The following is a 230,003-nucleotide window of genomic DNA, read 5'->3' on the forward strand; positions in this document are numbered from 1 at the left end:
CAAGCGGAGCGAGTGTGTCGTGCACGAGCGGCCAGCAACAGATGTCCACGCACAATTCTCGCGTTGGATTTGGGAACATTTCCACGAGAATTGCGTTTGGACAATCAGCCGCGAGAGCCCACAGAACGGGAACAACTTGCAGAAAATCCACTCGATTTATTCCTATTTGGAGTAAGCAGAAAAAAAAAAACGGGAATTCCGGAGCTTGCCTATGCACCTGCTCGTCCCCGCCGTCTGCAGGCCTCAAGTGTGTTTAAACTTCTGCTGGAAGCCGATTCTAATGCTTCTCCTGCCACCAGCCACCTGCTCCGAGGCAAGCCGCTGCAGGCCTGTCGAGAATCGGGGACTGCTCGCTAGTAGTGGCGCTCCGCGCACGGTTCTCTGTAAAGCCCCCATTCATTTGCGACCCGCTCGCGACGGACGTTTCTTCTCCTGCCCTCCACCCTTGACCCCTCCCCTGAGTCCCCTCGCACCCGCTTGTTTGTGTAAAACAGCGCTGGAAAGTGGGCTCCCCCTCTGACGGACGGCTGGTATTGTTCTATATCAATGACACAACTCACAAAGTCTTGCAATGACAAGTACGTTTGGCAAGCAGGGTTAAAAAAAACAAAAAAAACTAACAGGGCCCGGACCGTAGTTTGCCCATGCATGATTAGCCTTTTAATGTGAAGCTAATGGAGAAAAACATTGCACAACTCACTTTTGACCAACTAACTTTATGGAAAATATTTCCAGCACCTGAACAAAGTACATTTCTTTGGATATTGTGAGTACATGAGGTTGGTACGTTGTATTTTATCCAGAAAAAAAAAACACTGACTGAACTGTTTTATCCAGAAAAATAACACTGAACATGATTGTATACCATTGTTAGCATTCAATGCTAACCATTAGCAGCATATTCAACAAATCACAAATGGTAGACGTGAGTGCCGTGACATTTTATTTTGTAAGGTTGCCACACCTGTTGGCCAATTAGGGATCGTGGCACTTATTTGTGAACACAAGAACTTCAATATTCGTGAGTAATGGCCAGCATATTCTTTGTAGGTATCTTTGTAATCTTTGTAAGTCAATATCAGCTTTTGTTTTTGTAGGTTGCTCCTTAACACTTGATTGTGGTGTAGTGAATGGAGTTCATCTTTGCCAGAAGTTTAAAGCTGAGGCTGCGTTAGCGTCCATTGTTAACCGGCTAGCTTCCATATGCTATGTGCGTGTCTGCAAAGGTTCTATGCTGGCGCCTTTGGCTGGTCTGCCCCCTGGTGGCGGGGAGGAAGACAAGCACCTTTCTTCTTCATCATCTTGATCTTGGAGCTGAGCCATCAATATATCGACACTCTGAACCAAAACAGAGTCCAGTACTTTTCGCTCCTCGGCACCAAAGCGGCCAAGGACGTGGCGCTCCACCGAAGTCTTTCCCGTCGGGCGCCCAATGCCCACCCGTAGCCTTGGCATCACCTGAAGGCGGGGAACCGAAAGGACGAAACGCATTGAGGTTCTAGTTGGGAGCCGCCAGTCACAAAATATGTACTCACGTCTGAGCGAAGGCAATCCATGCACGACCGGACGCCATTGTGACCCCTGTGGACAGAAAAGAACGGATCAGCTTTTCACCAGGAGATCAAACAAAATAGGTGTATTTAATAAATTAATTGAGCATTTTCAACTCCAGCCCTACTACGATCTACAGAAGTGCCAGCTTTGCTTTTCATGTGAAATATCTGCGGCTTTGAAAGTGTATGGCTTTAATAGCTGGGGCCTGGCCTGATGATTGACGTGAGCGTCATCGAATGAGAGAGTTAGCCGGCGTGAGTTCTAGAACGCGGCTAGCTGTTTGTTCAAAGAAACGTTTTTTAGCAATCATATGATTCAAGTTACTTGATGAATCGCTTCACTGGCACACTGCATGAAAGTGGCGTTTGTGTACAAACCTGGCGCTTCCTCCGTGTTTGATGGCGACCTTCCCCAAAGGTTTGTCCAGTTCGTCGTGGACCAGCAAGATGTCCTCGGGTTGGATGCCATATCTGCTGGCTAAACAGCAGGGGAACGTGTTACAGTCTGCTTTTATAGAAGTCAATGGTGGCGGCTTTTTTTTTTTTTTACCCGCTTTGGCCACCGCCACGCCGTTGACGTTCATCAGAACTCGGGGGCGAAGCAGCACCAGGTGGCCCGCCTTCGTCACCGCCACCTCGCCGCACAACTGCCTGTCGCCGCGCCAACGTTCATCCAGGCCCAGACGAGCGGCAAGGGCGCCCACCACCGCCATGCCCACGCTATGCCGGGTGCCATCCATGCCCGGGTTACCCAGGCCCACCACCTGTAGTGCATGGAACAAAAGGAGAATAGTGGCGCAGCCCAGGATCAGATCAGTAAATATTTAGGAAAAACTATATAAAAATTCACACACAAAAAAAAATCATGATTCATGATGTGTTTTTTTGCCCCCCAAATGTCACAAGACTTTTTTCTTTTTTTAAAGATTTTTTTAAAAGTAAAATAAGACAAAAGTCAAGTAAAATAATGCTAAAACAATGACCTTCTTTGGGAGAAATTTTAATGTTATCGATTCATTTTTAGGGAAAACTGTAATCTTAAAAAGGTCATGTTTTGCTCAAAGAATTTATGGGGAAAAAAGTCAGAAATTAAGAAACTGTGGTGCGTAATTTTATTTTTCCACGTCAAGGAAAAAAAAGAGAAACATTTGAAGTTGTAAAAAAGTAATTATCACTCAGTGTGAATAGTGATTCATAATTATTCAAGAATTTTTATTTTGACTATAAGAAAGGAGATAACATGATGATTAAAAGAGAAAAAAATCATTAGAAAATAAAATCTAAATCTAACATTACATTATATTACAAAAAAATTAATATAACAAATAAAATTGATAATAACATTAAAGGATTAAATTTATTTTTAATGAGCGATTCTTTAACTAGTTTTTTTTTATAAAGATAAGGCAATTGAGAAGAGGTTCTCATGAGCAATAAACTAGCTAGTATGAGAATAAAATTGTTGATGGAAGGAGTAGAAATTATATGGGAATCGAAATGGCATTAATTAGAGTGTAATATTTTTTCAAAAATTAAGAGGACAAAACATGTGACTTTGCTGTGTGCCAACTTTGCGTCCCGCTTCCAAGCTTTTGTTTTTTCTTTACGTTGCATGAAGACCCAAGGCGTCCTTCCAGAAGCGTCCAGAGAGGTCGGCTCCTGGCACCCGTGCCACCCCCGCAAGGGCAGGCTCCATTGTGCCCATTGTCCCTTGTTTCTGTTTCAGTCTTTGTGTCCCTGTTATGTGTGATTGTGACTACTATATGTCATTTTGCACACAATTTCTTTATAGTTATTTTTACCCTCACTTACATCATATACTTGTATATTATATATACATAAGACAAATGATAAAACAATTGTTTTAAATCAAGTCCATAATTCAGGAAAAAATGTTAAACACAGAAAACGTTTATATTCCAAAGTTGACTATTAAAATAACAGTATTTTTAGGGAAAAAAATACCATGGGGGGAAAAAAGAAACATTTTTTATATACAATCAAGTCATAGCATGAGAATAAAGTCACATTTTGGGAAAAAAAAGTATGTTCAGGTTTTGTTTTATAGAATTTAATAATTAGGGAGTATCTTCATTTTTTTTGTGTGAAAAGCATTTCTTTTTCATAATCTGAGTGTCGTAATCATTTCCCCCTTGACTGAATAAGCTTAATATTAATTATCATGTGACCAGTTCTCATAACATTGTACACAATCATTTTTGATTGATCAAGTCTTACACTCTGCATTGCAGTTAATTGTACAGCAATTAACCTGTATGCATTCTCTCCATGTTTCATTCACTTATCGTAAGCATGACAGCATGTCAAATAAACTAAAGGTAAAAAATGAGACGATGTATCACTTGCCGAATCGAAGAGCTGACAGTACTTGTTCAGAATCAATCTTAACTTATAGGTTATAAGGATGAGGCTTGTTTAAACCCTTAGGCAATTATTATTTAAAGAGTGCCTTCAAGCGGAGTTTCGCTCAGACTAAATTTGGATGAGCATTGCGGGAGTTTTTGAAAATCACTTCAGCCCAAAGTGAAGTTTTGGTGACATCGCAGATAAGACAAATATATATTTAAGAAGATATCTGGTGACTTACCATCCTTCGTCGAGCTTGTGCTTGCACTTGTGTTTCGGAGCTCATCGCCGTTGCCACCGGCTCGTACAGCCAGAGGCGGCTGACAATTCTCGTCAAAAAACGTTGCATGATCAGAAAGTAGCGGCGTGGCAGGCTCAAAGTGCAACAAAGGCACGAAAATATACCGACGAATATGCGCGTTATCATTCGGCCGGTGACAAAGTGGAATAAAAGACTGCGATCGTTGCGGAAAGCATTATTTTCGTTTACCCTCTGTGGTAGCTTAAACTGCTAATCTGCTAGTACGTTTAGCAATCACGGGTTAGCACGTGGTGTCTTGCGAGCTATTAATGCTTTTAAACAACAGAAAAAACTCGAAAGACTAAAAGCGGTGAAGCGGAAAACAAGGAGAGAGAGACATTTGGGACATTATATAAGTAATATCAAAACGAATTCAGTATTCACTCGCAGTCATTTTAAAGCCCTTCCTCGTCTTCTTCTTCTTCTTCTAAGATAAGTCTGCTTTTCTTTCAGTAGCACACAGCGACATCTGGCGTAGTGAGTTGAGAACTACAACATCCAATTCCACAAGCAAAATGTGTGCACTTGAGATTGATTCATTTAAGAACATGCCCTTTACAAGTTGTTATAATTTTTAGACGACCGGTTTTTGCTTTATAATGAGAGGAGCGCCTACGTTTAAATCAAGAGCCATGGAAGTCCACCAGGAGCCATTCAAACCAAAATGAAAGACTCTTTTCTGGAGTAGCTCTTTGTGACCTTTTGGGGGTTCAACTCATAATAGACGTGCCTACCAAATTTCACACTGCAAAGCAAAACATGCTTCCCTCAAATTTACAGGAATACAACATCTAGCAAAGAAAAAAAACAACATTATACAAAGACAAACGTTAAAATGTTATTAAGAATACAGTGTATCCTTTTAAGATTCAATAGTTTTATTGTCATATGTACTGTATAGTAGTAGTGTACCACATAATGAAAATCTTATTCCATTCATTTCCCCGAGTAACAGGGTACATTCCAAGTTCGAGCGATAAATAAATAGCAATAAGAATAGAAATGAATAGTAATAAAACAAGAACAGAAACAATGAAAAAGAAACTTAAAATACAACAACAATAAAGTTGTAACATTACAAGATAAGATTTTTAAATGATGAGGATGTCCAAATATCAGCAAAAACTGCTCAAATTACACCAATTAGCTTTATTTGATTGTTATTTCCGCGTCATGACCTGTAGACCAATATCAACACACTGCCACTGGGAAAAAACAAAACAAAAACAAAACACTGATTAAGGGCGCTAAAAACGCGTCAACCATGCTGTCATTGTGTGTCAGACATGTCATGCTCAAAAAGTAAAATGTGCTAATAAATACATATATCTAAACAATGTGGGATTTCTATAAATCTATAAAATTACAATAATTTGTCCATCTAGTCAATGATGTTTACAACACCTATTGAAATAAGTGGGCTTCTGTCCCCTATTCTAGTAGTGGTTTGTATGCCAAAGAATCGAAATAAAGAATAAAGTTTGCATGTGAGGCTCTTTCCTTATCATTCAAAATTTAATTAATGAATAAATGGACACTTTTAATGTCTCCGTTTGTCATTCTGTCTTGCAAAGCAGACTGGAGAAGATCATGACGATTGTTTGCACAACGATTGAAGCAGAAAACATTGGCAATAAAATCATTTTGCATGCAAAATCATTGTCAAAAACCAATTCTGAATCAAATCGCAGACCCCCAAATGAGAATCGAATTGTGAGGCTGCCAAAGATTCCCGCCCCGACTAAATTGAGATGAAAACGATAAAAGAGCGAAACACGATAACAAAAAGAGGTTTTAGAAGACCTCGGGTAAGCCACTTTAACCCACAGTTTGAACATTTTATTTAGGGAAAAGAATGAACTTCAGTAATGAGTCTATTGAAATGTCTTGCACATTAGATTTTCGAAAGATGAAAGATGAAATGTCCGAAATAAAGTTAAATATAACTGAAGAGTGAAACACAGCGATCGTTTGATGATTAGCGGGGTAGCATTATTTGCGGCCAAACACAAACGACAACAAAAGCACACGTTCATGAAAAGCTTTTATTTCTTCGTGAAGAATCCCATTTTATAAGACGCCATCTTTTTCATCGCTCCATGAGCTGGCACGGAACGGCGTCGGCCACGGGGCGGCAGCGCTCCACCACGGCGTTGATCTCGCCCACGCTGACGCCGTCGTAAGTCCCCGTGACGGAGGTCCAGTGCGTGTCCCCGTTGTGGTTGGTGCGACTCAGCCGGGCCTTGAAGGGGATGTCGGCGGTCATCTTGCGTCCGTCCATCCTGACGCCGCACGAGAAGTTGGGCGGCACCACCAGCTCCACGCTGAGCGAGTGGCCGACCGCCTCCAGCAGGCTGGTCCCCTCCGAGAAGGTGACCGTCTGCTCCTTGGTGAAGTCCACCGTGCCGGGTCCCAGGATGGGCACCTTGGCCTTCATGGTGGACACGGAGCCGTTGCGGGTCTCCCGGCCCGTGTCCCAGGTCTTCTCGCTGGTGCTGGTCTTCTCCAGCGTCACCGTCTTGCGAACGGCGTGGCACTCCAGGTTGGTGACTTGGGCCAGCTGCAGGGTCTCGGGCGGGTGGTGGAAGAGCTCCATCTGGTCCACGGCGTATTCCACGTGCGAGATGTGCTGGCTGTACACGTCCGGGTTGACCCGCAGGACCTGGTAGCTCTTGTACCAGTACTCGTCGCCCTCCCACGGAAGGAAGAAGGCCTCGTGCTGGCTCACCACCTTTGCGCCATTCATTTAACTCGGTTTCACACTTATCTCGCATTTCTTTGTAATGATTTTCATTCAAATGTTGTATGGAATGTTGTAACAAGAAGTGCTGCTGCACCAGAAAAAAATGGCATGTTATTACATAATAAGTTATGTCCCATAAGTTTCTTATAACGTGATGGATTCTAACTGACTAGGTTTTATGTATTTCATAATCTAATGTGATAAGTTTTACAGTGTAACATGATGAATCGCATCTCAACATGATAACTTTCACGTAATGTAAGTGCAACAATCATCTGTTTTTGCATTGTGTGAAATTTATCATTTCAACATGATTGACTTTCACATAATGCAAAAACGGATGATAACGTGATACAGTTCTTTTGTATTATATGTTTCATGTTATCATTGTTCACATAAGTTATTCTAATCTCGTGTTTCACTTTAGAAGGACAGATTTCTCATTTTAATGTTTCATCTCAGAAAATTTAATGTTACAATGTGCTAGGTTTCATGTTACAACATGATACATTTTTCATTTTAATGTGGATGGTTTTTTGTTATGAGAGATTTCAAATTTTATCATTTTACTCCCAAAAAAATCTAAATTTCATATTTTAAACATAAATGTCACATTTTTACATAGGACAATTTACAATCTGCGAGTAATGTTATAATGTCAATATTTTAACGTCATGCATTTTCTTTGTTTTAACATGATACATTTATTGTTTTTAATGTGATACCTTTCACGGTATGAAGTGCAAAATACATTCTAGCACAGTTATAGTTTGCAAAGCCCCCCTTGCCACACTGACCATAAATAAGATTAAATTCTGTCGGAATTATGTAAGTATACTTAAAACTGTACACTCCGTTAACTTTTTCTTTTTTTTACAGCATTTATGCAGGTTAAAGGTTTGTGTAAGGCAAGGGTGCCCAACATACAGCCCGCGGGCCAGTTCTGGCCACAAATGGGTTTAATCCGGCCAGCGAGATGATTTTGTATGAAATGATAAAAGTATAAAAATGAGCTGAATTTTGTAAGAAATGAAAAACTGTTGTATTTTAGGATTATTGCTAATGTTAAAGGTTTTATGATTAATAGTGATGTTGTGCTTTTACTATTTTGGACAGTAATAAAAAACACGGATACATTTGAAGTTGTTGTTTTAAAGTTATATAAATATAACACTTTTCTAGCGTAATACGTTTACGTTATGAGGTAGTAAACTCTTAGGATTTTTTTGCAAGAACAAAAAGTGGTTTCTTTTTCCACGAACATCCGAGTGTTATTTTGGCAAGTGACGCGCGCCCACCTTGCCAAGGCCGTACTTGTTCTTGCCCACAAAGATGTCGACGCCTCGGCACGTCCTGATGGCGTGCGACGGAACCGAACCGTACGAGTCCTCTTCCCACTCCAGGAACTCGAAGCGGTCCACGTTGACCAGCACGTCGAACGCGCTCGACGAGTACTCCTTATCGGCGTAGGGGTAGCGGCAGGTGTCGCTCGTGAAGAAACCCGCCTCGCACTTCACCTTGCACACGTAGTCGGTGCGCTGCGCGTAGCCGTTGAAGATGGCCACCGCCCCGTCGGGCAGCGAGCCGTTCCATGGGACCCACCTGAGGTTGGCGTGCTCGCCGAAGTCGGCCGAGGAGGAGGAGGAGGAGGAGGAGCCCGGGTTTCGTGGGGCGGGGTTACGGGACACCTCTAGGGGCGGGACCACCTCCCCCGAGGCCTCATTCGGGTACGTTTCTTCTCACACACGGCCACGCAAAAACGTTTGCACAATTTGAAAACGTTTTCAAACGACATATCGTATTCAGAATATAATTTCCTGAACAGTTGTGTTGTTCAAGATGAACAATTTTTCCACCTCAAATATTCAAGAGGAAAAATCGCAAAAGGAAAAAAATAAATCTTACTTTTTAAATGAATCGGAGTCATCCCTTCTCAACACAAGTCAAGAAAATGTCTCCACAAAATGTTTTTTTTTTTTTTTTTAGAAGGTTGTACTGGGATTGTAGTTTTGCCAAAAATTGAGTCGTATTTGTTTCCCACCTCAAATTAATATTTGTCCAGACACCGGTCATGTCTTTACAAGTTGTACTCTACAGGAAGAATTATTCTTCGAAATTAAAAAAAAAATACAAATGTTATTGTAATTTTGTTAAAAATGTTGTAGTTTTCACCTCAGATAAATATTTCATTCTTCACAAGTACCTTTCAAGAAAATTGTTTTTTTTTCCTCCACAAAAATGCATTAACTTCTACAGAACGTTGTATTCTTCAAAATTTAAAAATATGTTTTTGTATTCTTGTCACAAATGATGTAGTATTTATTTTCACCTCAAATTAATATTTGTTCAAATTGAGTCTTTTTTTCAACACCATTCAAGAAAAAGTTCTATTTTTCAAAATGAAAAAAAAAATACAGAAATGCTTAGAAATGCTTTTTTCTTAAAGAATTACATTTTAAGTAGTCTTTACAAGAATAATATATATATTTTTCTCGGACTGAGGTTACACTTTTTTACATTAAAATAATGTGTATTTATCTCGGTGTGACTCACTGGAGTGACGCGGGGCATCAAGAGAGTTTGCCTGCAGTGTCGGGCGGCAGAGCTCCAGCAGAAGCATGGACACCACTGCAACAAGACACGCCCTCATCTGCAAAATAAATACATGAATACACTCTTTTTTTGGGAAATAATAAAATAAATGAATAAAATAAGAATTGTTGAATAAACTATTATAGTATTTTTCTTACAAAAGGTTCACTAATGATTTTTTTTTTACGAAAGTTATTTTGTTCAATATAAGAGACCATTTTAACTTTTATTTCAGCATTTTTATGCTTTTTTTTAAATGTTTGCAGTGGAGCTTTACCTTGTTGACGGTTGCTTGTCTGCCGCGTTGGTCTCAACGTTTGGCGCGAGCGAAAGCCGTTTAAATGCCTCCGTGACAACCTTTGACCCCAATATAAAATAAAGGAGACAAGACACGGCTAACGCGCTTTGAAGCATCAACAAATCAATGGCAACCTAACCCTTGTCGAAAAATCTTTGGGAAAACTCAGTCTTGCATTCAAACATTACTTTAGAACCAATGTAAAAAACCCTAACCCTGATTTCAAACCTTACTTGGAAAACCTAAGCCTAGTTTGTAACTTTACACTGAGAGCATAATCCTACTTTAACCTTACCTTGAAACCCAACCCTAGTTTGAAACCCTAAACCCAATTGAAAATTCAACAAGTGTGACCCTTGTGAAAACTTATTTTGAAACTCTATCACTTATTCGAAAACATAGCCCTATTTGGAAACCCAGATTTGAAACCCTACTTTGAAACTCTAATTTGATACCATACTTGGAAACTAACTCTTTTGAAATCTTAACCCTAATATTAACCCTAACCCTAACTGAAACCCACTCCTAGTTTCTAACCCTAACCCCAACCCACTAATTTGAAACCCTAACCCTAGTTCAAACTCTCCCTTGAAACCCTAACTCTGCTTTTAAAAGTTTATGTGAGATCCTCATTTGAAAGTCTCCTCCTTTGCTTGAAACTCAAGATGGATCTGAGTATGAGCCTAATTGTGTACTTGTGGCGAGCATCCGCCAAGTCCAACACAAGCTAACATGCAATTAGTTTTTTTCACCAGCAGTTGGCGCTATAATGCAACAATTTCACTGCCATTCCAAATTTTTGACCAATACACGTTTGGAGCATATGGTTAGGGTTGAAAATGCAAGGCAATTAGTTTTGGGTGGCGAGGACGACATCCAAAGTGAGGGCAAGATAGGGAGATGCAAGCTAACACTTTGAAATCTCTCCGTTTACTTAGGGAACTGATAAAGTGGCAAGATTGACTTAGGTTATCGCAACAGATAAGAATATTAGCTTTGGTGTTTTGTCATAAGTGATAAGAAAGGGACACGGGCTGAATGTGACCTTGACAGTGAAGGTGACAGCCAGGTCGACCTTCGTTTCAAGGTCACCCAGCGCGGCCTTCACCCTTCTGTGGCTTACATTATTCACGCACAAGGACATCATAAACATACTTTTTTTGTTATTTTTTATGAAATCTGGATTTTTTTGCAATCATATTATTGTATTCATGTTTATCCTTTTAATTGTTTTGCATCATTTGTATCATTTCATTGATTGGGATTTTATCTAATAATTTTAATTCTCAGTGTGATATGATTTATATTGTTGTTTTTTAACTTTTTGTACTATGTGTACTATTCGTGTTTTCATGTTGTATAGTCATTCTTTTATGTGTACTATTTTGATTATTATTCAAAAGCATTTGTGTTATTTGCATTAAGTGTTTTAAATGACTTATTTATTATATCTGGAAATATAATGATTTTTCATTTATCTTACGTGCATTCGTATTGTTTTATTGATTTTAATACTTATTATTATACTGTTATTTTATTATATTATTATTATATATATATATATATTAGTAATATTATGTATTGATTTTAATACCTATATATTATTTTGTTTTAATGATTTGTATGAACTCTATGTGATTGAAAATATTTGCATAATTTTAATGATTACTCCTATTATTGATATTTTTATCTCAGTTTTTCACAACTATATTTGACTTAAGAAGTTGAGTTGACTCATGAGAATATTTTGTTCCAAGTTCCAAGAAAAAAGCCGCTGACTCATCATGTTTACATGTTACACATGAATATGAGCGTGAATGGGTGAATGTGAGCCCCGTAAAGTGCTTTGCGCACCATGTGATATAAAAAAAAACACCGTATAAAGGGACAACCTTTACATTTTGATTTACATCATTACAATGAAAACAGAAAAACATTGTAATTGAATAATATAATATAATATAATATAATATAATATAATATAATATAATATAATATAATATAATATAATATAATATAATATAACATAACATAACATAACATAACATAACATAATATAATATAATATAATATAATATAATATAATACAATTAAATTCATCATTCTCTCATATTGTATCAATGCTAACTACCTGTTAGCATTAGAATAGCATCCTTTGATCATATCATTAGCGCTAGCGATGTCTTAAAACAAAGCATGTTTTCCATTTAAATTGATACAAGATGTGTAATTCTTTTGCTAACTCTAATCCTACTTTAACTTCAAAATGCTAACTTAACCCTCACTTGAAAGCCTAAACCAGGTTTCTAATTTCAACTGCTCTCTTACTAAAAAAGGTCAAACTCGGATTGAATCCCTCCCTTCTTTAGAAAGCGAAAACAATCAAACAAAAAATGTCGTCAAGGCTTTATTGCGGTCGAGTGTCGGCACGTGATTACATCACGGTTGTCACGGCGACGGGCAGGGCTGCGCGTCGTCCACCGGCATGCACCGGTCCACCACGGCGCGCACCTCTCCGATCTGGACGCCGTCATAGGTGCCCGACACAGACGTCCACTGAGTGTCGCCGTTGCGGTACGTGCGGCTGAGGCGGGCCGTGTACGGGACGTCGGCCTTCAACTTGCGGCCCTCCATTCGCACCCGGCACCAGTGGTTGGGCGGCACCGTCAGCTCCACCGACACGGAGTGGGAGATGGCCTCCACCAGGGTGGTCCCGCGGGAGAATTGCAGCGTCTTTTCGCCGCTCAGCTCCAGACCGCCCGACCCGATCAGCGGGATCTTGGCCGTGATGCTGCCCGTTATGCCCAGCATGGTGGCTCGGCCGATGTTCCACGTGGTCTCCTTCTCGCTGGTTTTGGAGATGGTGACCGTCTTACTCACCGCCTGAAAGAGAAATGGACAGTGGCGTGACATTTAGCATGAGGAAATAATCAAAGCACCGTTTTCCAACTCATAACCTATTGGCAATAATGGTGAATTTAGGGGACGTGAGCATAATTAAAAGGAAATGTATGGCAAAGGTGAAAATTTCCAAGCAAAAGTCTATCACGTTTTTCATAAAATCCCATTGGAATTTGAAATGAAGTTTCAAATTTCAAAATTTTTGTAAATTTAATTTCCATGGAATTCATATCAAGTAAATGTCAATGGAATTCAAGTGCAGGGGTGGAAAATTTCCAGTAAATTTTTGGAACGTTTTGAATAAATCTCCATCGCAATTTGAAATGAACATTTAAATCCCCTTTGTACAGATTGGAATTATTCCATTGCACTTCCTTGAGATTTATAGTAAAGTAGGAATTGTTGTCTATGTAATAAAAATGTCTCACATTCAAGTAAAAGGACAGATAATTCCAGTACATTTTTTAAATATTTCTGATTTCTGTCAATTTGTATGAAAAGTATGACAAAAAAGCCGTTGTGAATTTCTGTGGAAATCTGTAGATTGAAATGAATTAATTTTGAGTTTCTGATTCTTTCAGAAAAGAAAGAATACAATTTGTGATCGGTTAAATTTTAGGTAACATTTCAGATAGGTAACTGGAATATTTTTGGATTTGGATACTCTTCATAAGGAACGGGAAGAATTTAAAGACATTTGGTGTAACTTCATGTAAGGTAAAGAGGCACAAAATTTGCAATAAATTTACGGTCAATTTCCAGGATATTTGAAAAGTGTCTTCAATGGGTATTTATGCGGAATTCACTGGAAATTTAATGGAAATTTTTAACATGGTGTAAGTAAATTTTTACTATTGGAAGACGAGTTGCGGAATTTCGAGACACTGTTGTGCTTATTCCCAACCTGGCACTCATTGTTGGTGACGGCGGACATGCGCATGGTCTCGGGCGGGTACTGGAAGATAGCCACGTGGTCCAGGTCGTAACGAACGTGGGAGATGTGCTGCGTGTACGCATCCCGGTTGATGGTCAGGACCTGATATTTCTTATACCAGTACTCGTCGCCTTCCCACGGCAGGAAGAAGGCCTCGAACTGCGGGACCACCTTGCCCAGGCCGTACTTGTTCCTGCCCACAAAGATTCCGGCGCCGAGGCAAGTCCGCACCGAGTGGGGCGGCACCGAGCCGTACGAACCTTCCTTCCACTCCAGGAACTCAAAGTTGTCCCTATTGGCCAGGACGTGGAACTCGGGGGCATAGTATTCGGCGTCCCCGTATGGGTAGCGGCAGTAGGGCCCCAGGGCGGCGTTGTAGAACCCCGCCTCGCACTTGTACATGCACACGTAGTCGGTGCGCTCCGTGTAGCCGTTGTAGATTGCCACCGCGCCGTCGGGCAGCGAGCCGTTCCACGGGCGCCACTCCAGGTTGACGTTGTCGCCGAAAAGGAAGTCGGACGGCAGCGCCTCTCGCTGCGTCAGGTCAGCGGGAAAGGCGGGACCGGCAGGCGGGGCCGCAGCTGGTGACCGGTCGGGAACGGTGCCCTCTAGCTGCGGGTTGAGGAGGGACACTGCAGAGGAAAGCGAAGAGGGTAACGTTGGAGCAGTGGTCTCCGACCTTTTTATCACCGAGGGCCGGTCGACGCTTTTGCGGGGGTGCTCAAAATGTTCAAAAATGTATGCAAATTACATTAAGTCCTTCTTAATACAAGATGTAATATCAACAGCGGCCAGAGGCGGCGCTAAAAAAAACAAAGCTCAAGCCAAATAAAACACAAATGAATGAATGGACTGTTGAACTAAATCAGTTCCAAAACATTATTTTGGGTGCGGCCCACGCGGCCTGGTACCAGTAGATCCACGGACCGGTACCGGGCCGCGGACCGGTGGTTGGGCACCGCTGCGTTAGAGGACACCAAGGCACCAAATACTGTACTTTAATAATAATCATTCTTTTGTTATTTTACATTATTATTTAATAAAATGAAAAAAATATGTTTAGCGCTAAATTCAGTTTGTTTTTAATCTAATCCATGCTTAATTTACAAATAATCATAAAATAGTTATTGAGTTACATAAATAGAAAACGGTAAGTATTAGTGCGATTTTTTTAATTCAACAAAAAAAATTAAACGGCAAATTTAAACGTCATCATAATAAATCACCAAATATTTGAATTCAATACATTAAAATTCAATACAATAGATAAAAATAGATAGTAGTAAATAGTAAAATAATAGTCATTAGACAAATATAAATATATGTATGTGATGCGTTTTCAGGACAGATTATTTTTGTGTTATTGACAAAAATATGAATTTTCGACAAAAATGTCCATTTTGGGATTGGGAGCTACCACCATGTATTTTACATAATTTTACAGGGAATTAAAAGAAGGATTAGACTAAATTTCACTTCCGGAGAAGTAAGCCTAACTTTGTGAAAACACATCACATATAAAAAACGTACAACTAACATAACGAAATGACACACACGCCTAACGTACAATGTAAGAAAAGATGAAAGTATCGGTTCACCTTTCTTGCGTTGGGCGCTCTTCTGGATGACGTCATGCACACCAGCACAAGCCCCGCCCACCAGCACGCACAGCAACCACAGTGCTCTCATCTGGTTGTCAAATACCACAGTCAACATCTTCACATTTTCAGGACTAAGCGGGACAAAACTGTACACTAATTGTGTGCTGCTAGTACTATTTAGGATATTGCAGAATCATGTTCATTAGCATATTGCTCTTCACTTTTTTTTTACTCATAGCAGCTACATTTAGTATTTTAATCTTATGAAAATATCAAATATTATTTTATTATTCTGATTATCAGGATTCTTGTAATAATAATTATTGTCATTGTCAGGAAGAAGGCCTCGAACTGCGGGACCACCTTGCCCAGGCCGTACTTGTTCCTGCCCACAAAGATCCCGGCGCCGAGGCAAGTCCGCACCGAGTGGGGCGGCACCGAGCCGTACGAACCTTCCTTCCACTCCAGGAACTCAAAGTTGTCCCTATTGGCCAGGACGTGGAACTCGGGGGCATAGTATTCGGCGTCCCCGTATGGGTAGCGGCAGTAGGGCCCCAGGGCGGCGTTGTAGAACCCCGCCTCGCACTTGTACATGCACACGTAGTCGGTGCGCTCCGTGTAGCCGTTGTAGATTGCCACCGCGCCGTCGGGCAGCGAGCCGTTCCACGGGCGCCACTCCAGGTTGACGTTGTCGCCGAAAAGGAAGTCGGACGGCAGCGCCTCTCGCTGCGTCAGGTCAGCGGGAAAGGCGGGACCGGCAGGCGGGGCCGCAGCTGGTGACCGGTCGGGAACGGTGCCCTCTAGCTGCGGGTTGAGGAGGGACACTGCAGAGGAAAGCGAAGAGGGTAACGTTGGAGCAGTGGTCTCCGACCTTTTTATCACCGAGGGCCGGTCGACGCTTTTGCGGGGGTGCTCAAAATGCTCAAAATATGAATTTTCGACAAAAATGTCCATTTTGGGATTGGGAGCTACCACCATGTATTTTACATAATTTTACAGGGAATTAAAAGAAGGATTAGACTAAATTTCACTTCCGGAGAAGTAAGCCTAACTTTGTGAAAACACATCACATATAAAAAACGTACAACTAACATAACGAAATGACACACACGCCTAACGTACAATGTAAGAAAAGATGAAAGTATCGGTTCACCTTTCTTGCGTTGGGCGCTCTTCTGGATGACGTCATGCACACCAGCACAAGCCCCGCCCACCAGCACGCACAGCAACCACAGTGCTCTCATCTGGTTGTCAAATACCACAGTCAACATCTTCACATTTTCAGGACTAAGCGGGACAAAACTGTACACTAATTGTGTGCTGCTAGTACTATTTAGGATATTGCAGAATCATGTTCATTAGCATATTGCTCTTCACTTTTTTTTTACTCATAGCAGCTACATTTAGTATTTTAATCTTATGAAAATATCAAATATTATTTTATTATTCTGATTATCAGGATTCTTGTAATAATAATTATTGTCATTGTGATCAATCAATGATGGATCTGATGAAACAGGACTCACCCTGACTGCGTGCTTCTCCCCGCTGAGTCCTCCTCTTTTCTTCATATCTGACTTTTATACGTCTCACTTTCCACCACGACCATAAAGACACGCCTTCCTTAACACCGACACAACGCGAGCACAGCATGGACAATTTTAACACACGTGTCGCGAAACATGCGACACACTCTGTAACACACAATGTAACATAAAAGACAAAATTACATTACAATACACAATTTGCCAAAGCGCAACATGATTCACCTAAAACTCGGATGAAACACACATGGAACATTCAATGTGATGTGTGCGTGAAACAATAAAAAAAGTAGCTGGACAATACACCAACCAAGCGAGGAAATACATTTTGATGAAATTCTCTACGCCCACCATATTCCTCTTCTGATGTCAACAATAATTCTGTTTCTTATTCTTGTTTTTCCTTCACCTTCTTGTCCTCTTCCTCTTACTTCATCACCTCCACGTTTCCTTCTTAGGCCTCCTCTAACTCTCACTCTGCTCACTCTTCCTGCTCCATTCATTATACTGTCTCTTGGACGTTTTTTTTAACAATGTCTTACAGTGCTCAAGGTGAACGCAAAGTGAAATAATTATCTATAACAGGTTTCATCACCAACAGGACGTTGTTTTTAATTCATTAATTGTTTTAGTCAGAAAAGTGTAGAGTTAACAAAAACTTTGTGTTCACACTTTGAATAGTGTTGTGTTAAAAAATGATAAAGTCAATGCCAAGGAAAATGTGAATGGTTTTGGCCATAATTGTTAATATTTTTAGAACTTGTGCTGCATCAATCACTTTCAGAGTTCAAACTTATGTGGACGACATGCTCCAAATGTTCATTTTGGTCCTTGTGTGTTGCTAACATTAGAAGCGGGCTAAAAACCGAACAGACACATGTAACATATAAGGCTCACTACATTGGCTCATATCACCCAAAATCTCTTCTCTGCGTATTTGGAGAGTGAATAGGATAAGCGGCTCCAGAAAATGGATTGAGGGATGGATGGACAGTTGGAGAAAGCTTTGATATCGTGGACTTATCTCACACAAGGGATAAGATGGAGGATCATTGACAATTTGACATGAACAGACAGTAAGATAATAGATTAGGGTCATTAGGACAAAGTGCAGCCAGTCTGCTTTCATTCATTTTTTTTTATTTTTTTATCAGGCTTCACATTTTAATTTCCTCAGCGCTCCAAAGCAATTTTGGTTTTTCAATGTGTTGACTCACCATATGGCAGTGTTGTGTGTATGGCACCCTCGTGTGGTTAAAAAGTGCAATGCAGATGTAATGTCTTGAAGGACTCCGATATCTTTGACAATTGAAAACCACAGACACTTTGGCATTTTCTACGAATGTATTTTATTGAGGAAAAAAACTCTTTTATGGCACCAGGAATATACAATTTTGTTAATATCATGACAAGAGTTTCTTTATTGTTTACAGAATCATAAGTCCAATGTAGTTGTGGAGCCAGACTTTTATCTGTAGAAAATTTGGAAACACATATTGAAAAAATGCACACATACACATGCACGCGCGTACACTCACAGTTTCCATAGTAACAGTCACTCATACTCACATTTAATCATACATAAATTGATGATCGATAAAAACAATGCTCTCTCTTGATTTTTTTTTAAAGGAGTTTTTCAGCTAAAATTAATACCAGGGTTCCTACCTTCATAAATGAATACATTTTATCTTTACATGTTCATCAAATCCAAGAACTGTAGATATTTTTTTCGGTCCAAATCTTATACATGCCGAAGTTTTATTATTTTGGGGGAAATGTTGAAATACAAATAATATTCTTATTTTTTTAAGCTGGTGCCACTTACAAATGTCAGTAAAATAAACCACTGTTGATGTTAAGTTTATTATTCTTTACGGCCAGTTGACACGCTGTGGAAGCAATTTTTCTCAAATTTGTGATAGGACTTTTTCACCAGTAGAGGGCTCTGACAAATATAACTGCATATGATCCAAAGAAGTTTATGTCGTCATGACATGCCAGCTATGTTGAAGTTCACCGATACGTTCTATTTGCCCCCCCCCCCCCCCCCCCCCCCCCCCTCCCCAGACCGCTGATTCCAGGAAAACATGTCAATAAAAAGAAGTCTTTAAAATGAAGTTTCACTCACTAAATCAGACATTTTTTCTCCAAGTTTTGAAAACAATTTCAACTCACTGGAAAAGCTAAACACACCTTAATTTTCACTTGTTTTTTGACATTGGATTGCGTTGGCCGGGGTAAACACCACACAAATCTCAATGACTATTTTTGATTTGATTCGAATTTTTTAAAACATTTGATGGGCTAAATACACAAGTTTTTGAGGGCTATTTCCAGACTGAATTTGGACCACATTGAACACAACTCAATTATAAAAAACAATTTTTGGAATAAATTTGGGCCATAGTGAAAACAATGCTGCAATCAATTGACTATTTTTTGAACACTTTTACACCACATTGGTTGAGCTATAAAACAACCCTGTTTTCAAGCAAATTTCTGGACTAAATCATATCCAAGTTGCAGCCCAACATCCAATTTTCAGAAGATGCCGGGTGCTGGGTTCTTTTATATGCAAAGAAATGTTAACGTAGGTTTTGATGAATGACGATGCAAGATGATCTTTGATATCAGTGTACATACAGTATTTTTGCAAGTTTTGTTATTCTTACAAGAAGGACCGCCATCAGTCGAAACAAGTGCGTGTTTCAGCAAGGCTTGATGTCCGGCAGCGGTTCACAGCGGTCTACAATGCCGTTGACCTCGGAGACCTGGACACTGCTGTAGATCCCGCTGACGGTGGTCCACCTTGTCTCGCCGTTGGTGTATGTGCGTTTGAGGCGCGCTGTGTACGGGATATCCGCTTCGTACTTCTTGCCCACCATGTGGACTCTGCACAAGCTGTTGGGCGGGACCGTCGTCGTCAAACCGACTTTGTGCTCGGTGGTCTCCGCGTAGGTGGTGCCCTGGCTCAGTTTAATTTTTATCTCCTCACCAAATCGGATTCCTCCCTCGGCTAGTAATGGGATCTTGGTGGTGAAGGTGGTGCTGGCTGCAAAGAAGAGGTCGATGTTGTGCTGCCAAATGTGCTTCACAGTGCCGTTCTCGATGATGGTGTCAGTGACATTAGCTTCCTGGCAGTCCATGTTCTTGATGCTGTCATTCTTCAACATCTCCGGGGAATGCCCCACCACGGTGACGTTGTCGGTGTTGTAATGCACTTCCATCAGGTGGTCTTCCAGAATGTCTTTGCTGACGGTCATGACCATGTAGAGTATGACATACTTGTACTCATATTCCTCAAATGGCATGTAAAAGCATTTATGGCCAACATGAACCTTGCCCAGACCGTAATCATTTTTGCCAACATATTTGTCTCCGTCCTTGCAGTTCCTGACGGCGTTCCATGCCACTGAACCGAGGAAGCCTTCCTCCCACCCTAGGACCTCAAATTTGTCTTTGTTGACCAGGATGGAAAAGTTATGGGTACTATGAGCGTAGCCACTGTGGGAATAGACACAGGAGTTTCCTTCACTGGGTCTGTAGTAGCCCGAATCGCAGAGGTGCTTGCAGATGTAATCAAGTGTTTTTGTTTGGCTGTTGTTAATGGCCACAGCTCCATCTGGGAGCGTACCGTTCCACTTCTGCCACTCCAGGTTGGTTCGTTCTAAATCAAAATCATCAGATGACCATCTCTCTCCTTCCGTGGCGTTTGAAAGCACTGGAGGAGGTGACCCCTCACAGGACAGTTGAGGAAAAACGTCAATCTCAGCCGGATCTGGGTAGGAAAGTGAAGGAAAGACACAAAGCGCGGTTAGAGAAGAACCCACACAACCAAGCGTGACAATACTTTCATTCATCAACTTGAACAAAACACCAATGCAAACCCTAACAACCTAGACACAAAGATAATCAACAAGCTTCATTCTGAACAACCTTCATTCTGTCTGTAGTTTAAAATCCACTGTTGTTTTCAGACTGTGACAAGGCTTAAAACACTTAAAAATTCAAAAGTAAAAACTTAAAAATCTCTACGAGGTTTCAGCTGACATGTTTCGGCGTTATCTTTCACCTTCTTCAGAGTGTGGACTTTTATCCTCTTTGAAGAAGGACATTTTCAGATTTTAAAGTTTTTACTTTCGAATTTTAAAGTTTTTAGCCTTGTCACTGTCTGACAAAGAAGAACACAACAGCGGATATTAGTATCTTGACGTTGTTCGGGCTGTATTCAGTACCAGTTGTTATTTGTTTTACAAGTGGTCAATGTTGTCACACCTGACAGCCCGAACAAGGTCAAGATACTGATATCCGCTGTTGTTTGCACAACGTGTTCACGTTTTCAGAATATCATATGATGAACTTTGTCTACTTCTATTTGAATCATGCTCTATTTTCAAAGAGATATTTTGACACAAGTTGAACTAATTTTACCATACAATTCCTACCCGACACAATCTCTCCCGCAAACCTTAACCCGTAATCTTCATACTAAAATCACCCCAACCTTAACCCAAACCCACAGTCCCATTCTGCTAAAGATACAACAAAGAAAGAAAAACAACAACGGCGACTCATATTGTCACTTACTGGGCTGTGTGCAATTCGGATGTTGGGCCGAGGCTAAGCCCAGCAAGGCCAGCAGCAGGAGTACCACCGACGGATTCATCAGACACCCGAGATGGGACACAGAACAGCAGAAGCAGATCCCTGAGCTCAGTCCAAGAGGGTCTGAATGAAGCAGTGACCAGCAAATGTATTTATATCCTCTGCTCTTCAATTGCACTTTGGATGTTACGCTATCCACCATATGGAACATTGACCAGCGCAAACAAAGTGGTGAGGTATTGTAAATGTTGTTAAGGTTCAGCTTGGCCAAAGGGTATTGGCAAGTGGGTGACACGAAAATCATGTGTATCAGGATTCAAATCAGGACGCGTTCATGGCCACACACCCAAAGTGTTTGGAATCAAATGATACATAACGAGGCTAGCCTGTGTGTGGCGCCATTGCCTTCGAACGAAAGAGCATTCAAGTGCTAAAGCCAATGCAAATACAGACACCAACAAATATTTGTCACCAGGGTGGTCATGTCAATCAATCAATCGATCAAATTTTATTTGTATAGCCCTGAATCACCGAAGTCTCAAAGGGCTTGTCGAGACTTCTTTTGAAAGAAGAAGTCATCCAGAGACATCTTTTCGGTGTAGGTACACAACAGCATCCCCCGTCAAAGCTCCCATAAGGGGAAGGACACCATTTCACGATTTATGAAGCTAGCAGAGCAGCACGAAAACGAGGACGAATGGAGCTAGGAGCTGTTCAGAAAATCGGCCAATCACTAGCTAAAGAAGAATGGAAACAGTCCTAAAAAATAAAGGAAAGAAAAACACCGGGCACTGGTCCGACAGGTGGTAGGATAAAAAATAGAAATATAAAAATATCGCTCGTCTCGTCTCTCCAGCTAGTGCTAAAACAGCAGCAAAGCCCAATATCGCATGATGTCATCTCATCGTGTCTCATGAATGATATGAATTCGTAAGCTGAGCCGTGATTGGGCTTTACTTGGGCCTTGAGCATCTGTGATGTCATTTTAAATCAACAACAAGTGCAAAATGGCCGTCATTTTGTAGGCTGATTCATATTCCACAAAAAAGCAAGACAAACCAGAATGCTGAAGAAAGAAGGAGGAAAGAAAACCTTTGATTCGACTTCCACGATGAATGATGGCGGATGAATGAATGAATCAAAAAGAGAATGATGGACAGTTGATGACATAATGGATGGCCATACTGTTATACGGACATAATTAATCAGAAGATGGATGGATGGACGGACTGATTGACAGACTCCAAACTGCTCCGAGCACCAGGTGTTTTTTTTGCATCTGTGCCCTTGTGACTTCTCAAGGCACGCGCAATTTGGACATGTACATTTCTTGAAGAAAAGAGGAAGAAGGTTTACCTAGCTGTATATTTATTGAATTTTCACACATTTTAACAAGGCTTAAAATCAGGAAGAGGTTCGCAGCGTTCCATTTCGGCTTCGACCTCGGAGATCTGGATGCCCTTGAAAGTCCCGGTGATGGTGGCCCACTTGGTCTCCCCGTTACGGTAGGTGCGCTGGAGTCTTGCTGTGTACGGGATGTCCAATCCGTACTTCTTCCCCTGCATTTTGACGGTACACGTGTGGCCGGAGGGTACCGTGGTGGTCAGCGTCAGACTGTGGCTGTTGGTCTCGGTGTAGGTGGTCTCTTTATTCAATTGGTATGTGAAGGCGGCCCTGAAGTCAATCTCTCCTTTGGCTATGAAGGGGATTTTGGTCACGATGGTGACGCCCAATCCCACCGTGAGAGAAAAGTCGATCTCCCACTTTTTAGTTGTCGAGACAGTCTTGGTAAGGGTGAGCTCATGCTGGATCGTCTGGCACTCCTTGTTGGAAATTGTGTCCTTGTTCAGGATCTCCGGGGGATACTCAATGGGTTTTATACCCGCAGTCTTGTACACAACATCCATCAGGTGCTCTCTCCTGACATCCCTGTTTGTTTCCAGGACCAGGTATTCATTGTACCAAATACTTTTGCTGCCCCAGGGAAGGTTGAACACCCCTTCACTCCTCTTCACCTCTCCTAGTCCGTAATCGTTCATACCAACATAGATGTCCTCGTTGCTGCAGGTCCTAATAGAATTGGGCGACACTGAACCCTTGTAGCCCTTGATCCACTTCATGATCTCAAAGTTGTCTTCGTTGACAAGCACATCAAACTCCATGGCAGAGTACCCCTGCCCGTCAGCGGCATAGGCGCAGGTGGCGACGCTCTTCGTAGAGTCGAAGTAGCCCGAGTGACAACCCACTTTGCAGATGTAATCGATGCGGTTGGAATAGGAGTTGTAGATGGACACGGTATTTTCTGGGATCTGGTTTTGGACCTTCCTCTTCCATACCAGCGTTGTTCCGTCGAATTCCGTCGAGGGGGAATCTTTTGCTTCATTCAAGGATTCTGCTGATGGGGTCAGAGCAGTTGTGTTTGGTGGTTGTTCCGGACGCTTGTTCCCCAGAGCAGGATCGAGAGCAGGGGGTGGCCCTGTTGAGTGAAGAAGGGATGAAAACAATCAGCGCAATGAATAGCCACTGGACACTAATTTTCCAAGTTTTTGAAGCATATGACAGTGACAATTAAGAGGTCTGAAAAAGTCAGAAGTGTAAACTCATACTATACGGCAAAAGCTGTCTCATCATTTATTTGATGTCCTCGTTGTAAGACAAGTAGATAGATAGATAGATAGATAGATAGATAGATAGATAGATAGATAGATAGATAGATAGATAGATAGATAGATAGATAGATAGATAGATAGATAGATAGATAGATAGAATAATTACATATGACTGTTTAAAAAGGATCATACTGGTGCAAATTAATTATTCTGTCACTAACTCAGCCATTCTTATAGGATGTTCTTGTCAATTTTTTCCGCCTTTTTCTCATTCCATTAGTGTGCCCAACACATTCTACTATTGCTTTTGCATTGACAACTACTAGTCCAGGGCAGAGTACCGCATGACGGCACCTGAGGTGGGCTTTTGATCACAGTTGTCAGTGCTGGCGAAGGTCAGGTACACCAGACCCAACAGCAAAAGAGGAAACCACAGCTTTGTCATCTTGGTTTGGTCCAACACTAGATGAGAAATCAAATTGACATCCAAGGACAACATAAATGAATACAATGAGGGTGACATCAAACATCACAGAGAAACAACACAAGGATGGCAAAGAGACACACTCACCTCAAGTTGAAGTGTGCCTATTGGAAGCGGGCAGCTGACACATATTTATATACTCTGAACAACGTCTGCCCTTTGACTCACAGTCATCCTCTGTATAAAACATTGACCAGTGCAAACAAATCCTCAAATGGGACAGTTCTTTGGAACTTTTTTCCCTCCATTGTGTACAGAAGCATATAGTCAATATAAAAAAAAAAAAAGAAGACTGTGATCACAAAATACAATACACAGGCAGATGGACCTACTTTGCACAGAAAATGACCTTTCAAGGCACTGAAAATCAAATATTACCAAGGCTTCCCGTCACCACCCACGTGTAGTATTTTAAACTGCAAAAGGTCTCTTTTCATTTTGACAAATTCACCCCGACCTGATTCAGGCTTACCGTCAAAACCCATTCAAACTCTTAAAAAATATCAATTCTGTGCCCAAATTCGGTCAGCCTATTTTCATAGGCTTTCCCCTTGAAATGTGCAAACGTTTCAGGCACTTTGACATTGATAAGGTCGCTACGGCTAGGGCTCTCATTTTAAGCACAACATTTGACCTCTTAGTCCATGTTCCTTATTCAGACGTATTTTGATCCTCTGAAATATAGTGCATTTTTATTCATCTCTTAACTTAATTAGGTGCAAAATTTTACAGCACACCATTATCCAAGCCAGGAAAGATAGGGCTGCACAATGGCATGATTAAATTGTTGGGGAACTACTGTACACCACAGTACTGCAGGTAATTATAGCCAAGACAGATTTACTAATATGTGGAAGAACAACCATAAGGAAACGAATAGAAACATACGTCATGTTTTGGGTACTACTTGGTGTTTGTGGGTTGGTATTGTGGTTTTTTGTTCTAGGCTTTTGTTGGGTGTTGATATGTCTTTCCACTTTCTGGGTTGTTTTTGTTCAGGTTAGTTTCTGTTTCCCTTGTGTCAGTGTCTTGTTAGTGTGATTGTGTCTATCTGTCCTCGTTAACCTGCTTCCCTTTTGTTTACCAATCAGCTCCCTGCTCCAATTGTGTCTTGCCCAGGTGTTCCTTGTTGTCTTGTTGTCAGTTTTGATTGTATTTAGTTTCCGGTGTATTTAGTTGTCCGGTCATTAATGATTTTGATGTTGTTGTCGCTGTCAGTCCCTCGTTGTCCTTTTTCAAACTTTTCTTTGTGTCAGTTTTATTTTAGATAATTATTTTGAGCATACCTGCTTGTCTGGCTCCCTGCATTTTGCGTCTGCAACCTCACCCACTCATGACAACATCATTATAAGCCGATTGGCTTTTTCTAGCAAACAACACACTCGAGTAAACAGCTTCAAAGGGGTAAACAAGTCTGAATAAACTACATAAACCGTGCGGTCAAATGTGGTGTTTGAAACGTGTGCCCAAATTTTGGAAACCGTATCAATGTCAAATTGCACAAATCCATTGCAAATTTCAAGGGAAAAGTCTGAGCAAATAGACTGAAGGGATTTGTGCACAGAATCAATGGTTTGTAATAGTGCAAGTGGGCTTTGACGGGAAGCCTGTGTTAGCTTTGAAATGGAACCCTGTGAACCTCTGTCTAATGTTAACTCTTGAGCCACTAGTTTTTTTTTAGACATATGTTTTATATCACTATTTAAAAAGTTTTTATCGTAATAACAGTTAGAGATAAAGGCATACTATGTAAATATTGCTTAATGCAATTTTTGATACTTTTGACACTTAAAGGGTTTAACCTTGTTTTGAGGATTTTTCCACAAATGAAGGAAAAAATATGTCTATGTAAACCTGCTTCCCCTTTTATTCAAGAGGACACATCCACAATGTGCATCTCTGGACAAGTTGGCAGTCTTGGGGACACAGAGGCAAATCCATGGAGCAAATCCATTATTTCCACTCATTGATCAATCTATCTGGACTATTCAGCAGACTAGCTCCTTCAATCCCACCATCCATTCTTTCTCTAATACAGTGGTTCTTAACCTTGTTGGAGGTACCGAACCCCACCAGTTTCATATGCTCATTCATCGAACCCTTCTTTAGTAAAAATTAAAATATGATTTTTTTTTTTTTTTACTGCTGCACGAAATGAATTGTGCATTAATATCACCTTGTTTAAATAACAAAACCAACACAGTGCATGGTTGGAAATCTCAGAGCAGGATGCTTTCAATGACTGTGCCCACTAACTCCAGACTAGACTGAGGGGTGGATCTCTGCGGCGGAGGCTCCACTGAACCCTTGAGACCGACTCACCGAACCCTTAGGGTTCGATCGAACCCAGGTTAAGAACCACTGCTCTAATACATCCATTCCCTTAGTAACTGTGAGCAGGTTTATGGTGCTTAGCACGTACCAGAAGTCATTCCATTCACAAAACTCGGTAGTTCCTCGGAGGCACTGGCGCCACACACAGGCTAGCTTCGCGTACTGCTCGTCTTTTGATTCACGTGATGCACGTGTATGATCTGTGACCCACTTGTTACCCTTTGGCCAAAATAATCACAAACACTTACAAAATTTACAGTAACTTGCCACTTTGTTTGCACTGGTCAATGTTTTATATGGTGGATGGCATAACATCAAAAGCGCAGCTGAAGAGCAGAGTACATAAATACATTTGCTGCCCACCGCTTCATAACAGAACCTCTCGTCTGGTTCTGGTGCCCTGTGCCTCATCTCCGGTGTCTGATGAATCCGTCTGTGGTACTCCTGCTGCTGGCCTTGTTGGGCCTGGCCTCAGCCCTACAACCAAACTGCACACAGCCCAGTAAGTGACAACATAAGTCCCGTCGTTGTTTTTCTTTGTCTTATTTTTAGCGGCCTAGGAGTCAGGGTCAGGGTCAGGGTCAGGGTTAGGGTTACGTTTTGGGGGAGTTCTAGCTGGAGGATTAGGGGTTATGATTTGCCAGGGAGGGTTAGAGGCTAGAAAAAGTGGGGTAAAATAACGGTTAAATTTGTACCTAGATACTGTATATGTTAAAAAATACATTGTGATTCAAAAGGAATAAGCCAAAGTTGATCATATGATATTCAAAAACAAACAAACAAATCAATGAATAACTTTTGCAGGGACACGTGTTGTACATACCTACGAAGAAAAAAAAAATCATTCCATCATTGCCAAATCCTGAACAAGTATGCAGAGCTTCAAATAACTCGTAATTTTTAAGAACTGCTGCCTTGTATATCAAATAGGTCAGAGATTTGCTCCACTTTGCCCTGTAATCTTATGTAATTTAGATTCTTTGCAGTGGTTTTTGAGCAGATTGTGGAATTCATCGAAAAATAATTGTATCTAATAATTCTTTTTAATTTTTTTTTTTCTTATAGTGCGTGTTTGGCGTGGAATACAATCCCACAAACTATAAGGGAGTCCATCTTAATTGACAAACTGACATGTCGCAGAAAAGGACAAAGCCAGAAGAAACAATGCTAGCTCAATCCAGAAAAACACAAATCATGACAAATTCAAATTTTGCTTTCACTTTGGAAAACAATGATCATTGTTTTTGCTTGTCATATTTTCTGACACACCAAACCAGAAAGCGAATCGCATTTATGTTTTCTGCACTTCTACGTTAAAATAATGTCCTGCTTTTGAATAACAGAGATCTAAATGAAAACAATCTGGCTCAGTGATTTGTTGACTGAGAAATCAACGGGTTAGGTCATAATAAAAGAAGTTAGTTGCAGCCCTAAGAACATCTTATGCAAATATAATGTACTTATGCAGTTAATGTGATTGAAGTGTATTCTAACAAATTTACTACTGTCTACTGGATAAAAAAAAAGTTCAAACCAAAGTAAGAAAATAATAATATGCATAATTAGAAAATTTAATATAGTGATAAAATGCATAATGCTAGTGGGTCATTAGAGTTAGGGCTTGCCTTAGTGTTTGTTTCCAGGTAATGACAGCAAATATGGTCATGCTTGAGCATATGGATTCTTCTCTAACCATGATTTGTGTCTTTCCTCTGTTTTCCTGCACAGTTCCAGTGTTTGACCCGGCTGAGGTAGATGTAGTTCCTCCACTATCTGGTGCTGGGTCACCTCGTCTGGTGACTTCAAACACAACGGGCGGCGAAAATGTGAATGCTGAAGATTTTGATTTTGAGGGAACCAACTTGAAGTGGCAGAAGTGGAACGGCGAGCTCCCCGACGGAGCTGTGGGCATTTATAACGGCTACACGAAAACCTACGACTACATCTGCAAGCATCTGTGCGATTCGGGCTACTACAGGCCCAGCCAAGAAGATTCCTGCGTCTATTCCTTCAGTGGCGAAGCTCTGCGTACCCAAGACTTTTCCATCCTGGTCAACAAAGACAAATTTGAGGTCCTGGGATGGCAGGAGGGCTCCCATGGTTCAGTGGCATGGAACGCGGTCAAGAACTGCAAGGACAGTGACAAATTTGTTGGTAAAAATGCGTACGGTCTGGGCAAGGTTCATGTTGGCCATAGAGTTTTTTACTTGCCCTGGGGGAAATATGAGTACAAGTACCCCAAAAACTACATGTTCATGACCATCACCGAAGACATTCAGGAGGACCACCTGATGGACGTGCACTACAACACCGACAACGTCAATGTGGTGGAGTATCCCCCGGAGATGATGAAGAATGACAGCATCAAGAACTTGGACTGCCTGGAAGGCATCGTCACTGACACCATCACCAAGAGCAACACGGTGGAGCACAGGTGGCAGCACACCATGAGCCTCTCTTTGGCAGTCAGCACCACCTTCACAACCGAGATCCCTTTTCTGGCTGAGGGAGCCATCCGCTTTAGCGTGGAGACCAACATCGCGGTGATCCTGGGCACCACCTACACGGAGACCACCGAGCACGTACTCAGGTTGACGACGAAGGTCCCGCCCAACAGCCTGTGCAGAGTCCACATGGTGGGCAAGAAGTACGGAGCCGATATCCCGTACACAGCGCGCCTCAGACGCACATACGCCAACGGCGAGACCAAGTGGACCACCGTCAGCGGGATCTACAGCAGTGTCCAGGTCTCCGAGGTCCACGGCGTGGTGGGCAGATGTGAACCGCTGCCGGACGCCAAGCCATGCTGAAGCACGCACTTATTTGGACCGTTTGAGGTTCTTTATAAGAAAAATAAAAATGACATTTACGTGTCTGCAGATATCAAATAAAATACCATCTTATGTCTTCATTGGTATTGGCATTTCTCTACATATCAAAGAGTTTAGCCACCCAGCAACAGGCATCTGCTAACTTTGGATTTGGGGATGAAACTGTCACATCTGCCTTTAGTTTTTGTGCTATAGCAACATTATAGTTTAAATTTTAAAGTTTGAAAAAGTGTAATGCATAATTGGGTTATGTTTAGCTAGTTCCATGTGGTCCAAATTTATTCTGAAAATAGTCGTTAAGAACTGGGATGCATTTATCCAATTAAGTGTGGTCAAATTTTGGATCAAAGTAGTCATTGAAATGTGTGTGGTGTTTAGCCATATGGCAATGCAATCCCAATTTTGTCTAAAAATAGGTGAAAACTGGGCGAAAGCTGTGCTAATGCACTTCAAAATTTGCTGACAAAATGTCTAATTTAGAGAAGAGGAAAAGGATGTCTTTTTAAAGTGGTTTTTCATTTCGATGTTCACTTTTCAACCAGATTCAGACATTTTTAGAACAGACAGAAGTGAAGTCTTTTAAATGTATTTTCAGCCAATTCTTCCTGGGCGGTTAATTGTCACTTAAGATATTAAGTTATTTCTGAAACCTCAAAGACAGTTTGTCTTGGACTCTTCTGGTACTACACAACATAACATTATGTATGTCGTGAGATTTAATTTCTGATTAAATATGCGTTTTATGGCACGTATCTTTCTTACCAGTCAGTAAAACGTCTCATTCGAAAAGAACATGCTTCTTACCTTGTGGTTGCCGTGCCCCCTTCATGACATCGCTCGATGCCAATGGGCCACGCAGCATGCATCCGTCCATCATCTTGAGGGCTAATCGTCACGAGGCTTGCGGCGATTCCGCCAGCGTGAATACAGGCCCAAAAGCAAGCGTTTTACCCACATTAAAATGGAAAATGCCTTCAATACACCGCTCTCACCAACACGCATTCCTCCTATCAAATCAGTCCTCGTGGGAACCCAGTATTCTTGTGGCGTCGGGCATGGAGGGAGTAGGATAATCCCCGTTAGTGATGAACTGGTAAGACGTCACCTTGGGAGTTCACCCAAGGAAGATGAAACACATTCAATTTAAGGCCATTGAGGAGACAGAGGCATAGGTCCAACAAATATTTAACAACTTTGTTTAAATGACCGTAAAGTGTTGGCTAGTGGATAGAGGGAAAAAGAAATATAAAATTAAGGACATTTAGAAATTCCCCGAGAGTGTATTTTCACTGTATTCTCGTGAGAATGCTTCATAAATGATTTGATGCAATTCCGATTTTTTTGCCCCATCCCATCTATATCTGATCTTTTGATTGCAAGTTTCCGCAAGTTTTGCTCAAGTGACATTTACACACCTAAAACATTTTGTTGTACAAACATTGAAAAGATGTCCCTTGCGTCCATCCGAAATAACATCTGAATCTGGTTAAGAGGGACATTTTAAAAGATGTAATTTAAAAGACGTACTTAAAAAAAGGCATGTTTTACTCCTCTCTAAATCGAGCGAAGTAAATTTTCACCTCATTGGATGAGCTAAACTCAACTTAATTTTCAACTATTCCAAATCCGGATCGCCTTGGTCAGTATAAACACCATACACATTTCTTGGAGCAAATTTTTGACCACGTTTGGCTGGATTGTTAAAAGAATATTTGGACTAAATTTGGACCACTTTGGAAAGGCTTAAAATACCCAATTCTGAATCACTCTTTTTGGAATATATTTGGGCCGTATCGGATGGGCTAAAACACAACATAGTTTTCAACGGATTTTCGACAAAATTTGGACCCTATTGGATGAGCTGAACCTAATACTATTATCAATGACTATTTTTGGACTAAATTCAGATCATATTGGTCAAACCCAATTCTGAACGACTATTTTTGGAATAAATTTTAACCATATTGGACCAGCTAAAACAAAACTTAGTTTTCAACAACTATTTTTAGAAAAAATTTGGACCCTATTCCGCGGGCTGAACATAATAGTCTTGTCAGCTAATATTTTTTGAAAAAATTTAGCCCACATTGCATGCAACTATACCACAAACCAGTATGCAACAAACTGGTGGACTAAATCTAATCCAAGATCAAGCTAATGTCCAGCTTCGTGTTGGGTGGGTGGGTAAATTCTTTGATGTGTAAAGAAATGCTTGCGTATGTTTTGGTCACTGAAGACACATGAGATAAGATCGATGGTCTTTGATATTAGCATACTGTGCATATGTATGCAAGTTTTATTATTTTTACAAGAAAGGCCGTCATCAGTGGAAACAAGTGCGCGTTTCAGCAAGGCTTGGCGTCCGGCAGCGGTTCACAGCGGTCTACCACGCCGTTGACCTCGGAGACCTGGACGCTGCTGTACATTCCGCTGACGGTGGTCCACTTGGTCTCGCCATTGGTATAAGTACGTTTGAGGCGCGCTGTATACGGGATATTGGCTCCGTACTTCTTGCCCACCATGTGGACTCTGCACAAGCTGTTGGGCGGGACCGTCGTCGTCAACTTGAGTTTGTGCTCAACGGTCTCCGTGTAGGTAGTCCCAAGGGTCACCGCGACGTTTGTCTCCACGCTAAAGCGGATGGCTCCCTCGGCCAGTAAAGGGATCCCGGTGGTGAAGGTGGTGCTGGCTGCGAGGGAGAGGCTCATGGTGTGCTGCCACCTGTGCTCCACCTTGTTGCTTTTAATGATGATGTCAGTGACAGTGGTTTCCTGGCAGTCCAAGTTCTTGATGCTGTCATTCTTCATCATCTCCGGTGGATGCTCCACCACGTTGACGTTGTCGGTGTTGTAGTGCACGTCCATCAAGTGGTCCTCCTGAATGTCTTCGCTGACGGTCATGAACAGGTAGTCTTTGGGGTACTTGTACTCATATTGCCCCCAGGGCAAGTAAAAGACTCGATGACCAACATGAACCTTGCCCAGACCGTACGCATTTTTGCCAACAAATTTGTCACTGTCCTTGCAGTTCTTGACCGCGTTCCATGCCACTGAACCGTAGGAGCCCTCCTGCCACCGCAGGACCTCAAAATTGTCTTTGTTAATCAGCACGGAAAAGTCATCGGTACGTAGAGCTTCGCCACTGTAGGAATAGACACAGTATTCTCCTTCGCTGGGTCTGTAGTAACCCGAATCGCAGAGGTGCTTGCAGATGTAGTCGTAGGTTTTTGTGTAGGTGTTGTGAATACCCACAGCTCCATTGGGGAACTTACCGTTCCATTTCTGCCACTCCAGGTTGGTTCCTTCAAAATCAAAATCGTCAGATGACACTCTATTTCCTCCGGTGGTGTTTGAAGGTACCTGAAGAGGTGACCCGGCACCGGATAGCGGAGGAATTTGGTCAATCTCATCCAGGTCCATCCCTCGTACTGTGTATGAAAGCGAAGGGAAGACACAAAGCCCGGTTGGTGAAGAACCCAGACAACAAGGCGTGACAATTCAAATACAATGCAAACCCCAGTAACCCTGACACACTTCTCGGCCGTCTCGCCTCGTGATTCTCCAATTACAGTACGAGTTTATTCGTTTGTGAACATCACATTAACTAGTACGGGTCCTACAAGCATTATGCAAAGTAACTCTAAATTAAAAGGTGGAATTTTGCATATTGTTAATTGCGGTTAACCATCTTTGATGATCCAGGACAGCAGTGTTTTTTATTTTCCTTTTGCCGTTTTGAACATGTACCTGTTTTGACAATCTGTTTTGACAGTCATATTCAGCCTCCCAGCGTTTTTTATTTAATGCTTTTTGTTAAATGTTTCTTGATCAATGGCCCACATCGGGTCCAAATTGGCACCCAGGGGTTTAAATCATAGAAAAACAATTCTATCATTGATCTGTAACCGACGCTAATAAATTATAATTATTAATAATATTATTTATGATTGATTTATTTATTATTATGTCATTATATATTATTTATTATTAGTATTAAAATTTTAATGAATTAAAATGTAATATTCTTTGTGTGAGTATTTATATTTTTAGGGAAAAAAACAGCAACAATTTTGTCGTGGTTAAGTTTTAAATTGACACCTAACAATCCACAAACATTTTGTATAAGCTTGTTCAAAAGCAATTGGAACCAAGTTTGAACCCTCATATTCTTATACAGTTTTAACTTTCTGTTCAGAAATGTTACGCTAAGGTTCTACGAGTGATTTATTTGTTTTAGAAAAAACAAAACAATGTAGGGGTTACGTTTTAAATGACAGCTACTAAGGCATTTTTAAATATTTATAATGAGCTTCTACAGAAAGACTTTGTGGCTTTGGCACACAGAAAGTAAATCATTTATATAAAGACTAAAAGGAATTGAACCCTGTGGAACACCAGTGACAAGATTTTGGGTTACGTGTTTTATGTTATGTATTTATTATTAACATGCAATATCTTGACGTTGCCGTGCTGTCAGTTGTGACCACGTTGAGCAGTCGTAAAACATGAAATAAAAACATGGACAACACGTGTCTGTCATGGTTTGTTGGATTTTGGGTTGTGGGTTTATTTTGAGGGGTTCTGTTCCTTTCTGTTTTCATATGTGCTCCTGCTCCTCTCGTGTCTCCCTGCGTTGGTTCTGATTTAGTCCACCTGTCCGCGTTACCTGCTCCTCGTGTCCTCCAATCCGCTCACCTTGCCTGTTGTTCCTGCCCAGCTGCCGTGCGTTTCTGATTAGTTTGTGAATGTATTTAAGCCTAGTTTCTGTTACAGCCCTTGTCGGATCATTGTCATGTCATGTCATATTGTCTCTGTCGCGTTTTCGTAGTCCCGTCTCGCCCTTCGTCCCTCAGCTCTGTGTTTACCTGCCAGCCTGCCCGTCGTGTTTGCTTTCTGTTTTGCCAGCCTGCCTGCGCCCTTAGTTTGAGTTTTTTGCCGCCCTGTTTTTCCCGCTTTCTTTCCCGTTCGTTGTTAATAAATATGGATTTCATCAGGCCCCTGTCTCGACGTCCTCCTGCTGTTGGGTTTCCTCGGCAACCACGCCGGTCTTCACACCCGCCGCGCACCCCCGTGACAGTGTCCATGTTTTCAAAATATCAGATGAGGAACTTTGTCTTATTCTTTTTTAATCACGCTCTATTTTTTTAAGATAAATTTGGGTACAAGTTTAACACTATTTTTACCTCACAAATAATATCCAACCCAACCTGAACCATAATCCTGAGACCCAGTCTGCTAAAGATACAACAAAGAAAAACAACCATGGGACTCACGTTGTCACTTACCTCGAGTTGTGAAATTTCGATGTCGGGCCGACGCCAGACACAGCAAGGCCAGCAGTAGGAATACCAGCGACGGATTCATCTGACACCAGAGATGAGACACTGATCACCAGAAGCAGATCTCCGAGCTCAGTCCAAGAGGGTCTGAATGAAGCGGTGGCCAGCAAATGCATTTATGTGCGCTCCTCTTTTGATGTTCTGCCACCCACCATGTAAAACATTGACCAGTGCAAACAAAGTGGTCAGGTCCTGTAAATTTTGTAAAGGTTTAGCTTGGCCATGGGTATTGGCAAGGGGGTGACACAAAAATCATATGGCTCAGGTCAAATCAGGACGTGTATTTAGCAAGACACCCATAGTGTGTGGAATCAAACGAAGCATGATACGCAAGGCTCACCCGCGCGTGGCGCCGTTCCCTTCAAACATCAATGGAAAGGCTTCAGAAAAGTTGTAAAGCCAGTGCAAACAAATATTTGTCACTTGGTTGGTCATGTGATATTCAGAAGTTGAGCAGTGATTGGCCTATCCTTGGGCCATTAGCAACTGTGATTTCATCTTCAATTGACTGCAAGTGCAAGGTGGCCACCTAATGAGATGAATGAAAGCAAGTGGATTTTGCAGGCTTATTCACATTCAAAAAAAAGCGATGTAATTCCAGCATTCTCTGGACTAGCGCAACATATTACGGAAAAGAAAATCCTTGATTCGCTTTTTTCTTTAAGGGAATCATGCAATGTTTCTGTGATTTCATTGAGTAAAGATGCACGGATATTTCATTGAATAAATTAATGATTCGATAAGTAAATGACAAATAACAAACAATAAAATAAAACAAAATATAAAATAAAAAATTCACAGTGTTTCGTATTCTACGTGTGACAATAATTATCATATATATATATATATATATATATATATATATATATATATATATGTATGTATGTATATATATATATATGTATGTATGTATATATATGTATGTATATATGTATGTATGTATATATATGTATGTATATATGTATGTATATATATATGTATGTATATATATGTATGTATATATGTATGTATATATATATGTATGTATATATATGTATGTGTAGGTGATCCACTTAAGACACTTATTATTCCTGAAACATCAAATGCAGTTTGTCCATCAAAGACTATTCTGTCATAAACATCACAATATAATACACTAAACAAAGTAAAAAAAAAAAAAAAATGGAATTGTGTATGTGGTCAGAGGTGGGGACCACGAACAGTATATACACTAATAACAATAAGATGTTGAAAAAGAAGAGGAAGAAGAATGTGCTTGTTTTGCAATGAATAATAATTCAGTTCCTCTCCAACATACAAAGTGTTTACAGTACTTTAATTTTTCTGTTCTGACTGGGGTGATTACTCAAGAAAACTAAACCTCTTCTCACCTACCAGCATATTTTAGTGCATATTTTATATGTTACAGTCTTATTCCTCATCGGCGTCACGGTCGTGACTCGGACAGTTTGATTGTGAAACCCGGGACACAAAGGAAACAGTGTGGAGTCGATAAAAAAAGTTTATTAACACAAAAGGCACGCACCACAATGGGGTTCTAACAAAAAATGTTCAAAGTACAACTAAAAGATGATAAAGAGACTCAGAGACAATGCAAAAGGGCAAGTAACTTCCTAAGACTTGGAGGCAGAACCAACAAGAGGACGTCGCCGAAAATACAAAGTAACAAAGCAAAGTGCTGGCAGACTGGAGACAAGGAGCAAAAGTAGCAAATAAAACACTCGTGCAAAAGCGCTAGGAATCGAGGGAACTAGGAACTGGCATGGACACTAGAAGGCTACAGACGCAATAATCCGGCGACGCCCTCCAGCTCTGACCGGACCTAAATAGTCCCCTGATTAGAATGAGGAGCAGGTGTGTAGCTAGTGGTTCTGCTCCCTAATCTGCAACACAGGACAACTCATTAGGGATCCAGGATGTGACAATCAGTAAGGTAACTCCACTTTTATTGGTATTTTTTCCAGCACTACTAGTAAATAAAACTATTAGTAAAGCACTGTTCACAATAGTAATACTAAAAGCTAGATGGATGGATGGATGGATGGATGGATGGATGGATGGATGGATGGATGGATGGATGGAAGAATGAATTGACATCCAAACTCTAAAGTACTTTGCGGTACGAGTGTGCTCTATTTGCTCTAGCATTGGACTGGCGACTTGTTCAGGCAAGAACAACGTGGACAGATTGATGGGCGTGCCCATTTGAATAAGAGAGAAAGGTAGATGTTTTTTTTTTTTTTCAAATTTCAGTTTTACACACGCAAGATAAACTTTAACAAGGCTTAACATCGGGCAGCGGTTCACAGCGTTCGATTTCAGCTTGGACCTCAGAGATCTGGAGACCCTTGAAGGTCCCAGTGACAGTGGTCCACTTGGTCTCCCCATTACGGTAGATCCGCCTGAGGACTGCTGTGTACGGCATCTCCAATCCGTACTTCTTGCCTTGCATTTTGATAGTGCACGAGTAGCCGGGGGGCACTACCGTGTCCAGTGTCAGCGAGTGGGTGGTAATCTCGGTATAGGAGGTCTCTTTGTTCAACCTGTACGTGAAGGCGGCCTTGAAGTTAATCTCTCCTTTGGCTATGAAGGGGATTCCCGTCAATATGGTAACACCGGCTCCGACCGTAAGGGAGAAGTTGATCTCCCACTTTTGGGTTGACGAGACAGACTTGGTGAGGGTGGCCTCATGCTTGATGGGATGACAGTCCTTGTTGGTGATTTTTTCCTTGTTCAACACCTCAGGGGGATATTCGATGGGGGTGATGCCGTCCGTGTCATACTCGACGTCCATAATGTGCTCTCTCCTTACATCTTTCATGATCTCCAAGACCTGGTATTGACTGTACGGGTAACACCTCCCACCCCAGGGCAAGTTAAACACCTTTTCACTAACTTTCACTTCTCCTAGTCCGTACTCGTTCTTACCGACGTAAATGTCTTCATTGGTGCAGGTTTGAATAGAACTGGGTGTCACTGAACCGCCATAGCCTTCTTTCCACTCCAGAATCTCAAAGTTGTCTTTGTTGACCAGCAGCTCAAACTGGGTAGCCGTGTACCCCGCCCCCCTGTCGGTGTAGGCACAGGCGGCATTGCTGAGTGTGGAGTCGTAGTAGCCCGAGTGGCAGCCCACTTTGCAGATGTAATCTATGCGGCTGGAGTACGTGTTGTAGAAGGACACGGTGCCCTCTTGGACGGAGCCGTCCCACTCTTGCCATTCCAGATTCGTTCCGTCAATGTCGGACAAAGTGCCTCCTCGCAGTTTTTTCAGGAAACACAATGATGGCCTCAGAGCTCTTTTGATGGGTACTTGTTCTGGACGCTTGTTTTCCGGAGAGGGATCGAGAGCAAGAGAGGGCCCTGTTGTGCGAAGGAGAGAAGAAAACACTATGTGCACCAAGGAGCCATCTGTGATCCGTTTCCTTGGTTGTTACAATGACAAATTGGCAAAGGTGGAAGAAAGTCAAAATTCAGTCTGAAGTCATAATGCGCAATTGTGACACCGGTACAACACCCTAGTTGCTCTATTACTGAGTCCAAGTTGCTATCCTAGTTCGTCTTCATCATTCTTATACAATGCCCTACCTAGTCTGTTTTTGCTCCCTTGTTGTTCTACTCGTGGACTCGGGTCACCGTACTAGCGCAACCCGTCATTATGTTGGTAGAGTCATTCTACTTCTCTGTCCTACTTGTTTTATTACTAAGTCCAAGCCATTTGACTTGTATATTGTAATCATTATTGTAGCACACTATAGTCCTTTCACCAGTCTTGTGATAGTGTGTCTCAAGTTATTGTATGAGCGATTTGTGGTTTTAGTAGCATGTCTTAGATATTCTACTCCTGGTTTTTCGATATCAGCACGTCAAATGGACTCTGCAGCTTCTGCAGAGCTTGTTAATAAGCTAGTCATCTGAATCAGGTGTGTTTGGGAGAGAAAACCTGAAAACATGCAAGATACTGGCCCTCGAGGAATGGAGTTGACACCTATGTCTTAGTCCCTCCTTTGAAAAGAACTCACCAGAGTTTGTTTGGTCTGTGTTTGTCCAATTGTTTTGTCCTCAAATCTTTTATCGTGTATCAGGTGTTGAACCTGGCCATTTTAGCTCCACCTCTTGCAACTTTTGAACCACAAATCTTACATATTGCTATTGTACTCACAGGAGTTTGTATGCTGAAATGCTTCCGAATTGCTGACATTTTCTGTCATTGAGGCACTCTCGTTTGGTTTTTCTTGACATGAAAAAGCTTCCCTGTCATTGGTTAAGAGAGTTCCGCTTCAGGCCAACAGGGTTTCTTGGCTCGGGTATTGGTGGTATTGGCCATTTATTTGTCAGTACTCGCCAATGTCGATACCATCATTTAATATCGGGACCTCTTCTCAAACATGTATCGTATTGTAAAAACACTAGACTTAAGTCATACACTCCAGCCTAAGCACAACGTTGGCCCAACTGGTCATGTTGTTGAAGTCAAAATCCACTCAAGTGTTTCTTTTGGGAAGCAGGTCCCTATCTTCAGTGAATGTCTTTAATCTGTCTCAAGTCGTCAGACGACACAATTCTCCAACCTCTGGTAATTCGTATCAACTTACTAGCAGTGTCAACGAGATCTGTCAGCTGTTTATCCACCCAAAGGGACAAACTCCGTATGGTGCTCTTGGCTAAACTTGAACCTTGGAATCAAATGCACGCACACAAGTCATTTCTTATTTTGGAATTAGTTTGATAGCATCTTTTGTTGTTGTGATGGCAAAGGTACAGGTCCTCAAACTTTTTTTGAGTCCAGAGAATTTTATCAAGGTCCCCTCATAATCCTAATGGCAATTAAAAACGAGTATCAGATACAACCCAAAGTCTACAAGGACCGCTTCTGATTTTTGTGACCAAGACCAGAGCTGGGTCATATTCATTTCATTAATGTGGAGCCCAGTTTGAGAACTGGTGGTCCAAAACTGGATTCCAAAGAATAGCACCTGCTACTGGCTGTTGATCACAGTCGTCGGTGATGGCGCAGGTCAAGTGCACCACACCCAACAGCAGAAGAGGTAACCGCATCTTGGTCATCTTTTTTTCGGTCCTACACCTGATGAAAGGGCACCAAATGACTTGAGAAAAAAAAAACAACAAAACAAGGATGACGAGGAAACACTCACCACAAATCCAAGTCTGTCTGCTAATGGCAGTTGGGCAGGAGGCACAGATATGTACTCTGAGCTCCGTTCGCACTTTGACTCGTAGTCCCTCTGAATAAAACATTGACCAGTGTAAACAAGTCCTCCAGTGGGAGATTTCCAAAATTTTGTTTTTTTTGGCTCTAAGGACGAATTTCCTAATGAAATGTTCAGTATGAGCCAAAATACACCAAAAGGATAGGACTGGAATGATACTAACAAGAAGTCTCGTGGAAGATGCACCATACAGGACAACCTAGCAAGATGTCCCAATGAGACATATTTCATGCTTAGAGGCGCCATAATATGTTAAATCAACTTTTTGGTGCTTTTATCCATGTTCCAATGTTGATTTCTCACCCTAAACACTACCAAAGTGTTGATTTCCATCATTGATATATTTCTAATCATTCCTTGCTTATTCTGCACTCTCACGCTGACCCGCACAGGCAGATAAATGCAGCCTGAAGTGAGCTTATGACAACAGTAACATTTCTCACCTTCTCTACACCGCCCCGTACCACCTGGGCAAGAGAAAATACACTCCAACCTTATCCATGTCTTTCAGTATCGTTTTGATTTCGGAGCTGAGGAGGAGAGCTTTTGCACCAAGTCGGCAAAGTAAACATTTATTTACAACAGCGTTTTGAGGTAAAAAAAAAATGCTGAAGAGGTGAAAATGTGTGTTTGGGAGCATACAGCCAGACAATCAATGCCAGCATTAAATAATTCACCTTCCAGCAGAACTATGAATACCGGGTTCCTATGGGGACTGATTTTAAAACGAGGAACTGGTGTTTGCGAGAGCGGACTGTTGATGTTCTTTTTCATTTTAGTGTCAGTAAAACGCATATTTTCGCCCCTTTTATTCATGCTGTTGGAATAGCCTCATTCAGCTGCAAGCCTCATGAGGATGAGCGGTCAAGATGATTGATGGATGCATGTTACATGGCCCACTGGCATTGAGCGACATCATGAAGGGGGCAAGGCAGCCACACGGTAAGAACTGCAACTGCGTTTTACTTCCTTACAACTTAAAGCTCATATTTAATAAGCAATTAAATCCGCAAAGTGTCGAATGTAATATATATGCACGTATTACGGTAGAAGGTATAAAATATCTTGATTTAGGTGTCAAATTCCAGTTCTTGAGGGTCAGTATCCTGCATGTTTTTTTAACCCTCTCTGCTCAACACACCTGATTCAAATGATAGGCTTATTAGCAAGCTCTGCAGAAGCTTGGAAAAGATCCTAATCATTTGTATCAGGTGTGTTTGAGAGAAGGTTAAAAAGCAATCAATAAAAAGACATTTGAAAGAAAAAACACGCAGGATACTGAACCTCGAGGACCGGAGTATAACACCTGTGATTTATGCCCTTTAAAAAGTGACTAAGAGTTGTCCTAAATGACAATATTTGGGATGAAATGTCTGATAAAGCGCCACGTACATACCTTATATAGATATGTAACGTATGACACACGTAAGAAGACGTCCAATGCGATTTGTTCAGTGAAACATCCTATATAAGCTGGGGTTCTCATGCACGAGACACCCGTATAAGTTGCGTGAAACGGTGCGAGGATCAGGCAGATGTCGGCACAGATTCCAAGACGCCGGTGAATCATCCTTTTGATATTCCAAACATTCCCTGCCAGGCGAGTGGAGAGCAGGAAAAAGAGCTGGCGGCCACAGTATGAAAAATGCACGAGCGCGTATGGTTGCACACACTGATCTTCACGTCACTTGTCATCGCACGGTAGCGCAACCCGCTTGTGCCAGCTACCGGAAGTTACTTGCCTGGTGCTAATTCTAAGAAATCAGGACTTACTACTTCCCCCTTCAAAGCATTCCAGAATGGCAAAGCGAAACATCCGAAGATTACTCTAATGCAGGGGTGTCAAACTTTTTTTTTTTTTTTTTTTTTATCGAGGGCCGCGTTGTAGTTATGGTTTCTGTAAGAGGGCCGGAATGATTGAGAATCAAATAAATTTGAAGAGTGTTTGTCAGATACTTACCTAGTTTTGAAATCAGAGGCTAGCAAAAAGTGATCAAATTGGAAATTGTGTAAAAAAAAAAAAAATAAAATTAAAAGTTGAAGGCAACTTGTAAGTTTGGTATTTTAGCCAGAACTTGAAATCAAATCCGCATTTTGCGGGCCATATAAAATGATGTGCCAGATCTGGCCCCCGGGCCTTGAGTTTGACACCAGCGCTCTAATAAGAGGTCATGTATGAGATGTTGCTAATGAGACTGCTGATGATACTGTATTGGACATTCATAACGAGATCTTACGAATGAACAATACCTAACAGGATTTTGGGGCATTAAAATATCCTAAACCAGGTATTGGCGATTGCATGAGTCTCTTTAGCGCCGCCCTGATGGCTCCCTGGAGTGTTTTCAAAAATGTATGAAAATGGAAAAAGACGGAAGGATCCATTTTTTTGTTTTAATATGGTTTACAAACAGGCAGCATGATGGAAGAGTGGTCCAGGGTTCAATTCCAATGCACTTCCAATCCAATTTCATTAATGCAAAAAATCATAAACATTAATATTGTAATGAAAGTTAAAAATAAAGTACCATTGTACAGCAAAGTATACGCATGGTGTGTCATTCTCTCCAGAAAAAGCTTGAGGGAAATAAACATCTCCTCATCAAGGCTCATTATTGTAGCCCACCTAGTCATTTTGATAGTAGACTAATATAGCCAATATAAACACGTGCAGTATGTATTGCCTTCATTATCAGGTTTGTAGAGGGCTTTCAATTGTTCATGGCTCCAGACAGTTTCGTTTTTTGTTTTTTGGGGTGTTTTATGGCTCTTTCGACATTCTGGGTTGCCGACCCGTCCTAAACTAAATGTTCCATTTGTCCCGAATGAGATCTTCTGTATGATACTAACAGGATGTCATGTATGAGACGTTCCCTGGTGAGATGCTCAGCATAAGATGTCCTATGTGAGATCTTCAACAAAAATATGCAACAAGATGTCATGTATGAGTCATTCCCAAATCAGATGGGCCGTATGAGATGTCCTGTATGAGAGTGCAGTAAGTGTTCCTTTTGAGAAATACAAAACGAGATTAAACATAACAAAATATCCAATTAACAGACTGCCAGAACAGTTGTAAGCACAAGACTTATCTGATCTCATGTCCTAGGCTAAATGTGATCATATTTTCTTATCCATCTTTTTTTTGTTCTACAATTATCACTTTAATGTCACCATATGTAAAAGAAGAAAAGCTTGAGTGTCTCTTTTGTCCTTGCACACCTTGGGCCTGGCTAGTGGCAGCAGGGGGTTGTGTGCTGTTGAGAGGTGACATGCCCCCCCCCCCTCCCCCTCCTTGTCTGACCCACCTGTCAGCCTCACTTCCATGGCGTAATAAATACTTAGGCCAGAACCACTGACATTCTAACATCTCCAAAAACTAACAGCCGGTGTTGAATATTCACGAGGCAAACTTAGCATGCAAAGTTCCATAAAAGATAATGAGATGTCCTGAATAAGCTCTCCAAAAGATATGACCGATATGTCTATATATCCTGACTTAGATGACGCTTACAATAATGCATCTAACGCTAACCCAACCCAAAAAAAACATCCTGTGCGTTCATTGAGACATACATTTAGAGATGTCTCATATAAGGGTTGCATTGGGAAAAAAAACATTCAATCTGGGACATTTAGACATCGTCCGTTGATGAGGGGGCCATGCGGACAGACCAGCCCCAACGGCAATCATTTGGGAAGATCTATATATTTTCACAGAATTTCCAATCGGCTCCACCACGCTCTTGCAGATGAGATATCCCTCAAGAGTTCTCCAGAAAAAAATGAGAGCACATACCAGACATTAATAAGCTTTACAAAGTGAAACCAAACCAAATAAGAACGAGACCGCATACCTGATGTTACTAATGTTCACAAAGTGACACTAAACCAAATAATCCATCCATCCATCCTTATTTGTTATTAGTCTTTGCTTATGACAGTTTTCACAAAGAATGTCCTGTGTGAGACTTCCTATCAAGATGAACAGCATTGGACATGTCCTGAACAAGATGCACCATGACTCATTCATGATAAAATATCCAATATGAGTACCCACAACAAAAAGATGTCTCTGTATGACTTCTTTTTCCAAAAGAACTCTCGACATGACCTCTTTTCCCCTATGAAGCCCTTTGAGACTTCGGTGATTCAGGGCTATACAAATAAAATTTGATTGATTGATTGGACACTCTAAATTGTCTTTGTGATTGGGTGCGTGACTGGTTGTTGTGTCCCTGCAATTGTCTGTCAAACGGTTCAGTGTGTCCCCCGCCTCCAGCACGTAGACAGCCGGGATAGGCGCCATTGACCATAGTGAGGAAAAGCGGCTACAGAAAATGGTTGGATGGAGACATACAGTAAATAACAGAGACATATATGAGTAGATGTATTATTTATGAGTCGTACATAGAGAAATGTCCCATATGCGATGTCTGAAATGTCCATTTTACATGTACAATAACTCTAATTAGATGTCGTAAAATAGATGTGTGATGTCTCATATGTCCCATACGAGACGTCTCATGCCAAACATTACTAAAGAGACGTCCCGTATGAGATGACCACAAGAAAATCTCTACTGCAAGATGTCCCATTTGATGTGATATAATGTCATCATTCCGTATGTTCAGAACAAAAGCTAACAGCTGGTGTTGAATATTCACAAAACCCCAATTAGCATGACAGACGATGAAAGGCACCGCTAAACTCCTTTGCTCGGTATGACTCGGCAGCCCTTCGGACGTCTGTGTTCCTTGGCTGCGGTGGGGGTACGGGTCGCTACGGGAAGACGGCAACGGGAGACGTTGCGCTTTCAAGCCCCTCCCCATGTAAAAGCCTTCTCAGGCGGCGACGCTCCTCTCCTGCGCGCTTCACTGGAGATTAGCAGGAATATTCTGCTTGGGGAGAAAAAAGAAGCTTTTTTCTAAAAGTGGGGTCAGAGTGTTGGAGAGCCTTCAAATGGAGATCTTTCCATTATTCAGGAGATTCACAGAGATGCTCGCCCGCGCTCCCTGGCATAAAGCCTCGTGCTGGCTTCAGCTCGCCTTTGTCAGGGAGTCACGGTTACAGTCACTCTGGAGGGGGAATCATCATCACCATCATCATCATCATCATCTCGTTATACCGCTGTTCCTTCTACTTTCAAGGCCTCTAAATGCGCTGGTAAAGAAATGTCGTAGTGTTCTTCTTTATGGAGTGGCATGTCTTCAGTTCTAGAACCTTTTGTGTTTCCTCAGTGTTTCACATGCGAAGTTGAAGTCATACAGAACATCATAAATACACAACAGCATCCCCTGAACAAAGCTCCCTCAAGGGGAAGGAAAAACTCTAAAACTCCATCTGGGGAAAATATGAAACCTTCCGAAGGGACCTCGAACCAACACGAGGCAGCTACCCATCCTTTTATTGATGTAATAAGTTACACGTGGGAGTTGAAAATCACTGATCTGGTGCAAGGTAAAATGTGGAACCAGACTGTCTATCGTTCCAGAACTTCCAATATTTATTTTTACAACCTAGTCACAAGGTAAAGTATAAGGAGGTCATTGTTTGAAAGAGGAGTAACAGGAACTAATCTCCAACTCCAATTAACTTTTCTTGCAGTCGGAGCAAGAATCCAGAACGCAGTTAATTTACAACTTCAGTGGATTATTTCAACAGTCTCACTAATTAAATGACTTTGAGTATGTCAAATGTGCAACCGTGATATCCATCACTCTGAAACCTTTTGTATAGAAAAATAAACTTCTAATGCAACCAAAAAACATGAACTGTACAACCCAATCATTTGTGTTCCTGTCAACATGAGGACCCAGAATGAATTTTTGTTGCTGATCCAGAACCACAGAGAAAAAAAAATGTTATTAGCCTTAGAACCCCAGTTGCTCTAACAGTAGAATAGACACACCATGCACCAAAAAGGAAAACCAGAGTGTCTAGCTCTAGAACCTTTAGTGTGGTTAGAATGCAAAACCAGAGGCCTCAGAGTATCAGCAAAAGTGGAATATTAAAAACAGTATCAATAAATAAATAACCAATGTAATAAAATAAACAACTTTCTGCCATTTCCTCATGTTGGATTTAATCAGTAGGATTTTATTCGGGTAAAATTCTGTCTGCTTGCTACATCATATGTTATGATAGTGCCCCAAATGCATTGTCAGTCAGTGTATCCAAGTGAAGCTTAGTGGAGCGGAAGAAATCGGAGTTGACAAAGATACTTGTCGACAACAAGATGAACAAACGTTCTGTCTGCACGTTTCTCCGCGTCGTTGAGTCGAACACGAAAGATTCCTGTACGACAAGCTCGCAATTCATCAGTCAACATGCATGCGCTCACGACCGCTCCACTGTTTTTCTTTCGCCATCAAGGACAACTTTCCAGATCTACTACCCAAATAATGTCAGACCTAGAATGTTCCATGGGGTCCGTTTTTAAATATATAAGATCACTGGTTTGAAAACCAAATAGGTGTGTTGCATTAGAATATAAATTTATTATCTTCAGGCTGGAGTTACAGTAGAACTTTTGTGAACCTTTGTCTCCAGCTCAGTGTGGTCGTTCTTCAAAACTTAAGGCCGCAAATTTAGCTTTAGAACAACTCATGGGATCAATACGTCACATCTTCAGAACCTTTAGTGCTTGATCACTATGAGAATAAAGAGAGGCGGAGGCTTTCAAACCCAAACTGAGGTCAGAAGGTCCAGAATGAAAGTGTCTTACTAAAGAACATAAATTCATTAGACTGAGAACATGGCATCAGGTCCCTCTTCAGGTCTGGAGCCTTCCTTGTAGTTAACACTGTACCCAAACTACAACCAGAGCGAGGTCATCTTTTTTCTTGCCCAGCAGAGGATACATTTACAGTAGCTACATATCCATCCATTCTACAACCTTAAAACCTTTAGTGTAGCGTCGGACTGAATCTTCAACGTGACGTTATGACGTATGGACTTGATTGACTGACAGGGTTTTACTGATTTGCACTCATCTGAAAAGCATTGCATCAGTGTCATTGTGACACTGGTGACTGTTGTGTGGTGCTAAGAGTGCGTGTGTGTGTGTGTGTGCGCACGTAAGAGTAAAAGGAGTAAAAGTAAGGTCTCATGAATATTACACACTCTTGTCTGCACAAGACACTGAAATCTCAGCCTGCTCCCACCTCTGAATTATTTATAGGCTCAAACATTTTCTTCTTCTGCCTTTTTTCTGAAGATAAAGTATATTACTGAGATATTAGGAAGATATTAGAGATGGTAGTGAGAGCCCCTTGAGATATTACAGAGACACCGCTTTAATAGCGAGTTAATAGCGAGATATTAATAGATTGGTGAGACGGTGAGATGATCACTATTTTTGTAATATTGTTAAATTAGATATAATTAACTACTGAGATAGTGAGATTAAGAGTTCAATACAGTATACTAGGAAATTATTACACGGAATTGGACGTGATTCTTATGGGATATTAGAGACATTTTAGTGAGCTATTAGTGAGAACTTGACGAGTGAGATTTAGAAATCATTACAGCACAACATTTGTGAGTTAGATAAGTACACGGTATTGAGAGATTCTTGTGAGGTATTAGGGAGATTTTAGTGAGATATTAAAATTTGACATGATGTTATGAGAAATGTTACACATTCAGGATGACTATTACTGAGGTAATGAGATGTAATTAGATGTCAATGAGTTAATAACTGTTTGTGGGATTTCAAGATTTTAGTGATATTTTTGCTATAACATAATGTACCTGGAGCTTGAGATATTCTTTGAGTGTTTTTAGCAATATTACTGATCCAAGGGGATGGTGGCAGCATGGCAGCAGCTCATCCATCTCACAGTGCGGAGGTCATGAGTTCATCTCTGGCTCCAGCCCTTGTATGGGGAGTTTGCATGTTCTCCCCATGCCTGCATTGATTTTATCTGGGATAGTGCGGTTTCCTCCAGCATTTCAAAAAATATGACAACTGTGATAGCCACTAGCAAGCAAACAATGGATGAATGGATCAATCAATTGATTATGAGATGGTAATAAAATACCAGTGAGTAGTGATATATAACTGTAGTTGAGGTATTAGTGAGATATAATGAGATATTAGTGGGATTTCAGTGGGATAATCGTGGGTTATTTGCAAGTTATTAGTGATAGTAGTAGTGATAGTCGTCAGACATAACGAGATATTACATTGTCGAGATTTGATGGGACATTATTATTAAGATTATGAAAGACATCACTGAGATTAATAAAATGAGTCAAACTGCAGGCAAGGTGACTTTGAACTATTTGGGTGACTTTGGCTTTTTCCACTCAAACAAGGTGAAGATGGGAATGAAGGTCTGTAAGCCTCTTGCTGTAGGTGCGCACGAATGCTCAGTTGTGACGTGGCGCGTTCACGCACGTTCACTCATAGCAGCGCCGCTCGGACATGAGCGCGCCGCCGCGGAAACAGAGAGGAGCAGAGTGGCTGCGTGCGGTGTCACTAGAGTCTCTTTTCTCCCTGCAGGAGGTTCTCATTCCGACTGGACTGCCTTTCAGTATTTATGGAGAATGTTCTTGAAGGAAATCAAACAAGTTCGGTGACTTTTTTTTTGTGATGAGTGTCTCTGACGCACTTACTTTTCCCACTCCTCGTGCACGTGCGTGTTCATTTGCGGAACCAGCACTAAAGTGATGGGTAAGATCAGTGTGTGTGTGTGTGTGTGTGTGCTACTTGAACAAGATTTAACAGTCAACAACACCTTAAAGTGACGTCACACTTTAAAGACGCTCATTGGCTGAGTGGGACATACTTGGGATGATTGTAAAAAGCAGGGCAATTGATGGATGGGTGGACTGATGACGATGGATGGGAAGATGGAGGTGAACATGGATGGTTGATTGGAGGATGGTAAAACGAAGAACATGCTAAGTGGATGTAAAATTAAGATGATAGATGGATGTCAGATGAAGATGTACAATGCTGGCTGGGTGACTGGCTGGATGGATGGCTGGCTGGCTGGCTGGCTGGCTGGATGGATGAATGAAATGCAAAATCAAAACATACAGTCTAGTCTGATTCCTGAACCTAGCAAGAAATGAGTGGGATATAACCAAGATAGTGAAATGTTCATGAGATATTAGTTCCATATCAAAGAGTTTTAGAGGGATAATATTAAAGTTCTCTTGAAATTGGGATGAGATATGATTGAAATATTAGTGGAAATATAAACTATTAGCAAGATATTGTTAAGATATTAGTGAGATTGCAAAACATTGCTTAGTTACAGTTAAGATTACTAAGGTGTTAGCAATGTGTGATGGCACTGAGCTTTTGGGATTCAGATGGGTATTGTTAAAATATCAACATGATGTCAATGTTCACTAATCAGATATCAATGAGACTGAAATAATTGAAAGAGCTTAACAAAATATGGGGTACTGTAGTAATTAAATAGTACGTGATGTGCATAAACGTGCACATAAGTGTGCAAGAATATCAAGAAGTCAGTCAGGTATTAGTGAGATACTGTTGTCAAGAATTTTGTGAGATATTAGCAACAAGCTAGCAGGAAAATCTGATTTAAAGGAGATATGGTAAGGCACAGGTGTCAAAGTCAAGGCCCGGGGGCCAGATCTGGCCCGCCACCTCACTTTTTGTGGCCCTTGAAATGCTGATACCACTTCAGGTTTCTGATAAAATACCAAAATTGCAAGTTGTCTTTAACTTTTAAAAAATTGGGGGAAGAAAAACAAATATTTTCTTATTCTCCAAATCTCTTTTGAACAGTTTTTGCCGGCTTCTGATATCAAATCTTGGTAAATGTGTGATCAACACACTTAAAATGTATTTGACACAGTCATTCCGGCCCTCTGACAGAAACAATCACTGCAATGCGGCCCAAAATAAAAATTGGAATGAATTTAATTTTTTACAATTTAGCATGACTTGTAAGAGCAATTCTAGCAAAATATGACCAAGCGATCACTTAAAATATTTGAAAGCTACGGGGATGATATTTGACATTGCGGCATTAGCAAAATGTTTCTACATTACTCAGATAATAGAGGGATCCCAAGAAATGTTAATAAGGAATAGTGAGATGTAGTATTAGCAAAACAATTGGCTTTTAGCCGCAACCCTTGTGATACATGCTAAGGATGAACTCCCGAAATATTCCCAAATTCTTAGTGCGACATTAAAGAAAGATGAATGAGAAAAGTGTAGAGTATTTGCAGCAGCGTTTGTCTTAATAAAGCGAAAGTGCTGCTTTTTTATGCAGACACGGTGCATAAAACATGCGGCTAATGAAGCGTGCGTCGTCGTCGTCGCTGTCACGTTAGCACACGCCGTACCGTCGCCTCAAGCCACCTTCCGCTAAACATTCCGATAGCCTGAAAAGTCAACTGCAAGTTTGTCCTATTTCTCTTCTTCTTCCCTCCTGTCCTGACTGTCTGGATGGGCATTGTGCACTCCCTCGCCACCTACAGGTTGTTGATGGAGAGACTTTCGAATGTCAGCCGGGACAGTGGTCATTGCAGGTGGAATTCTGGCTGCAGTTATCTTACTCACCATCATTGCTGTGCTGTGTTTATGTAGATTGCAGGTACGTCTGCTCGCATATTGGTGCATATTAAATAAATGTGAACAATAAATACAATAACTATTGTAGAGTCAAAATCATGGTTTCACAGAGTGCAATTGTTATTTTCAGTGTGTTCTTGTTTTATTGTTAATCAGTGTTAACAGCTCAGGGGAAAAAAAGCTCAGAATTTTTTTGAGTCCTGTAGTGCCGCAACCAGAGGACAACAGTTTGAAATCTTGATGTAAGCGTACGTTCCTTTTTAGTATTACTGCTGTAAGAAGGAGGAGTCCGCGAAGGGGGAGGAGGAGGAACCGGAGCTGTCTACTATGTCGCCTTCGCACCCCCTAGCTCTGTCGGCCCCACCCACACCGCCCACCCCGGAGCGTTACAGCGATGAACCCGAGACGTACCCGCCTACTTTCCTGACCGAAGCCAACGGGCCCGCCTGCTTCACGCCGCCGCCGCCTCTACGTCGCTGCCAGCGAGCGCACGGTTTCTGCCCGGCGTGCGCCCGCTGCACGCTGCCCTTCTACCTGCACCACCCGGAGCGGCTCTGCAACGGAGGGCGAGGCCTTTGCGGGTACCGTAGCGTGCACCAGGACCTGGATATGCCAGCCGCTGACTTGGCCGGGTTTTACCGCAAGCTGGACCTCATCCGCTCGACGCCGGTCACACGCAGCGTCAGCACCGACGTGTAGGTGGTGCAGGAGGGCCACGTATGCGTCACAGAGGGCTCAGTGAGGGCTCAGCGGGGGCCTCATTCAGGATTACCTCTCACACATACCCGAAACATTCTCGCACAGGAAACTGAAATGCTCACACAAATGACTGAAGCACTCCCATTTGTACTACTGAAATGGACACATCCTATCAAAATATCCTCATATACTAATCTATAATACTCTCACACTTTCTGAAATTCTATCAATCTGATGTGTTTTCAGTAGTGTGTACGAAAGCATTTGTGTGCATTTCAGAAGTGTTTGTGTGAGCACATTATAGAGGTTTATACTGTATTTGAGAGTGCTTCGCAAAGTGTGCGAGATCATCCTAAATTTTGTCCCCGATGGGCCCTTGTACTTTTCCATCCCACCATGCTGGATGTCAGTCAACTGCTGTCTGACTTGGAACTTTCCAATTCTTGCCGTCATAGCTTGTTTCAAGGAGTGGAGCTCACTAGTTAACCCTTCTCTTATGTTCCTTTCTCATCAATGACGTGTATGGGTCATTATGACCCGCTGTATGTTTAGTTGTAAGAAATAAAAGCATGCGATTTAAATTACAAATTGTTTGGGTGAGGGACAAGGAGTAGAAGAAATTTATCATTTTTTAAATAGTTCAATTTGACCCGCAATATAACAGGAGGGTTAAACCAAGCTCATCTGGTTTGTTCTACCCCGAAGGCTCAAATTCGACCCATGAGAATACCAACTATATTAATTGTGCTCTCATACAAAAAAACTATATGAAAAGCTGTTTTATTTTAGCATAGAAACATATGTATCGTAATGTGTAAATGTATACTGATGTCACACCACGTCACACCGATGAAATTATTGATAAACGCCAACAATTTTCACATTTTTGACACTTATTTCCATTTCAAGAGCACAAAATGCAAATGTGAACACATCATTTAAGTGAAGCATCTATACAAAATTGCATTTTATATATAATGAAATAAACATGAAACTACCCCCTCCTCCCCAAAAATGTTAATGAATTGATGTTTTAATAAATATTTTATGATACCTGAAGCTGTTTGATAATTTAGCACATAGTAATTGTATTCTACACGCTCACCCACAGTGTAACACACCTACATTGTAACACAATGTTACTTACAGCAAAGCATAGTGTATCTCAGTTGTATCCTAAGATATTGTAGACATAACAATATTGGAACAGACCCACCTATCCTATATTCTAAGATGATGTAACCAATATAGCAACATTGTGTAACACACTGAAAGTGTAACACATTTTCAACACATCCACATACACTGTAACACATTGTAACACTGGTATCTTAGAAGACACTCGCCCAAATCGAAATACTATGTGTGTAACACCGACGATAGCATAGGCACTACACTATGGTGTACACTGTTACACGCTCACTTATATTATAAGAAGCTACACTGTAACAACCCTGCAACTGCTAACACACTAACATACAGGGAGGTGCAAGACAAGCACAAACATAACACATTGCCATGGACACTGTAACACATTCAGTAAATGTCATTCTGTCACCTAAAATGTAGCACGCTCGCTGTAAAATTGTGTAACAAAATGTCATATACACTGTAACACACTCATTTACCTTGTAGGACACTGTCACCTATTCTGTAACATGCTTATTGTCACTCATGTGGGAGCACACATAGTGTAATGCACTGGTACTGTAACATACATTGTAGCGTACACTATTACACTTAGATATTGTTACACATTGACTTACACGATGTAACTCAATGACGATGTAAATGGAACATGCCGTCACCTGTTGTGACGTAAAAGCTGTAACGGAAAGTGAAAATGAAAAGTCAAGCAGAGAGACAGAAGTGTACATTTTGTTGTGTTTATTTGCAACAAAGTCTGTCTGTTCATCCTGGGGCGTCATACAAAGAGGTATCCGTTATATTTATGGCAAAGACAGGAAGTTAAACACATCGGAATACATTTCAAGTGTCAGGAATCTTGGCTCCTCTGTCCACCATTATATTCTTTTGTTTCTTTTTAGGACCCAACGGAGAAACATCGGGCGGTCACTTTAACATGAAAGAAGAATTTTTTTTTTTAAATGCGCGATGACTAATAAATACACCAGCGTGCACATTTCACTTGCTGTCACCGTTAAATAATATTTAATAACTGAATGCAAGATTGTATTGTTCAGAGAGGCTCGCCATTGGCTTTCAGGCTTCCAGGAGGAGCTTCATCTTCGTCTGCACCATAATTGCTTTGGTTCAAGTTTAAAGGCTCGTTTAAGGTTTGGAGAAACATGTGGGCGAGAAAAGGAGACATGAGGGTATCAAGCAAGTGGATGAGAAAAGAAAAGAGAGCAACTGAGGAATTAAGGGAGACAGAAAAAATATGAGAACGATCTTGTGACGCATGATTGAAAAGGAGCGAATGATCCAAAAGAGAGAGAGAGAGAGAGAGAGAGAGAGAGAGAGGAGACAAGTAAAGGATGCTGCAGAAAAAAAAGAGAGAAGAGAGAATGCAGGATGCTTGCTTTAACGAAAACGTTGCAGTGCCCCGTGTGAGGAAGCCTGACAGGCAGCAAGCTGTGACGCTTCTCATTTGTGGATGTCTTTTGAGAATGTCCAAAATCCACGTGCACGAGCGAAACGTGGGCGCAAGCCGTTGGGATTCGGGGTCCTAGGAGGTGGGCGGCCGCAGGGCCCGGCAAGAGTGGCAGCAGGCCTTGCTGTAGTACCAGTGACTGCACAGGTTGACCTTGAGAGCCAGCAGGCAATTGGTGGTGGGCCGGTCTTGGCAGCTTTCATCTGAACATTGACACACGCAAACGCAAACATATTTCAAAACAAATGGTCATGACTCATAGGTCCATACATTATTTTTTATAATAACTACACTAAGCAGTGGTTCTCAAATTAAAATAGGTCTTAATACGGTGCTGCTTTATTAAATTTTAGAACACGATTTAGCAATCAATAAATTCATGATCTCATTTATTTGCTCTCAATTTGAAAAGAAAAACACTCTGTCCCTGTTTGTGACATTGAACGCCATAAAATTTGATTATTAGCCCCTTAAAGTGCCTCCACGTACCCCCATTTGACCAACTCACGAAATATACGCGTGACTAGCTAGCTAACAAACCACCTGAGTGAAGCAAGTTAAGTGACTTAAGTAATAAACTAAGCTTGGCAAATACGTAAGCAGTTCACATATGGACTGCCAGACTTACTAAACTCCTGAATGACTCTGTTACTAAAAAGTAATGTACAAAACTAGCCTTGTAATCCAGCATAATACCTCTGAAAAATAATGGCGCTGCTCTCGGGGACACTCGGGTGCTGCTAGCTAGCGGCTAATTTATGTAAGACGTACAATAAAATTATATATATATATATATATATATATATATATATATATATATATATATATATATATATATATATATATATATATATATATATAAAACAAAGAGCAGTCGACTGACCTGGCGGCTCAGTGGGACATGGCTGGAGACTACACGTCTGCTTGGACACAGGCTTGGTGAGTGGGTCACAGCCTCGCACCAGCTCACGGTCCTGGTAACACTTGACGTCACGCATCCTCACACCCACGCCACATGTCTTGGTGCACTGCTCACACGTTACAAGAATGTTAAAGGCATGTGTGTGCCTTATTTGCATATTGTATACAAAATATACGCCATCCAAATGAACACACTTAAATAAAATGACATGTCAAAGCTATCTTACACATGCTAGACAAATGGTGTTGACATATTTTTCCTATATCACACATTGCAAGCATGTTCCCTGTGAGTGAAGTTTAGTTTCTAATTCGTTTGCTACTTTGTCCGTTATTTTTTAATTTGTTGCTCCTGACTCCTGCCTTTTATTATTAAACCATGTCCTCTCAGTTTCGTATTGCAAACATGACAGCCACATACAGCCATAAAATACAGACATGGCACACACTACACATTAAAAACTTACCTATTACAACACAGCGATATCAAAAGCCATGTCATGTTTCATGAATGTTTTGCAAATGTTAGACATTGCGCACTGGTAAATACGTGTTACAAGTTATACAAGTAATACAGCTTTTACAAGCACATGTTTCCCAAGCCACATACGCCATGTTGTCACCGTTTGATTATAATGGAAGTGATGGAATGCTTGACGTGCATGTGTTTTACATTTGTGTCAAGTGTTTAACCTGCATGTAATGTATGTGAATACTCCGCAACAGGTGATAATAGGTTTTGTGAAGGGATTCATTTGTGTATTGTTGGTTCCATGCATTTAGAACGAGTGAACCAGTGTGGAATGTGTGTTACAACCCGTTGTGTGTGTCAAACCATTACAAACGTTAGAAAATTACATGTTACAGCTACATGTAAAACTTATTACACGCTATACACAGTGCGGGTTGGCTTACCTCGGACCAGGGCGTGGTGTACCACTTGAAGCACGGCCGCTCAAAGCAGGTACTCTCATCTTCAGGCTTCTCGTCAGCACCGCATATCTCCTCGTCATAGACGAGAAATTTGCCGCTGCTGATGCCCACGCACTGGACAATCCTCCGCTTGACACCGCGGCCGCAAGTGGTATTACACTGCAGGTAGTACACATGTGTTACATGTTTCATATATTGCTCGCCTGACACACAGGATACATAGCAGATTTTACAGTTGTGCAATACACATACATCAAATCATAGTCATAGAGGTCACATGTTAACATACATTACCCAGAGGTTACAAACATGTATTACATGCACATTTCAGTTTTCAAATCCGTTACATGTGCTAACGCAGGTTTCAGACAACATAAACATGCAAGTTCTGTCATTTCTCAACAAGGTTTACCTTTTCCCAGTCCTGATTGAGCCAGTGGGCGGGGCAATCCCTTTCTCCACAGGGCTGCACAGCAAGCGGCTTCTCGTCACCGGAGCACTGGTCCTCAGCCACCACCCGGCCCTCGGGGGTCTTGCAGTAGACATGGCGCACCATCCTCCCATGTGGGCAGGGGCCCGAACACTACGGCACAAAATGGCAATAAAACGGAATCTCGAGTGATAGCGTGGTTCTTGGTTAGCGATCATGTGATGCGACTTCCACTCACGGGCCCCCACTCAGACACAGTCCAGTGGCGTTCGCAGGGCGGACCCGTGCAGTTCTTGACGCTGGCCGGTTTGGTCATGGGGTCGCATGGGCGAGTTTCGTCTGAGCAGCGGACATCTCTGGTCACCTGATCTCTTCGGCCACACTTGGCAGAACACTGTTAGCGTAGCAAGACTTGTCTAGTTTAGGGTTGATCTTGTAAATACCATGCCTAAGAATTAGGTAAACATAAATAGTAATCCCTCATATTTTCGCGGAACCCTCCAGCATTAAGTGAAAAACTGTCCCCATCGAGATACAACTTCTGGGCGGAAGTAGATTACAACCCCTGCCCTCACCTATCAATGGTCGCATCGGGAGCCAAGCACATGTTTTGTAGCAAAGCCCGTCTCCCTTATGACACTGACAAATGGCAATAAAAGGAAGAAGGAAGAGCAGGAAGAAGCAGCGCTGTACCGAAACATTGTAAATCTCTTACCTAGATTTCTTTGGTAAAAAAATTGGAATTTCAAGTGTAACTCTGATTGTTATCATGTTTGGTCAGCTAGAGGCTTCACTCTAATTTGACTTATGGGTGCTACTAATATAACCGCAACTCTCCATGAGACTATAGCCAAAGGGATGGGAACGGGAAGGGACAACAGTATAGTTATTGTATAAGGTTTCATGATTTAAGATTTAAGTAAATATGTGTACTGCAGTAGTTCGACTTCCGAGGACTGCCAGTGGCAAGTGCATGTATAATTAACTCGTCTGTCTGCAATGTAGGGAACCTTCACAGCACGTCTCTCCACAATATAAAAAATATACGGTGCATTGTGGGCACGATAGTGGAGGCGCGAAAAAGTGAGCGATCATTGAGTTTCCTGACTAATAGCCAGACAGAGTGAGCTTGTCACATTGTGATGTGCCCACTGGTTACCTCGGAAAGGCATCCCAGAATGTGTTGGACAACTATATGCAACGGATCGCTTTTTAAATATGATTCATAAAACATCATTCCGTCATCTGTCAGTACCGAAAGGCCGTTCACGTCTGGTATTGGTATCTGGCATGTTATCTTACCTTTTCCTCTTTAATTCATCGATTAATCTCTAAAATTGAGAAAAATTGTTGAAGAGACCATGACACATTGAAGAAGGTGTCATACCTCTGTCCACTCAGCTACCTCCCACTGAGGGCCACATGCAGGGCTCTTGCAGGGCCGCCTCTCCATGGGTCTCTCCAGGTCGGCCACGGCGCACAGGTCACTATAGACGGAGCTGTCCAAACCGGGTGAGAGCATCTTCCAGCATCGGACCTGTCGGAACTGGAAGCCCTCGCCGCAGGTCCGCGAGCACTCACTCCAGCTGCTGGCCTCCCACCTACGGAGGACCGCAAGAAGCAACCTAACATTTTTGAGGGTCTATGTAGATTAATCCGCTCAAAAAACAGGGATACTCGGCTTGAGGGTGAATTTTCAAGGTAATCCTAAAATCTATTAGAACCTTACTATAAGCCTCACAATAGTTATAACTATATTGTAATGCCAAGTTCTGGTATAATAACTGGATTAGTCGAGGTATCCATTTTTCTTTCAGCACAGTAGCTTGTTCTGTTGTGATACCAGTCTTAATCAGTACTTTGGTCTGTTGTGTTGTGGGGGTCTGTGAAATAGTTGGGTGTTTTGGAACTGATTTAGTTGATCTTTTAATAGTTACAGACTTGCGCTTTGTTTGTCTCAGTCTTTATTTTTTAGCGCCGCCTCTGGCCGCTGTTAATAGTGCATAGCGTGCTGTCGGTCTACCTAGGTAGAGGCGATTGTAACATCTAGAAAGGACAGACAGTGGGTTATTAATAAAAAATAAATTGTATTTCAACCTGTTTAATATATTTTAAAAAATCTGTCAAAATGTGCTTTGTGTCTACAATTGCTTGCTAACGACGCAATGAAACCAGCAAAGCTAATGCTGGTTTTGACTGAATAATTGGCAGCGACGGAACTTTATCCTGAAGCTGAAAGCACCTTTTGCCAGTAGCATACCTGGGCTGACACTCCCGCCCAATGCAGAAGTCGTGGACTGGTTCTGGTCGGGTCAGCGCATCACAATACATGTCGTGCACCTCTACGCCATCATAGCGTATGCATGTTACGAAGGACCTGGACACACCTGGAAGACATCAGCTGTAATAGCCGAAGGCATATCAAGAAGATACTGGTACAGATTCACTAGAACACAGGGGACTGCAACGGGACGGTACCGATGGAGCAGGTCATACTGCAGGGTTCCTGAGAGGAAAGCTTCCAGCGGTACATGTCGGCCGGACTCAGCTTTAGGTTCTTCTGATAGAGCCTCGAATTCCCCCTGTGAAATGGAAAATGAATGTTTCAATAGCTTGTTCTATTGTAGTAACTGGTTCTTTTGGTCTGTTGTGGTGTTTTGCTTTGTTATAGTAATATGGTGTTAGGTGGTTAGGTTGAAATATCTGGTTCTGTTTTTCTATCTGGTTATTTGAATATTGCTGTTTAGGTTGGTACATGGTTCTATTGCAGTATCCGATTCTGTTTTGTTAAATGGATCTGTACCAGTAATTGGTTGTGCTGGGTTCCCTGGGTTGGTTGTTGTACCTGGTTCTGTTTCAGTGTTCCATCATGTTTCAAAATCTGGGACTGGTGTTCATCATGGCCCTATTCTGATTCTTGGTTCTGTTGGAGCACCTGTTTTTCTTGTGTGCTTGGTTCTTTTGTGTTACTTGTATTTGTTGGATGACTTGCGTTCTGGTGATTAACTTGTGTCACTTGGCTCTGCTCACTGATGCGATGCCTGGTTTTGTTGGTTGTGTTCTATACCTAGTTCCATTGTAGAACCTTGTTTTGGTTGGCTGTGTTGGGTTACCTGTTGCTGTTCTTTATGTTGTGTTCCCTGGTTCTGTCAAATGTGTAGAAGAACCTGGCTCTGTTTGTTGTTTGTATTGCCTAGGTTTGTTGACTGAGTTGTATTGTATCACCTGGTTCTGGTGTAGTTGCTCCTCTGTTGTAGTACCCGATTCTTATTCTGGTTCTGTTTTAAGACCTGGGTTTTTTGCAGCCTATGGTTTCTGTTTGTACTATTGTGCCACCCGGTTCTGTCTTTTGTGTGACTTGACATTGTTGTGTGACCTACTTCTGCAGCTTTACCGAGTTCTGTTGGAGCGGCCCCCAGTGCTGCCTATGTTGTGCTGTGTCTTGTTGTGGGAGAGGTCTGCACCGCTGTCATTGCGTTTGCGTCCGAGCGTGAACTGCAAGGTTCGGTTCAGTCCAAGCGGTTCATCGGCCTCTGGGTCTGCCTCGGCAGAAAACAAGCCATCTTCTTCTGCCTCCAGCAGCTGATTGGTGGAAATGTTAAGGAGCAGCTCATCTGGGCCCATGCGTCCTTCAAGAAGAACCCTCCAGATGAGGTTTGGGGCATCAGCCTCAGGGTCCAGAGGCACATTGGCGGGGATCGGGTTAGCGGTGCTGCCCAGGTGGCTGCTGTTGCCCTCTAGTGGACCAGAATGGAAAGTGTTAAACCATAAGAACTTGCCTATGTGTCAAGTGTTGTGTGTGTCTGTTTTGTCGCAGCAAAGTTAACTACATCCCACCCAAAAAAAAGGCTAGGATAACCCTAACCCTAACCCTCTACTGAGAATACTAGGACTTAGTAGGGTAGCTTGACAGTCAAAAGACAGTGAAAATAAAAAAGAAAAGGCTGGGTTTCAGGAGAACATGCAAAATGTGTGGGGAATTCCCACAAGAAGCTGCCCCGCCCCCGCAGCAACCCTCCTGGTGTGGCAGTGTGGTATAATGGCCCTTGTGTGAATTTTTCATCTGCTGCTGATACTTTTTGTGTGTGCACGATATCAATAATGCAACGCTGTATGAGGACCATCCTCATGTGCGCGTGCACACACACACATACGTGCATTTAGTGCATTAAAAATGATACACATAACAGCTCCAAGGACACTAAAAATACACAAACTTACATGCGAAGGACACACAAAAGTGGCATACACAAAGCGCGCATGTGTGCGTGTGTGTTTGAATACCTGTGTAATGTGTGCCTGTGTCACAGTGTATGTGTGCAGTCTCCTCGTAGACTTCGTTGGTCTCCTGCTGCGCACTGCCCTTGTTACGCCCTCCGGTGGGCATCTGATGGTAGCGACTGGCGTTGAGTGCTGGCAGGGAGCCGACCTCCAACGAGCTATCGGCACCTGTGTAGATGGGCGGCGGCGGCACAGGCGGGAGGGAGTCTCTCAGGACCGTGTACTCATATGTGATGTACGGCGTGCGGCCGTTCTGATTCCACACCTGAAAGGAAATATGAATCCTTGAAACCTCAATCCGGTTTAAACCTTTATTTTAAACCCTAATCCAGGATTGAAACTTAATCCTTGGTTTGAAATCTTAATTTGAAATGGTTTAAACCTAAAATTTGAAAGTTTGAAGGGAAACTAAAATCATTAAGCAACAAACCAATCATAGCTGAGTTTTCAAACATTACTTGACCACACTCAGAAAAGAGGTGATCCGTAATTGATCGTCACGCAGGGCTCATAAAACAACCAATCACAGTTCAGTTTGCAATCATCACATGACTAAATCCAGAAGACAGGTGAGCTATAATTGGTCGTCACCTGAGTCTTGAGCAGCATGTGATGTCATTTTAGCTATGGAAAATAATCTTTTTAAAGGTATTAAATGTATATGAAAATCAATTTCGATATCAAATTAGTTATAGGCCAAATTTACTGAAAATGGCTAAAATAAATGTAGTACCCGTTAAACTGAAGTTTCAAACCTGGCATTGAAAATCTGATCCTGGCTTCTAAGGCCCATTTTTTAATTGCCAGCCTAATTCTTTATTTGAAGTCCTTACTCAGGTTTGAAATACAAACTTTGTTTGGTGACGACTTAGCAAAACCTAAAATTCTACTTCTCATTTGAAACTCTAATACCTAACATGTTGATTTAGGTACCAGAATGTTGACCGGCTGATCCAAGGGCCCTTTAGCAACGATGTATTCAATGCCCGTTTCGTAGATGTCCATGGGGCGGCGGTACTTAAAGATGGTGCCTGCCACGTGGAAGTTTTGCGGGCTGTCCACTTTGTAAGCGCCATTAAAGAAGAAGTTCCCCGCCTGGTCGGTCACAGCTGCGAGGAGGAAGCGGCGTTGACTTTTGCTCCTTTTCTCACAAGAGGAACTTATGGCCGATCACTGACCGAGAACATCAGCTGACTTTTTCCTCTCTATGACCTGGATGTCCCATGATCCTTCAGGGATTTGCGTGATGAAGGCGTAGCCTGCAAATGAGGAGGAGCGACAGTGAAAGTGGCAAGACAGTGGCCGCCATAGCAACCGGGCGGCAGTGTCGCCGTGTGACACTCACCGAGTGTGGTGGCCCCGCGACGGAAGTTTCCGGTCACCCTGCTGCAGCTGCTGCCGTCGCCCTGGCAGACTCCGCACTTGTCCAATGTGTTGGATGAGAAGAGAACTCCATCACAGCCGATTGGCTGGAAGACATCAAAGAAAACTGATGCAGTCAGCATTTTTAACATGGAAAAATTACATATAAGTCCGAATATACTACAGTATTCCTTTATCCTGACTTGACACCCTAACCTTGGCATGAAACCCTACCGTGAAATCGCGGCCGAGCGTGGACTCACCTCACACTTACCGTCCACGCAGACACCGCGGTAGCTGCTGTATTTGCAGGATGTGCCGTCGCGCGCCGCCACCATCAGCTGACGCTGGCCATCGGCGGTAGTGCAGTGGAGGTCACACGGGTTGCTGGAGATATGCACGTAGTCGTCTACAAAGAGTGAAAGCGCTAACCTCAATGCTAATGCCAAATCTTCCATCAGCACGAACGTCATTGCTAATGTTAACGTCAACTCTAACATCTATGCTAACGTCACGCTAACATCAGCAATATCATCTGCGCTAACAGACACATTCAGACCCAGACACTAATGCAGGCTTGAAAGTGCAAGGCCCAAAATATGCTATATTTTTCATTTCATTCATTCATTTAATATACAAGAGGCTTACTTTAAATTATTGCTTCTCAACTATATTTTGCTAAGCCCCCCCCAGGAAAAAGCAATACTCTCGCGCCCACTCCACTTTATGCACTGACTATGAATAAGATTCTCTATAAATATTGTATAAGTATTCCTAAATCTGTATGCTTTTTAACATTAACAAATGAAAATAAGCAATATAAATCAACTTTCAACAACTTATTTTTTACAGTGTTTACATGGGTTACCACTTAGTCTAAAACAGAAAAAAAAAAAAAAAACAAGCGCATCATAGTGCCTGAAAAAAAAAGAAGAAAATTGCTAAAAAGAAAAATGTGAGGTACCTGGATAGAGAGGTTTCCACTGGTAGCTGTGGCCACTGTAGAGCTGCGAGTTGAAGGACCAGCACTGCTCCTCCCGGAAGCTTCGACCACTGGCTGGACATTCCTGTCCGGCACAAACAACAACAACACACTTGACATTCTGTGCGTGCGTGAGTGTGTGTACGCACGTTACTGACTTGTGTGTTGCACAGGTGGTATCTCTTGGAGGTTCCCGAGCACGTCATGTTGTCCTTGAACGCAGCAACTTTCTTTCTTTGGACAGAAAAGACACAGGTGAACAACAGTGACGAGAAAGCTCAGGTGTTGCCTTCATGGACGGTTGGACACGATATTCTGTGCTGTAGTGACCTCTGTTTGAGGCAGTGTCTCTCCTGTGACTTAACGCCTCCTCCGCAAGTACGTGTGCACGCCGTCCACTTGGCCCACTCGCCCCACCAGAATGCCGTCACCTGGAGTTCCTCCAGGCTGTTGGAGGCCACGCTGCCTTCCTCCTGCCAACATAATCAAATAGAAACACTAACAGAGGTATGGATCCAAAAGGTGTGATAAGGGTAGCAAGATGACAGATTGGTTAGCATGTCCGCTTTACAGTGCAAAGGTAGCGGGGTCAATTCCCGCCCTCCTGTGTGGAGTTTGCATGTGCTCTCCATGCCCGTAACCTTCATGAGGACAAGCTACTAATAAAATGGATGAATGGACAAAGTTATGACAAAAATGCTAGTTAAGTTAGGTGCTTTGGGTATATAGGTCCATGAACCTTTGGAGCTTTCAACATAACCCTGAGTGAAAAAACAACTGCAAGAACAATCAACAATTGAAGGACTATGATGTGTTAGGACCATGGGAACAGCTGTCTAAATTTAGGTCTTAGGGTAATTTACCAAAGCCAAAAGTAAACCCTGTTGCTTGAGTGAGCATTTCAGCCAATCAGACGTCAGTGAAAGCCTTTTGTTGTGAACATCCCTGAAAGTGCTGACGCTGCACTTTCCAAACATTCCCTGTGTGCAGCGGCAATCAAACCAAAGCTGGAATGTGAGAAGAGTGGGGGGGGGGACACCCTGTGAGATTGGTATAGGGAGGTGTCACCCAATTGGTGTTCACGTTGAAGGAGGAACAAAAGAAAGTACAAGAAGAGCAAAACAAACATAAAATGAACATCCAAAAGAAGACAGACTCATATGTGTGTCTTGTGCAGATGTTTGACCTGCAGAGGAGCGGTGGCCATGGTGGCGAGGCGTCCTACAGACATCAGCATCAGGACGGCCAGCAGGACCACGCCCGTCTCACCAAATGTCTCCCAAGAGCGCACACGCATCCTGGTGGACAAGATGCAAAGAGCAGTTAGCATTGAGGCAACATAAATTGGTGTTGTCGTAGAATTTATAGTTTTAGCATGAAAGCAATGAAAGCTAATTTTGTTAGCATAATGGCAGCATCAGGCAACACAAGCAACTATTTTAGCTAGCTTGACAGCAAGACGGGAACATGAGCTAACGTCATTGACACATGTTAGATGCTGAGGCGAGGCCAACTGCATTCTAAAGCATGCAAACACACGTTAAGTTGATGGTACTTCTCATGAATTAATGAATGATTGACAGCCAACAACAAGCTGATGTATAGCTCGTTGGCTCACGACACAACGAAAGTGAAAGTAAATTCTGCTTCTTTGCACTTGGCAACAAACAGAGCCAAAGCAAAACCATTTTATGGGTGGATTAATTCATTTTTGCATACATTAAATTAAGTGATTTCAATTTTTATATGATGCATAATTAATTCAATTTTATACCTTTCAATGTGTGTATTAAACAAGTTCTACAAATCCTATAAAAAGATTCTTATGTGCAACAAGTGAATTGTTTTTTTTTCATTGTGTGTATTAAATCCATTAGCATAACAAAACATCAAGCTATTGTTGTTAACATGACAGCAACACAAGCTAAAGATCTCAGCCGGAAACATGTGCAAAATTTTGGCACTGAGCGTAGAAATGAAGCTAACATGAGGCGAATGACATTCTAATGCAAACACACCGCATAATGATCGATGGGACTGCTTAACAGTTTATAATGATAATGTTTGACAAGCTAACCTGCTTATAGCAAGTGGATGTTCAAGCAAACAACACAACGAAAGTGAAAGTGATTTCTGCTTCGGTTTGCATCTGGGCAAAAAAACTGAGCCAAGTGGAAGCATATTACAGGTGGATTCGTTCATTTTTAAACATCAAATTGAGTGAATTATTTCACTTTTCACCAAATATTTAAATCATTTCAACACTTCCAATAAGTACATTAAAAAAACTTCCAAAATTCCTATAAAAGGATCAATGAATTATTACATGAGATATGTAAATAGCTTCTTTTTTGATTAAATCAATTAGTATAACAAAAAACAGGCTAACGTTGCTAGCATGGCGGGAACATAAGCTAACATGATGTCAGCATGAGCTAATGTTTTTGTTAGCGTGACGTCAATGTAAGCTTATGTTTTCGTTTGTCGAACGTCAATACGAGCTCACGTTATTGTTAACATGACAGCTTTACGCCTTTCTTCATCTATATATACACATACTTGCGTGAACACACAGCCACACAAATACACACACGCGCAAACACACACACACACACAAGGTCTGTCTGACACAAACGCTTTCACGTGCACGAACACACACATACAAAGACTAAAATAAACTGTCTTGACGGCCCCCAGGGGCCCCTAGATGTCTTGTTTTTGTAACATTGGCACACACACAAGCACACACACACACACACACACACACACACACATACTAATCCTCAGCTGCATCCACACAAGCGTGAGCAATTTGCGACAGCTAACATGTCACCTGGACCTGGATGTCCACCAATGTCACAGAAATAAATCTTACCAATGCAAACTAATATTAGTGTCATGGCAACACAAGTCATTATTTGCATGACGGCAACATGGGCTAAAGCAGTGCTTCTCAGTTTTATTTTGCAAAGCCTCCCCAGGAAAGAGAAATTATTTTGCGAACCGCCAATTGTCATGCCAACAATAAATAAATAATAAATAATTTCAACAATTTGTAACTGCATTTTTAACAGCATTTATACAGGTTAAAAGCAGCAGAAAAAAATAAAAAAAAACAATTGCATCAAAGCCCGCCCCACTATTTGAGAAGGACGAGGCTAAAATGCATATGTTTGAAACATACTTTATGCTAACATTAGTAATAACAACACAAGCTAATCTTTTTGTTAGTGTGATTCTATCATGAGCAGAATTTGTTCTAATGAGCTAATATTTTTGTTAGCACGTCGCTCATAATCTCTCTAAGGACGTGTGGAAGAACTTACAAATCCTATGATACATAGAGTTAGAAAGAGCCTCAAAATCTTTTGGCAGAACTTCAAAATGATGTCAAAGTGTTGAATGCTATAAAACTACTTCTGATGGACCCTACAAGAGAAACCACAAAAGAACCTCTAAAACCTATGGACCTTCTAATAGAACCAACAATAGAACATCCAAGAGAACTTTGAACATAACCTGTAAGAGCTGAATAGTAGATATATATTCTTTGGAACAACACATGAGCGAACCCGTAATAAATAGAAACATTTTCAGTTGGACTAAACCTCTGGTGGAACCTATTGAATGACTTCTGGTAAAACCTCTAATGTACTAGTACCTATGAAAGTATTGCTATAAACCTGATGGTGCACCTACACCACAATATCCAAAATAACCTCGCATAACCTTTGGACTGTAAAGTGACTTATTTTATTATCAAATTATTAAACAAACAATTATTAATTGTTAATAATTATTAATTAACATCTGATTGCATTGAGACAAACCTTTTGAGGGATCTCTACAATCGATGGAACCACTAATATAACTTGCATCGTCTCTGGTGTTATTCCGTGTTCAGCCTAATGTAGATTTTGAGATGGGCCCTATGACACAACCCATTGAAAAACTGATCAAAAACTCTTGTGGAAATTCTAAATAAAGCTTAGGAGTAAAACTGAATAGACCCTATGGAAACTAGGCAACATGACTGATTAAAGAAAAACTTACATACAACTTCCAGCAGAACCTTTAAAATGTGTCAAATGCGACAGCGCAGTGAAACAATAAGTTACCTGTGGCAGAGGTTTTGTTTTACTACGGGAAAAACCAAAAATTACAAGACCTTATGCTAGATCATGCTATAAAACCTGATTGCACAACTTCTGATTAAGCTGTTGGAGAACCAATGAAAGAACCTCAAATAAAATGTCTGGTGCAAACTCTAACATAACTTGAGACAACCTGTGGTAGAACCGCTAATAAATAAAACAGGAATGCTAATTCCCTGCACATAAAACGCACACACAAAGTACAATTGTGTGGGTTTGTTTGGTCTGGTGCGACACACGCCTGTACACACTCACACGCACCCAAACACGCACTCTCGTGGCTCTAGTGTGCCTCCAAATACACACACACAAACACACACTGCAGATTACACAATCTGACACACACTCACCTCCCTTGCTGCAGTCCAAGGGCGTCTGACTTTGTGTTGAGGATGCCACTCAGCGTGCGTGTGTATGTTGTGTGTGTGCATGTGTGTATGTGCGTCTGCAATGTTGTGTTGTGCGTGGCTGACGCCGAGTGAGGAGACGCGAGCAGGGGAGCAAGAAAGCGTGGAAGGGAGGGAGGGAGGGAGGGAAGAGGGAGGTAAGGTGTGCGTTCCCTGCATCCCTCTTCCTCCTCCTCTTCGTCCTGAGTCAGCAGGCTGTTCGGATTTTTTTTTTTTTTTTTTTTTTTTTTTTGGGGGGGGGACTGGAACTTCTAAACGGGACCTGAAGTCTGCGGCTGGCCGTGCATGTGCACTTCACACCTCGCCGCTTCCTCCCTCGGCGAGTCCCAGACTTCCCACAATGCTCCTCTGCGCCCCCGGCCCAGACGGAGCTGAAACGGGCCGACGGCCAAGAACAACAAAAACGTGAGTGGACGCCGCCTGGCTCTTTTAAAGGCCAGATATGGCATTTACGCACCACACTTACAGTGTGCTAGGGGGCGGCCTTTCATACTGGGAACATTCACCAAACAGGAGCTTCTTGTCACTCAGACATCCCTCCAAAAAAAGGAAAACCTCAGGTTGAACTTATAAAATATTTTATTTTTTTCTTTGTAAGCGATGTTTAGAGGTTCTACTATAGAATCGAATCTAATATCACTGTCTTGTAGAACCTTGAACATGCCCTACAAAAGAATATCTGTTAGAATAAAAAAAAAAAACAAATATATATATATATATATATATATATATATATATATATATATATATATATATATATATATATATATATATATATATATATATATATATATATATATATATATATATTATTTATTATATTAATTATATAAAAATTATAAATTATAATGGATTTTATGGAAGAATTCTTGAATGTACCTCAAATAAAATCTGTGAGAATCTCTAGTAGACACTGCAATAAAACTTTGGGGAAAATCTCTTTTTATAAAAATCCTGGGTGGGACTGCTAAGAAAACTGATGATAAAATCCAAAATAAAAGCCCTGGTAACACTTCTAGTGGAACATTTGATGCTAAACCTCACATTACAGCCCAAGAATTAATAATGTTATACTTATACCCAATAAAAATCTATGAAAATCCCTTCAATAAAACCTGGGGGCTCCGCTTTGAATCTGCTACAAAACCACAGGCAGAACTTACAGTTTAAAGTATACACAGAATATTTAACCAGAATCATTATCGTCATTGCTTTAGAGCTTGCTTATGGGCTGATTATTTGAATCAGGTGTGTGGACGGACGGAAATATCAAAAACATGCATGATGGTGACCCACGAGTTGCTCACCCCTGCTCAAATAGAACCTATTAAAACACTCGCCAATAAAATACCAGGTGGAACCTGGAACAAAACCAAATTATAATACAAATGTTAATGGATGAACACATTAGATTACCTTTTTAAGTACCACTGAATAACCCCTTAGTATTTTAATTATTTTTTCATATTTTCACATCGTTCTCGCAGTATTTTAGTAGTATTCTTGTATTCTAGTATTCTTTTAAGTTTATTGCACACTCCTGGTGGTGTGATAACTCAATGATTGTGCCATGATATGTTTTCTGGCTGAAATTTCAGCTCCCAACAGTCTTCTTTCAATGCTTTCCTTTTGATGTGAAATTTCTTTTATGTAGCGATCAAAGGATTGGACAAAATAGCACACAAGGGTTAAATATTCAAGGTAAAGGTTCATAGAACCATCATAGAACTTCTGACAGAATATGCGGGGAAATTTGTGAATGAAGTTGTGATCTAACTTCAAATAGAATTTATGGTAGAACATATGAAAGTCCAGTGAACTCTAATACCATATCTGGTGAAATCTAGAAAAGAACTAATTGCGGAACCTGCTTCAAAACATCTGGTAGAACTTGTAATGAAACTCAAGAAAACGATATATGAAAGAAAGTCAATGCTACACACTCTTTGGCGGTAATATGACGTGACCTCACGGAATAACGGCCCTCGCGTGTGTTGCCCCAAGAGTAGTTGAAAGCAAGCTGTTCTTTCACCTCAAAAACTTTGGAGAATATTAAAAAAAAAAAAAAAAAAGCATTCACATGAGTAGAGAGTGTGAAAATTGTTTCATTTCCAGGTGCATTTCAACTCTTCAGATTGATGGCGGTGGTCTTCAGACCACCGTGTCTGCCCACCATGTCGTCTTCCTTCCATCATGGCGTCTTCCTCTCCTGTTACTCGTCTACTCATTCACCCCCACCACCGTTTCCTTCTCTTTTTTCCTGCTGTTATTCCTCCCTGCTCCCTTCGTGCTCTTCTGTCTGCGTCGCTGTTTCCACAGCTGCTTCTGTTGCTCTGCATGCCTCACCGAGCCTTGTCATGCATCTGAATGCTCCCGAATGTCCTTAAAAACCCAGTCTGTGCCCATGCGCCAATAAAAGGCCACTTACATGTCATCTTGTGCCATCGCTAGAATGCAACTAGAATGTTGTCATCCTAACATGCCACTAGAACACAATTCCATGTGGCAGAACGCTACTAACATGTCAACAGAATACCACTAAATTGCTACCAGGATGCCACGAACGTTCCACTAGAATTCCAGTAATAGTCTTCCGGAAAGCTATTAGAAAGCTACCATCATGTCCCTGGTATGCCACAAGAATAAGACATTGCCAGCATGACATCACCAGATTGATACTAACATACCACTAAGATGGTACCAGAGTTCCAGAATCATGTTACCAAGTTGCCACTAGTATAGCACGAGGATCCCACTAAAATACCACCGACATGCCAGTAAAAACCCACAGAATGCCACCATCACGTCACTACCATGCAAACCGCATACCAACAAAATAATGCCCCTCATCACATCATTGCCGTTACATCAGAATGCCATCATCATGTCCCACACAAAGTCCTTGTCACACATTTGAGCAATGCTCATTTGTTGGCATATATGACAGATGCCAAAGAGTGTGTGTGGGTGATGGCACGTAGAGAAGAACCGCAGAAACCAAAAGAACAACACAAACACTGACATGCCCCAGTCAGGCCTTGCTAAGTAGTCTGAGAAACTCAAATGTTGAAATATGCATATACAGACATAATGTTTGACAGACATTTTGCTGGAACCTATACAACAGTCACAATCACGTGAAGTGGCTTTAAAGTACTTGCGCCTAAACAACTGATAGATCTTGGAATAAAACATCTTATAGAGAACTGGTAAAACATGTACTCTCACTGATGACATAACTTGGGTTCTTCTAAAACCTTGGAAAAAGCATCTTCTGGAATATGTGGTAAAAATGTACGGTTTGAAATGGGCTTTAAGCTTGCAAAGTGCACTTCTCCTTAAAAGGTTCTCAAATCACTTCTGATCAAACATCTGCTAGTTTTTCTGAATAGTGCAAGTAAAAAAAGGTCTAACAGAACCTAAACTCGAACATCTACCAGGTGTACAAACGTATGATACAACTCATTCAATGAAAATATTATGTATAAGATTCACCAAGAGCACATCAGAGAGAACATTTGACAACTGCTGTAGAACCTCCAGAACCGCTGAAACAACTTGTAGAACACCTTCCAGAGCTACTAGTAGAACTGCATCTGGAATAGCTGATAACATATCTTAACTAAGAGAAGGTATGACTTTTCTGAAACTATGAAACATTATTTTATTAATTTGCTGACAGTACTCTGTTAGAACATCATACAATACTTCTGGCAGACCATCTAGACACAGGTGTCAAACTCCAGTCCTCGAGGGCCAGAATCCGGCATGCTTTATGACCTTCTCGCTCAAACACATTCAAATTAGGATCATTTCCAAGCTCCTGCAGAGCTTACTAATAAGCTGATCATTTGAATCAGGTGTTTTGAGGAGAGAAAATCGGAAAACATGCATGATACTGGCCCTAGAGGACAGGAGTTAGACACCTATGATCTGGTTGAATTTCTGAAACGTCTTCTAGAACACTTTCAAGCACAGCTAATAGAACCTTGAGAATATCTCATAGTCATTTTGGAAGATCTTCTGGACAGTCTAAACGTTTTGTAGAACCTCTACTAGAACGTCACACAATACTGCTTGTAGAAGTTCTTGAGCTGGTAGAAGTAACTTTCACTCAACCACCTTAAAAGACTGCTAGTAGAATTTCTTGGAGAACCGCAGAAGGAAAAGCTTATCACATAGGGTTGAGAATATCTTCTGCACGCATTGCTTCAACACTTTAAAAAATATTTCTTTCAAAGCTTATGATTTAACACATTTTATCGAGTCCTGGTAGAAGGTTAGTCATAGAACCTGACTGAAACAGAAGCTTTGGGACATGTTGTGGGAGGAAGGCCCGGTGGGGGTTGAAAGGTGTCTGCTGTGCGTCAGGGAATGAGGAGGAAGCTCAATGTTTTCTCAGATGCGTCCAGGAAGTCTGCGCTACGTTCCGTTCCCACAGCGTGTTTAGACTGCATGGTCCGGGGGTGACGAGAGGAGTCTGCTCACATTTCAGCGCCTCCTCGCAGACGTGAGCACTTCTTTTCATTTCTCTGGCAAAATACAGAAATTAGCATGACCGGTGACGGGCCGGCTCCTCCTAAACGGGACGTGGCCGGGGGCTCCCACTTGTGTCTGAAGACAACGTCACCGGTTCGCTGCACAGTACAATGATGCTAACGTGCTAAATAGAATGAGTTTTTACAAGCTGCTGGTGACACTGCCTGTTGTCCGGCTTCCACATTCCACAACCTTCTGACCCCATTTGCCGCCTTACTCCAAGAAATAAGAGTTCACCTGAGGTTAAAAGGGTTTGGGGTCTTCCGTGGGAATTGCACCTAGTGGTCTTCCAGTAGATCCTTAGCTTGACGCTTTCGCAATGTACAATAGATTTTACAGTACAACTTCTATTTTGAACCTCTGGTACAATTAATTTTATTGAACTTGCTATAGAACCTCTCAAAGAATGTCTGAAGGAAGCACTTGTAGAATCCACAGCCGCACTTGCTGTAAAATAAACATTACTGAAATGGTTGGTGGAAAATCTCAGGCAACTGAAAATAAACATGTACAATTGTAATGGAACCTATTGGAGACCCTATTAAAAAAAAAAAAAAAACACCACATAATGTCTGATGGAACCTCTCAAGTAACTGATGGTAGAACTGTTTATGAAACCGCTGATAAAATTGAAAATTAAATCTAGTGTATGACCTGTGAGAACCTCAAACAAAACGGTTCGTAGAATCTTTATATGAACATGCGATGAAATTAGAACCTGTGGAAGATCAGATAATAAAATATCTGGTGGGATACCATGAAACTTTTGCTGTATTACATGCTGTCAAACGAATACAAAATTGAGTAAATCCCATGAAAGAATCTTTAACGAAACATCCAATGAAACATCAAATCACATGACATGAACCCAATGATGGCGCCTCTAATCCAACTACAAATGGAAGCTCTGGTAAAAAAAAAAAACTGATGGTAACTTAGAAATAACCTCCACAAACCTTGAAATAAAACCTCCGGTAGAACCAGTGGTCCATAAGCTTTGTTGAATCATGGACTGCTTGAGACATGCAAATTCCTTTCGCGGAGCAGCAACCGTCGCAGGGGTGACTTACCTGGCTGTGCAAACTCCACTTGATTCTTAATGCTTTCCACTTCAACAATTGGGCGTTACTCGTTAAAATTATTCAATAGGTTTGCACCTTACTTTGTTTTTGTTTTTTCTTGATGACAAAGGCTTCATTTTATAATTCCTCCTCGGCGCTCTTGAGATACCATCAGAGAAACAATGGGAACGAATCTCTTGTCAAAATAGCTTCATCTTCGAAACATAATGCCAAGTCATCATGACAGGCATTTATCTGCATTTATCTGTACGTTTGCTTTGGTTCATTGTAACAATTACTGTTAGTTTCCAACGTCTTCTTGCGGATTCTGTTTACTTCAACTTACAAACCAAAGTTGGAAAAAAATGCTTGACTCTGATTGACTGCAGTCACACACATTTCTGTCTGATTAGGTAAATATACCCACAGCTTGCACAATTCTCAATCATATCATCCAGTCCCACTTTCGCCCATTGAAGGTAATTGACAGACAGCTGAGCTTTTTTTTGTTTAATTATTATTTTTGGTTTCATTGAGCGGCCTGATAGTTGGCGATCATTCCTTGAGTAGAACCGATAGATGGCGTGCCAGAAAAATATGGAATGTCACCTTCTCGTACCACTTATGGTAGAATCTATGATGGCACAAATATAAGTACCTCTAATGAAATGTCTTGCATAACATCTACTAGAACATATAGGACCACCATATAGATAGAACCGTCTAAAAATCCTCAGGTAGAACCTATTAAAAAAAACATGTGGTTGAATCTCTGTTAGGACCATTATTGGTTTCAAACAAAAAAGTAACGCATGGTAGAACATATAAAAGAGCCTCTACCAAATTATTTGTTTTTGAAACTTATTTTGAAAATTATTGAAATTTTAAATAAAACCTGTAAATGGTAGAGCGTGCTGTAAAACCAATAGTGGAAAATGGCCTCTTGCTAAATAAAGAAATTCACATGTTTTTGAACCTCTGATGAAATAAAACTTTTTATCATACTAAAGTACCAACTCAAACTACCAAAGAATTGTAATGGAACCTGTGGAACATTCTAGGGAACCTATCAAACGACCTATGTGTGTTTATTGTTCTTCAAAGTGATTAATATCTTTCATGCACCTCTCTTTCTCTGTCTCTCTCACACACACACGCCCACACACACGCAGACCCACGCGCACACACGTACGCACATTTTTGTGTACTTACAATGTTGTTGTGACTCCAAAGTGTGTGTCGTGTGTCTCCATTCAATAGCGAGTGTTGTATATGTGCTGCCGGTGACATGACAGGAAACTGTGACGTAGGAAGGAAAATTCTGGATGAAGGTTTGAGGTTTGAGGGAGGACATGCTAACTTTCCAAAGAATGTCTAAGCAGGTGTGACAGCTGAAAGGGAACGACAACTGTCACCGGCACAGAAACACATGCTTGCAGAAAATAACCTACATATGTACGCACGCAAGCACACACACACACACTCACGCACACAAACAGCAATTTAATATTTATTACAACCACATCCAGAACTTTGAGTTAAAACTTTGAAAAAAAGCTACAGTAATGAAGCTAAAAAAAATGCCTGCTAGTAGAACATCTGGAAGAACACCTGATCGACCCTATAGGAGAGTCTATTAAAGAACCTCTAATGAAGCATCAAATAAAATGTGCATCTCCAGAAAACTGTAGTAAAATCCGTTATAAAACCTCTTGGTGTGACTTTAAATTGGACCTAGGGAAGAATTTAAAACGAACCTGAGTTGGAACCTCTCATGGACATCCTGTAAAACGTTTGGTGGTACATATGAAACCTATGGGAGAACCTCTAATAATCACTCTGGTGGGATTTATAGAAACTACGAAAAAACCTGCTTTGAAATCTCTGGTAGAAACAATGATGGAACCTATGGGATAAACTAAGAACTTTTCTTATAGTACCCTCTGGTAGGACTTACAAACAAACCTAATAGAGCCTAACAGAACAAAAAAACCTTTGTTGGATCTATGGTAGACCCAGAAGTTTAAAAAAAAATCCACAAGAACCTATAAAGGAACCTATAGAAGTACCTAAAATGAACCTCAACCTCCACTTGGAACTTATTTTTTAACCTATGATCGGCCTAGTGGATCTCATAAACAGAATCTTTAAAAAAAACTCATACAGTAGAACGCATACAGAACCTCTTAGAACCTGCTGTGAATCCTCTGGTAGAACGCACAGTGAAACATTTGAGAGAACATCCAGTATAAATAATCTCTACAAATCTCTGGTGAAACGTTTTATAAAACCTGATTTGATTTGGTAATTCATTTTAGAACCATATTCCAGAGCAGCAGCGTGGCGTGTGTTTGCCACTGGATGGAACACTTTTTGTTTGTTTGTTTTCTTTTTGTGTGTGTTTTTTCTTAATAATTATTATTTCCAAGGCGTCTGCTATAAATCTGCCCCCACAGTAAGTGACAAATTTAAAGAAAGGTCTGAGTTGAAGTCTGGAGACACTTGGCCCGGCTTTCCGCCAGTCTCGTCCCGTTTGACGTAAACACCCCAGCGCGTCCATAAAACTTCCACGTAGCGACACGCCGTCATTCATCATCATCATCGCAGCCGTTTGTCTCTCTGTCAGCGGGACGTACGGCGAAAAGACAAACGACACAGACCCAGACGCTTTTTCCAGGGGCGCGTGTTGGCCGCCAGGGCGAAAGAGGTTGTTAAACATCCTGAAATGAGATATGCATATGGGCATCCTTTTTGATGGATTCTTCCACACGATTGAGTTTGACATCTTTTCAAATATTAAAGAAATAAGCATGTGGAGAATTTGAAGCTGCGTCCTGAATTAACTGTTGGCTTTGTTCCAGAGTATCACCATTTAGTCATGTGCAACTGACGTTTCTGATACAAATAAATACTCTGTGCACAAAAGGGTTATTTAAAGTACCGTATTTTCCGCACTATAAGGCACACCTAAAAGCCTTAATTTTTTAAAAAAGCTGATGATGCGCCTTATAGTCAGGTGCGCCTTATATATGGATCAATATTGAGATTGGTAGATGGGGAATGAACCGATAAAGTAAGCTTTACCTGTTTCTTTTGTGAGTTTACAGTTGAACAAGGTTGCTCATATTGACATTGAGTTATTCTGCTATTGAGAGTTTAGAGTTATTATTTGAGTTATTATTGTTATTACTGATTGAAAAACTTTTAAAATATGTAATTAATTGAGGATGCGCCGTATAATCCGGTGCACCTTATACATGGAAAACGTTTTAAAATATGTCATTAATTGAGGGTGCGCCTTATAATCCGGTGCGCATTATAGCGCGGAAAATACGGTACTCTACATTGTTATTGAAATATTCATATAAAAAAAACTTTAAAAAATAGTATAAATTAATAGCATATTTTAAATGCATTCATTATTCTGGGTGCACAAAAAAACAATATAAAAAATTAATAATTGTTTCACAGACATTTCAAATGCACGCACTGACAGTTTTCCTTTACTATTAATATTTTAATGCTTACTTATGTAGTACTTTACTCATATTATTTTCATTCTTCAACGTATTTCATTTGTATGCAACGTAACAGCTAAAAGCCACTAATGGGTAAGGAGGATGCAAACCATTCCGTGCTTACCATTGCCATTATTATGATTTTCATCATTTAACACTTTTATAGGCATTGGGAATTGGACGGGAATAGAATGCCATGAGATTTTCCGTCCATGCACATGACAATATCTTTTTTGTTGTCGCTGTTAGTTTTGACATGGGGTACACAGGAGAATGCCCTCGCCTGTTAATGTTCTGCATGCCAGTGAAAAGCCGCCAAACGGGATGGGAACTTCAAAATATAGCGTACTATACCAATTAATACAGCAAAACAAACGCCTTGGTATGTTTTTATTTTGAAGTTGTACCCGGAAGTGTGTCTCAGGAATGACTAACACAGCATTGTTCTGAAATCATGTTCAATCGCTAATTCAGGGCGCTAAAAAATGACTTGATTACACGGGCTGATCAGCGCTCAAGTTCTCCATATCTTCTGGCAAGAGACCTGGAAAGGTATTTTATTTGACTCGTTTATCAATTGTGGTCTTTTGGCATAACCACACACTATCACAAACTTGGTGTAATATGGATGGTGTGCAACCTTGGTTATTTGAACTTGAGCTGCGTCACGAGGAAAAGGACAAACAACGAGCGCATTCAACATTACGCTGGCGCAGCATTCACTGACCGCTCGCAGTGTGGGAAATCTGAAACACACTTAAGTTAGTTAACCCGCAGCAAATATGTAATTTACGTATATGAACACAAGAAAATATGAAGAGATTAGAAAGATGAGATTTGTTTGTTTCGTTGTCATTTTTACATTCTTGCCAAACTGTTGCTGCGCCCGGTCAAGGTAACGTAGAAAATGCCAGAATTTGACCCTAAAATTGAGGGTGCGTTCTATGTACACATGTGACCCATATTTGGGGAAGTACAGTATTTGTTTTTCACCAAGCAAAATAATACAAAAGTATTTTCTTTTATTTTTATCTGAGTACTAAAATACTCAAAAGCTGGAGCTCTAATGGATTCAGTTATTCTTTCAACGTTAAAATGGGTATGTAATTATGTTAGCATTGATGCTCACAAATCTAGCAGCAAATGTTTGCCGGGCGTCCCGGGATGTACGGCTGCTGTGCAAACAGCTGCCCCATGATGACTCCTCACGTGAGCACTTCTCGCCGCACACGCCCCATGGACATGTTAAAGTGTCTAAGCGCCACCGGGGACAGCTAGACGGCTCACTTCCCTTGCCACCGCTCCACGCACACTTTCTCTTGTGGAACAACGCACATTTCTGTCTTCTTTGACGAGATGGGCGCCTACATTGCTAAGATGCTGCTGCCAACTGTCAGCAGCATCGTGTTCCTGCCGGCCGCCAGCGTGGCCGCCAAGCGAGGTTTCCACATGGAGGCCATGGTCTACTTCTTCACTATGTTCTTCAGCGCGGTGAGACTTTGTCCTTATTACTTATTACTTTTTCTTTTGGATCTTTGCATTGGCTATATCAAGTTCCAATTGTGGACACAATATAAGGGCAAAAAACTAAACGGTGGTCACAAAATTATCATTGGTGGTAACAATATCGATACAACGTGTATACGAATTGCTAATTTGTGGTTGCAAAATGTTGTCAAATTTTGTGGCCTCAAAATTCTAATTTGCGGAAATAAAAATGCAGGCTCAAAAGTGGTATAAAATGTAGGGATAGACAGATAATTGTACAGTGCCGATATTTGGCTCTTTTTAAAATATGATGGCCAATAATGGATGGTTTATAACTTGTGTTAAGTTCAGGGAAATATTTACTTGAAATTTCAGCAAATTTTATAGGTGATTTTGCTGAGCTTAGAACATTCCTCACCTTCTGTTTTTCTTTCAAATTAAAAGAATAAAATTATTATTTTCAATATAAAATAAAAATAAAATTATTATTTTCAATATAAATTATTATTTTCAGAATATTTTCAATATATTTTTACGTCACTATTTGAAAAGGTTGTAACTTGAAAATTGTTAGCAATGAAGGCATACACCGTAAATGTTGCATGGTGCAATATTGCTGCTTTAGCGCTTAGAGCAGAGGTGTCAAACTCATTTTTGTCGCGGGCCATTTTGTAGCGAGAACTTCCTTCATTGGGCCGATAAGTTGAGGAAACCAAGTCGATTTTAAATTGTCTCATAGTATTATTACTGTACACAGCAAATTGATGGCTTAGTTGTTTTGAAATCAGAAGTAAAGCAGTCTAGTTTGCTCATTTATTGTTTACATTACTGTAACAGAACAAACCAAAAAATCTCAACTTTATTTTTCATTATACACGACAAGCTAAAGTTTTGGAACAGAGTTTAGCAAGGGTAATGGAAACTTACATGATTTGCTTTCGCGGGCCACATAAAATGACGTGGCGGGCTGGATTTGGCCCCCGGGCCTTGAGTTTGACACCTGTGGCTTAGAGGGTTCATGAAATTTTGGAAAACTTGATTTTTGTTTTGATTTGATGTTTTCAGACATTGCCTTTGTTGATTTTTAAACCTAAAGACTATTGTCTAAAAGTATTATTTTTAAACATTCGACATCAGCAAGCCTGAAAGTTGTTCAGTAAAAATTCTTGAGACATTTCAACAAACCTGTATATTGGAGAATGTATTTTTGGAAAATTTGACACCAATATTTTCCCTTTTATTGAAAACAAATAGTAGCTTCAAATATCAGTCATATCTTTTACTAAAAATCAGAATTGTCCCTGAAAATAAATCACAAACAAGACAAAAGAGGTACAATGTGTAATTTATTGCCGTTTTTTTGATGCATGTAGATCTACCACGCCTGCGACGGACCGGGCCTGACCATCCTATGCTTCATGAAGTACGACATCCTTGAGTACTTCAACGTGTACGGCACAGCGCTGTCCATGTGGGTCACGCTCATCGGTGAGTCTAATCGCAACAAAACCCGACATCCCACTATATGGTGTAGAAATTGGATTATGATGTGGTCTGAGTCATACGTATGTGGCAGTCACACTTGCCAGAGTAGCACCATGTACAGATCACACACCAAAACAGCTGCTGATAACATGTGTTGTCCACACACACACGCACATCTACACACAAGCACACACAAAACAACAGTTCCAGCAGCTGATTGTAGAAGTCTATGAAGGGGCCCATATGACCTTTGAACTCAGTTAGGACTCAAATTTGGGGGCATTAGTAACATAGATCCTGATTTTGTATCAGACATAAGAGAGAGAGAGAGAGAGAGAGAGAGAGAGAGAGAGAGAGAGAGAGAGAGAGAGAGAGAGAGAGAGAACCACATTTCGCATCTTGTGTGTCAGTGGTCCCCAACCCCCGGTCCACGGACCGGTACCGGTCCGTGAATCAACTGGTACCGGGCCGCGTGTGCTGCAACTGAAATATTGTTTTGGAGATGATTTAGTTTAACAGTTCATACATTTGTGTTTGAGCTTTGTTTTTTTTGGCGCCGCCTCTGGCCGCTGTTGATATTACATACATAGTGAGTAGGATATGTGGTTTTTAGAGCAGCCAGAAGACTAACAAATGGATTACGGACTTGCAAGCAAACTTGTTGGTTGACATCTTACCAGACTTGAGAAGGAGCTGGTAATTGGCCATTGTCTATGTTCTCAGCTCTGGGCGACTTCGAGGAGCCTCAGCGTTCCAGCATGACCATGTTTGGAGTTCTGAGCATCGCAGTACGGATTTACCAGGACCGCTGGGGATATGGGATCTACTCGGGTCCCATTGGATCGGCCGTCTTCATCATCACTGTCAAATGGGTGAGTCCCATTACTGCAATGCAACCAGGAGAACCACTACAGGATGAATCCGCTTCTTAATTTCATCAGTGAGTGATCATGTTCATGTCTTCCTCCTCCTCACCTTCACCCCTTCCTTCCTTCTTTTTCCTCATCATAGTTACTTCCTCTTCCTTTCCCAATTCCTTTTCACACCTCTACATACTCACTTTGTGCTCTTTTCCTCATTCACCTCCTTAATCCATATCTTCCTAGTCACCTTCTCCTGACCTCCTTTCCCGTTTCTTCCTTTTCCTTTTTCCTCCTCTCTGGTCATTTATCTTCATCATACGGACCAACTCTTTCAAATTACTATCCTTTTGACCGTCTAATCCTCAGCTTTACTACGCCCTTACCCCTTGATCAGCCTGTTCTTTCACCTGTCAGCTTCAGAAGATGAAGGAGCTGCGTGCGGTTTACCCTGACAAGCGCGTTTACACCCAGCAAGTCGGTCCTGGCTGCTGTTTTGGCGCTTTGGCCCTCATGCTACGCTTCTACTTTGAGGTTCGCTATCAGCGCTGCGCTAACCGTTTTGCGTCTCCAGATCATGATATGTGCGGCTATAAACTCTGTGTTTGTGTGTGCTAGGAGTGGGACTACGCATATGTGCACAGCTTCTATCACCTGTCGCTGTCCGTATCCTTTGTCCTGCTGCTGCCCAAGAAAAACCGCTATTCCGGCTCAGGCCTCAACGCCGCAAAGCTCACCTGCTGGACGTTATGCTGCTGCGTACGTAATGAAATTTTTATAGGGTCATTCCATGTCACCACATAAATCCGCTCCCCGGTGACACTTCTTCAATTTGTCTGATTTTTGTTCTACCAGTGTCCTAGCTGAGTGTTAATATCACATTTTAATGTTGCAATAGACCACTTTGATTATAGGGGGCCTGTTTTTACTACCAGAAACATGAGTAATCAGTTAAAACAACACATGACCTACTTTCTGGACAGAGGATTTTTTTCAGAGAAAAATCCAAAAGTAGTACTCTTTGTAAAGGGTTAGTTGATAGACAAGCAGTTGAATGTTGATTTTAAAAAAGTGATGTTGATGGCGTAAAAAGCTCATTTTTGCCATTTGCTTGGCCAACTAGTGACCCGAAGTATGGGAATCAAAAATTTTAATATCATTCCGTAGCCGTATATTGGAGACATCCCCCACCAAAGGCCCGAGTCCCTTGAAACTGTCTAAATACATAGTAGAGTTCCCAAATATGATAATACATCAGATAATCTCTCAGTCTGTCCCAGGGCATCTGTGGCTACGCAACGTAGTTTACCACCACTGCTCTTACTGTGTGATAGTGCTGTGCTTTGTAAACCGCCTCGGTTTTGTCAAAGGCGCTATATAAATGTAACCATTACTATTTCGATTGTTATTATTATCAGTTGAAACACCACAAACACAAAGCATTTGCAAAACATGGACCCCCAAAATGTAAAGAAAAAAATGTATTGCCAACAAAAATTACTTTTAAAGGTGTTAATATCTCTAAAAAAGTACACCAGAGAGAATGTTGATTTTTGAGTGCATATTTTTATAGACAGGGAAAGAACATATAGAAATAGCAATCTACAGGTGTAGACATTGCATAAAACTAAGGATGAGGGCCTTCAAATATGGTCTCAGGTTAAGTGCGCAATTCCTGGATCACAAAAGTGGGCGTGGCACCCAACTTCGAAGGGCTATACTTTTGAAATCATTCGCGCTATGAGGCTCAAATTTCAGACTCTTTCATTTAACACAATAAGGCATTAGAATAATAATAGGTAAGCTCAAGCGGTCAATGAGGAGGGTGTGTGACTTGACATGGAATGATCATACAGTACATTCAGTGCACTTCTCACAAAAAATGAGAGAGGAATTTCTATTGCACAGGCCACAGCTCTACCTAATATAAAGTACCCTACTGGCCTCATCATCTTCCTCAGTGCTTCCTTTTCCTTCGCATCCTCAATTACTCCTCCTTCTGTTTCCTCTAGTTTCTTGTCTACCACACCTGCACTTGATCTTCACTTACCTCCTCATCAACTCCGTTTCCTGCTGTTTCCACTTGATCCTAACTTGCTCCTCTGAATCATCCTCTTGTTTGCCTTCCAAATGTCTTCTCTTTGACTTCCTTATGTCTCCTCTTAATCCCCATCCTATTCCTCCTAGCCCCCTTTTCTTTTCGATTATCTCCTGTACTTGCTCTTGGCCTTCCTCTTTTTCCTCATGTCATCTCATAAATTTCTTCTCATATTGCTCCTTTCTACACTGCCTTTACCCACCCATACGCACTTCACGTTTATTGGCTTAATCCACAGAGCATGTCACCGGCCTCATACAAGGAGAAGAAAGACACACCAGAGAAAAAAGACACGCCGGAGAAGAAAGAGATGCCAGGAAACAAACACACGGGAGAGAAGGAGAAGAAGAAGAAGAAGACATCAGCATGCCGCTCACTTTTGAAGGCTTTAACCGCGTCCGAGAAGACCCCCATGTTGCCCATCTTCTCCCCCCCACCCTCCACACCTGTCAAAGGCACCAGCATCAGCAAGCTGAAAGAGATGAACGGATGGAAGTAAGGCAGCAACATCGAGCCGAGTGGTGCTGAGTTAGGTGGGCATTTTATGTCAGCTGTTGAAACACTGAAGGTGCAGCGAGAAAATGCAAGGGGTACAGAACTACAAAATGGTGGCGGAGAAAATACACACAAGAATACACAAAAACACATAACGCACAAATATGAAACTGCAACTATGACACATTCACACGAATCCACTTACTAATACACACATGCATGCAAGTGCAGGCTTACTATTTTGCAAGGTGAGTACAAGGGCAAAAGGTCTCATTTTCTTTCGTGGGCAGGTGATGTACGTGCAGCGGCGGGGACAAGAACCTTGCAGCCTTCTCATTAGCGCTCCAAGGCGGTAAAAATTCCAAAAGGTCCCTCAAGACACGTAAAAAAGCAGAAATGTCACGTTTAACAGAGTGATAAAATAAAAACACACAGCTGCCGAGCCAAGCAGACGAGATGATCGGCGTCCAGAACTCATCAAGAGTCTTGGCGCACATGCCACAGACGCCGCCGCCCACTTCCTTTCCTCGAGAGGAAGTCCGCCCGTCAGACAGAGAGACGGGCGGGCTGACGTTTGGCTGTCTGTCTGTCTCTGGAGGACCATTTTACTGCAGACAATTTATACATTTTGGACATGTTTGCTCTCCATGCAGCCTCGCCAGTCACTTTTACTGGCGTGTGTGTGTGCGTGTGTGTGCGTGTGTCTGCGTGTGTGCATGTGTGTGTGTGTGTGTGTGGTCTGAGGTGTGTTTGCCATTGCCAATGTATGAAATGTGCAATCAAAGTGTGGCATTACGTCGCTGTCTCTCATCCAGACCAAAAAAATACAAACTCCCCAAAAGCCCCAAAACACTTGTCTCGGGCACGGCAGCGCTGTGGCTTGGCTCCACTCTCTCCCAAAAGATTCACAACCTCTCTCAAACTTTGGCACTTGACTTTTGTGGTCTTAAGCTGTTCAGGAAAGATGCTCGTTCTCTAATCCCTCATCACTCGATAGAGATCTGTATGAAGTGAACTAACTGGCTCACCAGTTACATGAAAAAATGTTACTTTTAAACCACTATGAAGGCTGTCTGAATGACATCAGGGGATACGTGAGATTTTAACTCATTGGCTGCCAATGACAAGGATGCTTGTCAATTTTTTTCGACAGGGATGGATGAGGGAGTATCTCATTTTGCTCCACTGTAAATGTCTAACTTGGAAACAACTTTACTGATGCACAACCACCAGTAGATGGCAACGCCCCATTTTAAATAGATCAACACAGTTTGAGAGTCCACTGTGATAAATGGCTGAATTTTGTGTACCTACTTTTTTTCTACTGCTGATTATAGTAAAAGAAATGAATAAAAAAAAAAGTCGATGCAATCAAAAAGGTAATAGGGTTTCTGCATGTATTAGGAAATATACTTCAGTGGATTTAATGCTGTGACAAGAACACTACATTTTTCTCTTTTACAAAAGAGCAAACTGACTGTTATATGAAGCAATCTGGCTAAATGGTGTTATAGTGATTCCTTTGTATTGTAATGATGGGAAAATGAAGCTTCAACTTTGCTTCATGAACAAGTTGTTGTGTTGTATGACTCCTATAGATAGCATTGTTTTAAGAAAGTTTAAAGAAAGTGTTTAAAATGGCAAGTCAGTAGGCTTTTATTTTTATGTGCATTCTAAAAGAGTAAAAAAATACTTTATGAAGCATCTTTAAGCTTCAATTTTGCATCTAATGATGAACACGTTCTTTGCCATCACTTTTTATTTTGTCATTTTCCATCAATTTTCCAACAGATGATCCAAATTATTTTATACGTTCTATGTTCTGGAGTTGCTGAATAAAATATGCCTGGAGATATCATTACAAATTATGTTCCAAAGTTGAAGAAATCAGACACAGTTGACACAGAACTCTTTTTTTCATTCACTAATACCTTGCTCTGGTTATGGTGTACTTGGCAAAGCACATACAGTACACATATGTTCAGAATATCACACACTAATAATCTCAGACACACACAACACAGATACAACCACAAAAATGTAATTCGTCACACACATACACACACACGCATACATTGACAATCTCACAAGTTCTCAATTTTACACTCATACAATCTGGCAAATACCCACAAAAATGGGCATTTTATCACACAAACGCACATCATATTTTCTTTTACAAAACAGGGTTTTAATATTAAATTCCTTGTATGTTTTTGATATTCAAATATAACAGTAATAAACGTATTTTACACTTGTTTGACAATGTTCATATGAGACTTTGCATTTGCAGTTCATTAAAAAAATATATTATGAAAGACGATTTATTATTTCCATAATTGCCAATGTAAAAAAAAACATACACTTTTCCAAGCATGAACACATGATGACTGTCTCTTTGTTGATGTTGGACTTTCTCCGCCTGGAGACGACAGAAGTTAACAGCCGCTCCGCCGTCAACTGTTAGCGCAGCTGCTCGTCATGCTACACTCACTCGTTCCGTTAACACCGAGGTCAGTTTACACTAAAGTCTGCCGACTGTCGCACCTTGGCAGAGGACTGTGCGTCACTGATTGACATTCCACAGTTAAAGATTCTCGAAGTAAAATGCAGGGTTTTATTTTGAAAATATGGAACTATTACTCCAGAATTCAGTAGACATAAGTTCTTGCGCTCCAGACCCACAGTACTGTGGTACTACAATAGTCCTCCTTAGAGCCCCCAACACTTTCTGTAATTCTACTGTAATTTTAGAATGTAGAACATTTGCTCCTCTTATTCAAGACCCTGGTCCAGATTCTAGTCCAATTTAGCCCATGGTGCCACCTATTGGCTAAAAAAAAGAATGGGAAAGGAAAGCCTGAAGGCTGATTAGAACTTTAAAGGCGGAACTAAAGAGTTACTTTGGAAGTCGGAATTATGTGCAGTTTCACCAGGACACAAACTTGGTACCCAAACTAGCATCTAAAGAGCCACAAAATTTTAATTAACGGGCACAAGGTGTCCGCACACAGCTAGTTTATTGCCAAAGACAAGCAGTAGTTTAAGTCCAATATTTGTATATAATTTGTTGTATTTAGTCAATTGTTGTATGCTTCTATTCTCGGACATCATCTATGTATCTATGTAATATTTAGACCCAACATCAAAATAGTTCAACTTGAGCTCACTTTATCTTGAATTTTCACCCCTTAGAATCATGTTGACAGAGGAGGGTTTTTTTTTTTTTGTCATTATTTTGTTTGGTTTTTTTTTTTTTTTTTTGCTTGCTTGCTTGTGTCAGTTTGACTACTGGAGTTGTCATGCCTAAAGAGTGAGGATCAATGGTGACGCCTTGACAAAGCGACAGTGTTAATGTGCAAAAAAAAAAATAATACAGGTATATAAGTATAATTTGAGGTATTTGAGATTATTCTGTTTGCAATCTAGTTGTTTCACTTCATAAAAGAGTATGCTTCTAAGTTTACAACGTTCCCACTTTGCCGCACTTTTTAGATAGGCGTTACGAGCCAAATTAAATTATGTGCTGCAGTCAGGACTTTTTTTTCTTTTTTAAATCAAATTCAGTTTGAGCTCGCCTCGGCTTCAGTCATCCTAACGGGATCGTCTATAATGTTGACAAAAGGCAGTATATATATAGTGCCAAATAACAGAACAGTAGAAGTTCATAAAAGATGACACTGTCATCTTTTATTAATTTCTACTATTCTGGATCCTGTCAGACAGGACAAACATTTTGGGGATAAATTTGACATTTTACTTGTAAACGTTGAATACCGGAGTCACAGGTATGCCTGTCAAAATAAAAAAATGCTGATGGAAAAGAGTAATCAAAAGTTAACAATGCTACATTATTTCGTCTTAATATATATTTATTATTTGATAGTATATAAAATCTTGAACCATGGGTTAATAACGCCCAACACAGCATAGGCTAATCGTTTTCGTCCCGTTTTATAGTTTTAATTTGAAGAGCCACAACGGAAATGGAAGAAAAGGCCGGCGATCAGCTGACTGAAATGTTGACAAAGCATACTTTGATCCCGGAAGTGGACCAAAACACCAAAAGACACCGGGATGTTTGGCACGCGACACCTGCCATTGTTATTCGTGTGACTATTGGATATATTTCAAGTATTGTATTCACATTCGCAATCGTGTTTAAGGGTTTTAGCAGGCAAATGCCAGCTCTGCTCCTGCGAACTGCACAAGTGGACTATCACGGGTAAGATTTTGGCAAGTCGCGATGGACACCCAGCAGGAGCGCAGAGGGCTACTGGATACTGAGGGGCAAGATGATGGCGATCCTACTGGTCTTATGTCCGAGCAGGACGCTTATCTTAGGTAAGCTAGACAAATTGTGAAAAATAACGAAGGAGCAAGTTTACATTTTCTGATTAGGTTGAAACAGTTTTTATGTGATAATGTCAGTTTTTCTTTTTACATCATTTGTATGTTTTTTAAGATCCAAAATAAATGTATTACACTGTATTGGCTTTATTTTATTGGACAAATGAACAAACCTGGCTCATTTAGGGAAATATTAGAATTTAAAATACATTAAAAAAAAAAGAGTCCAATATAATTATATTAACTTGAGATTCATTTTGTTCATCATATATTTTCAATATTTTATAACATTTTCATTTGTCTTTCTTTTCAAAGTACATTTAATTTTTTTATTAATGTTACAGATGAATTTGAAATACAGTATATAGTCGTTTGTTTTCAACCAAGACGGTATTAAACCCATTTTAATTTATAAAACAATTAACTAATTTTAGTCTTTTGTATTTAAGTCAAAGTTTAAATGAAAAAAAAATCTATGAAATGAACAACAAATACAAATATTATTACAACGTTTACGTGTGAAGAAAAGATGAAAAGAAGACAATGCGTGGGAGGCTCAAAGGTTCTGACGTGAAAGATCAAATTGTGGTCTCTCATGACTTCTTTAATGTAATCAAGCCGAGTTATCCTGGTTAACGCTAATCATTAACATGCTTCTCTGCCACCCCCCTTTCTTCCTTCCTGTGCAGCAAAGTCAGCAACAGGAAGTTGTATCTTGCCACCTTGGCGTCCGTGCTGGGGCCCATGAGCTTCGGCTTCGTGTTGGGCTACAGCTCACCCGCTATCCCTGAGCTGGCCAGGAGCCCGGATCCCCGACTACGTCTCGACAACGTGCAGGCGTCTTGGTTTGGGGTAAGAGGGTCATCCGATTGGCTTTCTGGACATCACCGTGGGAAAGAGCAGATTCGTTTGTTGGTGGTGACGCTGTGTTTGTCCACCGCGCCTTCAGTCGGTGGTGACCCTGGGGGCGGCGGCGGGCGGCCTCTTGACCGGGTGGATGGTGGACAAGGCGGGCAGGAAGCTGACGCTCATGTTCTGCTCGCTGCCTTTTGTCTTCGGCTTCACTGTTATCATCGCCGCCCAGAATGTGTGGATGCTGTACATTGGACGCATGCTCACGGGGCTCGCCAGTGGTGGCGCGTCACTTGTCGTACCGGTTAGATTCTTTGTCCAGCGTCTTTCCTTGTTATGCCACTTACCTTATTACGCTTCCTTTCCTGTGTTCTCTCACACTACCTCCTTTCTCATTACCTTTCCTGTCACGGCTTGTGACTCTTCTTTGCTCTTTTTGCCTCTTTCCTTGTTATGCCACTTTCCTTTAGGTCTCCTTTCTCCTTGTTATTCTCATTTACTTACTTGCTCAACCTTTCCTCATCCCCTTTACCTCACTTCTTGTGATGTCTCTTTCCTTGTTATTCCATTTTATTCCATACATTACTTCTTGTGTTCTGTCTCTCAAGTGAATGTTAAACACTTGCCTCCTTTCCAGTGTTCTCATCTTTCTCCTCACCGCTCACGTCTTGTAATGCTTCTTTGTTTTTTATGCCTCTCTCATCGTTTGACTTGCTTTTCTTGTATGCTCCCAATGTTTCCTCATCATGTATTTCTTTTTTTTTCTCACCAGCTTTACATCTCCGAGATGGCTCATGAGCGTGTGCGAGGAACGCTGGGCTCGTGTGTACAGCTGATGGTGGTGCTCGGCATCATGGGAGTCTACCTGGCTGGTATATGACTTCTGCCTGTCAAATCACATTGACCTCTGCAGTTGGAAGTTGAATACACTCGAACTCAAATGGAATACCTTTCCGCGTCTCTGTACGCTAGACCTTGCCACTCTTAGTAATTCAATCATTTGTAGACACCATACCCTTGACATCATCCTCTTCGTTTTAGTAATACTTTTGCATGTGAACAAGGATGGCTTCCGATGTTGGTTCAGTCTGCTTGCTTCGTTTATTAAAAATAATGCTGTAACAGTCTCAGCTGACATGAGCTGCTGTTAGATGCAACTGGCACTGGCTGCTTACTGCCAACTGACATCCACCCTCTTAGCTGGTCTCATTACGGTAATTATTGTAAGAAAGGATATGGCCGATATTAAAATGCGAATCTGTGCGTCAAAACTCTGCTTATGTGGCTGACAGATCAATCTTCCTCAAATGATGTCGAATAAAAAAAAAAGTCTTTTAAGTTACCAAACTTTAAGCCTTCATTTAAAAAAAAAAAAACTGCTTCTTATATATGGGGAATTACGGTATTTCCTTCATTGTATGTCCTCTTCACTTACTTACAAGTCGTGATGGTGTCACTGTGGCCCCCTGCAGGTCTGTTTGTGGACTGGCGCTGGCTGGCGGTGTGCGGGGCCTTGCCGCCCACGTTGCTGATTTTGTCCATGTGCTTCATGCCTGAGACCCCACGCTTCCTGCTGTCGCAGGGCAAGCGGCGCGAGGCTGAGGAGGCGCTGCGCTTCCTTCGAGGGCCGCAAGCGGCTGTGGAGTGGGAGTGCGCCCGCATTGAGGATGCCTGCGACCAGCAGGCAGGTTGGGAGTGTGTGTGTGAATCACACATTCACCCTCACAAAATATACGAATGGACACACACATATACACACACACTCATATAACACATAACGCCTAATATGCTGCTTGACTTTGGGTGTGAATGGGTAAATTTGAGTTTTTTTAAAGCACTTGGAGCATCATTTGGTATAAAAAGTGTCTTATAAGTCAATTTCATATACAGTAGACAAAAACATTCATGGACACATTTACCCGCACTAATGTAGTCACACACCCTCTAATACACACTTAAACACGCTAAAACACTAACACTCTCACATTCACAAAAGTACAGTATACACCCAATACTGCATACAAATTTACTCACACCAATCTCTCACACACTAAAATTCACTCTTACACGCATTCTCATTCATTCATTCATTCATTCTCTTTTTTAGACTTGAAACTCGACTTAAACCCGTACACTAAACTTCCGAGACTTGACTCCACTCTTCTTTTGGGCCTCATGAACGTGACCAACCTCTATGGTGTAACTTGCTTTCACTTTATGTACCATATGGGCTGGGTAGAGTAGCCAAAATATTTATTAAAGTTCAAGTTTAATGTTACTCATTCCAATGGAAAAAGTACCGCCTGGGGGGTGCACTTACCAAAGCGCCTAATTGAGTACTGTCAGTAATAATTATGAGAACTGCAGCATGTGTTTCAGTTGTGACATGGTAAGGGAAACAAAACAACAAAATACTGTAAAAATAAAGAATTCACATATATAATGCACAGTAATACATACACAGTGATACACTCACGAATGCACACGGAAAATCATACACATAACGCACTAAAACATTCCCACAAAAACAGAAGCATTAATGCATACATTTCCACCATGCACACTTAATCACACTTGCACACATGAGTACACACATTAATACATTAATGTACATTCATACTTCAACAATTACTTTTGCGCACACAAATTCACATAAATGTCCTGACACTTACATGCATTTACAGTACACTAATACTCAAACCAACTCTCACTAATACACCGACACACACTGACATGCACATGCAAACTCATGCACACTATTACACACCAATCACACACAAACTAATGTGCACAGATTATTGAGTTAACTATCTATTTTCTCTCTCATACAATTAATTATCTAGTTAGTGAACTGCATATTTGGTTATGTAGTTTATACTGTGTTTCTATTTTGGACAGGGTTCCAGCTTCCAAGTGTCAGACTTGAAAGATGCTGGAGTGTACAAGCCGCTGATCATCGGAGTAATGATGATGGTCTTTCAGCAAATGTCGGGCATCAATGCCATCATGTTCTATGCGCAGAACATCTTTGAGCAGGCAAACTTCAAGGTTGGCCCTTGTAAGCTTAAGTGTGAAATTATGGCGTCGATGACCATGTTGTGTACTTCAGGAGAGTGATCTGGCCTCAGTGATGGTGGGTGCAGTTCAGGTGGTCTTCACCGGCGTGGCAGCGCTCATTATGGACAAAGCGGGAAGGAAAGTGCTGCTCATCATTTCAGGTGAGCTGCTCTTAGACCTTGAGGGACATTATTAACTGCGCTGTTACAAGAGGTTTAGGAATCAAGCCACGTGACTTGACTTGTGTTAGGGATTCGACTTTTAAAACATGAATTTCCCCTGTGGTTTATATTGTGTGTTTAGGTGTGGCCATGGTGATAAGCACAGCAGCGTTTGGGCTTTATTTCTACTTGATGTCAAGGAGCTCATCACCTGAGGAACATCACGCCAACATGGCCTGGTTGGCCCTCACCAGCATGGCCATCTTCATCACGGGTCAGACAAACAGTTCACGCAAATCTGTCATTTCTATGACACGGCCATTCTCTGAGCTGGCTGGATAGTTAAACAACTAGTTAGTTGTTAATTTAGAATTTTTTAATGATACTCAGAAGGAAAATTCTGCTGTTACACTAACATACAGCTAGCTATTTTGTTTGTTTGTTTTATGTGTGGGTGTGTTTTTTTTTTATGTTTTCCTATCTCTACCAATTACTAAAGAATAAGCAGTGCATGTTTATGTTTTGTGTGTGTGCGTGTGTAGGCTTTGCCTTGGGTTGGGGTCCCATCCCATGGTTGGTCATGTCTGAGATTTTCCCGGTGAAAGTTCGCGGATTCGCCAGCTCCTTGTGTGTGCTGACCAATTGGGGAATGGCCTTCATCGTCACCAAGAGCTTCCAAGACATGATGGTCAGCTTCTAAATACTACTTTTATTCGCAAGTTGGTTCAATTCCCATTTCTTCACTGGTTAGCTAGCTACTTGATTTTCATTAATTAGTTATTCATTGACAAGTTGGATAATTATCTTGCTAGTGAGTTAGTTTAACGGTCTACCGTAATTCTCCAAAGACTTTTTCTCCCAAAATATATTTATATTAGCCGTATTCTGACTGAAAATAATTACCGTAATGAGACGAGAGTGGATGTCAGTTGGCTGTCAGCACCCAGTGCCTGTTGCAGCTAACAGCAGCTCAAGTTAACTGAGGTTGTTATTTTCAATAAAAGAAGCGAGCACACCGAACCAACGTTTGAGAGCATCTTTGTTCACCAATAGTACTAAAATGGAGAGGATCATGTATAAGTTATGTCTCCCGCGGATTCAATTAAGAGTGGCAAGATATGCAGCTGAGTGCTACGGTTAGAGAACACTGAAATGTATTCAATTTGACTCGTTTTTTAATTGTGGTCTTTTGGCATATACACACAGTCATAAACTTGGTGGAACATGGATAGTGCGCAACTTTGTGTATTTATGGTAAAATGAACTCAAGCTGTATTGCGAGGACAGTTTCAAGCGCATTCAATGTTACACTGGCGCTGCATTTACTGACTGCTCACAATGTGGGAAATATGAAACACACTTAACCTACAACTAATATACAACATACATAAAGGAACACAAGAAAATATTAAGAATTTACACAAGATGAGATTGATTCTGTTTTGCTATATTTTTGACACTGTTGCTGATTATTGGTGCGTCTTATACACGGTACTAAAAAATACCAGAATTTGATCCCAAAATTAATGTTACACCTGTGAGTCTTATATTTGGGGAATTACAGTATTTAGTCATTCATTTCTTGACAGGTTATAGTTTGTCAGTGTTGTCCTGACTGCTCAGTTGACTGGTCAGTGTATAATTTCAGGGAATGAACAATTGACACAAACAAATAGAATTTAGGTTGAATTTAGGTCAATGCCTCAAATTGTGTTCAGCCAGCAAAGAAGGCATTGGTAGATCTAACTTCCTGCCAATGGAAATAAAAAGTCAGTTACCGACCATTTTTAATGGGTTCGGCTGTTCTCTTTCAGATTCTTCTCAGCAGTGCGGGAACTTTCTGGCTCTTCTCATGCATGTGCTTTCTCAGCGTGGTCTTCACCGTTGGCTTCGTACCGGAAACCAAAGGTCGGACGTTAGAGCAGATAGAGGCCAACTTCCGGGGAACAGCGGGACCGTGATGGCTTTCAGGAACCTCATAAATACTATATAAGCATTCTAAATAATTGTCTCTAATGCACAAGCAGCAAGAGTACTGGGAGGAAGGAGCATCGTTGACATGTTATCAGTGACACGTTATCATGTTATCAGTCAGATCACTACTGGAAAATGGATTGATCATTTTTCACTTACATTTTTTTGTTGAGGAATGAAGCTAAAATACTTTCTACAACTCACCTCAAGCGGGCTTTCATAAAACGTTTGTAAGAATATGCAGGGGTATATTTTGGAAAATAAAAAAAAATGTCATGGAAAGACTTTATACAGGTACTGGTGGGTTTATAAAGCAGGGGTGGGTGGGCAAAATATGCCCGTTTTTTTTTTTTTTTTTTATACTGCATATACTGTCATTGAAAAGTGTGCAAATTTATTGTGTTTCTTTGTGACAGAAATTGAGTCATAAGCATTCCACTGAAGATTTACATTTGGAAGAGTTGTGTAAAATGCATTGATGATACAATGAGTTAATTACTTATGTTTTCATCAGTTTATTCAATCCTTTCATTAAATAAGTGGTTAATTGATTGCTTATGAATCAACATAGAGGGGGAAAATTAGTAATTTCACATGCACTGAACTTTTTTAAATGGTTAATTAATTTAAATGTGTAGTTTCATTATAATTATCCATCTATTTTCTGTTTAACATTACTTTTATTTTATTTTTCATTTTACCTCCTCTACAAACATTGGACCTGGCTCGTTTCTTCCTCGAAGGGAAAAAAATGGTTTGCCCACCCCTAATCACGATTTAGCACAACATTGCAACACATCAATGCATTTCTCTATTTGTCTTGGTAGGGATGTAGTAACGTGTATATCACATTTTTTTGTTATTCTTTTTGAATGGTGCATTAAAATGGAAAATAAAGTGTTTTGACTAATAATATACAGAAACGTGTCAAAATGCAGAGTAAATGCACGAATAAATAATAATCGCATTTGTCTAGTTCAAATATAGCTTTTCCGCTGTGACGTCCTGATGAATTACAGCGTAAAAGTGTCAAATACGGACGCCTAGTTTATAAAGCATTAAAGAGTAATAAATGTAACTCATAATATTTTGAAATTATAGCTTTGTGCTCTAAATATTTTAAAAATAACAATTTGTTCTCGGGAGAGCGACTCCGTAAGTGACAGCAGTAGGAGTGTAGCGACTTAATTTGACACGGTGAGGACCGGACTTCCTATTCGGTACACGATGTATTGACTTCCGGTCCTGGCGGTGTCACCTCGTCTGATTCCCGGCTCGCTTCGGTGGGGATGCTGCAAGAAGCAATGGAGTTGAAGCCCCCAAAAAACACTCGAGCGTCAGCCGGAGTTTAACAAATAAAAGGTGGATGCAGGGCGAAATTGGAGGCGATATTAAAAAGTTGTAATAAAAAAACTGGGGAAAGATGAAGCTACTGAAGCCGAGCTGGGTGAGCCACAACGGTAAGTGCGCGAACCTCTTGATCAAGTTGGGGCTTTTGTTGTTTTCGTCGGCAGGAGCTTCCGAGGAGAGTGATGGCGGGGTGGGGGGCATCGATGGATGTCCACACCCGGCGCCACTTCAAGTTGAAACCTGATAACTTTTAAGCACGAAAGTGCCAATGCGGTCCTCTGTCGAACAGAAATTGTTTGGTAACCACAGATATCTCCAGTCCATACATAGTTCTTTTATGCGAGCCCTCTCCTGGTTAGCTTTTGGCGTTAGCCATCACAGCTAACTGCTGTCAATTTGCTAAGTTAGCCATTAGCATGCTTAACGGCTAACGGATTTGTGCCGTATTTGGTTAGAAAGCCTTCATTCATGTGTCACAGCCACGGGCAGTTTCAGCTCTTTATTAGTGAGTTCTCTTCAAGTGAAGCACACGTGACCTCACAACGCCCTCCTCCCAACAAAGACATCATACGTGATATTTTCCCCCGTGAAAGCAACACTTCATTCATACACCTGTCATTTAGTGAGCATGTCTGTGCATTTGTACATGTATTGGAACCGCATCATTGACCAAACAATACGGATCACTTATCATAGGCTGTAGTTTTCAGGCAGTGCTTAACTGCACTTTACATAAGCTACATAAACTTTAAATTTGGGACAATAGTAGTAATAAGGATGTTATCAACTCTTTTTCCTTGCACTTTATCAACAAGTGAAGCATAATCTCATGAGACCACCCCAACGAGAATAAATGCCAATGTAGCTCTGCCACTTACTGTTACATTTGTTTCACAGTAGGTAGTACTACTGTGGCTACCGTCCCTATCGACTATTATTAAAAATACTGTGTCGAGCATGTGGTTGGCCACATGCTAAATGAGATATACCCTGTTACTAATGGGCCAAACGTGAGTCTGGCTTTTTGTTTTTTTGTTTTTTTTGCCATGATGACCAGGGTCAGAGCTAGGGCCTTGAAACGAAGTGAGTTTATCTGTTTGTAAAAGTGGAGGACAGACTTTGTGCGTGTGTGTGTTGGGTGTGTAGTGAATGCAACAAATATATCAGCGTGTGTGACAAAAGTGTCACTTTTACATAAATTAAATTCAGTGTTTTGTGTTTTTGTTATCCGACAGGCAAACCCATCTTTTCTGTTGACATTCACCCGGATGGAACCAAATTTGCAACCGGCGGGCAAGGTAAGTTAACAAACAAAAAATACATAGTCAATCAAGGAATGACATAATGAATCATGTGATCATTAGGGGAGGATTCAGGAAAAGTGATGATCTGGAACATGGCACCTGTCCTCCGTGAGGAAGATGAGAAGAATGAGAACGTTCCCAAAATGCTTTGCCAGATGGACAATCATCTAGGTAATATTTTTAATCAAAAGTAAGAATGCAATACAATCTAATACCTGATCTCATTTAAAGGTATCAGCACCTATGATGCTTGCTAGTACTGCACATGTATTGCTGCTCTCTTGGAGAAATTTTATGATCACACAGTAAAATTTGTGAATTAAAGTCTAGAGAATTGGAATTGCCCTTTCTTAAAAATGATTTGTCTTTTTTTGGCGGGGTATCAAACGTAGTACTGTATTGGTATTGGAGGCAACTCAAGGGAATTGTATACGTACTGATATCGCTCTGATAATATTGCACATCCTCATTTTTCCATTTTGAAATAAGTAGAAATGCTGCTATTTCATAAATACGCTGAGACCACCGTAAAAACTTCACAGTCAGCTGCGGTAATATTGATCATTTTGCGCAAAGAACTAATAAAAAAAATGCTTTTAATAACAATCTATATTGTCTGTCTAAAATTGTACAGCCTGCTTGCGTTAAAGAAGTTGCTTAAAGGCTTACAACACTGCATGATTGATAGACTAGAATGCCTTTGTTGTCATTGTACAGTTATACAACTTCCAGCTTCAATAGGATGTCTATTGTATGTGGCAAAGTTATGCAGTTGTTTCAATTCCTGTGTACTTTTCTTGGTTTTATACTTAGTTTGACAGGCGACTGTTCATATCTACAATTGTTTGTGTGCAGCATGTGTGAACTGCGTGCGCTGGTCCAACAACGGACTGTACCTTGCTTCGGGAGGGGATGATAAGCTGGTGATGGTGTGGAAACGAGCCGCGTATGTACATACACATTTGCTCCAATTTAAACAGCTATGTATCTATGTTTCTTTAAAAGAGGGTCAACGTAAAAATTCCTTTGCAATCATATTCTCAACGTAGGCCCAGTACTCTGATTGTATTTGCGTTTGTATATGAATTAAGCAGCATTTTTTTTATCCAAATCCATGGGGTTCCCATTTTGCCATTTGCTGTTAACCAAAAATGACTTCACATTTGCTCAAAGGACAGGGAATGACCTGTCGTGGCTCACCTCTTTTCTGAGTTTTGTCATGTGATGTTCAAAGGCTGAGCCATGATCTGTGGTTACCGTAGCACTGAGCACTTGTGATGTATTTTCATTTGGGGATAATTAGCTAAATGGCTTCCCACTTACATTGATGAAAACATGGTGTGTTTTAAGGCTTAATTCTCTTTCCACAAACATGTTATTATTCAGAAACCATGTTTAGACTCGTGAGGCTGCATGGAACATATTTTTGTCAAGAACTCTCTTGGGTTGAATTCACCTTTAAAACTGAAATTATTGATTTGATAACTAGAATGGTGAAATGCAATGTTTGAAGCTTTGTACTGATTAATTTCCCATATGGACTTATGCTAGTACAGAATCATGCACCGCTCAATATCAAAATATCTGTCGACGCAATGGCAGTGGGGGAATAAATGGGTAAAACACGGAAGACGTCCCAAGTTTGGGATCGTGTCACACTTAGTAAAGAAGACAAAGTGCAATGCATTTACTGCAAACAAATCTACTTTACGTACCAGCCACATACACTGTTAAAGATATGATGAGGGTGGTGAAATCAAGTGAACAACAATACTTACATTCTGCTGGATTTATCTGATCAATTATTTAGATAGTTAGTAGAAAAATAAATTCTGAAAATATTAATGAAGGTATATATATACGCTCCTGATGTTTAGGTTCATTGGTCCGAGCACGGTGTTTGGCTCGAGCAGTAAACTGGCCAATGTGGAGCAGTGGAGATGTGTCACCATTCTGAGGAACCACACTGGAGGTAACACACACAACAATGCACTGGAAAAGTATGTTTTCTTTTTCTACTCTTTGTTATACAAGACATTAAAAAGTTCCTTTGACATAATTGTTTGTTTTGTGTGTAGATGTGATGGACGTAGCCTGGTCTCCCCACGACGTGTGGCTAGCGTCATGTAGCGTGGACAACACCATCGTCATCTGGAATGGCCGCAAATTTCCAGGTAAGATATGGAAACTCCAGAGACGCTGTGTCATTTTCAATTTGGAAAAGTTCCAAGGAGTCACAACTGTATGTGGTGGGTGCTTCCTCAGAGATGGTGTCTTGCTTGCGGGGCCACACGGGCCTGGTCAAGGGCCTGACGTGGGACCCGGTGGGCAAGTACATCGCCTCGCAGGCTGACGACCACAGCCTGAAAGTGTGGCGGACCGTGGACTGGCAGATGGAGGCCAACATCACCAAGCCTTTCAGCGAGGTAGGCAGCAGGAAGGAGATGACGATTGATGTTGTCATCAAAGGCGCTAGATGTACCAATTAGGGATAAGATAAAATCTATGAGATCTCATGCAATTGGAATGCCATGGGATTTCTTGTCCTTGATCAGCACGCGATCTATTTTCTTGTGGCTGTTTTTTGCCTTGTTGAGCAAGAAGTGCGTTGGAGTGCGCTGGAGAATCTGGCTGAAACAAGTCCTTGAGTAATAAGCGGGAATCCGGGGCAAGAAAAAAAAAATCTCTGCACACTTTTATGCTGACAGCCTGACACAGTTGCTATTCCTACTATCACATTTTAACAAACCAAGGCGACTAAATTGTTCTGTTTCAGACGCGACATCCCTCCTGTTATTGGGTGTCATTTTGTCTCATTGACCAGAATTTATTGAGGGGAATTTCTACCTAAAATCTCAGTAATGTTCCTGAATACAACTAATGCAACTAATGCAACTAATACAAGCTGTATGCATCTTGTTAAACTACAGTAAGCGCAAATAGTTCCACTTGCAGTTGCAGCATTTAAAATGAGCCTGTACCAAAAGTATTCCCCCTTTTTCTTTACATATTCACTTAAAAGCCCGACCATTATTTTTTCTTTTTCTGCTTATAAACAAAAAGCCGCATTTTGAAAACTAGAACATTGTAATTTATAAAAACGTGCTATCAAGCATAACGAATTATGGAAAATTCTAAAAATATTTGATTGCCACAAGAAAATGTGAAAAAATGTTTTTTGATTAGTCAACACTTTTTGTGTCCTTTCCGTTCTGTGAATCAGTGTGGCGGCACCACGCATGTCCTGCGTCTTTCCTGGTCCCCTGATGGTCAGTACCTGGTGTCGGCACATGCCATGAACAACTCAGGACCCACGGCACAGATTGTAGAGAGGGACGGTTGGAAGACCAACATGGACTTTGTGGGCCACAGGAAAGCCGTCACGGTGGTGGTGAGCCTTGGCACATACACAAAATTGCGGATACTTAAGTAGACACACACATCGCTTCTCAAATGGGGGTACAAGTAAATGAAAGCATGTCAAGAGGGTATGTGAGTTTTTAAAAGGGTTCCTGTAGGTATCAAGTAGTATATTTTTCTTTTCAAATTGATTGGAACATAAAGCAACTCATTGCTGATTTAGAGACTCCTTTGTAAACTGTCGTATGCCTTTATTTTGTTAAACTTCATATGGATTTGCAGAGTTATTCGTGGCTCAGTTCAATAGACCTTATTTTGTGTCCTTCCCTGTCGTCCACTTGTATGGAGGTGGTATTATGTAAATTTACTTACACAAGACACATGACCAATGCATACAACATTTTTTTGGGGGGGGTAGAAATTCAACCCTAAGATCTTCAAGAAAAAGCAGAAGAACGGCAGCTCCTCGAAGCCTAGTTGTCCATACTGCTGCTGTGCCGTGGGCAGCAAGGACCGCTCGCTCTCAGTCTGGGTTGGTACACATTTTTGATTACATAACATACACTGCCTTATGCAAGCAGAAGGTGAATGTGCTCAAAAGTAGAATCAGTCCTTTACTTGAGTAAATTGTAAATTGACTAAACTTGTGTTCTTAAGTCAAGGTCATTAATGCAATTGCATCACATTTCTCTATGCCGCTGCCATCTCAACTATAATCAAGATCATTGTTTACTTCTCTATGTTTATCTTATTTGGTCATGAACAGTAGTGAATTTCTTCCTCTTGTGCATCTACCAGTTGACTTCCCTTAAGCGCCCCCTGGTTGTCATCCACGATTTGTTTGACAAATCCATCATGGACATTTCCTGGTGAGTTTTTCCAAATATTGATTGAAGGATTTGTGTTAAGTAGCATCTTTGCTATGGCTTCAGACCTAATTGTCACAGCCCTTACGTTGTCTGTCTACTGTTCCACCAGCTGGCTCTTGGTGGTCTCAAGATGTACGAACTTGTGGTCTGATTCCATATATCAGATATTTATACAGTATCATGTCTTGACTATTCTAATCTTGCATTTTTCTTTGTCATAACCATTGTAAAATAATGGCCTTAGCCAATTTTTTCCCCTTTTTCCAGAATACACAAAAACACAGACTTAATTTTCGAGGCGAGAATTGTCAGACAACTGTAATACCCCAAATATATAAGACACACCTGTGTATTGGACGCAACCTTAATTTTGGGGTCAAATTTTGGTATTTTTTTTTCTATGTTACCGTGTATAAGATGCATATGCATCTTCCTATTTTCTTGTGTTCATATCAGTAAGTTAAATATGTGGTGCAGGTTAAGTGTATTTCAAATTTCCCACGTTGTGAGCGGTCAGTGAACACAGCGCCAGTGCGCGGTGAATGTGCTCGAAGCAGTTGTTTATCCTTTTTTTGGCTTATGTAGATGACAGAGCAATCTTCGTCAAAAGGTTGACAAATAAAAATAAATAAATAAAATAAATTACTGTTTATAAGTGGCACCCATACTTTTCGCCTTCATTTTGGGGCAAAAAAGTGTGTCATATTAGGGAACTTATAAGTGTTAGGAACTCTACTATTTAATTCAAGTTAGGGCTGGTCAATAAGTTGAATTAATTTGATCACTTGTGTGCCTTGAAGGACTCTGACGGGTTTGGGCATGTTGGTGTGTTCCATGGACGGTACCGTGGCTTACCTGGACTTCTCACTGGACGAACTAGGCGACCCACTTACTGAGGAGGAGAAGGTCTGAAATGCAGGAGCCTGCAACCGTTTATTCCCCCCAATCAGTCCTGCAGAATGTGCAACTCAACAGATAAATGTTTCCTCTTTCTCAGAACACCATCCACCAGAACATCTACGGGAAGAGCTTGGCCATCACCAGCACACAGGAGCCCCAGCTGGCTACGACCATCATCGAGAACCCAGCAATGCTCAAGTACCAGCAGGAGAGACAGAACTCGGCGCAGAATAACGCTGCAGTGGCCCGATCAGATTGCTCGGCCCCTAAACTCAACAGCGTGATGAACGGAGAGTCTCTGGAGGACATCAGAAAGGTAAGCAAGATATTCCTCCATTCAGATCAGTCTTTCCTGACTTCTTGATATTTTTGCAGAACCTGCTGAAGAAGCAAGTTGAGACCCGAACTGCTGATGGGAGAAGACGGATCACGCCGCTGTGTATCGCTCAGCTGGACACCGGGTGAGGAGTCTGCCACAATACTATTACGTTTCTATACCTCCGTGCTTCTTTTTCTGGCCTTTGTGTAATCATCACTCAACTGGCATGGCACAAAAAACGTTGTAGCCTTCTTGGGAATGTTACATCATCTCATGATCTGCGAAGTTCAGGCCATTCAGGCACCCATCATTGAGACTTTTTTGTTTTTCTTTTCATGGTGTCACACATCCCTTAGTTTAACACTACTTTGAAGTTCATGACGAGTAAATGTGTTTTCTTTCCGAAGTGATAGATAAATAGATTAAGAATCCACTTTACTTTAAATACAGTATGTCCTTGCGACTGTGTATTATTTGTGAAGTCTCTCGTTTGTTGATAGCACAACACTGTGACAGATGCATCCAGTTCTGACCGTGGCGGTCTTATTTCTTCTTTGTCAAACTTGTCGATGAGCTGCCTAACATTTGGTTGTCCATGTTCTTTGTTAGGGACTTCTCCCCGGCTCTTTTCAACAGCGTTCCTATCCTGCCATCCTCCTTGTCCAACCAACTGCCTCCTCAGCTCAGCACCGACTCCAGTCCAGGACAGGGGGCGGCGGCTCCCTCGCTGGGGGCGCCGCGGCCCAACCTCGATCCCACGCTTGCCCCGCCTCCACCGCCGGCCACCAACGCAGCCTCCAAGGGCCTGGAGGACAACAAAGACCAGGTCCTCCCATCCAGCGTCAAGGCCAGTCTGCTGCTGGCATCCGCCTCCAAGATCGAGCCTATGAAAGCCTTGGACTCCAGGTTCACAGAGAGATCCAAGACCACGCCAGGCGTCCCTGCTGCCATCTCTTCCACTGCTGGCCTGCCGCCGCTGGACAGGTGATTACAATCAACCTTTACGCTTTTTGAAAATAAATAGTTTAAACAAACTATCGCATAAACTAACGCATAAACTTGTGACTGCCGATTCATGATTGCATCTTCTAATGACTTTGCATTCCCGATGTCTCGCTCAGGCCCAAAGACGTGGTGGCATCCGTCCTGAAGGATGTGAAGGCCAAAGAGGACACAAGTAGTGACAGTGAGGACAAGATGGCCACCATCAACAAGAACTTGTCCCTGTGCAAACGCAAACCCGAGCCCCTGATGTTGGACGCCGCCGAGGTGGTGGAGAAACGCAAGAAGGGGCGGCCTCGCAAAGACAAAATGGTGCCACCCATTATGAGCCAACCTTTCACACAGGTAAAAAGCAGTGGGAAAAGGAGAAGGTCAATTGTATTGCATATTTCCTCTGCCTAGTATAAAAGGTTTTGTTTGGGTTATGTTTTTTGGTGTCCGCTTTAGTTAATCCCTCCCCCTGAACGGGAGCCCATCAGGACGGCGACGGTGGCGCTGCCTACTCCGGCGCCAGCTGCTGTCTTCAAGCTGCCAACACCCAGTTTCCAGAAGGCCTTTAACATGCAGGTGACTGTCGGACACTTAAAAAAAAAAAAAAAGCACACAACACACAGACTCAAGCTGCAAAAGTGTGTATTGATGCACGTGTGCGGGCTTACACAGGTGAGCATGGAGCCGGCAGTCTTCCTGGAGGTGGAGAACGAGGTGACGTCCGCGGCCGGTTCCAGGCTCAGTCAGCTGCGATGCTCTCGAGACGGACGCGAATGGAACACGCTGCTCCCCAGTTCTGTGATGGCTGCCGCGGGGAGCAGGTGAGCACCAACCCTGACGCTCTGATCACCGTCTTGGCGGTTGATGGGCTCCCAGTATGTCACGTGACCATATCCTTCATTTTTTTATCCCCTCTTTTTCAGCGACGTGCTGGCCGTAGCGTGCCAAGACAAGATGTTGTCTGTGTTTTCATCCTGCGGCCGTCGCCTTCTGCCATCCATCCAACTGCCATCTCCCGTGTCCTCACTCAACTGCTCAGCCCACTTTGTCATGGCACTGACCGCCGGGGCCACGCTTTCTGTGTGGTTAGTTCTCAATGTGATGTTAACATGTGCCTGACGCTGTGTGTTAGCTGTCTATGCGATTGATGATGTTTGATGTCATGATGTTGATGGTGGGAACCTTCGAAGTCTTTAATATCTTGTTGTTCGAGTTAGGGCTGGGCAATACATTAATTCAATAAATTTGTCATTTCAAAAATATTTTGAAAATTAGCTAAATTGGGAAATTGAGATTTTGCCAAAGTGGCAGAATGCTGGATAGATGGTTTACAAGAGGCACCAACTACTTAAAGGGATCATCTATGGTTCATAATTGGTCTATCATAACTCTTTTAGTACTAGCCGTTAAAAAAAAAAAAAAAAAAAACTATCCAGGATTGTATCTCTGGACTCTAAAATGTAAAATGTAATCTTTAGGATTGAATGAGATAATTTGATCAATTATTTTTCGGCGCAGTTTTATTTTCCTCATTCTGTCGACGGAAAATTCCATCACCTGTTACGACCAATGAATCGCGGTTCAGCTTATGAATGTCACGTGACTAACGGGTTTTTTATTCAACACCATTTGAGAAAGATCGATCTGTCAGCGACATAAGCCAAGTTTTGACGCACTAATGTGTATTTTTATATCGGCTGTATTCTTAGTTACAGTAATTACCATAGCAGTACAAGCAAGAAGGCGGAAATCAGTTGGCTGTTAGCAGCAAGTGCCTGTTACAGCTAAAAGTAGCTCGTGTTAGCTGAGATTGTTACAGCATTGTTTTCAGTTAAAGAAGCGAGCAGACTGAACCAACATCCGAATCCATCCTTTTCACATGCAAGAGTATTACTAAAACAGAGAAGTTTATTTAAAGATTATGATGTCTCCAGCTGAGTAATTACGAGTGGCAAGATATGAACCCTGTGTGCACTGTTTAGAGAACACGAGAAGGTATTACATTTGACTCGTTTGTTAATTGCGGTCTTTTGGCGTATAGACACAATCATAAACTTGGTGGAACACGGATGCAGCACAACTTTAGGTATTTATGACAAAATGAACTCGGGCTGTGTCGCAAGAAGGATAAACAACTGCTTCGAGTGCATTCGCCATTACTCTGGTGCTGCGTTCACCGACCGCTCACAATGCAGGAAATCTGAAACACACAACCCGCAGCAAATATATAACTTACAGATATGAACCCAAGTTGGATGGATGGATGGATTTTTTAGTTGGATGGATATAAGGTCTTTGATATAAAGAAGACGGAGACTTGTGTTCAGAGTGTCTTTCGATAATACGTGACTGTTGATATCATTGACCTGTTTTGCACTGACCCGCAGGGATGTCCATAAGCAGAAGGCTCTGGTCAAAAACGAGCCCCTCACCACCATTTTGTCTGGTGAGACCAACCACTTTCTGTTTTCTACTTAAGCTGCTGCCCTCAACGCGCACATTTTTTTGACGCCTTTGTTTGTGTCCTTTGCAGGTCCAGAGGTGACAGTGGCTCAGTCTTTGCTGACTCAACAGGGTGTCCCAGTCATCGGTCTGTCCAACGGCAAGTCCTTCTGCTTCAGCTTGTCTCTGGAGACGTGGTGAGACACAAACACAAACAAGAGCTTCTTTTCACATATGATTATTAGCCAATCACAAAGCAGCTAAAAAAACAGCAACAATTGGTCAGTTGAATAATAACTTCTGAACTCTTTAATATGTTCATTTGTGTATTGTGAGTTTGGTGTGCGTATGAGCGTTTTTGTTAGTGTCTGTACTTGTGTTTGAGTAAGTGTTTATGTGTGCATCTTTGTCTTATGTCTGCACAACACACTTATTTGGAGTAACTTACCCCCTCATGCCGATTGGCTGTCACGTTCAGGACGCTGATCGCCGATCGCGGAGATTGCATGGTCCAATGCGCTGATTTCAGGAGCTGCCTCCCTACCCAGGATGCACCTGGCTCCTCGGGGCCCCTGGCCACCATGCAGGGACGGAACCTCAAGTAAGGAATGTGACCAAAAATGGAGAAAGAAATCAAAGTGACGCTCATCTTTTACTTTGTCCACCTCGTGGCAGCGCCGGCCGCATGGCGTCACGCCTGTCGGCCGCCCCGCACCATCTGCAACAAAGCATGACTTTGGCCTTTCTGGAGAACCAGCTGGCGGCGGCTCTCACGCTGCAGTCGGCACCCGAGTATCGCTACTGGCTGCTCATCTACGCACGCTTCCTCGTCAACGAAGGTAAGCAAACATTTGTTACACGCCGTCATCAAGCCTTGCAAAGTCATTGATCTTAATCTAATGAGTAAGAACGGGGTGAGACAGTTGCCGCTCTTTCAGCTGGCGGCATTGCTCCTGTTGTTCTTTGAGTAGAGGTACAAGACGCTCCAATTACATTCGAATCACCTGTGTGGCAACATTATGGTTTTCAGGCTGAAGAAAGATGACAGTAAAATATCGGCAGATAATATAGTTTGTAAACACTGAAAAAAAATCTGATCAAATCCATACACCGCAGCTCACATGGGCTGTATGCATTTTGCTAAACTATTTGCTATTCAGTCGGAGGAGCGATCTCTGCCGTTATTGCAGAAGCATTAACAAAAAGAGCCTGTAACAAAAGTGACTCTTTTTTTTGTTTGTTTTGTTTCCATTTGCACTTGCAAATTTTTATTTCCTTCCAAATTTCGCCCAAATCTCATCGTGTATCCGTGAATGCAATCTCATGAGACATCTCATTGGATTTGTGCCCCTTCCCACTCCTACAAATTACGTAGTCAGTATTTTGTTAGCCATGTCTCATGGTTAGACCCATACATAGGGGTCACACAGTGACTTGCCATAAAACACACACACACACACACATAAAGACATCCGCCAAATGTTTTTGAAAATGTACCCCCTGAAACAAGTTTGTCTTGTCAAAATGAGATTTGGTACCCATGTTCTCAGACACAAAGTGTAAAAAAAAAAAAAAAAAAACGCTAGACACTAGAAGCCCTCCAATTTGGTGGTCAAAGCAGCCACATTAGGCCCATTTGATCAATTTTCTACTGTGCATGTTCATTAAGCTCAAACCTTTCTTTATTTTACATGAAAGAGTCTTCAAATGAAAGAATCTGTTTTCAAATATTTTTTTGTTTTATTGCGTTTCCTTTTAGGCTCCGAGTTCCGACTGCGAGAACTTTGTAAGGAACTCCTAGGTCCTGTTCACAAGTCGGCTGCTACGGCCTGGGAGGCCACCACACTGGTAGGACTCAGCCATTTCACAATTTAACTCATGCTTTCATTCATATTATTCATGGTACATTTTGGGACCTCTTTCATTCATTCATTTGTTCCAAAACAAGCACGTAAAAATGATCCGAAGTTGTGATTTCATCTCACTGCGCAGTTAATGACGTGTCCTCCCCTTGGTCTCGCATTCAGGGTTTGCGCAAGCGGGAGTTGTTGCAGGAAGTCCTGCCCGTCATCGGAGAAAATCTGCGATTCCAAAGACTGTTCACAGAGTATCAGGACCAGCTGGAGCAACTGCGCAACAAATAACACACACGCACACACGCACACGTTTTGTATTCGGCTCGCACTTCAGCCCGGACTTCCCGGATGGAGTGAGACCCGCCGGCATCAGTTCTGAGCTAACAAGTTAACGTTGGAGCTTGATGTCTTGTCCAATCAGCGCTTCACTGGAACCTCCTTCTAGAACCTTCCTTGTCCTCGTCTATGCACCAATCGTGAGCGTGACATGCTTGAACCAAAGCAATGCCTTCAGGTGGGAGGGGGGGGACAGTCACGAGCTTTCACAGCAGTAAGCGGAACTCAGAAATTCTTTTTCTGTTTAGTTTTCCTTCAACTAATCAACTGAGCAGAACATTTCAAAAAGTACCCAGCCACACTATCACACATCAAGTCATAACTTGTCAACTCATGCATACAATATGTGTCATCTTCTCTGCGCTCTTTTTCAATCACTGTGTAGCAGGTACGAACGTGTAAACCTGGCGCGAATAGAATTTGACGTGGCGCAAATGACCTCATGTCACATATAAAAGGGAAGGAGCCAGTTGCCAACTGTCGCTAAACCCACAACCGCTTTGATCATGTCAGTTCTCGGAATCAATTATTTCTTACCGAGTGTGAACCGTATGATTGCATCCTCGATTGGTTGTGACTTACTTCATACCAGGCGGTGATCATTCAGATGTAAAGCTTTCATAACTGGTGTGAACAAGTCCATATCAGAGTTAAATGAACCTATAACTGGCGTAAACTTGAACGTGTCCAAACCTAGTGCGCCTGTGTCCGTATCAGCTGTGAATGTTTCCATAACAAATGTTGAGTCGTCAGACGTGAAAGATTTGCCCGATTGAAAAGAGGTTTATGGATCAAGTGTGCACTATCCAATATGGGCTGTGAGGGTTTTTGTGCCAGATGTGAAAACGATTACACATCTGATGTGAAAGTTGCCCGACTTCCGTCTGAAGGCATTTTAAATGCTCTAATGAAATTACCGCACAGGCAGGAGCAGTGGAACTCAACTGTGCTTTTATTGCAATTGTGTCCCGATTGGTGTGTATTTCATGGTTATGGTTGAATGAAAAAATCCGCCATTGACTGGCAACCAGTCCTGGATAAACCCCGCCTCTCACCTAATAGCTCACCCTTATGAAGGACAAGCGCTCTAGAAAATGGACAAATGATTTAAAAAAAATATGATATGGCCTCCTGTTTTAGAGGAGCAGTGTCATGCCGACCATGTCTTTGTTTTTGTGTCAACCACGAATCGACGTGTATCGACGGGTCAGTTAAAAAGTGACCAGCAACGACCCCTGCTGGTGTACTTGTGTAAATAACATCAACAGAAGCAACTTGACAAGTCTCCTTTCTTTATTTCTCGTTTGTCTGTTTGTGTGTCCATCTGTTTATGTGCAGGCTGGAACAATCGCACTAGCTTGCTTGATTGTGTCGTTTGTGTGTGTTTCATTTTTTTTTTCTTTTTTTGACAGAGAAAGAGTCCTTTTTAAATGTTTGTACATTTTTTGTATTTGGAACAAGCAATGAGGCGAAACATATGCGGTTACGAATATTGCTTGAAAGAGAAAAATTAAACTTTTTGCTACTTTCTGGTGCTTTTATTTAAAAAGAATGGTAACCATAATTTTTCAGGCTCACTTCTTGATGGAACAACTTCATGTCTGCTAAGATGTCTGCATTGTGCGCATCTTCTTCCTGACCTTGACGAGATAGTAGCATTGAGAAGCTAGGAAAGAACGGTGGAACAGTTAAGTCAAAATGTATGCACGAAATAAACGTTTTTTTTTAAATCATCTTTTATTTGGATCTAAACCACTGGGAAAAAAAAGATTAAAAAACAAAAGTGATGTCATGGACAATGTGGAAATGTTTTCGGATGTTTATGTCTCTTCACAAGTCAACACATCCTGGAGTATCTAAGGTCAAAGTTCATAGATTAGCAGCAGTGCTGATCCAGTGTCGCAAGAGCTGGTGCGCGATGGTCTGCTTGGGCGGGAGGATGAGACCTGATTGGACGGGACCGGACCCTGGGCGGGATACTCCACCCAGCAATGCTTCCATCACCTGACCACAGAACACACAAACAACCAATCATAGTGGGAAGTTAATTGATTTGGCCTTTGTAGCATCACCTGTTGCCGTGGAAACCATCTGGCATCTTCTATCTCGCAGCGGTCCACGCTGATGTCCGTAGTCACAGCGATGCACTGACAGCCAATCATGAGCTGCGAGGGCATGGGCCATGGCTGACAGGAAACGTATCGAACGGCGCTCACCCGCACGCCGCTCTCTTCGCACACCTCGCGCCGCGCCGCTGCCTCCAGTGTCTCACCTGACATCACTTCCTGTCACTTCCTGTTTGAGTGTGTTTGTGATGCTGCGCGCTTACCAGGTTCTACGAAGCCAGCCAGGCAGGAGAACATTCCGGCCGGGAAGATGTTTTTCCGACCTAGGAGACACTGGTTTCCGTCGGGGTGGACCACCAGCATGATGACCACGGGGTCTTGAAGGAACAACATCGGCAACAGGAATAAGAAGAAGATCTTTGTATGACATTTGTGTGTGTGTGTATGTATGTACCAGTGCGCGGGTAGCAAGTGTTGTGTACCCCCTTGTTGCTGGGGCACTGTTGCTTCTTGCAGCTCCTTTTGTGTCCTCCCTCCTCAGAGATGGTGGTGCTGCCACACGTGGAGCAGAAAGCGTACCGACGGTGCCACGCCAGCAGGGCGCGAGCTGGAGCCAGCACACCTGAAACAGCAATAAAGACTTCCAAGCTGCAATCTGATTGGCTGCTGCATTCAGGTGTTACACATCCTTGTAGTGCCATGGACAAGAATTCTCGTTCTTTATAAGATTAACAACAATTATAAATAATAAAATTCTTGTCAAACATGTTTTTTTATGGCTGGTAGCTGACACCCTTGACTAATGCTTACCTAATATAAGCCAATTGAGCACTGTAGTGATAACCGTGACCATTGGATGGCAGTGTTTCCATACATACAACATAGCTAGTACCTACATGCGATTCAAAGGAAGGAATGGAAGTCAATCTTTGAAATGATACCACCCATGTTTACAAAGACAAAACACACAGTATTCTGTTGGGCTTGTAAGATGAGTGAAAATGCTAAATGTACTGGCCCTCTTGGTTTCCTTTTCCAATAACGCTCGGCACTAAAATGTGTAAATAATTGCCACTTTTGAAGATGAAACCATGAAAAGTAGCTAGCAAGACAGGAACAAACCAAGATGATGGAAAGAGATGACCATAAAAAAGAAGAAAATGAGGCGCTGTGCAGTATATGAAGAGGAAAAGAAAATAGATAACAAGTAGAAGGGGAAGAGAGGACCAGAAAAGATAAAAAGGTAAGAGAAACAATGAACAACTAGAAAATTGTACAAGGGAAGAAGAAAAGACTAGGAGACAAAGGCCAGATGGAAAAGAAAAGAAAGAGGAAAGCAGATAAAGCTACTGAAGAAGGTGAAGAAAACAAGAAATAAAAAAGACTTGATGTTTATGAATAAACATGGACAGAAAGAAGAAGAATGTGCCTGTGAATTATCATCATCCTCACCGGCGTCCTCCTCGCTGAGACTGAGCAGGTCCCGGTGCGGCAACGAGGCAAAGGAACATTTCTTCTCAGCGTGCGGACAGCGGGCGAGCAGCGTAGCGCCGTCCTCGTCGCTGCTGATGGCGAACCACGCCGGGGGCTCTTCCCATGCGCTTTCCGTGCCCTTTGTCAAGCTCGTCCTCTTCTCCACGCCCAGGAAGACCAGCACCGGGTCCGGCTTCTCCACCAGATCTTTAACCGCCTCGTAGCCGAGCCGACACAAATGCTGCACACCCTGTGCCGAGTCCGGGACGAAATTAAAACATGCTTTAAAAAGAATGAAAAAAAAAAGTCACAGAAGACAACAAATTGACCATGCGTCGAGTACAAAGTTAATAAACTTGAAGTAAATAAAGAAAAATCCAGAACGACCACATTAGAGCGTTGAAAAATCAAGGCAACAAAAAAGGTCTAAAACAAGAGTTAAAAACGGTGCTGGATTAAAAACGGGAGACAAAACAGAAGCCAAATCAATAATCAAGTGTGAAAAACTCAAGAACCAAGGCAAAAATTACTTAAGGAGAAAAAAAGCAAGGGGAATCATACAAAACAAGTACCGGTGAAAAGAAATGAAAAATAAGTCAAAAACCAAATCAAGGACCGAATGATTCAAAATCAAGAACTAAATAAAAAAATCAAAACATGAGCAAAATAAAAATATGAAAAATCAAGTCAAGTACCAATTCAAAAACCATGCAAAGAACCAAGTCAAAATCCAAATCAAGAAACATTTTAAAGTGAAGAGCCAAGATAAACAAGTCTGAGGAGTAACAAAAAAAGGAAAAAAGTTATATGAAGAAAAAGAAAAGAAAATCATGACCAAAAATCCAATCTAATAATCACTTTAAAAAGCAATTCCTGAATAAGCAGATCCAACAAGTACAATTTAAAAAAATTGTCAAAATTACATAAACAGCTTTTGTATTCAGAAAACGTCTTATAAAAAAAAGAATAAAAAAAGAATCAAAAACTACAGTAACACTCCTCTACGATGAAACCTGCATTTGCAAAACAATCCCCCATTGTGAAAAGAAATCCATGCCTTTCCCTCTTTCTTAGTTCCTCCGTTTGCATGATGTGAAATGTTTTTCTCTCCATTTTGCCTAGCACTGAAATTATAGCGAAAACAAGCCTGCAGGAAAAGTCTAGCTTGGTTTATGTTCGACGCGCCGCACCGGCACACATTTTGCACCACTTTATAATCAGATGATATTCTCCCATACTCTAGGTGGCAGTAAATGGAATCGACAGCATACAAACAACACCACTATAACAGATGTAGTGAATGCCAGTAGATTCAAACGATCTAATTTCTTCCAAGCGTTTTGTTTTAACAGACTCCTCGTCTCTCCCCAAGCTTAACACTTGAAGATGTAATTATGAAAATGAATGCTTATTGGAGATTTAGCAGTCTTTTTTTTTTGTTTGTTTCTTTCGTTCTCAACGTGGGCTAGATGGATGGTTTTGTTAACTTCAGTCAGATTGTAGATTGCGCAACATGTTTTCTTTATGTTTACGTCCGAGATTTGCTATAGTGAAAAGTCCCGTTGTGAGAAAATTCTAGCTGCAAACATGATTTTGTCGTAGAGTAGTTTTACCGTAAGTGAAGAATCAATTTGCAAAGTAAGTTGTGACCTGCTGGTCCCGGTGCAGCATGGGACTGAGGTCCGAGAAGAGCAAGAAGACGGAGCCGGGATCTTTCTTTCGCTCCTCCAGCCACACGCCGTCACTGCGCTTGGCGCTCAGACGGTCCAGAGGCTCTTCCCCAAAGTAGTTCTCAATCCCGACGCCGTCTCCGTCTTCTTCCCGCTCGCCCAGCGAGACGGCCACGTGCTTGTGACCCCAGAACTTGGCCACGTCGGCCGCAGTCTGACCGCTACTGTTCACTCGACTCTTGTCACACCTAAAAAAAAAAAACATTAACAACATGAAGAACCAGAGCCGCGTAAAATATTTCAATTCCATTTCAATGTGATCGGTTCATTTCGTAACACAGCCGCTGGTTATCGGAGGGTGTGCACACTTCTGCAAACACATCAAAGGGCAACTAAATGGAGGAAAATGTTTGGAGATGATTTATCTGTCTCATTTTCACAAAAACCTGGCATTTGAACATGGGTGTGAAGACTTTTTCTCTCTACTGTAAGGTTTGTTTACCCGTGTTGGAGTAGCGTATGGACCACGCCAAGATGTCCGTTTCTGGCAGCGAGCATGAGCGCCGTCCATCCTCTCGGCCCAGCCCGCTCCAGCAGAGATGGGACGCTAGACAGCAGGGACGACACCTGACCTTCGTCTCCGCGAGACGCCGCGTCCAAGAAATTGGCCACAATTTCCTCCTCGTGCTCAATGGACATCTTGCATTAAGACGAGAGGAACACTGGATAATACTGTAGCACCACTTTTGAGTGACCCCTGTCAATTTAGAAAAAAAAATTGCTTTGATAATTTATATATATATATATATATATATATATATATATATATATATATATATATATATATATATATATATATATATATATATGTATATAAAACATTGAAAGTGTCATGGAGATTTTCTGTTTTTTAAATTTGTATTCATTGTGCCAAAATAAATAGAAAATGCGTTTTTAAAATTACGAGTATGTAGATTATTGAATTTTCCAAAATATTTAAGCTCCTCCCCCTCCTTCTAATTGATGTAACCAGCTGTCAATCAGTCTAGTTGGGCTGGTCTCTTACGCGGAGAGGGTATGAAATAAGCATTTGTCAACGGTTTACGTTTATTTATTTTTACTGTAAATCACGACAGAAGCTCGTTCGTACACGGTCCCGTTGTTACAAACACATTAAGGTAAACTTTAAATGTAATAGCGAACATTCTGAAAGGCATTTTTTTTGTTGTTGTTTTATAACATTTCGAGGTGAAATTGTTATCTTCTTCCTGTGCTGTAAACGGTACCAAGGAAGGCTGAGCTAACTTGCTCGCTGTCAGCTGCGTAATGGAGCTAAGGGTAATTTGAGCGTGTCGAAGCCAAATGACAATTAAATGAAAGTTATGGATGTTAAGGAAAATGACCTGAAACCGGTGAACAAGTTCGACGTCCACCCTTGTACAATCGTCCGTGACGTCAGATGGAGATGCGTTCAGGAGCATATCCATTTGTACGAACTTCTAAAAACGTGTGACTTCAACGAATTACGAGGACCAGTTGTTTGTTTTTATGTTTTCCATGTATTCTTGATTAGGAATGACTTTTCCACTTATCAACAAATGCTTTTGTTGTCGGTTTCTGAAGACTTATCGTTCCGGTTTTAAGTTTGACATATTCATATCCGAAGTTTTGAACTCAACGTTATGAGATGCAGTTTAATCAGAAAAGTACTGTACACGGTAAATTCAGTAAAACATAGGTATTTTGTTCCATGCTTTGTTTTTCTTTTAGGAAACGTCACCTTCTTACGAGAATACGTGAATGTTATGCATATTTCATTTTTGCCGATTAGTGATATGCGTTTTGAAAATACTATTATGACAGGACTGTCTTGTCGAAGGAGCATGGATTTTCCGAGATGTAATAAATGCATCGTCGTTTGCCGTAGTTTATTGGACGTTTATAATAAGGTGATTCATTAAATTATGAATTATTCCTACTAGTATTACTTCAAATAAAAGATTTAACTACAAGACTTTGTGTACTTAGTTTATTAAAAATTATGTTCAAATTACATGACAAGTTGACAACATAGAGAGACATTTTTCCTGCACATCAATACAAACAACGTTCATTCATGTAAACAGACCGTTAAATGTACAATTGGTAGTTTGTTAATGGCAAGTCAATAATTAAAAAAAAAAAAAAAAAAAAAGTTGATCAGACCACAGCACGTGTCTAAAGTACCGGTAAAAGAGTGACTTTATTTTGTGTGTTTTAGGAATAGAATGTGAGGACGCTCTGGTGATTTCCTCGCACCAGCAAAATAGGAGGAAGTTCTTTGGATAGCGTTTCCAGCCAGCACATGTAGAGGGCGCTAGAGACCACGCCTTTCCTCGCCAGAGGCATCGTCCTGACCAATCACAAAAGAGCGGACACCTGTTAGGTACGCAAAATGACAGTACAAAGACAATGCAGGTATTCTATTCTTTTCTTTTCTATTCTATTCTATTCTACACTTTAAAAGTCGAATATAAGAGTTTGCAATAATACAAAGATAACTTTTACTGCAAAAGCAGACTATGAAATACCAGTATATTACCCTCAGAAGACTTTTTCTGGAAAATTTCTTTCCAGGTAAGAGCCTGTTTTTTCCAAGAAAGTTAAACATTTTTCTTTGTAATTTTGTTGACAAATGAAGTGGGGAAGAAATGTTTTCTCACATGACGATGAGCTTGGCATCGCTGGAGTGTTCCTTGAGGAGCTCGTTGAGTCGGATCTGCCGATTGCTCTGAACACGTGTCGCAAAGGTTGTTAAAAGCAACGTTGCAGAAGCGCATGTCACAAATGTGCTTGGCCTCACCTTGGCCTTGTAGAGCTCCAGCTCGTTGTCAGTGATCCTCCAGGGCTGCTCGGACTTCAGGCGCTCGGCTGCCTCCTGGTCCATGTCCTCCTCTTTCAACCTGTAAGACTCCACCAGGGCCTTGAACCACAACTTACTACAAAGAAACACACGCATCCATAAAATACAATCATGTTCTTTCAAACACTTTGTCCTATCTCCTAGACCAGTTTTTTTGCCAAGGAAAGTGTAATTGCAATAAAATAAGGATGATTTTTTTTCTGTTTTAGACAAACCTGTAATCCGTATAAATGCTGGAAAAAAAGTAGTTCACAGTTGTTGAAAGTATTGCTTTGTTTCTTTTGAAATATTAAAAAGGATATAGTTTTAGGTATACATTTTTTAAAGATAATCTCATTTATAGTCAGTGTCAGCACGGTAAATTGGGGCGCAAAAGGTTTTCTCTTTCCTGGGATTTAGCAAAAAATAATTGCGTAACACTGTACGGGACCAACCTGTGTGTGTGTGTGCCTTTGGTTTTTGCGCCATGGTGGGGGCTAAATTCCGGGTTTTACTTGATTTATGGGGGCCTCTCGCCCTTGTGGGGACACGTTTTGGTGGACCCCACAAGTTCAGACCTCTTTTTGAGGGTCCAGACTTGCTTGTAGAGTGTAAGTGTGAAATAGATTTTGGTTAAGTGTTAGGCACTCTTTCCTGGGCTGTTTGTGATGCCCCCACTATGATAGGAACAGAAACCTTGTGTGAGTGCTCTTGGTTTTTGCTACAAGGTGAAGACCAAAATCTCAATTTATACCGTCTTTGTGGGGGAACCTTTTCACTTGTGGGGACCGTTTTGGTGGAGCCCACAAGTTCAGACCTTTTTTTTTTGAGTATTGGTTTGAATGAATATTGGTTGAGGTTTGGGTTAGGGTTAGTCAATCTTTTGATAGTAAAGGTTAGCGCAAGGGGCTACGAAATGCATTATGTTGATGGTTGGCCCCAGTATGATCGAAAAAAAACTGTGTGTGTGTGCAAGAGGTTGTGCACATGTGTTGATTGTAACTTACTTATGTTTCTTGGGTTTGGTGTTGATGTCTCCTAGAACATTGATGTCGGAGAAGTCGATGCGGAACCTGCTGAGCAGTGTCGCCATCCTGAACGCAAGAGTACACACACACACACACACAGATCAGTGTGCTTCCCCACTTGTGCGGTCTTTGACGTGTGTGCGATGGGCTGACATGCGTCGATCGTGGTCGATGCGGTTGATTTTTCCTCCGATGAAGACCCGAATGCGACAGTCGGCCCATTTGCTTCGGTTGGTCAGAAGGTAGGGAAGCAGCAGCGTCAACCCTAACCACCAAAACACACTCAATAACATTTTACTAGCCATTCCTGATTACGGTGTGTGAATTGCAACAAGGGTGAAATGCTTTGTAATGTGTATTATTGATACTTTTGTAGCTCATAGCAATTATTTGCCTCATTTTATTGGTTCAAAGCGTCTTTCATGTAAAAAAAAAAACCTTGCAAAATGTCTGTGTGCATAATTGTGATATAAAAATTTGACCTCCATCATCAAAGAGCCACCAGACATCTATGGTTCCTTTCCCTTGCTTCTTCTTGAACTGCTGACTGGACTCTAGGAGGCGCTGATCGTTCACACTCAGAGGGGCTTTGCTATCTACAAACACACAATGATAGACATTTATCAGTTTACGTTCAGTAACCAGAGCATAACTCGACTAACTAGCAGTTAGCGAGTATCTTGAAAACGTTTTAAGTCGGGTCACTAATAAGTTGAGGAACCGTTCTGGTAAGAATAGTAATTAAAGGTGGGACACCTCTAATGATGAGTGGGCTGCTCTGGTTGCTCGTGGTCTTGGATGGGCTAGAGTCCGAATCTGAGTCTTTGGTCAGGGTTACGGTCACCGGAGTGTCCTTGTTGAGTGGAGGTTTCTCATGGGAGCAAGACAGCTCATCTGCAAGGAACACAAAGCCAGACTATTTTTTACAAGTCAAAATAAGCACACACTTGGATTTTTTTTTTTTTTTAATATCTGCAAGAGGCTGACATGTCAGGGGAGATTGGCTGTTTAATGTGTGTGATGATGCCTGGAGAGGAACTTTGAACTCATCAACTGATGTCTTCATTATGTCTCTGGGATTGGTTGATCATGTCTGCATGAATCTCTGCTACAACAGGGTTAGAAGTAGGGACACTCTGGGATCCACAGGTGATGCCTACATGGATCCATAAGTTGAAAGGAGGCACTCTGAGATCGACTAATGATGTCTTTACACCAAAATCGGCCGATGAAGTCCATTCATGTGTGTGGATAGGTGCTGCTGTTTTGTTTACCAAGAGTTATCGTTGCCACTGACCTTGTCCTTGGATGTGAGAGATGTCCAAACCCTCAGGAAGCCTCAGGATCGCCATACCGAACTGCAGGTCAAAGGCGTCACTAGGGAGTAACAACCACAATGTATCAGTGAAAAAGACCACAAAGAAGACAAAGACCAAGATGTTTCCTACTGGATAATATTGATGTACGTCTCCACGTCATTCATATGACCCTCCATCCAGTTGTTCTTGAAGCCCAGCACTAACGTGTTGGGTTTCAGGCGGCCCAGACCCACTGACTGAATGGGGATACACCAAAGTCACTCAAATCCTCAATCACAAATCCTCACTCAATTAATCAGTAGGAAAAATAGTTGGCACCACCTGCAAGAGGAAGTGCACGCCGTGTCTAAGTGTGTCAGAGAAGACAGGGGCATAGAAAGCTTTGATTCTCTTCTTGTTGAGCCAACGCTGACAGCGCGCATGCTCCTGAGATGCCTCCTTCACATTGGGACGCCGACTCACCTGCAAATGCACATGCAGGGAAGGGTGTGAGACTTATACTGAGTGTCATGCAATAGAGAGAGCTTTTGAACGCGTACATACAATCCTGACGTGTCCGCACACCATCAGGCCCACGTTCTTGGTGAAAGAATGGACCAGGTGCAACAGAGCTGGCCGAGAGCTCGGATACCCGGTTAGGACCAAACACTGAGGCCTGTCAGCACAAGCATCGAGACTCAGGTAAATGAAGGCTCTCTTATATCGGTTGATGTTTTTAGCATCACTTTGTGATCGGCCGATGATATCTGAATGAATTTGGTACCATGAGACAATCAAGTATCACCCTATACGTTTTGTGGGACGGTCTGTCTTTTGGTCCAACTTAACTCTAGCTCAAGCTCACCTGAAGTTTCTGACATGGACCCACCACACAAAGATGATGAATCGATACTGGGATGGTCTGTCTTTTGGTCCAACATAACCCCAGTTTGAGCTCACCTGAAGTTCTTGATGTCGTCCCTCACACAAAGATGATGTATCAATCCTGGGACTGTCTGTTTTTTGGTCCTACAAAACCCCAGTTTGAGCTCATCTGAAGTTCTTGACGTTGTCCTCCACACATTAGCTGATATAATGATTCTGGGACTGTTTGACTTTTGGTCCAACATAGACCCAGTTTGAGCTCACGTGAAGATCTTGACATGGTCTTCCATACATAAATGATCTATGGATTCTGGACTGTCTGTTTTTTGGTCCCAACAGAACCCCAGTTTGAGCTCACCTGAAGTTTTTGATGTCGTCCCCCACACATGATGATCTATCAATTCTGGACTTTCCGTTTTTTGGTCCCAACATAACCCAATTCTGAGCTCACCTGAAGTTCTTGACGTGGTCCTCCACACCAGTCAGGTTGAGACATTGTGTGAGAGCCTGATTATAGATAAGTGCCTGAGTGGACGATCCCCAGTTGACGTCTTCCACACACATGTGTAAAGATGATCAAAGTGATGAGAAGAAGAAATAAGTTAGAAACTGCCGAGAGTAAACACATGTTAGGCAGCCTGTGTTTGACGGTCACCGGGCTTCTTGTAGCTAACGTAGATGTAGAGCGCCAGGACAATGAGCAGTGTTACCAGCGCCGCCCACCAGTTGATGACAAACATCACCACGCAGCACAAGACGGCGCCCGCCAGGGACACCCACATGTTGTAATACTTGAAACTGGGACGCCACCCTGTGGTGATAGAGGGTAATAATTAGCTATGATATGTAGTGTAACACCTATTAATATTGTTGACATTGACAAAATAGTCAATAGTGTGCAGTTTTGCCTCACTACTAGTCCGAGTATGCCAAATTTGTGTACTAATGAGGACAAAGAGCATACAGATAGACTTAAAAATGGAATAAATGCTCAAACAACTTTCCATTAGTGAGCGAGGCGTCAACGCACCTGGAGAGTTGGCCAGCGAGGCATGGAATACAGAGAAATTGATGAGCGCGTAGGACGCCAGAAAAAAGTTTGAGATGATCGGAGCGATGATGTTCAACTCAGCTGTGAGGAAAACAAAAATGGGCGATCAACCGCAATTTTGGGTGGAAAACACCTCAGTCATCAACGGCTATAGATCTAGGGCGTATAGGTTGACTACCAATGAGGATGAAGGCGAGGCCGATGCAGAAGGTTAGCACGTAACCGCGCAAAGGCTCATTGTTCTTGCCGTAACCTTTGGCAAAGATGCCCATGCCTGGGTAGATGTTGTCCTTGCACAGAGCCTAAGTGTACACACACAGACAAACGTATGTGCACAGCTTTACATTATATATAATAAAATCACATTTATTTGTTTGTTTATATACTGCACTGTATGTATATACACAACTCTTGGCAAACGTCATGAATCTGATAGTTAACATGCAGGCAGCAACTGAACTCATAATGAACTACCTTCTCCTGCTCGTCTAAAAATAGGTAAAGAATATATATATTTCAAAACTTTTTGGGTTAATCATTCTTCATAGTGTTTTTCAATGCAATGGGGCAGGCGGCGAGGCCGCTCCCAAGCAACCTAAGATGTTTAGATTATTATTATTATTATTACCGGTATTATTCTTAATATTATAGCTAGTTGGGCACAAATGGGCAGATTGTCATTTTTTTTTTTTGTGTGTGTGTTTTCCTACCTGGAAGACTTTTGGAGCGCTGACCAGTGAGGCAAGAGCAGATGATAGGGTGGCTGAGAAGATTCCCGCCGTGATGAGAGGCCCAAAGGCTGATGCCAGACTCATTGCCTGCGAGGTATGATAAATAATGCTATAGTAGGAATCAGATTGAAAAGAGGCAAAGAAAATAATGCTTTGCTGAATGCGCATTCTTTTGCAATGCGTTTTCTGGTGTAATTTAAAGACCATAAATATTCCCCCTCGCTCCGGCCTTCCTTGTGTGGAGTTTGCATGTTCTCCCTGAGCCTGCATGGCTTTTCTCCGGGCTCTCGCGTTTTCTCCCACTCTCCAAAAACATGCACGGCAGGTGTATTAGACGTACTAAATTGTCCTAAGGTGTGATTGGGTGGTTGAATGGTTATTTGTCTCTGTGTGCCCTGCAATTGGCTGGCAAAAAATCCTTAGTTGTTTCAGAGTTTTAGCACGTCATCTTCAAACATGTAGAATTTACTGAAAAACTAATCTTGGGAATCACTTTTTCATAGTCTTCAAAGTCACACATTTGAATCAAATATTTTATGTCGTATCGCACTGCCAGAGATTTCCACAACAGTCGGTGCGCGTGTGTGTAGGAGTGCATCAACAATGTGTCGATTCATTACTGCAAGAAGCTTGTGACTCACAACAACACGATTGTCCCCAAGTACACACACGCAAACATACATTGACGTCTAAAGGGCCCAGCTGTCCATCTTACCTGAAAGTCGTTCATGAGACCGTACTGGCATCCTCCCTCTTTACAGATGGAAAAGTCGTACCCCAGCGTACAAGCGGCGGCATCTGTGCAGTTGATGGCGTCGCTCAGCGTGTCGTTGACGTCGCCCGTAGCGTCCCTCACTATGCATGACCCTGAACGATCGTCAGCGCTCGCGTTGATTAGCGTATCGCACCGAGACGTGAGATGATTGTGTAACAGAGGCACCAACCTGCAGAGATGGCCACGCCCACATAGGTGAGGCCTGTGATGAGGATGGCAAGCAGCGTTCCTTTTGGGATGGCAGACTGGGGATCCTTTCAAATAATGGACAGTACACAAATGATTGAGGCTGCATTGGGAATTTATAGTAAACTCACAATGTAAATCGCAATTCAATGTTTGATAGCTGGTGCATTTATTGTCTTGTTTGCTCAAACATACGCTGAGGTCACCAGAGATGTTGGCTCCAGCAAGGATCCCGGTGGCTGCCGGGAAGAAAATGGCGAACATGGAGAAGAAGGTCTCGTCATCTCGGAAGTCTGGACCAAGGTTTTCCACAAATATAGCCGCTGCGGAGGTGACATGGATCTCAGATGAGTTCAAAGCAACAAGTGTTGCTGTGTAAGAACATTTAACCCAAACAGGAGTCTTACAAGTCAAGTAAACAATGGTGAGTTACTGTTATTGCTAGTTCCGATGCAAAGTAATACAGTACTGTGACAGTAGTTATTGATGATGACTGATAATGTCTGCATGATGCGGGACATCAGCAGAAATGTTAGGGATTGGCTGGTGACATCTATGAAACTGATTAGCGAAAGGACGCTGGGATCATTTGTGGTACGTCATGATTAGTCTGTGATTGGTCTTCAATGTCTGTAAAGGTCTCTCACGGGACCTGAGTTACTCTTATCAGCTGTCAGGATAAAGTTTGGAATCGACTGGTGATGGTTGCAATGCTCTGAGACATCAGGAGAAATATTTGGTGTTGAATTTGTTTGCATTGCTCAATGGTGTCCTCAAAGTAAGTCTTGGACCAATTTAGTATTCTTTATTTTCAGCAATGCTCTGAGAATAGCATTCAGTGACAGTAAGGGTCTCTCACGTGCTAAGAGCTACTCTTGGATCATCTGATTATGAGTCTGGAAACTCGAGGACTCTGGGTGGCCACGTCTGCATGTACCACAAGTTACTCTAAGATTTGTTGATGTCTGACTGACTACAATGTGCCAGGAGTTAGTCTGGGATCCACTGATGTTTGTATTAATCTCGTGTGCATCAGAAAATCTTTTGAGTTCAAGATCAAACATTTTTAAGCATTTCTCATGGACACTGAGATCAGCAGATGGTAATACGATAAAGATCTGTTGATGACGTCTACTTTCAGGAGACACTCCAGACTTCAACACGTTTGAGCATAAGGGAACACGTTCATTTTTGCCTGACTTTGATATCCGAAGAATCCTTTGGCCTTCTTGTCCTGGGAAGGTATGAGGGTTCCGATGAAGTAATTTGCGATGGCAGCCAGCAGGACGAGCAGCAGCACAATCTGAGCCTTGGCTTCCCACTCCATCCCGGCCACCGAGATGCCCAGCAGCAGGATGACGGTGAGCGTTCCTACAATGCGGATGTCGTTGAGCTCATCCGTCATCAAGGCGTCCACGTCCTGGAAACGCAGGAAGACAAAGAAGAAAAACTGTCTTGAGCAAAACGAAAAGTCTACTCGTCAGAGTCAGAGTTCCTCACGTTGAGCATCTCCACCACTGTCTCGGCGAAGCCGACCACATACATGGCCACAGCGACCGCATTTGCAAATGCAAAGATGAGGCCAATGGAGCCCCCGAACTCTGGACCCAAACTCCTGGAGATCAGGTAGTAAGCTCCACCTGAAAACACACGCTTGGCAAGTTCGGGGAATGCACTGGAACCAGGATGTGCTAGTTAGGAACACGTTTTCCGATCGCTAACAACAGTATTAGAGAACAAAGCGTGAGGGGATGAGAATTTCACCTCCTCGTACGAAGCCGTTGGTGGCAATGGCGGAGGTGGACAGACCCGTGATGGTGGTCACCAGCGTGGCCATCAGGATGATGGCTATGGTCAGTCCTGCTCACACATCGAGCATTAATTCGTTCGAGCGTGCATGCGGAACGACAAAATAATGAGGACGGGCCGGCGTACCGATGCCAGCCTGTCCCACGATCCACGACATCCGGATGAAGAGCATCACGCCCCAGATGTTCAGCATGCATCGCACCTACGACAAAGGACAACTTTCTCTCAACACGCCTCACACCGCAGCATCATTTTATGGGATTGTATTAAGAAACACAAGACAGTCTGCCCTTGATTGTCTTTGGTCAGCTTGAAGGATAATTGGACCAAAAACTGCCTGATTATCCGACATGTTAAAGGAAACAAAGAATTATTCGATCATACCAGGACTCCTTTGACCCATCCAAACTTGATGGCAGCTCCTTTGCTCTCCTTGGCCGCCCGGGCAGCCGCCTCCTCTGCCGCCGATGGCTCCTCTCCATTGGCAATCCCGTCCTCCAGGGGATCCTGAGCAATGGCATCGAAACGTCATCAGACGTACCAAACGGAAACAATAAGCACATTTCCAAGATGGGAAAACAGGAGTAGGCTAAAATTCGGTTTCATGTATAATTAGCATCTTTAATGTTTTTTTAGTTAATTGACTAGACAATTTAACTTAATTGCATAGTACATTTCAAATCCCTTTCATTATGCCTACTGATAACAACCTGTCATGGCTATTTTTGAGTATTTGGAAATGTCTTACAACAATATATATTCTAATTAAATGATGTAACCCTAAATCTAGCCAAAATGTTCTATGCTTTGTGTATAAAAATTCTTTTTCAAAATGTACTAAAAATATAGCTTTTAAAACATCCTGAAATGCAACAAATTATTTTAATTATTTTTTAATCATATTTTTTTCAACGTCCCCAAATAAAAGTAATACATTTTTGTTAATAGAATATATAGTCCTAAAGGGACAATGTGTAAGATTTAGACTGTTTTTCATTAGAAATGAATATATTTGAATGATTATACATTTCAAAAACTTGCAAATAAATGTGTTCTTTACAACCAACAGTATGTTATATAATCGTAGGTCTAGTTATCATTAAATGATACTACATGGGGGGGGTGGCACTCCTCCAGAAGCTGCCTTGTCTGTTATGGCAACAGACAATGGCAAATGCAGTCTCTATTTTAAATATCCAAAAGTCAAAATGAATTTACTTAAAACAGTTTTTAAAAAGTTTTCAGATGAGTGTTTGAAATGCATTATAAAAATGAAAGTCTAAAATAATGAAAGTTCCGCTCAAGCTGACATATTTGAAAATATGTATTTCATTTGTTTATTTTTGTGCCTTGACCTTGTCAAGTTGGTCATGGAGTTCAGCGAGCGAGGGTCTGTTCATCTTCTCGCCGAGCGTTGCGTCCGTGTGGCGGTAGAAGTCGATGTTGGGCACGGCGTCCACCGTGTTGTGTCCGAACGTCCTCATGTAGTACGTGTTGGAGTGCGTGTCCGACACCTGCGTCTGCCCCGTACCCGTGGAGTGCAGGCTGACCGAGTCGCTGCGCGTCCCATCCGGCTCCAGGAATACGTCCGGCGGGAGCCCGATGTCAGCGGCGCTACCCAACGCACCGGGGTGGTCGAAGCCCACCCGGACGTGGCCGCGCGACTCATCTTCGTGGACCACATCCACGTGGAAGCGGCTCTCGGCGGGCTCCCCCGTCCCCGAGTTGCGCCCTGACATTCCGACAAACTAGCGACCGGACAACTCCGGGGGCGGCTCCGGCATTTACCAAGGGCGAACACCACCTGTCCTGCCAAAAGAAAAATTAAAAAAAGAAAGTAATGGAATCAGGACTAGATACATTAGAGGTGTCAAAATTAATCGATTCATCTACAAATAATGAACAAATTAATCAACATATTTTTTAAATAGTCTAGTAGTCAATTAGAGGCACTGTTTAACTTATTTAAAGCCTCTGATTTCTGGAGTCTCATAAAAACACACTTTCTATCCTTTGTGTTGAATCTAAGTAAGATATTGGCAAACATCTGCTTTGACTTTGAAAAACAATGAAGAATCAGTAAGTGAATTTGTTTTAAAGAGGTGGGTGAGTACTTCGAGCCCTCGTGTGATATTGCCAGATTTTTTTTTTTCACTGAACAATACGGAATAAACATCAATAATTGGTTAATAAACGCTATTCTGTAAAAATACTTTTGTAAACCATTATAGTGCCAAGTAAAATTGCATCCGATTACGATTGACAGTCCCTTACAGGAATTGAGTTTAAAAAGTTTAGTTGTATTTAACTTTGAAGCGCTGGCTCCCTCCAGTGGAATGCAAATGAATCACGGAATAAGGTGCTCAAATCATGCATAATATTTACATTGGTTTAACTTTTCATTTCAATCCAGTGGAACATATTGCTTAGCTAGAACTCAGGTCTATTTATCACATAAGTACAAATATTAGGTGCCCTATCATGACATAAGAACTAGCGTAGTTTGCACTTGCAGTGATTTAACTTTAGTTAGGTTTCAGTTTTTGCAGCTGGCAAAATGACTTTGGAATATCCCCACCTGAAGATTGCCTTGCGGAATATTCCCACTGGAAGATGCGCAGTGTATAATCCCAGCAGATTCCCGTCCAGAAATTCGTGATGTAGTTCGTCTGCTATCGGTGCATGTGCAGCACAAGCAGAATACACTTGACTCCGCTTCAAGTGGCCTATTGTCATCCGTGACAACCCCCCAGCGCCTCCACCCCCACACTCCCTCCGACTGTCGTCATAGCGAGCTTGATGTTAATAGCAATTGGGAATTTTGCATTTATCAACGCTTGGCTTTCAAACAAAAACAAAGATGAATTTCATTTACTTTAAAAAATGAAAACAGACTTGAAAAAAATAGTAAATTAAAAGAATGAAACTCTAAAATTTGTATTTAAAAATAAGTAATTAAAAATGCCTTTATAAATACATGTTTTAAAAACGTACAAGTAATGTATTCTTTTATTACATATATTCATTAATTATAATTATTATATGTCATGATAAAAATATTTTTTTAAATCACCTAATAAATTAAGTCATTGATAAAAAAGTGTTTTTGTTTACAAAATATATTTTAACCATTGTCCTTAATTAAAAGTATTTCAGAATAATTCATAAAAATATTGGTAAATGCCAAAATAAAATGTTTTATAAAACTATTTTTGTTATAAACCGAAATAAAGATGGTGTCATTCTAAAAATATATTTTCATAAAACAAGTGTAATTAATTAATACAATTTTAAAGTCCGACAACAAAATTATTTAAAATTCCTAAAACTTAACAAACATTATTTTTCTATTTAAAAAAAAATAGGCATGTATGTAATGTGTCAAAAAAGTTCTAAAACTCCATAAAATGTTCTAAAAATCTATTCACAATATTAAGTAGTTTAAAAAAAATAATCTAAAATAAAATCATGGTTTTCATATAAAAAAAATATGTTTAAAATTTATGGCCTGTATTATGACTCTGCAGGTCACATGCTGCGCTGTCACTGTCAAGTACTCAATTGTTTGTCATCCATCAGCATCCCCCATCCTCGTTCCCCGTCCCGCTCGCCCCCCGCATCCCTCAATCCCTCGACCGCGACATCTCAGACGAGCCTGAACACACAGCAAAAGAAACATTTCAGTGTTCAAATCACACTTGATCACATTTCGCTATCCTGCTTATGTTAGCTTACCAACTTTAAGCATGTTAGCACTTGAGCTATTTGCTTTCATTTCAGGATCCCACTTTTAGGTCCAAATGAAGTTAGATGGCTAAATGATAGCAAACAAACTGTTAGCATGTAAGAAACAGGCATTCAAAATGCGTCCGTTGTTTTGTTGGGGTCAAAGTTGAACATGAGAAGTTAGATTATATTTGCATTAACCACGTACCATCCAATCAGCATCTTCCGCTGCGCATGACATCTACAACAAAGACAACTCGCTAATTGTTCTATCAGTGACGTTTCTGTAGTGCGTGTGCACGCGCGTGCATTATCATGAGAACAACAGCTGCTTTCTCCCAACTGGACAAGCAGAACCAGAAGCACATCATCATCGTCTTCAGCTTTTTTCATGTTAACTAAGGATATACTAGTGTAGCATGGTCGTTAAGTGGCTAGCATGTCCATCTCCGCCGTGGAAGTTCGGTTTGAAACTGTGTGGGAATCCTTAGGTGTCCAACTTCCATCGGTGTGACAGCGAGTGTCATGCCTAGCAAGCAGTCCATTGTTGATCTATGCCGTATCTGGCCTACCATTAGCTTGTCTTTTTGTGCGCTAGCACCAATCCTTAGTGTACTCTGCTTTCTAAGAGAACAAGTGTCATAGATTGTCCTCACAAATCCTGATTCAGACTTCCCAGAGCTCTGAACCAGGTCTACATTTGTTTGCTTTGGCAGCCATTTTAATATGTTTTCATCAAATGTTGTTCAACCATTTTTGCCAACCTTTCAATAGAACACCAAACTATGCCCAGCTGCTGTCACATTTCCTGTTTGTACACAACTGTTTCCTGTCTGACTCCTGCCTCAGTGGTTCCATTATGCCAAGCATCAGGAAAGGCAATTAATTGCCTAAATAATCATTTTTCATACTTTGAATCAACTCACCTATCGGAACGTAAGCTAGGTCTGGCATTCTGTCTGGCTTTGATGTCATTTAGCTCATGTTACATTTTTTCAATTGGCACGTCGCACGTTCAAACCAACGCTGTGGGGATGAGTGTTAAAATCATCATTCAAGACGGTTACCGTTGTTACAATGAGTCTGCTTTAGTCAAATGTTTTTTTTTTACTAGTAATTTAATGTGGGATATTGCCAACTAGAAATATGAATGACATCATTGAGAAAAGGTCTGAAGATGACATCAACGGTGACAGACCCTTTAAAAACATCACTCTTCTTTTATTTGGATGACATATACAAAGCATTTCACAATCAATTTTAAAACAAATTAATCGTATTGACAGTTTGGGAAGGAATGGCCATCGCAAATGGATTTGTTTGATTTTGCTTGTCTTTATGAAAAATGTTTGAAATTCCAAAAAAGATTCAATGTGTTAATGGTTACAAGGCTGTATAGGTTCACATATTACATTGATAAATATTTACAGATCTAAAAATTCATCAGACCGCGTCGTCCAAAAGTCTTTGCAGATTTTTCTGCACCTGAAAAACAACAAAAATACAAGCTTTATTCTTTCAAAGATTCTTGGGCACCATTTTGCAAATTTTGCAAAGAACTCAATAACGGAAAATCTATAGCTACATTAGCTTCTAGCAGCTGTTGAATATTGTATATTGAACAGCAGATTAAGTGTCTATACATTTTTAATCGACATTAGCTGGTCTGGTGTCACTTTGTGCTGTTAGTGCCACATTATAGTTGCCGATCGTGTTCCATTTGTCACAAAGTCACGTGAGATGATGAATGAAAGCTGATTGGTCAATTAATTGAGGAATTCATACCTTCTCCAATTTCTTGAGGTTGAGGCTTAGCAGTTCAGAGAAAAGTTCCCTGTTGACATGATCACTACCTCGCAGGAAGTCGCTGCTGGCAAGGGAAAAAAAAATCCTAATATATGCAAATTTGTCTTGGAAAAATTGAAATAACACATCAGTACATGGAAATGTTATATGCTGATTTAGCTAGCTGCTATACACTGGGCACCATTCACATACTGTGATATTATTGTGCACATAATAATAATGCTAATATAATAATGCTCCCTGCTAACCCTTCATTAACGTTCTAACATGCTTATCTTTTGTTTAGTGAAGAAAATAACATTAACAGGCTAAACATACGGGAGCATAAGTAGTGCTTTGGGATACTATCTACATAATAATGTTTGATTTGATTTTTATTAAGCATATTAAACCACGTTGCAAAAATTTAAAAATAAAAGAAGCAGAAAGGAATAATGAGTATCACCAATAGATATTGCAGTTCAATGTACTTTATATGTTCAAAAGGCGGTAGAAAGAAGTACAAAACTTATCAAGTCCTACGCCTTGATTTCTAATGAACTCATATGTTATGTTGGGGTGTTTTGATGTATATTTTTTAATTGACTTTTTACTTTTACAATCAAATCATAGTACCAAAATTAACATGCTTAATGTTTAATTTATGAGAATACATAAAATGCTTAGTAAATTAAAAATTGTATTTAAAAAAAAGCACACATTTGCTAGCCCTTCAACGGCATTGGTGTCGTAATTCTTTTTTTTTTTTTTTTTTATTTAAAATGTCTTAAAGTAACATGCTGAGAATCTCTTTTTGAGTTCAATTTAAAAACTAAAAAAAATGTTAGCATGGTAAAATGTTATAGCTCGCTGCTAGCCCTTCATTGGTGAATGCTAACGAGCTAACTGCTAGTCATGTGAACTCACTCCGGCTGAGCCAAGTCTGCGATGGAGCCGAGCGTCGTCAGTCGATGCTCCAAGGAAAGCATCTTGACAGTCAGGAAGCACGACGACAACATCAAGATGCATACGCTAAAGGTGAATACACAGATTAGCGTATGCGTTGAGTATGCTATATAGTTTTGGCGCGTGACAAACACACACTCACAGAAAGAGGTAAACAAACAGCAGTGTGTTGAGGGAGAGAGTTTGTCCTCTTCCCACATCCTCTCGCTTCACTTCCGATCCTTGCTGCTTGCTTTCCTGCTTGGGAATCTTCAAATGTTTGGGATGTTTGGAATGAAGAATGTTCTTCGCTTGGTGTGGATGCTCAGATGCTGAGGTGGGAGAGATGTCACCGCACTTCAAGGTGTCCAGGAAGGGAGGAACTGGGAAGTCTGCAAAATGGGAAAAGAGGATCACAGAAGGGACACCCAGAAAGTAGTACGGCATTTTTTGCACTACAAGGTGCACCTAAAAGCCTTATTTTTTTTAAAAAGCTGATGGTGCGCCTTATAATCAGGTGCGCCTTATATATGGATCAATATTGAGATTGGGATTCGTAGATGGGGAATGAACTGATCAAGTAAGCTTTACCTGTTTCTTTTGTGTGTTTACAGTTGAACAAGGTTGCTCATATTGACGTTGAGTTATTATGCTATTGAGAGTTTAGAGTTATTATTTGAGTTATTATTTTTATTACTTTGAGTGTTACTATATTGCAATTGAAAATTTTTTTAAAAATGTCATTAATTGATGGTGCGCCTTATAATCCGATGTGCCTTATATATGGAAAAAGTTTTAATATATGTCATTAATTGAGGGTGCACTTTAGAATCCGGTGCGCCTTATAGTGCGGAAAATACGGTAGTTTTATTGATAGGAATAAAGCCCCCGTCCCACTGAGATGCGAACATTTGCGAGTGTTGGTGAAGGTAGGGAATGGGGATTGGTAATGATTCGTTCAAGGTCACAAAAGTTCCCTGAATGTAAAAGACATTCCGAAACGGGCCGTGGAGTTTTTTGTGTCCTAATAAGACCTGGAAGTGTAACGTATGACATGGAAAGTCATGATCATCTTAGCGTTTCTTCCGGCAACTGCACCCTTCGTGGTTCCATTTGGCCGAGATACCTGCCATCTTGTCGTCATCCGGTGTCTGGGAATCAGAAGTGCTGCTTTCCTCCGTGTCATGCCTTCTCTTCCGCAGCGTTTTGTCCAGGTCGGCAAAGTCAGCGTGGAAACTCTAATGAATATAAAGGCTCATCAAATGGGAATACTGCGTGCATTGTTGTGTTATTTTGGTGAGTGCGTATGCTACTAACCAGAGGATAACGCGGCGAGTGAGGCGATGTCCGACCCCGGAAGATGATTTGGGATGAAGACGGTATGGGACTGTTGCACGGACTCTTCTCCTTTTCAAACACAATTATTTGAAGTCATACGCACGTTGTGTTTAAGGGGCGTGGCCTAGTTCGGCCCAGCTCAGGTTGGCATCCATACCATGCAACTTGTAAGTATTTTCATTTTCGTATTTACAGTATTTGTTGGACTTAGACGTTTAAAACCTACCTCCAAGTGAAGACAGACAGACATGAGAAACTTGTAGGTGTTATCCCGAGCCAAGAAAGACACAAAGACATACTGCAGAAGAAAAAGATGATATAGCAAAGTTAACATGTGTTGGAAGTCTCGGGGGTTGTCGTTCATTCGGCTTTGCCCCGCCTCACTCTGTCATTTGCTGTGGTGATCACCACGGCGTTGGGTACCAAGAGAGCCGTCTTGGTCTTCTTGAGGTGGGTGACCGAGATGACCGGGATGGCGATCTGAAACAACAAGGAAATTTACTTTTGGACCAAATTATGATGGAATCATGATGGGAATCATCACAGGAATCCCAAAACAACGCTGTTGTCATTAAGATTGAAGGTGAGACGTGCAGAGCCAAGAATCCCACCGAATATTGAACTCATAGTGAAGTAATGACAGGATATCTGTTGGAATTATGATTGAATCGTGATAGAATTATTCTAGCAAAATCTTGATGGGAATTATTATGATGGGAAAGAAGAAATGTACGTAGACACAAGAATTTGAATACCAGCAACTACTAGGATGGAATTACCACACGATTATGTTCTGGTACTAACTGATATGCATATATAATTTTCATGCAATATTCCCCAGGAAATCTTTCAGAATCGTGATTAAATCGTCATAGAATTCTTGATGGACAGCTTACAGAAATCTTGGCAGGATCATTCTAGATAGCTGTCGGAAGAAAAACTTTGATGGAATTACGTTATAGAAATTCTCATGAAATTTGGATGGAATCATCTTTGAATTTTGATGGAATTCAAATTGTAAGCAAGAGATTCAAGAATGACCGTTGAGATCGACAGGAATTTTCATGGAATTGGAATTATTAGCTTGCGAATCAAGACAAAGCAGGACAGGAACGCTACCCGATGTGAAGGAGAAGCACCTTAGTGTCTTTTCCAAAGACTTTAGAGTGGAAACAGATCCAGTGGTCGGAGACGAACATGCGGCCCTGGTACAGGATATCCTTCTGCAGAGCGCATGTGTAACCTGAAAACAGAATGAGAAGTCACAAAACCTCATGTTGTTATACACACAGGGAAAAGCTCGCTTCCTAAATGTCCCGTGGAGTCTGTTTATACATTCCCCAAAGTAAACAAAGTTGATACGCGCGTGAACTTACTTTGTCTGAGTTGCTCGTCTTTGCTGATCTCCTTGAAGATTTTATGGTATTGACAGTTGCCCTTGGACAGCTGGAAAACAACAAACAACACAAACGTGAATTCCTCTTTAGCTAGGTGAAAAGAGTTGAACGTCCGTATTTCAAGTGCGGTATTGTGTGCGACCTGACTGTAGTGCGACTTCTTCCTCTCCAGCTTCGACTCCGGTTCGCTTTGCATGGGGTTCAGCAGAGATGCGTCAAATGTCTTTGACCTGCCACACATACGCATGCGTATGTCGTGCCAGATTAAAATTGATGATCTTTTTTTGAATGACGTTGCTTGCTATCGTTTACCTGACCAGCGCTGCTTTCCTGCATGCTGATGTGTCCTGATGTGGTTGATTCTCATTTTGTTGTTGAAGCTGAAGTGGATTTTGTTGTTGCTGGTCGGCCTCGCTGTTCTGCAGATGCTCGCCTAGCAATCGTGGACTTCTTTGACGCTCCTCCGAAGCCATGTCAACTTCAGAACTGAGCACAGCACATTCTCGTTTTCTTGAGTGCGTTTATAGAAGCCGTATTAACTGAATAACTAGCTCAATGATTGACGCACTCAGACAAATGCTTAAATTCCACAAGCACTGACTAAATTATCAGCTTATCATTAGCATAACTTTGTAATGAAAAATGACAGTTTTTTAAATTAACATTATTGTAAAATAATTAACTCACTCTGTTATTAAATAATTGCCTTACTGAATCACTAAAATAGATATTGCAAATATACCTAAACTATTTAAAAAACAGTTGTGAATGCTAAATGCAAAGACACTGAATAAAGTTAAATGCAAGTGAAATGATTGTACATTTTAAGTTGTCCCCATCCAGTACCATTAGAGGGAGCCTATGTACCAGCACTATGTAACTAAATACTAGCTGACTAACTTTCAAAAACAAACATCTCAATTCCTCATGCACCGACAAAATTACCAGCCTCTTCAAACTTCCAGTTTTAGTAACACTGATTACAATAACTTACTTAGATGAATTTACCCTCGTATTAAATTATTACCTTTCCAACTCACCGAAAGAATGATCACAATTATAGCTGAACAAATAAGCAAACAGTTATGAATGATTAAATGCTAACATATTGAGTAAAGTTAAATACAACAGAGTTGTACTTTTTAGTGCCCCGTCCCCATAAAATCCAAAGAGAGGGTAAATATTGTAATCATACCTAAACGAAATAAACAAACAGTAGAGAATTATTAAATGCAAACACATTGAGCAATGTTAAATCCAACTGAATTGTTGGTTTTAATGAGTCATCCCTATACGGTATGGCTAGACGGAGATTGTATATCACCATGCTTTGAAAATGACCAGTTTAGTTTTCGGCCAACATTCCAGCCATGGTTTTGTAAACTTGTGAGGAAACCAAAGAAAACTGACAAGCACAGGGACAACATGGAAACCCTATACGAAAAGGCCAAGCCAGGATTGGAACCCCCAGCCTCCAATCTATACAAACGTAAAAATGAAGCTCCGACCTGCCAGTCATGTGCTTGTCCTTGTGGTTGCGTCTGCATGTTCCTGAACAAGTTCTGCTGCCGCCGTCGTCTTCCTGCGGCGTGCTGGTGTCCGTCATATCTAGAACAGGAGTAGCACCCGAACCTCGCCACCAAACGCACTTCTTCACCTGTTTGTTGGCTTGCCTCCCACACCCGCCCAATCACGCCACAGGATGTGTGTGTATTTTTGCGAAGGGGGTTGTCAACCTTCGACCCAGCTGTGTGTTTGATGTGGTGGCCGCTTTTGGATAAATAGAAGATAAAAAGTAGTTTGGGGACTGTTACTCAGGAGAGCGGCAGAAGGTCATTCGATCCTTCTGTGTGTGTTGGTGTGTGTGTGTCATATGATCCAGCCATAGTTGAGTGTGAGATGTCTCCGTCTTTGTGTAGGAGACATACGATCCCTTTATAAATGTGTGTGTCTGCATAAATAGGTGTGTGTGTCTGCATAAATAGGTGTGTGTGTGTGTGTGTGTGTGTGCATTTGTGCATGCATGTGCATATGCGTGTGTATGTGTGTGTGTGTGAGTGTAGTGTAGCTGTATGGGTGTGTTTATGTAAGTGTGTGTAGTGTACATTTATGTGTGTGTGTGTGTGTGTGTGTGTGCGTGCGTGCGTGCGTGTGTTTATATACTCTACTGTGTGTGTACACAACCATGTGTTTGTGTGTGTTCCAGTTATCTGGGTATTATGTGACTTAGTAGTGATTTAGGTAGCAGGCAAGTCGGTTAATTATTTCAGTCTTTGGTAAACTTTCAATTAGTAAATTAGTTCATCAGTTAGTAGCTTATTTGCTAGGAATTTACTGGTGACAACAAAACATAGTTAGTTAGTTAGTTAGTTAGTTAGTTAGTTAGTTAGTTAGTTAGTTAGTTAGTTAGTAAAATATGAGTACATAAGCAAACGCAGGCAGATGGTTTAAACTATATTTGATTAGGTCTTGACTTCTATTTACAATATTATGACAGTTACTCAATTATGTCTGGTCTTTACAAGAAAAAAATGTTCATTTAGGGTTAAAAATTGTCATTCTTACTTCATAAGTTGTAGCCTCGCTCCCAACAACAAACATGCATATATACACACAGGCTGCAGTTATTTGTCTATGAGTCAAAGTCCAGTGTAAAATGTTTGTCAAAGAGTCAAAAGTCAACAAGATGACAATTTTGCAGACACAGAAGCCTGAGTATTTTCCACTCTATAGGCAAAGCCATATTTTTTTTTTTTTTTTTACCCAGTATGTCTTCTGTATCCCATTTGTACTGGCACCAAAGACAAAAATAATGCCTACACATGCCTACACATAAAAAACTCACATTCTAATTTTCCGGTCTTTTTGATCTACTTTCTTTCTGACTGACTAACTAACTAATATGCAAACTTACTAACTGACCACAAGATGAACTCGGGACTTACTGACAGATGACTGCCATCCTAGCTGACTAACTGACAAATGAACAGAATCATGAACTGACCGGCAGACTGAGTAACCCAGAGTTACTAACATCAACCAACTTACTGGCAAACCTTGCAACAGATTGACTGACTAACTAGATAACAGCTGATAGACAGAATGATTTACTAACTCCAACCAACTAATTGGCAAACCACCACCATAACTGTTGAAAATATACTCACTGAATGAATTACTCATGAGTCACTACACTACAGTATAACTGAGTCATAACAGCCAATCAGCTGGCTGACACACTGACCCATTAACTTCTAAACTGACTCAATGACTGATTACAACCAACTAACTTGCTGGTTAAAACCAGCCAATTTTCGAACAGGACAAAGTAATTTGCTATAATACCTATATATATTATTTACTTACTAACTCAACTAATTTACTATTTTAGTAGCTTAACTATCACTAAATGATAAACTGGATTATTTACTATCACTATGTAAACAAATTTACTCATATATCACATACATTTTTAACTAACTACTGATAGACTTACTACCCAGTGAATGTTTGTGATGTTTAAAGTTATGCTCAATAGGTCAACGTGTACATCATCCTCTTCCTGTCCCACTTCTCTTATCAGCCAGTTGACAACGCCCCCTCCCCCAAACTCTCCAACTAACTTGAAAACGATTCCCCCTTTGACTATGAGATGAGTTGTGCACACAGGCCACCGAAGAGCTTTATAACAATATGCTTTTTTTCTTCATTAAATGAACAGATATTCCTGTTATTATCTGAATGCAGAGCTATTCTCTTTTTATTATTAGTGTTTCGACAGTGAAGTGACCGGTGGTTGTATTGTACAATAGTATATGGTAAATATAAACTCATCTTGACCCTCACATGACCTCTTCCTCAAACGCCTCTGACTGCAGACGTCACTGCCCTACCCTTCAATTAATTGCACTACAGCGACCTCCAGTGGCAGACGAGCAAAAACATGATTGCGCTTCATGATCACATGTATACAATAAGTGCATAAAGCTTCAAATAAATGGACTAAACATATACATTCACATTTCATGAGCAAAATGAAGTGCGTGTTGACTTTCATACATATATTATTTTAATCATACCGGAATATTACAACATAGGTAATGTGCAACGATGAACCAATTTGTAGATACAGATCGATAAACCAACACATAAATACAGAATAAGTACAAATAATGTTACCGATGTATTTTCACAACTTGTATAGATAGATAGATAGATAGATAGATAGATAGATAGATAGATAGATAGATAGATAGATAGATAGATAGATAGATAGATAGATAGATAGATAGATAGATAGATAGATAGATAGATAGATAGATAGATAGATAGATAGATAGATTTTGATGAAACGAAACGCGGCTATAGTTGGCGAGGAATGAGGAGAAGCCCTCTGACGAGGTATCGCCTCCTCTCCCTCCGCCTCCTCTTCGGTCTTCGATCTTCGCATCTCCCTCCTTGGCCGAGCGAGCGCGCTGCTCCGACACACACATCCGAAGAAGAAGGAGGAGGAGGAGGGGGAGGAGGGCGAAAGCTTGGAGCCGCACATCAGGACGCCCAGCACCTGAACAACGCCATCCACCCATTCGTCCGCAGCTGCGCGCGCTGGATTGCGGCTTTTCGGCGCTCAGACGGCCGCATGACGACGTCACCCACGCGGCCAAGAAGCACCGAAGAGGAGCCCACACGGTCAGTACGCGGGAAGGTAGGAAGGAGCATTTAATGACAGCGAATGCGCTTGCGAGGGTGTGAAGGCCAAGACGGAGGTGAAGCTTCCTCCTCATCCTTCTCCTCACATGATGGTGATGGTGGTGGTGGTGATGATGTGCTATTGTTGTTTGGCACGTGCAGTCTTTGTCTGGAGGAGGAGGCTGCGTGTCCTTCCTCCTCTTCATCAATCGCTTTATTGTTTGCCTCACTTGACATCCTCTCGTGACGTCACGGATAGGAAAAGACAAGGATAAGCAGGAGGGGGGAAAAATCCTTGTGCCTGTGCGAGAGAGGGAATGTCATTCTTCATTCGTTGAGTGAGGAAGCAAAGATGGAGGAAGATGCGTGGCGGGAATGTCAAGTCAAAACACAACAACGCAAGACTGCAAAAAATAAGAAGAGGAAGACTTTGTGTGTGCACTTGTGTTGTTATGTCCACCAGTCGCCAGCTGTGTAGCCACCTGAGTGTGTTGTGTCTCGCCGGTGCGTGTCCACTAGTGTTGATGTGCAGTGTTTGTCTATGTGTGTCTTTTTTTGTCTCCACTGTCTAGTCTACATAAGATCTCCAGGTTTTGTGTCCAGCTTTGTTTGTGTCCATTGTGTGTGTCCAGTGCGAGTATGTGTTCAGTATATCTAATGTTGGGCACGACTGACAACAAACACAAGTCATTACATGTCCTGGTCCGTGTGTGTTTGTGTGTTCAGGTATGTGTGATTGCATTGTGGTTATTTTTGTTTGTGTGATGTTGTGTTAACATTGCTTTGATTGTGGTTGTTTAGTATGAGTTACGGGTAGTTCCATTGTGAGTTTGTTTTGTTACATACTGTTTGTTGTGACTATGGCCTTTTTGTGGTTATTTTATGGTTGTGTGGTGTTGTGCTTTATATTGTCTTACATTATGAACATGTTGTGTTATTGTTTTATTGTGGGGTTGTTATGATGTGCTACACGTAACTGTTTGTATTGTTTGTGACTGTCGTCTTTTTTTTACGATTGTGTGATTTATTCACGTGTTTCTTATTGGCATGGTGTTATGTTGTGACTGGTGATTGTGTCAGGGTTGTGTTGCCGTTGTTTTTGTTTGTTAAAAATGTGTTGTTGATGTGGTTGTGTTTATAAGTTGTTTTTGGTAAAAATGTGTTGTTGATTAATGTTGTGGTTGCACTCGGCTTCTATAATTTGTGTTAAGTCTAAATAATCTAGTGTTATGATATTGTATTGCGAAAAGGTACTCTAATTTTGTTGTTTCATGCAATTATATTTGTTATGATAGTGGCATGATGGTGTGGTTTATTTTTCAATAAAACGGGAATAGTGTGAGTGTGTGTTTGTGCGCATCATATACAGAGAGGGGATGAGGCTGAAGAGAGAGTATGCAAGAAAAAGTCACATGCGCGCGCACACTTATCAGTCATGTGACAACGAAGAGGAAGATGACGGCGGAACAAAAGGGAATGTCAGGACACCATACCAGGAAGACGATGGAAGGATGAGGAAGGTGTTTGAGAAGCAGAAAGGACAAAAACATTGAGAGAGGGAAGCTGATGATTGACAGAAGAGAGAGGCAATGAATACAAACTGGAAGTGGATGAGAAATACATCAGTGAGCTCCTATTGTGTTGCTATGGTTACCGAGAATGTGGGCTATTCTGATATCATAATACTTTTCTATCATGATTTATAGTTCTCTTTATACCACGATAGTTTAATATTGCGATACTTTCATGTCACGAGACTTTGATATCACGTTACATTCTTATTGCAGTATTTGGATATGTTTTGATATCACAACACTGTCAGAATACTTTGATATCATTATAAACTGACACCACAATATTTTGATTCTGATACATCAGACGATGATATTTTGATAGAACAATATTTGATACATTATATCAGCTGACGTCATGATATTTTGACCTCATGATGCCTTTATATCATAGTACTTGGACGGCCTACTTTCTCATGACAAGTGGAGCAGTCCAGTTGTGATTTAAAAAAAGTGATTTGGAAGAATAAAAACCAAAAACTATATCACAGTATTTATGCTGATATAGCAGTATTTTAATATTACAAAAAGTTAACATCAGAATTCTTGACTATCATGTTGTCACATTGATATTTGATGACACAATATTTTTGACATGAGAATGCTTTGCTATCATGATATCTTGATACAATGCGCTTTATCACGATTGTGATATTTTGATACCATGATGCCTTCGCTGTACTTGATATTTTGAAATATTTAAATAGATTGATACTTTGATATATGAATGTCATCCTGTGGCTTGCAGGTGGAGCCCATGTTCACTCCACCTGGCGGGGCCCCTTCTCCGGGCCAAGCAGGGGCCACCGGACCCCCGCTGTCTTTGTCCGCCACCTGCTTTCCTCCTGCCGTGGGCCCACCCACTTGTAACGCCGTGAGGATGCGCTCTGTCGGCACCAACACGCAGGAAGTGGCCCTTCCGTCCACACCTGACTCAGACGCCGACTTTTTGGGCCCCTGCCAGCCGGGTACCAGCGTCAATCTGGAGGGCATCGTGTGGCACGAGACCCAAGAAGGTGAGTTGATATCATATTGTAATTGTACATCAAGATTTTTTGAAATCCTTTGAGATCATATTTGCTATCACATTGTATACTGTACATATCATTATGCCAACACATCTTGGATCAAGATTAATTGATATCACTTTACTTTGATGTTATAATTCTATAATTTTACAATTTTTATAGCATTAAACTTTTATATCGTTATACTTAGATATCACAATGCATTGATGTTATATTTTGATACAACTTCTAGTTAAATCATAAGTAACTGATATCCCAATATGTACTTTAATGAGCATATTTGGATATCATGACACCGGAATTGCTATAACGTGATATCATTTATAAGAGTTTAATTCAATTTATAATATGTGTGTATATGTGTCAGGCGTGTTGGTGGTCAACGTGACGTGGAGGAAGAGGACCTATGTGGGAACACTGTTGGACTGCACCAAACTCGACTGGGCTTCTCCCAGGTGATGATGTCACATTTTTGCGCAAATTAGGTCGGGGTCCATCCATCCTGTCTCTATAGCCGCTTATCCTCACCAGTGTTGCTGGCTTGCTGGCTCCTATCCCAGCTGTTTATGAGCAACAGGCTGGGGACACCCAGAACTGGTTGCCAGCCAATCACAGGACACACAGGGACAAACAACCTTTCACAAACCCAATCACACCTGAGAACAATTTAGAATGTCCAATGCACCTACCATGCATGATTTAAAGTGGGAGGAAGCCCGAGCACCCGGAGAGAACCCGCACAGGCATGGGGAGAAAAGGCAAACCACACAGGAAGGCCACAGCAAGCTGGAATTGAACTTGGGGCTCTGTGAGGCTGATGTGCTAACCACACTTCCACCTGCTTTTTAAGGTTAGGGTTAGGTAATTCTTTTGTCCAAACTTCATTTTTTCGTCTTTTATTGCACCAAAGTGCTACAATAAGACTTGCCATGTTCCTGCTTAATACAGGTGTCCCATTTTCTTTACTTATTATACGTCCCAATACTTTTGGCCAAAACTGCATTTTTTGTTTTCCCCCTTTTTACTTTTTATAGCTATTTGAATACTATTGTCCAGACATCACTTTCCTTTGGTGTCCTACATTTGTCCAAAGTATCCACTAATTATACATAATTGCTTGTCATTAGTATTGACTGTAAGAAAGGTTAGCGTCTGATCTCAATTGTCACTGGTTGGCTGCTGCTGCCCGTGGTGGTAGCTGTTGCCATGGCGATGACAGATTAATCTGTGGTCTAAATTGCTTTGTGGACGTGCGTCACATGAATAGAAAGCAAAACAACTCCACTTTTTTGATCGACGAGCACGTTTAAAGTCAAACACTGTGTCGATGAAAACAAGCATCACAGGAGTGGGATGACATTGCTCAGCTTTTTTTGTGTGTTGTGAAGGTAGGTCGTTTGGATAGTAAGTTGGTGGAAAGGGTAGGAGTTTGTTCTTAGGTGGCTTCGACAGTTGGTCGTGTGGTTGATTAGTAGGTAGAATGAATGAAGAAATCAAATTTGACCTGTATGTGGGTTGTTGTTGTTGTTGTTTTTGTTTTTTTTTAAAAAGGTGTGCTAGGTAAAATGGTGTCACGGCGTTCTTTATGGTCGGACAGCTGTTGTTGATTGTCCTCCTGTTTCTTCAGGTTCTGCGAGTCTCCTTCCAGTGACCCAGAGATGCCAGGTGGGCGCGGCCGGGGGAAAAGACTGCGATTGGCTTTGGCGGAGCGGTCCTGCGGGGACGTGGCACCACCGGTCAAAGTGCGAGGCCTACCGCAACACCGGAGCCGTGGCGGTGGCATGGCAGCCTCACCGGTGCACAGCAAAGGTCGACGTGGAAGTTTGAAACTCCTCAGCAACTGCAGAGCCTCCCCGCCATTTTTCACCACAGAGGAAACCAAACCTGCCAACCGAGCCTCTGTCCTCCCATCTGGCAAGCGGAAAAATAAACCGCCTGCCGACTTGGACCTCAGTCTGGTTTCATCGGTGGACATGAAAAACGGGAATGGGAAGAGGATTCGAGCCAAATCCCGCAGCGCCCCATGTACGCCGCAGGGTAAGTCAGACCCCTCTTTTCTGGACCCAGGGGGAGGTTGCACCTCCTCACCTCCACCAATTCTCATCGACTGCCCCCACCCCAACTGCACCAAGCGGTACAAGCACATCAATGGACTGCGCTACCACCAGACACATGCGCACCTGGACGCGGAGGAACAGCGCAATCCAGAGAGTGAGGAGCGACTGTCGGACTGCGAGGACGGCATCTATGACCTCTCGGAGTCCACCAACAACAGCACCCCTGTCAACACCTCGTCCAAAAAAGCCACCCCTTTGTACAAGGTGACCACTGTGGGCTCACCCAAGAACCGGCGGCTGCTCCTCAGCACAAAAACGCGAAGGAGCTCTCTTCTGAAAGAGGGCCTGATGGACGACCTCAGCAACCTGCCTATTATATCCAACATGACGGTGGTTCTGGAGAACTGTATGGTGCCGGACCGAAGCGCCACCGTGGAGATGCCCAAGCTGGAAGCCGAGGGGCTGATCGACAAGAAAATCATCTGTGACAAGAGCAAAAAAGCCAACGGCAAGGTGGATAAGCTATCCAAGTCGCGAGCCAATCGGTTGATCGCTCCAGCCCCGGCACCACCGACGCTTGTTGCCATACCCAATGTGGCTTATCCAACGGACAGCCCCGTCTCTCAGCAGCCTTCACCCGTGGCAGCCGTGAGCCTAACAAGCAAGAATTTGTCCCTGAAACCCATCAAGCCAAAGCTCAGCATCGTCGTAGAGCCCAGCCTGGTCAAAACCACACTGTTGACCTGCAAAGAAACCCGCAAGAAAGAGAAGCGACGGCTCAAGGACAAACACAACCGTGACGCGACCGCTCGGACAGCAAACGGTGACACCATCAAAATGGAAGATGTTGCTTCTAAAATTGTCTCAAAGGAGATTCCCGGGAGCCTCCTGAAGGAGCACCTGAGCAAGCAAGACGTGACGAATGGGCTCATCGAGAGCCAGGAAAGCCGAATGGCAAGTATCCGCGCCGAGGCTGACAAGGTCTATACCTTCACGGACAATGCCCCCAGTCCTTCCATCGGAAGTTCGTCGCGGCTTGATGCCCCCGGGGGTTGTCTGTTGTTGGGGGACAGCAAGGACAACAGCCCCGCCTACTCTGACATCTCGGATGCAGGGGACGATGGCGTGTCCTCTGAAAACCGCCTGGACGGGCTCAGATCCAAGTCCGGTTCCTCTGTATCTTCTGAAGTCAACACTAACGGTAACCATAGTAACTCTAGGAAGACGCCACCCACGGTGCCTGCCCCATCTTCTATAAAAGAGCCCCTTTCCCCATACTACCACAGCTTTGAGCCATACTACTTACCGGGTACCTGCGTGCAGGCAGAGAGACAAAACATCTACCACAAAATTTCTTCTCACGATTCTAAAAGTAAAGACCGAAAGGAGGAGCCTAAAGATGACGATAAAGTCCCCGTGCACGACTTTGCAGACTGTAAGAAAGGTGATGGACCAGCAGCACCTACTCAACTCCAGCTTGCCATGAGTCAGACCCAGACTGCCTTAGCCCAGTCACTGTATTACGGACAGTACTCACGAGGACTCTACATGGACCAGAAACTCCTACTTGCCTCCAAATGCTGCGAGCAGAAGCAGCGTGGCTCAGCTGGGCGAGACGCTGCTGGGGATGTCAGACACTCGGGCGGAGCTAAATGTCCAGAAGGCGCTAAAGGCTGTTGTCCTAAAGCCATCCTGTCTTACTTGGAGGAGAGAGGAGAAAGAGGGCTGTGTTTGAAAGTGGACCATATCACGACCAAAGACTGTGAGGACGTCAAGTCGCCGTCCTCCTCCTCCTCCTCTTCATCCTCCTCGCACCACAACCCCAACTCTCAGACAGATCTGGACTCAAATATTTCCTATTCCAGCGTAAGTTTTTCCCTCTGTCTCTAACCGCCGCCCATGCTGTTGTGCTTTCATGAGCGATCGTTCATTCGTTGTGTACAGGTGCTCACGCCGAAGCTTAAGGCTTACTAACTCGGCCGTTGTTCTGTTGCATGTGTCGTGTGGTAACACGTAAATGTAAACATACAAACTGCTGCGATGTGCTGTTGTACAGATTCTTAAACGTCCCCCTGGGGCCGCCAATGTGCATCTGACATTTTCCTCCATGCAAGCAAAGCTCCTGACAGATGGTCTCTGATCATACGGTGTTCCATCTAGAGACCATTTCATAATCCATAAAAAATAGGTGCCAGGGAACTTCCAGGTGGAAAAATATCTTTTGACTGACATGTCGCACATTCAAACTAGAGTAATAAATGTTAGATTAAGTCTTTTTGGCACATGATAGCCTATCTAAGGGGACTTGAACTCGGCCATGGTGTTGCTGTGACCCTTGCTCTGCATCTTTCTACCTATTTGAACCCTGGCACAGATCATCTTGTCGTGAGGCCACGTACAGTCGTTTGGGTCAGGCAAGGTCGTCCTCCCTGCGCTTGGGTGGCCAAGGCAGAATAAGAGTAGGAATCATTTTCTGAGGTATTAGACCTTCTTCCGCTTCCAGTAGATTAAGTCTCCACAGCTGTGTATCCATCTTTCTGGAATACAATAAATAATTTAACGAATATCATGCAGTCTTCTGATAATTACTATTAGCATAGCGAGCATTAAAGATAAAAGTTTCCCGGGACACATTTACAAAAAACAATAAGGTAAATTTATCTTTGAAACCATTTACCTTGTTTTCTTAACCACTCTGTCGAGGTCAAATGACATCAAATGGTTTGTACCTGGAAGTCCGTATGATGTTATAGTGAAAATGTCTGAACTAGTCTCTCTGCAGTGGTGCGCTGCAGTTGTCAAAACCAAAGCGTGCTCCAAAAGCATAGTTTTCAGTTGGACCTTGGTAAAGGTCTCCGGTTTCTGGTTCGGCTCCCGGACAAACATGTGGACTTACCTCAAATGACTCACCACTGTTAAAACAGACTTATTGGGGAAACACTAGCACCAGCACCAACACTTGTCCCCATCGATTTAGCCCCCAGACGGCTCCACGTGGTCCCAACACCTGGCTCACAGCAAAATCTCAGAGCTGCAGAGTCCACTCGGGGAGGCGGCGGATGAGGGGAACGCGGAGAGGTCTAAGGAGTGGGGGAGTACAACTGAGCCGGCTGGGCCCAAAGCCAACCCAGCAGGTGGATGCATCGCTCGTGATGTTAAAAAAGTCCATGGACCGCACACCGTGCCGCCCCCCATCGACCCAGACGACTCAGACGGTCTACAGGAGGAACCCATGGGGATCCTGTCGGGGGACTCTCAAAATGCTCGGGTCGCGGTGTCTCCTCCAATGACACCCCAGCAGCCCTACATGCAGTACCAGCACTGCTCTTACCCACCCTACCTGACAATGTGTGAGAGCAGCGGAGGCTCCTACAGGGGGGCGTCACCCACCCTGGTGCACAACTACCCAGGTAAGGAACAACACTGGAAGCGTCTGTCCGTCTTATTTCAGACCCAATTAGACCATTTTTCTCACATCTGAGGCAGTTTAAAATGTGGTAGTAAGAGTGAAGACAAAGTGTAAAATTTAGCATCCATCAGCCGCTCCTCCTGCCGGAATCCTGTCTTTATCAAAGACACCAACAGATACAGGGGGTGAAGTGGACCTGGCTTCTCCAAGGTACCAGTAGAATAAGTGGAGACATACAGTCAGTATGGCAGCCGATTGAGGGGCAATTTCAGAAGATTGGGACTGGGATCGGGCCTGGGGATTCAAGTGTAACACATGTTTTCGTGGTCACTGTTCTGTTTGAAAGACACTAGCACCAATTTGGAGATGGTCAACTTGATTGTCCCAGCTTCCATAGTAGTAACGCAGTTGTAACAGACAGAAATGACAGCTGAGTGAAATAGAAAACCTGGAACCAACTGTAGGTGTAACGTTCAACACACAACACTTCACTTTTAACACTCTGTTACCATGTGAAAGGCATGACTTAATTTTTGAGATGTACACTAAAATTTTAACTTTGTGCCTGAAGGCTTCCACTATCCTTTGTACGGCAAAACGGCAGGGCGGGAGGAGTCAGAGGTGAGAATTTTTTTCAAACATGACAGAGTTATTTGAAGAAAATGGTGGATCACAGTTGTGTGCGTGCGTGTGTGTGTGTGTGTGTGTGTGTGTGTGTGTGTGTGTGTGTGTGTGTGTGTGTGTGTGTATCCAGCCTGATGAGAAAAGTTCTCCAGAGGCGGAGCGTGAAGTGGACCGAAGTGACCGAGGCCACACAGCGTTGGGCCGACACCTGCATACACACCATCACACACACCTGGGACTCACATACAACATGGTGGCGGGACAGTACGACATTTATCCGGGTGCGCACAACACAAGACAATAATGAGCAACACAACACCACACACAACACATAATGCAACACACCACAGTGACACAACTGACAACAACACATAGGAGCCATGTCATTGGTTGGTCTACGTTTTGTGGGTATGGCTCTGTAATTTTGTGTGCATATGTGTGTTAAAGGTTTAAGCTCCAGGTCTCTGGTGTCTGGTCCGCAGGTGGCAGGTCGAACTGCTGCTGGTATGTTTTACACACATCACGCCTTCATCAGTTAATCATTGTCTTCATCATTTTTTGTTCGCTCATTAACTAAAACGCTAACACTATGACACAAAACAAGGCTTGATATGTCACAATATTCATGACACTAATCTGAATATTTTTGGTTAATTCAAACATAGAGGTGTAGTTGTTAACAAACTACCTTTGGTCATATTCCAGCCAAGTTGGCATGTTAACAAATATTCAGAGAGCCTTTAACAAGGCCTTGTAGCTCAGTGGTTAGAGCACTGGTCTAGTAAACCAGGGGTCGTGAGTTCAATTCTCACTGAGGCCTATTCACACAAAGTGATGAGCTTTCACTTGCAAATCTGTTCTTCTTTTCATTTTAGTTTTCCAACCTGTGCTGTACTTAGCACCTTCGTCCATGTACCTTAACGTTTTTTAAATAACCTGACAATGTACTTGACTTGTTCTAAAATAGCGCTGCTGCTTGCTCATTAACAAAAAATCATAACGCTATTCTAAAAAGCTAGCCCTCACAGCTCAGTGCGCCACTGTCATGCCACAAAAAACATGTTGATAATCAAAACCGCTATAAAAGTTGGTCGTTCATAATCAAATTAAATGTGTTATTTGATCTATTGTTTTTATGTTTTTTATACAGTATGTATATATATATATATATATATATATATATATATATATATATATATATATATATATATATATATATATATATATATATATATATATATATATATATATATATATATATATATATATATAATGTTTTTTTTAACTTAATTAGTACCCAAAGTCTCAATATCTGCAGCCCTACAGGAGAAATGCAGGATGCTGCGATTACTTTCAAATGGGCTTGCAAACACTGTAAAAAATAATTGGCCATACATCGCAGCAAACAGGAGCTAGATGGATTTCCTTAAAGCTATTCGGGATTAGGACAGGGATCTCAGTTGTAGCTGAAAAATGAGCCTGGCTTAAATTTTCACTGCACACTAGACCATTAATTTTGTTGCAGTCTGCTCTGTATAGTATCAAAGTATAGATGTGTATTTCCATGTTTTGTCTCTGCAGAGAGTGAGTTGAAGAAGTAGAGATGCGGCAAGGGAAGACAAGCTTCGATTCCTTGGTTTTCCCCGGTGAAGCCTCCGTGAGAGGCCAACACGAGAAGCAAAAGGAAAAAAAGTACAAAAGTACAAAGTACAAAAAAGAACAAGTATTATTTCTTACTAGCGCCACCTACAGTACAGAAAATGTTTTGTACCACACAGAAATTGGACTTTGGAGGAAGGACAAGTGTACAGTGGTGTTTCTAAATGCACATTATTGCTCTGACTGAATGTATTGATGACGAAGATGACGATGATGCTACATTTGTATCGCTAAGCGCTAACTGTACGTGTTGATTGTATTGTCCTATGTGAGCGTCGCACTTTTTCTTCATGCCACTGTACATAGCATCCTTAGTCATGCGCTCATTATGCGCATGTGTTCAATGCCATTGGATGAGCATGAGGAAGGGGCGGATCCTATTGGGGCAATGCCGCTCAAGGAAAAAGGGAGTTGCCATTTGGTCAAGATACCCCAAATTTAAACACCCGTCTGTGATTCTTTTGCATACCACTAGTGGAGTTTTCCAAGTTCCCAGCAGCCCTTGAATGGACCGTAAACTAGATTAGACATGTACATTACAATACAGTAAAATAAACCTTTAATTCATCCTGCAAAGGTTTCTAACTTTATACCCAGGTTTAGCATAGAATATCAAATATTAAAGTTAATAGGGTGCACGGATTTCATATCAGTTTTATTTGTGGGTTTTAGGCAAGGCCTTATCACTTCACTTATATCAAGATTTCCAAGCAGTTATTGTTATTAAGAATGCTATGTCGAGTGTTACATTTCCGACTTCTCAGAAACCGTTAAATGCACCGTTAAATGGTGTTGAAATCCAAGAAGGGTAAAATAAGCTTTTATTAGTATGCCTTTCGGTCTGCTTCTGTTTTCTAGTTTTATGCCACGAGATGAGGGCTGTCTTTTGAAGGTGCATATCCCGCCATACTGTAGTTTTAGTAACATTCAAGATGGGGAATCTCACAAGCTTTTGCTTTTGCCCCGATACTGCCCCCTCCTCCAATGAACTACCTGAGCCTGTGATGCTGGATTTGAAATGACCGATACATGTGGTGCTTCTCTTCGATCTGAGCCCCCCCACCCCCCCACCCCCACCCACAGTTGCAGCCATACTCTCACATCAATAGTAAGAATAATATTAAAAGGTAACTAAATGTAATGAATCCAACTATAAATAATCATGTACTGTGTTATGATATTGTGCGTCCTCCAGCAACGGCTCTGCCTCACTCTGTTCAACCTACGTGCATACCGCATAATAACACATACATAGAGTACATACATACTACTTGAAATTGGTGATACAATGTCTGTTTACAAAATGCTGCCACGGGGGACTGTTGTCGTCATTCAGTGGCCGTAATGTATCTAATGAATACAGTATACATTCATATATTATGATTATTATTATCTCTCTGACATCAACATGGAACCTGCTGTTGCGTTTTTATACTGTATATGCCTTAATTCATATGTTTGGCAATCACAATTAAAGGATGTTTTTATGTATATATATAGATATATACGTATATATTTATATATCTATATATATATGTAGATATAGATAGATCGAAGTGTGTTTTGAATTTTTTACTCTAAACAACATCAAATATAAGGACTTTTTTGCATCCTGTCTGAAATTTCAAATGAGTTATTGTAATATTTTGAAATAATTAATTTTAAGAATGTTTGTATGCAGTTATTTATTTTAAAATGATGTTCAGATCACATTACAATATATAATTTAGAGTTTAAAAAAAAAGTTAATACTGTATAATGTAAACTATCAACCCTAACTAAAATGTTTCACATACAAATGTCAGTAGGTAGTAACTTTCTTGTGAATCTGTTTTTGTTTTCTTAGATTTATTATTATTATTATTATTATTATTATTATTATTATTATTATTATTATTATTATTATTATTTTTGTTGTTGTTATTATTTTCAAATTCATGGCCAATGATGACAAATATTGTAAAATATTATCAAGTAAAATAAATACATATAAAATAACAACGTATAATAATATTTTTGAAAAGAAACAATCAAATCATCACATGAAATAGAAAAATAAAACGGTCTCATAAGTATTTTTTGTATTGTATTTTTATTTAATTGTAATCAATAGTTGACATGTTCATTTATAGTTTGTAATTCATATGTATTGTATGTTTGGCAGGAACAAAGAATGTGTGTGCGCGCGCGTACGTGTGCACGTGTGTTTAGATAGATAGATAGATAGATAGATAGATAGATAGATAGATAGATAGATAGATAGATAGATAGATAGATAGATAGATAGCACAAATTAGCAACTTATGATCAATGTAAATTTACATTTTTGTTTTTTCAGATTTGCCGTTATTATTGTTGCTAGTAGTAGTAGTAGTAGTAGTAGTAGTAGTAGTAGTAGTAGTAGTAGTAGTAGTAGTAATTATTAAAATTCATCGTTATCGATTAAAAAAATTGAAAATATTCATCCGTTCATTTTCTAAAACCGCTAATCCTCACAAGGGTCACAGGCTTGCAGGATAAATACATAAAACAACTTACAAAAACATTGTTAATATGAACCAAATGTAATTATAAAACAATAAAAACCGACTGTAATTTTTTTTACGAATTGGCATTATATGATTGCGCTATTATTTTTTCGAATGCATATCTTTTTTTTTGCAATTAACGTACTGTAGTTCTGAGACTGCAGTTCCCCCGCCCACCAGCTGGAGTCAATCTAAACCCAAGCGCTTTCGTCTTCAACTTCCGTTTCCAAAACCAAAATGGGTGGCGCCAACGCTCGACAACAAAGCGCCTGTTTCTATTTTGCAACGGAAAACCTCAAGAGATCGTTTTTTTTCTCCACAAAACATTGTTTACGCCTCTCAACAAAGTCCAGATTTTATTAAGGCGAATTCTCGTGAGGTTTTCCCAACCTGTCGGTTCCTCCGGATGTCAACATGTCGCCGAAAAGCGAGCAACTTCTTATCGTGTTGTCCATCCTGGAAGGTAAGCGTCAACTGTCAGCACCAAGGCAACCAAAGTCACGATTTGAAACTGTTAAGTCGCCGCTTTCTTGCCTTTTAACCTAAACTTATTTCTCGTGTTTCACTTGATCACCTAATGACTTGTTTGAAACGTTAAAAAGATCATCTTAAAACAAAACGACGGATGGCAATTCATCATGACAGATATGATCCTAAAATCCGTTGTCAAGAAATAATTGCACCAGATAAATATGGATTATTATGCTTTTATAAACTACCACTGTAAATGCAGTTGTGTGGTCACCCTTGATGTGATTTTGGTGTTGCGGGCAGGTCGTGACTTCCCCAAGTGCCCTCGGCTCAGTCTGGAGGTTCAGGCGAGCTTCGACGGCGAGCATCTGACTACCGACCCTGTGGAACACCTGGACCAACCCCACTTCAGCACGGAGCTGGCCTGGGAGCTGGACCGCAAGATGTTGCACCAACACAAGTGTGTTTTTGTGTGTGTGAGGGGGAGTCCTATAAGTTTGGAATCTGGATCAGGGTTAGCCCAATTATTTGCCAGGCCGATTATCCTTTTTCTAAATCCCGACGGATGATAACAGATGCTTTTAGTGCAGCGAGCAACATTTATTACAAACGAGTTGGCTACATTTACGAAAAGAATGTAAAGTGCAAGAAGAAAATTTGGGAAAGTGATTATTTAAAAAATGAGACCTCACCGGGAGGAAAAAGCATGGTTTACATTTACATTTGTGGCTGACCTCATTTCTGTTGGCACCTTGACTAGCAAAATAATTATTGATTAAATTAATAATCATTTAGTTTAAAATTCATCTATTCATCATTACACCTCTTCATCAATATGAAACTGAATTATTGTGGCGCTACATAACCACCAAGCCGCTGGGAACACTCTGCACTTTTTACCTTTGTTTGACCTTAAAAAATATATATATTTTAAGATTAACGCTCTGTTATCCTGAAGAAAAGAAAAAAAACTTCACAGCAGAAAACCTTTGGGCTGGTTGCAACAATATCTAACAATTCAAAGAGAATAATGCTTTAATTTTTCATCCCACTTTCCTCCAGCTGTTTTCAAAATTGACAGAAAAGTAGTACGCAGAAAGCCACACAAGAGTTTTGGGTGATGAATTGATTTGAAAGTTAAGGTGACGATCGAAGGTTGAAATTGACTAGGATCAAGGCCCAAAGTGAAATTGTAACAAACCACATCTTTTTAAATCAGCATCCATATTGTCAATATGACCTTGTATGTACATTATAATGACCTAATGGCTTGACTAATCCTGTGAGTGTATGCAGATTGCAGAGGACCCCCATCAAGCTCCAGTGCTTTGCTGTGGACACCAACACCAGCAGCAGGGAGAACCTTGGCTACATCGTGCTGGACCTCAGATCTGTTCAGGAAGTCCCACAGGTCCGTCGGCTACTGTGTTGACATATTGTGCCATTCCCCCACCCCTCTAACGCTTGTTTCCCCGTTTGGTTCATCAGGACCCTCGCTGGCACGCTCTGCTGAGCTCCAAGTACACCAAAAAGAAGCCGTCGCTGCTCCTCAGCATGGTATTGGAAAACGACAACAAGTCAACGCTCCCGCCGCCTTGCATCAGTCCCCAAGCGCCCAATGATAAGAAGGCCCAAAAAGGTATGACTTTTTTTGCATTTATGTGCCCCTCCATTAAGCCACTCCCTCTTTTATGTTTTTAAACTTCGTTATGCGCATCTATGTGGCATTTTGGTTCCATGGAACAATGTTTGTAGTGCAACCAGAAACTCAATTCAAGGAAGTACAAGTATCAAGAAGTGAAACTCATTTGTTCTCCTCGGTCATGCGTCTGAATCTCCAGCGGCTCGCTCCGGCCGCACCTCGGCCTCACAGCCTTTCCCGGACAAACTGGAGGCAGTCTTGGTGCCTGAGCAAGGTTACCACCAGATTGGACCTGACAAAGTCGCCACTGACATGTTTGTGCTGTCTGTCACTGTGGCATTTGCCGCCAAGTTGGAACAGGTGAGAAGAACCCCACGCCTGTGAGTGGCACTTCCTGTTGTGTGTTGTGTGAGGAGTAGGCATGGGGCGATAACCGGCTTGGAAATGTATTATATTAACAGTTACGGTTATTTAAAACCATCCAAATCTGTCAAATCGCATTACCTACCTTATCGGGCTCCTGCAGTGTGCAGCTCTCATTGCGTAGCATATGTGATACATTGTCCATTTCCTGCTTTGTGGGCTTTAGTATCAATATAATTCTGTTCCTGCGGGTAATTTGACTAACACGTTGTCATATGCTACTTTTGCTGAGTGTTTTATGTGATATCGCTAAAGGTAGGACACAAGAAGTCTTTGGAGCTGGAGTGTGAGTAACAAGGCGAAACAATTGAACTTCTACTCTATCCAAACAAAAAAGTGTACTGGGAGTTTTTTGGCTTTCGATAAAGAAAAGGCGACCTTGTGAGTAAGCTAAGAGCTTGTGATGAGCAAGATAGAGGCAGAGAGAGTTATACAAAGACAGAGCGAGCGTGCATGCGTGTGAGGGAAATGAATGATTGATTTCAAATGTTACTGTGTTTCTCAGAGTAAAAGTTTTTTCAACCCCCATATTAGGGGGGTCGACTTATAACTGCATAACTCAAAACAGACCATTTTTTTCCACATATCTGCATTTGAATAACATTAATCGGAATGCTGTGTTATATATTTGGTTTAAAAATAAAACAGTTTCTGTAATGTAGAAAAATGTTTATTTTGCTCAAGCTTATCATTCTATCATCATCATACCGTCAGATTCTTATATCGTCTCATGACTAGTGAGGGGTAATTTCCCCGTGTGTGTGTGCGCATCTGTACTGGCGTGTGATTCCGCATTTGTGTGAATGTCTGCAGTTAATCCCCACAACGATAAAGCTGTCATCCGAGGACGCCGGCTACTTCTTCTTTTACACGCTGCTGGGCAACGACATCACCAGCGAGCCCTTCCGGAACCTCCTGACGCCGGACTTCCAGCCTGAGCGCGCCTCGGTGCGCATCCGCAGCAGCGAGCGCACCCTGCGCGCCTTCTTGGCGCAGCAGCCGCCCTTGCAGATCCACCTATGCTGCGGCACACACTCGCTGGGCAGCGCCGACGTGCCCCTGGCCACGCTGGCTGGGCTGGCCGTGGACCTGCTGGAGGGGGCGGCCACCGTGGAGGGCGTGTTCACTCTGCGCCCGCCCAGCCGTGTCAAGCGCTCGCTGCCGCCGATACCGCCTGACCTGCAGCCCAACGTCAGTGTGGCTGTGATGCTGCGCCGAGAGGATGTCGCGCCGAAGCCGCAGGTTGTCACTAACCAAAGACTAAGTTCTACCATCTTTAATTGGAATTTTGTATCAACAGATTGTCAAAAATAAGTGTGGCAAACTTGGATGCTATAAAATGGTCGACGCCCTTCGTAATAGCAACAAATATAGTAGTAGTGCAACACTTACAGACTAAAAATATAACAATGCTCACAGGCTTACATTTCTTACCTTCTGCAAATAGTTATTTATAACTAAATGTCTGTATTTTACTGCCCCAATTGACCAAGGTGCATATGCCTGGAGGAGCAACACAATGTCCACTAAATTGAAGTAATAAACATGGCAGAAAATGTTGAGTTTCTTTACATTATATGTAATTACATCTTGATTTCAACTTTTTTTTTAGTATGACATTATGCAGTAATATTTTTTTTATGCAAATATTTTTTGTGGTGAGCAGAATATATTTATCCCTTTCCTTTTTTTATTTTGTGCCATGATTTATATGAATTTGTGTGAACGTTTTGTCTTCTTGTATTCAGGCTTTGTCCATTAAAGAAGGGTGTGAGACAAACTCAGGCACTGTTATAGTGCCAGCCGCTGAGGATCAAATTGCCAGTTCCACTCCAGTGCGAAACCCTCCCAATGTTGCGCCCTTGCAGATCCAGCAGGAGGCGCTGTCGCACGGTACACTTATCAATCTATTTTGTGCCATGGAAAAAAGAAAGTGAGGTTTTGACTGAGTCCATCCCGCAGACGTGGAGCCACCGGCGCCAAGTCAGGCCCAGGCCGATGTTTCAGCTTCCTCAGTTCTCTTCTGCGCCTCCAAAGCGGCCATTCCGCCATCTGCTCATCGCTATTGTTTCTCCCTGGATCTCTGCAGCCTCAAACAGACCGGACTCACGCACACCATTGCCGCCACAATCAGGTGAACACAACAACAAACAATTAGCATGGACTGAATACTGTACTGCTAGGTAGGCACACCAACAAAGAACTACCAACAAAAAAAAAGAACCAAATAAAGTGAATGAATGAATGAATCTCTGAATGACTCGGATCCTGAATACATCAAATAAATGCTCATGGGTCATAAATGCAGTAGACTTCTGAGGTCAGCAAACTCGGGTCAATTAACTCAAGTCAATCCCAAATACATTTTTTGTTGTTTTGTTTAAGAGTCCAGACATTCATTTCCAGGTATCTATTTACATCTTTTTCAAATACTGTATTCTCAAGTGTCAGTCAAAAAGTCCTGTCTCAAAATGTTCTGCTATTAAATGAATTATGTATTGAAGTAATCAAACACTTTAGCAAGTCAAGTAATCATTACTTTTTACATTAGAAGTAATAATTACTTTGGTTACTTTGATACCTAAAGTAATTGATTGCTTGAGTACTTGAGTACTCATTACTTTCGTGAATAAATTAAATAAATAAATTAAATCAATAAGTTGTTGAGCCAGAGGTGCGATGAGACATACGGGAGAACGCATTGCCTGTCAAACCATTGTATTATAGTAAAACAGGAAACATGAGAAAGCCAGATAATTTTCAAATTAAACTCCATCATAACATTTAACCTAGCACACGAATTGCCTTGGTATGCTTTTATTTTGAAGTTCCTCCGACTCCCACAACACAGTTTTTTAAAATTACATTCACATGGTGTTGTTTTGAAATTACTTTTTTTTTCTCAATTTATTGATGTTTTGGCTTAGGTTTTTTTTTAATACATAAAATTAGTTTTTCTGGCTTTTAAATGATGTATTTTGCCTTTAAATAATTCCTCTAAATATGTTTTTTTATGGTTCAATTATGGTTTGGTAAAAACCTGAAGCACATTGCTTTACCTTGTCTACCTTGAGTTGAATTGTGGCTAAGTGTGTTTTTCCATGACTGTGGTTTAGGTACTCGTACGAGTTTTTCGGCGGCACGGCGCCTGTGATGACCAGCCACCCAGTGGAACTGCACAGGAGCGCAGACTTGTCTCTGCCGCAGTCGTACTGTGCCTTTGACTTCGCCGCCATGCCACAGCAGCTGCAGGACACCTTCCTCAGGTAGTAACTCAGGGTTTTTCATGGTGCTGGGTCAAAAATAGGCGGAGGGCCGCAGTAAAACCTCTGATGCTGTTATTTTTCAGTATTCCACCTTTTACCTTGACTAAATACATGCAGACATTTTTCAGATGAATAATACTTCTATTAGGGAAATCCTGCCTTTTGGAATCCCTGTTGACATTGCTTCCTTTTTAATTAAGTCTCTAACATTTCAGTCCAGGGTCAGTTCTGAAGCAATTACTACAGAAATTGCGCTTTTCTATTATCTATTTTATTAGATATATTATTTATTATCTATTTTCTATTTTCTATTATCCGGGTGACCTTAATCGACCAATAGCATATTGGCGTCTCCTTGACTGACTGATACTTATTGGCACGTTTTTTTTAAACGGTTGGAATGTATTGACATCTTATTGATTAAAACACAGTTAAACTTGTGACGATTCTTTGTCCTGCAATCGGCACACTTAATTTCAAGTCAGCTGTTTTTCCCGACGTGAATTGAGCTGGGTGGTGGCGGAGGGGAGGGTTTGCATGTGTTATATTAACAAGGCACCACACTTATAGATTGTTCGAGCATCAGTTTGCTGTTCGGTTCAGCTCACAGTATTGCAACAATGGCGCTGCCCCAAAGCATGTTGGGAGGTTGCTCGATTGACATGACTTGCAATTATGTCAAGCATCTACTGGATGGTACTATAATACCACCCGTATCAGAGAGCAGACCTACGCTCGGACACAGCGCGCGACGTACAAATGCTATTGGTCTTACAGTGTTACAGTAACTCTTTCAGTCAGGGTGCAAATCACGGAGATACTAAAACATCATCCTCTTATTTCTTCCTTTACCGCTGCTAGTAATTTTAGAAGCTATGTCTAACAGATAAAGTTTGCAAAGTCTTCAAAACATTCCGTTTTTCACTCATTTTGTCTCCTTCCTTCCAACCTGTCCCATCAAGCTAGATAAAGGCGTTCGGCCAATAGCATATCGGCATTTCTGTGATTGACGTGTAACGCCGGCCAATAGCATCTCCGTGAGTGAGACCGGGTGACCTTAATCGACCAATAGCATATTGGCGTCTCCTTGACTGACTGATAATTATTCGCACTTTTTTTTTAAACGGTTGGAATGTATTGACAATTAATTTAAAAAAAAACACACATTTAAACCAATGACAATTCTTTGTCCTGCAATCGGCACATTTAATTTCATGTCAGCTGTTTTTCCCTTTAGCTGTACAAACACTACACTTAAATGGTAATATATATTTAGACACCGTGAGTGAGACAGTCAGTGTGACATTGTAAGAGCAATAGCGTTTACGTTGCCGCCACAAGTATGTACCAATGATTTTAAATGACGCAACTGCTGAATTTGTTGACGCAGTTAAGCGAGAACTTTCTACACACTCAATGACTAGAATGTCGGAATGCTCGTAAGGCGAGAGGTTTGTTCGTAAGCGGAGGACAAAAATCTCCCTGATCCACGCTCGTAAGGCGAATTGTTCGTAAATCAGGGTGCTCGTAAGCCGGGGGCCGACTGTAAATGCAAATTTGATTATTTAAAAAGTTGTCTTTTCATATCTCACCAAAATGCAGAACTTTTTAACAGCGATGGTTGTACAAAATCTGGTTTAGACTAATTAAGAAGGGCCTGTAATATTCAACCTTTTTTTTTTAAGGGCACATTACACAATTACATGATTACTCTGCAACACCATGCTCTCACGGCTGACAACGGTACATTGTTTCTCTCTCGAAAATGTGTTAGACATTTGTGAGAAACTATATACAACGGAGAGAAGGCATTTTTTTTCTTTCTCATGCATGATGAGAACGGAGAAGGACTGCACATTGTCAATTCTATTGCGCTCTGAAACAGCCCTCACAAACCCTCTTTTTTTGTTTAATTTAGAAGTTCCCTAATTTACATAAAGGTTATTATTGTGACAGTTTCATCTAAAATTAAACAGGCTTCCTGTATTTGTATTTTCTAACTGTCGTATAACATGTCCTCTTAGCTTGCTATTAGTTATTAATAAAAAAAAATTCTTATGAACTAGAGTTCCTTTAGTCTTGGAACTGTGGCACCATGATGCTGGGAGCACCACGGGTCTCCTGATTGGCCGAGCCTCGCTGCAGATGTCCCGCCTCCTTGCCACCGAGAGGAGCCGACACCAAGCGAGCGTAAGGGAGGCTGCTTGGCGCCAAACTCACCAGGACAGAGTCCCTTTCTTCTCCACAATGAGGTGATTCTGCCCCCTTGTTTAAACTGAAACTAAACTTGTTTTGTCTCTGGCGCCATCCAGTGGACATTAAACTAAGTGCCGCCTTCTTTTCTGCGGGCCAGTTCCAACGAGAAAGTGGCAGAATTGACCTTCGTGGCCACGCTGGACGACTTTGGACTTGTGAACCTGAAGGACATCCCCGTGTCTGATTTTGCGCAAAATGAGCCTGGAGCTCCTCTGCAGGAAAAGCCGGCCTTCCCCGCAGAGACTACTAGGCCGCACGCGCCATCCTTGCCGCCCGTGGCCCCCTTGGCCCCCTTGGCCCCCGGCACTCCGCCTCCCCGAGACACTGTGGAGTACCGCGCAGCCATGGAGCTTGAGCTGTGGAAGGAGACTCAGGAGGATCTGTTCAATGATCAGGTCGCATCCATTTTCTTGTCTCTTTTTGTCATATACTGTTGAAACTGTATACGATAAAATATCAGAGTTATTATTTGAGTTATTATTCTTATTACTTGAGTATTACTATATTGTGATTGAAAAAGTTGTAAAATATGTCATTAATTGAGGGTGTGCCTTATAATCCGGTGCGCCTTATATATGGAAAAGGTTTTAAAGTATGTCATTAATTGAGGGTGCGTCTTATAATCCGGTGCGCCTTATAGTGCGGAAAATACGGTAATTGCACCAAGAAGTAAAAACAAAAATAGTAGGTTCTCACTGACAAAACATAATGAAAGGCCAAATTTTATATCCAGGAAAAGCCTTGAATCTGTTGCCTTCTCCTTCACCCTCTTAATTGATATTAATTTTATTGCTTGTGCAGCTTCGGAAGAAGGAGTTGAGTCACATGCAGGCTTTGGCGGAGGAGTGGATGCAGCGGGAGCAAGAGAGGGAAGCCTGGGTGAAGAAGAAGGTAACCTCAACATTTTCCTGCTCCATGACAGAGCGGCACGAGTAGCCTTGTCAATCTTTGATCGTGTGTGTGTCGTAGGAAATGGAGTGTAGTCGTTTGGAGGAGCAGCTTCAGAAGACTTTGTCAGACCTGGAGAAGAAGGAGAAATATCTGACTGAAGCCGAGCTAAAGGTTTTCCTTTACGTGCCCCCGCGATGTTTCCTTGCCACGCCCCTTTCTTTACATGTTTTCCTTGACGTGTTCTGCTCAGACCCAAAGGCTGCAGCGGGACCTGCATGCCGAGCACAAGCTAAGCCAGAAGGAGGCGCAGGAGACCATCAAAAGGCTGCATCTGGAGTGCGACCACCGAGTGGCGCTGGAGCAGGACAAAGTGCGCCTGATGGAGGAGGAGCGAACCAGGCTGCTCAAGCAGGTGCGGCAAACTGAAGACCCTTTACGTTTTGTTTCGTTTTTTCCCCCATGAAATGTTTCTTTTTGTTATTAACGTATGGAAAATATTGTCATTGTCAAATATACAGTTGTCTAAATTTGAAAGATGTTTCCAAAACAGATGTAATCAAACCGAGTCGAGCACAGTTTGTGTGAGAGCACACATCTTGGAAAACAACCCCGCCTCTCTTACTAATTTGACAGGGAGCCTGTGGCTTCGACTTTACTTGAAGAATTATTCTTCAGTGGTTCTCTCTTTGATACTTGAGGCATTCTTGTCATTTATTTTACCGTATTTTCCGCACTATAATGCGCACCTAAAAGCCTTTTAAAAAAAAAAAAAAAAAAGCTGATGGTGCGCCTTATACTCAGGTGCGTCTTATATGTGGATCAATATTGCGATTGGGATTCGTAGATTGGGAATGAAGTGATAAAGTAAACTTTACCTGTTTCTTTTGTGTGTTTACAGCTGAAAAAGGTTGCTCATATTGACATTGAGTTATTATGATATTGAGAATTCAGAGTTATTATTTGAGTTATTATTCTTATTACTTTGAGTATTACTATTTTGTGATTGAAAAAGTTTTAAAACATGTCATTAATTGAGGCTGCGCCTTATAATCCGGTGAGCCTTATATTTGGAAAAAGTTTTAAAATATGTCATTAATTGAGGGTGCGTCTTATAATCCGGTGCGCCTTATAGTGCGGAAAATACGGTACTTAAGTGTTGGAGCCTTTTTGAGTTCTTATAGTCGCTGTATTTAATTGATGGTTTCTTTTGTTGTTCTAATTTTGTATTATTTACCTTTAAAATTGGTTTTAAGTTTTTAGGTCACCTGAACCTAAGGCTCAGGGGACCTGTTGCCACCCCGCATCATCAGTAAACATATTTTTGATTTTCAACTCAAAAACAACATAAGGGATGTCAGTGGCAGAATTGTTCAGCACCTCGGCCTGACAAAGAGTTATTTTTCGGGTCGTCTTCAATTTCACGATGGCTGTCTTGCTCAGGTGACTGTTTCTTTTTAGGGTTTTTTTTTTTTTTTTTATGTCCGAGGTTCAGACCAAAAGATATCCTAAAGTATTCATTTATTTATTTTTAGGCATCAAGCTTAGTTTTCAAAATGCTTCCAACATTTTTCTCCCGTGTTGCTAAGAAATTCTGTGCTCATATTCAGATGATTACTACGGCTCTCATACAGACAATTAGAATTAAGAGACAAGAAATGCGGCTACCTCATTCTCTATTCTGTAAACAAACACAGTGCGGCTCAACCTCTGGCAAGTGGATGCCATGGGAATCAAAAAGCAGCATTGTTCTATTCCTGAAAAGCAGATAAACTTGTAGGGTTTACATTTAAAAAAAAAAAAAAAAAGTTCCAAAATCTAAAGGTCCACTAGCACCTTAGCGATTAAATTCACATCTAATTTTTCCTCTATGTGCATACGTTCATCAGATAACAGACTGGGAGAACCGCTACAAGCAACTGGAGAAGGACTTCCATCACTTCAGGGAGCAACAGAGTGTCAAACCCGAAGTCCGCCTGCAGTCCGAGATCAACATCCTAACTCTGGAGAAGGTAGCCTCCAAAAGATCACACGCGACCACTCCCGACAACTTGCGACCGCCGCCTGTTTTTGTCCACCAGGTGGAGCTGGAGAGGAAACTGGAGTCCACCACTAAGTCCAAACTTCATTACAAGCAGCAGTGGGGCCGCGCGCTCAAGGAACTGGCTCGCTTCAAACAGGTAGCGCAACCTGAAAGTTTCATGCTAGTCTCCCTTCAATGCCTCTTTTTCAACATTCACACCTCTGTCCCACTTCTTCCTTTGTTGTCTGAATCTCTACACTACTTTTCTTCCTTTATCACAACAAAATCCGTGTCAACGTCCCTCCCGTGTCCGCCTAGACCTCCGTCCCGTAACTTTTCCTTCAGTGAGCTACCTCAGGTTTCCAGACACTAAAATTTTCATCTGCTTTCACATGTTCGACCACTGAATTTGCAGGGGGGTTTTCCCCAAGCTTTTGTTGCTGCTGACAAGCTTCTGTTCTACGTTTCACTCCGATTTACCAGTAATACAGTGAAAATGAGTTGAAAATTCATTTTACAAGTGGATTTACATTTTCTACTTGCACCACTAAAATGTTGTTTTTTGTTTTTGGCCACGCTGTTCGGACTTAGGCCACAATCGGCAATGGGGGAAATGAAGTCTCATGATTCCTGTTTTTGGAACTTTATTACATTTCCTTTGCACTAGCCTTTATTTTTGAAACAAAAGTGCCATCTTGAAGAGTTGAAAAAAAATATATATATAATATTATAATTAAATAAATATAACTAAAATACGTGTTTTATTTAACTGAAACAGAAGGATAATCACGGCTTTTGCGAAAGACTGATAACTATTTACTGCGAAGAGGCTAAACTTCCAAAAATGTGTTCAGTTTAAAATTAAACAACGTTTCCAAACGATTAATGGAGTCTCGCAAGAAATTATTTTTCTAATAACTGATTACGTGTCCATTCATTGTTTTGCAGCTCCTTTTTAAAAAAAAGAAATGTTCGGAGCTGTCTGAAAATGAAGCTCCAAAATGCTTCATTGGAAGCAGTTGTTGTATATTTTGGACTCCTCTAGATGGCACTCTTTGTTCGACATAGAGCTGAGACACACTGGCTTAGCTTTTCTTAAACCTTCTTCAAACCAACATTGTCATTTAGAGGAGTCAAAAAATACAGCAAATGCTTCATGAAGCAGAGGTGAGGCTTCATTTCCCCATGACTATTGAGTTCTCAATTCACTTCCAAGAACGTCCTTGTCAGCAAGATGCCACAAGAGGGCGACAAAGTCACATTATTCCTTTGGCCTGAAACCCAAAACAGCCAATGGCAGCGGATAGGTTCCCTCCAAAATCTGAATGCCAAACCAGGAATATGCTTGATTTCCCTGCTTTTTTCCGTCTTCCTTTTGTGTCCCGCTATCCATTTTTCATGTTGCTGCACTGTTTTGGTTTTCGTCATCTCGGCGCGCCGCCGGTCTGCCCGTCGTAAAGGTTGCGGCGGCGGCAGGACAAATGTTGCTTTTCCCAGCGGGAGCTGGCGGGATTGAAGGCGCAGATGAAAGGCTCCCCCCGGAAAGTTTTTCAATTCCAAATATTGGGACAAGCTGCGCCAGTCGATCTTCCCGAGCGCAAATATTGGGACAATAACGAGGCTCGGCCGCCATCTTGTTATTGTTAGAGCCCCCGCAGAATGTTCGCGCCGCCCGTTTGACTTTTTAATGGCCGCGATGTGTTGAAGGAAGTGACGGGAAACGTGTTTAGTCTTCTTTTATGGAGCTGCTCCAGGACCACACAAACATTCCAGAACTTTCTGCTAGACTTTTTCTGTATACCAAAAACCGTTTATCACCCCGCTGGTGTTTGTACGGCACAAACTGCGCGTTTCCTTTATATTTTTCGGATGATTCCATTTTTCGGGAACGATGCTAGCGTCTCGTCACGGAGTTTATCCCGCAAGAGATGACGCGCTCGCACGCTGCCCTGGTCCATGGCGATTGTCTGGTTTGACCAGTGGGAGCCTTTCATAAAAGTCAGGCCATCTCAGCTGACTGAAACGACTCAAACAACTTCCTTGACCTGTGACTTGACTGATTTGGTTTCTGGTTTGGGTCAATTTGGACTTTTTGGGATTTTTGACCACTGCCCCAGGCTAGCTGGGATAGGCACCAGCAAGCCTGCGACCCTTCTTTTAGCCTGCAAGCCTAAGCGGCTCTAGAAAATGGATGGATGGATTTTCCACCATCAACGGTAGCACAAACCCATTTCCCGGTCCAATCACAAATTTGTTCTGAGCTCGTATTTAAAATGGTGCATTACTGCCATCTACTGGTGATTGTATGTCAATAAATTGACAAGAAGGAAATCCTAAACTTTACAGTGGAGCATCAGGCCCTCCATCACACATCTTCAGTGAAAATCATCCAGATAAAGTGGATTAGGGCCTGACCTATGTCTATGCACTATAAGCATTTATAATAGTTGCATACATGTAATACTGGTGTCGTTATTTATTTCACATGAATCCATACCATAACTTTGTATCCTCAAATCTATGAATCATGTGTTGATGAGGTTATTCTGCAGCCCTGTTGTTCAAAACAAACCAAATCATTTTTGACCAATGCAAGCAAGCTGTGCATTGAATTGACCTGCGTCTCACTGGTCTTCATATAACATAAAGTCAGTTTGTTCAACATTAATATAAAAAAATCCTAAAATTTAGCATACATGTGTTGAACGTGACCCCACTTCAACAACCACTATCACAAACAAATATGACAATGCTTCTATAAAACCATTTATTGCACCTAGCAATGTTTTCTCCTATTTTTTTTTTTTTTTTAAATATCGACTGTTGACCCCTGACATTCACACGTGCACATGGAACAACCAATCATGGCTCATCTTGCAAACCCCGCATGACCAAACCTAGAAAAGAGGTTGAGTCGTGATTGGCCGTTACCTGAGCACATATGATGTTATTATAAGTCGGCGGCAAGTGACAAAAAGTGTTTTTAAAGGTAATAATTGTCCATGACAAATAGTACAGGAGGATGGGACTTTTTTTTTTCCTGTAAATGTCTAAATGCGTAAAATAAGCCTTTAAGTTGAGGACGCGGGTACCAAATGCACGGCCCGCTTCTGGGTTTGACCTCCGCGTTCCACCATGGAAATTAGTGGTGGTGTGAGACGAATGACTCGATGAGTTTTTGGAGCTTTTCTGCTCGCGGAGGACGTGACCTGGACTTGTCCTTGGCAGCGCGTCTCGGGAACATTTGTTATTACAGCAATTAGCCCGAAGGCGCTGGCTAATCCAGACGGCCAGCCGCTCCTCGGGGAGCTGCTTGTGTCAACACGCCTGCACGTGAAGCATGTTTTTCTCCATGCCCCGAGCCCGCCTATCTCCACTTTTCCCATCCGCCGTCGGCCGGGATGCCGAAAGCCTCCAAAAAAAGTCTTTTTTTTTTTTTTTCCAACCAACTCCCGCTGACAAACCTTATGCCGTCCCGCCTTCAACGTCTCACCCCATTTCCACGTGCTTTCGCTTGCCTTTGCGACACGTGTGCAAGTTCAAACTGTTTAGGTAGTAGCTTTGTATTGTCACAATGCCCGTTTAGCTTAATGCTAACAAACGTAGAGAGGCTAATGAATAGCATCTATATATGTGACAGGTTTACAACCCTTTAAGCAACTTATGTTTGAACACAAACAGTGGAGCAACACAAGTAGACAAAAAAAATTCAAACTGCTCAACGGTGTATATTCTTCTTAGCCAAAAATGTATCATTTTACTGCATCTTACTGTCATATTTAGAGCTCAACAATTAATCGAAATGAACTCAAACTGTGCAATATCCATCCATCCGTTTTCTATAGCCGCTAATCCTCAGTAGGGGCACTAGCTTACCGGTGCCTATCCCAGCTGTCTACGGGTCAGACGTGCAGGGTGAGACGTGCACTCATAGAATGCAAATTTCAGAATAGTGCTGTTTAAGAGGGGGAAATACTTCATTTCTGTCATCAGTCACCTTTCTTCCTCATTTGGAGGGCTGGGGGAAAGTTGACCAAGTTGGGTCCGTCCATTTTCAAAAAATAGGTCATAATAAAATATCTGCCTTGAAGCTCAACAGGAACCGTGTTTTCACCACTATTTTCTACAAAGACCTCAGAGATAGACCCCCGGCCCCCCACCCAAAAAAAGGGATATTCCATAATTGCAGTGGAAAAGGCATATTTTTTTTGTATAATAATATAGTATTGTTTTTTCATAATATAAATTTTAAAAAATTGCAATTCCAATATTTTTCAGTGGGCCATAACACTCGGGGAAAAAAAAAGCGACAGTTGACGCGGACTTGAAGTGTGAGGTCAGACTTTGACGCTTTGATTGCTTTATTAAATTGTTCGCTATTTGAATTTACGGCTCGCGTCGGCATTAAAGGGGTGCCTGGCTTTTTTGTTTTTGCTCGGGTGATTAACGAGCCACTCGCCGAATGCCGAGCGAGCGGGACGACAGAAATACGACTTACAGCCATTTTTTTTTTTTTTCCCCCGCCTTCTCGCTCACTCTCCCGTCTTGTCGGCCGGCGTGAGAATCCCTCAGCTGCCGTCGCATTTTTCTCACGGAGGTTTCCCGAAGAATTGTGTACAGTGAACCCTTGTTTATCGCCGAATACTCTACATTCCAGACTGGCTCACGATAGATGTATAAAAACATAGCTCATCACATGATTCATTTAAAAGACCGTTTTATTCGACTTGTCTGAGCTAGAACTAGTCAAATTTAAAACAAACCAACAAAGTGAATTGAAAAAACAAAGTCAAATCCAAGTAAAAACTAACCCTAATTTAAAAAAAAACTCACAAGGTTGTCCAAATTAGAGGCCCAGTTTGCTTGCTTCTTACTTTTGTTTTTTTCCTGATGTCACGGCACGTGCAGCGCGAGCAGGAGAACGCCATGATGCGTCTGAAGAAGCAGCAGGCCGAGTTAGACGCCATGAGGCTGCGCTACGTGGCCGCCGAGGAAAAGGAAGCGGTCCGACAAGAACGCCAGGAACTGGGAGACATCAGGAACCAACTCAACGTGTGAGTGCTAACTCCCTTAGCATCCAGATATATATACACACACACACACACACGTAAATATATCCCTTTTCATTCCCAGTGACATATTCAAGAAGACACATTCAAAATGATTCCATATCCAGTCACGTTATTTCATTGAGGTTGACCAAATTGTCTCCAGGAATTTCAGATGTATAGTTTGTCAATGATATGCGGTCCAGGTTGAAGCAGCAAGGGGACATAGGCCCCGCTTCGTCGGCCCCGGGCCCCACTTCCAACCAAAGCGCCGAGGAACACCTGGGCCGCCTCCTGGAGGAGCGCGACATGCTTCTCCGCACCGGCGTCTACAGCCACGACGACTGCATCGTCGCCGAGCTCAACCGGCAGATCGCCGACGCCATGGCGGGCGCCAGCTGACGGCCGCTCGGAAACGTTCTGCCGGGCTCGGGGAAAGTGCTAGCGGCCTTACGCTAAGCCTTAAGCTGGCGTAACCCTGTCCTCTCTCCTGTGTGGGAAAGTAGTTTGTTCATAATAGCAATTTTTTAAATTTATTTATATGTTTGTGTCACGTGGCTGGGCGCGAATGCATTAAAAGGAGTGCTTCAGTCTGTCAGCAGGTGGCAGTGCAGCCTCATCAAAGACATTTTAAATAAAACGTTTACAGGCACTATTTTTCATTTTTTTAACATTAAAAAAGGGGACTTATGATCTGTGAATGAGTTACGTCTGACCTCCCGTCAAGTAAAATTTAATAAATTGTTTCAAGCGTATCATTTAGGGTTTCAGTTTAGGATTTGTGTTGTTTTCCAATGTAAAGATTCAATTTCGCCTGAATCTTTTTTCTTTTCCTCCAGAAAAAAAAAAAAAAAACACTCGATGCTCCTAAGGGTCACTTTACGGAGCCTTTTTTTCTTTTAAATGAGCACATGGTCTATTTTTTTAACACCTTCCTTAACATGGTCATCCTTTTCTGGTGTAAAATTGAGAGAGTGCTGGGTCTAGTTTAAAAACTCTGTCATGGTGAGTTTTCTCTTAGTAAATCTTTTAAAAAGATCTTTTCTTTAAAACCCAAATGTCATGTTTAAAACGTGACAAATGTAGTACATACAAAACAGCCTTCAAACGAAAACTCCATAAGAGCTGGGTCGTATCCTGATTGACAGGAAACGCATGTTGTGACGTCACATTAAGACGACAAGGAATTTATTAATTAATAAAACTAAATAACAAATGAAACATTTTTGCTGCACAAAGATATGGTACCACTTTGGCTCCATTTTGCAGTATATGGGTGGCGAAGGTAATGTAATTGCTAGAAAATAAAATCTGTAGTAGCTGTAAAATCGTAGCAGTAAAAAAGAATCCTGAGCACAAACGTCGCTCAAATGAATGGTACAGTTTTGGTGGTGTGATCGTGATGAGCGACTACAGAAAGTATGGATTTTTTTTTTTTTACGGCACAAGCCAGAAATGAAGGTTCCCCCAGTTTTTTTTTAATATGAAAATATGTCAATTGGCAAGGTGGCAACACTGAAAAGCGTTTGAGCGTCCCCCTGGTTGCCATGGTAACAACATGGTACTATTCTTTTGTGAACTTCCCCCGCACGTCCTGAAATCAACCGCACGTAGATTTTATTAACTCATAAAAAAAATTCCAAAAAATGAAACGATAAACCTTCCTGAGTTGACAAAATGGACTTTTTATTTGGACCTCGTTTTCATCAGAGCTCACGTTTTTTTTTATTTTTAAAATCATGCGAACGTGAGCGAGACAAAAAGCATTAACATTTGTTTACATGTTTTTTTTTTCTTTTTTCATGTGGACACAAACTCATCATTGTTGTTGTGGCAGTCACTTCCTGTCCAACTCAATTTGCTGACTGAGCACATGCGGGAATCAGACTCAAAACTGGACCCCTTTTGACTCCAATTTCTAAAATTATTGTTCAATAAAGGAGTTCAGCTATGAGGCAGAAAGTGATTGGCTGATTTACAAAAGAAAAAAAATCCAATCAAATGGGTGGAAAACTTTGGTGTGTCTAGTGTGCTCTTTTGTCTTTTTGCTACAAAAAAAAACAAAAAAAAAACTGGATGTTGGTGAGGGAAGACGAATGTCTTTGGTCACGTTTGAAGCAAATGATGCATAAAGTTAAATAAACTAAGTCAAAGTGCCGCCATATGATAAATATTCTTTTATTTTCTGTGTACATGACGTCCATGACGTGGATGCTTTGGTCTCCGCCTTCTTTTTTTTTTATTTTTTTTTGGTTTTCTTGTTTTTTGTCCGCTAAATATTCAACAAAAAGTCAGACAATCTTTGGTTTGCTTGAGGTGTCAAACCTTCTGCAGTCCTGTTGAATGAAAGGGAAAAGTCATCACCGCATTTGACCTCCTGGCCACACGAGGGCGCTTCAAGAAGTTGTCCACTCCCTCAAGCCGCTCCTCGACCGGCCGCAGTATTTCACGAGAACTTTGGTAGAACATTCGTGGAATGTTGGTAGATATTTTGTAGAGGTTTGTGGACCATTAGTAGATCTCGGATTTTAGGTAAATATTTTGTAGCACTTTGGAACTTGTGAAACTTTGGTATCATTTACTTGCAGCTTAGGAAGAAGTGCAGTGAAACTTTAGTAGTATTTCAGTGAAAATTTGGATCAATCTTTGGTTGAACAATTGTGAAATTTTCTGGAGGAATCCTGTTGAACCTCAAAAGAGGTTTACTAGAACATCTGTACACTTATTATATTGGGTATTGTTGGTAAAACATTGGTTGAATTTGGAGGGAAATTTGGTAAAGGTTTGCAAAACGTTTGGTGTGACGAGCAGAATTTCGATATAAATCTGTTAGAACTATAGTAGAATTTAAGTATACACTGGAAAAATTAATTTTGAGAGAATTTAGTAGAACTTCAGCAGAACATCAGTCATCTTTGGTAGAACTTCAAGGAGGAGCCTAGACTTTTAGGTGAAATTTGTTTTTTGGTTTGTTTTTGCAAAACACTGGTAGAACTTCAGTGGAACTCTGGTACAACATTAGTTCAATTTCAGACATTTTTTTTGTAGAACCTTTGTAGGACAAGTTAAAAAAAATGTGTAATGGTAAACATTGAGTTTATCTTTGGTATAACAAACATTCCGATACAACATTTGGAAGAACTTTGGTGGAACCTTTGCAGCACTTTTAAGAAAAGATGCCTTAAATTTCAATTTAATTTTAATACAACATCAGGAGACTTTTGGTATAACCAGAAGAAACATTACCCAACTTTGGAGGACTTAGGTAAAAGACTGGTTAAATTTTGGAATTTTTTTTTGAAATAACAGTGGCAGAACCTTTAAGTAAATTTGGTAAACCTTTGCTGTCACCATTAGAATTCTGAGACAATTTTATAAGAACTTTAGTAAGCTTTAGGCAGTCATTGGTATTTAAGAAATACAAAAAAAAGTTGTTACATTTTAGGCCAAATTTTCTTGTACTTTGGTATTAGGTCCAACAATAGAATGGTGGAACGTCAGACAAACAATTTAGGACGGACATCTCAAGAACTACAATAGAACTTTGGTAGATTTTGGGAGCAGAGGAACTTTGGTAGAACACTGGTAGAACCCAGGTAGAACTTTGGTAGTGGCTTAATAGAGCTTTGGTAGAAATGTGGTAGAACTTCGGTAGCGCTTTGGAAGAACTTTGGTAGAACATCAGTAATACCCTAGCAGAACCTTGGTAGAGCTTTTGCAGCAGAACTTTGGCATTTTGTTGTGTAGTTCCATGAGTAGTGAAGGACTTGGTCTCGTTGAACACAAGCAGCAGTACAAAAGCCAGGAATGAAGACGGTGGGTGTGGTTTGCAGAGGGATTTGGGTTCTGCTGGCTTGTGTTGGGTTCTAGTCCACCTCTATGGACTCTCCGCCCACCGATCCTTCGCTGTTGGGTTTACATTCGTTGGGTAATCTCTGGTGACGGCTCAGCTGGGTCGCCTGAGTGAAACTGCGATCACAACGCTCGCATCTAAAAACAAAAACAACAGAAAGATTTACCCCGCTTCAAACCCTAATTTACAACCTTAACCCGTTTCAAACCGCAATCCAGATATCAAGCTCTTATTTAAATCCATAAACTAGGAGTGATTAAAAACCCGACCCTAAATTAAGACCCTTTTCCTTGTTTAAAACTCCAACTTGGAATCCTACTGAGCAAACCTAACCCTGATTTGCAACCCTAACCCGTGTTGAAAACCGCAAACTAGGTGTCAAACCCTTATTTAAATCTATAACCTTGGATTGAAACCCTACTTTATAAACGCTTGTCCTTTTTTAAAACCCCAACCCTTGACATGGAGCACTACTTACCTGACAATGGCTTGAAGCCCTACCTAATCCTCTAACCCCAGATAGAAATCCTGAACCCAACTTCAAGCCTAAACCACTATCTTTGTCTTGAAACCGTATTGTGAAAACCAAACCCTGTCTTAAAACCCAGCTTTGAAGCCCAAACTAATTGGAAACCTTACTATGAAATCCTAAACTCTGTTCAGCACACTAAGCCTGATTCGAAACCCTATTTTGACACTCTAAACCGGGCTTGAAAACCTTGTTATAAACCCAACTGCTAGCCTAATTGCAAATAAGCGGCTATAAAAAAAAAAAGGAAGGATGGACGATGATGTCATACTGTGAATTACACCGGGATACACACGTACACACACGCGCGCAGGGGACGAGTGTGTTGTCAAGTGTAATACACATTGACATTACAAAGTGTGTGTGAGGTCAGCGGAGCAGTCAGCTGGAATTGCTGCTGTGATCTGATTGTCACAAACACACACGCGCACACGCACGCACGCACACACACACACTCGTCAATAATCTATCAAGCCAGCTGCTGAGGGGAATTCCCATCACACAAACACACACACACACACACACACACACACACACACACACACACAGATAGTGTCATTGGCAATTGAGGAAGCCTTTGAAGTCTGGCATGTGTGTGCGTGTGTGTGTGCGTGTGTGTGAACATTATTGATTGGCGTGAAACAAAAGTCACACGTTACATGGAAGGCCATGTTTTGATTGACTATCACCAATCAAGAAAATGACATAAAAAAAAGATATAATAAAAGTCCTAACGTGTGATGTCATAAAGACGTTGGGAAAGAACGCCATGATGGAATAAGCTCAATTATTTTTGCACCTGTTTAATGTTGATTATTGTTTTCATTTTATTTACTTTTTTTTTTAAGAATTTCATGTTTTGTTTGTTTTTTTTAATTTTGTATTTTTTTCATGTATTTTATCAATTTAAATTATTTCATTTCTTTTAGATTTTTGTGAATATTTTTATTTATTTAATTTCCTTTTCTTTCTGATTTTTACTTGTTTAATTAATTGATTTTTTAAGGTTTTATTCATTTGAATTTTTTTAATAGTTCTTTGTAAATTATTATCAACTTATGTTATGTATTTATTTTTTTTAAAATGAAATACCTGCATTGTTTATGCATATTCATTTTGTATTATTTTGTATATTTTATTTATTTGTTTCTTTTATTTTCTATGAATTTATTACTTTTGATTTATTTCATTTTCGTAGTGTAATAAACGATCTCAAGTCAATCATTTGTTTTATGAGTTGTGTTTTGTCCTGCAGTTTTTTTGTTTTGTTTTTATTGGCTAGTCATTTGTTTATTTTGTCATGTTATTTAGTTGAATGTTTTTTTATGAATGTATTTAAACATTCGTGAAATTTTAAGATTTAATTCACTGATTTCTTTACTTTGTAGACTTAGATTCTTGGAGCCACCATTCACGCTCTTTTTTTTAAAACAATTACTGTAATTTTATCATTCGTGTATTTATAAATTTTATGTAATTTATCTCTTATAGATTTGCTTATTTTTGTAAATATTTTTGTCTAGAGGATTTGTTCTACTTATTAACTTTTGTAATAAATATCGCACATTTTGTGTTGATTTTTATCAAAGTTATTATTTGTTATAATTAATCATCCGACTTGGCTGCGTAACATTTTTTTTTCGCCTCTCGATTTGAACGTATCATCCGCGATGTCGGAAGAGAAGCTCCGGCACGGCGGGCGGCGCGGACGCTCGCCATCAAAGTCGCCGTCGCGTCAGCTCAGCTCACGAGCACGCCGCGAGGCTTTGATGGCTTGCGCACGCGCGGCACGTTGAAGTTGATTGACAGTCGGCGAGGTCACCTCGTCGCGATTGCTCGTTAACGGCGCGTCGTTGGGCGTGACCCCGACGCCGCCCTCGCTAATTGCATCCGAGCCGCGGCGGAACGCCATCCATTAGCGCCGCCGCTAACTTCAATTTGCCGTGACGAGCGTGCGGAGGCTGCTAACGAGCGCGCGGGACAAAAGATCGCGGATGCGCGTCGGTTAGCCTCGCTCTTTTAAATTAGGCCGGGGTACATGCTGGGTAGGGTTTTAAACAAAGCTTTCTTACTGAGGTTTAAAGATTGAGTTAGCATTCGAAGTAGGGTTTCAAATAAGGGTCAGGGTTGCAAAGTGGGATTTCAAACAAGGTTTAGGGTTTCAGACGACGGTTAGCGTTTAAAAATAAGGCGTCAAACTAGGGTATGGGTTTCAAATTGGCGTTTAGGGTTTCAAAAAACAGTGAGGGTTTAAAATCAGGGTTTCAAATTAAGGTTAGGTGCTCAAATTCGAGTTTCGAACTAGAGTTAAAATTAAAGCTACGGTCACAAAGTAGGGTTTCAAATTAGGGTTAGGGTTTCACACTAGGGCTGCAAACAAGGGTAAGGTTTTCAAAATAAGGTTTTGAGCGAGGGTAAGGGTTTCAAAAATGGGATGGGGTTAAAATCAGTTTCAAAATAAGGTTTTGAACTAGGGTCAGGGTTTCAAATTAAGGTTAGGTGCTCAAATTCAAGTTTCAAACTACGGTTTAGATTAAAGTTACGGTCCTAAAGAAGGTTTCAAATTAGGGTTAAGGTGTTACTCTGGGGTTAGGTTTTTACACTGGAGTTTCAAACTATAGTTTCAAACTAGGGTTTCAAATTAGAGTAAGGGTTCTCAATTGACGGTTTGAAATAAGAGTTTAGGTTTTCAAACTAGGGTTAGGCTTTCAAAGTAAGGTTTAAAATGTTGGTTTCAAATTGAGAATCCAGGTTTAAGATTAGGTTTAAAGTCACGTTCAGGATTTGGGTTTTAATTTAGCATTAGGGCTTGAAATGGGAGTTAGGGTTTCAGTTTGAAATCAGGATCCATTTCAAACAGTTTGGCCCCTAAATGTGTTAAGGTCTTTTTGGGGGAGACGTTTTCATTGTGAGGAATTGCATGTCAAATTTTTGAAGGGGGTTCAAAAAAAAAAAAAAAAGGCGTGTGTGGCGTTTACTTACTTGAAGGGTTTCTCGCCGGTGTGCGTGCGTATGTGGTTGTTGAGCGTGGTTGCGCCGGCGAAGGCGCGGCCGCAGTAGCCGCACTTGAAGGGTCGGTCGCTGGAGTGCGTCACCACGTGGTTGCGCAACTCTGATGGCTGCGAGAAGGACAGCGAGCAATGGCCGCACTGGTACGGCCTTCGGGAGGAGAGCGGGAGGCGCCGGTCAATGACACGCTCGCACCGGCGGCGGCAACAACAGCAGCAGCAGCAGCAGCAGCAGCAGCGCGGGACGGATTGCAAAGCGACCCTGGGTTACGGCTTCAAATAATAAGTCAAGATTCTAGACGCCGTTTCAAGCTTTCAAATAGGGCTTTCGCAGGAAAACAAGGCTTAGCGTTTCGGATTTAAAGTTAGGGCAAGGGTTTCGAGGGTTTTGCTTAAACAAGTTTTAAGGTTACAAATCAAGGTTTCAAATTAGTCTGGGGTTCGGTTTTCAAACAAGAGTTAGGGTTTCAAGCCTCGGGTTTTGTTGTGAACAAGTGCTGGGGTGTCAAAGTTAGGGTTTCAAATTGAAATTTCAAGTGTATGTTTACCTTTTAAACAAGTGGTAGAGTTTGAGATTAGGGTTTCAAGTGAAGGTTAAAGTTTCAGATGTGGGTTTGCAACAAAAGGTAGGGTTTCAAGTCAAGGTTGGGGCTTCAAATAAAAATTTTAGGCTTGGGTTGTGGCTGTAAACAAGTTGTAGGGTTTGAAATTAAAGCTTCAAATCAGGATTAAGGTTTCAAATTAGGTTTTGAATGATGGGTTTTGAGTTTATACATGTTAGGGTTTCAAGTCAAGGTTAGGGCTTCAAGACTGGGTTTGGTATTAAACGAGTGGTAGGGTTTTAATTTCAAGTTTGGTGTTAAAATTAAGATTTAAAACCTGAGATTTGGCTTTAAACAAGCTGTAGAGTCATAAATCAAGGTTAAGGTTTCAAGTTAGGGTCTCAATGTTTGGTTTTTAAACAAATTAGGGTTTCAAGCCTGGGTTTTGAACAAGTGAAAAAGTTTCAAATAAGGGTTTTCAACAAGCGGTAGGGTTTCAAATCAAGGTTGGGGTTTCAAATTAACATTTTAAGCCTTGGTTTTGGCTATAAACAAGGCTTTCAAATAAGGTTTCAAGAATAAGGTTTCAAATTAGGGTTTGAAGCTTTGGTATTGGGTTTATACATATTAGATTATCAAGTCAAGGTAAACATTTCAAAGTCTGTGTTTTGGCTTTAAACAAGTTGTGGAGTTAGAAATCCAGGTTTAGGTTTCAAATTAGGGTATCAAGCCTGGGTTTTGGTTTGAAACAAACCAAAACGTTTCAAGTCAAGAATTAGGTTTAGTTTAACCAGTTTTTTAACTATTAGGATTTCACCTTCAAAAGGGTTTTAAACAAGTATTAGTCTAAGTATGGTTTGCCATGGTTAGGGTTTCCAACCAATGTGCAAAACAAATCAGGGTTAGTGTTTCAAATACGGGTTAAGCTTTTACAGCTCTTTAGGGTTAGGATTTTTTTTTTTTACAAGGTTTCAAGTTGAAATTTGGATTGTGGCAAACTAACATTGTTGCTAGCTAAGAAAGCCAAGCAGCTTAGTCTGGGAAACAAATGTGATCTTTGGCGCCCCCTAAAGGAGAGCGCCACACCAACACATTCAAACATCTTTGCAGTCATACACACCCAAGCACACACTAACACACACACACACACACACACACACACACACACACACACTCACACATTTACTCATATACATGTTTAAAAACATTCACACACTCAGTTTTACATTCACACACACACACACGCAATTAAAAAAAAAGCAAAAAATCTTCACTTGCAGTTTTCCACACAAATGTGTGTGTGTGCGTGCGCGCTCATTTATCAGGTGTTGTTGTATAAGCTCTGGCATGTTTATTATTTATTATTTATTAATTTGCGCTTTTCTATGAGGCCAGCATCGATCGCGAACACTTGGAGTGATCAATGGGAGGAACTTTTTGATTTATTTATTCAAGCGCGGCGCCAAGATTAATGTGCGCTTATTGTTTATTACACACCAGTGGGTGTGTGTACTAGCATCTTCCCAACTACATAAAAGCTAGCTTACCTAGTTTTGGTCTGTGGCGATTTACATTGCTACTAGCTAACTCGCTAACTACACCCATGAGGTGTGAACCAAATGCGACGAAAATATAACTAACACCAACACACTGTGTGTGTCTGTGTGTGTTTTTGCTAAATGGTGGGATTCATACTCCAGGTTTTTACTTCATTGTGGAACCTCATGTCTATGTGAGGCCATTTTGGTGGATCCCAATAGTCCAGACCTCTTTTTGAGGCTCAAGACAGGGTTTCGGCGTTTAAGATTGGATTTTGGTTGAGGTTACGCAATCAATCAGTTGTGATGACGGTTATGACTTATGTTGGGGGCTACAAAATGCAACACGTCAATGGGATGCCCCCATTAAGAGGGTAAGACAAACTGATGTGTTAAAGGTTTCTGTGCTTCTGTCTGCAACTTGAATACTAAAAACTAACATTCACTGTGAACACATGACCTGATGAAAGACACACACACACAAACACAAAATGCAGTAAAAAAATTGTATATGGGAATGGAGCGTTTTCCCATGCACACTTGTTTCCATATGACACATTTAAAAAATGTGCAGGGTTTTGAGTTAAGGTTTGAAATAAAGTTTAATATTGAAGTTGGTTTTCCAGACACTGGGGTCAGTGTTTCAAAGTGGAGCTAAGGTTTCTAATCAAGAAAATCGAGCATGACATGGTTTTAAACAAGGGTTGGGGTTTCAAAGTACTTTTTTAGCCAAAGGTAAGGTTTCAAATTAGGGTTTTGAATCAGGGTTTGTGTCTAAAAGCTTTCAAACCAGACGGTTGAAACAACTGACAGGCTTCGGCTAAATCAGGGTTTGTGTCTAAAAGCTTTCAAACCAGACGGTTGAAACAACTGACAGGCTTCGAAAGTAGGATCTCGAATCCATGTGATCAAATCAGGGATTCACGGCTGAGTTGGATTTTAAAGTAGGGTTTCAAGTTTGTGTTATTGTCTTAAATCATGCTGAAAGTTTCAAACCAGGGTTAGGGTCCTGGGTTAAGGTTTGAAATCAAATTAGGGTTTCAAACCAGAGTTAGAGTTTAAAACCAGGATTGGGCTTCAAGTCTGGGTTAGGGTCTAGGAATATGGTTTGAAATCAGGGTTTCAAGTTAGTGTTAGGCTTTCAAATTAGGGCTTCTAATCTGGTTTAGGTTTTAAATGAAGGTTAAGATTTCAAAGTAAGGTTAAAACCTTGGTGAAGTGCTTCAAGTTAATGTTTTAAGCCTTAGGTAGGGTTTCAAGTCAGTGTGTCTTTGCAGTAAGCTATAGCTAAAGTATTTATGTATGCAGTGAGTGTGTATGTGTATGCAAAGTTTGTGTGCACGTGTGTGTTGAGATGAAGACATGTTAGTGTGCTTGAGAGCCAAGATAATAAATCAGCACTCACACTTCATCAATACACAATCAATCGTCCGCATGCAGACACTTGCACACAAACACAACTGCGCACTCACACACACACACACATCTTCTTCCTGCCATCATTGTCATCATCATCATCATGTCTGCACTATTGGTGAAAGCACAGCATGGTCACATGCTCATAATGTGGTCACATTATTAATTTGTAGTTCTTGGACCTCCTCAAGTACAAGGCCCTAGTCACATCAAGATCCGCTATACAGATGTTACTAGTTCTACCTAAAGCTTCAAGGACTTTCGGTCTTGGTACTGGTGTTGGGATAGGCACCAGCAAGCCTATGACTCTAGTGAGCATAAGCAGCGATAGAAAATGTATGGGTGGATACTAGTATTCCTGGAACTAAAAAGATCCAGTACAAAAGTACGAACCTCCAAGAGAGGTCGACTTTTGGCCACAGTGAATCACCCTGGAGTTTTTCCCATCATTCCCAGTCATTCAAAATGTCCTAGTACCACCAAGTGTGTCAGGAACTACGAATAGGAATGCATAGTTCTTGGAACTAAAAGAATCCAATAAAAAAGGACTACAGTACACTTCAGGAAGGGTCTAATTTGGCCCCAGCTAATTTCTCTGAAGCTTTTCCTGTTGCCCAAAAGGTCCTGGTACCTCTTAAAGTTTCAGGAACTCGTACATACTTGTAGTTCCTGGAACTAAATGGATCCAACACAAAAGTAGTCCAAGAAAGCCACAATGAATCACAATGGAGTTTTTTTTTTGTCATTTAAACGTTCCACCTAAATTCTCAGGAACTACTAGTAGGAACGCATACTAGTAGTTGTTGGAACTAAAAGGATCCAATACAAAAGGACAACACTTCAAGGTGGGTCTACTTTTGGCCAAAATGAACTAATCCAGAGCTTTTCTTCATCCAAAAGTTCCTTGTACCACCTAACATTTCAGTTACTCCAGGAAAGAGCTTGTACTAATAGTTCCTGGAACTAATGTAAGCAAATCCAAAAGTGCTACTAGGCTTTAAGCAGGGTTTACTTTTGGTTTGAAATGAATCTCTTTGGATGCAATTCAAGTAAAAACACGCAATACGGTTAATAATAAGTTCCTAATCCTAACTAAAAATCCCGGACTTGAAATTCTTAGTATGTGGTTTCCTGCAGTGTAAAGTAGGAAAGTTCCCAGAAGTATATTAAGCGCGAGTTTAGTGGAGACGGGTGGTGTGGATAAAATGTTGTTATTGACATTTTGCACATCAGCAGACACTTTTTCATTTTCTTTTTCATTTATTGAACCAGTGACACTAGCCCCGCCTGCTTGGCCGTCACCGTGACAACCACAATTTCTCTACCATCGCCACCGTGATTTATGCACACACACACGCACAAGCACACGCACACACACTCACACACATTACACAATATGAAGATAAGCAAAAACTCTCCAATAGATCATCACACACCAGTGTGTGTGTGTGTGTGTGTGTGTGTGTGTGTGTATGTAGGTGTGCGCGCTTGAGGTCATCATGAATGATTACAAATAGTTTGCATCACAGGACTAAAGGATTTGTTTATATTAATGTCCATTGTTGTTAATTCTCTCAAATCCAGTCTAGTACATTCCAGCCCACTTCAGTTTAGTCTAGTCTTTTCCCGACTTGTCTAGCACACCTACTGGCCATTCTTGTCCAGTTCTGTTAACTCACCCAGTCCAGTTTATACTAGTCCAGCCTGTCATGTCTATTCTAGTCTCTTCCTAACTAATCTAGTACATTTCAATTCAGTCTATTGTAGTCTAATCTAATGAAGTCTATTTATGTCGAGACTACTGAGGAATATTCTAGTCCTGTTCAAGCTACTCCATACCTGTTTAGTCTTTTCCAGGTCAAAAACATCCTGTCTATTTAAGGCTAATGTAATCTTATCCTGTCTAGTGGAATACATTCTATTGGAGTTCAACCTAGACTAGTATAAGTTCATCCTGCCTAGCCTATTATATTGTTTTGTATTTTACTTTGAGTTAGTCCAGTCTGGTAAAGTGCCTGTAAGTCCAAATCTATTTAGGTGTAGTCTAGTCTTATTCTGACTAGTCGATTAGATACGAAGTCTTATTTGGTCCGGTCCAATGCAGCCTATTCTGATGTGTTTTTGTCCGGTTCAGTCAAATCTCACCAAGTGGCTGCTCTTGTGCAGTCTAGTCCAGGCTCATGAAGTTTACTCTTTATTATATATACTTGTCCAGTCTAGGTGAGTCTAGTCCAGTTTCTTCCAGTTCAGTCCAAAGCCTACTTGTGATTGTGCATTAGGTGCCGTTTACAGACCTGTCCGGGTTCTGCGGGCAGACGTGCATCTGTAGCAGGATCCTCTGCGTGAACGTCTTGAAGCACTGGCCGCACTTCCACAGATGCCAGTCGCTGAACTCACTACTGAGCTGGCTGGTGGACGTGGGACTGGCCAGGACTCTTTGATTTTTGGAGGACAGCTGGCCGAAAGATGTCTCGGATGACGGGAACGGCGCGCCGCTCTTGTCCAACACGGAGAAAGTCCTGCTGCACGTCGTCTGGGGAAACACCATGGAGCGCACGGACGACGACAGGGACGCCGCCGTGGACGACGCTTTGCCATTCTTGCCAAAGGATTGTTGTTGTAAAGACTCCTGACGAGACATCACCTCCGAAACGGACACGGGGACGTTCACTGCACGCACAAATAACATCTTTGGAAACTGGTCTGTGTTTAGGATCCGGCCTACATACTGAGCGTTTTTCGATTTACATTTATGGTCTATGTCCAATGTCTGCATTATGTCCTATGTCTACTCTGAAGACATAAGTTCAACATCCATGTTGTACATAGTAAGAACGATAAGAACGATGTCCTATCCTAGTCCTAAATTTATCATACATGTACCATATTTTCCACACCATAAAGCGCACCAGATTATAAAACGCACCGTCAATGAATGGCCTATTTTAAGTCCGTTTTCATATATAAGGCACACCGCATTATAAGGCACCTGAATAGAAGCTACAGTAGTGGCTGGGCTTACGTTAACCATCCACTAGATAGAGCTGCGCTAAAGCCAATGTCAACAAAACAATCGGATAAGTGAGTCAAACTTTTCAATCAGAAACTGGGAATAAAGATGTTTTGTGGAAAGTACTGTCTGAAGAAAGGGAAAAAAATATATCTTGATTAAATTAAAAGACTGTTTAGATCACTGCTGAGGTGAAAAGAATATGATGATGATACAAATAAATATTTAACTTATTTTTTAAATCAAATTGCAACCTTTAAAAGTGAAGCATACCAAAATTTCAAACGGTATTATAGACATTTTTATTGTAAAAAATACATGTATAACTAAAATTCAGAGGTAAATTTACATGGCGATTACGTTATTTGATTTTTTCCTTCCCCAAAAATGAAAACTCGCGGTTTATGCACAGTATAAGGCGCGCCGGATAATAAGGCGTACTGTCAGCTTTTGAGAAAATGGAAAGGCTTTTAGGTTTGTGCAAAATACGGTACTTGTTCTACAATTGGTCTATGTTTAAAAATCTATGCTCTATCGTTCTTTGTTCTAAGGTCTAGAGTATGTTCTACATGGTCCTTGATCTGTTAAGATTTATGTTCGATGTCCATATGTTAGATTTATAATAAATGCTCTATGTTCATGTTCAGCTATTGCACTTGTACTATCCTTCCATGCGCTATGTGAATCCTATTTCCTTATTTCCATGCACAAGATAGAGTATGTTTTAAAAGTATTTTGCTAAGTGTCTATGTGCATTTCTAGATCGCGTGACAATATTCTACAAGAAGGAAAGAAAAACTCTCACAGTTTTCGTCTTGAGCGACACACTGCAACGGAATTCCGAAGAAGGACGTGTACGAGTCGTTGTACCAAACGAGGAGCTCGCTTCCTCGAGGGATGTCTAGGCATGCCCGGTAGAAGATGCTAGATCTAAGACACACAAACACAAAAAATTTTCTTTGAAGGGCCGAGTTTGACTTCATCACGAACGTGGCTAACGTTAAAGAACTTCTTTGAACTGCCTCATTAACGTGGCTAATACTAAAGCTCGTATTTGGAAATCATTGCTAATGTTAAAGCACTTCTTTGGACCACATCGCTAGGACTCCCACAGCCTTCGTCACTTTCGCTAAAGGAGTATTTAATCGCCAACGGGGATTTTATCTTATGGTAGCATTATATTGCAGAGCATTGTCTATTTACTTTGCCTTGTAGTTCATATGACCGTAGTCTATCCTTCCTTACTTTATCTTAGCCTAGCATAGTTTAGTTCAGATTTACATTTGTTCTATCTTAACTATAACACAGTTTATCTAAGCATAGCAACGTTGACAATAGTTTAGCATAATTTAGCTTATCTCAGCCTTTATATTAGTTTAATCCAGTGCTTCTCAAATTGTGGGGCGGGCCACCCTGGGGGGGGGTGTGGATGATCCCAGGAAAAGGGCTTTGTTTTTGTCATGTGGAATGTAATAGCAATAAAGTAATCATTTTTATCATTTTCTTTTAGTTTGAGGCACTTTGGTGCACTTCTTTTTTTTTCGTTTTAGACTAAGCTATAACCGGTATAAACACGATAAAAATAATTAACAGTTGTTGAAAGTTGATTTATATTGTGTTTTTCTGTTGTTAATGTTAAAAAGGATACATGTGTAGGTATACTTAAACAATTTTCATCAATAATCATCTTATTTATAATCAGGGGGGGGGGTTCTCTTCTCTAGGGGGGGCCTGGCAAAATATAGTTAAGAAACACTGGTTTAACCTATGACTATTACTAACTCTTATGACTAACTCGCACAGCTGGTTTAACAGTGAAAAATAACTTTGTGTTTAATGAAAGTTTACCATGAGACTTTAGTGCACATTATGAGCAAAAGGTGATGCGTTATGTGCGTTTGTGTTGTTGGTAACGAAACACAAAAGACGTGTCCCAGTCGAGACCGCAGCCCCTCCGCGGGGAGAGCGGGCGTGTTTGTTTTTCATACCTGACCGCCTGATGGGACTCTTTGATGTGTGACGCCACCCGCCTCAGTGCAGCAGCAAGCGCGGATCAAACACCCCCCTCGCCTCCTCCCCACCTAATTCTTTCTTTTTATCTGGTGTGAGGTCAGGGGTATGTTTGATTTACAGCACGGCCCCTCCTGACTGTGTTGTCATGTTGGCCCCACCCCTCCCGGGTGCTCTGAGACAAAATACAACGGGCTTGACGCAAAGCAACGTTTGACTTCGGAAGAAGTCCTCTAGCATCAGCCACGATAATAATGGGTCCAAAGAAGTCCTTTAACGACAGCTACATTAGCGATTAGGTTCAAAACGAGTCCTTAACTAGGCTGAATTCAAATCACTGTAAGCTACACTAAGTAAGCTAGGCTAAAATATTTTAAAAGGGCGGTAAGCTACTTGATAACTAATGCCGTTTCTCAATATCAAGAATGCCAAGTAGGGACTTGTGAACTGGCCAAGTACTAAAGTACCGGTATATAGTTGCTAAGTACGCTAGTTTCTTTATGATTGGAAAAGAATGATGAGCATCCTCGCTGTGATACATCAAGAATTCAACTTACAAATGTGAGTTCTCTCCTCAGTTGTCGCATTAGCCATTTCGAAAGCAGCACGAAATGCATTTTGGGTTATTTTCCCAGCTAAGTCTTCAAAACTCCCCAACTAATACATCCTTGGTTTAGCAGACAAGAACAAACATCTGGGTATTCTGTGCATTTTCAATTTATTCATACTTTCAAATAAAACGGGACCACGACTGATGTTTGATGAGATCCCATGGACATAAGGGCGGATGAGAACGCAATTTGAGAAGCGGCCTAATGTTAAGAGGATAGTGTGATAAGATAAGATTTAGTCTGTTTTTCATTGCGAACAGCAGGGGGTGCTACAGGTGCTGTGTTTACCATTGTCCATAGCCTTAACAAACATGGCCGCCTTCCGAGAAGTGCCACCCCCCATGTAATATAATTTCATGATAACTAGACCTATGAGGATTTTTAAAACATACTGTTGGTCTTTAAGAACACATTCATTTGCAAGTTTTTGAAATCTACAATCATTTCCTTTTTAATGAATGAAAATCTTACACACTGCCCCTTTAAGATAAAACTATGGTTATCTATGGCAAAGCAAATATATATATATATATATATATATATATATATGTATAAGGGTAAACTATGCTAGGCTAACCTAAACTAAGCTAATACAAACAGTGCTAGGCTAAGAAAATACTTGTATAAGCTAACATTAGTTAAATTAAGGTCAAATATAATAATGCTGCTACGCTAAGGAATATAAGCTATGCTTGTTCACCAAAGTGCTATTTTTTTCTTTTCTTTTATTCACAGGATTGTTTAATCATTTTTGATGACAACACTAATAGCATTTAGCATTAGCGTACTTGTACCTGTACTGAACGACCATCATGTTCTGCTCTCCGCAGTGTCGGGCGCATCGGATGTACCTCATCCAGCTCGATTTAGCCGGATCGTTGCCATCTAGGAAGTGACACAACGTTCCCTCTGAGTCGTAAATCTGAAACACATAAATGTAACAGATATTTTTGGCTGGTATATTTCCTTTTAAATTGGTTAAGCCCAATTGTTACAGCATTGTGCGCATTCGCTGTTGATCAAACTACTTTCCCCACACCTGCATCACACCGTATTCACATCTGGTTCAAACCTGGTTCACACTATATTTTGAGATATGACACTGGTTGACACATGATTCAGATCCGATGGGATGGTAAAGGTCTGAACTTACTAAGATAATCTTTTTTTTTTTTCAGTGTGCCCTGACTTTTGCACATGCCAAAATTACTTTTTTTTAACGTAATTGTACTCAGTGTATAAAATGTAACTATGCATCAATATTTGCTGATATTGTTTTTTCCCCATTATACCAATGAGATTATAAATAACTATCACGTTTTTTAAAAACATTTTAAAAAGCTGTTTTTAAAGGGGTTCCATGACTTTCGCATAATAAGCACATGAACTGGTCCACTGAGTGTGTTCATACCATTTTCACACACATTTATCAATTTTACACACAGTATTTTTACAACACCGGGAAGTGCCAATATGAATTTGGAACAAAGGTTTTGGGGCACACAAGGGGAAACGTTTACAAGACGTGGAGTCCGGCTTTCTCGTTGAAGACCACACCATGTTGGAGGTCTACTTGGGAACACACACACGAACATCATATAAATCTCTGAAGTGTAAAAGACATCATTAGTTGAATGTTGCAAACAAAAGTGTTGAACAATTTCAACACTTTCTTCTGTCTCGCTACATTATCCTCGTTTGACTTCAAAGACCACACACACACCATTAATAAGCTCGACGCAATATCACTACCGTCACATGCCAGCGAATGTGCATTAAGTGTGTTTATCTTGACATGTGTGACGTGTGTTTGTATGGAAAAGAGCCACTAATGCAGTCATGGTTATCAAAAGCAAAGTGTGACATACACACTTACTGCACACACGTCACGATAAACACACTTAGCACGCGCACACACGTCACACAAGAGGTGATAAAACACACACACGAGCCACCTAAGATTTTTCGCACTTGGCCATGCCAACAGCAGTTTTTATTTAGCAAAGACCACCTAGCATCGCCTAGCATCACATAACATCATCTCATAGCATGACTTAGCTTCAGGTAACATGGTGACAGTGCAGTGCTCTTGTTGTTGTTATAGAGTCCAAATGGTGTAAAAGTGTTTGTGAGTGAAGATCAATGATCGCACGCTTGAGTTGTACACAAAATCAATCAAACGCACTAATTCTGCCGTTATCTGCTCTCTTCATCACCTCCTCTTCTACACGCCCTCGGCCCCCTCTTCATCACAACTCTTCTTCTTCAAACTACTCACCCCCTCTTCGTTGTCTTACAGATGATTATTGCTCATACGTTGTCACCTCCCATGGAAAAAGATGGGGGGAAAAATGAAATTGCCATGAAAAAAAAGTGGTGTTCCTGATTCAAATCTGATCCGTCGACCTGATTCACATTCCACATTCAGATCTGGTTCATATACCCGGTACCGCATTGTGTTTACATCTACTTCTACTACTGCTTTCACACAAACTCATTTTACATTTAAAACTATCAATATGGTACCATATTGTCGGCTCACATTGCTTCAACGTTTGCTTCACACATTATTCACATCTGGTTCACATATGGATCGTACCGTATGGTACCAAATTGCTGATATCTGGTCCATATAGTGTTCACACTGCTTTCAAACCTGGTTTACAACTGGTTTCACACTATATCTACCGTTGACACTTAATTCACTTTCATACATCCACAGCATGTTTGTAACTATATCTGATTCAGCTAGTCTCATTGTGTTTACACCACATTCACACTATTTTTCACACCCGATTCACATCTGGTTCATAATTGTTACAAACCTGATTCAGACCAGATTTCTACTATTTGGTCCACACTGTGTTCACAACACTTTGTTTGCACTGACTAATCCACACTGGTTTACCTTGTTCAAATCTTGACACACACAACCAGAAAGTGCTCGCACATGCCTCATTTTGCTGATTTCACACCTAACAATGTTTTCACATCCAACCACACATGATGCGTCATTATTATATACAGTAGTACCGTATTTTTCGCACTATAAGCTGCACCTTCAATGAATGCCCCCCCCCAAAAAAAAACAAACAAACATAAAAGGCACACAAAGAACAGACACTAAAGTAGTGGCTGGGGTTGCATTATGCATCCAGTAAATGGAGTTGCATTATGCATCCAGTAAAAATCTTAAAATATATTGTTTTGTTGATTTAAAAATTCCTATTTGCGATTGGTATGGCGTTGTTGAGTTTACAAACACACATTTATTGTTGTCAGCTTTGATTTGGAGGTGCAGTCAGGAAGTCGCTGTGTGTTGTGACTTGTGTGAGGTATCCCAGAGCTTTCCGTGCAACGGAAAGGAAACGCAGAACAGGTATATTACTTTGGGAGCGCAACAGTCGACACCCGCTTATTTTTCAACTCCCTCCAAAAACTCTGGCGGACTCCCGTCACCCCCCTGACGCCATAACTCCGGGACACTTCCCTAAAATCCAAGCGGTTACGGTAGCATGAAGGCCGTGCTCATTCTGATGACTCCCTCATTCAGGACTCTTCCGAAAGCAATTACTGTGAGTCTGTGTTTTTATGTGTTTTGGACATCGTAGTTGTCACACGCTGTTGACACTTATATGCATCATACGCTTGCCAACGATCTAACTAGCATATGAAAAGATCGCGACCATGCTTGTTTACCATGCAATAGCTAACGTTAGCATTGATGCACATCCGTTCGCACGGGTTATTTGCGGCCCATTGTTTGTTTAGTAATGGCTAATGCTTATTTCATTTTTACTTTTAGTATGACTCTGCATGTTCATGAAGCTAACCGCTAAATTGAGATAAAGTAGCATGACGCTTAGCTTCATGGCTTGTGAAACATTGCAGTGGGCTTGCTGTTGACCAGCGCTCACATACTTGTAGCCAACATGTTATGATAACAGTACAGTTATATGCATATCATTTGATATGATCAATATATGAGACACACCAGATTATAAGGCGCACTGTCAGCTTTTGAGACAATTAAAGGTTTTTACCTGCGCCTTATAGTGCGTAAAATACGGCACACGTTTGCCTTTGCAAAACGGTATTTCCCAATAAGAAGACAAGGCGCGGTTGTAGTCTTTCCGTTGCAGTGGGTTGGAATGTGCGTGGGGGTCAGTTACCAGGTGTGAGATGCAAGAGTCACCAACTGTAATTTGTACGGGATTTTTTTTTTGCTTTGCTGTATTCAGCCATGTCACTCGGCGGGCAGTCCCTGTGCACCGGGTCTTTAAAACATTCAACTTTGACACAAAGATCAAAACAAATGTAAACAAAGCGTAGACTTTCACACATTATCACACAGCAGGCACCATATTTAGAACCAGGATCAACAGTGTGGACCAGCGAGCCGCCACCAGAGAAGCTCTCTTGGTGAGCCACCTCATCCATCAGTTCATCAGACGTTCCAAAATATTTCCACAAGCGCTCACCATGCTTTCTCACACTAGTTGTGTGAGGGGGCGGGGCGAGCATCAGACAACTAATTGAATAACACCATGCGCATCGCGACAAACACAGTCCCCCAACACACACACACACACACACCCACACACATACAAGTATGTTGTTTCCATACCATGAATGTGACCCAAAGTGGTTAAAATTTCACCATGAAGGAAGCCATTTTGTGGCTTCTCAACTTCGAGATTGTTTTAGCACAAGCGCCACCGTCAGTACAAACACAAATAGCCAGCTAAAAGTTTATTTTTTGACAATCATGAGTCGCCATAAATAAAATCCCTTGCAGACACAGTGACCGCCGTGGCGATGATGTCATTGTGGTTGTTAAATAAAGCGTCGAAAGATGGAAGGCCAGCAAATAAAAGCCTTTTACGACATTCCGACAAGCCCAGTAGGATTGTGGGAATCCTCGCGGGCGTCGCGCTAGCAAAATATTTGGCCGCCGAGTGAGCTTTTCTTTGTTTTCTTTGCTGCCGCCGCCGTCGGCTTCTCGACAACAGCTCAGCCGTGACGACTTCATCACTTTTCCCTAGAAGTCCGCAGCCATCCAACAAGATTTTTCAGGTTCCTTGTTGGAATTAAAGGGAAAAAACTCCAACACACCGTGTTTACGTCTGGCTCATACTTTTTTTTCCAAGTTACAACACACTAGCTGCCACACACACTAGTTTAAGTATTACAAATTGTGTTTTCGCATCATGTGAATCAGGTGTGAAAGCGGTGTGAATCAGGCGCAATATGAAGAAGGTATAGCAAACAAAATAAAAATAGATCCTACATGACATTATGTTCATGCCAGACCTGATTCACAACACTTGTGCACACTACTTTCACACCTGATTCATAGTATCTAGTACACAGTGTTGTAACGTTTCAAACCTTCAACAAGCCAGTTGATGCACATATACCCCAAAGCCTCATAAGTTCTCAATTATTTTTACTATTACTACTATTCAGAATATCATTATCCATAGAAATTGTACATCAGAATTGTACAATTTAACATTAACAAAAGACAGAAGCGATATAAATCACCTGTCAACAAATGTTAACTTTAATTTTTAAAGTTTTTGTACAGGTTATAGGTTAGTCTGAAACTGAAAAAAAAAACTAAAAATTCATCAAAGTGCCTGAAATAAAAAAAAAAGATCATTTTTTATTCTAGAAACATATTAAATCAATACAACAGTAAGTTGTTTTAGAACATTAATACAGGAGCACCAATATCTTAAACATTTCAACCTGAAGAAAAGGTGTAAAGGTTGTCCCGATTATTTTTTCTAAATGACATTAATGGATGTCATTTAGAAATAAATGTTGAGCGCATTAAAAAGTTTAGAACTTCCTCACAGATTTTGACAATGAGAGTGCCACTGCACCACCTTGTGCTGTGGATCTGCAATTACACATCACACAGCAAAAACAAAGCCTGTTCCCTAGGGTCATTCACACCCCCCGGCACTGCACCCCTCTACACCTCCCCGCCCCACTATTTGAGAAGGCATGCCCTAAACGTATGTACGTATAGCATTCACACTTATCATGTGTGAATTGCTTTGAATTGGACATAAACACTGTGTTAAACAGAAAACGTAATTGGAATAGTAGTGAACCACGTTTAAACTATTTTAATTTAGTTTCTACCAAGTTCACATTGTATCCATGCTCAATTTAGACCCGGTTCTCTCCTGATTGATTCAAAACATTTATGTTGCACTAAATGGGACATACATAGAAATTGAACTGGAATAGGTTTTAATCCGGTTCACATTGATTCACAATATCTTCGTCTCTGAATCGGGCGAAAACATATCATGCCAGATTTAAATCTGGTTCATATCTGGATAGAACCTAATTCACATCTCCGTCAAACTATCTTGGAAACATTGTATTAAGAGTGTGTTCACATTGGGTCCCAATTTACCTTTGACCTGATTCACATTGTGTTCAAGTCTGCTTCAGGCCTAGCAAACAATGTCTAAATCATAAAATGTGTTTACATTGCTTTTACACCTTTAGTTTACTCAAAAGGTTTGAATTTGGATGCTACCGCCTTTCACGCCAACAACCTATCATTCCATAATAAAAAGGGTGCACAAAACGGCGTCTTTGTTACCTCCCACAAGTGCCGTGTGTTCCTGGATGCTCCGCAGCGGACTTTGTCCAGCATAAGGGGGGTGCCCTGGAAGGGTCCGATCCAGGTGCCCTGGGGAATTCTCTGGGCGGCACAGATTCCGTACCCCAGGCCGGGAAGGGTACTGGTACACAGACACACCTACGCATACAGAAGCGATTGATGAATGATGAGCACCAAGCAGAAAGTGGCTTCTGTAAGATTTAACAATACGAGGCCCAAATCCTACAACTACCTCAAATCAAGTCACGTGACTCAAGTCTCCGATCTCTAGAAAAGCGCTCACCTCTCGGGGCAGATCTCGAAGCCAGTCGGGAACATCGGGAAGGGTGAGGGGTGCCGGCGTGGCGCTGCTGGTGCCCACCAGCCTCCGCAGGGAGTGAAGCGGTCCATGCATGGGACACTCGCCATTACGGTTGTCCGCACACATATCACAGCCTGGAAGAAAATGTTCAAATTGAGCCCTTTTGCAGTATTTTCATCATTTTATGTCATTTTCTTTCACATCTTTCTCGCAGTATTTTAAGTGAAAAGATCAAACACTCCTGGTAGTGTGATAACTAAGTGGTCGTGCCATTTTGGAGTTTGACATGTTGTCACCATCTGGGAGAAATTTCAGCACCCTAATGCCTTTTTTCAATGCTTTCCCTTTGATGTGAAAAGATTTGATGTAAAGATCAAAGCGTTGGACAAAATACCGACCAAGGTTTAAAGAAGCTTTAGGAAACATTGCATCTCAATCACACTTTCGAATACAGACTGTGTTTGCTGCTTTGTGCTAAACCGGTTCACATATTCCGGTGCAGATTGTGTTCACACATGTCTTCAGTATATCTGCTCCTACCTGGTTCACACATAGTTTCAAAATACTTGCTCCAAACTGTGCTCATGCATCTTTCACGTTAGAAACATCCGACTCGTGTATTCACACCTGGTTTTGACCAATTTCAAACCTGGTTGGCATCTAATTTCACACAATCTGGGTTACAATTCACACATGATTTACAGCATTTTTGAATCTGGGTCTGTTGAGTCTCCACTATGTGAACAATGTGGTCACAGGGTTGTTGTTGTTTTCATGCATAGTTTACTCCTGATTCAGGTATTCACACTTGATTCACATCAGTTTTGAACCTGTGTCACACTAACTGGTGTTTATGAAGCTTTTGCAAATAATTTACAATCGCTTCATAATGTACACCTGGTTCACATCTCATTCAAGTCAGACTCTTAACAGTTTCAAACTTGGTTCACGCTACCTGGTCCACTTTGTGTTCACTGTGTTTTCTGAATGTTGCAGAAGCTGTTGTTCATTCAAATACAGTTTTGTTAGTTTTTAATGTTTGCTTTGGCTGCATTGAAGTCATTCCTGACATATTTCCGCCCCGAGCGATGCGGCGCGTCGGGGTGAAAAGCATCGGTCGCAGCTCTGCAGCGTGATGAAGTGTGACACTAATTGACACCAATAATTGACGCACTGATTATTATCTGGACTAAAAAAATCCCAGTAGGAAGTCCCGCTTGTTTTCTTTCGCGTTTTTCCCAAAATTGAAATAACGGCGGAGCAGGAAGAGTGACGGCCGCTGACGGATGAAGTCATGAAGTACGCGGCCATGGGTTCTTAATGCTCCGCTTAACGGGAACAATGTCAAACAAACATTCCCACTTTGAGGAACGCGGGAAACTTTGGGAGTTGACGTAGTCTCAATCGAATCTCACGACAATCACAGACCTGTCTCCGTGTTGTCTAGCAACAACACTTAAACACATACATTTACTACGTGATAACAACTGCAAGGAGAATACGCATTCACACTGTGTGTGTGTGTGTGTGTGTGTGTGTGTGTGTGCATGCACTGTTACGATTTTAATGTTAAAAAGCAAAAGATATTCTTTTGTATTACAGTATATTACATGATAATGTAATATTTTTGTGATTTATAATCAACATTTCTTAATGGATAAACGAAATGTTGTGATTCATTAATTTATTCTCTTCATGAATCTATTTATTTTGCAGAAAAAAAAAACAATCTAGATGATTTGAATTGGTTGTTTAAAAAGCTGGGTTATGTTTTTTATCCTCAATGCATTTGTTGATGAATAAATTACAGTTCTTGACCAATAATTCCAAAATATTAATTAAACAAAACATGTTCATGCATAATTTACATTTCTGGATTCATAAAAGTATTTTGTTAAATCCTACATACCTTTATGGTGGTGAATAAATTATACTTTTATGAATATTTTAGTAATTGAATACAACCTGTTTGCACTTGAATTAGTAATATTTCCTGAATAATAGATGGATATATTTGATTTAAAATATGAAAATAAAAGTGAAAAATTTTAATTTCAAAATTAATTATTTTTAAAAAACTGCTTTAAAAAATGCTATAAATTGAAAATCTGTTAGTGGTTGATGAATACATGTAACTTAGTGTTATACTAAAAAAAACCAAACAAACAGAATCTGGTTTCGTTGGTCAATTGGCGACAAATCCAGGTGCATCGTGGGACGCGTAGTTGAAAGGAGAATAAAACGCAAAAATGAAAATGAATCAATTAAAACAAAGTATCATTCAACCGTCATCAAATCCACCGTATTCATTCTAAATGTAACCTTATCGTGTGAGTGGTGATGTCATGTGACCTAAGTAGAATGTTACCTACAGTATATTATTATTATTTTCTGTGTGTGTGGGACTGCTTTATTTACACACTAAACACTTCACTTTCACACACACACACACACACATGCGCGTGGCCCCCCGGGACCTCCATATGGTTGTGTTGGGATGATAAATAGCGTTCCGCTAGATCGATCTCCCCCCTTCTCGTCCCCCTCATCACCGAGCACATCCCCCACTTTGTGCCCCTCTACGCCCCCCGCCTCCTCAACACAAAACTATATGCAGCAATTAATTCCCGCTTGTCCCGCCATCCCTCATCGGGCCTGCCGGCACGTATCGACGCAGATTACTGCTGATGAACCGTTTTATCACAAACACACACATGCGTGCGTAAACACACACACACACACACACACACACATCTTCATCATGTCACTTTCATGACAACTTTCGACACGGCAAAGACGTGAGCGTAAACACACATGAAGAAAATCGTCAAGACAATTAAATATTGGGTTTGTGTTTAAGTGACTTTAGATGTAGTGTAATGTGATTTTAAGATGCAAAAAAATACAATTGTGTAATTTAAAAAAAAATACATTTTTGGCATGTGTGTGTGTATTTAAATAGCATTTTTTGTTACGGATGAATAATGATATGGTTCTATTAAATACGCAGTGTTCACATTCAATGACGCATTAAGTGCAGATTATTCATTTTGCTGATCAATAATTTGAAAGTGAAATTTGATTGTTAATCAATCAGAGCTCGGGGCCACTGACCTCTGATGTCACATCAAAAAAAACTCGCCATCATTTCAAAAATATGTATTTCCTTTTGACTTTTATACAGTTTATTGATAGAATTTGAGCATTGAAGTTTTTTTTGAAGAAATAGATGAATTTTCCTCTGCTTTTGGTTATTCTTTTGTCAATGTTTTTTCAACTAAATACTTGGAGAATGAAAAATTTATACAGACTGTAGTCAGCCAGTAGGAATGAAAATGAATTTGAGTAATAAAACATGTAATAATGTTAAAATGGCATTTAATTTTATTATCATTACCATATTAGCAAATATGTATTCTCAACTTAAATTAAATAAAATTTTGTATACATATGTTGGGGAGTAGATTTTGCAAACATCAAAATAAGTCAAACAAAAGTTAATTTTGAGGAATCAAATACTTCATGATATATTTCAAATCTTAAAAATATCTAAGTAAAAGATTGTTGGAAAAACATATTGTTCATTATTAAAAATGAAAAACAAAACTAAAGAATAAAATTCTTTCGGCTTGTAATATTTGCTAATTAAGTAAAAGAACTTTAAACTTAACTTAAAACTTATGCACGACAGAGCCAAACAAAATCACTTCATGAACAGAAAAGTCAATGAAATAGTTACAAAATATGATGTAATTACATTTCAAATGATGAATGAATTAAAATGAAGACTTAAACTACACGACAAAAATTAATTTCATACATGAACAGATCTGCAGACGAAATAATAATGATTATTTACAGCCTGTTGGCTCCGGGTCCCAATTCAAACGGTGCGGTCCTTATGTCGGCGCTATCCTACACGCGTGCGCGTGTGTGTGCGTGTGCGTACATACGGTTGTTGACGTCCGCGCCGTGGCTGCTGACGGGAATGATCTCCATCCTTTGCTGTCCGTACAGGAAGTAGTCCAGCTCCTCGGCCGTCAGCTTCATCTTGCCCGCCGCCTGCACGGACGTCAAGGTCTTGCCGCCTTCGTCGCCGCCGCTCTTCACGCTGGACGACACCACGCCGACGCCCCCGCAGCTCTGCTCCTTCACCTGCAGGAGGCGTCCCGCCGCGGTGTTCTCGGCAGGGGGGGCCACCCCCGCCGCGTCCCCGCCGGGACCCCCGGGGCCCGCCGGAGCCAGGGCTTGCCCATAGAGCGCCATGTGCTGGGCGAGGGGAAGTTGGGCGACCGCAACGGAGGAGGAGGAGGCGGGCGCCAGGGCGGCGGCGGCGGCCCCCGACGAGGAGGTGCAGTGCAGGGGGCCCGAGGGTGTGGGTAAAGGGGGCTTGAGCGGCGTGTGCGGGAAAAGCTGCTGCCAGTGATGCAGGTACGAGGACGCGTCCACTTTGAGGAAGGCCGAGGCCGCCGTCGCCGCCGATGCCTCGCCCGGCTTCAGCATGGCGCCACGCCGTCTGCGCGGGGAGACATGACAACTGTCAGTCATCTGCGTCTCACACACATTTCACCTCACTCTCATTTCGTGTGAAATTTAACATGCAATATTTTTGTCCTAAAATGTCATTTTATGACAGATAAGACTTTTGTATTTATATGTATTTGGCTTAAGTATATACATAATCAATGAGGTTGGATATAAATTAATATAAGATACTATATTTAATGACATACTTTATTTAAAGTCACGAACGGTATAGTAGTGAATTTCCCCTCAAAATAGTCACGTTAACTGAACATCATTGTAATAGAAATAATTACCCGTCCTTTTTCATTTAATGCACAGAAAATGTGGATTGGATGTAATTACGGCATAAATATAATAGAATTTCATGATGACATTAGTACATCACTCAATTCCACGACGCAAAAACTACAGAAAACACATCTGTAGTGTAGCTTTGAAACCCTTTTGATTGATGAAGGATAAATATTTTAAATTACATACAAACACGTATACAACATATTTGAAAAAAAGGATGCATTCTAAAGGTCAGAACAATGACAAAATGCGTGAATGCAAAGTATGCATGAAATATAAATAAAATACATTCGTCCTATTTGATTCAGTAAGTCATAAATGTCATACTGAATATAGGAATAAAATAGCTAAACACTTAATGAAGACTAACAGTGAAAAAAGGCCTCATTTAAATATCCATGCCGCAATTAAGTGTAAAACACTACTGTCCTATTTCTTTTAAATCAATCGATATGTTGTTTATCAGAAATTTATCATAAACAATTATGAAAATATTGTTTCTATGTCTAGATCATTCCACATGTGCTTCAAAGCTTTCACAACAAAAACCTACAAATCAACTTGTCAAAAGTCGGCACATGGTTTTTCTTCAAGCATATATTAAAAAATGAACATGAATCAAGAACTTTCAAATTTTGCTGCATGTATTTAAAAAAAAAAGGAGGACGTGAGAGGGTGCTGCATTTGTTCCATTTTGTACGACCTTCTTGACTTTTTTTTTGTCAACTTGTGAATTGATCCTTCACAAAAGCAATAAAATATCATAAAAGCGTGTCGACGCTGTCAATTGTGTCCAATTATTAAAACCGTCACGTGTTCATTGAGTCGACAAAGTTTTTGCATGTCGAAGCAAAAACAATGTGACGCTGGCAGTAAAATATAAAATTAAGAAATTATGAAAAAAGAGCAAAAAAAAAAAAAAAGTGTGTCATAACAATAATAATGAAGATATTCATAATAAGCTTACCGGTGCGGTGAGGCTGTGCGCGTGTGCGGCTGAGGAGCGCTGATGTCCGAACTCGATTCTTCTTCTTCATGGAGGAACACTCACTCCACACACACACACAAACACACACACACACACACACACACACTCTCTCTCTTGCTCTCTCTCACTCTTCAACCCCAAAGAAGAAGAGGAGGATGAAGAGGAGGAAGATGATGTGTCCTCCGCAGCCAAAAAAAGCAGCACATGACCATGCGCCGCACGCGCCCCCCTCTCTCTCTTTTTCTTGGACCTACGACACACACACATGCACACACACACACATTTTCCCCGGTGGAGCGCAGCCTACATGTGAACTTTGAACTTGCATACTGATGCAAAAAAAAAAAAGAATGAAAAGAAAACTTGACTTTGTTTCTCATTAACAAAAAAGTTGGAAGACAATTTCATTTTTAAAATGATAAAGAACAGGAGGACATGTTCATTTGCATACTAGGCCCCTCCCACCAACCTGTTTGTTGGAAGGCCAATTTAATCGCTAGAGATCAGCTCTTTTCAAATTGACCAGTTTTTGACCATGTGCTTGATTCCACGTGAACCTATTACTACATAGGAAAATAAGAATTTCTTAATCTGCAAAAATCTGACAAATTTTCAGCAAAAATCGACCGATTTTCCTTCCTAACATAAGGTTAAACACAGGTGGACAGAGTGTTGTAAAAGTCAGATACTCTGCCTGAATTACATTTATTTGGTGTTGTGAAAGCTATTGGACCAAAGACATTTCAGTCAATGTCATATCGATATTTTTAAATTAATCATCCGATGAATTGATTATTGGAATTTTCTTCTGCGACATTACAGAATTAGTATTAGTATTGGCCTAAAAAAATCCATAGAGGTTGGCACTACTTTTTATGAGTCAAGAATTCAACTAATGAGTTCAATTCATGTCATGGCAAAGCTCGTAACTCAAATTACGCATATGCCAAATTTCTCTGCGGAAATGAACTGAAATGCCATTAATCTGATTCAAAACCCTAAAATAACACAAAATAAAATAACAAGGAAAAATAGCACAGTAAAGTGAACCCCTGCTGCTATATAGATAAAATCACAAATAGCAAAAATCCATGAATAATTAACATTTCTTATTTGACATGGAAAAGCCTCTTTAAAAATGTGAATACTTGGAGGATCAAGTCCAAAAAAACATTTTTCAGAATATCAGGGACATGTTCCCAGATGAAAAGGGAAATCCCAGAAGACCAAACAGCAAATACACGGGCTTCCCTATTAAAACATAAAAAAAAAAAAAAAATGAATGTAAAGAAAAAAAATGGTTTTATTACATGTTATTACTGTCTGTGCTGTGGTATTCATGTTGTTGACCCGTCTTTTATAGAGTGGGCCTAGTGCGTAACATCAGAGGATTTTGAGTTTCTTAGTCTGAATGTGTGAGCGTGAGTGGCAGTTGTGGTCAACAGCAGCTCTTTGTGAGTACTTACGTAAAGTAAGAAAACAAATGCTGCGCACAACTTATTTAACACCATGATCAGAAAAGAACAATGAATGCGAAGCAGTTGAAAATGAATAGCTACAAAGTGAAAAACTGATTGTACGTTCTGGTGAGTCGCACCCCTGGTGAGTCGCACCCCCTGGTGGCATCAAAAGTTACAACATGTGTTTATTTTTATTTGACAAGCTGACCACGTTGTCGAACTTTTTTCTCCCTCTTAATTCTTCCTGTTTGACGCACGCTATTTGTCGTGAAGATTATTACTATTATTACTTGCTGATTGTTATTATTAGCCTGATTGGCCTTGACTTCCTTAGCAACGTGTGTGTGTGCGTGCGTGTGTTTGTGTGTCTGTGCAAGTGTGTATGTGTGTGTGTGCATGTGCACACGCAGACAAGACAGATTACAGCTGAGCTCATTGTGTTTTTGGGTCGGTCTTGTTATCCGCGACCCGTAGCTTGCTAGCAGTCTGCAACGGGCGCACACACACACACACACACACACACACACACACACAAGCATACACATACACACTTGTACCCATACATACGCAGCACATCAGTCAGCAAGCGCAGGCACGGATAAGGACACGGGCTAAACGGCGGAACACGTAAAGGCGTTTGTTGTTATGACTAGCGTCGGCGTGACAGCCGCCATCCGTCATCCTGGCGAGCGGCTCTGGATTGATAAGGAACAAAAACACAAACACGCCAGCGTCTCCGCATGAACTCTCGACGGCCCAAAAGACACTTTTTTCACTTTTTTTGCAAGAATGCTGGCTAGCAGGCAGGAGGGAGGGAAGGAGGGAGGTCGACCCCGGCGTGTCGCTGGCGAATCACATTTTAGCTGGCTAGCTTTTAAACATACAAACATGTCATGATTAACATGACATGTGAAACGGTTGATTGTTTAGAATGTCAGGAAAGTAGTCAATAAAAAAATGTTAATAAAAAGGATAAGTGGACTCGGTATGTTTCCCTGAGGGATGCCACATTCCATATCATTCAAATCATTGCATCTCAAAAGAAGAAAAACAAAGTAAAAGCAACTCACCCATTTCTCATGTCATGCGATTTTTTTATTTGACAACAATCCTGTGTGGAACAAAAACACAACTTTTAAGTCACCATTGTTATTATTTCAATATTCAAACCCAAATGTAAGTCTGCTTGGGAAGCGAAGAAACTAAGTATTTCATTGGGTAATATTACTATGCATATGACAGTAAAATCTTGAATCAAATGTAACAAAAGTAACTTAAAACTAAGTAAAAGTAACTTAAAAGAGTAACTTAAAACTAAGTAACAACAAGTAACAATACTGTATTAGTTTAATACAACTCACAACATAGTAACTTATGTAAATAATGTTTTTGTTACAACAAATTAACACAACTAACATCAAACTCGGTAAGTAGGTTATGGTTAGTGATTTAGTTTGTTTGTAACTTTGATTGTTAGTTGTATTTATCACATGAATATTTACAAACACATGGAATGTAACAGGACTGACTTAACTTATACAGTATACTTGAACAATTATGTCACACAATTAACTTAACAAGTAACGTAAATGAGTAAAATAAATCGTTGCACATCTTGTATACCTGTAACAAACTAAAGAAACAAAAGTCATGTAACGTGAACAATTTTCGCAAAAAGTAGTTCACCAATTTTCGCAATGTTGTATTTGAACTTTTGTTACCATTGTGAGATATTTTGACACTTTACAAATGAACACGAGTAAGAAAATACTCATCTATTATTGTTGTTTTTAAAAATAAGGTGTGGCTCAGTTGTAGTTTTTAATGAATGGTCCGGTGGTTGTTTTTCATTACGGAAAAAAACAAAAAACAAAAGCACAACAAAAAAAACGTTAGGTTGTGTGTGAAACCCACACAAAAAAAAAAACATATTTTCCTGCAGCAGTGTGATAGGGTGTGTGAAGTGTGTGTTGTGTTGTTTTTGTGTTGTCTCGGAGGAAGCAGCGGGAGGAGAATTAGCTCTTTTCACGCATTGATTAATGACTTTTCCACAGCCCAGCGCATCGGCCGATCGATGAATTAACTGCCCAAATTCATCATTTTCTACAAGGAAAGCTAATTATTTGCACACAAAAACAACTTATTAACAAGCAAACACACATACATACACACCGCTCCGATCTCCGCGTCAACTTTAACCCCCGGACGCACACGTCACCTGGAAATAAAACACCCTCATGCCTAAAATAAGAATAAAAAAACATATAAAACAGGATAAAAAAGTATACTTGAGCACCACTAGGATACCGAGTAACAAGAACAACTCCCATTGCACAATTCACACAAACGTTCAATTCATACTAACAAGCGCTTGGCCACAGATCTAAAAATATTTATTCAACAAAACACAAATGAAACGCAACTGACATACTGTAAAAACCCAACTAACATAAAACGATAACATCAAAAAAATAACACAGCCTTTCAACTATTAAGAAAACACAGCGTAATCCAACTGATGTCACACAGTTAACAAAACAAGAACCGTAACACAACTAATGTCTGTAATGTAACACAAATATATATAAACAAATGCATCACTTTGAGGTCAACTAGCAAGGCCGACGTGTTGCAAGTGCGACAAGCACAGGGATAATTATGTCTCTTTTCTTTACATTTCTGAAAATCTTGCCACTTGACCATCACAAAATTTCTTGAAAAAAAGAAACAATAGTGCGAAGCTGCATGGCAATGTTACTTACATAAATAAACTCACAGAAAACCAATGTCTCTCACTAAAAGTAACATAAACTCACAGAAACAGAATTAACACAAGCTAAATTTACTACAGGATGAGTAACATATGTAGGACAGCTAGAAACTTTACACAAGTCACTTCATATTATTCATAAACAATGAATGTGAAACAATTAACAATAAAACAGAAAACCATGAATTTAAAACATAATTTGCGTAGCACAACTAAAGTTAACCCAGCTAGCTAACTTGATTTCCACACTGGATGTATGAAGCAATAAAACAAACCTAACAGAACAAACTAACAGAAATGACTCACTAAAAATTGCAACGACACACAACTACAACCTAAAAAAAACACACAAACAGACAACCCAATGATAAAGCAACTAACATAGCTCATCATGCAACTCGAGTAACAAAAACAAAAAAAAATAAGCCAACTGGCATTCCCTAGTACAACTAAACCATAGCTAATGGCACACAATAGAAAACAATTAACAAAAGACAACAACAATATTAACATAACACAATAATACTTCATGAAGTAACAACATATGTAGCACAACTAACAAAAATCAATTAGCCTAACACAACCCAAAAACAGCAAAATGAGCTCTAGCTTGCGTGTGTACATCGCATCATATACCTAGGAATAAATGTGTGCGTCTGTGTGCGTGTGTGTGTGCGCGTGTGGTTAGGGTCCTGTTTGACATTCAATTAAAACATTTACATTCCTGCTTAATTAATTCAGTGGACGGCGGCGAGAAAAGACGAATGGATGGGTCGCTTTGACAGGAGGCCGATAAAACTACACGCACACACACTGTGTGTTGTGTGTGTGTGAGTGTGTGCATGCTTTAAGGTCACCGCAGGCTGACTATTATAATTCATGTGCATTGACAGATATTCATCAGGGAATTTTATTCTCTTTTGCAACTTTGCTTCCCTTGAACACAGTATTAAAAAAAACTACATTCAATCTTCAATTTCAGGTAAATGCAGTTGATACCTTATTCTTCCTTCGATTACTATTTGTTGCAATACCACCACTGAGAGTTCAAACAAAAACAACGAGCTCCTTTTTGCGCCGCTTTAAATACAACAATTGTACATTTGACCTTGCTCAGCTGGTTGAATGAACTCGAAGGAAAAAGAAAAACTGCTTTGAGCGCATTCAATGTTCCACTGGCTAAGTGTTCGCTGACTGCTCACAATGTGGGAAATCTGAAATACACTGAAATTAATCCGCAACAATTGTATAATTTATGGCTATGAACACAAGGAAACCTGAAGAATGTACAGATTAAATTTATTCTGTTTTGCTAGTTTTTACATTGTCGCCAAGAATTTGATCCTACAATGGAGGTGCGTCCTATATCTGGAGAATCCCGGTATTTTAAACCAATCAGAAGCATGTGCCTGAACTCTCTTTATCTGTGTTGCCTGACGCTTTAGGCACAGTTGAAAAACCCTGATCGTGTTCAAGTGCTCAATTTTAGGGCATTGAATTACTAAATCAAAGTTTTTGAATGGAGAGCACAAAGTAGAGCAAAAGAATATTTCCAAACGCATTAAAAAAACTGTTTTTACCTCAGCAACATTTATGCTAATGCTAAGTGATTAGTGCTGGACAAGTCAGTGTGTTATGACAATCAACGTTAATTGTCATGCTAATCTATGCTCACTTTGTTATGACATCATCGGCGTGATTGCTAAAACTAAACTGCCTGATTGAAAACTAGATTAACATCTCAGTGTGTGATGACATCATCAAGTCATGCTACAGAACTGACAAGTGGATGAGCAAGTTTGTGTGATGACGTCATCATCATCATGATGGCTAGGTGCTAGATGAGAGCTGAACCATACCAAGGTTATGACATGATTAACAACAAAGAAGATGAAATGCCAGCAAATGTTACACCATCATAATTAAGACGAAAGCTGAGCTACATGAGTGATGACGATGCAAATAGGTGTGATGACGTCACCAGCATTCAAGCTAATGCTAAACTATATGATGAACAGTGACTGTTAGATGCATTGTCGACTTGAGACAAATGACAAGTATTCCGGCACTTTGTAATTGTTGATAAATGTCCACATCCGCTCACCTCGTTTCCTTATTTCACTGCTTCCTCGAGGTGGGCGGAACTTGTCAGCCGGTGGGGAGAAGAGGAGAAGGGTGGCGGGGGATGCTTTCTGATGACGTGCACGGCAATGACGCACTGTATCCCGGCCATCCTTCCAGCTGAGCGCCGCTGCAGAGATTCCGCCGCTCCGGAACCAGATGGAGACTCGCTCGATGCTGCTGCTGTCCGCCCTGCTGCTTCTGAACGCCGCCTGCCTCCCCTCGGCGGCGGCTTCGCGGAGCGGTGTCAGCGGACCCAAAGTCACAGAAAAGGCACGTGTTAGCATTTGTGTGTGTTGTTAGCATTTCTCCGTGTTGTTAGCATGATCCGTACGTGTGCGCGCGCAGCTTCACACTTGAGCCCGCGGGCTTTCCCGCCAACTCACGTCCCGCGCTTAGTAATGCTTGGGTGGTTATCGCGATGACAAGCGAGATATCTGAAATATTTAGTTTGGGTAAAAAACTAAATAAAAAAATTGAATATCTATTAAAGTACTACAGGATACTGTATGTATTTTTTTGATAAGAAAGATTGATTGCTATTTCTAAACTAAATGGCATGCTTGGTCATTATTTTACAAAAGTTAGAGATTTCGAAAGGGTTACTTACCGTATTTTTTGCACTTCAAGGCGCACCGGATTATAAGGCGCACCCTCAATTAATGACATATTTTAAAACTTTTTCCAATCACAATATGTAGTTGTACTCAATTGTACTCAATTTGTACTCAAATAATAACTCTAAACTCATAATAACTAGCATAATAACTCAATGTCAATATAACCAACCTTGTTCAACTGTAAACACACAAAAGAAACAGGTAAAGCTTATTTCGTCAGTTTATTCCTCATCTACGAATCACAATCTCAATATTGATCCATATATAAGGCGCACCATCAGCTTTTAAAAAAAGAAAATACGGCTTTTCGGTGCGCCTTATAATGCGTAAAATACGGTATTTAAATAAAAAATGTAGTTTTCCACAAAATATTTATTTATTTATTTACTTATTATTAGATTTTTTAGATTTATCTTTATTAGATTTAAGATTTCAAATCAACTCAAATTTTATTTGTACAGCCCCGAATCACCGACGTCTCAAAGGGCTTCACAGGTGAAAACAGGTCGTATCGAGATTTCTTTTGCAAAAAAGAAGGCGTACAAAGACATCTTTTCGTTATAGGTACACAACAGCATCCCCTGCTGAAAGCTCCCAGAAGGGGAAAGATAAACTCAAAAACCCCAATTTGGGGAAAATCAGAAACCTTCAGAAGGTAGTTGTTGTTGTTTTTGTTTTTTTTTGCTAAAGAATGATCGCTTACTATTTCTAGAATAATAGCATGGTTGCCCTTTATTTTACAAGAGTAAAATTTAAATTTTGGGGGAAAAAAAATTCTTTTCAAAAAGTAATTTCCCCTCCTAAAAAAGAACAGCAATAAAATGTCTTTCACTTGTTGATTGACAGCTTTCATGGCTTGCAATTTGTGCTGTTGTTTTGTGTGTATGTGTGTGTGTACGTGTGTGTGCAGGTGTTTTTTGACATCACCGTTGCTGGTCACGAGGTGGGTCGCATCGTCATCGGCCTCTTTGGAGAGGTGGTCCCACTCACTGTCAATAATTTTGTCGCCCTGGCAACTGGAGAGGTAAGATCATGGACCATTGTGTTTCTATTAAATGAAATCCTAAGTGTATCTGTGTGTGTTAATGTAGAAAGGCTACGGCTACAAAGGCACAAAGTTCCACCGGGTCATCAAAGACTTCATGATCCAAGGAGGAGACTTTACTGCCGGAGACGGAACCGGAGGTACCACCGGCACCATGTTAAAAATAATCACATGCTAATGCTATCACGCGATCAAACATCACTTTGTGTTTTTATCATTGACAGTTGATGATGATGATTTGCCAAGCATGCCCATGCCAGCGAACAAATCCTGATTGGGTTCGTAACTTAATAACATACAGTAAATAATGTCCCGAAAAATAAATAAAATTAGACCTAAATGGTAGACAAAGAAAACTGAATTAGCGCTTTATCTATATAATAATGTATTCATACATATTTTCTAAAACACATATCAAATGGCTTAACTTAAGTAGAATCTACGATTGCATTGCGACCAATGGTACAATCTGGGTCAGTTATTGTCCACTTTGTGTTATAAATCCGGGGTAAATGGTCCTCGTGTCAGGACACTAATAAATGTATGCTTTTGGGAGCATGGAATAAATGGGAACTGGAAGCTTGTACACCCCTTTGTTTTCCACAGGAATTACGTTACAAGCTGCCATGCATATAGTCCATTGCAAGCATTTGTTTCAAGTTCTAGTGATGGTGAAAAGGAATCAGTATAAGATGACATTAACTTGATGATGCTAATGCTAAGCTACGATTCTCGCTGTTGTCCAGGTCACAGCATCTACGGGACAACATTTCCTGATGAAAACTTCAAACTGAAGCACAGCTCAGCGGGATGGGTATGTCACTGACATACATTGTAAATATATATATTTTTTTTAAATACAATTTATACACTACTTAGCATGAAGCTTGTCTTGATTTACAAAAAAAAGCTCAACTATTACTTGTAACAATGGTTTTGAATCAAGATGTGTAATGTTTTCATGCTGGCTACTTATTTCAGTCAGTTAGCGATTTCAAAATGCTAAAACATTTTGAGCTAACATGCGTCATTAGCATAGGTTTTTTCATATATAATTTATATGAAGCACATAGTTGACCGTGCTATTACAAAACCTTTCAGCTCACTAATTTTTTGGAACACTGGGTCAGGAATTGAAACATATATTTGATCATCTCCCTCAGATTTCACTCACAAGACTAATATGCCAAGGTAGCACTTCAGTTATTCAGCTAGTCTGTCAACCAAACTATGTGCTTGACGATTTAGGGACGCATTCAGAATCCCAAAGCTTTGTTGAAGTTTTTAAATTTTTTAAATTTGAAAAGTTTTCATACTTTACATATTTAAGACAAAGATTACTGCAGTACACCTTATGCAGTAACTGTACTGTAGTTTCACGGAGAGCCGCGGTTATATTAGCGGCGTCTGGACGTCTATTTAAAGTGAAACTGTAGCTAACCAAACATGATGATGATCAGATTTTAGACTTGAAATTCCAATTTTTTTTTTACAAAATAAATGTAGGTAAGAGATTTATAACGCTCCAGTGAAGCCTTTTTCCTCCTCTCCCTTGCGTTTATCCCACTGCAGTGTGAGTTTCATGAGGGAGATGGGTATTCCTGCAAGACACATGATTGGCTCCCGCCGCAACCGTCAACCAATTAGGGCAGCGGTAGCTACAATTCTGGGGCGGGAGTAGATTACAACTCCTGCCCTGTTTGTCTGTCATGCATTAAGCCTTCACAGCACGTCTCCCTGCAATATATAGTTTTGTTTAGTTTTTTTTAATCCGCAATACATATTGTTTGCAATAAAAATGAAATATATGAATTATGTTGTTTGTTTTGTTTGTTTTTTTACAGTATTTAGTATTATAGTGTTTATGAGAATAAAGCCCTTTTTTCATTGGAGAGAACTAAGTTGTATTTTTTGTTTTTGTTCCAGGTAAGCATGGCTAATGCCGGCGCAGACACCAATGGTTCGCAGTTTTTCATTTTGGCCACCAAAGCACCCTGGCTGGATGGGAAACATGTCGTTTTTGGAAAAGTCTTGGATGGCATGGTGGGTCCAAACACATTCATTATGCTAAGGAATATGAATAATGTAATTAAAAAGCGTTATGATGTAATTCGACAGTCTGTGGTGCACACCATTGAGCTCCAAGACACCAACGACAGAAACCTGCCATATGCTGAGTGTGTTATCGTCAACAGTGGACGCATCGCCGTCAAAGAGCCCTTTAGCGTTGATGTGGATGGATGGTAGAGGAACAAAATACTCATTCTTTTTTCAAAAGAATCTTCAAGGATAAATGTGAAAATTACACATTACTTGTTTGGTAAAGGGCTAGCAGCAACATGCTAGCAACTGTTTTCATCTTTGAAATCATTTGGTATTTAAACCCCATCTTTTTTTTATGTTCAACAGCATAACGTAGCACAAGATTATGTAGCAAAATATCTGGAAAGTGTCATTTTTAAACAATTTTGTATGTTGTTCATTTGTTAGCAAGGTTGCGGCACATTGCTAGTAGCACTATCTGCAATTGTTTACAAACTGACTAACAACCATTAAGTCTTTTAATTATTCTTGTTCAAATTTCAACCTCTTAAATGTTATCTTTTTTTTATCTTCCCCCAAAAATCCACATGTAATATTTTGTAATTGGAGTTACAGTAAGGTGCAAAAACTAAACATTCTTTGTTCACAAGCAAGCATGCTAGCAGGGGGTGTTAGTATTAAGTTGTGTATTGTGTATGCTTTCCTTTAGCCTCTTGATTGTTTTACTTAAAGGAGAAATCAGCTTAAAAGTATTATTTACCATATGATCTATGTGTCCCTATTAGTCTTTAAATGGTATTCTGATGAATATTTTTCATATGCATGATATGAATTAAGCAGAAAAATTTCACCGGTTTTAATTAATCTCAGGGGGCAGCCATTTTGCTTAATGCTGTAGCGTGAAAATGACATCACAGTTTCTCAGGCTCAGGTAACTACCAAGCACAGCTCAGGTGTTTTCTGAGCTTGGTCATTTGACATTTGCAAGTAAGCCATGAACTGTGATGTCATTTTCAGCCGACACCAGGTGACAAAATGGCTGCCCCCTTACATGAATTAAAAGCAATGGATTTTGTTGCTGCGTTAACCCGAACCCACCACAAACACAAAGGTTATTACTGTGTTATATTGTGGGGTTGTGCAGAACAGATTACTATAAAATAATAATTTCCGAGTTTGACCTCCTTTAGCACAAAGTGTTGTAAACATTAAAATCATAAAAGTAAACAATTTATCAAATATATTTATTTTCTAACATTATCAATGCACAAAATTGATCACTGTTGAATTTTAAGGTTTTGTTGGCGCTCTGATGTTTGACAGCTGCATTTAGCTGTCTTTGCTATGCATTCACAATATTAACTTTGAAAAATAAAATGAAAACATATGCAAACTGTAGCGACACACATACAAAAAAATCATATCACATTAAATGTTTACGCAAAATGATGCTAACTAGCATGTTAGCGTGCCACTTCACTGTGCTCCTTTTCTAACCACTATCATACTGTGAATGTCATCTATGATGTCATCAATATAATCACTTTCTTCCAACCACAGTGTATGCTTTTATTATCAATATAAATTGTTATTGTGTTGTTGACAATAAAAGTCAGTGCCAAACAAACCACCTTGTTTCCCCATCTTTTCAATTAATTGTTTTTATATGAATTTATTATAGTTTGGTTAGCAATTTTGATTATACAAGTAAACCAATTTAGTTTGATACAATAATTTGACTGTAAAAAACATTTCCTTTTCTATCAGTATGTTTTTAAACATAAATGAAAGTAAAGATATTTTTAATTGAATGAATACATGAAATAATGAAAATCTTTAAATGTTTAACATGAATAAACACATACAATTACATTTTACTGTTCAGTTCAGTAAAGTTAATAAAATGTAAATAATACAATTCTTCAGTGGCTATATTTCATTTACTGTATTTACTTTTGTTGTTAAAATGCTGATTTTAATGAAGAGTAGCTCAATAGGGAGTTGCATTTCTCTGGAAACAAAAGACAACATTGACTGCATGTTTAGACAACAAAAAGCGTCTCAGCTCCTAATTGACAGCTGGTGTTAGCAGCCAGCGCTAACGTGCTAATGACGGCAGAGGCGTAAAGGTTTTGGTGTGGGGGGTTGAGTGGGGTGGAGGGGACTGACAGGCGGCATGACACCGGAAGGCGCTAATGAGCACATTTGTTTTGGCGGCGGACAGACAAGACGCTAGTCCGCTAGCACATGTTAGCGAGGAAAAAAAGACGAAAGGTCAAGAAAACAAACAGAAAAGCTCAAGAGAAAACAAGAAAATACATCAGCGCAACTCAAATGTCAACATGTACGCAAATCAAGAAAATAGCAACATTTTTTCAGTTGACATGCGAAAAACAAACACAAAACACGAGCTGATCAGATATGTTACCATTACAACGGCTACTGTTTTTACTTTTTTTTAGCTTTCGAGTTAGCATTCAACAGGTGAGCATTAGCACCGATGCGAGAAATTGGCAGGTTGTTTCAGGAATTCAGCATCTCGCAAGGTAGCATTTAGCTGGTTGACAAATCATTAGCATTGGAGGCTGGAGGCTACGTTGTTAGCACGGCGTATGATTATCAGATTTATACAGCTAATATAACTGAGATAGCATTTAGCAGATTAGCTGATCATGTGGTAGTCGCGCATGAACACATGAACTCAGATTTGTCCTGGAAGCATTTGTACTGAAGAAAGCACTTCACAGGTTAGCATTAGCTTACACCAGAGTATTTAGTGTCTGAGCATTAGCTCTCAAAGGAGCATTAAAATGCTACTGTTCTATGGTCTTAACAGGATTGTGTTAGCTATGATGATGTCATTTCCTCTGTTATTGACTAACTTTTCAGATCACATTTAGCAGTTAAGTGTTACCTCACAGGAGCAGGTGAGTTATTCATATTCAAGGTACTGTAGAAGTCAAGACGGCATTTAAAGTTAATATAAACAGGAATTCACAAAAATGGTACACAGGTATGCATGCGTGACAGAAATCACTGATGCTCAACATTGCATGCTTCGTTTCATGCATTTGCATACCCTACCTAACTTTCACCCACAACAACAACCGAGCATGAGCTGAAAGGTGGCTCCAAGATGTGCTGGGACTAGCAGACAAAACTGGTAATTGGTACAGGGTCGAATATTTTTAGTCACATTTGATTTGACAAGTATGAAAAAAGCATGTGAATGTAGTACAAAATGAATAACAAACAAGCTAATTGAGAAGCCAAAGTTAATCGGCCTCTTGCTAGGCGGCGAGACAAACTGCAGGAGCAACGTAAGCTCAATGTAAAAGTTTTCTCCTTTCTTTTCATAAAGTTAAGTATGCATGTCCCTCGTCTTCCTGTTTACTGCCTGATTACGGAAGTGGCTTGGATTGACTGGGATGCGTATCATTTTCGTGAAGGTGTGATGGTCGTACGATGTCCTGGTACTCACATAAGTAACCCACGAGAAAAAATGATGTGTACGAAGGTGTGTTAGTTGTTAGCTTCCATAGCATAATGATGCAGCTTTGTATCGGTTCTGTAAAGTGAATTTCGAGATGCCTTTTTCCGTATTTGTACGCTGGTAGTGTTAGCGGTTCACGGGGTTAGCGCTTAGCATTTTGCGGCGGCAGCGTGTTGTGTTGATGATGTGTTGTTGTTGACCTTTAGACAACACTGTCCCAGCGCGCGCACACAAACACGCGGGCAGGAGGTGTCAATGTGTGTGTGGTTAGTTGGTAATGAGTCCTGTCATCCTTCCACGGATTCTCTGGCTCGCTTCTTTCGCTTTGCTGCCATTGATCCTAACAAGAAGCCTTCATCACCATCTTCCTCCTCCTCTTTCTTCACTTTCTACTAATTTTCTTCTCGTCCTCTTCCTATTTTTCATTCTCTTCTTTCCTCACTTGCTCCTCTTTTTCCTCTTTTGTCTCGCCGCCTTTCTCCTCTTAATCCTTCTTGTTTTTCTCTTTTTTTTCAAGCCTTTTTTCTTTCTCCTGCTTCCTCTTCACCTCCTCCTTTCCTTAATTTAATTCTTCCTCCTCTTCTACCTCTCCGCCATTTTTCTCCTATGTATCCTCTCCCCTTTCCTCTTCTTCCTCTGTCTACCTTTTGCTTCCACTTCTCTTCCTCTTCTTCCTCCCCATGGACCATTTAAAAACCTCCCCTCCCTTTGCTCTCACCAGTCCTTTTCTGTTTCTTGCTCGCCGTCTTAGTTAGCGCATCTGCCAAAACATCGACAACTTCTTGTGCGGCATCGTCCTCCTCCAGCCTGAAGTCATTCTTTCTTTCTCTCGCTTGTCTTTTTTCTTTTTCTCACCTGCACGTCAATACGAGAAACGGCGAGAGACGAGACGGGCGGCGCTTTGAACAAAACTTTTAGTGAAGACGCGAAACTGAGCTACTGGCCTGCCATTCAATACGCAACGCATGATGATAGCGTTACAAAATATTATCATAACTAGCATATTAGCATAATTAGCACCACTGAAGACGGTTGAACCGCGTTACCAACGCAACCTTGGCATCCGTGCTGATATTCAAGCCACATGTGTTTTCTATTCTTTCTCTCTGTGTGGTATTAGCGGCTACATTAGCAGCTTCATTAGAGGCTAATGTGACGCTAATTGCATAGGCGTCTGTTTGCATTTGCGTGCGCATCCCTCACGCAGCAATGTTGCTGGAACGCGTTCTAACAGTATTTTACCGATGTGCCAGCTAATTCTCTGTTTGCTTGCCACGCTGGAACAAATTCTTCTATATTTTACTCTCCTCTAGGCATGGTTTATTTTGGCTGTTGTTTTGTTAGTAATGCTGTTGATTATGTAATTGAGTCGGTCAGGTGATACTAACGCCTACTGCTATAAACACCTTTTGGCGAGTAGAACGAAGAGAGAATGATGATCATAGCAATTTAGGTTAAATTTAGTTTTCCACAATGGAAAGTGATGCTAGTGGCTAAAAATACAAATACAAATAGGCCAGTGCTTAAAAAAACAAAAAACGACTGATGCTAATAGCTCTGATTTTAACAGCAAGAACCTGCTTGCATGAAATGTTAACTGACGTAATGCTGTCAAGCAAGTTAAATTACTTGAAAGGAATGCTAGAAGCTAATAGGTACAGTTATTAACAATTCGAGATGAGTTGTTGGTGGTGATGTAAGCAACTCACCTAGTGTGAGTTGCGTGGACACCAATCAGTCAGGTTGCTGGTTGTGTTTCCCGGGTGTTGAAATTTAGCGAGTGACTAACAATGGTAGCAGCTAATTCTACAACATCTCGGGATGCTTTTGGTGGCTATTTCTAACAAATCATGATGCTTCTAATACTTGTGATGCTGCCAACTAGAATAATAGTGATGGATAGTAACGTACTAAGTTAATAATGAAAAGATGTGGTAATGGCTAACAGCTTACATTTGAAATTAGCATCCATCCTCCAAAGACACTCATGCTGTAGATTTAGCATCTAGATGAGTGGCTAAATATTGTTGCCAGTTGCCAATAATAACTGATGTTAGCGTTAGCATCCAAACTGGTAGAAGATATATGTTGGTAGCCTCCTTCTCTTTTTAGCAGCTAGTTTTAGCAGCTAATGTGCTGCTAATTGCGCAGCCGTCTGTTTGCGTTTGCGCGCGCATCCCTCACGCCGCTGGGTGTTTAACGCAGTCTTAACGACGCGCCATTAGCTTGCTAATTCGCTGCGCTTTTGCTTCGCTGAGGACTAATCTTTCTACATTTTGTGTCATCAGTCGGGGTCTGCTGGGCAGCGGGGTAGAGGGGTGCGAGTGCGGGGGAGATGACTGGTGGGGGGGCGTTGGGGGTAGTGGTGCGCCAGGGAAATCGTTAGCGCTCCTTCTCTTTAAATTGGGGAGGTGGACGGCAGGTGAACATCGCATTGATCGGCCTCTCAAGGCCTCTTCCCCCCCATCCCTCACAGACAATTGCCTGCCCTTTACACACACACACACCCTTTGCACCCCCACCCCCAAACACTTCACCGCCAATTGGTGAGGCGGCGGTGGGCGCACCCCGCACCTCCTCCTTCGCACATTTACAAGCGCGAACGTCATAGCTGTCCATCAGGCTAACAACCAGCATCATGGAGCACAAAACACAAATATTGAGGAGGGGAGGGCGGGTGAAAGGGGGGTGTCACTGGCGGCGGTCTACGGGACAGAGACAGTGGGTGGCGCCGGGGGTACGCAAGGCGGGGGCACGGAGTAAACATGCTGATGATTTCCCTGGAGTTTGCTTCAAGAGGGTGAGAGACACCAGAAGTAACGGAGAGAGAAAGAGAGAGCAGATGCTGTCCTGTCACCGTCGGCAATCGTAACCGCGGTGACGCCTCCTTCGCCTCCTCACAACAACTGTGAGCGGGATGCAAGAGAAAATCGAAAGTCTGACACACACATACACGTTTACTCTCACACACACGTTCTCGGAGGGCCTCTCGGACGCCTCTCATCGTCCAATTAGAGTCCTCACGGAGACGACAGCACTTCCTGTCTCGTTCAGCGCCGAATTGTTTGCACTTTTTCATCCCGTTGATCCTGACCGAGGCCAAAACATCTGTCTGTCTGGGAGCTTGCAGTCCACCCATTAATTTTCAGAGCTTGCACGCTTGGCATAGTTCATAAATACAGGTTTCAAGTTTAAATGTAAATGATGTCGCCTTTATTATATTAAATTTGTCACGTACTTGATTTCCAAGAATATTTTCCCGTTTAGCGCAATGTCAATTACAGGTACAGTATATTCAAATCAGGAGACTTGTCTGTTTTTGTATCAAATTATTTTCTTGGATGCTTTTGTGATCAATTAACATGAAAGACCTTTTTGAAAAATTTCAGAAAATTTAAATTTTAAAAATCAGATGCTAATATTTCTCATATTACATCATTTTTGGGCAAAACACACACACACACACACACACACATATATATATATATATATATATATATATATATATATATATATATATATATATATATATATATATATATATATATATATATATATATATATATATATATATATATATATTTTTTTTTTTTTTACTAAATTATATTCATTCAATTCATTTTACATCATTAACAATGTAGATTTTAACTTGAACATGTTTTTTTTGTTTTTCAGGCTTTTGTAATTTTTATGTCATTTTATGTAATAATTTTGTTTTCATTTTCACCCACATTTATTAAAAAAACAATGAACTAGATAAATATATTTTAGTATAACTGAGATATTCGATTCAAATAAACGTGATGAGTTTGTTTCAACCTGTTGCTTCTCTACTGTGACCCACTTACCAAGGTACTAACTTTAGCATGCTATCTGTATTGGCTAGCTCAGTGTTGAACAATCAACAACAGAACAAAGCAACTTGAGCTTCATTTTGTTTTGGTCATTATTATTCTGATTATTATTCATATTCTTGTGCGGGTTAAATAACAAGACTTACTATCCTGTGCCAGTAGCTTCATCATTCCAGTCTTCCACTAGCTCTTCCCTCTCTTGTTCTTGCGGCCGCTACTTGTCTTCTTCGTCCCTCAGAAACTAATTAAAGGCAAGAGGAGAACAAGAAGATCGGCGGTAGACGTTTTCAGGCCGGGTCAACCTCATGCTAGACAAAAAATGAACAGAAAAAAAAACTATTTCCTGCTTCCTGTCACATTCTTTATTTTTGTAGGGGTTTGCTTGATGTGGCTTGTACGCAAACGTAAAGGCCATCACAATGTAATCCAACTCAAAGCAAATTTCTTATTCAAACAACACAACCAACAACGTGACAACAACCTGACTGTAAAAACTGTACAAGCACTATCACAACTACAATGCAACTGTCAACACAACTGATATCATAACCAACAATGCAACTGACAACGCAACCTGTCTGTCGACGTGATCAACGGCAAAACCAACAACTCAACCGAAATCACAGTTATCTAGACAACAAACATTGCATCAAACAAACCAGATGATAATGCAACTGATATCAATACTGACATCATAAGCAGCAACACAAAGCTATTGACGCAACATTGAAAAAGATAACACTACCAGTTGAGATCAAGAATGTCATATAACTCCTCATACTCCAGGAGTTTTTTTTAGTATTGTTAATAATCAACAAAAGTCATAGTTTTTCATAAGAAAGAAAAATATAAATAAAAACAGATCATCCAATCTTTCCCTAAGCACTACAGGTATGCCCCAGGGCGCCGTCTTAGGTACCCTGCTCTTCTAACGTCTCCCTTTCAATTTTCCATAAATTTACCTTGTTCAATCATGTTTGTTAAATTGAAAAAAGAAAATAATGCTACTTTTAATAAGAAACCATTCAGATTTTTTCATTATATTATAGCTTTTTATCAACAAAAATTTTACTGTTGTATCAGCATCATTTTCCTTGTATTGTTTAATATAAAATAGCTATAAATATATATTGTCATTGACCAACCAATCTGATGAAAATCGAGGGCAACTTTGAAACATGAAATGTGGTCAATGAGTGGGTGCTCAATGTGTCCATCACTGTCAACGCTCCTAGAAAAAAAAAAGTAGCTTGCGGTAGGTTGGCTGCTGGAAAAGTAGATCATGGGCCAAATAAAGTTTGGGTAACCCTTGCTGTCAACTGCGGTTGACCTTAAATGACTCCTAGGCAGATTAGATTGACATAGTTGAAATGTAATTGGATGAAAAAACAAAAATAATTCGGATTATCCGATAAATAAATATAAATCCATCAAATCACAGTACTACTAATTGTCAGTAGGCCATGAAACAAATATTAGAATTCAGGATGTAATAGATGGCTGGGGTTTCTTGGCCAGCATAAAAGCCTTGACCACTCGCCACTTGTGTGTGTGCGTGTTTATGCCGGTCGCTGTCAATCACGCGCTGATGAAGGTCAAGCACACATTCAACTCTTTTCTTCTTGTTTTTTTTTTTTTTGTCCTCGCTCTCCCCTCATGCTCTGTTAGGCGCCCCCTCTTTCGGTTATGTCTGCGTGCGTGAGTGACTTTTGGGGGTTTGCTTGTGTTTGATGTTTAAAACGCTGGCAAATCGATACGTTCACACATGACGGGACGAGCGAGACACCAATCTAATGAACACACACGCAGGAAGAGAGAGAGAAAGAGACAACTAATGCGTCTCTTCCTTTTTTCTTTTTCCTCCCTTTCGATAGATGTTTTCCCTTCATCTTTTTCGTTTCATCCTTCACTGAGATTTAACAATGATAAAAACATGTCAAATTTGGAGTGTTTAAATGAGATGATCTTTTTGAACAGATTCTCACATATTTAATCATGACATCCCTGTATTTTCCCTGGCGTTACAAAATTAATACATGTAAGAAAAGGAACACATTAAAATTATAACAGCAATAAAGTCGTTGTATTTTCATTCAGACTTCACACAGTATTATTCATTTTACTTATTTATTACCCTGCATGTGGATATGATTATGGTATATTATATATATGATCATTTCAGAGTTAACAAGGTATCCTTTTTAATGAAATTATATGAACAATTCACAGTTGTTTTAAAATAATAATTATTTTATGTCCATAAATAGAATTTTATTATATATCACCACAAAATTTTAATTCAAATTACAAATAGACCCTACTATATACAATGTATATACAGGTCAGGGTTATGTTTAATCAATTACATGTTATATATTTTTTTATGTAAATAAAAAATATTTTTATAATCTTCTGTTTTGTCTAGTGCTTTTTATTCAATTATAATGTTTTACATTGAAAGAAATAGATACACACAACTGCTTATATTATCAAAACCATGTAGATGATCTGTTCATTCTAGAACATGCGAATCAATAAAGCATTACACTTACTCATCAAATTATGACTCATATTAAACAAGTTAAACTTTCTGTTCAAAATGTGAATTTTCTTTCTCAAATATCATCTGACCATTTGCAGATGAGGATTACCGTATAGCCTAGATCATGTGACCTCCAGCAGCCAATCAGTGAATGCATTATGTTAACAACGATTTTCAATGACGGAATTTACATTTAAACATCATGTAAGAAATGTGTCTTATGTTATTATAATATATAAATAAATGTTCCAGTCATTTACATTTTTAAAGTCTTTTAATATTTGTTCATATTTTTTCTGTAATTACTATTACACGTAAACCCATTATTGGTCTATCTATCTATCTAAAAAAAACAGGAAAACGAAGAAAAGTTACTTTTATTTTACTCATTTGTTTTCACCATGACACTTTCATGATTGTGTGTGTTTTATTTTAGTTCACGCTAAATGTCGATGACAAATTGCAGCGCTAGCAGCGTGTGTGTGCACACATGCAGCAGGTGTGTGTGTGCATGGACAAAGGATGCGCCGTTGTTGTGGCTTTTAATTTGGCGGGGAGAGAGGAAAGAAGATACAGAGATGACAAATAGAACAGGAAGTGATGAACTCTTTGACAAATGAACCCAATCAGCTGAATCTATCACACACACACACACACACGCACACCATGAGAAATAACTAGTTTGCGCTAATAAAGCCAACTAGCATGAGTGTGTCATAGGCTACACGCACACACATCCATCTTATGGTGGTGGGGGGGCTTCTGGGGGGCTGTGGTCGAGTGCACATAGCGTGAAGGGGACATTTGTTAGTTATTTGTTAGCCATGTGGTGCGTTCAATAGCAGTCAAACAAGTTTACAGTTACAGCCATTTCCTATTTTTTTTAGCATTTAGACAATTTTATTCTCATGCTACAGCATTTAAAAAAAATATTTTTTTATGGAACAGCCATTGACATCGAACCGCCCTTGCTGTAACTGTGTTTTCAAAATATATGGTCACATGGACATCTACAAGGAAATATCTTAATTTGGCAGGGTAATCTTCTCATTTTTAAAATGCATTATTAAATTTTGACTTGTGTAAGCCTGTTAGTGATTAAGAACAATCATACTCTTTTCATATAAAAGTTGGAGGGATATCATTTGAAAAAGATGTCTCATTTGTTCCCTGTGGAGTGCTCCAGGGTTCAATCTTGAGGCCCCTGCTGAATTTATTTTTACTGGGATGCAGTTTGTTTAAGGATAAAAATGTCTTACTGGAAAAGAAATTAGAAAAAGACAGAAAAGAAAACTTTTTTTCTTGTTATAAATATTTACTGTGAAATTGTCTCACTCAAAAATATCCTTGAAAAAAAAGGGCAATTTTCTCATAATTTATATTATTTCTTGCAAATTAATTATGATCTTATATTAAAACGTTTTTCTTCAAAACGTTCCTATTTCTTTTATTGATTGATAAATGTTCAAGTAACAATGATTTCAAACTTCAATCTTGTCTATTTTTTTCTTTTTTGGGGTTGTTTTGTGTTGCGTAACAAGGGCATCCATCACTGGTAGCCGCTTGGCTAATGTTAGCAATCAACTGCTAACATGCTCTTACTGCACAAGGTCAATGGTTTGACCTGCCTAATTAGATCAACAACACTCACAATCACACTTTCACACACACACACACACACACACACACACACACACACATGCACGCACACACACACTCACGCACATACACACTCAAACACACACTGCATGCCTATTAGTGTTGTGTTGGGCCAAATGAAGAGCAATGTGTGTTCATCTTGAACATGTTTCTTCTAATCAGCAAGCACAACACACAAGTTGTGTGTGTGCATGTAAAAAAAAAAAAAAAAACACTATAATAAGTGACTTTCCTAATGTGTCTCTCCATGAGTTACATGATTTGTTTTTCTCAAAAGAACAAAGATACTATGGTTATGTTCTATTAGATATTTAACATTTTTTCAAAAATTCAGATATTCTCACCACTTTTTATGCAGGAAAAAAAATTCTTCCTACCCCGCATTTCTGACTTGATTCTGTTAAAATTTGACATTTTTTGCACCATTGTTGTATTTTTTTTCCCTGAAAAAAGACGTACCAGGATATATTCACTTGAAAGATTTACTGTAAAAAAGAATCAAAAAGTGTTTTATTTTTTTATCTCTTCTGGATGCCCCCCCAGCCCTTCCACATACTATTTTTGGAAAATTATTTTACTTTTTTCAAATCCATCTCTTCCGAAGGCCCGCAACCTCCCATCTGCATACACTATTTTGGTGAAATTATTATTATTATTCTCTAAAGTGCAATTAAATATAACTTTAACCAGGTTTTTTTTTTCTTAGAGAAAAAAGTGTTGTTTTTTATGACAAATATGACATATTTGTAAGCATATGAAAAAACAAACATGAAAAAAACATGAAAAACAAATTGACATGTGGGAAAATTGTTGAAGATCAAAGACAAAATATGGATTTATACACTGTAGCTACACACACATACACATACTTTAGATAGGACACATAGAACACAAGTGAAAAAGAATCAAATGAAGTGGAGCAGATAAAGCTCTACACACACACACGGAGCAGTGATGGATTCCAGTTATTAGCCAATCAAAAAGATGGATGGCAGAGCGTGGCGGCCAATCAGCATCATCATCTAGATGCAGTTAGCAGATTGCGAACCACAGCTAATCAACTTATTAAAGGCAGCGATAGCATCATCCACCGACATCAGCGCAACAGCAAGCGAGCCAAGGAACAAGCGTTGCGCCCATGTTCGCTCTTTAACGTAGCTTGTGGTAGTAGCGGGCCTTATAAGATAGTTTACAAGCGCCGGGGCTTTGCTAGGTCGTTAACGGCGTTTAGCTTAGCACCAAAGACCTTGACAAGGCCTTACTAGGTTGTTAACAGGGCTTAGCAAGGGCCTCCCAAGTTTTTAATGTCGTTTAGCTTAGCATCGAGCTTAGCTTAGTTTAGCATCGGCAGCGGAAGCAGCTGGTCTTTGCTAGGTTGTGAACTCTTTCAGTGCAATGGATGAGAATTTTCGTCATGTAAAATACTTAGGTTGTGTGCCAGTGACAATAAATCTTATTAACCATGTTTTTTTTTGTTGTTGTTTTTTTATGAATGGATAGATGACTCCAGTGCTCCTCTTAATGTTATGCCAATTGAACACTGATGTAATGTAGTTATATACATACGCAAACTGTTATTTTGACATGAAAAAAACATTTTTACTGTTTTTGTTCATTCAAAGGGAGGGACTATTGTTGAGATGTTTCAGATGCTACAAAAAATATTGTCAAAATGGCACAAAATGTTTTCACTAAAGAAGCTCATTTTCTCCTTTTGTCCAAAATAGCTTGGTGTCATTCAAATGACCTATTTTCAAGCAGTGATTGCTAAAACACGGAATGAGGTAGAATCTTACTTTCTTTTTTTAAGTAAAGAATGGAATACAATCTTTTATACAGTATCGCCAATGTCTCCATAGTCATTCAACAAAATATTCTGTCGGCCTGGAAAAACGCATCAAAATGCTTGAAATTGGCTGGCACTCTAGGGGTTGCCTTTTCAGACAACGCTTGGCAATGTAGAGTCAATGTAATTTAATTATTGCTAGTGTGAGAGGGAAGCCTCTTTAAGTTGTTAGCATAGCTTAGCCACTACGTTGCTATTATCACAGCAGGGCCTCACTTAAGCCTCAATGGGATGACATAGCTTAGCTTAGCTACATTTTCATGCTGTTGTACAAGTGTGCTGTGGCCTTGTTGTAATGAGAATGAGTTTATTTGTTGCAGTGGTGCTAACTACAGACATAAAAACAAATTGTGTCAACTCATTTTATGTATTATTTCTGTAGTTGTCCGTGAAAGTTAGCATTTCTGTTCATATAGCATCATTTAACATGACAAATTATCATTTGAAATATTAACTGAACCCAGGGCACATATTCTTATTGTTCTACTGTTCATTGAAGATAGCATCTGTGTTTGTATAGCATTGTTTAGAACATTAGCATCCAACTATTTTCCATTTTGCTATAATAATACAGCAAACGTTAGCATGTTAGCATTTGCTAGAAATGCGAGCACTATTTCATGGAAGGAGTGGTTGCTATTGAGATTAATGGAAGTGATTAACAGAATTTTTTTCTCCGACACAGAAGCACACACACACACACACACACACAAGTTTTACCGCCCACCCAACTCCCAGCAGGTCCGCCCACCTGTGTCTCATCTTGATGATGTCACGCAGCAGGAGGTCCTGGCCGACATGGAGGTGCGGGTCTTTGACACAGGTGACAAGGAGCTTCGTTGGGAAAACAGCTGTCACTTCACTTCACAATGTGTGTGTGTGTGTGTGTGTGTGTGTGTGTGTGTGTGTGTGTGTGTGTGTGTTTGCGTGTGTGTGTGTGCGTGTGTGTGTGTGCGTGTGTGGGTTCATGACCTCCGCGCTGTGATCGATAATAAAAGTGACAGATGGAAAAGCTGAGAGGGAATTTCTACCACTTCTTGACTTTGATTGACAGCACAGAGAAAAGTATATCACACATCATAGTCATCCTGATCATAGATTCGTTTTCATTTATAGCACCATGCAAGAATAACGTTTATTCCAAAATGAGATTCAAAACATGGTAATTAAACTAAAACTAGTTTAGATTTTTGATCTTTTCTTTGTACAATAATTTTCTTGTTAGAATAAGTCAGATCATTATTATTTACAAGAGCTTATTTTGAAAGGTTTTTTTTTTGCGTTTTATTGTAAGAATTCTTAAATAAAATAGCTTAATGACTGTAAAAGTCCGGATTTGTTTTCCTTGGAAGATAAGATACACTTAATGTATGTAAAAACATTGAAAAAATTTAGTATTTTGGGGGAAAATTGAGATTTTTCTTCAAAAGCACAATTCAAGGTACAATTTTGAAATTATGACTTAAAAACATCGTGACTTAATGGCGGTATTATTGTTACCAGTCACAAAAGTGATTTTTTTTTTTTAAAGAGTTGCAAAATGTAAGTAAAGAGATAAAATAATAGTTCCAACTTTTTATGAAGCATGTAGCACATAACCTGAATCCTGTAATGTAAATGCAATACACGAATGGCGTTAGAGAGGTGTCTCTTGCCCCCTATGCCCCCCCTCCCCGAAAGAACTAATGATGATCCTCGGTGCGCTTGGCTGAGAGTTCAAAGGTGATAGGTCAAACCTCAGACAGAGATGAATGCCAGCTAATGACACACATGCACACACAGACTAGCTAACGCTACAACAGCAAGCTGAAGCGCTCCCTGCATGCTGATTGGCTACGCGTCCCGTTACAATTGTTATTTTCACATCAGCTGAATCAGATCTTCAAGTCTGCGGTTGTAATGTTCTTGTTTGATTCTAAAAATAACCCGTGCCCCATCTCAACCCTGAGCCAGCTGATGTTTCCCGACCGGACCCCCAGATACCTCAATCCCATCCCAGCATGCATCACTGTCAAGACAAACGTGGGATCATCAATTCCAAGACAAACGTTACATGTGTACAACACATATGATCTCTAGCTATCGTATTATGCTAGGCTAAGCTAAATTAAGCTAAACTAAACTAAGTTAACGTAAGCAGAAGATGGTGGGTCAAGATGATGATAATGATGATAACGCCGCTGTAATGGGTGAACTAACAGACACGTGGTTAAAGCGTTTTTTTTTTTTTTTTTTTTTTTAAGTTTTAAAATGGTTTCCCTACATCTTATTTTTAAAGACTTTAAAAAACTGGCATCCGAAAGGGGGTGTAGACTTTGTATGTAGTCACCGTGTGTATGTTTGTGTAAGTGTGCAGGCATGTGTGTGTCTTTGTATTCAGGCAACGTACCCCGTCAACCAAATAGACCCCCTCACCTCAATCCTTGTGGGGCCCCCAACCTGCCCAATTTCCCCCCACCCCCGCTGATGCAAAGGTGTTGTGTCAGAAACTAATGAAGTCGCAAGCACAAAGGCAATGGCCGGCAACTGATCGATGCCCCGCCTTTTCGGCCATCTCCCACCATGAAAAGGCCCGTCCAGCCTCGACGATATACTGACGCAAACTTTCCCGTCAAAATATTCCGTCTCACCCAGAACGTTGATGCCGGCAAACAAGGAAAAATGTCCGCTTGCTTGAAAATAATTAAAAAACGGTTTGAGATTACGTACTACTAATAAATAATTTTAGCCTGTTCCTATTAGCATGCTAATAATCATGTTGGCAAACGTGTTAGCAAACATATTAGTAATAGAACTTAGTTGATATTGAGTAATTTCATGTTTTCCCTATTTTTGGTATTTTCTAGTCAATTTTTATTGGCAGCTAAGCAAGTGACAGCAATTGTGTTAGCTAATTTGTTATCATAAAATATTGTTGCAAGGATGGTCATACAGTATATTCCCACTTTATCAGGTTACACTCTGTTTTCTTCAGGATTGACATACCAGTCGGAGGAGCCAAACGGGCTTGTCCCTTTTACAACTTGAAAGGAATTTTTAATTTTAGCACAGGAAAATTCAGTTACTGTCAGAAGATGGCTGCCAACAGAGAGCACTGGGGAATATGCTAACAAGCATAATGCTAACGATTCTAGAGATGTGTGGTGTAATGTTGCGGTTTGTTTTTTTCCGTATTATTCAAATTTATCCTCACGAGGCCTTTGTGCTGGTCACTGATGACAACATTTTTCTGCCTTCTAAGTGACTGGTCGCTGAAAAAACTTTACTTACTTAAGGCATCTGTGGCAATCTTCACACATGAATACATTTAATAATCCGAATCTCCGGTGAATATGTTTTCCTGGTTTAGTTTTTTTCATGTTATTAGCTAAATATCATTTGGAAAACCACTCCAGATTTTTTACGTGGGACAGCTGCATGCTGCCATTGTGCGCTCTCCTAAGCACCGAATGTGCGGAACGTCACTGGCACCCAATCACACATCTTCACTTTTGCCATCTCCAGACGTCTTGGCGGGAATCTGCCGTCCATAATTACGCCGCACGGCAGGCTGGCGTAAAAGTACATTTTGTGCGTAGCAAGGCAGAGGAGGAGGCGGCGATCCATTTATTGACGAGCCGTCAGCTAGCGGCGCGTCAGCTAGCGGCGGCGTGGCGTCCGGCGCAAAGTGTGCCTGATGTTTGGTGACATCTCCACAGGAAGAGGTGCAGCTTAACCTTTTCTCCTGATGACTTGAATCAAAATGTAAATGCGTCCGCCCGCATCGATCGCCGCCGCCACCGCCGCTGACGGGAATTACCCAGAGTTCACCTCTCACGCTAACAGCCCGCGCGGCGTTAATGACTTTAAAGTTGCCACTAAATGAAAACGGGGGGGAAAAAGCTGATGAAGCAAAACAAATGGTAAAAACAACAACGTGTCAACACTCACCAGTTAGCTCGTAGCTATCCAGAAAGCGCCTTGCTACGATACCGCTGACGTTAACATAGTTAACATGTTCACTAGAATCATTAGCATTATGCTTGTTAGCATATTCCCCAGTGCTACCGAACAATGCAGCTAACGCTAATTGGTGTTTTCTTTATTCAGTAAGCCATCTTGCTATATTAGCATAGAAACAGCTAGCATTTCAGAAGCAGTTAAAACTTTAAAACTGGACCATTGTAGTGTGAGCTGAACTAAAACAAAATTTAACACACTGACACATACCTACAAACACATTTAAACTTAAACTTTATGAGACAGCAAAGAAAGTCCCTCATAAAAAAAAATTGTGATAAAGTTTAAGTACGAATAAGATTACAATGACTACCTTGAAGACATCCTAAAATGAAGACTTTGTGAATAATGAAATTCACGTTAGCTTACCAGCCACGCCGCCAATTTTGCCCCTGTACGTGTGTGACATCATTGCATCAAGGGATCATCTCGTCCACAGATTCTGAAGATGGCTTTGACCAAAAAAAAGCCAGCAAACGCAAGGTGACAAAATACAGTAGTCCAAATGAATCAAGCAATGATATGAACCGGAAAAAAACTCCATCAGTCTGGTTTGCAAGTTTCCTGCTCACACCATGGCGAACATTTTCATAGCGTAATCCAAAATCCATGAGAAATTCTCTTAAAGGGACAGTGTGTAAGATTTAGAACATATTTCATTACGAACAGCAGGAGGTGTTGCGGGTGCTGCATTTACCATTTTCCGTAGCTATAACAAACATGGTCACCTCCGAAGAAGTGCCACCCCCTATGTAATATCATTTCATGATAACTGGACCTATGATTATATTTCAAACATATTATTGGTCATTAAGAACATATTTGCATTTTTTTAAATATATGATAATTTAATGTGTTCCATTTTAATGAAAAGCGGTCTAAATGTTACACACTGTCCCTTTAATGACTTGATTCAAAAGAAGAGAAAAAAAAAAGGATGGGCAAGTACAGAAATCACATAGAGGTATAGGTGCCAATATTAGCCTTATTTTACTGTATTGGAACTCAATACAGCAGACCAGTTTCGGATGTTTGTTTGTGACCGTTTCACGATCAGGAACTAGAAATTACAAAAATAAAAATGAACATTTTCTTGCAGATTTAAGGAAAATTGCTCTATTTACCTGTTGATATATAGGTCTTTCTTTGAAGTCTGTCATTGTTTTCATTTTTTGTCCAGTAAATTCTATTTCAAATGTATTCTTGGTATTGTTGAAGGTGAAAAATCAAGAATTGAGTACTCGTACTGAAAAGAAGTGGAATCGAACATCCCTAGGAAAAAAATGCTAAATATGTCACGGATATCAAAACGTTTCCTACAACATGATAAATATGCAAACTACTTACTGTACTTGTAATACACATGCGCACTTATACAGTTGCACAAAAACATAATTCTGCTAATTACATAACAGACGAAGAGATACACAACACTACATACATACACACACACCTATACATGCATGCATGCAAGACTCCTGCCTTCTTCTAACAATGTTAAATTGATTGATGTGATTGATAGGCGACATACTGTAGGTGGCGCTCATGCAATTACAAAATGAATGTCAACTGACACGCAGAAGTTCTTTTTTTTTTTCCACTGCCACAGCTCTATCTGGTGGCTGTAGTGAGTCAATGCCCCACAGGAGGCAAACACACTGAAACCAACAAAGTGGAACTAAAACAAGTGACAAACTAACTCAAATACTAAAACCAAATGAACAACTGCAATGAATTAGCAAACGGAGGAGCAAACTGATTAACATGGAAATGCAACAAATAAATGAACAATGCGCAAACAAGCAAAATAAATCAACAAAAATAATTATTATAAACGAACCTGAAAATTCACATTAATAAATCAACAAAATAAAATATGGAAACTAAGTATTTATTAAACAAACTGCAGAACAAGCACACAAACAAATTAGCGACTGACACGCACAGAAAAAAATACGAATGGATAAGTCAACAAAGACATTGAGAAACAAACTGATAACACGGTAAATTACCAACAAATTAATGTGCGAGCGACTAAGTAACATAATAGAAAGATAAACAAACCAATGACAGGCCAACCAAAAAAGTCTTTTACAAAGTAACCAAATATTTGAGAACTAACAAACTAAAAATTAACTAAAGGGTGAATAAAACTGTGAAAAAATAAAGCAAAATAAAGCAAAAAATAAGCAAGGTAACTAATAAAGTAACACCCCAACGAACAAAAAATAACTCAAAAACTGAAATACAAATATGCAAACTAAACTCGCTCGCTCGCTCACTCACTCACTCAGTCATTCACTCACCCTCTCTCTCTCTCTCTCTCTCGCTCTCTCTCTCTCGCTCTCTCTCTCGCTCTCTCTCTCTCTCTCTCTCTCTCTCACTCACTCGCTCGCGCATTCAAGTTTGTTTCTAGACTCTAACCCTAAATAACAGTCGTTTTTCACGTTGTTTACCAGATGGCATCTTTCATCAGTTTTTGACAAGGGTGCAATTTCATGCAAAGCTACATGTTACTTTGTAAAGCAGCCAAAAAAACCCTTTGTTTCAAATTAATAATCGGAAGGTGCAGTAAAGTCCTACAAAGCCTGAGGGGTTATAAAGAAGACCGAGTACCCAGGTTGTTTGTTTTTCCGGGCGCAGTATGGCGCAGAGGTGAAAGTAGTTTTTTTTCTGTCTTTTTTTTCATGCTGTCAGACTTCATGAAAGCTCCATCAGCCGTGACGGTGGCCGACCGACCGACTCAGCAGCGCCGCCTGCACTATTGGCACGTGTCAGCGCGCCGCCATGGATTTATGTATGCAAATGTACACGCTCGATGCCGTCTGACAACGGCGCAGATCTATGAGCTGCGCCAAGGCCAACGAGACCGAGAAGAAGCCCGAGAAGACGGTTGAGGCCAAGGAGAAGACGAAGATCGAGGTTTACACAATCCCTGTCTGCGGTTATAGAGAAAAAAGTGGATATGAGCAGAAAAATGATGTGAGCAGGAAACAAGAAAAAGGGCCTGTCAATGTGATAGCCAATCAGCACAGAGGAGACCGGACCCTAGTCTCTGATTGGACAGTTAACTTAAAAAAAAACTAACCTAAGAATTCATGTGAAAAAAAATTGTAAAAACTTTATCAATATAAATGTACCAAGCTTTTTACTGATCACTGAATTCGAGGAAATGAGAGCGCCATTTGTTAGGCAATAGGAGCAAAACGTGATTGAACAAAAGAGAATTAGATGTAAAATTAATACATGACATCATAACATGTTGACAATTGATTTTTAGTCACATTTGCTATTTTTTTTCATTTGTAATCATTTTAAAGAACGTTGGCTTATGTAGTACTCGCGTTTCTGTAAAATTTATTCAAACTAAAGTAAAATAATAAATACATTTAAAAAAAAACACTGGGGGTTTCGAATTATAAGCGAGGTCGACTTGCAAACGGAGAATTACTGTAGATGAATTAGATACTACAATAATGAATAAAGTACTATATTACTCTTTAGGCACTAAAAGTGATTGCATAGTTTACTGATTAAAGTCATCAATAACTTTAGGTAATTAAGTACATTAAGTGTTATAGTAGTGTTATATATGTGTTATAGTAATCGGTTACTTATTTAGTCAATTACCAACTCAAGTCCCCAAAACAATTGATAACTTTAATGTAAACATGATTGATTGCTTTATTATTTAAAACGAACAGTAACTGATTGTTTTGGTACTTAATCCATTTTGTACCAGCCATTTTCAGACAATCCTCTAGCCAAAAACTTAAACTCAAATATGCAAAAAACATATTTTTGGAAATGAATTAGCTAATTAACTACTTTGTAGACTGCAATACTGGCCTGTGATTGGTTGAGATAATTGATATGCCACTCAAACAAACAAAAAACAAATAAATAGAAAACTAGCATCACGTTAAAGGGACAGTGTGTAAGATTTAGACAGTTTTTCACTACGAACAGCAGGAGGTGCTGCAGGTGCTGCATTTACCATTGTCCCTAGCTGTAACAAACATGGCCGCCTCTGAAAAAGTACCACCCACCATGTAACATAATTTAATGATAACTAGACATATGATCATATTTAAAACATACGTCGTTTCAACACATTCATTTGTAAGTTTTTGAAATTTCTAATCATTTAATTCATTCCTTTTGAATGAAAAACGGTCTAAATCTTACACACTGTCCCTTTAAAACCCCAAACTTAGCTGTATTTTCAAATTTTACAAAGAGAACTTAATACTAGCCTTTCACGAGAAAATTCCAACAAAATTAACGATAAAAAAAAAGTAAAAGTTCCTCAAAAGTGACTTTTGCTATTGACGGTCTTTAATTAAGATGACTAAGATGGCAGCAATTATCAATAAATTTAACAATAAATATGCAGCGGTTGCGACAAAAAAATGTTTTCGCACGATCTTTGTACTTTTGAGTCGGTGAAACGCTGCGTTAATCTTGACTTGTTAACGCGGTCACAATTACACAACCAATAATTCCTAAGTTGACGACGTGACGGTTTTACCGACTTTGCAGTTTTTGTTCGACGCAATTGTAGACAGCGTCACAAAAAGGCCAACTAAGCAAGACCGCTTTTGACTTTTGGGAACAGTGGGTGGGGTGGGGGCGCGTAGTGGGGGGGCGTGTCCCAGCATGTCGGAGCCTGTCGCGGGGACGGCGTTGCGTGCCTTGTCGCCGTGTCACTGGCCTCCGCCCCCTGGGGAGGGAGCCGCCCGTCAAACATAAAGGTTGCGGCCGCTTTGCATAATCGTTAGCGCGGCGACAGGAAGTCGTTGCGGAAACAATCAATGTTGTTTTAAGAGATTACACCACAAAAAAAAAAAAAAAAAGGTTGAACAACATCCACGCCGACAATGACGGCCATTTTAAGCGATGTCAGCGTTAATACATTTTTTAGCACTTTATTTTTGTCTGATCAATATACTTTTTTTTTAACATTTAGGGCCATTTTTATTTTAAACGCACTATTTTATTAATTTTACTTATCTGTATGTTTGATCTTGAACACCTGACTGGTCAGTCGCTCATTAACGAGCGAGTGACCAGTCGTTAATCGGCAAAAGCACTTGACGCAAGGCCGCAGGAAGTAAAAATATAATAAGTGTAAAAATCATACATCATATAAAGGGGAAAGTGTGTGTGTGTTTCACGAGGTGAAGATAAGTCAGGAAATGGATGATTGTTATTGGCTGACTGGCTCTTATCTCCCCGCCTTCCACTTCTCATAGAAATTTGCTGAAAACGACGACAAGGAGTTGTTGTGTTTGGCTTTCATGTTTGCTGTCTCCTTTGCACACTTCTTTTTTATTTATTCGTTTTATTATTATTTTTACTTAAATAACCTGAAGTAAACTGAAAATATTAGTGCCTCACAAGCTGAAGTACACATAATGACGAGAACATTTGAACCGAATGGCACTTTAAGAATTGAAGTACACATATAGAGCTTAAAACAAGTCCATTAAAGTAGACCTAGGAGCCCCAAGTAAACAAAAGCAAAATATGATTGGGTGCCATTTTTCCTGATGACAGTGATGAACCATCTATATTTTTCCTTCTGAGCAAGGGGGGTAAACTTTTAAGATCTGGGAATTTGAAATTCTCTCGAAGACTCAAAATTTAAGTACACTTAAGTAGACCTTGGAACCCCAACTAAACATAAACAAAAACGAAATACGATTATATGCCATTTTTCCTGATCAACCATCTATGTTTTTCCTTCCGAGCTCCGGAGGTACACTTTTAAGATCTGAGTATCTGAAGTTCTCTTAAAGACTTGGAATTTAAGTACACTTATAGATATTAGAAAAATTACACTAAAATAGACCTAGGGGCCCTAAGTAAACATAAACAAAACCTTAGAACCTGGAGGACACTCATAGACCAGTACATTGAGACCTTGAAGTACTATCAGTACCTGAGGTACACTTGAAGATGTATCCAAGAACCGGAATTAATCATAAGACCAGTAGAGTACACATGAAGTCATACCGTTCATACTTTAAGGACCTACACGGCATTTAAATACATTAAGAGTATTTTTACCGCGAACCACAACACACTTGAAGACGTGCCATAAAACATTAAGTATTCTTAAAAACTGACTTTATCATCTGAAGTACTCAAAAAAAAAACTATACAGTACACTTAAGGACTTTCATCTTAGAACCTGAAGTATTCTTAAAGACGGGAAAAGTTAAAAGCCAAGTACAAAAAAGTAAATTAAAGTGTTCATGTTCTCACTTAGCACGCACACACCGGAGTGTGTGTGAGTGTGTGTGTGTGTGTCAGTGTCGTGCATGACAAACTGGTCCAATTTCATCGTGGTGGTCTTCTGAGATTTGTCTCCCCCCCTTTTCTTTTTCAGCTCGTGTCAGATGTGGATCGGGTGGGGGGAGGGGCAGACGGGAGAGGGGTCTTTGGGGGGTACAGTGTATGTGTGCGTGTTGGGGGGGGGCACGGGAGGTGGTTAGGGGGCTCCCCCAGTGACAGAGCAGAAATAATTAAACTTTTCTGTGTTGTTTCTTATCAGCTGCTGGGGCTCTTGATCATTTAGGGGGGGGAGGCTGAGGGGAGGGGGTCTGTAAAGGAGTTTGTGCTACATCAGCTGATATGATAAACAAACCCAACAAGGTCACAAAGCACCGACATCATCCTCATCATCATCGTCCTCATCATCGTGGCCATTATCTGCCGCCGCCCGCTTACTCAACAGAAATGAGAACATGAAAATGTGGCACACTCGTACGCGGGGGGAAGATAACGCGTTACGCCAAAAAGCGGGACAACGATAGAGTTGGCGGTTCCATATGTAAACATTAGCGGCAGGACGGCTACATAGTGTTGCTCTAGGGCAGATGTGGCGCAAGCCCCCCCCCCCTCCAAGCAAAGCTAGCACTGATTTCCTACAAAAACTGATGGAACCTAACTGTGATGATGTCATCTATTATTTGAATTAGAAAGCATTGCATTAATGGCTTTTAACCTAACAGGAGACGGCACCAATCCATTTGAACTCTTTCAGTGCCAGGGACGAGAATTCTCGTCTTTTAAAATAGTAAAAAAAAAAAAGTAATTACAATTCTTGTCGAATACATTTTTTATGGAGGGTAGCTGACACCCTTGACTAGTGTTTATCTAACAGTAAGCCAATTGAGCACTGTAGTAATAACTGTGACCATTGGATGGCAGTGTTGCCATTCATACAACAGATATTTCCTACAGTGGAACCTCGAAATAAGAACACTTCTGTAAACGAAATATTCACTTTATGAGGACAAATTCGCCCAAAATTTACCTCTTAATACGAGAAAAAATTCAATATACGAGCGATAACTCG

At 40.8% G+C, this 230,003-nt stretch overlaps 21 protein-coding genes, 1 long non-coding RNA gene and 1 other non-coding gene across 34 annotated transcripts; 10 read left to right on the plus strand and 13 right to left on the minus strand.

Moving 5' to 3' along the window:
- Positions 1-696: 696 nt before the first annotated feature.
- On the minus strand, positions 697-4,631 carry ptrh1 (peptidyl-tRNA hydrolase 1 homolog). Its single transcript, XM_088421822.1, has 5 exons — positions 4,162-4,631; positions 2,104-2,317; positions 1,932-2,031; positions 1,536-1,581; positions 697-1,458 (listed from the first exon to the last, which is right to left on the minus strand). Exons 1-5 carry the CDS (start codon positions 4,345-4,347, stop codon positions 1,207-1,209), a joined length of 798 nt encoding a protein of 265 aa, XP_088277948.1. The 5' UTR covers positions 4,348-4,631; the 3' UTR covers positions 697-1,206.
- A 1,585-nt stretch (positions 4,632-6,216) lies between these two features.
- Positions 6,217-9,853, minus strand: LOC148429190 (natterin-3-like). The gene is made up of 4 exons (XM_088424750.1): positions 9,834-9,853; positions 9,518-9,614; positions 8,263-8,699; positions 6,217-6,952 (listed from the first exon to the last, which is right to left on the minus strand). The coding sequence occupies exons 2-4, from the start codon at positions 9,612-9,614 to the stop codon at positions 6,311-6,313; spliced, it is 1,176 nt and encodes a 391-aa protein (XP_088280876.1). The 5' UTR covers positions 9,834-9,853; the 3' UTR covers positions 6,217-6,310.
- A 2,449-nt stretch (positions 9,854-12,302) lies between these two features.
- On the minus strand, positions 12,303-15,405 carry LOC148429191 (natterin-3-like). Its single transcript, XM_088425837.1, has 3 exons — positions 15,288-15,405; positions 13,660-14,321; positions 12,303-12,737 (listed from the first exon to the last, which is right to left on the minus strand). The coding sequence occupies exons 1-3, from the start codon at positions 15,403-15,405 to the stop codon at positions 12,303-12,305; spliced, it is 1,215 nt and encodes a 404-aa protein (XP_088281963.1).
- A 164-nt stretch (positions 15,406-15,569) lies between these two features.
- On the minus strand, positions 15,570-16,561 carry LOC148429192 (natterin-3-like). Its single transcript, XM_088424557.1, has 2 exons — positions 16,444-16,561; positions 15,570-16,114 (listed from the first exon to the last, which is right to left on the minus strand). The coding sequence occupies exons 1-2, from the start codon at positions 16,559-16,561 to the stop codon at positions 15,570-15,572; spliced, it is 663 nt and encodes a 220-aa protein (XP_088280683.1).
- A 2,700-nt stretch (positions 16,562-19,261) lies between these two features.
- Positions 19,262-21,594, minus strand: LOC148429193 (natterin-4-like). Its single transcript, XM_088421187.1, has 2 exons — positions 21,425-21,594; positions 19,262-20,615 (listed from the first exon to the last, which is right to left on the minus strand). The coding sequence occupies exons 1-2, from the start codon at positions 21,501-21,503 to the stop codon at positions 19,546-19,548; spliced, it is 1,149 nt and encodes a 382-aa protein (XP_088277313.1). The 5' UTR covers positions 21,504-21,594; the 3' UTR covers positions 19,262-19,545.
- A 1,199-nt stretch (positions 21,595-22,793) lies between these two features.
- LOC148429194 (natterin-3-like) lies at positions 22,794-24,722 on the minus strand. The gene is made up of 3 exons (XM_088435153.1): positions 24,623-24,722; positions 24,406-24,513; positions 22,794-23,918 (listed from the first exon to the last, which is right to left on the minus strand). The coding sequence occupies exons 2-3, from the start codon at positions 24,494-24,496 to the stop codon at positions 22,831-22,833; spliced, it is 1,179 nt and encodes a 392-aa protein (XP_088291279.1). The 5' UTR covers positions 24,497-24,513; positions 24,623-24,722; the 3' UTR covers positions 22,794-22,830.
- Positions 24,723-27,202: 2,480 nt separating this feature from the next.
- LOC148429195 (natterin-3-like) lies at positions 27,203-29,780 on the plus strand. Its single transcript, XM_088432829.1, has 2 exons — positions 27,203-27,371; positions 28,598-29,780. Exons 1-2 carry the CDS (start codon positions 27,293-27,295, stop codon positions 29,677-29,679), a joined length of 1,161 nt encoding a protein of 386 aa, XP_088288955.1. The 5' UTR covers positions 27,203-27,292; the 3' UTR covers positions 29,680-29,780.
- A 2,173-nt stretch (positions 29,781-31,953) lies between these two features.
- LOC148429196 (natterin-4-like) lies at positions 31,954-35,154 on the minus strand. Its single transcript, XM_088408934.1, has 2 exons — positions 34,985-35,154; positions 31,954-33,127 (listed from the first exon to the last, which is right to left on the minus strand). The coding sequence occupies exons 1-2, from the start codon at positions 35,061-35,063 to the stop codon at positions 32,046-32,048; spliced, it is 1,161 nt and encodes a 386-aa protein (XP_088265060.1). The 5' UTR covers positions 35,064-35,154; the 3' UTR covers positions 31,954-32,045.
- A 1,367-nt stretch (positions 35,155-36,521) lies between these two features.
- Positions 36,522-40,274, minus strand: LOC148429197 (natterin-3-like). Of its 2 annotated transcripts, XM_088425304.1 has the most exons (4): positions 40,192-40,274; positions 40,012-40,121; positions 39,631-39,711; positions 36,522-38,398 (listed from the first exon to the last, which is right to left on the minus strand). In XM_088425304.1, exons 2-4 carry the CDS (start codon positions 40,100-40,102, stop codon positions 37,314-37,316), a joined length of 1,257 nt encoding a protein of 418 aa, XP_088281430.1. In that variant the 5' UTR covers positions 40,103-40,121; positions 40,192-40,274; the 3' UTR covers positions 36,522-37,313. The 2 variants fall into 2 exon arrangements, with proteins under 2 accessions (XP_088281430.1, XP_088281439.1); XM_088425313.1 differs by lacking the exon at positions 39,631-39,711 and having other exon boundaries at positions 40,192-40,267.
- On the plus strand, positions 36,724-53,186 carry LOC148429198 (uncharacterized). Of its 3 annotated transcripts, XM_088425338.1 has the most exons (4): positions 36,724-36,971; positions 41,096-41,208; positions 50,743-50,858; positions 51,101-53,186. In XM_088425338.1, the coding sequence occupies exons 3-4, from the start codon at positions 50,766-50,768 to the stop codon at positions 51,533-51,535; spliced, it is 528 nt and encodes a 175-aa protein (XP_088281464.1). In that variant the 5' UTR covers positions 36,724-36,971; positions 41,096-41,208; positions 50,743-50,765; the 3' UTR covers positions 51,536-53,186. The 3 variants fall into 3 exon arrangements, with proteins under 3 accessions (XP_088281464.1, XP_088281455.1, XP_088281450.1); XM_088425329.1 differs by lacking the exon at positions 41,096-41,208; XM_088425324.1 differs by lacking the exons at positions 36,724-36,971; positions 41,096-41,208 and adding an exon at positions 48,703-48,949.
- Positions 53,187-53,407: 221 nt separating this feature from the next.
- adamtsl2 (ADAMTS like 2) lies at positions 53,408-67,719 on the minus strand. Its single transcript, XM_088418849.1, has 19 exons — positions 67,563-67,719; positions 64,245-64,356; positions 63,389-63,531; positions 63,217-63,292; positions 63,041-63,143; positions 62,340-62,485; positions 62,060-62,183; positions 61,893-61,973; positions 61,648-61,823; positions 60,718-60,979; positions 59,828-60,170; positions 58,912-59,015; positions 58,694-58,820; positions 57,821-58,034; positions 56,672-56,827; positions 56,416-56,586; positions 55,986-56,162; positions 55,033-55,177; positions 53,408-54,352 (listed from the first exon to the last, which is right to left on the minus strand). Exons 2-19 carry the CDS (start codon positions 64,353-64,355, stop codon positions 54,225-54,227), a joined length of 2,787 nt encoding a protein of 928 aa, XP_088274975.1. The 5' UTR covers position 64,356; positions 67,563-67,719; the 3' UTR covers positions 53,408-54,224.
- Positions 67,720-78,093: 10,374 nt separating this feature from the next.
- On the plus strand, positions 78,094-85,305 carry mymk (myomaker, myoblast fusion factor). The gene is made up of 6 exons (XM_088418863.1): positions 78,094-78,228; positions 79,599-79,713; positions 80,434-80,582; positions 80,988-81,104; positions 81,189-81,329; positions 82,907-85,305. Exons 1-6 carry the CDS (start codon positions 78,094-78,096, stop codon positions 83,165-83,167), a joined length of 918 nt encoding a protein of 305 aa, XP_088274989.1. The 3' UTR covers positions 83,168-85,305.
- A 1,912-nt stretch (positions 85,306-87,217) lies between these two features.
- Positions 87,218-94,467, plus strand: slc2a8 (solute carrier family 2 member 8). The gene is made up of 10 exons (XM_088412834.1): positions 87,218-87,504; positions 88,200-88,362; positions 88,460-88,666; positions 89,135-89,234; positions 89,835-90,046; positions 91,261-91,410; positions 91,472-91,580; positions 91,723-91,854; positions 92,123-92,268; positions 93,395-94,467. The coding sequence occupies exons 1-10, from the start codon at positions 87,407-87,409 to the stop codon at positions 93,539-93,541; spliced, it is 1,464 nt and encodes a 487-aa protein (XP_088268960.1). The 5' UTR covers positions 87,218-87,406; the 3' UTR covers positions 93,542-94,467.
- A 332-nt stretch (positions 94,468-94,799) lies between these two features.
- hira (histone cell cycle regulator a) lies at positions 94,800-109,762 on the plus strand. Its single transcript, XM_088426810.1, has 24 exons — positions 94,800-95,014; positions 96,140-96,202; positions 96,269-96,379; positions 97,064-97,154; positions 98,086-98,180; positions 98,287-98,382; positions 98,474-98,634; positions 99,432-99,599; positions 99,987-100,100; positions 100,367-100,437; positions 101,238-101,343; positions 101,435-101,653; positions 101,713-101,798; positions 102,266-102,640; positions 102,778-103,003; positions 103,106-103,225; positions 103,322-103,470; positions 103,573-103,734; positions 105,037-105,095; positions 105,183-105,288; positions 105,570-105,692; positions 105,767-105,930; positions 106,851-106,939; positions 107,119-109,762. The coding sequence occupies exons 1-24, from the start codon at positions 94,978-94,980 to the stop codon at positions 107,233-107,235; spliced, it is 3,108 nt and encodes a 1,035-aa protein (XP_088282936.1). The 5' UTR covers positions 94,800-94,977; the 3' UTR covers positions 107,236-109,762.
- nudt12 (nudix (nucleoside diphosphate linked moiety X)-type motif 12) lies at positions 108,653-113,951 on the minus strand. Its single transcript, XM_088426822.1, has 8 exons — positions 113,896-113,951; positions 112,995-113,249; positions 112,473-112,740; positions 110,802-111,072; positions 109,804-109,971; positions 109,613-109,726; positions 109,356-109,555; positions 108,653-109,287 (listed from the first exon to the last, which is right to left on the minus strand). The coding sequence occupies exons 2-8, from the start codon at positions 113,189-113,191 to the stop codon at positions 109,153-109,155; spliced, it is 1,353 nt and encodes a 450-aa protein (XP_088282948.1). The 5' UTR covers positions 113,192-113,249; positions 113,896-113,951; the 3' UTR covers positions 108,653-109,152.
- Positions 113,545-124,114, plus strand: LOC148429204 (uncharacterized). Of its 5 annotated transcripts, none has more exons than XR_015867122.1 (7): positions 113,554-113,670; positions 114,753-114,917; positions 116,416-118,401; positions 120,353-120,460; positions 121,128-121,336; positions 121,529-121,751; positions 122,469-124,114. It is a non-coding gene; the product is annotated as an uncharacterized LOC148429204 (long non-coding RNA). The 5 variants fall into 5 exon arrangements; XR_015867124.1 differs by having other exon boundaries at positions 121,537-121,751; XR_015867125.1 differs by having other exon boundaries at positions 113,545-113,567; positions 121,128-121,751.
- Positions 114,507-125,856, minus strand: slc12a2l (solute carrier family 12 member 2-like). Of its 2 annotated transcripts, none has more exons than XM_088426797.1 (26): positions 125,715-125,856; positions 124,492-124,940; positions 123,521-123,643; positions 123,263-123,338; positions 123,092-123,187; positions 122,828-122,967; positions 122,528-122,747; positions 121,523-121,650; positions 121,311-121,395; positions 121,082-121,233; positions 120,346-120,453; positions 119,814-119,937; positions 119,615-119,716; positions 119,240-119,395; positions 119,036-119,135; positions 118,264-118,375; positions 118,042-118,182; positions 117,850-117,956; positions 117,699-117,778; positions 117,158-117,295; positions 116,884-116,997; positions 116,555-116,666; positions 116,381-116,467; positions 115,335-115,470; positions 115,195-115,262; positions 114,507-114,884 (listed from the first exon to the last, which is right to left on the minus strand). In XM_088426797.1, exons 2-26 carry the CDS (start codon positions 124,873-124,875, stop codon positions 114,749-114,751), a joined length of 3,225 nt encoding a protein of 1,074 aa, XP_088282923.1. In that variant the 5' UTR covers positions 124,876-124,940; positions 125,715-125,856; the 3' UTR covers positions 114,507-114,748. The 2 variants fall into 2 exon arrangements, with proteins under 2 accessions (XP_088282923.1, XP_088282916.1); XM_088426790.1 differs by having other exon boundaries at positions 124,492-124,945; positions 125,715-125,854.
- Positions 125,857-128,062: 2,206 nt separating this feature from the next.
- Positions 128,063-134,145, minus strand: gramd2b (GRAM domain containing 2B). Of its 2 annotated transcripts, none has more exons than XM_088422397.1 (13): positions 133,836-134,145; positions 132,640-132,813; positions 132,470-132,557; positions 132,307-132,376; positions 132,070-132,173; positions 131,315-131,410; positions 131,157-131,228; positions 130,910-130,999; positions 130,719-130,830; positions 129,756-129,984; positions 129,575-129,679; positions 128,648-128,729; positions 128,063-128,347 (listed from the first exon to the last, which is right to left on the minus strand). In XM_088422397.1, exons 1-13 carry the CDS (start codon positions 133,931-133,933, stop codon positions 128,306-128,308), a joined length of 1,362 nt encoding a protein of 453 aa, XP_088278523.1. In that variant the 5' UTR covers positions 133,934-134,145; the 3' UTR covers positions 128,063-128,305. The 2 variants fall into 2 exon arrangements, with proteins under 2 accessions (XP_088278523.1, XP_088278517.1); XM_088422391.1 differs by having other exon boundaries at positions 128,648-128,732; positions 133,836-134,143.
- A 2,153-nt stretch (positions 134,146-136,298) lies between these two features.
- On the plus strand, positions 136,299-148,913 carry znf608 (zinc finger protein 608). Of its 2 annotated transcripts, none has more exons than XM_088422369.1 (9): positions 136,299-137,032; positions 139,336-139,603; positions 139,983-140,070; positions 141,243-143,538; positions 144,650-145,082; positions 145,653-145,702; positions 145,836-145,986; positions 146,153-146,209; positions 147,287-148,913. In XM_088422369.1, exons 1-9 carry the CDS (start codon positions 136,706-136,708, stop codon positions 147,304-147,306), a joined length of 3,690 nt encoding a protein of 1,229 aa, XP_088278495.1. In that variant the 5' UTR covers positions 136,299-136,705; the 3' UTR covers positions 147,307-148,913. The 2 variants fall into 2 exon arrangements, with proteins under 2 accessions (XP_088278495.1, XP_088278503.1); XM_088422377.1 differs by having other exon boundaries at positions 136,877-137,016.
- On the plus strand, positions 146,453-146,525 carry trnat-agu (transfer RNA threonine (anticodon AGU)). Its single transcript has one exon. It is a non-coding gene; the product is annotated as a tRNA-Thr (tRNA).
- A 1,226-nt stretch (positions 148,914-150,139) lies between the features above and the next one.
- cep120 (centrosomal protein 120) lies at positions 150,140-166,561 on the plus strand. Its single transcript, XM_088421553.1, has 18 exons — positions 150,140-150,355; positions 150,667-150,823; positions 151,660-151,774; positions 151,852-152,002; positions 152,205-152,365; positions 153,242-153,670; positions 154,177-154,321; positions 154,391-154,562; positions 155,545-155,694; positions 157,761-157,946; positions 158,048-158,345; positions 158,752-158,841; positions 158,920-159,012; positions 159,092-159,253; positions 160,728-160,850; positions 160,920-161,018; positions 165,770-165,915; positions 166,116-166,561. The coding sequence occupies exons 1-18, from the start codon at positions 150,307-150,309 to the stop codon at positions 166,309-166,311; spliced, it is 2,922 nt and encodes a 973-aa protein (XP_088277679.1). The 5' UTR covers positions 150,140-150,306; the 3' UTR covers positions 166,312-166,561.
- A 1,013-nt stretch (positions 166,562-167,574) lies between these two features.
- Positions 167,575-201,869, minus strand: prdm6 (PR domain containing 6). 2 transcript variants are annotated; one of them, XM_088421973.1, is made up of 11 exons: positions 201,520-201,869; positions 197,716-197,756; positions 195,165-195,435; positions 193,330-193,892; positions 189,359-189,510; positions 189,055-189,213; positions 183,221-183,348; positions 180,611-180,735; positions 179,090-179,465; positions 173,274-173,450; positions 167,575-169,899 (listed from the first exon to the last, which is right to left on the minus strand). In XM_088421973.1, the coding sequence occupies exons 4-11, from the start codon at positions 193,877-193,879 to the stop codon at positions 169,776-169,778; spliced, it is 1,791 nt and encodes a 596-aa protein (XP_088278099.1). In that variant the 5' UTR covers positions 193,880-193,892; positions 195,165-195,435; positions 197,716-197,756; positions 201,520-201,869; the 3' UTR covers positions 167,575-169,775. The 2 variants fall into 2 exon arrangements, with proteins under 2 accessions (XP_088278099.1, XP_088278172.1); XM_088422046.1 differs by lacking the exon at positions 197,716-197,756.
- Positions 201,602-206,731, plus strand: ppic (peptidylprolyl isomerase C). The gene is made up of 6 exons (XM_088424677.1): positions 201,602-201,809; positions 203,067-203,180; positions 203,248-203,341; positions 203,948-204,015; positions 205,128-205,244; positions 205,320-206,731. The coding sequence occupies exons 1-6, from the start codon at positions 201,696-201,698 to the stop codon at positions 205,446-205,448; spliced, it is 636 nt and encodes a 211-aa protein (XP_088280803.1). The 5' UTR covers positions 201,602-201,695; the 3' UTR covers positions 205,449-206,731.
- Positions 206,732-230,003: the final 23,272 nt, after the last annotated feature.

The sequence above is a fragment of the Hippichthys cyanospilos genome, chromosome 1 (assembly GCF_059441005.1).
Source record: "Hippichthys cyanospilos isolate Australia breed blue-spotted pipefish chromosome 1, RoL_Hcya_1.0, whole genome shotgun sequence".
Classification (NCBI taxonomy): Eukaryota; Metazoa; Chordata; class Actinopteri; order Syngnathiformes; family Syngnathidae; genus Hippichthys; species Hippichthys cyanospilos.

What these genes read in the sequence shown, in the direction of transcription:
- ptrh1 (XM_088421822.1), bottom strand. Translation starts at nt 4,347, where the DNA reads ATGATAACGCGCATATTCGTCGGTATATTTTCGTGCCTTTGTTGCACT. An exon ending in AAACACGGAGGAAGCGCCAG is followed by an intron (nt 1,582 to 1,931) that starts GTTTGTACACAA and finishes TTCTGTCCACAG; the next exon opens with GGGTCACAATGGCGTCCGGT. An exon ending in TGGATTGCCTTCGCTCAGAC is followed by an intron (nt 1,459 to 1,535) that starts GTGAGTACATAT and finishes CCCCGCCTTCAG; the next exon opens with GTGATGCCAAGGCTACGGGT.
- LOC148429190 (XM_088424750.1), bottom strand. Translation starts at nt 9,614, where the DNA reads ATGAGGGCGTGTCTTGTTGCAGTGGTGTCCATGCTTCTGCTGGAGCTC. An exon ending in TGATGCCCCGCGTCACTCCA is followed by an intron (nt 8,700 to 9,517) that starts GTGAGTCACACC and finishes GTGTGTGAGAAG; the next exon opens with AAACGTACCCGAATGAGGCC. An exon ending in ACAAGTACGGCCTTGGCAAG is followed by an intron (nt 6,953 to 8,262) that starts GTGGGCGCGCGT and finishes AATGGCGCAAAG; the next exon opens with GTGGTGAGCCAGCACGAGGC.
- LOC148429191 (XM_088425837.1), bottom strand. Translation starts at nt 15,405, where the DNA reads ATGTTGACTGTGGTATTTGACAACCAGATGAGAGCACTGTGGTTGCTG. An exon ending in GAGCGCCCAACGCAAGAAAG is followed by an intron (nt 14,322 to 15,287) that starts GTGAACCGATAC and finishes TTTCCTCTGCAG; the next exon opens with TGTCCCTCCTCAACCCGCAG. An exon ending in TCACCAACAATGAGTGCCAG is followed by an intron (nt 12,738 to 13,659) that starts GTTGGGAATAAG and finishes TTTCTCTTTCAG; the next exon opens with GCGGTGAGTAAGACGGTCAC.
- LOC148429192 (XM_088424557.1), bottom strand. Translation starts at nt 16,561, where the DNA reads ATGTTGACTGTGGTATTTGACAACCAGATGAGAGCACTGTGGTTGCTG. An exon ending in GAGCGCCCAACGCAAGAAAG is followed by an intron (nt 16,115 to 16,443) that starts GTGAACCGATAC and finishes TTTCCTCTGCAG; the next exon opens with TGTCCCTCCTCAACCCGCAG.
- LOC148429193 (XM_088421187.1), bottom strand. Translation starts at nt 21,503, where the DNA reads ATGAATCCGTCGGTGGTACTCCTGCTGCTGGCCTTGCTGGGCTTAGCC. An exon ending in TCCGAATTGCACACAGCCCA is followed by an intron (nt 20,616 to 21,424) that starts GTAAGTGACAAT and finishes TTTCCTACCCAG; the next exon opens with ATCCGGCTGAGATTGACGTT.
- LOC148429194 (XM_088435153.1), bottom strand. Translation starts at nt 24,496, where the DNA reads ATGACAAAGCTGTGGTTTCCTCTTTTGCTGTTGGGTCTGGTGTACCTG. An exon ending in TGATCAAAAGCCCACCTCAG is followed by an intron (nt 23,919 to 24,405) that starts GTGCCGTCATGC and finishes TTCACTCAACAG; the next exon opens with GGCCACCCCCTGCTCTCGAT.
- LOC148429195 (XM_088432829.1), top strand. Translation starts at nt 27,293, where the DNA reads ATGAATCCGTCTGTGGTACTCCTGCTGCTGGCCTTGTTGGGCCTGGCC. An exon ending in ACCAAACTGCACACAGCCCA is followed by an intron (nt 27,372 to 28,597) that starts GTAAGTGACAAC and finishes TTTCCTGCACAG; the next exon opens with TTCCAGTGTTTGACCCGGCT.
- LOC148429196 (XM_088408934.1), bottom strand. Translation starts at nt 35,063, where the DNA reads ATGAATCCGTCGCTGGTATTCCTACTGCTGGCCTTGCTGTGTCTGGCG. An exon ending in TCGAAATTTCACAACTCGAG is followed by an intron (nt 33,128 to 34,984) that starts GTAAGTGACAAC and finishes TTTCATACACAG; the next exon opens with TACGAGGGATGGACCTGGAT.
- LOC148429197 (XM_088425304.1), bottom strand. Translation starts at nt 40,102, where the DNA reads ATGACCAAGATGCGGTTACCTCTTCTGCTGTTGGGTGTGGTGCACTTG. An exon ending in TGATCAACAGCCAGTAGCAG is followed by an intron (nt 39,712 to 40,011) that starts GTGCTATTCTTT and finishes TTTGATTCCAAG; the next exon opens with GTTCAAGTTTAGCCAAGAGC. An exon ending in AGATCTCGTTGACACTGCTA is followed by an intron (nt 38,399 to 39,630) that starts GTAAGTTGATAC and finishes TTCGCACAACAG; the next exon opens with GGCCCTCTCTTGCTCTCGAT.
- LOC148429198 (XM_088425338.1), top strand. Translation starts at nt 50,766, where the DNA reads ATGTCAGCCGGGACAGTGGTCATTGCAGGTGGAATTCTGGCTGCAGTT. An exon ending in TGTGTTTATGTAGATTGCAG is followed by an intron (nt 50,859 to 51,100) that starts GTACGTCTGCTC and finishes GTTCCTTTTTAG; the next exon opens with TATTACTGCTGTAAGAAGGA.
- adamtsl2 (XM_088418849.1), bottom strand. Translation starts at nt 64,355, where the DNA reads ATGCGTGTGCGCTCTTGGGAGACATTTGGTGAGACGGGCGTGGTCCTG. An exon ending in AGACACTGCCTCAAACAGAG is followed by an intron (nt 63,293 to 63,388) that starts GTCACTACAGCA and finishes TTCTGTCCAAAG; the next exon opens with AAAGAAAGTTGCTGCGTTCA. An exon ending in TCGCGGGGCCACCACACTCG is followed by an intron (nt 61,974 to 62,059) that starts GTGAGTGTCACA and finishes CCTCATTTGCAG; the next exon opens with GCTACGCCTTCATCACGCAA.
- mymk (XM_088418863.1), top strand. Translation starts at nt 78,094, where the DNA reads ATGGGCGCCTACATTGCTAAGATGCTGCTGCCAACTGTCAGCAGCATC. An exon ending in TCACTATGTTCTTCAGCGCG is followed by an intron (nt 78,229 to 79,598) that starts GTGAGACTTTGT and finishes TGATGCATGTAG; the next exon opens with ATCTACCACGCCTGCGACGG. An exon ending in TCATCATCACTGTCAAATGG is followed by an intron (nt 80,583 to 80,987) that starts GTGAGTCCCATT and finishes TTCACCTGTCAG; the next exon opens with CTTCAGAAGATGAAGGAGCT.
- slc2a8 (XM_088412834.1), top strand. Translation starts at nt 87,407, where the DNA reads ATGGACACCCAGCAGGAGCGCAGAGGGCTACTGGATACTGAGGGGCAA. An exon ending in GAGCAGGACGCTTATCTTAG is followed by an intron (nt 87,505 to 88,199) that starts GTAAGCTAGACA and finishes CTTCCTGTGCAG; the next exon opens with CAAAGTCAGCAACAGGAAGT. An exon ending in AGAGCTTCCAAGACATGATG is followed by an intron (nt 92,269 to 93,394) that starts GTCAGCTTCTAA and finishes GTTCTCTTTCAG; the next exon opens with ATTCTTCTCAGCAGTGCGGG.
- hira (XM_088426810.1), top strand. Translation starts at nt 94,978, where the DNA reads ATGAAGCTACTGAAGCCGAGCTGGGTGAGCCACAACG. An exon ending in CCAGATGGACAATCATCTAG is followed by an intron (nt 96,380 to 97,063) that starts GTAATATTTTTA and finishes GTTTGTGTGCAG; the next exon opens with CATGTGTGAACTGCGTGCGC. An exon ending in ACCGCTCGCTCTCAGTCTGG is followed by an intron (nt 100,101 to 100,366) that starts GTTGGTACACAT and finishes TGCATCTACCAG; the next exon opens with TTGACTTCCCTTAAGCGCCC.
- nudt12 (XM_088426822.1), bottom strand. Translation starts at nt 113,191, where the DNA reads ATGTCCATTGAGCACGAGGAGGAAATTGTGGCCAATTTCTTGGACGCG. An exon ending in GGCTGGCTTCGTAGAACCTG is followed by an intron (nt 109,556 to 109,612) that starts GTAAGCGCGCAG and finishes AAGTGATGTCAG; the next exon opens with GTGAGACACTGGAGGCAGCG. An exon ending in GATGGTTTCCACGGCAACAG is followed by an intron (nt 109,288 to 109,355) that starts GTGATGCTACAA and finishes TTCTGTGGTCAG; the next exon opens with GTGATGGAAGCATTGCTGGG.
- slc12a2l (XM_088426797.1), bottom strand. Translation starts at nt 124,875, where the DNA reads ATGTCAGGGCGCAACTCGGGGACGGGGGAGCCCGCCGAGAGCCGCTTC. An exon ending in AGGATTCTTCGGATATCAAA is followed by an intron (nt 121,651 to 122,527) that starts GTCAGGCAAAAA and finishes TCACCTCCGCAG; the next exon opens with CGGCTATATTTGTGGAAAAC. An exon ending in GTGGCTCTTTGATGATGGAG is followed by an intron (nt 116,667 to 116,883) that starts GTCAAATTTTTA and finishes TTTGGTGGTTAG; the next exon opens with GGTTGACGCTGCTGCTTCCC.
- gramd2b (XM_088422391.1), bottom strand. Translation starts at nt 133,933, where the DNA reads ATGACGGACACCAGCACGCCGCAGGAAGACGACGGCGGCAGCAGAACT. An exon ending in AGGAAAGCAGCGCTGGTCAG is followed by an intron (nt 132,558 to 132,639) that starts GTAAACGATAGC and finishes TATGTGTGGCAG; the next exon opens with GTCAAAGACATTTGACGCAT. An exon ending in AGAAGTCGCACTACAGTCAG is followed by an intron (nt 132,377 to 132,469) that starts GTCGCACACAAT and finishes GTTGTTTTCCAG; the next exon opens with CTGTCCAAGGGCAACTGTCA.
- znf608 (XM_088422369.1), top strand. Translation starts at nt 136,706, where the DNA reads ATGAGGAGAAGCCCTCTGACGAGGTATCGCCTCCTCTCCCTCCGCCTC. An exon ending in GTGGCACGAGACCCAAGAAG is followed by an intron (nt 139,604 to 139,982) that starts GTGAGTTGATAT and finishes TATATGTGTCAG; the next exon opens with GCGTGTTGGTGGTCAACGTG. An exon ending in CAAATATTTCCTATTCCAGC is followed by an intron (nt 143,539 to 144,649) that starts GTAAGTTTTTCC and finishes CCATCGATTTAG; the next exon opens with CCCCCAGACGGCTCCACGTG.
- cep120 (XM_088421553.1), top strand. Translation starts at nt 150,307, where the DNA reads ATGTCGCCGAAAAGCGAGCAACTTCTTATCGTGTTGTCCATCCTGGAA. An exon ending in TTGCCGCCAAGTTGGAACAG is followed by an intron (nt 152,366 to 153,241) that starts GTGAGAAGAACC and finishes GAATGTCTGCAG; the next exon opens with TTAATCCCCACAACGATAAA. An exon ending in AACTGGCTCGCTTCAAACAG is followed by an intron (nt 161,019 to 165,769) that starts GTAGCGCAACCT and finishes CGGCACGTGCAG; the next exon opens with CGCGAGCAGGAGAACGCCAT.
- prdm6 (XM_088422046.1), bottom strand. Translation starts at nt 193,879, where the DNA reads ATGCTGAAGCCGGGCGAGGCATCGGCGGCGACGGCGGCCTCGGCCTTC. An exon ending in ACACACGGCACTTGTGGGAG is followed by an intron (nt 183,349 to 189,054) that starts GTAACAAAGACG and finishes TATGTGTTTCAG; the next exon opens with ATTTACGACTCAGAGGGAAC. An exon ending in TGTCGCTCAAGACGAAAACT is followed by an intron (nt 179,466 to 180,610) that starts GTGAGAGTTTTT and finishes TTGTGCGTGCAG; the next exon opens with TGAACGTCCCCGTGTCCGTT.
- ppic (XM_088424677.1), top strand. Translation starts at nt 201,696, where the DNA reads ATGGAGACTCGCTCGATGCTGCTGCTGTCCGCCCTGCTGCTTCTGAAC. An exon ending in GACCCAAAGTCACAGAAAAG is followed by an intron (nt 201,810 to 203,066) that starts GCACGTGTTAGC and finishes GTGTGTGTGCAG; the next exon opens with GTGTTTTTTGACATCACCGT. An exon ending in TCGCCCTGGCAACTGGAGAG is followed by an intron (nt 203,181 to 203,247) that starts GTAAGATCATGG and finishes GTGTTAATGTAG; the next exon opens with AAAGGCTACGGCTACAAAGG.